Genomic DNA, 271,803 nt, shown 5'->3' with positions numbered 1-271,803 from the left:
ACCGAACCGAAAGGCCAAAAGAAACACGGAAAACAGACCCGAGTCTCTCTTCCAAGAAGTGAACGTCAATTAACGGAGGAAAAAGCATCGAGCCAAGCTGTGCGTGTGTTTATGCGTGTGTTGGGTTTTATTTTTCATGGGGCTTTTGGGTGGATCAAAGAAAAAACACTGCCCTTCCGCTCCGCCTTCCCGTCGTGCTGCCCGCGGCGTCGCGTTTCCACCCTTCCCCTTTCCCAAGCATCTACCGCGCTTTTCTGTTCCATTCGCTGGAATGCTGCTGCTGCTGCTCCTGCGACGACGTGTAGTGGTGGTGGTAGTTTTTGGCCTGGGGCTGGTGTGCGCAGGCGCCCGGATGAATGAATGTGCGAGCGTCGACACACGAGAATCGTGGGCATTTTCTCGGTCCCGTCGGTCGTGGGACGGAGGGGGAGAGGAAGAAAGCCTTTTCCTCGCGGGATGCCGTGTTGTGCTGCGAATGTGGCGCAGCACCAGTGTATAGTGTTTTGTTTTGGTTCGAAAGAGCGCGCGGTGCTTGGTGTTTTTGTTACGAAACAACTGGCGAAGGCATGGAGCTGGAAAAATACAAAACAACAACTTGACACGGTTTTTATTTTCCCCCTCCATCGTGCGCCCTCCTTGATTCCCCACCAGTGCAGTGACGTCCCTCCTGGGTCGAGGGTTGGTGTTGGCGATGCTGGTGAAAAGCAAGAAAAAGAACCAAGCCGCTCACGACGCGGGGCTGTCGGTCGGCGCAGTTGTGCTCTTGTTCGGGAGGAATAGTTGTTGTTCTTGCGTAGCGAACGACATGTTTTGGGAGCTTGTAATCGATATAAAAAAATGTAAAACGAAACAAAACAAGATCAACAATCACCTAAACGGGTGCGCAATAGCGAGCACGTTTAAATTGGCAAGACAAAAACACCAGCATAGTGCAATTAAGATGTGTGCATTTACTTCTCGAACGCGTTGCGAAACTGGATCGATAAGCAACGTTCGGGAAGGAAGTACATCTGAAGGGTTTTTTTTATCGTTAACAGGGAAAATTGTGAACAGTTCTCAGTGTAATCTACGATATCCATGTTAAAACTGTTTCAGGTAAGTTAGTTTCTTTTATTTTCCAACTTTATTTATTTATTTTTACAAGTCATCGTATTTTTTAGTACCAAAACATACCTTCACGTAGCTGAGAGAGAGATTTTTTGCCAGTTTTATACAAATAATTTTACACTCCTCCACTTTTCAACACTCTGCAGAATCAGTTGGTGCACGTTGCATTCATTCATACATTCATGCGCCAGCACTGCCAAAGGACGGGAGCGGGGGTTCAGAAACTAATCAAACTTTCTCCTACCACTATCGTCGTGTTTGAAGTTGTCACGGAAAGTTTATGCGTCCGAAGCTGGTAGCTTCTTAAAGTTTTATTTCCATAATGCATAGTAGAGGTGACGCGAACAGGCATAAGTATATAGTGTACGACAAGACAAAGCAAGAATCGTTTATAGATTTAGGTTCGTTTATGTCAGTTCATACACTCGAAGAATGTATTGCTTATGAAAATAGATTTGTAAATACAAGAGACGAATGACCGAAGAGGTCAAAGTCTCTAAAATTAAAAAAAAAAGATTTGTAAATACACTTGCAATGCCAAATGGTTAAGGTGGTGAAGCTCAAAATCCCGTTTTTGTTTCTCACGTATCATCGAAACAAATCTATTTTTCACAACATTGAGGTTTCCACATGGATTTCCTGGTGTTCCAGTGCACCTCATCCATGTTCGAAGGAGCTCGTAAACAAACGCTCTGAGAGGAACGAAATACGAGGGAAAATACCGTCCGGTCAGACGGCGAGCGTGTTTTGAAAAATTGTGCACGCAATGTTTGTTGTGCACACACACACATGCACACACATACGTACGTATGGCCTCGGGCGAACGAACACACCGCCCCGACGACTGGTTGCACTTTTGCGTGTGCATTATTCAAACGATGCAGTACGGGACCGTGCTTCGGAGGGGGGTGCGGATGGCTGAGGGGCAGGTGGAAGTTGTTGTTGTCGCCGTCGTCGTCGTCGTAAAGTTCGCGTTCGACCTTTCCCCTCCCCCCAACCTTCTCACCCTTCCGCCCCACCGATCGCCGCGTTCATTTATATTCGAACGCCTGCGAAGGTGATCGGCCGTGGGGAAGAGGGTTTGTTTTGATGTTTTTTAGGTGAATGGTAGACGGAGGGAGAGGAAGAGAGAGAGAGAGAAAAGGAGGCGGAGGAGGACGGTGGTTTGGCTGGCGGCGGGTGGGAGAGCCGTCGCGACCGGATGGAAAAGCGAAGGGCGTTCGAAAGTAGAAAACTGCGGTGGAAAAATGTGCAACCTCACTGTAAACAATCGCCCCCTCCCCCCAATTCCACGGGGGTTCCCTTCGCTGCTCCATTGGGGTTTTCGTACCCCGCACCACCGTAACTTATCTGTTTTTTATCGTACCCCCCCCCCCCTCCCCCCCCGTTGCTCGTGTTCTCTTTCTCCTTCCCTTTCTTGTCGTAGGTTTGTTCCATTCGCTTTTTATTTATTTTTCTCTGATCGTTTATTAATGACGGTTTTCCAATGCGCATTCGATTCGACTCGACCTCCCCGCGTGTGTGTGTATGTGTGTGTCGCACCTCACCAGCCAACCGAAACTGGTGAACCTTTCGCCCTTATCACCGTACCGATGCATTTATGCTGGCAGCTGGTTCATAGAAGAAAACAAAAAGAAGTAATACAAGACACATTACAAAGCAAAAACACTACCGAGAGCCGAGTGGTTTACAAACGTTACAGTTGCAACGCCGTTTATCCGTGGCCGTATTATTTCTTGGCCGTTGGGGGACTTGTGTTGGGAGCGGGGGAAAGGAAGGTGCAGAAGAAGAAGGCAATAACATACGCCGTGTACGACGTGGATGAATGTGCATCGATAAAGTGCATGTGCAACTCGAAAGAATGGTGGAAGGGCGCATGGTGGATGAAGGTTTGTTTTTATGCACCACGTGTGAGTGCAAACAAACGCATGTGTGCATTTTTTATAACGTCGTCGCATTTGCTGAAGTTAATTTGTACATAAAAATATATTATCCAAAATGTATTATAGCGAAGAAAAAAAAATTCTTCCGTATTTCTTTTAAAACTTTGGTAAACATTTTGTTATCTGTCTGCCGTCGAAAACGACAATCACTCATTCATCGACGAGATGTAGTTGACTTTGCTAGAACCGGAAGCGTGCCACCGGCCGGATGCGATTGTTTGCTGTGGCGTCTAACCGGGAATGGAATTTGGGGCGTCACCACATGATAACCGGATGTGGACGCGGGGTACGATGCGTAATGAGGTCATCAGAGGGGTTTGGGTGGGGTGGGGTAAAGCAGCACGGAATCGAACATCGATGCGTACACGCATTAGCGGTTGGCCTCCGTGCAGTTGCATAACGCTAACGCTGCATAGCTACGTGGAAACCTGATATTTTCCGATAAACGTTTCAAGTTGCCTCTTTTTGTACCGTGGTGTTCCTGGGCAAAATGTGTTGTTTTGCGATGTTCTCTTTTTTTAGTACAATTTTTATACACAAAAACACAACACAAAATATTACACAACGTTTGGCTGATATTGATACTCTATATTTTCATTCATTTATTAATTTTTTTGAACTAGTCTTCGGAATCAATTATGTAACACTGTAGGTTTCTGTTTTCTCGTGCCTAAAATTTTAATATTTTAGTATCAAACATTTTTCAATTGTAAATTGTTAAAGAAAATTTACTTATTTTTCAAAACCAGTTCTGTTTAAAGCAAAGCAAAATATGTTGAAGTATTTTGTTGAAGTTGAAGAACAATTTTCAATTTAGATGTTTGCAACGGATTTTATAAAATTGAATTGAATTTTATTTCAATCATTTGATATATTGCTTAAAATGCTTCGTCTATTCTTTGAATATTGACTAGAACGGTTTACAATAATGTCGACTTATCGCTAGTTCTGTGGTGGTTCAACGTTAAACAAGATTAGCAAACTAACGCAAACAAATTTTTAAACAGAATTGTATTATTTGCAGTCCATCGGAATTTCGGAAACCGGAAATCTACTAACAATCTGCTTTTAAACGAATTTTGGTTCGGAAAAATCTTACCTTTGCTGCAAAAACTCTAAGCACAACAGTCCCATTTTCTTGATGTGCTTATGTATTGAAAATGCAGTGTTTTATGAAAAGCATCGTGAAATATTTTCAAACTATTATGTACATGTTTTTGTTTGTAGAATTAAAAGCTGGTTCCTTTAATCCATTATCGGACTCGGGCGTAATAACATGTGAAATTATTTTACTTGTGTTGTGTTGTTGTGGTTGATTTGCAAAACTCTGTTCGAGTTTTTTATTCGGCTTTGTGGAACATAAAAACACAATTTAAGCAAACACGACCCTTAATGTTCCTGTTTACTTTCCTTGCGCTTATGATAAACCAATTTAGGTCAGTTGCTATGCTTTCAAGACTCTTGTGGATGGAGCCTTTTTTTGCACCATCTCACTCTATTTCTCTTTGTCTCTTTCTCTCTGTCTCTTAGCGAACAAGGTTCTAGTGTGCATTTTTTTTCCATCAAACGAGCGTTCGAAACGCCAGGCGCTAGGAACGAAGGGGTAATAGTTTAATTTGTAGTTTTTCCTACGTCTCCTCCTCCTCCTCTTCTTCCTACTGCGATTATGTACCTTCTTAGCCGCGACGTAACAATTTTCCCTGCCTTAACCGGGGAGAGGATGTTTGCGTGCGCAGGAGGATGGAGGAATGCACTTCTTCTGGTGAAGCCCTACCGTGGGCTGAATAATTAAAAGCAAAGTGCATCCCCCCCTTGGCGTATGTGTGTGTATTCGAATGGGCATTTAAATGTGTTCGTTCGAAGCCGCCACCTATCTCCCCACCCCCCTCACGTTCCCTTTTGCACTGAGGAGGCGCATGTTGCTACTCTGTGGCGTTTTGAGAATGAAGTCTACCACGACGACGTCGACGATCGGCTTATGTGCTGCTCGGCTTATTTTGTTTTTTCTTCGTTTTCTTCTTGCGTGTAGTGTGCCTTTTAAAAAACCGTTACTACGCGTTATTACTACGGTTTGCGTTTTTGCTTTCGCTCTTGCTCTCTTTCCCTCCGTCGGGTTTCCTTTTTATTGTTTCTCTTTTTCTCTTTGCTGCCGTGCTTGCGTGTCTCTCCGCTCTTTGGGTGCATTTTCTCTCTCGTTGCACACTCGCACGGTTGGCTGCACACACGACTGCACTCGGCTGCAGCGGGTGCATCCACTCACCACCCGTTGGGCAAGTGTGTGCAATGTAGTGCAAATTGTAGGGCGTTTTGCAACGCGCTTGCGTTTGTAGTAAAGGGACTTTTACGGCGTTGTTTACTTCTCCGCTGCGCTGCTTCTTCCCGGGGTTTTTGTTGTTGCCCCCCTCCCTCTGTCAGTCCTCCCAGTTCTTTCCACCCTTTCCTCTGCCCTCAAACACACACGCGCCGCGTCGTCCGCAGCGTCATATCAGCAACGACGTCTTCTTGGCCAAGTCGTGAGTGAGTCGTCCGCTTCGTCGTTGCAAACTGCCTGTGTAGGGTTTGTTTTTGTCGTCGTACCACCCGCTCTCCCTGGTGGCTATCAAGCGAGCGAAAGGGCACCGGACTAAGGTACTCCCATCGATGGCGTTCCGCAGCCCGCCCCCAACCGGCTGGGCCTTCGCATTTGCTTGGGCATTTCTTTGGCGTTATTTATTACATCCCCAAACCGATCGTCTCGTTCTTGCGACTTTACGGTGTTTTTTACTCGCTTTATTGGATTTTTTCCAGGCTTGAATTTGAGAGTTTCCATTTCTGATTTTTTTACTCATACTACTCCACTGTTCTACTAATATATTTTACAGTTAGAACATCGGCGCCTTCCACAACTAAGCGGAAGCGCTAAGGCGGATAAAATGCTAGAATAAACATAGCACCGTCCGTTGTTTGCCGGGTTGATTGGTATGGTATTGGCGTTCGTTTTGCATCCGGTTGCGAGTGCATCAGCCTCCCTTCCCTCCCCATCAGCCCGCGCCCACCCACTCGGAACTCGGTGGAGAAGCGGCTGCGGGGGGACGGCAATATCGACGTTTGAGCATTTGTTTACCAACAATATATAGATTGCGTGCTGATCCTGAGCTGTTGTGTGCTGCGGTCTTGGGACATGTTATGTTTAGCCTGTTGTTTCTTTGTTTTTTTCCTTCTGTTTATTTTTTCTTCTTTGCTCACGTTGTCGCGAAAGTTACAGATACGCCGGTGGGGCATCCGTTCCTCGGTTAAAGGGTGTCCCAGAAAGTATAAGCACGATTTCAAAATTATGTAAAAAATAAAACCTGTTCCAGAAACTGAATTTTTGTTTCATAAATTGTGTTTGGGTTCTGTTCTGGACTATTTGCGAAAGATAAAATTTTTAAAAATTTAATCGTATTCTAATGACCGCACTTTTGATCTGTCGCCTCCGATATGGCTCAGCACATACTTGTCGTGAACGGTTTTCGACACTTTTGAACGGTTTTACACTTTTTTTGAAAACTGTTGATGTTTTCCGTAGCTTTAACATGTTTTCTCAAGTGTGCCTTCGTTAGCGCCCAAAATATCTCTATTGGTCTGGTCTTGGTCGACTTTTCGTCGAACTGATGCAGGGGGGTTGACCACACAGCAGCTTGTCGTACAGCTTCCGGGCCCGATGTTTAATGCATGCAGCCTAATTTGCAGTCCGTTTCGATTTCTTTTGAATTTTGTACGATTTTAAATTCAATCTTGCCTTATCTCATTGGACGTTACTTTTTAACGTACCCATTTGTTGAGCCACATCGCGAATGGAACTTTCCTATTTTTGCTTGAATGCTTTTGCTCTTTCCCGGTTCAACTGTTGGTCGATAGGACCAGGTTTTTGACCACTTTTAAGCGTATCCTCAAAGCTGGACTCCTCCCGAAACTTTTGGATGGCGGTTCGTACGGCTCCGATACTCACACCTACCGATTTCGCCAATTTCCTTAGCGAAATGTAAGGAGTCGAACACCATTTGTGCAGAACGCTTTTGCGCTTTTTGACGGAAATGCCTCGCATTTTAACAGAAACGGTTAAAAAACATAGTTTCGATGCATTATCCAGTAGGTTTGAATGCAAACAATCAAACACCCGAAGAATCAACTGTTTGGCGTCATCCGTTTTCCAGAAACGTAATTTAGAAATCGTGCTTATACTTTCTGGGACACCCTTTAGGTGCAGTTTGTACTTGTGAAGGTGAAACCGATTCCGTCCGGTTGGGAGCTTTCTCGGTTGCAGTTAGCAGCTGCAACTTTTCCGATTGATGTATTGCTTACCGTTTCACAACCATATTTTGTAACTGTTTAAAATTGTTTAAACTTTTCTTAAAACACTTATTGATTTTATTATACCCACTTTGTTGACGGGCCCAAAACTAGCTACCGCCTATTGTTTTCGACCGAGTAAGGACGGGCATGTCTGTCACCCGTGTGAAAATCTAACAAACCGCAAGGGGGGCCCTTGTAGTGTGTTTACAAAAAATGGGGTAATGTTTTCCGCATTTTTGTTTAGCTTTCCTTACTCTATCTTATCTTACAACAAATAATGGAGGTAAGAAAATTAACTCTTATTGATTTTGATCAATTTATTTGCTCCGGTTCTTTTATCGTGAGGCAATTACAATCAACTTATTTATTCAGTATTCTTTATATCACTGAAGTTAATGCTAACTAAAAATGAAACAGATTAGTAGCTGAATTATTATTTTGAAAATCCGATAAATAGTTGTTTTGTGGCTAGTTGATCTTCAGATTTTAACAAATATATTGTTGATGGGAAATGTGCGGTGCGGTGTTTCAAAGTTAAATGCGTTGTTTTTTAATCAATTTTCCAACAAAAGGACGATGTTTCCCCTTTTATACACTTTGTTTGCTCTTTCTGTTGGATTTATCCTAACTCCGAACTTTCTCGCTGTCACCTGTCTCGATTCACGTTTGTAAACAAAGTGCACAATTGCTTTTTCAATTGTCTGGTAGATAATGATAATATTCTCATTGGATTTTGCTTTTGGTATTGATGCATTTTCTTTTAAATTGCTTCTGCTTTTCGTTTCGTTTAAAATATGCAGGTGATCAAAATACACACCTTTTGGTATATTTGCCATTTAGGGTCAGTTTTCGTTTTTGAAAACAACTTTCATCGAGAATCTTTTCACCCGTCCGATCCACGCATCCGGCAGCACCTGCTGCAGACACGAATGCAGCCTTGATGCACGGTACCCAAGCCCGTCTTTGTGTGTGTGTGTGTGTGTGTATTGGTGAATGCAATTTCGAGATCCCCACCGTACATTGGGGGCCCCCCAAGCGCTGCTTGACTCGAGGTTGTTGTGCGTGTCTGGCGGAATGGTGGCAAGCTGGCTGGGTTTCTTCTGTTTCTTTTTGTTCGCCGTGTTTTCCTTTTCGACATTTGCGCCGAGATGGCGATGAAAACGACGTCGGTCGCGTCTCTGGTGGTCTGGTTGTGTTTTTCTCTTTCGTGGTTGTTTTGTGTCTTAAAGTTTGACCGCTCCGGATGGAACCTGTTTCGGATGGTGCTTTTTGTGAAATTGTTTTAAACACACCATTTCTTACTAAACGTTTCTCAGCTCTCCCGTTTATGTTGTTCCTAATAAAACTTCTCATCAGCATTGCTTTGTTCCCGCTAACCTCGTAGTGAGGAAGAAAACGTATCCAGTAAAGAGAAGCCAATGGCAAAGATGGGGAGGTTTACGACGCAAAGTCATCGACGTTCTGGGTTCGTAGACAGGCGAGAAGGGGTCGAAAGGATCATTCGGGGGCTGGGCTGGGCTGGTAAAATGGCACTGCACTCCCCCCACTACCCCTACCTCATCAAGAGTCGTAGGAGTGTGCGAACAAACAAGAAGAACCACACGCCGTGAGGCCCTGAAGTTGGCTCGAAATGCACCGGAAAAGTGCGCCGAAAGCAAGGGTGGTGTTTCGGCGGGAAGGGTTGGCTGTGTGCACGTGTGAGAGCGCCAACTTGCGGTGCGGTTCCGCGGAGAGCCTGAGAGAGACGAACCGAGCGTTGCAGTTCACGATGCGCGCACCTCAACGTTCGTTCGCGTTGCGGTAGGTTGTGCAAAAGGTCCGCCGTCTGACGTTTCGACGACTCGAACTGCCCGCATTCCCGTCCCCTCCAGCAACCGACTCGTAATCCGCAGGGGAGGAGCATTTATTGCACTCGAGCGGGCATATGTCGCGTATTTTTGAATTTCTCGAAAATCCTTGCCTCAGCTATTCGGTGAAACCGAGGCGACGACACAAACCCAACGAACGCGTATTGTCCAGCACAGGGTTTTACTTGATGCTGTTCGAATTTGCCTTCCAGACGTCACCACCTTACTGTATCTCTTTGTCTCCTTTCCGTTCTTCTCAGGTTTGGTTCTGTTCACTAATTTTCAATTCTTCTCTAATATGAGCCCTACTTCCTGGGAAGTATTTTTTTGTCGTCTCTCAAATTAAATCTTTGGTAGATTTTTTTAACTTCTCCGATTTAAGTTGATTTCAGTCAGGCTCTTTGCCCCATGTATGGTTACTTCTCTTTGATAGTCATATTTTCAGCCATTCTAGAAGTAGATTTCTGTATTTTTGTTTGTTTATTTCATTTCAACTCGGTACAACTGTGCATCATATTAGTTGCTTCTGTTTTCTTTCCTGGATTCTATGTTAAAACTCATAATGTTTAAACATTCGCGATGCAGTCCGATTTCTTCGGTTTTTATTGACTTTTTTTTATGTTTACACTATTGGTTTGTTAAAACAAGAATGTTTTCTACACCTTATTTTTTTTTTTAGCATATTCGCCTTTTATCTTAACTACATTTTCTTTTTTCTTTATTTTTAATTGCAGTGCAAAAGACGGAAATAAAAACTGGCAAAGTGAACAAGACTAAAAAAAAAGCAGAAGACAAACAACATTTATTCGACAACGAAATAAAACGGGAAAACCTGTTTATCAGCCACTGAAAAGCGTCCTGGCCAAGCATCACAATCAAATCACAAATCAATATCATCGCAACGGTGTGTTCTACGCGTGGAATTAAAGTGTTCGAACGGTGTTTGGGTGCATAGGTTTTCTTGTGTGTAGGTAAGAATCGGCGAGGGTGGTTGGCGGTTGCGTATTTTTTTTGCATCTACATTTTGTGGCGTCCTCGTAAAACCGCCGCACATCCCGAGGCACTAGGAGTGGAGTTTGTATGTGTGTTTGTGCTTTTCGTGAGTGTATATGTCCGCGCGTTAAGTAGTGCGGTCCGTATAGTGCGTGCCGAAAGTGAAATCAAAAATTGTGTGACCACCAAATCATTCGCCATTGTGTGCACCGAAAAAGTGTTCGAGTGTTTTCGCGTGTGTATTTTTGCGGAAGTCCTGTAGTGTTCGCGTTTTGTGCGAGAGTGTTTGGAAAATAATTCACTCAAGTGGTGTGCAGAAGGTGAAACTTGTCGAATGCTTGTTGAGTAGTTGTTCGTTGCGAAAAAAAATACTAATCGGTGTTGAAAAATCGAAAAAGAAAAACAGCGGCTTAGGCGTACCTTCCGATCAAAATTAAAGGTAAGTGGTTGAATAATATGTTCGGTTTAATTTTTATACTCTATTTGCTATAGCAACTGTTAGAAATCAACTTCTGGTTCCCCAAAATGGAGCCGCCTGGTGCCGGACTACGACCGACAAGTGCGTCGTTACGTAACTTGGACTAATTTTTTTTTGTTTATCATTCATCCCCGGTACAGTTTGCTGCTTCAGCACAGGTCATGAATTGCGTAGAAGATTGCCGTCCCTCGGTGAGGCTTTCTGGGCGGAAAATTGTCGGTAAAAAAAAGCACACGACGAACCCCCTCGCGGCACATTTGATGTTTCGGTGACCAATCCGGTTTTCTTTTACCGGCCACCAAACCACCTTTTGCCACCTTGAGGTGAAACGAAAATAGAACGCGATCGATAAACGAAAAGCGTCGAGACACGGGACTTTCGGGATCTGTGGCGCGTTTGCACGAGTCCTTGCTGAGTCCTGGTTGTGTTTTATTCGTTGGTTAAATAAGTTGCGTTTTGCTTAGAAATAATTGCAAGTTTTCCTCTTTAACGTCCACTTTGTTTATTTAAAAATGATTATCATCAGACAACGAACTGAACCGGGGGGAAAAAATAGAAAAAGATGCCGACCTACGATTGACAGACGGTCAGCGGCACGCTCCGAACACACATTCGCAAGTCGCACTTGACCCACATACAACCCCTCCATACCCCTCGTATCCCGCGTGACACTAAATTTCCATTCGCCTCCCCCGACCAGGGGGGGAGGTTCATTTTGCGCGCTTTTAAATATGCATTACATCGTCGGGCTTTGGTGTGCTCTCTTCAACTCTTTCTCCGACTCCGTTTGCGATCGAAAAGATACTCGAGGTTCGTCTAGTGATGGCGCCTACACCCTTCCCTCCCCTCACCCAGCCAGCACCCCACCTGACGCCTCACGAAGAGCGGCTCGTTAACAAATACGTGCATGTTTGTACCTTTAGCGGGAGGATGAGAGGAGGGGGGGGGGGGGGGGGGTTTGACAATTGGTTTAGTGCTTTTGATTGCCAAACAAAAACAATAACAACATCACATCGCACGACAACCCGGATGCATGTGGTGGACGGGGATGGTGGGAGGGTTTGAGGAAGGAAGCCCTACAGCGATGGCGTTGTATGCTGGTAGGGAAAAGTGCACACAACAAACGGGATCAGAAGGGGGGGTTGAAGGCGAGGTGAAGACGAAGTGCAACCTACAACAAACCCCCGTGCAACGGCAACGTGCGGCGCCTCCTAACGTGTGTGTGTGTGTGTGTCGATGATGTGGGTTGTGGAGAAAAAAGTGGTGCAGCGCTAGCGATGGAGATAGAAAGGGATGGCGATAAGGGCGGCAAACACACCGACCCAGTGTAGGGCAGCCTACAATCAAAACAAACAACGTCACTTTAGCGCCAGTTTGCCACATTTCACTGCGCGCAGTCGCCGTTACTCTCCGTTCTCTGGAAACGGCGAAGGGGAGGGGGGATGGGAATGGGGGGGTGTGGAAACGACGAGAAAAGAGAAGCCATTGGAAGGCTTTTACGCAGCACGCGAAAATTCACAAACCCGTTCCCGTCGTGGAGGAGTTTTTCTCGAGTTTGTTAAAATAGAGAGCGCACCAGTCGAAACCTGGAAAGTTCTTCTAAAGTCTATTTTTGTCTTAGAAAGCTCGTTAGAACTCTACTGTTACCCTTCATTTGTTCCAAGGGTTGCTAAAAATATCGTAAATAAGTCGTAAAACAAGGGTTTTGACATATTATTCCTTTGATTTTTGAATTTAGCCAAATCAGGGCAAAATCAAACTGTGCTGAAGATTTGTCTAATTGTTCTTTAAGCGTTTTGTTTAATTTTACTACTTTACTTCGATACATTTTTTTACTTTATTACTCATTTTCTAAGTATACGTCAAACTACGTCAATCTTTTTAATGTTTAATTATTGCACATTTTGCCCATGTTTCAATTTATTATTTTACTGACGTTGTATAACTTTAAACATTCTTTTTCCGTATTTTCTGATAAATGTCCTTCTGTTGTAAAAAACCACGAAACATGAAATTGCGCCAACTTGTTCGTGCTGCATTTGTGTGTTTGTATATGTTCGTGAAGACACACGCCTAGTGGTTTTTTCTCCCCTCTTCCCTTCCAACCCGAATCGCTTGTACGCGTGTGTGTGTGTGTGTGTGTGTGAGCGTTTTCCAAGCATGTGTGCGCTTGCGTAGATCCCCATCCCATCACCCCTTCCTTCCGCTCGCTGCGAGGTGGTGGCGGTAGCGAAAAAGCCCGCGTTCCCGAAGACCCCAGGACGCTGTGGCGCAATTATTCGATCCTTTACGGTCCTTTTCGGCCCGCACTATGTCGTATCCTCGCTGGTTGGGTGCAACGGTGAAGGTGTCTATTTGGGGGCCGATTTCGACGCCGGAAAATTCACAATCGAACGTGCGGAAAGTGCGTAAAAAGCGGTTCGCAAAACCGAGCGGACGATGATGAGACGGTTGAATTAATTTTCTCAGTGAGGCAAAAATCGAAAAGCAAAAACCGAAAACATAGATCATGTTCATGCTATGATGATGTTGGTGAGATTCGATGAAATCTCCCTCCCTTCCTGCTCCCCCGCATCTAGCGGAGGTTGGTGGGAATGGACCCGGCCAGAAACTACGCCGTTATGTTGGAAGATGTTTTTGATATTGTTGCTGTTGTTTCGACGGGTTCTCTCACATTCTCTCTCTCTCTCTCTCTCTCTCCCTCTCTCTGCGAGCGAGAAGCATCGGGTTTGTTTGGGTTGCTGATAGTATTCTTTTTATTTTGGGCGTATGTGCTTGTGGGCCGCCGTGTTTTTTTGTCGGTGTCGGATCAAACAACGTTCACTCTGTGAAATCTGTGCGAGTGCGAGGGAAGGAAAAGGGAGACCATTTTCTCTGTCTTTTTTCTATCTCTCTCTCTCTCTCTCTCTCTCTCTCTCTCTCTCTCTTTCTCTCTTTTTCTCTCTCTCTGTTCATTCCCCACATTCCCCTTACAGCGTGTAGTTCCCCTGGATGTACCTTTTAATGCTGGCAAAACGGGTTTTTTCCCTTCTTACGTACTTCATTTCTCTCTGGTTGCGTTCCACGCACTTTTCTCGCATAGGTCGGTTCCACCCCTTCCCCTCCCTCCCTTCCTCCCCAACCCAGCAGTCCAATCGATCGGCGACTTCCGGCCCGGCGTGGACCCTCGCGCGCGGCCTCTATGAGCACGACGCGACGGCAAGTTATGAATGAAATCTCTCACCTCGTTGCGTAATATTTTGTTTGCCGGGGATTTCGAGCTATTCCGCCGTCCGCGACCAACACCACCACGTATTTCGATCGGTTTTCGAGGGCTTTGACGGACTACTCCCCTCCCATGTGCCTCCTCGGCGGCGGCGGGGGATTTTTCTCTTCTACATCTTCGGTGAAAATCAATCGACGATCGATCTCTCGGAGACGCAGAGAGCTTTTACGCCGTGTGCGTGTGTGTGTCCCCGTTCGTAATTGGAACGAGGACTAATTTTAGGGGGGTTTGTTTTAGTTTTTATTTTATACCCTCTGAATAGGTGATTAATTCGTGGAAAGTTGGCGCAAAACGTATCGGTACCGCCATCGCGGTCTTATTTTATATCCCTGTACGTGTTATGCTATGAGAGGCAAACAGTTATGAGCTAACAGAGAAAAATATTGTCACTAAAAATATTTAATTGTGATTGACTGAAGCATGATCTTACCCCATTTTTTCGAGCAGGATGTCTCAAACCGTACACAATTTATTCAAAGTTTCTTTCGACGTTTTTGTTTTCGTTTTACTAACATTTTCTTTTTGGTTTATTTTTATTCAAATACTGTTACTTTATTCAACAAATTAAAGCAAACTTGTAAAGCTTTTGAACGCTTGATGAACAAATATTTGTACATGCGATACAAAAATGATTTCTAGCTGAGAACAAACTGAGTGTGAACTAAGCTAAATTTGTTCACCTCACATCATTACAATCCCTTTATTTTGTTTCTGTTCTTAAAAAAACGATGTTCAAATGAAACGTATAATAAACTTCAATCCACAGCGAACTGTTTGAAAGCCATTCACTTTGACTCGTTTCTAATAGCGGGATGGAAACAAATTTTTCCCCAAAGTTAATAACCCTGACCATTCGTAACAAACCTACCACCCCCTTCGGGGTGGTAAGGGGGTGGAGAATGTGTCGCGTCATCCCTTCGGGCCAGCTTGTTCATGTCCCACCTTCCACCTGCCCGATCGCGCGTGGTCCACCATCTTCCTCCCCATTTCGTCCGACCAACGCCGGCCAGTTTTGGACAAATTGCGCATTAGAAAAATTTGGCGTTCACAAAGACAAACGGAGTACGCACCTAAAGCAGCATACAGCGTGGTGGAAGCAATGGCGTGTGGTGGTGGGTTGGTCTAGCTCCCCCCCCGGGGGGCGGCGAGGAGCTCCGATCGCGTCCGTTTCGTTTCGCAAAAGATCACTTTTGTGGCTTTATTGGATGGTGTTTTTTACATTCTCTCCACCGAGAGTCGGGGGGATGGGTTCGATGGTTGGTTTTGCGGATGCGGACGCGCACCACGCAGGTTTTTGGAGAAGGTAAGACGTTTGTTTGTTTGTTTTCCACCGGCTCGCCTAGAGCAACGCGTTTTTTTTCCCTCCGGTGGAGTTTGTTTCGTGCTCCGGTCGTCACCTCCCTCGGCTTCGGTGGGGCAAAATTTGCAACGATTGTCCGGGAGAAGGGTAACCGTGGCAGATGGCAGAGGCGTTAGACCTAGCCTTGAACCTTTCAAGAACTTGTCTGTTTTGCGCACCTTGCTGTGTGTCCGTGTGTGATGTGTGTGTGTGTGTGTGTGTGAATTAATTAAACGGCGAATTGGGATTTTCGTCGCTTACGTGCGAACAATATAATGTCACAAATTTTATGTTTGTATACTTATTGTGTGTGTTTTTTTTAATGTTTTCCAGTATTAGATAAACATTTTTGGTTTATTTTTGTGCGAAATATGTAAGGATATGTGCATCTGTATTGAGAAAATGCTTACATAATCCCAGCTACTGGTCCCATCGTTTACCAATGCTGTTGCTTACCAACTCTCTTTGGTTTGCCATTTCCGGCCAACTTGATGTAAACATACGATTTTCTTCTTTGTTGTGTATTTTAAATAAAAAAATAAATATTGCTTTTTCATCTATTCTGCACAGAACCTCCGGATTTTTCCACATTTCTAACCCACAAAATCAGTTCAGTCCCCGCACTGTAGGACGTTTACAAATCAAACAGTGTTAAATGATCCACATTTTCTAAAAAACACAAAAGTGTGCACTCATTGAAAATTGTACAATAGCTGAAAAATGTTTCAATAAAATATAATATGTTGGAGTGTAGCTATTCTAATCAAAATCCATAAGTTTCAATATTTGCACAATTTCTTCAATAAACTGCCGTCAGAAATGTTGTTCCTAATTTTATAGTGTATGTGAAAATTAAAATCTTATTTTCAAGTGTACTTGTTTTAACAATTTTGAAGTAATGACAATTTTAATGATTTCAAACGGATAAAAAAGGAACGAAAATTTAGGTATAACAAAACTAGGAGTCTAAAAAGTCCTGTTCGAAATTGTCACACCCTTATTGTGATCCGTATCAGCGGTGTTTCTAATCCTCCCGTGTGTATTCGGTCCGGATACTCCGGCGGTGGCCCTAGAAGGAAGACGGAAGGAGGGAGGAAAAAATCGATTTGCCCTAAATTATGTCACGCTCGCTAGGATACTCTTCTCAGGCCGTGGGTTTTTTTTTCGGTATGGTCAGTTATTAGGCCTTATTTCGGGGTGGAAAGAGTAAACAGCGAGCGAAACATCGATATGTTGAAAGCGTTCACCGTACAGTGGACCACTTTTAACACAACGGGGTAAACGAGGGAAAAAAGAGAAGGAGGTTGCAAGAGCAGGGTAGTTCTGGGAGATATAAGGGGGAGACATTGTCCGGCGAGCAGGAGGTACATCATGGAGCATATTCTTCTCGCTTAGGCCAAACTAGGCCAATCCTCGGGTTGAATCGTACGGCCTGAGAGGGAAGGAAGGAGTATCAGCGGGGGCTACGAGACGCAAATATGTTGCGTCCGGTTTTGGTGCCACAACGGGTGATAACATTATGTGTCGCATGTCACACATTCCTCCCCCCCGTACATGTCCTCCTCCACCTTCAACCCTCAATACGAATATGCAATAGCTCTTTTATCTACGCCAACCTACGGGCATCAAAACTGGGCGGGTGATTCGTGAGTGACGTGCGTTGTTTGCGCACGTCATTTTACGCAAAACCGGAAAATGGACGCGGCGCCAATCGTCGCCGACCGACTTCTGTGCTAACCGCCCGGTTTTGCCGCCCCGTTCCCGTAGTGTAGTAGTGTCCAGAAATATTCACACTGCTCACCATTCCGTCTGTGAATTGCTGATAGTCAAGAGTGGCTGGTACTATATTTTTCTAATTACAACCATGGCCACTAAATTTTTCCTCGATAGCGGGTAGTATTGTCTCTAAGGAACCATGTTTTGACATAGCACATCAGCTTCTGTCTCTAACGCATCACAGTTCGTCTCTAACTCATGAGCTTTTGTCTCTTGTCGGAAATGAAAATGAAAATAAAACAGGTAATTGTGGTTTCCCTGCATATTTGCTCTGTAACAAGAATAAGCCTATTACCATGATGATTTGTTAATGACTTAATGATACCGAGTACGTTTTAGTTTTTCGCATTTCTACATCCGCACTGAAGCGATGAACTCCGCGTTATAAACTTATTTCGTAGCTCTTGCTTTGTTTGCTTACAGGCATATACATTTTCAAAGTTTGGTCAGCGCCAAATTTTAAATTGTTTAATGATTTTGCCCCGTTTCCCTTTTGGAGCTACATAGCATATTTTTTAAAAATAGTCTTCATATTAACTTTCATTCTAAATAACCAAATTTTGTAGATAGTAAAAAAATGTAAATCAGAAGACAAACCCAAATAATCACGGGACAAAAGCTATTCCAATCGTAGATGGGTTAGAGGCAAAGTTATAATCAATGTGCAATTAAGGAACCGTTTCCGGCAACTGCCCAATTATGGTGTTTTAGGACATTTGAACAGCTTTTGTTCTGGTTTGAAAAACCTCCCTGTACATTGATAACATTCACCATGTGTTTTAAAAGAAAAAATACCTTCCTAAACACAGGACCAATGCAATGGAACCAAATCGAAGGGAGAACGCCAATGCCAAAGGAGAGAGAGAGTGGATGGTATCCGTTTTTGCGTACGAACACCCGATGCGCTTCCACTTCCATTGGATTTCGCGGAACAGATACTGTAATAGTGAAGGCGCCCATTAACGGCGCATGGTGATAAGGGCGACCGGAATTGCGTACCGAAAATGCGGTCAACTCCTACGCGCGCGGGGACATTATGTTTCTCCATGCTTGTACCGGGTGGGTGGATTCGTCCCTCAGCAAACGGTTCGCAATGAGTCGGCTTCACTTTTATTTTATTTAACGAAACGAAAAATCAAAAGCTCTCTGGAAATGTTTTTACATTTTATTTTTTAAAAGTTGTGTTAAGTGGTAAACTGTGTGAAAAAGTAAATGAAAATATAATTTGACGCAGTGAATGCTGCAGCCTTTTTGGTGTGTGTACGCTTAGGCTACTAATGGGTTTTAATGGCGAAAGAGATTTGGAAGCGAAAGGTGTGTTCCTTGCCAGCTCCCGCTCAACGTTTGGGCATGTGTGTGTGCGTGTGTGTGTGCGTGAGACAATCATCTCCAATTTGCTCCCCAGGAAAACCAAAAGGGCGGCAAAAGGAGATTCACCACTTCAGCATCACAACACCAAGCTCCGTGCACATGGAACGCATGCGCTTGCTCATTTTCCGCCTCCAGAAGGGCATCGAGTTGTGGGCCGTAAGAAGTGGAAAATTGGCGAAAAGGAGGGACATCGAGGCGCTGCAAAAATAAAAAAACAACGAATGAAAATAAGGATGGGAAAAGAGACAACATCATATCGGTTAAGAGCGTCGGTCGCGTGATCGTTCAGGGTGCGGCTGCACACACCAACAGGACGGCGCTGGAAATCCTTGCAACTCGGTTGAACTTTGATCTTTTAGACCTACGGGGTGAGGCTGCCGTTTCCTTGACTCCCGGAGAAGCTTAGTCTATGTTTCTTTTTGTGCCGAGAAAATAAACAAACTTACCGTAGGTCGAATGGACATATGTGATGTGAGGTAATGCGTCAAGAAGTGGATACTACTAGTAGCATTACTTGAAAACATTGCTTACTTATTTTTAGTTTGGAAATAAAATAAATTAAGTATGATGATTATCAATACAAGGACACTTTTTAATGTTGTTTTTCACTTTGCTTTATTTCGCAGGTAATTTACATTAATCATTAATATCCGTGCTGAGAGCAAGTACACCTATCCTAATACAGGTAATCATTATTTGAACTTGTTTCGTTTATAGGCGCTCATCTATGGAACAATAATTCTTTTCAACTTGTTTTGAGTTCGGAGCCATAAAGTGGCACAACGAATGAACCGATGTTGGTTTTTGAAAATCCGTTTGGTCGTACAGCTCAAATCTGATACGTACCTCATGCAAATTATTTGGCTTTTTATTTCTTATGTTTACCTATTTCCAAAAATTTACTCTATTTCGCTTAATCTCAATTTATTCCAGGGGGAGTTTAGTTTAATCTTAACATGACCGTCTTTTTGAGCTCGCTTTAGTTGCATATAACTTCTTTATTTTTTAAGATATTTCTGCAAACAAATACAAAACTTCTACTTTTTAGTATATTCGTTGATTTTGTTTTGGCGTTTTTGGTTTTCCGACCATCATCTTTAATACTTCGCTAGCTCTGTGTAGAGCAAAATATAGTGTATCGAATGGAAATTCACTTTTATATTTTTAAATGTAAATTATAAATGCAGAGAATAAGTATGTGCTTGAAAGGAAATACATTGAGCGCCTGTTACAATTAAAAATAATTTCATATTTTTACAATTACACATGGCGATCTGTTTTGTGGAATATAACTTAATAACAAAAAAATCGATGTAGCTTTGGATTTTAAGAAAAGCTTTTTAGTTTTGAAAAAACATTTAGAATTCAACATACAGAAAAATGCAATATGATTTTTAACTTAAAACAAGTTACTTTTAACGTGTTTTTAACACTTTGACTCCCTTGTCATCCAAAAAGCGGGTGACAACAATACAGTTCATCAGCCTAAAGGGCTAACACAGTAGTGGACTTATGTAGTACTAGGCTGAAATAATTACTAACTTGCATCCTTTAGAAAGGAGAGTTTTCGAAAAGTTTTCCAAAACCGTCAATAAATTTGATAACCAAATTTGTACGAAATGATTGTACTAAACACTGTACTAAAACAACGTGTTAAATCATCTTAATCAGGTCAATTTGTTTGCCCTTTTGAGTGTTTATGGAACGTATGTAGTTCATCCTGAGACCCTTTTTAATATAACGATTAACAATTCTACTGGGTTTTTATATCTTCTGTATTCCTTCTTCAACACATTTACCCAATGGCACTTCACCTGAGCAGACGAAATAATCATCGTAGTACTATTGCTCGTACTACTAATGGCGTTCGGGAAAATGGGGGCACCTGGTCCGCCACTACTATGCCGTTTTGTGCGTGTGTTTATGTGTTTCGGTGCGTTTTTTTCCCAAGAAAACTATGCTGCAGGGAATGCGAGCCCTCGCGCACACCGCACGGGTCTCGCTCCGCAAATGCAGCAAAATTAAAATACGACAGTGCACACAGCAGCACCATTTACGGGCAGTTTTGTTCACAAAATCCCTCGCACTACTCCTCCTCGCCCCTCCCATCTCCGTGCGGAGATTATATATGATGCACCGCTGAGGGTACTCGGGTGGGCGGTGGGAGTGGGTGCGAAAACACCTCCCCCGTGTGCTATGTGCCTGCCAGGGAAGGTGGGATGAGAACAAGATGGCACATAAGCGGACGCTTCTTGCTCTTCGTCTGCTTTCCTCCCCGAAACCCGAAATGCAACTGCACCGAGCGATGCGCACCTGGCCGTTGCGCTATGCTGGGTGTGGGGTGAGAAGGAGGAAGCTGCCTGCCGAGAGACGCTGGGAGAGACAAACCCGAACCTTTCCCAACGTCCGTTGCCAGCTGCAGCATCATTATTGCGGCCATTGCAGACGCGCGCGCCAAACCATGGCAGTTGAGATATAAGTCTGGGTTTACTATCACCGTTTGTTTTCCATTCTACACTTGGCCCACCCTCCCGATCCCCCACCCATCCAGCATCGAGTAGGGAGCGCGCATGTGTTGGTGATCGATGTGTGTTAATTCACAAAATACTCGTCCGTCGCCAACGCAGGGTCTCATTAATTTGCAAGGACGAGCTACGAGAGTACATATCATACGCGAACCATTCTATTTCCTAGATAAATTTCTGTGTGTGTGCATTTGTTAGTGTGCCCTATTGCGATGCCACATCGTTTGTTCTAGTCCGAAAACGAGTCGCATTAGTCAAAGGATTCACGCATATTTCTGTGTAAGGATTTGTTTCTCTTCCCTGACCAACGTCAACACTTCGCGCGTGTGCTGCTGGTGGTGGTGCTAGACGATCTTGTCGTAGTATTAGTACGATGCAATTGGGATGCAGTTGCACACCACACGAAATACCAAAAAAAAAGCACAAAACTACCACTTTCCAATCATTTTCCAGAGCCTTCTTCTGCACTCCCTATATACAGCGATCTTTATGACTGTAGTGGGGAGGATTTATGTGCGGAAAAATGAGCCATAATATGGACGCTGGGAAGGTATTTAGGGATTTTTTGTTTTATCGCAATTATATCGCTCTGCACACACTAGTCGTACGACACAATCGTGCCCCAGCATCCGACCGACTCTTTCTCCACCAGCTCGCTCCGGGCTGCGGAGCACCGGTTCGGTTCGGGTTTCAATGATTTTCTCAAAACTAGGACATAGTAGATCACTTTACGCGACAGACGAACGAGCGAACGGAAAAAAGTTAGAAAATATTTAAATATACGAAACGAATACATGTCGAGTGGAAGTGTAGACATCTGAAAAAAGGGAAGCAAAGCTTGGGCAAATGAGTAGGAAGAAGCGCGAGGAGGGAGTGGAAAACAAAACCCTTACCGGGAGGCTGGCATCAAGGCTGCATCCAGTGCCAGCCAGTCGATTTGTGCGCGAGCTTGATGAATTACGTACCGTCCCTTCGGAAGAAGTGGAAAAGAAGTAGGAACGATTTGGGAAAATGCAGAAAATGTGTGAAAGAATTGTTTGACAGTTGGATGCGGTGGTGTTAACGTGAAACACAAGAAACCGAACTGAAAAAAAAACCACAATACTAATATAGTTGTGCCATTCCTTGGGTGGTTTGTGTTGTGCTTTGAAAAGGTTCGTATTTTGTGAAACATTTAAAAACAAACCTCTCATAAGTAACCCAAAATGTTCGACTAATTAAAATAACGCAGTGATTGGGAATCTTGCATTGAATGATAATTGTGCTTGAAACGGCCATTGTCGGCAATTGTTTTCCTGCCTCTCGCCACCGGAAAATGCGGCGCAACCTCCCATTTACGCACAAAAACCTACGCTCAAACTTCACGCACGGTTTGTACGCACCGAAATTTACGCAACATTTCCGCGCCGCGTGATGATACACACACACACACACACACCCCGTCCGTTCACGCCATCGTCGTCTCGTGCGGTCCTTAGGTTTAACCTGTGCTTCCAATCTACGACGCAATTGTTGTATCGTTCTTCGTGTGTTGTGACGGCAGAGACCCTTTTTCGAATCCTGTACCAATTCGGCCAAGCGAGAGCGTGTTAGAGAGAAAGAGAGAGAGCGAACGTGGCGGGAACATGGTAAGCATGGCGCTATGTACTGGGCGCAGGGGTAGGAGAGATGGGGTCTGGCCGTCTGCGGGTGTGCAGAAGAAGGGTGGCAGGATGTGGGCGGGATACCGGAGAATCCGGGAGGTTCTCCTTGTGCTGCTCTCTTATTTCCACGTAACTCTGTACGGTATATAACTCTACGCCTGGTATGTGATAGGCAGTGGAGTGGAAGAGGTACGGTGTGTGTGTGTGTTGGCGCGATGGAAAAGGATTCGCAGGATGCGCGAATACTAGCGTAGGAGGTGGGAAAATAGAGACGATAGAGTGAACGGGTGTGCGAGAAAGAGCAGTTCGTTCGTTGTGTGTGGCTTCGTTTTGGCGCTGACCTTGAGACATTCGGAGAAAATATTGGTTTATTTTTTTCTCTTTCGATCGGTAACGTGCGATACTCTTGCCATTATCATTTAGACTTTTTCGACCTCTTTCTAACTACAATTAGTATGACCAAAATAATGTATGCACAGGACCTGTCCTCGTTGTATGATTAGAATTTATTTAAAGTTAGTATTCAAATGTATAAAACTGTTGTTCGAGAGAAGATCCCAATCATATGGAAATGTGAAATATAAATTTGTTTGTCGCTATTTAGATGTGCTTAGGTAAATCATCTTCATATTTGATGACTCTGTATTCAACAGCACATTGCTCATATGCTAGTTGAAATGGACTATAGGTAACAGGGACGTGAAGGTTCGGTGGTTTTTTCACCAAAAAGTACTGTCAAGTATGGCTTTCATTTTCAGAAAATAAAAATTTGAAAATGACTGCAAAAAAAAAAGTTTCATATGTATTTAACATGTTTTTTTTGTAAAAAAACATAGTAAAATAAAAATATAATCAATGTGATTGTATCATGTCTCTTTGTGCATACATAAAATGTTGAATGCAAGTCAAGTTTTGTATTTTTTTCACACTGAACTTGCGAAGTGAAGAGAAGACAATGAAACCAAAGTAACCATGAAACAAAAGTAAATAATTAACTCTAAGAGTTTGTTAAAACTATGTTGGACTTGAACTTCGGATTAAATGTTGAGAGGATGTGAAAAAGAAAAAAAATAGAAGGGAATTAGTATTTCAAAATGTTGTAAACATATTAACAGATTCAAACAATGTTTTTAACAAAACGAGAGGAAGGGTTGTTTTTTTTTAGCTGATTAATTCGGTAGGTTAGTACAAAAATCAATACAACGTATTGCTTTCTGCAAAAGAAAAGGTTCAATTTCCTTCCAATACGGAACGCCATGCCGCGTAAAACGGGGTTAATGTCTGCGGTAAAATAAAGTAGCAGGAATCCGTACGGCATAAGGCTGGCAAATTTCCTCCATTTGCCGCCACTCCATGAAACAGGACATTTCCTAGCAGGAGAAGAAGAAAGAATCGAGAAAAACTTCCTTTTCGATTTGCCCCCCAAAAGGGTTGGGTTTCATTTGTGTTTATTCCGGTTTCTGCCGAGTCCTTTCCGAGGGACGTCCGCCAAACTTTGACCACACTCAATTGCGTCTCAAAAATGCGAGATGTGAAGATTTTTCTCCACAGTATGGGGGGAGGGTAAAAGAAGAAAATGAGCATGCCAACCTTAAATAAACTGGGGAGAAATGAAAAATACAAAACCGAAGGGGAGGAAACGAGCGGGAGAATTGTGTCCTCCGGTCCTTTGTCGTCTGGTCCTGCAGTGAGTAGAGCAACCGGAACACGCTTTTGTTGCGTGTGTTGGTGTGAGTTGATTCCTTTCCCATTCGTCGTCCTTCCCGCCCCAAGTGTTGCCCCTGCTCTCCGTGCCAACGTTCTCGCGGGTGTTGCGTTCGCGAGAGATGTGGCCTTCGGGCGGAGTATCCTTGCCGTTTGTGCTCCTTCTGCTCCAGACAGCCAGTCAGACAGACAAACGGACGGACGGACGGATGGTCGGACGGTCGGACGGACAGACACAGACGGGATAAATGTGTTGTTTGGGTTCCGTACCCAGGAAACTTCCACGCGAAGAAAGAACATTATTCCCTTTGCCCTAGTCTCCGGATGGTTCAAAACCAGGGGCTCTTGCTTCCTTTATTTATGTCCTTTGTTGTCGCCCTGCTTGTGGCCCCTTCCGCGAACACCGGTCGCGATTAACTCCACCGATCCTGCCGTTCACCAGCTTCCCTGCCTTTTTTCCTCTTACGATATACTTCTAATTCTTTGTTAATAGCACTTCCTTCTATTCGTTTTAAATATTTGCTTCCCTTCCGGCATTTCTTCCGGGTTTGCACAATTTTTTGTTTGTAACTTTTTTTTTATCATGTACACAATTCCGGATTTCCGGAAGACGCAACAGGACGCCCTGGTTCGAAGAGACTAAACAGTGGTATAAAAAAGACAATACGAAAATTAGCATTTCGAGAGCTGAAGATGAGCGGTGGCTCTGTGTATCCTTTCCCTACAAACAAACCCGTTTGCTTTAAGCATACATCGAAAAGATATGCTTCATTTCGGTTCGGTTTCTTTCTGCCGGTAAAGAAATAAATATATCGTTTTGGAAGGTTTTCTTCAACCCTTTGCGGCTACTACCTACTATTGACCTTGATAAATTAGGAATTGAAATTGTTATGTTTTTGTTGTTGATTTTATCAATATTATTTATCTTTCATGCATTTGTTATCGTTTTAAGGTCGTTCTTAAACATTTTCACAACAAATTCGCTTGCAATTTAGATTTAACGTGGAAATTTCGTCGCAGTACACAATAAATACAACGTTAGGCTTGTCCCTCTTCTCTTCGTACGGTTTGAGTCGCAATAGCGCGTTGTTCCGTTAGCAGTTTTCCTTTTTTTCTTTCGCATGTAACATGTAACCAACCTCACAAACACCAGTGGCCAACAAGATTGCCAAATTTTGCAATCCCCCCCTCTCTAACAACCCTCGATGGCCGTCCGGTGGAGGCGAATTAGAAGAAGCGGGTCAGGCTTTCGCAGCATTTCGGGCCGGTGTTGGTTTCCAACGAGTCGAGATGAACCGAAGCGTGGAATGCAGGGTTAGTTTCCTTGCGTGTGTAAAACGGTTGATGTTGATGTTTTAGGCTTGGTTTTTCCCTATGTTTTGGCTCCTTGGAGCAAAACATAAACCGCCCGACCGATGCTGGAAGAATGAATGGGCTTCGGTGTTGGGAACGATTGCCCTTCTCTCTCGCTCCCTCTGCGAGTCTGTTTGTGTGTGTGTGTGGAGCCTGGAAGTGCGTTCATTTTCCATGAAATGTGCGGCCAGTTTGTATGTATCAAGCAGTTTGTTTTTATTACGTCCTTCTTCCATTGCTGTGTGGCGCCCCTTCATCGGGGGATTTTTTCGTTCATCTTAAAATGACTTGGAGGGGAGGTGGCGCCATTCATCCGTCCCGAATTCATTCACTCGCTCGGATGAGGGTGGCGTCTCACTATTGGTGAGATTTTCCAGCGATTCCAATTGTTGGCGAGTGAAATATGTTGCGAATCAAGTCTTGGAAACAGGTTTGTTTTATTGTTTTACGTTGTGGTATCATGTTCTCCTCTTTTTTTGCTTCGATTAGGGTACTTTATTAGAAAATTGTACCTGTTTACACTAATCAATAAAATACTAAAGACCTCTTGCTTAGGATTCTAATTATGACGCAATCACAGTCGTAGTTTATAGTTGAGTAGAGTTACTACAGACAAATCTGTAACTGGTTCATATTTGGGCTGAAGTCTAGATTTTACTCGCATTTATGGTATTTTGCGATCACTAGCCCCTTGCGATCGTGGCATTGCCCCGATGTTTGTCTTTTTGGAATGGAATTTCGCACTGCTACCAACACACACACCAAACGCAGCTCCACGTCGCTTTGGGGCCACTCGCTTTCTCACACTCTCGCGAACCGTGAATCCTTCCCCATAGGGGTGGACCGTGATCATCACCCCTTAATTGGGATTCATTCATCCTGTGCCTCTCTTTCCCGCGCGGGAATCGTCCACGGAGTCGCAACATTCCAATCTCCCGACATTCCAAGAGAAAATCGAGTGAGAAAGAGCGTCGCGGAGCGTGTGTACCGGGAATCGTGAGCCGCGCGAGAATTCTCCATCCATTCGATGCTCTCGCCAAAGACAGCCACCCCTCTCGAGGGGTAGCAAAAGCCACCCCGCGTGTGTTGTACCGGGCCGCCCGTTGTTGTGCGGTTATGTGTGTGGTGCTACGTCGGTTCAAAACAAACGTCGTGCCGCTTCGGGCACTAGTCTGCGATCGTCGTTGCTTCGAAGCGGTCGCCCGAGAGCTAGAGCGTGGCAAAAGGGCGCCGGTCGTCATTCGCGTGTGCGTGTACGTGTCCATTTTTTTTATCCCCATCAGAGGAAGAGCATCCTAGCGTCTTTCGCGAAGGTTGGTTGGTACAACTGCCTAATCGTGGTTTGATCTTTTTGCGATCTCCCGACGATGTCTGCTGGTCGGATTCGCCCAATTTCCAACCACACATACACATACATGGTGTGGATGCATGTAGATCGTGCGAGATCTGAAGATGGCATAGTTGGTGCACTTATCAGTGGTTGTTCTACTTTGGGTTCCTCGCATTTGTAGTGTTGTTCCTTCCACGATAAAAGATCGCCTAGAGGGCGTCTAGCCGCACACCAATACGTGAGCGGGAAAATCAAAAGAAAAACAGCGATCGCGTATGCCCGCACGCACCTTCGTTCATCAATCCTCCAAAAGGAAACGGAGAGGGGGTGGAAAAAAGGAGGGAAACAAATACCCAACGAAATTCAAATGCTGTTGATAATGAGCCCCACGAGTGAGCCAGTGTGTTGGTGCGCGGTTTCACGCGGTTAGCTGGTGGCCGGTTTTTTTTTTTTTGCACCCGAACGGTAGAGCGCGGGCAGCGTTGTGAGGTTGTGTTGCGGCGGCGGCAAGATGACCCGCTGATAGCGATGTTGTGCGATCGGGAGAATGTCGACATGGATCGGCCGTGTCCTGATGGGCTTTCTTCTGTGCGTTGAGTGTGAGTGCGATCACCGCGGGCGGGGGAGCGAGTGGGAACGATCGATGCTGCTGCCGTTTCGCTTCTGGCGATCGATCGGTGATTTGATGAAGATCGAACCCGACAATGATCCGCCGAATGGTGGCTTCGAAGCGAAGAAGCGACGAGAAAAACAAACAAACGTCGATAAAAAAAGAAACCGATAGCCAAATAGTCGCTGTGCCGAAACTGTGCGACGGAAAAGATCTCGGTGCAAGAAGATGGTGACGCTGATATGTTTATACGGTGATCATCAGTTTAACGTCCGTGTGAAGTTCGAAGAATGATCCTTAAGATCTACGATGAAATGATGAATATTGTTTTTTATGTAATTTAGAAATTCAAAGTTTAGTTTTGATTGAATATCAGGATAAACAATGTTTTATTTGCCTGTTTGAAAATTGAGTTGCCTGAGAGGAATGCTTTCCAAGGTACTTTACGGACAAGGCTTGCTTCTAGTCTTTACTTACGAAAACCGAAGGTACAGAAACAGAAACAAACAATAAATTGAAAGTGTTCGAGTAAAACTTTTCTAGGTCATTGTAACTTCTATTAAGCTTCAAAAAAGCGTAACATTTTTCTAGATCATTCGTAAGTTACAAAATGATCACTTTAAAAAACAAAACAACAACAAACAAAGCTGTTAAAAAGCGTCGCCAATCGGAAACAAGGTAGTCACACATATGGAGGTGACGCTTTGCCCAGCGTGTGTGTTATTTCAGTATTATTATCGTGTTTTATCTCGTGTTACAAATATTTCTAGTTGTACTTAAGGGTTATCCCTAAGTTTGAAATAATTACCTGATTAATGTTTTGAAGTTGTATTTTTCTTCTTCTACAAAGGTTGCATCCAAATCAAGGGATAAATATTGAACACAGAAACATATAGAACTTCGTTTGTGTTGTTTTTTTTTGCCCAAAAGAAAAAAGTGAAACCAGCTGTGGTGAAAAACCATCACAAGTGTGGTAAGACAGTTGTATTGCGGCTTTTCCCCGCATTTTATCGCCAAAGTGGACGAATTTCCCGCCAACGAGGGAATTTAAAAGAAAACACTGTAAAAGTTACAAAAAAGAGAGACAACAGGAAGAAAACAAGTGGTCGTTCGAAACTGATGGAAGTCTTTGTTGCATCGGAGCAAAAGTCGACGGTAAACACGAAGAAGTTGTGAGAGTTGGAGAAATATGTGTACGGCAGTGTAGTGTGGCGTGTGTTTTGGTTGGCTGGATTATTATTAATGTTGCCATAAAAATAATAATAATCCCTAAGCCACCCTCTCTCCTTAACTGGCTCGGGAGCGAAGGAAAAATGTGGTTCGTGTTGGTGATTTGGGGCGCGAATGCAAGTGCGTGAAGAAAATGCCCTCGGGTGTGTGACGTGGAAAGCGTTGCGTTGAAAGAAGATCCTAACCGTTCCCCCCGGGGCTTGGAAGGTAAACTACTGCCGCCCGAAAGCCCTTGTCCGCCTTGGTTGCGTCCGGCAGGATTGAGCCTAGTGGTTGTGTGTGCGTGTGTGTGTTGTGTTCCTTCCCCCGCACATCAAGGTGTGTTATCGGCTGATGATTTCGGTCCCTTCGTCCTGGGAGTGATTGGGCCAGTGGTGCATGTAAGGTGTGCGTGCCGTGGGTTAATAAATTGGAAATTGAATGAAAATTAGTGTAATAAAGAGGGGGGCCGAAAAGCGAACCCCCGTTGGGTTTTTGAGAGGCTCGGTTTTCCCTACCGTCGTCCCGGAGGAGCATACGCGAGTGGCGTTCCGTTCAAGTTAAGTGCGTGTGTGTGTGTGTGTGTTTGCGTTTTTTGTTTTTTCCTCCGATGGTGTTCCTCGACGAGGCGAAACAGTGAGCAATTGTTACAGATGCCGGCACACATTTCGCCGGTCACGAAAAGGGAAGAGAATTTTCCTGAAATAGAAAACAAATTAACGAAAACCTTCCTCCAGAACGGCGTAACCCGTGTTGGGGTTCGCGGAGTGTGAGAAAAAAGAAGGAAAAGTCCCTCACTCGGCCCAATCGGTGTGGTGACGATTTTCCTCCAACAAAAGGAGAGGTTACGAAACCATCGAACGCGATCCATCCCGGCGCGCGATATTGAGTGGAGCGCCGAAAGCACGGACGCTCCCACTTTGCCAAATTTTAATATTATGTAAGTAAATTTCATGACCATTAAGCTTCGGGGGGAATATTCCTATTGGTCCTGTGAGAGCACAGCTAATGCGGATCGGGTATCCAGGAATACGAAGGACGAGCGTGTTTGCTTTCGTTGAAATATGTCACCTTTCGACGTTCGACGAGCCACCTCATCATGCATTAATGCGTCCTTGGGGAAGGGGTGGAAGGGCACAGTTTAAGTAATTAAAATCATTAAATCATCATTCGACAAAATTGTTTTGTGGCACGAGTGTTACACTTTTGCAGGCAAAAAAAAAATAGCGTTATTCTTGTCGATTTGTTGAATCAATTGGATTATAGATTCGAGATTTGATGGTTTCTTTCATTTTAGCTGAAGGATCCAGATTTTTCTCTTTAAAATTACATTAAAAACACCGAATTTTCGAACAGCACATACATTAATTTGAGTTCGGGTTGTAGTAAACCAAATAAGATGTTAACATCAAGCCAAGAATATGCACGCACATATGTAGCAAGGCAACATCATTAGGTTTTAAAATTCAAACCCAGCAAATCGGGCTTAGATGTCGAGTTGGAGGAAAAATCACGCTCCTTGTAGGGGCTGTTTATGATAAGCGCAAAAGAAGATAAGATAAAGTGCAAGGGCCGGTGCGATGAATTTCGTCTCCATCAGGTACCTAAAGTTTTTGTGTTTTTTTTGGGTTGATTTTTTTGTTTCCAATGTACATAAATGTATGTTGAAAAAGAGTATATAGAGAATGCATAACTGATGTGGTTCAAGAGCAAATGGAATGACTGTGGTTTAGAAAAATGGGTGTGGGGAAAAGGTTTGCAAAAACCTGGAAGAGAAGTCAAATAGATTGGATTAAAAAAATTTAGTAAAAAAGTTCGGTAAAGAAATGAAGTGAATTTAAAAAAATGAAATTTGTACCAGATGATGACATAAAACAATAGCAAATAAAATTGATAAAATGTGGAAAAGATAAAGGAAAGAAGTGGAACAAACAGCAGGAATCACTGATTAATACTTTGTTGACGAGCGCTTGTTATGTGCAGCTGAGAGAGAATGGATGAGTCCGTCCTCCGTCAGCAAGATATTAAGTAGAATATTTACGAAACAAAAACGCAAGAGAACGTAAATCGATCTTATGCTTTCAAAAAGCACCTTGTCCACCGGAAGGCTTTCGACCGCTCGCACAGGTGAGGTGAGGTGGTCTGTTATCGCGATTTAAAAATGGATCTGCACACCGTACGTATGAGACGAAAGCAAGATTATGAGATGATATACCCTTTTTTCGGTTTGCTTGTTTTATTTTGTTTTTGACTGCGGTCGAGAGTTCGTTTACTTTTCCTTCTCGCCTCGGTGTTTTTGTTTTTGTATTTGTCACCGGCTGCACGTTCCTTTCTCCTTCCACCCTCGATCTCTTCCTACGATTGTTTTTCGCGTTGTTTTTTTTTGTCGCCCGGCGCGCATTGCGCTGCAGTTGCCAACCTGACCGTTTTTCTCGTGTCCATTAAGGGCTCCCCATTGAGCCTTATAATTCACGTTCTGACGTGTACTCCCGCACACTTCCTGCTGATGTTGTGGTGATTGGGGATGATCGCGTTTGTTTGTTTGCCTTTCGAGCATTGACGCACATGTCGGTTCTGGAGCCCTTTTCCGGAGCCGGCGGCCTGGAATGGAGGCTGCAGTGAACGACATTTTGAAGCCAGTTTTGTGATAATGGACATGTCATACACTTTCGGGGATGGTAAATTTATCAAGGGTAGCTTATTCCAATTGTTTAAAAACAAATCAGATTAACATTAACTTGAGTAAAATCTAGACAGAAATCCTTGCCGTATAGTGAATGTTTTAACAGTGTTCAAGCTACAACTCTTACTGATCACTTTCATCAGAAAAACAGAAAGGAATGCATTGAACAGCAGAGACATGCGAAACAAAGGGGGACAGTCTGTTCGGCGATCCGGCAAGCAAGCCGCAGGAATAAAATGCCACACTTTCGATTTTCTTGTCCCCGTCCGAACCGGCCGGCGGCGGCGGCGGCGGCGACGGCACAAAGTCCGAAAACCTGCGCGACACCGAAGTGAGCCGAGAGCGGGTCGCAAAAACATTCATTCCGCGCGATAAGAAGCTGTCAAGCACGGAAGAAGGGGGGAAGGGATGAGGGTGGAATGTGGACCAAACCCGCGAGAAGCAAAACAGCGCTCTATCAGTGTGTAGAGCGGCCCACCAACACTAACGCCAACCCCCTTGGCACATTCGTGGGGGCAATATTCTAAATTATACCGGTTTGGTCGCCTTCGCCACACTGCGAGGTCGCGAGAAGCACCCTCTCACAAGCACACCAAACCATAGCGGGGTGGGTTTTTTTTTTATATTGTTCGGTTCGGGAAACGGATCTTTCGTCACGCACACCAGCACGCGCGACGTGTCGCGATCGCCGGTAAGGGTGCGCGCGATCGCCGGACTGCGTGGGGGGGGGGGGGGGGGGGGGGGCTTGCGCCAAAGGGGTGCGTGAGTCTCATCTCACTCCCATCGCCTTCGGTTTCCGTTTCGCAATCTCATCTCACCCGGTTCTCACGCTTCGCCGCGTCCGCCGATCGATCACACGTTACACCTCGCATTCGCCGATTTTTATCGTACCTCTTCGCGAAAATGATGTTGTGCACGCGTGTGTGTGTGTGTGTGTGTGTGTGTGATTGAATTAGAAAATTCTGTACCACACGGCGGAACACACTCCACGCGCAGCTTTATTTGGCGCTGCGAGTGCGAGGAGCAACATTCTGCGCGCTTCCGCATCGGCCAAAATCCTGCTCTAGTGTTGGTGGTGTATCCGGGCAAAGTAGATGGAGCGAAGGGGGTAGAGAAGTAGAAGGTGGTTGAGGGGCTGCTAGCGAATTTGCCACCTCTCGACCGAAGCAAAAGAGTCACTGAACACAGGGAGATACAGATAGAAAGATAGCATGTCCGTTAGATTGTTCTTCCTTCGTCCAACATGTTTTATCGAATTGCAGTGAAACTGATGAGGAATTGGAAGAGGTTAGGTTTGATGGGGACATTCGCTCTATAAGATGCTCAAATCGAAAGCTAATAAAGAGAATAGCTAAAAAAAACATCTCCTTTTTACAAACAGTTGCAGTTAAAGCGATAAATGATGGCAAGATATCGAATCACTTGATAAGGAACATGATAAGTTCCCTTAACACGTAGGCAGCCAAGCGTTTTTAGCACATTATTTTAGTACAATCTTGTTTAACAAAATTGGTTTATAACATTAATAAACCAACGATTTTTGAAGGCTAAACCAAAACTTAGCTTCCCAAATAATTGATATAAAATATTACTGTAATTTTTATGTTGCATTTTCATTTATTTATGGGTCAAAAACTTTTTAGAACTGAGTTTTGCTGTCACCCACTTTTGGGTGACATGGCAGCCAACGTGTTAACACATTGACTGCCAAGCGTTTTTCGCCCACATTTTTAGTACATTCTTTTTTAATAAAATTTGTGTACAACTTTTATTAAACCGACTGTTTTCGAAGGCCAAGCAATGTCTTAGCTTCCCAAAGAACATGATTTTAATATTACTATAGTTTTCATGTTGCATTTTCGTTCTTTTATGGGTCACAAACTTTTTAGAACTAATTGCTGTTGTCACCCACTTTTGGGTGACATGGCAGTCAACTTGTTAATTGAGCAAACATTACTGAAAACAGTCGAAGTTTTCGGAAAGTCTTTCAAAACATGGACAACATACAAGTAGAAATATTGTAATTAGATAACAATTTCACACGTCAAAAGAAAACAAACGAAATTCTCATTTTCCAAGAGCAACACTGTGTAATGTGAACCAAAGTAGATAAAAATGTTATAAAATTGATAAAAAGCTAAAGTTCTATGTATATTTTTCTTTTGTTTGTAATATGCTTGATTACATTTCATTATTAAACTTCATTCATTGTGATAGAGCGCTGTTGGATATTCTAGAAGCTTGAATGGAAGCGCTTCCCACTGTGCGTTGGGCCTACGCTTCACGCACTCGGAAACAGCTCCGCCTCACGTCGAGCAACGCCCCCCCCCCCCCCCCTCCCCTCTTCCCCGCGCCCCACGGCACTTGTCAAATCCTGCTATTTTCCGAATTCGAATTCGCGGGGGAAGCTTGTTTTGTCTGCCATCGTTGCTGTTGCTTGCCACGAATTTGGTCCACCATGCCCCATTCATCAACTATTCGCCCAACCACCCAACATACCCCTCCCCTGTCCTGCTGCATGGCCCATGATGCTGGTATGCGCGCGTAGTTGACCACAGATCGCGCCTGTGTGTGTGTGCACGTGTACGTGTGTCCGGCCATCGTGCCCGAGAGCATGAGGTTTTGGTGCGTTTTTTTCCTTCGTACAACTTGGGTTGCCCATTTGTTTTTTTTTGTATTTGGCTTTTGCTAGTAGTATTGTTATTCCTGAGACAAACAGCGCGCGAGCCCCGAGTCCCGAAATGTCAACGAACGGCGCCAAGGTTACCGTTTGCTTGATAAACAAATTAATAGTCAGTCTAAAAACAAAATTAAGCGTAGCCTTGAAAGTAAACACCACGACAGCCGCCGACGTCGCGGCGTGTGCGCGCGCCCTCTAGTGCACCACGACCACGACGCCGCGGGAGTATGCTACCACCACCATCAGCGACCACCACTAGCAGCATCATATCTTCTAATACCGCACCAAAGTTGCCTCAACAACCGAAACTCGGCGAGCGCGAACGCGCCTCCTAATGTCGGCGTGAAACGGTGCTCTGTGTGTGTTTTGTTTTCTTCCTTTTCTTCTTTGATTCTTTCGCTTCTTCTCTCGCGACCGCCGGCGAATATAGCACCCGGACATCAGCATAAGAAAGGCAAGAAAAAAAACCAAACGGCAGGGAATAGAAAATCGCGCAGAGGAGTGACCACCATCACCAGAAACACCCTGCTGGTCAGTGGGTAAAGTAAGGGTAGGAAACACGCCAATTGGGAGGAAGGGGTGTTCGGTGGAGATAATATGAAACATGCTCCAGAGTTACTTTTCTGATGGGGATTTGGAATGCAAAAAACCTCCTGCTTTCGCACAAGGGGACTGTTCTTAATGATTTATATTCATTCGATTTCAGCATTGAATGGGGTTCCACGTTTGTTTTTGTTTTCTTTCCATTTAGGATGTTGGAAACTTCTTTGCTTTCTGCTAAACGCCAATATTTAATTTGTGTCTAATGGCAGAAGAAGCAAACATTAGATTTCGATTTTGAAATTAACTCTATTTACGGAAAGAAGAATTGCAAGTGCAATGAAAACTTCAAAAATACAGTCGTATCTTTGCCTCCAACTCATCCATGACTAGAATAGTGCTTCAACTTCTTTTTCTAATGCATTTGAGTTCGTCTCTAACTCATCAGCTTTTGTCTTGTGTTCATTTGGTTTTTTCTTCTGATTTCAATTTTGTCCCTATCTAGTTTTTATATATTTTAATTGAATGTCAATATGAAGATTATTGCTTGTACTAAAAATTATTTTATGAAGGAAGATCACAAAAGGGAGACATAATTATTTAAACAGTGTAATGTTTGGTGCTGACCAAAATTTGCTTGTAAACAAAAACAAAAAGTGATGTAATAGGCACTAGTTAGTCGTAAAGCATAAATCAATTAATTTTTATTGTTTTTACAGTGCAATTATCGCGGAAAACCACGAGAAGATTTTAAATTTTTATCAATTTTTGGCAAAAGACGAAATCTGATGCGTTAGCGACAAACTACGATGAGTTATAGATAGAAGCTGACGAGCTTTTTTAAATGTGATGATTTAGAAACAACATCACCTGCGCTCAAGATAAAGCTTAGTTACAACGACTGTATATTGTTTTACCAAACGATACTTCCGTTTCTGTGAGAAGCAATTCAATTCGACCAAACGAATGTTCGTTTATGCAACTCCACGGTGGTCCCAGGCAGGATCTAAGTGATTTCGATTCGCTTTTGCTTTCGATCCACTCAATCCCCTTCGTGTGTATAGGTTGCAATAGGAAAACGAAAGTTAGCAGAAGACATGGCACAACTTCTTCAAACCGGGCAACATACTGGCCCAGCTGATAGTGGCTGGTCACGTCACTTCTATCTATCTATCTAAGCCCAAAAGGAGTGGTACGGCGTTGAAAGCCAGCGACACCCATACGAACGCGACCTGAAACGGGAGTTCCGTTCCTCCTCCTTCTCCTCCTCTTTCAAACGTTTCCATCACCCACATTTTTTCATCATATAGTCGCCAAATTTCGTACGTTGATAATTCGGCCATGGTGGGTTCGCGGAGATACGTGCGATCTGTTAGTGTGTGTCTGTTCGAATTTGATGCGTGTTTATGCGTAGCGGCGCCCGTATCAAAACCGTATCAAATGTGGAATTTAGGCTTGCGGATGGTGAACAAGCGGAAGCAGGAGATGGTGGGTAAGCGAAGGAAGCAAAGAACTGATAGGGAGTTGGAAAAAACTGAAGCAAACAGATCGTTTAGTTGCGCCTAGTCGATATCTTGATGTTCGCTTCACCCCTCCTTCGATGTGCGTATGTGCGGAAAAATTTTATCAAAAATAACTGTGCTAAAAGAATGTTCTAAAAACGCTTGGCAGTCAAAGGGTTAACACGTTTCATCAGTTTTTCCGTTTCGTGGGTGACAACAGCCATTCACATCAGCCTTTTACACTATTATGTAGTTATGCACTTATAAAGTATTTGGCCATAGTAACTTTGTCTATCCTCTCGGAAGTCCAGTCTTTGCTTGTGTTCCTAAAAACATTGCTTGAATAAATATAAAATGTGTTAAGTGAAGAACAAATCTTCAAATCTTTTGATACGTTGACGCTTTTTTAGTATAATTGTTCAAAGTAGGTTATCAAATTTGTTAAATCGATAGTTTTTGAAAATTAAGCTTAAACTAGACTTCCCAAACGATACATTTTATTAATTATTATAGCCTACTACTACATACGTTCACTACTATACTAGTGTATAGGACTCATGAGCATTGTTGCTGTCATCCGCTTTTTGGGTGACGGCATTTAACGTGTTAAGATATTTATCACATCAACTCAACACAACCATAGCGAAACATTTTGGCACGGCTCACCAAGACAACACGTTATTTTTCTAAATTCCATCAAATCTGTTCAGCGAATCTTACCATAACCTTTAGCCCACAAAGAATTGTTAATTATTTTAGTTTTTGCTAATATTCATTTGATAACGATATTCGTTTGAATACGATTTCTCCTAAAATTTGGAACGAATAAGATATAGAACTTTTACTATATTTAATTTAAAAGTTGTTAGTCTTTGCTATGGCAGTACCGTTTGTTAAACCACTATTCGTTGCTGGCGATTAGTCAGTCGATCAGTTGACTGTTTTGTTGGTCATCTTTGTTTTCTGATGTGTGAAACAGAGTGTCATAGGTATTTCAGTTAATTCATTATTCATTTAAAATCCTAGAGATTTGTTCAGTTCATTCTGAAAGTTTACACTTGTTTACTTTTATATTATTCTTAATTGTGCCGTTCATCGTATCGCGTTCGCTTGTTAACTTTCAATCTCACCACACAAATCTCCTCAGCCCCTCTTAACCTGTCCTCGACGATCGCCAAAGTGGTTTGCTGAGCTTGGGTGCAAACATGGGTGCTGGGCATGCAGTTGGAATCGTGAATGAATTTCGCGCCTCCCTTTCGACTTTCGCCGGAGAAAGATGAAAGAGAAAGGTCCGGGAAATGGGGAAGCTGGCCGCGCCGGTACGGACACCGCCACGTTGTTTTCCTCCGCATCCTCCGGTGTGTGAAATCATAACTCTTCGCGTCGTCGGCAGGCTGCCATTCTTTCCCTTTGCTTCCCTTCGCCCCGGCAGGCTCCCTTGCTCTTGCTCTTCCTCTCGATGCGCTGTGTCTGGCAGACGCAACAGGTAACATTATGCTGCCACGAGGCAGTCAGCGTCGTCGTCGGAAGCAAAGAAAACGCCCGGCAGGTGCTGAAAGGGCGCCCGTTGGCGGCTTATTTATGTTACGCTGTTTTTTCGGTGCCTGAGGAGGTAGGGAAGGGAGGGGTTTGGGGGAAGTTTATGCTCGGGAAGCAGCAGTGCTGCTATGCTGCTGCTCCTGCTGCTCATGGTCTGTTCCATGTTACTGCCCACCGGTCGGAAAACGGACCAGAGTGTGAGGGACGGGAAGGCAGATTGAAAACAGGAAATAGGCCGTAAAAAGGTTCGCGATTGAACGATGATTCGCTGATGGTTATGACTTTTTATATATCGAGTTTCTTTTGCCTACCACCTTCCCTTCCCAGATACGTTTGATTGGTTGCTGCTTGTTCCTTATACTCCCGGCAGCCGTCACCACCCCTTTTTCCTCCTCACTCGAACCCTTCCATCCCTTCTTCCTGTCAGTCTCCCTGGTGCTTCCTTCCTATTACCGTGCAGCACAATGATTCATTCCCGTTCATCAATACCTTCCGATATGTTTTGCCTTCTGGTGAGAGTCGGAACATGGTTCGTGGAGAAGCTAAACGCAACTCCGGGGGCGGAAATGGGAACAAATGTTGTTCCGGGGATGGCTGTTTCCGAGCGATCATTGCCGGGATTTTTGAAAACTGATACTGACCATGAGTGTGTACCGGAGATGTTTGATAAGCAGCATATTTTTAATCTTATCAGTTTTTTTGTTTTCATTTTTCAAGCAAATATTCCCAAACGAAGTTTAACGAGCAAAGCAAATAGAAAGTGGACATTTTTCTGATATATTTGATGAGTCAAACTAAATCGTCAAGCTGGTTCACTGTAAAATTTTCGTTTTATTTAAAAGCATCTCTAACTTGACACCTCTTGAAAGTTAACATTTGTGGCTTATATTTGGTGATGGACATTGGTTAATCTGTTTTATGCTACTGTACAGAATTTTAAAACACTCGTACGGAAATAGGTTGAATAAGTTATGCCTTAATGGTTGTCTGACTATTTATGTGTTTTGAAAGAATTTTATAAATTTTTCCATGATCAAATGAGAGATTTTATTTCTATTGATTTTTTTTGCTGTATTTTAAGCTTGTGCTAAATTAACATCTGTTGACATTTGCATTTTAACTTAACTTTGTGTAGCTTATTTTAACTAAAGCTTACGACGTCATTAAGCTTCAAGCGGACATCGTTAGATTCCTACTGTAAGCCAATTTTAGTTTTCCTTTTTCCACAACACCGTAGACTGCCAGCGAGCAAAATTTGCGATCAAAAACCGCCATACATTCCGGGGCGAACAAAGCGTGAAAGTGACTTGGGTGTCTACATTATTGGCCACCATGTTCTGTTCCATCGCGAAATTGAATTCTTTACGATTGGGCACTTCCTTCCATTGGTAGAAACTAAAACAAAAAAAAGAACTAAAGTAAAGGGAAAGGAATACGAAACACCAGTGCACGACTGCTGTGAGTGTTGTGGTTGAAGCAAAGAGGAAAAAGAAGTCGAAACACATGCATATTTCAAAAACAGAAGCCACTGCCAAAAGTCGTTCCGAAGCCTCTTTCGATGCTCCGGAAGGGACGCTCATCTTAAACGCCCCAATTCGATCAAAACTACTCCATCGGTCCAGGCGGCGGCTGCCAAAGGCGAACCGTTCGTTGCCAGAACCGCAACGGAGTAGGGGGGAGGGAAGGCAAGTGAATTTCTTGAGCAAAGCCAGCCTCGAAATAAGTGTTATTATGGTTAATTCATTCATTGCTTGGCGGCGGGCTCCTGCTCCATGCGGAGCTGCTCGCTGAGAGGTGGGCCCCGGAGTGAAAACGATAAACGATCATATTTTCCATAGGGCTTTTAACTCTTCCGGCTGGCGTCAGCAGGCCCGAACATTATCGTTGGGCGTTTTAAATTATAAACTCCGCGGTGCCAGGCTGCTTTCGTGGCCGGGTCTTGCACCTGAAGTAGCGAATGGATGCCAATTTTCGGACGCTTTTTGCAAGAAGTTTTTGGCGTGTGTTTCTTTATTCTTTTTGCGTGCACTGTTTTTGTCAGTTTTTATTTGCGTCGTATTACACGTTATGAACATGCTAGGGAACGCAAAACAGCGTATCACAATATTTTGCAACAAGACAAATTCCTTTCCAATAATTGATTATGTGGATACAAGCAAGCACAATTTCTCATTTTTCGGTGATTTAAGAATCATTTCCTTTCAATCTCCTTAACATGTTCCGTACCGCGTCACTCAAATATGGGTGACAGCAGTTCTAGTTCTAAAAAGTTTTTGACCCATAAATAAATGAAAATGCAACATAAAAATTATTGTAATATTTTATATAAATTTTTTGGGAAGCTAAGTTTTTGCTTGGCCTTCGAAAACAATCGGTTTAACAAATATTATAAACAAATTGTAATTAAAAAGATTGTACTAAAAATTGTGCTAAAACGCGTGGTACGCAACGTGTTAATACGTTGACTGCCAAGCGTTTTTAGCATACTTTTTTAGTACACTTTTTTTAATAAAATTCTTTTATCTTATTTATTAAATCAACGGTTTTCGAAGACTTAGCAAAAATTTTGATTCCCAAAGAATTGATATTAAATATTACTATAATTTTTATGTTAGGCATTTTCATTTATTAATGGGACAAACATTTTTTAGAACTAATGACAGAGCTGCCTATCAAAAATGATAGCCATGGCAGTTAAAGTGTTAAAGGATGCGTAAAAGGTGCTATAGAATGATGTAAACTGATATAAAAATTTGCAAACCACGGAAACGCCCGACAAAAACGGACCCTGGAGATGAAAGGCATTCGCCCGAACACGGATGGGAACGGCAAAGATTTAAATTCATGCTCGTCGGCGCTCGCCGTGTCCCACGTTTGAATTATTTCGGTAAATATTTTCTCGCCGTAAATCAGATGCTGAAAGTGAGCCCCACAGTTTCGAGGGAAAGGAAACGGAAAAATTTGGAAGTTTGGGAGAGAGAGAGCAGACTTTACCGGGGCCATGGTTCAAATTTTGCCTCGATGGGAAAGAGTGCCAATCGGAAATACCGTCGTACAAACACAAACACATACACACGCGGATGAAGTTAATTTCTGGTGGTTTGCTTGGACCGCGATCCTCCGGTGGTCGCATTTTTGTGGAGTTTTTTTTTGTTTCTTCCCCACTTCCCCATGCCGACCGTCGGTTTCGCCTGGAAGTGACGAGATCTCTTTGGGTTGGAACGTTTCGGGAACGGTTGGTTTGTTTATATCCTTTGCTTACCTTTCCTTTCGGCGTCCGGGAAACTCTCCACCGCCACCACCATGCACCGTTCAAAGGTGAACCGAAAAAGAGACATTACTCAAACGATCCAAACGAGATCGACGGGTTTGGTTTTGTGGCTCAACGTTCTGCTTATTGTAGACTCAGTGTATTTTTGCGTTCTCCTTCGTTTTGTTTCGGCCTGAAGTATTTTTCGGTTCGTGTTCGCGAGTGATGTCTGTGCGCTGATTTATGGTGTCGCTGGACCCATTTCGTTGATCCGCCGCGAAAAAGATCCTCCCCGGCTCTCCCCTCCCTCTCTTGCCATCCGCAACGATCGCGGGCTTAATGGGTTGTTGATCCTCGACGGTCGCGCGGTGCCGGCTCTAACTAGATCCAAATCTTGTCCGCGTGGATTCGCGAAGGACACGAGACACAAGGGGTAAGCCCGCCCGTCGTACACAGAATTTCGGCGGAAAGGTTGCGCTTGTTGTTGTTGTTGTCTGATCGTCGGAAAGAGCAGAAAAAAAAGGAAACACAGGGAAACCCGAATGGTCTTCCGTCTGGACGTTGGTTTCTTCCTTGGTTCGTGTCTTCTTTTCCCTCCAATGGATTGCAAAGGGTCAGCCATGGAATAAGGATAAAACGTTGATGTACGATGCATCCACTAACCAAATCATAGTAAACTAAGCCAATTTTTAATTCATACAGTACACACAGTTACTTTAAAAAATAACCTGAAACAAGATATGGGACAAACTACTTGTACTTTTACTCAATTTGCATACAGACAAGTTATGAAAATACATAAAACAAATAACTAGTTTAACTTACATCTTTAGTTCACTATACGTGATCTTTAGCATATGTTTGAACCACGAATTATATTTTAAAATATTTTGTTCAATTAACAACTAACTCGTTTTAAAGTAAAGTACTCGTGATGGGCAAAACGGTTTTAAACTCTAAACTAACTCGAGAAATTGTTAGCTGCTTCGTACTAACGGCTCCGAACCATGCGCCGAACTAACAGCTCCGGAGCTGGTTGAACGCAAATGAAGCCATCATAGACCACAACTACGCTTCTTGTGAATCAAAACTTTCATTTTTTAATTATTACAATTTCTGTTCATATAACATAACAACGTTTAGAATATCGAAATGTTTACGATTAATTTATATTACTAAAATTGAGTTTGGAGCTGGCTTCGGAGCCGTTAGTTCGGAACCGGTTCCCGTACCGTTGGTACGTTCCGTTGGAGCCGTTGGTACGCTCCGGAGCACCCATCACTAGAAAGAACTCGATCCCAATCCGGTGAAACAAAAGCAACCGACAGAGTTGCGCAAACTCCAAAGCGAAATGATCCGATTGATCGTATCGAAAGGGGACAATATTGTAACGGCAACAGGCTGCAACTGATCATTTTCCTTCACTGCCGGAAACCTTTTCGGGGTCGGTTAAAACCGGCCGAACCGTTCGTTTGCGAGTTTAATTGTCGAATCATATGTCTTGCGTTCAGCTTCTTCAATTGAGCTTTACCGCCATATAATGTGGATCCGCCACGCCGACGAGGGACAGAAAGCAAAACCGGCATTAAGTTATTTTTCTTGTTCCCCCGTTCCCCCTGGCAACTCCGTTCTCCGATGTACTTTCGGATAGGATACGGAATTTGGCTCACGGTTTCATGCCGGTGTGTCGTTTCATGTGTCGTACCAGACGCGTCTTGGGCTGGCGCACACTGCTTGCTCCTTTTTTCCCTAAAATGATTCCCTTTATTGTTTGTTTGCTTGATTTTTTTTTTTGCATGATTTCTTGTCTGCAGGACTTTGGAATGTTCCCATGCTACTCAAAGCGACAGGAAGTGGCGATAACTGGTGTGTGTTTTTTCTCCCGTCTGTTGATTCTTATTTATGTAGTTTTTGCCAACGCTCGAAACACGTGTTGCTTTTTAACGTCGCCGAGTAATAAATAAGGAATAAATCATTACCCTTTTTGGATAATTTCCGCTTTGGTAAATAAAAAGCATAAGGAGATAAAAATGAACAAAAATAAGGAGGAGAGAATAGTTGCTTGAAATTAAAATGTTCTACAAACGTAAAAGAAACGGAAGATAGTTTACAAAATCGAATGTTTCTGTTCTTATTTCGCACGACTAGTATCTGCTGCTAAGATCTAAGACTCTTATGGAGACCACTCAGTCCGTGCCGCTATTTCTACACCTATCTCCTGTACGCATTTTATTTACGCACCCGCCATCCTTGAGCTCTCCTTAGGTTATTACACGGAATGCAATGAGTCAGCATTTGCTGGTGGCTTTTTGTTCGGAGCCGACCGATCAACCGGTCAACCTAACGGAGCATTTTATTCGACGGGCGGGAGGATGTGTCTGGGGAGTGCGTAGACGCACGCAATAAAGTCCCCCCCGCACGCACCGATCAGCGCAACACACCCGATCGTCTGGGGTTTTCGCCGGTTTTGTTTTTGCGCAATTTTTTTCGCATCGCTCTCCTCGTTGGTGGAACCGAAGCGAAGGTTACCTGACCCGGCTGGGTGGCCTTTTAAAAATCGGCCCTCCTCTCGTCGCGTCTCTTTGGGGCGCGTGTTTGGTTGCTTTTTTCATTTTCATTTCTTCAATTTCGGTTACATTAGGCGCTTGTGTTTTAGACTACAATTATGTTATTTTCGATGTAGGGTTTATTTCTTCTATATTCGTAATTTAAAAAGCGAAAGTTCTTCATTTTACAACTGGTTTAAAATTGTATTATTGTACCTCGATACGTTTTAAGTCAAAATGTTTAGAAATTTACATTTTTCAATCATGTTATTCACTATAATAGGTAAATTTCATTGTGCAGACTATGTTCTAACCACTTTGTCATCTGTTCACCAGGGTTTGATATCTCCTTCGGGGGTCGCTGCATGTCTCTATTGCTCCCATCTCAGTGCTGTTGGTCATTTTGTTTCTTCAAGCCACCGGGGGGTCGTTCCTGCGGCCAGACAAGCTACGCAGCTAAACTCGCAGGCAAACCAACACCAAACCGAACACACACTCCACACATCTGTGTTGGCGGGAGGTCTCGGCGTGCAGTTTTCGGACCGCGGCCGGCGCAAAACATAACCCCGACACGCCGGGTCGGCAGCAAAAAGCATAAACCCACCAGCGCATAAAAAGGGAGGAAAAGGCAGCCTCAAAACGCGTGTTAAATCGAAAAAGAAGAGAAAGAATCGCAAGCCCAAAAAAACATAACGAAACGTAAGTGGTCAGGATCGGACAGACAGACGGAAGGGTAGACTCGCTGCAGACATGACCTGTTCCCATCTCCGTGCTCCTGGCCTATCCTCCGTTTCTCTTGCCATCATCCCCCCAAGACCCCCCCCCCCTCCTCCACCCGGGGCTACGGGCGGCTATACAAGGCCTTTTGCTTTCGGCGGCTTGTCGCAGTGAAGGCGAGCCTTGAGCCCTGCCGCCAGACGCACGCGGTTGTGTTTTCGCCCTCCTCACCATAATATATGGTGTCTTTCGAAATGGGGTCCGTTCGTAAATCAAGCACCGCTGAGATAAAAAAAAAATACAGGCGTACTGGAAAAGAGCCCACGTGAGAGAGAGAGAAAGAGAGAAACCCGCGGATTTCGGTTTGTTTTGTTCCGTTTTGCCAAATTACCTACGCACACGCCGGAAAAAAGGTATTTGTGCCGGGGCTGACGCAAAATTTTGCGCGGAATCGAAACCGTTTCATCCGCTGGGAAGGGGTTTTTTAAAGTTAAGTCCGAGGAGTGGTGAGCAAGTGGCGAGGGGATCTTTAAAAGTTCGCTTTCGGTCGTACTTGAAAGCTTCTAAGGCAAGCGGTTTGGATTTTCCTTACAGTGAACGGTTTCACCGGCGTTGGTTTTGGGGTAGTGTTGTTGTCCGGGGGGCTAACAAAGGAAAACCTGCTTGCAGCGTTTCTTACCGGCAAACACACACACACACACGCGTACAGTCAGAGATCTTAAAGTGATGGAGCAGCGTTAAATGCGTATACGCGTAATTTTGCGTAGTTCGCCGGTTTCTTCCTTTCCGCGAGTCTATCGCTTTCCCGTTTGGTCGTTTTGTGTTTGCCACTTCTTTTTGCCATTACCCCGTTACGCACACCACTTCCTGGGAGCGCCTGGGTGCGGGTAGGTTGGTGGAGGTAGGCTCGCGGGAGGCCAAATTGTGCGTAACCGTCGCGCTGTCTGTCTGTCCGTCTGTTCGTCCGTCCGTCCGGGCGGCCGACAGACACTTTGCCTTGCGCGAGACGGCTTGTTCGGAGGTGGCGCAGACAGACAACCTCGAAGCCGACCCGCGCCGGCCACGTTTTACGCGCTGCGTTTACGCATTTCGTTGTTAGAAGACCCCTGTCTGCATGTTGTCTTGATGGAAGGGAGGGATAGCGGGGACGCCAGACAGAGTCGAGGGCCCCGGCCTAGTTCTCACATTTTCGGCTCAAGGAAATCGAACTTCCTGTTTTACCTCTTTTTCTGGGAGTTGATTGTTTCGAAGTGAGCATCTTTGCGGTTCCAAATTGGCGCTGAAATGGTTTGTTTTCAAACAGATTTTCCTTTTTAAATCTCCTTTTTGTTTTGGTTTTGTATCTTTTTTCCTCTTTCCACTTTGTGAGCATTTAGACAAAACATTACTGTAGTTTATTGTCGGTTTCGAGTGAATATTTTCATAGAGCATTTGGGAAAACATTAGATTTATTGTAATACAAAAATATTCATTTCAAGAATTGTTATATCAGTTTATGAAACATAGTTTAAAAATAGTTTTTTTATTCCATATTGTTGATGAATGGAATATGAGTTTTTTATTGTGTTTATTTAGGTCAAGTTTATTCAAATCCTATTTTTTTTAAATTTCCCTGCTGATGGAAAAGCCAAAAAAATGCCTTCTTTGCAACTTGGTGTTACTGGTTCTGTGCAAATATAGCTCCCCCCACTGTTTTGTTTATCTATGCATTGACAACGAATGTCTGTCTGTGAAATACACGTAATTTGGCACCATGTTTTTACATACGCCACCGGAAGCAATTTGTTTGCTGTTTGCAGATCACAGGGAAGAGATAACAAATGAATATGATAAGTAAATTACACACGGCGAATTAGGAAAGGGAGACGGACGCGATGACGCGAAGGATAAAAGCATGAGCTGCTTCCCTTCCCTTCGACACCGAGTCAACCAACCGGTCTTTATTTTTCTCTCAGTGCGCTTTCCGCAACCCCTTCTCAAGGACTTCCGTTTCGCTAACCATGGGACTTACCCCAAACCGAAGGTAATAGCAAACGAAACGGAAAACTCTCGCCACAGTCCCCGGCGACACCGGAAGTGTTCCGGTGTGCTATTTTTGCGTCGAAAAAGCAACCCGGTTTATTTTTTCCTCTGTTTTATCGCCATCGTCGTTTGATGAGGAAATATCGACACCGAAACTCATTTTCCGTGCGAATGCGCGTTTGTGTGTGTGAGGGAAACCCGAAATCGAAGGGTGGAAAGTAGGGAGGAATGGTTTGCCGTCAGGATGTAGGCCTCCAATGGTGTGCGTTCGCTTGCGAACAGGAGCGGCCCTTTACCGCTGATTAATTAGAATAATTATCGGCTTTGATCAAGCGCACGCGAAAGCGGGAAGGGGTTGACAACAAGACGAAATGGAAAACACGAAACGATGTATACACAACACGTGGGCCGCCCCACGGGAGCTGGCAAACGGAGGTTTACCTACCCCCGGTCGGTTGTTGGTAATCGAATTTTGGGGGCTTTTTATTTTTGTAATGTGTTGTTTGTTTCCAAAAGAAAGTCAGGCCTCAAATGTCCTGTTCTCTGGCATTTTCCTTGGCTCCTGATAAGGCCGGGAGGTAGAAGTGTGTGACACGTGCCCGGAAGTGGTTGAAGCGGGATCGAAAGAACATTTGGTAAACAATCGGGTTCGGGTCGGAGAACGTTCCAGGCTTTTCCCTGACGGTGGTTTTTTGTTAGGTAATTTCTGGACTACCTCTAAATAATAATTAAACCGGCTCGACAGTGTAAGTAAGCATGCTGCCACTAGAAGAAACCATCTACAGTCTCCCCTCCGTTGGTGGTTATGTTATTGAAAATTATTCTAATTACCGGTTGCCTCGAGACCGGATGCGTTTCGGCAACAAGAATTAAAAAGGAAAAGGGCGCATTTGATGTGAAAAGTCCCGGGAAGGGTGTTTTTCTTATACGTATTGGCCAAAGCACCACTCCACCAATCCCTTTTCAATCGTTGCTCGCTTGCGGTTGACATGTTGATAAGAAGTCGAAATTCTTACACGAGTTGCGCCACCCTTCTGCTTTCCCGTTTCCTGGAAAGGTTGCTGGATTTTTATTTACGATCCATGGCCAATGTTTTTTATGCACCCAGTTCGGTACTCCAAACTACTTTTTCTCCCTAATTAACGCAATGTAGGGATTTTCCCGATTTAATCGTTAGTCCAACGAATTACGTGTTTTTTCTGGGCTCTAGCCTGCTTTTCTTTTTTATTGGTTGGTTATTAAAATCATAAGGATTTGTGACTATCAAAGATAAAGGTTCTCCTTGTTTGTGTTCGTTTTGTATGGGAATAAAAACGGCATGAAAATAAAAGCCCTCCGAAAGCAAACATGAAATCGAGTTGCGTCCAGCTTCAAATGCACGTCCTTCGTCCTCTAAGAATCATTGCCTGATTATGGACTTGTGACAGTTCTATCTATGCAACGAGTAGAGTGAACTTGTAAAAAAAAAATTAGTTGGAAAGACAAACACACGTTCAGTGGTCTGCAGGCCCGAAGAGTTTCGACCAACTATTGGCCAATACAATATTCGTGCCAGATGCAGCACCCAACTTCGAACTCCGCTATCGATTTACCAGCGTCCATGAACAGGAAAACGCTAATAGAAAACACGACCGGATAAAAACAAGTTGTGTAGTGCAACCGAAACTTCTTCCACACAAGCGCTCGTCACCGCGAGAGAAGTGGTCGAGACGAGCATAGACTTCGTGGGGGCGAAAAGTGCCAAAACTGTGATCAAAACAAGCGTCTAAGAATAGTGTGTGACAAATGGTGGTCAATATGTGCCGAGGTCAGTGAACACGGATGACGCAAAACAACAACAATAAAGGATACACCGCTGTTAGTGTTTGTGTGACTGTGCGACTGTCAAAGGATAGTTAGGAATTCGAATCAAATAAAATGACAAAACAGATTGTTTTTCAAACGTAAAAAGTTTTGTTCAAGGATATTTGATTTTTGATTAAAACCATCAAATATGTGGCATGCATTTGTAAAACAATTTTAAAAACAATAAATAAAAACACCAATGACTAAATGTGTCTAATTGTACTAAATGATAAAAAAAAAGATTAAGTCGATCAGAAAGATATAGTAGCGAAAAACAAAATCTTAAAATAAACTACAAAACAACATAAAGAAGGTTTACGAAAAAGGGATATATCGCAAATAATAATAGCCTACAAAACACCCTACAAATCCAGCGCTTCACCGTGGGCAGTAATGAATGGTGGAACGATAAAGTTAACTAGAGCAAAGTGGAACGGATTAAAATGAATTAAGAAAACCATATACTTATCTTGTACTAACCCGCCGCTCTCTTTGCCATCGCAAAATGGAGTCATTAACAGCGCATCGATCGAGCCTTCCCCGAAACCCGCAGGCCAAGCCGGCCAGTTTAATTGAATACACGATGATGGCCCACTTGCCATCGGACGTGATAGCCAAGGCTTTTTGGTTTCATCTCCCCGGCTTGTGGATCGTTCGATCGTCGTCGTCTTCTTCGTCGTCGTCGTCTTGCTTTTCTCCTGTTGCTCCTTCACGCACGCGTGGAGAATGCACCTTTCGATAAAATTACTTTTTAATTGACGATCGGTTTCCTTTTTGCCTGCCGCGGGATGAATTTATTGATTGTTTGCGAGGGGTTTTTTTTCGAGCGAGGACTAGGGAAGGGGATGATGGTGCATTGCGTTGTTGCGTTTCGTAAATCACATCAATTGTTCCGCGATGCGTAACCGAGCCGCGTGCGTGACGATGTGAAAAGATGTGTGTATATCATGATAAGTTATCCTGGCCTTCATCGAGCGTCCCCTATCCCCCTTCGGTTGCGGGGGATGGAAAGAAAAAGAGAGAAAAAGCCTCCCATCCACCCTTGCGGAGTCCGAACCTCTCCCTTCATCCCACGGGATGATGTTGTTGAGTGGCGAATGGATTTATTATGATTGCATTAGTTTTGGTCTGATGATCGGGTGTGGGCCCTCCTCCTCCTTCACAACGAAGGGTTCGAAATGAAAAACAAAACAAAGAAAAACCCGCGCACTCAATGAACCCCCATTCATCCCGCAGGGCGAAGGGGGCGAGAGCTTGTTTATGAAACGTTATTCCCGCATTAAGGAAATGCAGTGATACCTATCGCTCATTAGTGGTGGCACGCGTGGAGTTGAAGACAAAATGAATGAATTGAAGGGCAATAAAATTCTAGTGCAAGATAATTGCATTTATTTAGTCGCTTCATGGTCGATTTAAAGCCATGCGTTACACCTGGCGCAAAGGTGCAAAGATATTCTGCTGGAGCAGAAGTCTAAAGCAAGATGCACTTCCGTGGCTTTAAGGTGGTTAACTTTCTGTGAACCGTGCAGAATGTATTATTTTTTCCAGCGATAGTTTCTTTGATGCATAGTAATTTTTACTTTTTATTTGATCTTTAGAATACAGTATGGTTCTTAAAAAAGTTTTAGTACACATCAACTTTAATTCTCATTTTTTTAATTTTTGCTTATGATCGCCGCTTATGAATGTGTATCCTTTATGTTAGCTCATTTCGGCACTGGAATCCTCAATTTTAAAATTCAAATTGTTTTATTTTACTTAAAAAAATTAACGATTGACATTACATTGTTTGTGAAAACTAAATTGCAGTGTTGCTCATTTACAAACATTTGTATATTTCATTGTGAACGAAACGTTTTTGAAACTCTTTAAATAATGTATCACTATACAATACAAAAAAAATATTCGTTTCTATCCATCGAAAAAAATATTTGGTACAGTATCCTACTACAGTTAATTTTATCCTATGAAATCAGCAAATAATGCTGAAGAAAGGTGAAAGTCATGTTAATGTGGAAACTAATTGTTTGAATTTGTAAAAATTGTATGGAATTACAAAATAAAAGTTTTATATAGATGTATCAGAACTACAATATTATTTTTCCCCTCACATGTCATTAATATCGTCTGCTGTTTTGCTTCTCTTCTTTCAGAGCTTCAAAAACGACTTCGAAGCCAATATCGTCCGTCGGTACCGGGAGCAGCAGCGGCAGCAGCAGCAGCAGCACGGTCATCAACTCCAACTGCGGCAGCAACCCGACCCGGTACCGCTCAAACAGTTCTCATGGGCCACCGTGGCGGAAAATTGCCGCCGCGATGTCCACACTTCACAACCACGTCAGCAACATCAATAACAACCTTAGCAACATTAACAACAACAACAACAACAACAATAACAGCAGCAACAGCAGCAGCATCAATCAACAGTCGTCGCCTCAGGCAGCCGGTAGTTCCTCGCCGAGTGTCACCACCGGTTCGCCGAGCCTTAACAACAACAACAGCCTTCCGCATCAGCCCACCGGCACCGTCGGCCATCCTTCCGACAGCTTCAGCAACATCGTCAACAACAACAACAGCAGCAGTAGCCACACGACGACGTCCACCGCAGCGACGACGGGCGGCGGCGGCGGCATTCTCGGCGCGCGCGAAGTCAGCAGCGCCAAGAAGTTCCTACCGTTGTTCGCGCGCTCGATGATGATGTCCTCGGCGTCCTCGCAGCCGGACACAGGCAGCGCGATGGCCTCGTCGGACGGGACCGCCAGCAGCTCCTCCGGCGGTGTGGGCCCCCCAACGGCGACGTCGGGAGCGGCGGGTGGAGCGCCGCCGGGAGCGACCGGACGCTCGTTCCCCATTCCGGACGCGCTGAACGTGGTGCTACACGGCTACCAGCGCAAGCTGAAGACGAACAAAAAGAAGTACTTCGTCGTGTACGGCGACACGGTGGATAAGTTCGCCCGGCTCGAGTACTTCGACAGCGAGAAGAAGTTCAAGCAGTCGTTCGCGAAGCTGCTCGGCGGGACGGGCAGTGGCGGTGGGAGTGGTGGCGGTGGCAGCAGCAGCGGCGACGGGGGACCCGTCGCCAAGCGGAGCATCGTGCTGCGCAGCTGCTTCAACATCAACAAGCGCCACGACACCAAGAAGCACATCATTGCGCTCTTCACCAAGGACGACTGCTTCTGCATCCTGTTCGAGAGCGAGGACGAGATGAACCGGTGGCTGCGGACACTGCTGAGGCTGCAGCGGGGCGAGGAGTCCGAGGGCGACCCACCCAGACCCACATTCGGTGAGTTTTTCTTGTCTCTATCTTCTTTTTCAATTCCTTAGAAAACGACCCACTTGAATGTGGGTTTCTTTTATCAACATACGGCTCGTATTTATTATGTTTAAATGTACAATTTCACTAAATTATCGTTTCGTTCCATAAAAGGCATCTTTTTCTTTTTTCGGTAGATCACTTGGTCCGTAAATTAACACCTACTGATTTAAATCCGAGTCACAGCAAACAAATCAAAGCAACAGCTTTCGGAACGACGTGGACAAGACCGTGATCTTCGGTTCACTTGAAATTGCAGCAGCTTTTTTGCGGCCCTTCTGTTTTTTTTTTGTTTGCAAACATTACTTATGGTATCTGCCTTGTTTCTATGCTATGTACCGTGGTATGAGGAATTAAAAGGGGTGGGAGAGAAGGTGCGGCCAGATGGAACGCCAATGACGTAAATGGATTAAGCCTGGTGTTGGTAAACAGACGTCATACGTTGGGGCGGGCTGGACTTTAATGTAAGCGCCCTTTCTTACGACTTCTTCAATTCCGATTCCCCCTCCCTCGCGCTATCTCTCCCGCTCTACCCTCCTCCTTTTTGGGGAGGGAAATATTCAATCGAAGGCACCACCGCACAAACGGTCGTTTTTCTCTATTTTAAATGCTACGGTTGAAAGATGGGCGTCCATCGTCGGATGAAACGGTGTTGGACTTTTGATGGGAGGGAAAATAATCGCTGCTGGAAAGATGTCACTAGAGGGGTGTGGGAGGGGGAAAGGAAAAATGAAAATGGGTTGTTAAAATTTGCGTATCCGTTTCACAAATCCATCGTTTTTCCGTGGGCGAGATTTTGTCACTTCCGGATCATTTTGCATGGAATTTTCGCTTCCGACGAAGGACGACACGATCGCTTTCCCCGTCGTTGTTCCGCGTGTGCGAATCGGCGGATGAGGGTTTTCATCCAAAAATAATCTCCTCGGAAAAGTGGCCTTTTTGTATTTTTTTTCCACCCATTTCCCCCCCGAAAAAGAGTATAAAACAAAACAACCCACGTAGCGCCCAGCATGGTATTCCCGGTTGGAAAACTCTTCTTCTGGTTCGTCCAGCGGCAAACGCGTATGCGTACGCGGAAAACCTTTTTGGCCTTGCGGGCCATAAATTTGTGTTAGACAAAATGCCGTGGCCACGACTTCATTGCGGTGGAGAATACTGGTCCATTGGGGGCACATTTATTATTCATGTTTGGATGCTGTACGCTGTGGAAGATGTGTGCTGCCTCACGGGACGGAGCAGCATCATGCTCGGAATTCGTTTTGTTCGTTTTTATATTCTCTAACGTCCAAATGAAAGGTGAAAGATTAGTCGTAATTGAACAGATTCTTCTTGTTCATTGTTCAAAGGTCGATTATTTTTAATATTGTTCCAACATAGACTCAGCTCAATGGTGTTAGTTTCAGTTTAATTTAGTTTTGTTTGTTTTATGTTTTCAATACTTTAAAAAATACTTCAATGGAACTATCTTCATTTTTCCTGTTACTTACAGTTTTTTATTGAGTTGGTTTTATCATCAGTGCTTAATGAACTAAGTGAAGAAGTGAACAAAATACAAATTAAAACCCCCAGATCTTGCTCTCCTTCGCAGAGCATCGCTAGTGCAGCATCATTGAAGCACGTTGCAGAGATGCTGATTAGCTTGCCAAAGCAAGCCGGCTGAAAAGGAAAGAGAATGGACAAGAATACCGGAGAAAACCGGCAGTAGAGAAGGTGATGAATTGAAGTCTAACAGTGTGGTGTCACGTAGGTTCGCCCCGCACTGGAAAGTTCCCTCCAATGCCCTTCCGGTCCTAGTTGAGAGCTTAACTTTATGGGCATATTTTTCTATTAGACGCCAAAGGATCAAGTTTCGGTTCCTGTTCGCTCGTTTTTGTTTTATTTTTTCTCTATTTCTTACGTTTGCGAGGACCGCGATCTCGATTCCCTTTGTTTTACGGCTGTATTTCCGCCGGCTCTGGATCTGTTTCGGCCTGTTTTTTTTTTTTGTTTGGTGCTGTACATCTTTCCTCCCTCTCTCTGTTGGTTCTTTCTTTCTGTGAAATCATCCTGCTCCTTAGCATTCCGGGCTGGCACTCCGAACTCCCGGGTCTCGACTTTGACGAAACGCATTGCGCGAATTCTGCGACGTTTCGTGTTCGTGACTTTCATACACAAAAAAGGGAGCCGAAAACGAAACTGGATGGCATATACTGGTCAAAAACGAACCAATCCCCTCAGTCTCCCCGGCCCCTAAGGCCCTTTCCCCGTGCGAGTGGAAGAAAACTCTCTTGCAAACACAAAACACACACAGAAGCGTCCTCGGTTAAAGGGCGCACACGTGGTCCTCCCGAATCGGCAACTTCGACGAATTTTCCTCTTCCGGCACCATTTTTCCTTCAGCATCCTTCTTTCGGGGAACATCCTTCGGGGCGGAAAATGCCCCTCCCTCAACACCCGCAACCCCCTTTTGTGGAAGGTGGAGAACGGAAAACGTGCGCCTCATGTTTGTGTCACGGGTGCAATGAATTTCCCTCCCCGAATGTGTAATTGTATGTGTGCGTGAATGTGTGTGTGTGTGTGTTGTGTGTTTTTGGTGCAATTTCTCGAGCCTTTGGTTGCTCGGTGAAACGTCTCAGGACTTCTCTGGCTCTGGCGAAAACCGTGGACATAGTTTAACCTCTCGCTGAAGCATCACCTCCGAAACAAAAACCAAAAAAAAAACACACACACACAAGAAACACGAAAAACTGCCGAGCAAACGTGCACACAAACCATTCGCCCGGCCGGCATTCAACTTTCAATCAATTATGCGTCCCATGGCGCATGGTGCCATTTCGTGGTTCAGTGTTCCGGCCCGGGCCAGGCAAGAAAGTGGCTTGACTTTGTTCGTTTTCGAAACTGAAACAAAATCAAACACTTTGAGTGGTTGTTACAGTGTGTTTGCTGTTTGTTTTCGTTTTTTTTTGTTTTGGCTGTGAGGAAATGTACCGAAATATTGGGGAGTTTTTGTATTTTTTATTTGCTTTAACTTGTTACTCCTTCAAATCAAATGGTGCTACAAGAATGAGAAAAAATAAATTTGTTCCTCTTTTCTGATTCTATGACCTTGATTCCTGTCAAAAAATCACTTGAAAATGGAAAACTTCAATCTCATGTTTAATTGTCCGCCTTTGTACCCGCCTCAGTGAAACAAAGTAAGTTAATATGTTTGCCTTTCGCAGGCGTCTCTTCGCTGGACACGTGGGAAAAAGACACGCCATTGATGCTGAAAGTATGCGGAACGTCTCGTTCCTGCGAAGAATTACCAATCCAACTGTCACCGGCTTTAGTGATAATTCCTCCACTTCGAGGGCAACGGACGGGCGGAATCGGGATGGGTGGGTGTGCTGGCTGTGAAGTTTTATTGAAATGTCGTCCAACGTCGCAACCCAATGATGCGAGCACAGCGTCGACTGCCGACCGACGATGACGACAAGCGAGCAGCATTGTTTTGCATAAATATGCGCTAAACGGTGGTCATCATCGGCCACTCGTTGTTTCGCTGCGCCGTTGGTCTACGTGCGCCGTTGCGAATCCTTTTTCCACCCCGTAGAAAGCTACGCAAGCCGATGGAATGGCAGCATAATAAAGTTCGCGCCAGCTCTCCTCCTGGCAGAAGTTATTCGATTTCGGCGACGTCGAATCAAACTGGTCGCATCGTTTTAGAATTCATCGGATGTTGCGGATCGGATTGCGTCCAGTCTCGGGTCTGGCATTTGTTTTTTTTTTCAAGCAAACTCTACTCTACCGCATGATCTAGCAGTGGGTGACAAGTGGAAGGATCAACTTTTTCCCTTTACGTCGCATTTTGGCAAAATCAATCGACCGATCGGTTATCAAGTCGGCTTCCGGGTGCAGGAACGCATGCATCGACGGACAATCGTAAGGGACAACTTACTTCGGTCCACTTGGGTTTCCTCATTGACGGAAGCGACCTTTGAAGTCGTCGGTTTATGGTTGAGCTGCGTTTTTGGTTTATAGTTATTGACTTGTTTTTGTACGATAAGCGATGAACCATATCGATACCTTTCTAAAGGCAACCCACTCCCCTTTCTAGTTGTTGAAAAGGGATCTCAAATTGAATGTGCGTATCGAGGGGAAAGCCATGAAATCATCAGGCAAATGTGCCCAATTCCAATTTTATTGATGGTCCATTGAATGGTTGCTATAAATAAAATGAATTTAAAATTTTTAATTTTCTCATACATCGTCCAATTTACTTTAAAATCTCTAGTTTCTTAATCATGATTTTTTTAAATGGAAAAGTGATGACACCTTCTTGAAACTAATCATCTTCTTGTGTACCAAAAAATACCGATCGAATTGGAATACACTTTTCTCTAGATTGACCTTTTACATAAAATCAAATTCAATTGTTTTTGCTTTACACCGAGCTAGCAGAATGACGGTGTGGTGCATTTAAAAAACAAAAACACGTCAAAAGATAGTCAACTAAGACGTATCGTAAATATTCTCAGACTTAGCTGTTTACGGATTTGAAAAATCTTCAATAATGTCAAAGTTATTAGCGTGTTAAAAAGAGCGATGTTAAAATGGTCGCCAAAAAGTATTCGGGTTTGGTCAATTTTGACAGAAAAATCTTACATTTTTTTTTAGATATAGCTTTGGATTTTTAGAACTCCTTGGTTTAGTTTTGAAAAAATGTACGGTATGTGAACTCTTAAAACGATCGAAAAGTATTGAGCGTTTTAAACTAACATACCTTTTACAAGTTCTATGCAGGAAGTAACTATTTGTTTTGTTAAATTGACACATACATTTTTAAACTAAAGTAATAGATTCTGCTTTATTCACAAATTGAATGTCTATGCTTCGTTCTGTTTAATAAAATGTTCAATAAATCTCATTCAATAAGCGTATTTCCAGTTTGTGCTGGTTTATGCTTTAAATCAATATTGTTTAGGTATTTTGGTTGGTATGAGATGAGGATTAGCAGTTCACTTTGTTCAGGTGATCGACAAAATAGAACCAAAAATACTACAGCACAACACCCTTGTAATGATATGACTTGTTTGCTGATTTGTCGTGTAGACGCTATACGTTGTCCCTCGTTGCCCTTGCCTGTAGTGACGATGGAAGGTTCTGTCTATTCAAATCCGTTCTTCTTTCCTTCACTCCAACCTCACCTCGCTCGAAACTAACGCGTCGAAATGGGCCAGTGTTGAGTGTTGGTTTTATGTGGCAACAGCGCTCGAGAAGAGACAGTTCGTGCCTGCCCAGTTGTTCAAATTGACTTCGCGCGGTGGGTCGCCGATAGGAAAAACAAGCCCGCAGCCTCGTTTTCTGCCCGTTGCCTTCGTTACCGAAGTCGGGAAGTCAAAACGCGGGCGGATGGATGGAGTGTTTCCACCGTAAAGTTACTGCCAAGCTTAACGTTGCGATGAGCCTTCTGAAGGGTGTGTGGAGAGCGGGGGGAAAAAAAGCCGAAACCAAACTTATCCACCCTCTTAACTCACGCCGTAGCCCTTTCCCCCGTACGGTGGAGCTCGGATCACGGTCCCAAAGTGGCCCGGAGCGATGCAGCAGAACGCGAGGGTTGCCGGACTAGATGCGCATTTTGTGCCGGCACACGTCGTCGTTTTCCCCGCGCCCCCGTCACCGTTTTTCCTAGCATTCCCGGACACTTCCTGCCCGTGGGGGGGAGTGGTCGTAAAATTCTTCCGCGTTCGATTTCCAATTTTCCGAATTTTTCACCCCAGGCGCGCACCACTCACTCCTCTGTCCGTGAACAATCCATCCTGGTATGTGTGGCCCACGGACGAAGCGGCAACCCATAAATGGTGAGATAATTGAATCAATAGATTTCCATTATCTCGCCTTGTTTCGGTCGCCTTTCCCGGGCGGCAAATTATGCTGTCGTTCTCTCGTCGCGCCACTTTCTTCATCTCCGGGGTTAGGCCTTTTTTCCGGTTTTTATGGTGCATCAACATTTACTCGTTCGTTTCGGTACGGATTGTGTGTCGTGTCGACACACATCACACACACACACACACATCAAATTACTATACTACAAGGAAAAACAAACCACCCAATCCTACGCCGAGTGAGAACATCCGAGTGGCGGTTGTAAACATGTATCATTCCCATCCTGGTGGTGAAAAGCAAGCATAATGTGATGGAAAAGTGTGTGCCGCCTTTTTGTGATGGAAAAGCGGCCGATTTACTGCCGCGTCGAAAAGCAAGTAGCAGCAGCATGCCGTCGTTAATGGTTGTTCTCGTCCTCGGCCGAGTGTTGTGTTCGGTTTTCCGCTCGGTTTTGGGCAGGATTAACAACGATGGATGGTTCACAATTAGTCCTTCAAATTTGTTTTTATTATGCCCTTAAGTTCTGTGTCTGTGCGTCTTGTGTGTTGGCTTTCCTGCTTTACTTGGAATGGAAAATACACGTTCGATGGATGTTTGTGTTGCACATTCCAATCAAAATCCCCCAAGAGGCCCGTGGAGGTCGTTGTTTTTTACCTTAATATAAATGTCAAGGGAAAATGTCAAACGGGGTTCGGCTTTGGCCCTCGCAGAAACAAAGGTTACACGCGTCCAACCTACGCAGAAATTGACTCCAACTTCTTATGCTCCTTTGGGCGGGATTCACGTCGGGAAAGGTTAATGCAAGCGAACACAATATTCGCCCCCTATCATCTCTTTAATGATTGTTTCATTTAATGTATTTTCCATTTCTCGACGAAGCTGCTGTACGCCGTAAGGAAAAATCGCTCGCTCGCCCAGGAAGAAATTAATTTTACACCTGAGCAAATACACAGCACGCGTGCGAATCCGTTGCCGGTCAGTGGAAACGCGATACGGAACCGGTTGGAAAATCTGAAATCCACCACCGAGAACCTCATGACACGTATGGCTTCCCGGAACGATTGCAATTCCCTACGTTTTTCGGCATCCGAAGGCTTAACGCACCCGAAAAACCATACCGCAAACAGTATCCAGTAACGATTCGCCCAATTTTCCGGCCATCGGAAAAACGTAGCAACGGCGGAACGCACCACCGGGGTCGCTTTTAATTAGGTGTCAAATCGGCCCTTTTACGGGGCGCAATATGGGCGCCGCGCGAACCTTTGCTGTCCTTCTAATGGGGTTTCCCGGGTTTTTTTTTCTTCCCCGGGAACGGAAAATGCTTTCGCAGGAATTTTGCCCGTTTCTGCGGTTTCAAGGGTCAGCAAATGAAATGGAAGCACCAAAAATCGAAAGGACGGCAAGGACGACAGCGATTGACACACGAAATTTGATATTTATCTCACCTTTCCGCCGCGCTTCCTCTCTCGCCGTTTTGCCCTTTGTTAATCTGTGTCCAAGAATCGGTTGGACGAAGCTGTCGGAAAATTGTGCCCCTCGGCATTCACATAATGGTACGAGATCCGAGGTGGTTCCCTGTATGAAAGTAACTCGGGGTTTAATTACAAATCGGCCTCGCTCGAGTTACATTTGACGTGTATGAATTATGCTGCAATCCTTAATCAGGGAGGGATGTATCCTGTGTGGTTTCACCCGGAAGGGAAAATTGGGCTGGAATCGTTCAATCGGGGAAGTCTTTCGCCTTGTCGGGATGTGATTTTTTAAACATCTCAGTTTTAATTTTAGGCTTTTAATAGCTTTAAATTTTTGGCGTTTTGTTCAGTGTTCTTACGAGAAAACGATAACGAAATGTATAATTTTGTACTCAACTCTTATTTTTATCTCTGTTCAATGTACTTAATTCATTCGTTTTTTTATTTTTTCAATTATTATTTTTAAAGCATCTTTTAAATGTTATTTAGTTTCAAAATTAAGGTTTTTGAACTTAATTTTAAAACTTTATGTTTATTCCTAACTCTTCGTACTTAATCCACCTTTTGTCAGGTGTAGCTCACATCATTTGCAACAATGTCTTTCTTCTAGGGGGTGGTGGCATTAGGAAAATGCAACAAATAAACTTGTAATGGGACTATTCACCCGCGCCCCAGCACATACAACCGAGTCACGCGTCGAACGCTAAACGTGCCTGGATTAGAATGATCGTAAAAAAGCGAGGAAAGGCGCACAACTATCGCCCCCGCAACACTATTCATCGTCGTCTTACAAAAAATAAATAAGTACAGAAACAAGAAAGGAGTACACACTAATCTGCGGTGTAACAACAAAAAACCACAGCCCGCCGTCAAAACACTAACGGAAGGTGTGTGAACTTGTAGAAGGAAAAAGCAAAAAAAAACAAACCCTTCCATTCCAACGGGCGGGGGGAGGGAAATGGTTCGCGTTTTTGTGCATTCCGGTCGCGGAGCTGCATAATCTCGTTCGTGCATCGATTATTTCGTCGAGAGTACTGGTTTTTTCCTTCTTCACTCTAGTGTGTTTTGGTTTTCGGGACACAGCCCTGTTGCCACCCAAAAAAAACACCCTTCTATACGCGCGGGGGTGTTAGAATTGGGGTGGCGGAGAGCAAAAGTGCAACAATGTTGCGCGAAACGAGCCAGAAACACCTCCATAAAACCGAACACGCCATGTTTCACGATCGTCGGTCATATTGGGGCGTCCCGCGAACAGCTGCAGTTGTAGTTTCCACGTTTTGACAATTCCCCCTTCGATGGTTTTCCCCTGATGCTTTTTGTTTTTGCTTTTTTTTCGAACCATTCACGCTTTACCGGGTGTTTAGTTTGTTCAACCCCGGCATCCCATAAACGAATGGGCGCCCGTGAATGATTTTCTTGGTGATTTAATTAGACATCGATGGAAGAGAAGGTTGCTGCAAGTAGAAATAGCATAATAAAAACGAACAAGCCGATGATTTTTTTTTGAATGCCCATAAGCACGAAATAAAAAATGAAGAATCCTTATGTAAAATGATGTTTTTTTTCCAACTAAACAAAGTTACTAAATTTTATAGCTCCTTGAAAAGTGGTACAATTTCGCTTCAGCCACCCAATAAACTGCACTCAAACGACCCCCTCCCGGTCATCAAACCGCCGGGGTGGGTTGGTTTAATTTGGTGTCAACAAAACTAGCAACTCCGATCGAACCGATACCGTAAGCGCCTTTACCTTGGCGCAGTGCTGCAAATTGCCCAGCTGCTAATGAACTTATGCCAGCTAATAAAACTGACAGCCACTAGCCCCGCAAATCGTGTTAGATGCGCGAAGGCTCGTCATCAAACGGACAACTGAAATAAAAAATAAAAACAAGATAAGGAAAAAAAGAACCGTGCCAATCCGAATGAGGAACGGAGAAAATTTATATATAGAGAGATAAAATAAAATCATGCCATCTGGTTTTCATCCTTTCCCAATCAAAAGCTGCCGGCCCCGAAGTAGTAGAAAGTGTGCGCAGTAGCATGTGTGTGTGTGTGTGTGCATGTCTTGGCCATAACGAAACCAGTGTATTGAAGTGTAGAGCCGTAAACGCGGCGGGGGAAAGACACGGCCTGAGTGGTGGGGGGAAAAGATGGCCAATTATGATGCTGTCATAAAGATATAGAGTGCGCCTCGTCACACGAGTGTCGCATAAAATGGACACCGAAAATGATGGTGATTTTTATTGGAAAATGCAAGCACACACACAGAGAGACACATGCACAAAGTTACCCATTCACATGCCGCAGGAGGAAAATCGAGCTGGAAAACCATTGGCCGAAAAATGTGGATCCTTCTCACTTGTTGTTTTCTTCTGTTTTTCCTTGGCTGACGCCGTGGAAACTTTCGGAACTTCGCCAACACCAAACCGCGTCACGATCTGAAAAGGATGCTCACGATTTTCCGCGCACGAAAGTGCCCCCCTCCGCCTCCCTCCTTAGGAAATGAGTCATTGGTCCGTTGCTTTCGTTTGTTTTGGTTGTCTTCTCGCATGGTTATTCTGCACCGAAAAAAGGATAATCCTCTCAAAGGAAGAGAGGAATGCGTTGTTCCATTCACGCCATCGTTTAACGTGAGTTTTCCATTGTGTGCTCCTTTCTTTTCCCTGCCTTTCGTGGATGCTTTGCCATAAAATCCTGCGTTAGCCAATTTTAGCTTTTACGACTGAAAAGTTGTTCGCGTGCGGCGACTTTCCATTTGTTGCATCTTTCCGGTGGCATTGGGTTGTAATCTGATCATGATTTAACGTTGGAAAATGTCACAGGAAGGGGAAATTGCATCTGTTGCAAATTTGGCTCTGTTTTCCTTGATCTGGCAGGGTGATTTGAAACGAACACCTCTTCCGTATGGAAAGATACTTGATCGTTGCGAAACACCGGTATGTTCATTTTTTCTGCACCAAACCTCGGTGACATCAGTCGTTCGGATTTAGTTTCGATGGTTCCGAAAGCAGGCCACCGACCCGCCCTGGTCGCTGCCTGCTTTGATTGTTTTCCCGTGCCCGCGGGGTGTGTTTTCCACCGAATGATCACGCGCTCGCGTCCTCGAGATGGAACGGTTTAATTGTTTTGCCAGCCCCGTTCCATTTGCTAATTTTGTATCGGCTTTTCGACATCTTGAGTTTTCGGTTTATTTTTGCAACGAATCTTTGTCTTCCTCCCCCCCCCCCCCCCCTCCCCCTCTTCATCTTGTGCTTTCTTGCTTCCCGAAGATTTATTTGACCTCCATTCCCTCGGTTTTTTTTCCCAATGTTGTTTGTGTGTTTGCAAAAATAAAATAAAAATCCGTCGCACATTTCATGACTACCACAACACCACCGTGCATGCCTCTCTCTCTTACTCTACTTCTCTTCGAAATGGAAGCATTTCCGACACGCTATATCAAGCCCCCAGTTGTGTGTTGTATACGTACAGTTTTGTATATTTTTTTGTTGTTGTGCTGTAATCCTTTCTCTCTTTGGTGCGTTTTTTGGAGCCGAAGTTGAACGAACCTTGGAAACATCTTTTCCCATGCTGCCCAAGGTCTCACGATTTGCGCGGAAACGATTCGCTAATTTCCGCCTTCCGAAGTTTCGGGGTGGGGAATGATGATGCGGCCACCGGAGAAACGAACCGTGGGGGGGGGAGGGGGAGGCAGCGTTGGCTAGAGCTACGAGAGGGATACAACAAATATGCGGGTTTCTAGTGCTCTCTCGAAGCAGCGCGTCTTTCCCAGCTCAAGCGGGGCGCGCGCGTGTTGTCTTCTTGTGTGTGCGGTGCGTGCGTGCGCTTAGAATATCCACACGCACATACACACGCAGGGGCCTATGGAAAATTGCAAGAGAAAATGGGTGAGAATCGGTCGGCTTGGAGTGGTTTTATTTATCCACTTTTTTTTCCCCCCAACGTCAATTGCGATGTTGCGAAATTCGCGGATGAAACGATACAAATCATCCATTTTGGTCGCGAAAAATGGAAGCACAAGATCCGAAAAGCAAACACGGTCAGGGTTGTGGTTGAGACCATTGGGCATTAAAACGCTTTTCTTGGAGTTGGTATGTGCCAATTGGTCTATTTTCAGCAATTATAATTTACGCAGATTTAGTTTGAAACAGATGTTGGTTAGTTTGGTCTTTTATTTATTTTATTAACAAAGTGATTTGTTCGTTTTTCAAAAACTTATACCTAGCCTAGTTGGACGAATTTCTGTTTTGGGTGTTTAGGCTTCAATTGGAGGAGTTTAGAAGTTTACAAAAATATTGTTTATTTCAAAATTCTCTTACATGGCATGGTTCGGGTACAAGGTAGCGACAACGACACCATAAGACAACAAGAATGAAGGTTGCAAACATTCACACAGCGTGCTCTCGCCATCGTGAATCGACGACGCTTTAATTAGAAAACAAACCGAAAATTCGCGGACGCTGAGTCAGCTTTACGCCCTCTTGTTTTTTTTTGTTTTTTTTTTTTTTTTTTTGAGGGTATCCACCGGGCCTCATCCAACATCCTCTCCTACCTCGTTTAAGATTTGCGATGTTTCTTAATGCTTTGTTGAAAAAAAGGCAACACGCGAAAACCGGCGTGTTTTTGCAACATTGCACCCGTCGGGGCCAACGCGTGTGTGATGCGTGAGCTCGCGGAAAACTGCTCGCCATTTTTCTTACCCATCTTCTAGCGGCGGAGCATCTTCTTGCGCGTACGGAGTGCGAAAAAATAGTCTCAACAGTTGGCCACAAGAGTTGGCATATGTTGGACGGACTTGTGATTGGATTGAATTTATATTTTAGATTTAATTGGGTTCCCGTTTTTAAACGAAAACGTAGGCATCGATTGGTATTTTCTTCTGCTTTTAGTAATTTGGGGTTTCTTCTGACAGTGCATGTTGTTTCGAACTTTTCAATTGCAAAACAATCCCTAGCGAAACTGTTAACTGCGTTTCGGCATCCTCAGTTGCCATTTTCGATTTTAGCACAATCGCTCGCTAATTTGCAAAATTCATTTTCGCACCTAACTCCACCGCAAACAAGGCAAGGCGGCAACGGTTTCCGCGTGCCGTTTCTTGCGTGCTGCGGCATCTGCCGGTCGTGGGAGCATGTTTATGTTTTGGTAGGATTTTGCGCGCAGTTTTGTGCGAAATGAAAGCAAGGCAAAAAGAGAGAAAAAAACATTAGGAGAAGCATCTCCGATGGAAAAATACGAATAAAGTAAACCTCCGCACACGGCGGCTTTGTTGTTGGGATCCGCCGACATGCGTGACCTAACGTGTGCGTATGTGCGACACCTTTCCACCTCATACCTCTCCCTGCTTGTGACCGGGAGAGGATGGGTGAGGATCATCGAGATGCTCGAAGGTGTCAGATCCTCGAGTTGGCCCATGGGACGTGAAAATTGCCCATTCGGTTCGGGTTTGTTTTCATTACTTCGCCCGATACAGCTCGCTTGCAACACGCACGTACACACACACACAATACACACTGGGGTGGTCGTGGATGTTGCTAAAAATATGCTCATCCAAAAACACTGCCAACTGTTATGTTTGCTATGCGATATGACTGCATGTGTCACCGTTCATCTTCGGGATGTGGCTAAATTAGCAAATGCCGGCGGATTGAAGCTACCGATGAGCGTGAGTTTCATATTAGTTCATCATTTATTTCTATTTAAGAACGAAATTCAACTGACTTTAACTTAAAATTGGAATTGCATATTCGGTATTTGTAGAATTTCTACATCTTATCAAGCATTTCAAGTGGTAGCGATCCGGTTTTCCATTTTGTTTCCATTATGTATGTCTATTTTTGATGGGACGGGTTAACATGCAATTCTTGTATGCGGACACCGGACAAATTCTTTTAGATACCTTCGTTTAAAATACTCTTCCAAATGGAAAACAGGTAATACCCAAACCGAACGATCCGATACCATTCCACCGACTAGATATCAGCTCTTTAATGACGATACAAGAGTCCTTTTTTTTGTGCGCATTAAATAAGGTTTTTTTTATTGCATTGGTTAAACTTTAGAGCAAAACCGAGAAGCAATCAACATTTTTGCTCAAAGGCAAATACATTTTGGGTTTTAGTTACGACCTTATTTAATTCGTATAATTTCATTAATTATTATTTCTTCATGTGATGTTCCATATTCATTGCGGTAATTTTTTGTTTATCGTTTCTTATTTTTTTTAACATATTGTTTTTAAAAGATCATCTTCTTCCACCTGATGGCTTTTGCATTTCTTGTTTGATCTGCGCATTGGTTTAATGTTTCTTTTCGTTCCATTTTGAAGTCCTAACGTTAGTCACCTCACTAAGCTCGGAAAAAGGTGTAACCGTTTCCGGCATCATTTACCCGGACCATGATAATTGGCGAGAACGACGGTGCCACATCCTCGGCGTGCCTCGACGTTTTTCTCGAGGACAAAGTTGGTGATGATGATGTTACTGAAGTGAAAATTGGATAACTTTTGCCAATCTGCCGTCGTTCCTTTCCTCTGACCCTCGCTCTCTTTCGGATTACTGTTTGTGTTTTTTTTTCCACGTGTGTGTATGTTGAAGCTTTCCACGGCCAGCCGCCGGTGCGTAGGTCATGGAGCTAGACAGAGCGAGAGAGAGAGGGAGAGAGAATCCTTCGTGTTCGTATATGCATGGAGTTTTCTGGGCGAGATTTCGTCGGAACATCAAAAGCATTATGGCTCGTTCCGGTGAAGGTGGTGGGGGGATTTTTTCACGTTTAGTTCTTTTTTTCTTTTCGATGGGGTCCGGGAATGATGGCTGGCAAGGATAAGGAAGCGCAAAAATTGAAATGTAGAAACCAACGTCAATATTCCGCAGAGCAGCAGCGAAGAGCTGGCGCGGAAATGGTGGCGAGGCAGAGGCTTGTTTTTCTTTCACTGCTCGTGGAAAACTGTTCGTGGCCGTATGAAATTCGCATTAAAACGAAAAAGAATTTTCTAACATCGCCAGTGTTGAAGTTTTAAATGCTTTTTCATGTGTAAACTTACGCGCTGATACTGTAACACGCCGTTTTGGTTTGTTTATTGGCGAACAAGTAGCAACGCAGGCTGCAAGAAGGCAAAGCAGCGGTTAAGTGATTTTGTAGCTGATGTTTTTGGTAGAACACCCGATTTTATCTCTCTTCCCTTATCCCCGATAAAACAATCTTGATCGTATTGTTCATATCAGCAAAAAATAAATTCACCACAAATCTACTTAATGTACGACGGAATGCACGGTTTCGATATCGAGAAATGCAACATTGGTGGAAAACAGATTCGAAATCGGAAGATGAGAGAATGCCGTAAATCTCAAGCAACTGCTAGGTGTTAGGCCACCCATACCTACCTTTTCCTCCCCACCACCTCCCGCATGCGGGGTGGGAATCCGTCAGTCTGGATTAAGTTTGACAAAGTGTGTGACATCGCCTTGTCAGTTTGCGTTTTTCGGTTTGTTTCGGTTTGCTGCCACCGTTGCTCGTTTTTCCTCTCTCCTCGGGCCGGAAAGTTCTCAGTCTGCTAGTTGCGGGTATCACGTGGCGTTTGTTTTTATATTTTTGTTTTCCATCGCTTTTCCTGGTCTCCCAGCGCAATATGTCACCGATGATTTTTATGTTGACCCGCTGTCGATGGGGGCGTCGTTTTGTTTGTTTGGTTTTCGAGTGGGGAGTAGGGAGATTTGTTTTCCCTACTTCAATTTCTAGCAGGCTGATGAGGAAGGAAGGAAAAAAAACGCTGGAGGGTATTTTTGGATTTTAGTGCGCGGGAGGTTTTAAGGCGAACGTTTAGTCAGCCGTTTTCCTGCGTGTTTTATAGTTGTACTTTTCTGAGGTTTTTTTTTTACGTTTTTGGTTCCAATGGAAGGGGGAAGGAATGGAGTGGATGGGCTTATTTTCATATTGTTTGTTTCGATGTTGTTTCTTGGATTTTAAAATAACTGTAAAGCCGAGATCTTCTCCACAATCTGGTAGAAAAATCAAATACACTTTTATTTCTGGGCTCTTTAGCTGTATATACACTTTTCTAGGTTTATATAAACCCTTTTACTGAATCAAGCGATTAAGTACGTCCGAAAACTGAATGCAATTATACTCAGAATTACTTTTCTAAACCACCTCGGTATTTCGCCCTATTTTGTGTCTCAAATCGATGCCTCCCGCGAACACTGCTTGTCGTTCAGAGTTGAACATTTCCTTGAAGGCCTAAAAATATCCGTCGGTGTCTTCTGGAAACAGAGGGGACGGAAACCGTGCATCGAGGCGTGCGTGTCATCTTACGCATCGCATGTCTGTCAACCGTGCGCCATCTTTGGGATGATCGTGCAAGCGATTAAGACAGATAGGCGGCACATTTAAACCACTGGGGAGGACAAACTGGATGAGGAGCGAGTGAGTTGAGTGATTTTTCACTCCGAAACATGTAGGAGCCGGCTTTCCATTTCCTTTCCGCTGGGCTTGCGTTCTGGGGAGGGGAGGAGACAGATTTTGGATAATGAGAATGACCTTTTTGGTGGAGGTTCAGCGCGCTAGCGCCAGCGCCGAAGTTTCAAGTATTGTCGGGGTAGACGTTCATGGTGTTGCCCACGAAGGTACTCCGAACCTGGTTTGGAATGTTTCGAATATCTTGATGATCTGTTTCGGAAGGCTTTTCAAAAATGGAACCGATGAACGTCGTCTCTTCTCGCATTCAGAAAACATGTTGGAATGCAACAGAATCGTTTTCCTTAACGCAACCGTTTTTCTTTTATAAATTTATTATCCTACAGTTTTATACCTCTCTGTGTGCGTACAATACCGTACCGTTCGTTTGGGTCGACTTCTTCACTGCTGGGGTCCTCTTACGAGGCACTAAATCTAATCTACCGACACCATTGCGCCGCCGTATGCTGCCCACACGAGGTGTAGGTGTCGAGCGTATTAAATTTTCCAGCTTTCCCATGCCATTGTGCATCTTTGCGGTGCACTTTCCTTGCACCGGCACCTTCACGGCTCGAAGATGGACTTTTCGCTACCGGATCCAATTCGGTCTGGTTCGAGGAAAAAGTAGAAAGAAACTCCCACCTCCTCCACCAGTTTTTACCGATCGAAGTTTATGCTCCGCTCCGGTGTGTCCGCAAAAAGGATAACGCAGGCGAGTCCGATTGGTGCCATGTTTCATCCTTACCGACCGGACCGAGTACGGGGTCGGGAAGGGGGGCAGCATTTGCAGACACGTCGTGCGGGACACCGGCACGAATATAAAGTGTTCAATTTCATTAGCGAAATCCAATCTACGACGCTGCGCGCCCGCGGATCGTTAGACCGCCGTTTGCGATCCGTTCCGCGAAGGATACACTGCGTCTGTTGCATCCTGCTCTTGGAGGAGCCCACGATCTACGGACGCTAAGAATTGCGGGCGAACGAATGAAAGAGAGCGAAAGAGATCGAAAAACAAACGATAATCAGTAGCTGATGCACTGATTTTGCATGCGCCATCGTCGTACACCGAGGGCTGGGATGGCAAAGGAAAATTATGATTCAACGCGATATGACTCGCGTTCCGTGTTCGCCCGAGGCACGCCGGGGTTACACCTTTCGTCGGCCGATGCGGGTGGACGACGCTCCGTATACCAGGCGGTGCTGGGGTTGGGTTTCTTGTTCGTCGTCGTCTAGCTCCGGAGAGCCTGGAGTGATATATGCCCTTCCGGGCAGCGGTTGGGCGTACGTGAAGCTCTGTGTACGATTATGAGCGCCAGATGAAACGTGCTTCAATTTAGCAACACTACCCTTTAACGCCCTCTTCCAAGAGTCGATCCTGTGCCAGGAGTCTGTACATATAGCGGGGATTGATTCGATCAATCTCGAAAAGCGTACAGAAAGTTTCTTGTTGTTCTGTAATTTAGAAGATACTGATGAAAACGTATCAAGAACTCTTGGTAAGTCTGCTAGTACAGTGGGTTCATTTATAAGAAACCCGATTCGTCAGAAATCAGCTAAATACACTCTTGAACACGTTTGATTCGATCGCATGTTTGGAAGTAAATAGTCTCAGCACAATTTCAACTCAGATTTGCGGGATAAGTTCCTCATCCGAATAGTCTTCCAAAACTAACATCGAGGCTCGTGTCGTGTTTAGAACATTATCAATTAATCATTAGCAATACCAACCGGTTCGATTTGAATGCTCTGCTTAGAAGCTGGCTACACTTAGTATCAGCCGATTGGCGAGCTCCGATTGTGTAGCGATTGTTGGAGAAGAAAAAAAAACAAGACCCATTCACACCACAAACCCTCTCACTCCCCAATCGCGTGCACTAGGCGACCGGATTCTTCAATATCTGATTAGAATTCAAGGTCGGCGCTGCTCGACTTCCACGACCGAATCTCGTTCGCTCGACACCAATCGAGCGTGTTGTCGTGCCTTGTGAATTCCTTCGTGTGGAGGGACGATTGTATCCACCCTTCCTCGATACACCCTCCCGTAGCCGGTTCCGGATGAATAGTTTGACGTTTGGCCAGGCACCGCCAGGCAACTCCCTTTCTATGGCAGACGCTTCTGACAGCTGACTACCGGAGCCGGCAGTCGGAGTTCTTGAATATCTTTGCAGCGCCAAGAGTGGTACTAGGCTGCATCTCAAAGGTTGAGATGGTGTGCTTTACTGCTCCTAGACGGACCGGATATCATCGCATCGGTTGTTCTAATTTCGGATGTTGATTTATGCACGCCTGATACAGTCACTGGTTTAGTGTTTTATTCTCGTGTGCCTGTATCACTCTACCTCCCAAGCTCGGTGATCAGCTGGCGATGATGATGATGAATTTATCTCATACCCTTCGAAGGTGAATTCTTGCCGAGCTGAAGGATTCCTAGTTTGTCATCTTGAAGTGGTGTCATCTCAAACGCAGCCTTGCAAAAGAAATACTGGCATTAAGGTTGGCATTTGGAGTACTCCCTAATACTGAAAACTCCATGCTTGCCACGTTGTTGTGCTTGAATTGCAATAGAAAAATACATTATACCAACAGGCAGGCGCCTCCAAAAACGGACCTTCCGGTGAACATGCCCCAAACGCCACGATGCTATCTTACGTTTGCCCTATCGAGTCGAAAGGGAAATCATATACCCAAAAAGCAACGCACCAGTGGAAGTGTTGATTTCAATTTATCGATAAGACCTAACGCAATAAGCGCAGAGGGCTCTCACTAGTCTAGACCCGCTGCGCCCGTCGCCCTCACATACCATCCCCTCCATCTATTCGAAACAATCATTTCATAGGTTATGTTGTATATTCGCTCGACCGGCGGAAGCCCTTCAGAATACGATGTAGGCGTTTTTCTCGGAATAGTCGAGTCCTACCTCGCGGAGTACGATAAAGATTCGTGGAAATCTTATTAATTTGATCGTCGATTTGATTGTAACATGGGGGGTGTTCCTCCGGTTCATTAGAATCTCGGAGCGGAAATTTGTACCTTTTATCGAAAAAGAAAAATATGTTCCTGGAAGCAAAACCTTCGATAAAACATCGCCAAATATTTGCTGGAAATCTATATAGACACAATTCTGAGAATTAGGAAAGCTAGCTCTAGTTTCTATAAAATTGCTTTTTATTTATTTTTTACTTTTTTCGTAAGAGACTTATGTGAGACTTATTGCAATTTTCCAAATAATGTTTGTGTGAGATGTCTCAGAAGAAACTCGTAACCAATCAAGTGTAAAGTGTGAGTGTGAGTCAAAGGAGTTGTTTAAAAAATTTTCGTGAAGTTTTTGATTCTTAAATGTTAACCAATTTTTTCTACTTTCAACTTCTATACAATTTTTCCTATAATATGTTTCTTTTGCTATTTATTTCTACAAGCTGTATCTTATTATCGCTTAATTTTTTTATCGATGACAAAATAAGTAGATTTTTTTATTTACTTACGTGTGGTAGCATTTTTTCGAACGGCTTTTGTGACTTGACAGCTGCTATAGCTATTTTCTACAGCACGCTCCGGTTGATGTCAGCGAGTCGTTCGGTCTTTGGCTTTGCTACCCAAGTTCCATCCCGGCAGGGTGGGAATGTTTGGAGGCCAATTGCGTCATATGCAAGTGCGTACTAAATTTCAAATGGAATAAAATTAGGGACACACGCATACACACACACAAACAGGGACACACGTGGCACATGCAGAAGCCGCTTATACGCGCTCGCGCAAAATAAAGTACGCGTCGGGAGGAAGAAAACCGTCGTTGGCTGAAAACTGTCGCCGTCGTTCGTTCTCCAACGATCGCATCGCTCCACCCGTCCCCTCCTCTCGCCACCTTCCCTTCACGCCATGCATCCTTGTAGGGGTCTTTGTTTTTGGCTTTCTTTGCGAACCAGCTACCAGAAGGTTTTTGGTGTGTTCCGCTTCCAAAAATGAACAAAGTACGTGGTAGAGGTTGAGTCGTAGCGAAAGAAGCCGCTGGTGGTGGCTTGGTGGCCCGGGCGCCAAGAGTCAGCTTCAAGATTTGCATAAGAATTGGTTGGTGAATATTAATTGGGTTTGCGTTCTCCTCCGTGTACCGAGTCCGGCCTATATGTGGCCGACGAAAGTCTCCGCTCGCCGTCGGACGGAGGGTTTGGCCGGTGGTTTTTCGATGCCCTTCGTCAAACCTCCACCGCCGCCTCTACTCTGGCCCCTGCACTTTCTCTACCGCCGAAGCTGGAGCCAGAGGCGGACCCATGGGCCCTCCTCAACCGACGGGCGAAACCCTCTCCACGTGGACGGACGCGGGTCAGTAACGGCGGGTGTGTGGGTTCCAAAAATAAAATACGAAACAGAAATCCAAACAAATGTATTCGCTCGCCGCACTCGGGACGCGGGAGTGCCACGGTGGGTGGGGGGTGGTACGCATGAGGAAAAGTGCCCACTTGGTGGCGCCCCGGCGGCCTTTTTGTTTCACTCGAGCTGCCATTTTCGTACTTCCGGGCCCGGCTCGGCCCGGAAGGATGCGTTGAAGCATTGGAGACCTGCGAGGGAGGGAGGTTTTGGCCCCTTGCGGATGGCGACGTAACCTAACCGGACGTAAGTTTTCCGTTTCCGACGCGCGCCCTCTCGAGTTCAAGTGGCCTGATCGTCGTCATCTCAGGAAGTGAGATTGTTCTTTAGCGTTCGAAAGGGTGCCACTGTGGTTCGAACTGCGCCGGAAGTGCGATGACATCGCACAAAAATGACAACGAAATTTGCATCGATTGGTGACGCCCAGCTGTCACTCAATGAGCAGTATTGAGCTGTATTCAGATTTTAACTCATTTGTTTGGTTTTTTCGTGCTACGTTATGGTTTTCTTGATAAGGTAATGTTCTAATGTTCTCTTGTATTTTCTTTCATTATAGGTAAGCTCAAAACATGCATACGTTTAAGGAAACGAACTGGACTTGAACTGGACGAAATTTGTATGGAATTGGTGTAAGTTGTCTTATATTTTGCCTTTGAAAGTATTGTGATATGTTCATCGCAAACAATTAGCGATGGGAAATCTTCAAAAAATCGAGAACAGTACTGATCAATTTATCTGAACTGGAAATCAGATCAGCTTAAAAGAACTTAATTAAAACAAGTCAAATTGAAAGCATTTTAGAAAAGATCAGGTCAGATCAAATCGACATAGGACTACGGAAAATGGCATTGCTAATGGCATGTTGTAACAGAACAATGCAGATTTGAAATGCTTCGGATCAGAGTATTTGTACTCACGTTTTTCGATCGAATCAAAATAAATCATATCAAGAAGATAGCGAATATGATCATTAGAAGTTATTCCTTCTGCTCATCACTACAAACTATTTCAGACGCCCAACATCTCACAATTAATGTTACTGTTTCGTGTATTCTTAAAGTTGTCCTTTCGCATTGCTTTCCCCAAGGCATGTCTTCGAGAGGCCTTTCCGACGGTGCGTTCGTCGTGCTTGAAGAAACTACCATTTATCAATTAATCGTACCACGACCGGACAGCTCGGTAAAAGTTACCCGGCGTCGTAAGGAGGATGCTCCTCAGGATGCTAATTGGCTCTGGCCAACTTGGCCCAACCAGCTGCCCGCCCCCTCCAAGTGTCCAGCATGCGTTCTCCCTTCGGTCCGGTGTTGCGTTGGTCCAAAATTTATTTCGACCACGGCTTAAACACAGCGGGAAAGTTAAGGTCCCCTTCGCGCCGACGACAAAGTTTTTCCGCCCCGGGTTTCACTTGGCCAGCGGCAGCTGCAAGTTGCTCGCACGGAAAGGGCACACGGGTGTGGCGTAAACGGGAAAACGGGAAAAGGCGGGAACGTGCGAAAAGAATGCACGAAAATTAGCAACCGAATTAGACAAACTTCTCCGCCATCCATCTGTGCTGTAATAACAGTTTAATTAAAAGGTCTCCCACACCACTCCGGTGGGGCTTGTCCCGGACTGCACTTGTGGTCGAGGTTGTTCCGGGAGCGGCGAAGCGGTTTGTGTTTTTCTCCTCATCTGCTGCCTAAGCCAATGTCTAGGTTCGCCTCGGTACGGATTCATTCGTTGCTTATTCCCTCACTACGGTTCGAGAGGTTTCTTCTCTTTCCGATCGACAGTGGAGTACGCTTCGGTTGAAAGAATCGTACTGATATAGTTTGCTTTTTGTTTCATGACAAAAAGTAATACACAGAGGTGAAGACAAATTAATTTCTTTTCGAATGAAATTATAATTATCTAATGAAAAGAACGAAAAAGAGATGCCCACGAAACTATATTATAAAACAACGTTTTATAACAAAACGCACATTTTATCCGAAACAGAAAATGTTTAAGCAATACTGACATGATTGAAAACCAGGGGAACTTACGTCTTATTGGAGATACACAGCATTGCAAATGCAGTTACGCATGCATGATGACTTAATATTTTAAAAAATATTTAGAGATTCGTAAATCTTTGAATGAGAGATTCATGATTCTTTAAGTAACTCACTAACATGGAAAAGGAAGACCCCATTTTTTGTCGCTCGATCCACACCCATCAAAGAATCTTGAAGAATCATGGAAGACTCATAAAATGTTGATTACGATTTATAAATCTTACTAAAGATTCATCAATGTTTTAAGATTCGAGTCGTCAAGGGTTCATGAAACTAAGATTCATACGTATGAATCCAACGAAAAGATTCATAAAGTGCAACTCTAATGGTTTGCTGTATCTTTGATAACCATAGCTGAGACGTATAGTTAAAAACGTTTAGTTGGATGAACTGGTTTTATTTCATGAGTTAATTAGTTTTAACTTTTCTTCCCTTTCCTTCTTTTACCCAAATATCAAAAAGGCATCTGATTCACTCAATGAAATAACCATAATAAACATGGCTTTTCTGTAGTAAATTCGATCGTTATGGTTTCTTTCTTAGTGCAAGTGCCGGTTTGATCATCGAGTTCTCAAGACAGGCATATAATTATTTAGTACTGCGCGCCGTAGTATTGTAGCCGTAGCAATTTTATTTTTTAAAAATTTCATTCCAATACTTAATCTGATGTCAAGGGAAAGTGGATGGCGCTGCAAAAGTGCATAGAAAACAAGCGCTTTCACAGTTATTAGTAGCCGCTGCCAATTCCATTTCCATTACTTTATCGCTCCGCGTTTAGCTGGGGTTTGGGGCAGCTGGCGAAGTTTTCCATTCGCCAAAGAATATGCGCTCTCCACCGCGCGAGGACGCACCGTTTAGCTGCATTGCTTCCGGCAGAACGATGCGATACGCGAGAAGTTTCGTTCCGTTTCGGTTTTGTGCCCGAGGTGGTTGAAGGAGGAAAAAAAAGACGGGCGAGCAGATTTGCTGTGCCACATGCTCCGGGTCAAAGTTAGATGAAATAAGATACGACTTAGCCACTGTTCCCCTTATCTTATCCTCCATCCCCCTCCACCACTACTTCCCCCTGCCACATCCCAATCGGTATCGGGCGTTTTCCACTTGTTGCCATCGACGACCGTTCGGCGAACGAGCAAGTTTTCCGCCAGCCAAAAGGAAACATTTCCGCTAATAGTAGTTGCGGCCCGTGGGCGCAGGACGAAAACCGGACGCGTGGGGGTGCGGGGGCGGCGCGCGTCACCGCCGCAAGGCATTAATTTCACCCGGTGCAACTTTTCCCAGTTTTCCAGCCTCCTTCCTCGTGTTTTCGTTTTTTGCACTGGGCCTGCCGTTGTCTTTTCGCTGTTGCCGCTTTCCTTCTTGGTACATCCCGCGCCCCAAGCGAACCCCAAAATGGCTGGCAAGCGCTTCCGGTTTCCGCAGCAACGACGGATCCGAAGGTTTGGGTGGGGTTATGTTTCACTGGAAACGCAAACTCTGGAAGCTTTTCGGCCGAAATATGTCTTTTTGTGTGCTGCATGCGATGTTGTACTATTTTTTCTTCTTTCGAGGCAACTGTTTTGCGCTTGCGAAGAAGAGCTAAAATTTCAAGAAAGCAACGAACCTAAACACACAAAACAAAGTCGCAATGGTTTGAAAACATGAAATACGCAAAACAAAATACTAACGCTACTAGCATCATCCCGGGCAGCGCAAAACTTCTTTTGTACCACACATTGATTGAACGATATTATTCATGTCCACTTATATTAATTTATTCATTAACGTGCCCTCCAGCCCGGTAGCAGCGGGCCGCCATATTATTTCGTCCAATCGAATCGCCATCACCTTTCACCAAGAGCGATCCACGAAGGCGAATGCGGGCCCTTACGTTTGCCAAAAACCAGTCCCTTGCCTTCCAAGCAACCACAGCAAAGACAGTCTCGACAACGCCACAACGGAGGGATGGCGAAGAAATAAATAAAAATTGATATCACGAAATAGTGAAGCGACCCCCGTGCGGGCCGCAAACCGAAGCACAATTGCCCTCCCGAAAACGAAAAAGGGCGCAATTTGCGAACCATTCCGCGCGGGCAGTTTATTCTGGTGTGTGTGTGTGTCGTTTTCAATTTTTTTTAGTTCAATTTTCTTTTGTTTGGCTTTTGGCGCGAGTTTTCGCGAGCCAGAGCTTTCGCTCGGGTTCGTCTGTTCCCACGGTTTTTCATCGCCCAAATTACACCAAGTGAGCGGCGATAAGAGGGAAACCGTGTTCGCCATCCTTCACGCGAGAAGAGGTCCCTTTCGGGAGGGCCGTTTTGCGGATGGCGTTTTCCGTACGGCTCACAAACAAACCAAAACGGCACGAAATACCGTTGCACTACCGTAAGGGCGATTGTTGCAGGCGCGTAACATTTTTTTTTTCAACAGATTTTACATGTATTCTCCAAATCGGTTAAAGATCGTGTACGGAAAAAGTGTCCTGCTCCGCGTTGCTTGACTGAACATCAAAGGTTTTGCGCCTGTAAATCTTCCGGGTGCGGTGAAAGGTAGCATAATGTTAAATTAAAAAGGAGCAACACATGATTGTCCTTTCTTCGGACGTGTCGAGTTTCTGAAGGAGCAAGGTAATGAGCCTGAATGTATGGCTTATCAATTCTAGGCGTTTTATTTAGTGATGTGCGTGCACATCTTTTTAGTGATAAATAACTCTTCCACTTGCTTATATTCTCTAGGGTTTCGTACTTCTGCTTGGGAGTTACTAGTCGTCGCTGAGATTTAAATTCAAAGATTGGAATTTCTGTTTGCAAATTGACTTCGTATTTGGGAAATGATACGTTGTTTGGGATTCGAATCATTTGCTTGCGATTGAAATCTTAAACTAGAGCGTTAGACTAGAGTTAAGGAGAGTTAATGTTTTACTTACTATTTCTTTTGGAACTTCAAATCATGATTATGATTGCAAGTTACTGTGATTTTTAAAACCTGTATTTTGCTTCTAGAAAATCACAATGTTTTTTCTTAATAATTTGAATCACCATAAAGAATGTTCAGTCTGTAAATGATATCGCTATTAAGAGGTTTAATGCCCATCAGTAGTTTGATGTTAAGGGTAAAATAACCCATTCATCCACGACGACTGGGAAAGACCACGCACTCACACGCTCGGATTTATGCATGTCACGGAACGAGAGCTATAAATTATGTTCAGATTGATTTGAGTGCATCCACTTTCGTGCCAAACTAAACTTGCGTGTTGAAAAAGCCAAATTTTCAATCATGCAACACATTTCGCTTTGGTACGAACGAGAAACGCTCGGGTAGCAGGGTGTTTTGCATGAAACGAGAAAGCGGTCTGATATGGACCGGCAAAGCATGCAAAGGAGTAACTTGTGGGTGGCATTGTGGGATCATTCGTCGATCACATTTGGGCGACCCTACTTTCATTTTAGCCTTTTCAACACGCTTCGTTTGAATGGCGTTTGAACAGGAATTAATTTTCCGGGACGCAGGGTTTTATCTGATCGGGGACCGCTGCGAGATCGTGGGAGGTCCAACAGGAATATGCTAATTCCTTTCCTTATGCCCTTGCAAAAGAACATCTGGGAGTTCGGGAACCATAACCCATGCCGAACAAAAGTAAATTCGTAGTTAAAATCTCAGCTGAACTGAAAAGGAACTTTACTTAATATACAATCTATTTGGTTATGCCGGGTTGATGTAAAGCCCTCCCCCTCGTTGAATCGCGTTGGTTTATTTTCCTTCCTGTTTATGAAAATCGCAACGCTGTCCCAATAAATCTCGCAATGAAACCTGTTTTCATACTTTTCGCAATTAAGCTATATGCGGTATGAATAAATTAGCGTAAAAGTGCTCAAGTTTCCTGGCCCCGGACACACGCAAGTTAAGCAAAAACAATGCCAAAGCAAAAAATTTAACGTCACTAATAAATCGTTCTCCCGACCGAAAAGGTAAAAAAACAACTAAGAAAAAAGGATTAATTCCGAGTAACGAAAAGCCTCATAAATACGAAACTCCGGAAAACCTGTTAGAAACTTGAATTTAGTCTTTAAATCTTATGCTCCCTTCTGGCTTTCCCTGCCCCCTTTCCTTCCTGCCCCCCGCGGGGGTACCATGTTTTGAGCGATTGTTTTACTTTACGTTGTTGTTGTGTGGTTTTCTTTTCGCTTCGCCTGTTTTATCTCCTTTTCTTCTGTGTCTTTCGGTGTATGTTTATGTCTTGTTTTCCTTGCTCTGGCTTGGAGTATTGTCGCTGGTAATGGAACACAATACTGCCTGCCTGCCCGGCATGTCGGTGTTGCTTCTGTTGTTGCCTTTTCTGCTCGAGGAGAGGCCCTGATGAAAGTCTTGGGTCCTTTCCGACGCCACCGAGTGAGTTGCGCCTCATGCGTCACCATCCCACGCCATCCATTTCTGCCCTGACAAACCTTACCTTTTATCAGCGCACTTTCTTCGTTTCTTTTGCGAGGGCGCGCGCTGCCTGCATTTCCATTCGTTTCACCTTCGGACGAGGGGCCTCCTTCTTTGTCCGTATCTTTCCGATTGTGAATGAAGAACGACTTCAAGCGGCACAAATTTGCGAGCAGCTTCGAGGTAAAGTGCATAAAGCGAAGGATATTGAAGTGTTGTTCTGACCCACTCGCCGGCCGAACAGGAGTGGGGTGGGGCAGGGAAATCTGCGCCCAGTCAGTCCCGTCCGCCTCCGCTGCGCGTGGGAAAACGTGATGAACGTTTTTGCCCGGTTTCCGTGTATTCTTTTTGACTTTCGCGACCGTGTGACAAAAAGGGCTCGTTAAAATGATAACATCTTGCACGTTCCAGGCCGAGAGCCGGCCACGAGGAGTTTGCGATTTTGCTAATGCCGTTCGTTTCCGCTCCTTCCGCGCCTGCCTGTTGGTCCTGTCCGTGACTGGCTTGCGACTTATCGTTGCAATGCGGCGTGATTTTTTCCAACTATTTATTTGTTTTCCGTTGGTAAACGATGATTGTGGAGTGATGTGTTTCTTAATTAATTGATGTAATGGCTCACTTTTTTACTTGCGGAAACATTCTTTTTCGCTCGTTAGTTTTCAATATTGGAATGCCTGCCTATGAAATCCATTTATCGATCCACATTTTTTTGTGGATTCTTTTATCATACTTAATTTTCCAACAAACTAGTTCGATCGTAAAGCATATTACTTTGGTTCCTTGGCTCCTGCGCTTGCCTTCTCCCTATCATTCATTCGGGAACTTAGAAAAGCAAATAAACCACTCCATTGGAAAAAACCCCTTCCCTGTGCCTCGCTTCCGCCGCAATTCGTCTTTGTAAAACTATAATTTAGTATAAAACTTTACCTATCAGACGACGACCGCGTCGCAAAGCTGGCTGGGGCGAGGCTTTGCAAAGGTGAAAAAAAGTCAGAACCACCTTCGGCGCAGCGGGGGCCGTAATGGGTGAACGATAGTTCGGGAAATTATCGGCAATAAAAATGTCCTCCTGGTCCATTAAATAATGTTTTCCTCGTCCCAATACATACCATCAACTTTTGGAGAGGAAAGAAGGGGGGGGGGGGGGGGGGGGGGAGGGGGTGAAATAAGGGGTTCTCTAGGTGATTATGCACAGACGCCAGCAATCTCGCGCAGGCCGAAGCAGAACCCTACCGTCCCGGGGTCCGAACGTTTCGCTTCGGGGCGATGGCCAATAAATTTTACTTGAACGGAATTTTTCGTCACCGTAATAAAGCAGTATTAGTGTACGTAAGTGCACACAGCGTCACAGTTACGATTCGGCGACGTACGCCTGCTTCTCGCTCTCTCCTTGTCGACATAATTTGTCGTCGCGTGCTGGCCATCATCATATCATCTTCCCATCAGCAGAAGAAGACGCCAACACCAGCAGCCCGGAGGCATCGAGAGAAGGAGAGTGGGTGTGTGTGTATGTGTTGCGAGGGCAGTTTCCGGAAATTATTATGCAAATTTTAAGCGCGAGCGCGCGTCTGCGAATTGGCGGAAATTTGTAAAATATGCTTCCCCCCCCCACTCGGTACCCTTACCCTTCACGCAGCACTTACCGGACGCCGTCGATGACATTATTGGCCAATAAATTTATGGTGACTTCCTTCCGGTGACAGTACCCCCCCACCTCCCTTCAACCCACACACACACCCACCTAGTATAGCTTCAATGGTGGTTTTTCGGTAGTTTGAGGTTCATTTCGGCACGCTGCAAGTCCTAAGTCGTCCTCTCTGCCGCTAACTAGAAGATCTGTGATCACGCTTCATATGTTTTCTTGCCATCCCATTGGCCTCACTCCTTCCCGCAAACCTCGTCCGGGTAACGTACAGGGCCCATTTGGCGCTGCGTTTATTAGTAAATTGAGCGCATCTCCTGCTTTTGGCGCGGACTTGTTCCATTTGCCAGACGACGACGAGAAGTGTATGTGTCTTGATTTGTGTTTTTGATTTTTATTTGTGCAGATTTATTTTCTCCAAAGCACAAACATATGCAATCGGGGGCCCGGCATATTGGTAATAAAAATGTAAATTGAGCCGTTGTGATTGGAGCCATGATTGCTGTTTGGATTGCTGCGCGCTGTCGCACGTCATTTACAGAATAATACTCCATTTCCAAAGGATGTGGAAATCCAATAAATTGTATACTTTTTTACAATGCGTTTTAGTATCGTATAATAATGGGGTTTGTATATTGAAAAAGTATTTATTAAACAAATAATTGATCTGAAACTAAATGCTACCGAAATATTTTCTAGATAATTGAAAACATGTGGAATGATAATTGAAAACACAGTTGAAAACATGGAAACCAAAATGGACGAAGCTGGCTGGCAATGTCGATGGAAAGATGCTCGCCCAAGTTGAGCGTCTGTGTTAGATTAGTTTCGTTAAATAATCCCATAAACAATCGTATGCTTCCGGCGACATCACATACTACATGCCGTCCCCGGAAGAGCCTTCGACCGTTCGACTCATTTCTTCATCAACTGAACAATCCTGAGCCCGGAGCCGGAGATGAAAACGGTTGTATTATGTAACCACGGAGGAAAAATCTTTTTGTGCTTTGCTTCAGTTTGTTTTTTTCTTGTTTGTCTGATAAATCATTGGGAAACAGCCGATGGCCGGACCGGAGTAGGTGTCCTCGTCCTTTTGCGTTTTGTCAGTCGAGCTTGCAGTACAACCATTTTACGACTTTTATGCAAATGTCATATTACAGGCTGCTGGCGCGGGCTGAGTGCAGAGTTTTGCCGACACAAATGTAGGCCTTCGTAGTGTCCCGTCTGTTTACTGCGACATGCGGAACATGGGACATCGGAAGCGGTTCCTGACAAAAGCTCTTGCTCAAGAATGTGGATACGGGGTGAGGACGTACAAGTTCTGTACTGTGCATAGTCCTTGTGTTTTTCCTGTATTTTTTCTTCGCTCCATAACGAGTGTCTGTAATAAAGGGGTTAAAAGTCTGGCAATAAAATTCGTTTCGATTATGTCCAACGCTCAGAAAACCAGAAAAAAGAAGAAAAAAGAATGAAAAAAATGCTCGAGTGGATAGAATAAAAGATGGAACCGGTTCGCATCGCCGCCCGGATTGGTGGAGCGCATAAAATTATGCTGATCGTAGTGAAATCGGAAATCGGTGCTGAATCGGCAGCGTTCTAAAACGCTGCCTCACCACCCACTCCACCCAACCCCGAGAGCCCTTCTGGCGCACACACTCGCATTTTATTAATTTTTTCATTGATCATTGATTTACGATTTAATTGCACTAATAAATTTGGGAACCATCATGGAGAACGCTTCGCGCGCGCAAGGGTTGTGTGACATTCTTGAGCGATGTTCGTCCTTGTGTTTTGTTTGGTTGGTTCGTGTGTTATTTCCGCCCCAGTTTTGATTTGGCTGCTGGGCTTTCGAAACTCAATATGATGATGTTTTTCGGGGGCTTAGCGGTTTTCTTGTTAATTTTTAACTTATTATCAATTTGTTAAATTAAATAAACGCTAAATTTTCTCCTAACTTTGCCAAACATAAAGCTTCTGAGAGTTAACGGCTCACGCCACACTTGCCAATCGTATGCAAATATGCTGCTGACTTGACCCAAATACTTCATTTGACTCCCCATCCCCATAATGCCATCGCATTCCAGCGCTTCGTCGTGTGTCCACCGGAATCTGTGTGGCTCCTTCGCCGCTGATCGGCTTAATTGAGGAATTATTTATGGGAACGCTTCGTCGCCTGTCGGCGGTTCGTCTTCCAGCAGCCACACCGTGGTCAGCATCACCACCGGGACGCTGGCACATGAATGGTGGTTCCATTAATAAAGCACGATGCTGTATGTTTAATTATTATACCGCTCATCAACGCGCCGAACGACGTTTGTGCCGAGTGGCGATGGTGAGCTCCACAACTTCCAGCATCGCATTCTGCCCTGGGTTCGCTGCGGGAACATATCTAAACGCCCGGCGTTTGGAATGCCATGTTGGTGATTGCTTTCTGATCCCGTGCGGCTGCAGGACGCACAAGGAAACCCGGCGGCACGTTTCGGGGGAAAGCGCTTTATTGGTTAATGAATTTGTTATGACCAATTCACGCGACGGTCGGTAAGGAATGCAACGGTGGTTGCATCGGTAAGATCGTGCCGGCTGTTGTTTGTGCTCCTTCCGGTGGTAATGATGCATCCTTCTTCTCGCTACATTCGATTGGAAAGTGTTAAACCGTAAGGATTACGCATATCGGTGGTTCGACAAGACGGTGAATGAATGAAATGCAATTTAACACCATGTTTTCTCTCGAGCTCATTTATTACAATTACTTAACATTCTTGACAAACCGGGAGGGGGAAGAATGGGTACTGCCCGCCCCAAAACCAAAAACCAAAAACCAAACCAAACCAGAAAAACAGCAGCTCGGCGCGCGAAAAATCGTAACGGAACGAAACGGAATTGGATTGCGAATCCGGGTCGTAATTGTGGCACTCAGCATTCGGCGGCTTTATTGGTGGCTAATTTGGAGCGATTCTCTTCCCATCGCCATGCCCTTCGCTGCTCTCTGCTGCCTTTTTTCGCGAAAATATTTGCTTGCTTGTTCCTGCGTCCCGTCCTCCTGTGTGCCCATTTCTTGATCTTCCGTCCGTGCTTTGCTTCCCTGCTGCTTGTCGGAATGGAATGCGGATTGAAACCGTAACTGTACTTCGCATGATCGGATGTGGCTTTGCCCGCACCTTGCTGCCAGTACCTGATTGCGGTTTTCAGATCCATTCGAGCGACATTCCGCCGATATTCAGCGAGATTGGTTTTCGCTCGATTCTGGAGGCTGAATGTTGGATTTACCAATTTATTTGTCATCGATCCGGCAAACGAAATTTGTAATAAATGAATTTGTTAATGATTGTCCGTTAAATAAAAGTGTCTGTGTAACTTGATTGATTTAAATACACAACAGAATAAACAAAAATTGGACACTCGTTTACCGTGCGAGACAAACAAACCACTGCCGAAAAAGAAGTCACGATCGAGAAAATCAACCAAATTGCGATGACCGCGACGGGCAGCGTGCACGGTAGCATAACTTACTTCTCACAACACACACACACACACACACACACACATACGCACGAACACAACCTCGAGCGGGCGGGCAACAACCGACTTTCGGCCGGCGAACGAGACATGCCAGTGCGCGTTTTGCTGGTTTATTTTTAGAAGATTTATGACTCCACACCGCAGACAGCTGATGAGTGATTCGGATATTTTTGGCCGCCCTCCCAACACCTCACAATACACCACCTCGTCAAACTCGATTTTCCTTCTATGCTCGGCAGTCACAATCCGACGCGCCGTGTGTGCGTGACCCGTCCGTGGGTTTTCCGGACTCGTCAGTATCGATGACCGGTTTCGGCCTTTTATTCCGCGTGTCCATATCGTATTCCGCGTCTGGAGTTTTCTCTCTCCGGGACTTCGGTGGGGGGGGTTGTCGAGCAGGAAAACTGAGGCTGGATCAGCAGAGGGGGGCCTCTGTTGGATGGGGTGGGGTTTTGTGAGCAGTGTGATCGTCCCCCTTTTCCCTACCTTTTTCTCCTGCACACAGGCGCTGAAAACCCGGCGAAATTGCGGCACGATCGAGCAACCGTAAATTAAGACAGAAAAGAAGCCCCCCCTCCACCCCGGGTGGTGCGGGAACGAAAAATGGGGAAAATCTTTGTAAGACATTGTTCACCACGGAAGAAGAAGGAAAAATAGTCTGGAGGTGTTACAATTTGTTCGTGCTACAAATATAGAGTTAAAGGAAACAACAACAAAAAAAAACACGCACACAAACCAGTGGGAAGTGAAGATTCTTCACCTTGCAAATTCCTAATAGATCAGATAAAGTCGAGTGGAAATGGAGTGAAAAAGAGGGCAAAAGAAATCGGTCGTAGTTTAACTGTGTTTTGCACAAGTAAAGAAGGCAAAAATTCGCCAAACCGGAAGCGCGACCGAGCGTTACCTAAAGGCAAAAACAGGGGAAAATTAAATTGCACGTTTCGCAGATCGAGGATCACATCGTTCATGATTTGATTACAGGTGTGTGTGTATGTGTACGCGTTTGTACGTCTTTTTCATTCGGTTTCAATTTGATGAACCGCGAGCTGCGAGCTAAATGAAAAACCTCAAAAATCGCAAACCGTGCGAATTAGTCGAATAGATTACATTGGCTAATTAATGGGAGGTTTCGTTAGGATTTTGCACAACTTCGCCTAAAAGTTTTTCCTTCGATTGGCGGTTTTGCTGTTGTTTTCAACTCAAAGCTGAACCTTCAATTGTAGTTAAGCACACTTGTTTTTTTTTTATTTATTTATCAAAATTAGATTTTCACTGCTTTTAATTGGCCCTGTTTTTATCTGACGTTTAAAGGAATGATTTAATTGGAGCAATTTCAAGTTTTCTCCTTTGATTCTTTCGCCTTATACAGCAAGGAGATGTGTTACATGAGCCTGTCTTCATGCGACCGTTTTATCTCTTCCTTCTTTTCCCTCCCGTCTAGTTTCATAATTTTTGCTGCTCCGGCTTTTTATCTGCGCAATAAATCTTATCGATGCGTCACTAATGGGTTATCGTTTTGAGCAACAAAGCTGAAACATTCATTGAAAGCATAGAAAATTGCCAAAAAAATATACCTTTTCCGTTAAAGAAAATATTAGGTATCAATAACGACCATTATCAAAATCACATTTTCTTAAATTCGAACACTTTCCGACGGAGTGTAGACAAAGGTGAGTGATCATCCGCTTCACGAAAGAAAGCGCTTCGATTCGCCACGCCGCTTTCTCCTCGATCCGGTGGGAGGCTGATTTGATGTTCGTCGCAGAATGCGGCGGCGTAGAATGTTTTTGCGCAGTTGCGCGCGCGTTCCAGCATATCGCCATTCGGTCGGGCCTCGAAGCAACCGCACCACCGGAAGAACGCATTTGTGATCGTCACACACATTTCCTTTTGTACACTCGTTGAGCTCGTTTTACCGAGCCGAGCGTGTTCTGGCCGCGGTGGAATATCTTCCGATGGCTTATTGCGTCGCGCGCACTTAACACTTTGTTGACGGGCGTTTTTTTCCCAAAACTAGCTGCTGTCACCGGGGCCAGCCGCCCCGGTAACGAACGACCGATCGAAACGGATACGACGAAACGAACCAAAACCCGAATGCTCGGCTGTGCAATGGTATACGTGCGACGTACATGTCCGTCTTTCCGTCCTCAACGTTGAGTCAAAAACAGACGAAGATCTTCGTCTCCCGTCAACAAGGTGTTAAGATGTACAATTGCGACTTTTTTCAGTGTTTTATTGTCCGGTTTTATTTTTCCTTTGTTTTGCAATTTTTGTTTACTGAGAGTGGTTGGTTTTAAAAATGTTTTGATTAATTTACCTTCGATTATTTGAATATTGATAATCTTGAATTCGTCTGTATAGTGGATTGCTTTATGTTATTGTGATTTTTAAAAACTTTCTTGTTTCTATTCCTCAAACTCTGTTTTGCAAATAATTCTTGTGTCGTAGATGCGTCTTTTGACGTGACGGGCATTTTCCCTTCACACCAAGCGCATCTCGTTTCGCTCGTTGAGCTTACGGACATGTTAATTCTGGATCAGATTTCCACGCGTGTCCATCAATGGCGGTGCGGGAATAGTTCGTACCGTTGCGTTGTCCGCTTGTACCGCTGACAATTATACCGAGCAACGGCGGGCGGCCGCGGTCGTGCCCGTAATGTCTCACTTTTTACACCATTTTTCGTGGGTGCATTTCCGTTCCGCATAGGCACAAAACACAAACGCCCCACTCGCGGTCGGGGGTACAGTGGGGTGCGGTTGGTGACGGAAAAGCGTTGATCTTCAATCAACGAGGCGGCCCCGTTTGCCGGTGACCCCTCTCCGGGCGCACCGCTTCACCAACCTCCATTCCCTGTGGCAGGTCGGGGCACTATAAATCAGTTGCAGTGCACTGCTGCAACTCGACTGGAGCCGCCTTCATCTTCGGACATGGGCACAAGGTAGGCCGGCGGGGGGCGGGGTCGGGTCGAGTGGGTGGGAGTGTGCAGCCGAAGGCGGTGGCTGCAAAAAGTGGAGTTGTTGTGTCGCGTGTTCGCGTCACTTTTCATATTTCATTCAATCATTTTCTTTTGCCGTCGGAACTTGCCGCCAACACCCCGCACACTTGCTTTCCGCCCCATACCGCATACCGTTATGGTCGATGGATGCATATTTGCGCGGTCTACAGTGCGTGTGCGATTTTAAGCGGTAACCGTATCACACACAACAATAATAATTAAAATTTTGGGTTGAAATTAAATAACTTTCTTCCGCTACTTTTAGTTTCTCGATGCTTTTTAGATATAATAAATGTGAGTACAAATTTTGAGAACAAGTGCAAACATACCACATTATTTTTTATTTTTTTACGTGCAGTTTGCTCTAGCAAATTGCAGTTAATATGATTTTTAAAAACGATACTGAACAAATTACGTGCCTCATGACTGTAAAACAAACACGGTTTTACCTTTCTTGACATTTTATACCACTCTTCCGAATATCGCCACAGCAATGTTATCTGATCTTCTTTTTCATGACTACGAGAAACATTTACCTTCTTGAATCGGGGGTCTGTTCTTGATTGAGATTCGAACCCACGCTGTGAGCGATGTTTCCAAATGTAGCCGTTACTTGTTTTATTTCAATTAAACTTACGTTCAAAACTCAATTTGTGTTTTATCGTACTTCTTGTATTATAGTTTGCTGCTCACTCGATTTTTGAATGAAAGTTTTTTCGAACCAGGAAAAGAAATGGAAACAGTACACCTGACTTTGTTTTTGGCAAAGAACATCTTGTTGTTGACAGTTGTACAAGAATTGTCAAAAAGTGTTATATATTTTTTGACAAAAGGTTTTTTTTGCCTACAATAACTTTTTGAAAAAAAAAAATCGTTTCCAATCTCAATTCTCTTACCTTTCTTATCTACATCATGTACCATCCGCTTACCTTACCGTTAGTGTAGAATAAATTTGCATGCCACTGTGTTGCTCTCGAAAAACGTTTCTATTGCGGCTTTTGGTTTGTGTTTTTCTATTCCTGTATTTTTCTTGCTGCCCACCGAACCCTGCTCACCCTCTCCTTAACAACATGTGCCGCCCCGGGCGTCGCCTAGGGGTCGGCCGGTATTTGTTATTACTCTTGCTGCTGGCATTATTGGGTGTTGCTGCGTGGTGAATGCCGTCCCCTTCCCCCCCACACCACCCTTGACCCACTGACAACTTCGAGCGCAAACGGAGCTCATATGGGAGCCGCGGTCGGCCGTCGTCGTCCATCATCATCATCATCATCTTATTCTACCCTTTTGCGAGTGCATTTGGTGGGCGACGATTGTGCTTTGTGTTGTGTGCTCTAGAGCGTTCGTTGGCCGAAGTTGTGTGTGGCGTCGTCTCGTTTCCGTCAATGAAATTCCTCCACGCAGCGCCACCACCGCCACCAACATCACCACCTCCACCACTGGTCGGTTGTTTGGTCATCCCTTCTGAAGGCAGGCCGTTCTACCGGTGGGGCCGGAAAAGGGACGGTAGTCAGGCAGGCAGGCGGGCGGGCAGAGCGGATGCGCGAAATAGAAAAATATGAACGGCAACAGTGAAGGTTGCGGGGGAGGAGGATACCGGGGACGGAGGGAGTCGTATTAGTGTGGTTGGGAAACACCGCCACACCACGTCCGAAAACGGCGCGAGCGACTCGCGGCGGAACGATTTTATGAATGAACTGAAATTTGTACCAACCCTCAACTCTCCGCCCCTCCCCCCTCCCCACCCTCCTTTCCACCACCGCTGCACGATGCCCCTGCCGCCGTTTGGTGCCGGTTATGATTACTATCCGCCGTTTGGCTGCGGTTTACTGCCGCCTGAAGTCTTCGAACACGACGAACACCAAATAGGTTCCATCAATATTCATTGTGCTGGGAAATTGCATGCCGTTGGTTCACACGTGGCTTTTTCGGACCGTGTAGTTTTCCTGCAGCAACTCGCGTGTTGGATGGATCTATTTTGAGGTTTTCAAATCGGCTCTCGAGTGATTTAGATGCACGATTCTTGTTTTCAAACAAATTTTGAGATTTTTAAAAGTTATTACTACGAAGTTCTGGCTCGTGTTTCTCCGAAGAAGTAGTGCTCAACTCCAAGAAAAGAAAATGGCGTGCTCGAGATGTGGATTAAACACATCTCGATAACACGTTCGGAACATTGTACCGCTGGGAGCTATTTTTGTGATTTATCAAGAAAACAACTTTTCTCTCCCCTATATCACCATTGTCACCTGACCTGCCCTGTCTAGACGAGATATGTTTTAGATTTCTTTACGGTGTGCGGCCCCCTCTTAGCCCTCGCCCTTCCACTCTATAACCGATGCAAACCTGTGTAACAAGTCCTGTCTTCTTACCGCAACTAGCACACCCGTTTGGATTTACTTTGTTGGAAATGGCACTCGTGAACGAAAACCGCTCGTTCGGGTGGAAAACAGATCTCCTCTTGGCAAGCGAAGGACCGAAGTGCACCAGCTCTCTTAGCTAACCACGGGGTGGCTTTGTGTGTCTGTCGGCTAGCGCTACGTTTGCGTGGCTCAGGTGGCCCAGAAAATTGGCAGGTTGGCGGCCAAAGACAGAAAAATGACACGCCACAGCCACGGGCAGAAAAGAGTTTTCCCATCGCACTACCACCCCCCTCCCCCACACTGCCGCATTTCTTCGCACCTTTCGAAGCGTCAAACAGCGTATCCTTCGTGGCAGTTTCGGGAGGTTCATGCTCTGACGGCCGTTGCTGTTGGCGCTGATATGCTCCACTTTTCACCTTCTCCCATGCTAGATCGGGCCGTGTCGGTGTGAGGAAAGTTCTCTACCGACAGCCCCGCACGAGCAACAAATAAAAGAAAACCCCGACAGCGCCGAGACGGTGGCAGCAAAAGGGAAAACTTTTGCATGACACACTGTGTTTAGGCCGGGGTGCAGTTCTTAAAGATGATTATTATGTTTGACATGTTTCCCTTTCGCCGTGCCGGGTGTGCGTGAGTGTGTGTGGTGTTCTTTCCCCGTCACTCGTGGGAAAATTCCTTGGCGCCGCGTTAAGGCAAAACCTTGCGTTTGACATTCCATATTACATGGCTTTCCCTTATTTACGCGTTGGTACAGTTGAATTTAGATTGAGAGACTTGTCCTTGGTTGGCGGACCAGATTACTATGATTTTACATTACATTATTTTTACATTAACATGCAATTATATGCCCATTAGTATTTGAACATTGATTAATTGTTACGAATTTTGCACATTTCAATTGACTTATTTTCACTTTCCCATCATCTTACTCTTTATCCCAATCGTATTTTTGATACTGTTTTATAATGCGATTTGTTAAAGTAAATAGACGATTTATGATTTCCAAAGTGTCACCGTAAGCATTTGTTACGGTTGTTACCTCCAACTAGTTTAGATGTTCCGCTCTGGTACTGCTTTCCGCATCGGCTGCCAACCTCTTTCCTAACGAGAATAACGTGTTACTTTCTTCGTCCTTGTTGTCAATCGCTGTTTTCCCTGTGAATCTCACCCTGGTATCAGTTTTCGACTCCCTGTACCGGAGCTCGCAGAATGGCTTACTGCAGCAGTCTCGGCGTCTCGTGAACGCGATCCTCAGAAATTGCCCCTTCTGCTACTTTTTTTATAATTCGATAAAGAGCAGCGATTTCGGGGCAGCGACACCAAGGGCTGGAACTTTTCGACTTCCAGTACGAAATCCAACGGAAGTTCGTTTTTGTCCTTTTTTTTTTGGTTGCAAACGGCCCCTTAACGGGTGGTCCGTCGTATCGCTCGGCGGACAGCTTGTCGTGTACAGCGCCTTGTCGTAAACCGTTTCCGTATCCCCGGCGAGATGTGTGTGTGTTTGCCGATCGTCTCGAGAAGACTGCTCTGATACCGACGTTTGCTTTCCCCGCCACATTGTGGATGCTGTGGGTGTGTGTGTGTGTGCGTTTGTGTTGCAAAGACAAACTGCTCTCGAACAGCACGTCCCGCTGGGAGAAACAGGACAGGCTCGACAAGCCCCCCGACAGGAAGGTTTACATTTTGCTTCCGTTTTTTTTTCGCTTCGCACGTCCCCTTCTTCTGCTGTCGTCGAGCAACTCTTTTGGGCAAAAATTCTATTACATTACTTGGCTCTGTTTACATTATCGTGTAAACCAGCTGTAACATTACTTTGTTGTGCCCGGCAAAGAAGACGAAAACTACAACCCTACCGCGTGGATAGGATCCCATCCGGTGGCGAAAGGATCTTCATCAGCCCTGTCGAGTGGGGGTGGAGGATGTGTGTCCTTGTAGACGAGACATTTGTTATCCAAGAGTTTTAAACATACTCTACAGAAAAAAGGTAATATCCTAAAAGGATCATTACGTTATTTATAAGTCTGTAGTATGTACGCTTAATCCGTTAGTATTATTCATCCAAAGGTGTACAAGTACAAGTAGTCTTGTAGTTTTGGCAGAAACACATAGTTTATAGAAAATTGACTAAATGTGTAGACCTTTAAAAGGAAAAATTACCCGAGAATAATTCTAATACTTTCAGTTTGGCTTCCTATTACACCGATACTTTTCTTCAAGGAACTCTTAAAAGCTTGTTTCCTGTCCGGAACGAATTTAGGTTAAATGCCATCCTCTTCTATTCCTTCTATACGTCAGATCTTTCCTATCGTTTTTGAGCTTTGAAGGATTTTACAGAGGAAAATCTTCTCTGTTTGCAAAAAAAAAACCCCAAGTGACGCTCAAAGTAACAAACTGTTTTCAACATCGCCACCCGCCGCAGTGGGTCGCGTCGCCTGCTAGCATCTGAATAATCCATCATGGCGACGTGGCGTCGAGCAGCACCCCGGGTGCTCGGGGTTTGTTCCCCCGGACAAACAGATTGCACTTCGGTTGCAGCTTTTTCGAGTGTCCAGCCGTTTCCATTACATTCCCTGTAAGTAAGTCATTGCTGGCGCCACCTAGCAAAAGCCACACATTACTACGGATTCCCTTCACTCCGGGGTCCAACACCATCAGTCTTCTACCCGACTGTTTGTTGTGTACCGTTGGGAACGGAGGGAAAATCTTCCGCGTGTGTCGCCGCCTGTTGACGATGGGAAAAGTGTCAGTTGACCGAGACGTGGTGTGGTTTTCCGGACCGAGAGAAGAGGTGGTGTCAGAATGCACTTTCCGTGCGATTACCGTTGGAGTAAATGATTATTGTCACGGTTCACACAGACCTTCCCAAGAGATGAAGGAAAGCGCAATAGATCCAACAAGAGCGAAAAGAACCACCGAAGAGCACAGAATGCCGGACGACAAATTATACGCGGAAGTAATAGCCCACCACGTCACCCTTAGATGTATGGCAAGGTCCCGCCGAACAGAGACCATCCTTTCTTTGTGGATAGTGAGCAACTTTTTATCCCCTTCGATCCTTCGTCTGAACTCGTCTGATAGTAATAAGTTATGACAAGCGATAGGACATGATTGCTCGCGCAAGAAAGGTCCAGAAGCTCCGACGCTGATGGATTGCGGGAATAATGTGAAGTAATGCGTTTCTTCTTCCTTGTGACCTTGGAACCTTCCGGATCCACGATCCATCGCGGAGTTGGATGGATAATCTTCTGTCGACGCGCATCGCTTCGCCATGAGGAGAGTTCCTCGTGGGATGGAATTGTTTGAGGGGAAGGATATCCACACTTTGTCTAATTACTTAACTTAATGGTTGGAAGTTGCAAAGCAAGAAGGACCCGTGAGTTGCCGATGGGTTGGAAGCGATCTGGCGCCAAGTTCTAATGCTCGGTACACATTCCGTAAGTCCTCAAGCCGATCCCCAGATAATGGACGAAACAACGGTGGGTTCAGCGCGAGAGTGATTTGAATTTGAATTTGTTTGCATAGTTGGATTGGCTTCGAGGTGCCGCTTCCCCTCGAGTGTCGTCCGAGATGGCTTAATCTAGCGGGAAGTTCTGGAACTCCTGGATGTTAGTCTTTATGTCTGAGACTTGGGCGTGCTGCGTCACGTTGTACTTTCTTCCTGACCAACCCATTGGCACGGAACAGAGGCGACAATGGGTGTCTGGTGACCGCTAGCAAGTACTTCACAAACACACACACACACACACACTCACATTCACAGATAACAGTTGACGAAGTTACTGCGAACAGATCGCATTCCAGTGCATCATGCTCCAGTTGCATAGCAATCAGTAGCATCTCAGCCACCATCGGTGGCTGCAGACAAACTCGACGACTTCGACCGCCTTCCGCAGGCAGCACCATCCCCGAAACGTGACCGAAGATCTAATTGGATTTTTTCACCCCCTTTCTTCCTCTCCCGCAGGTACGTACGCAGTACGGAGTTTGAGGAACCGCGAACCTTTCGCCCTCCGATGTTCGTCAACGGCGGGAATTTGCATTTCTCGGTGCAGGAATGCTCTGAACTTACGGGGTTCGGCGCGCAACTAACAAGAAAGCGAGATAGTTTCTCGCGTGTCGCGTGTGTGAGGTGGCCGGTGCGGGGGGACGACTTAAGGACGCCGCATTTTTCGCTCCCTTTGATTAATCACCATGACAATGAATGCACTTGATTTTCATGTTCTGCCCTCCGGAGAAGGAACCGATCGGCGCTTGACTCTTCCTCTTTTCCTTCTGTTGAAAGCAGACGGCGCGAAACGTTCACCGAACAAAGTTACGCATCAATTCTAATTACAGTTGCTCGGTCACCTTTTTTTTTCTTCGTTTCGTTTCAAGATTTTCCGATCTTGGACAGTTCGCTGATATCTGCCCGAGACAGTTGTGCATGGAATGGCTCAAGTTATATTTAAATTCCGGGAAGAATAACAACCGTAAAATTGATTTGGAAATCGTAAAAAAATTCGATTGATCGAGCAGCATCGGAATCAACGCTGTTAAACGGTCGGTAGTAACCGTCAGAACAGCTTCTTGGAAATCGGAAAATTTGCCAACTGGGACGATCATTGCCAAACAGTTCCAAGTATCCGAGTTTCCATTCGTCGAAAGCGATTAAACAAATTTATCGTTTAGTGACCGGCGAGAACGACAACACACAACGCGCCAAGCTCAGTGTACGGGAAATTCCACCCCGGCCTTTCAGTGGTTATATAGCGTTCACAGGAAATTCCCCAATCGCGCAAACCTGTTGCTCGCGCAAATATGGTAATTTATCGGTCCGCGCGGCGAAGGGCAGCGAAAAACCAAACAGAAATCCGGCCCACAACACGATATTGGTGGCCTCGTTGGCCCTTTGGGGATTTTCACGGCTAATCCTCGGAGGAGGTGGAGGAGGAGAAGGAGGGAGCTGTTTGTGTTTTTGTCATGTTCGGTGGAAAATCGGTGACTTCATGGCGGTGCGATGTGAATGGTGTGGCGCGATGACGCCAAAGGATGATGATCGTGATGGCGATGATGCACCCTCCACCGGGGCGTTGTTGTTGTTGTCGTGCCCGATGGGTGGGTGGGTGTTGTTTGCGAAAACACACCCGTCAAAACCCTTTCCGGGAGACACGGACAGCTAACCACAGGCGGCGGGCCAGATGAGTCAGTTGTTTTTGTGCGTTTCTTCCTACGAGAGCCTTTCTTTACTTTTTCGTTATGCCCAGAAGAAGCCGTTGGCGACGACCTCCGACGTTTGGAAATGAGCGCGTGTGTGTATGTTTATGGACATTCCAGGCAACCGGGTTTCGCGGAACCGGTTTGACCGAGCTCACCTTTCCGCCGTCCGTCCCAGACAGACGCTGGGCCGCCTTGTAAAAGCCGCGGATAAATGTCTCCCAGGGTGTTTCGCTTTCGCGTTAATTTTGCCATTTTCTGTTTGCGCGCACGCGATACCAACTCGATGAGTAATAAAACCACCAGCACCACCATCCTGCTCTTGGTAAAAGACTGAACTCACACCACACACACCCACTCACACATACACATGTGTGTCCCGGGGTGTTTGTCGCGCCAGTGGAATGTTGTTGTGATCGGCCTATCTGTTGTGCAGCCCTGTTTTTTTTTTAATCCCGTGTCGAGAATGTTTTGGGATGCCCACCAAAAGTGCACGCCGCCGCATGTCTCACTGTGCGAGGGAGAGAGAGAGGGTGCGAGTGTCCCGTTTCGCACACATCCGGTGCATTCCGGTGCATCTTCTGCAAAACAAACACACGCGCGCTACACGGACCCCTCCACCTAGCGCCTAGTTTTACGATTTATTTTTACTAGAAATCCCATCCCTTCGCTCCCTTTTCCATTCCTCCTCCCCCCGTCGGCCCCCCCTTCCCCTGGGGGTGTTGTGTCACCTTTCCTGTTCCGTTGGCCAACTCCTCCGGTTGGGAATCCCAAACGGGCGGCCAGCGGAGAAGTAGAAAACAGGACGAGGCGGTATGGGAGGGGAAACACAATAACGCGCTCGGCCTAGAATAGCGCGACAGTCCCGTAAATAGACTCTGACGCGCGCGATGTTTGTTGTCCGAATGCGCGATCGCCTTGCGGTCGGCTTCCGTTTGTTTTGCCATCACCATTAGTTGTCGCACGCGTGAGGGCACGCGGATCGGAGGAACCCTAAATGGCGGCGATAGTGCGGACGGGGCTGGTGTTGTCGTTGATGCAATCGGTACGGCACTGTAATTCCTCTCGACTAAGCCGAGAATAGCATTGCTGGAGTGGTATTCGCAAACAACAAACGGTTTGTTGCGGGTGCATAATTTGTTCCCCTTGTGAGACACTTTTTACACATTAGTAGAGCAAGCAATAGATTATTCGCAATTTTTTACTTTATTTACTGTCACAGTATCATAACTGTAAGCCAATTCCTAACTATAGTTAGTTTCCTAACTATGTGCCAATTAATTTCATCTTATATCGAAATAAGTGTATTTAGGAAACAAATTTAATCCTTGAACTTTGTTGATTTCTCAATTTTCATGTATCAAAATTTCCATTTATTTAATTTAACGATTACAACAACATGATGTTGGAAACTATTCCTTTTTGTCGTATTTGGTTAAATGTTAATCGAAAAGTTTTTTTATTTCCAAGTGTGTCCATAAGAATGTGCAATACAAAAAAACTCGTTAGGCAATGTAGGATCGAAATGTCAAAATTGCAAAATGAAGAATGACAGAATGTCAATGCATGTATTTTTTTAAATTCAATGATTACCTTTCCTTAATATGCATCTTCTACGAAAATTATTTGGGCCCATGCAATGTAGGTAATTTATTAAGATGAAAACCTATATAGTATTTGAGATTTGAATTCATGAATGTAAATGACTCTTTATTCGATTTTAAGATTCATGAATCTTTGAGGAGTCTTTTTGACCCTTAATAAATCAGCTTATTAAGGAAGCATTAAGAATCGTGAAAGATTCAATACAGTTTATAAATTTGTCGAAAGATTTATTATGATTTTGAAATTCGAATCCTCAAAAGTTCATAAAGCACAACAATTGAAAAACATAAAATGATAATGATTTTATGATAATCTGATCTTAAAAATATCGATTGGAAAACAAAATACGGTCATTTAATGTAACATGTTGCAAAGCTTGGTAAGACAGCTTTCGTTGAAGGTATTTTTGACCTTTAAAATGAATGTAATGATGAGATAATATTTCGAAATACTCAATTATTAAGCATCGTATCATTTTAACACTTGGCTTTAAGCAATAGTGCAAAAAATAGAACATTAATTTACAGAACATTGCATAACTGTAAACATAGCTTACCTTGGTACATCAGATATAATGTCGTGATGTTTTCGTTTGAAATCATCGTGCTATTTGCTAAAAAAATAATCCTTGTAATACTTTTCCTAAACAGATACCTCAACATTGACAATCACTAGGAATCAACTGGTGGTGCCTTTTCGCCTTGCTTTCTTCAAGTGGAAAACTATTTGAGGCGTGCGTTATGATACGTTCACCCGTGGCATCGGAATCCAGCGCCGTCCGTTCGCGGGCTGTGAGGTGCATTTACGATTGCTTCGCGAAATGGCCAACCCCGATCGGGTCGAATAATTGGAATTGCTCGCAACAACAACAACAACAACAACAACAACTTGCACATACATTTCCGCCGCGAGGAGGAGATTGTATGGAAGTAAACCCCCTCAATTCAAGAACTGATGCCTTCACCCCGTGGTGGGCCAAATGGGTGGTCGAGTGTTGGGGCGGGCTGACGAAGCGCGATACCTACGCGATAACCTGTCCCTCCTCCCTTCTCCACCTCCCTTTATCCCCTCCGTTTCGTTTGTTTTGATCCCTTCGGGGCGGCCGGTGCAGATTCATTAAAAATCGACGAAGGAAGTTGGACCCTCGTAATGGCCTGTAAACAAACAGTGCACGCTTCCCTGCCCGTCCTTCCACTTCTTCTCCAAGCGGCGAGCGGGAGGGTGGTTGATGGAATGTTGTCACCGTTCCAGATACCGCTCCCCCCACCACCTGCCGAGCGAGCGGGTGGACGCCGAGTTTATTACGACGTTTCACCAGCCGAGTGTGTCCAAGTGCGTGCTGTTGTTGTGGCATACCGCGGATACTTGCCAGAGAGGAAGTTCTGTTCGCAAACCACCCTTGCAGCGCGGGGAAGGTGGGGTTGTTGTTTTGCTGATGGATTGCTGTCAGATTAAGTTCATCGTATTTATGCACTTGTTTTATTTTTGTTTTTTTTTTAATCAACATTTCTTTCCGCTGATTCAAACACATTCAATGGGCGCGCGTGCACTTGTTTGTTGACCGGGTTTCTTTTTTTTTGTGATGCGCAAGCGAAAGGAATCGCTTCGTTTTCGGTTTTACCGGTTGTCCAGTGCCAGGTTTTACGATGGACCATACCTTCGAAAATAAACACGCAGCATTTTATGTGGAGTGCACACATTCTTTGAAAAAATCACCAACTCAAAAGTCTCATTCGATTGAGTATTGAACCGAACGGAAAAATCCATGTCGGGTTTGTGCATATCTGACGCTTTCGCATCGTCAGCCAAACCAGCTTCAGCGGGGTGTTATTTTAAGAAAATCGGTTCGGTAAACGGGCGTCGGTTTGTTGTTTTGTCAAAAAAAAAAAATGATCAAAAGTGATGTAACAATCAAAATTGTATCGACACGGTGTTTATTTGTTGAGTTACGGGTTTTCCACCGGTCAGCAAAGTTAGCCTGTTCCATTATATTTGTTTGTTTCAACCGGGTGCATTCTCAAGCTTTTGGTTTTTTTGCGGGAAGCTAACAGTTAGCATCAAGTCGTTGAATAGTTTATTATAAGGAATGTCCAAAGTACTTGACGTTTCTACCAAGTAGTGAACATTTGAACATGTTTGAAGCTTGGTTTGGTTGCTTGATTGGAGGAAAACCCCCGCTAAGTAAAACAAAAACAACATGCCAAAGATAATCTTCGGCCAATTTGTTTTACCTATGGTATCTGGCAACCGATCCCCTCCGTTGGACTGGGCAACGGGGTAGGGGTTCGTTGGTTCACAACAAAATGATTCGTCAAAAGGTTAATTCCGATCAGACACGGACACACAAACCCACACAACCACCAGATCGCGGCGTGTGCGGTCTTATCGCGCTCCATCTCCCGACCCGGCCATCGGAATGCGTGAAATAAGTCAAGTTTTCCCGCGATCCGCGGATCCCCCGTGCTTCTCCCCACCCCCTCCACTTGCCCAGCGAATGCAATCGAGCGCTCGGCCCTTATCGAAACATTGAAAGGCACACTCCAAAACGCGGCACAATAATTACTCTATTACCTGTGCGTCACGCTTTGGTAGTGGTAGCAGCCACCGTACATCAGATGCGATTACTTGCAGCGATACCGGATGGGGGGGAACATGGTGCCGCCGGTTGCCACCGAGTGCCCGGTGACTTTATGGGTCTGGGGATAATATGGGAGATTTTTTTTGCTTTTTAATTTATTTCCCTGGTTCCCTCCGGAGAGTGGAGTTGTTTTTCCACTGGTTTGTTTATTTTTTACCTTCTTAAATCCCTCACGTACTTTCATATACATACAGACACACATACAGACACACACCGAACCGCTCACTGAACCGGATCTGCACGGTGGCGCCTCGGACGCGTTTGGAACTCATTAGAACAATTAAGATTGTTCGATAAACCGAGCCTTTGCCGGCACCTCTGCCTCCAGCGGGGTTTGTTGAGGGGGGTTTTCCAACGAATTGCCCCGGGGTAAGCCCGCCCCATTGGCAAACAAGGGGGGGGGGGGGACTCGGAGGGAGACTCTTTGCTACAGGTGCAATCGCATGTGCAATGTGAATCACGAGCGCACTGCACGTAAATATGCGGTTACATTCTCGTGAAGGTTGTCTGCTCTTATGATTGTAGATGTACCAGGAGAATTGTTTGTTTTAAACTATAATTGTCCATGATTTTTTACAATGGTTTTATATCTTTAAGATTGTGTGAGTTTGTTTTATCTTTCGTATTATTTATTTCGCGCTATATTTTTGACTAATCAATTGTAACATTCTGTCCGTCTAAAATTTCTAAAAAGTCTCTTCAGCTTCGTACTCATATTGGGTCTTCAAAACCTTCAGCCGGTTTGAGTTTTCCTACTATCAGGTGGGTCTCAAAGCCATGAAATAAATGACAAAATTTGTAGCTTTTGACACGGGGACGAACACCGCTTCCATCGCTCCAGCTTTCGTGTCCAGGCTTCCCCAAGGTCAAGTAAGCTTCCACGGTTTGCCCTTCAAATCTATCACACCTTTTGCCACGCGGTTTCGATAAGATTTCGTGAACATAGGGCTTGTGCTTCGGATCCCCAAAACGTTCCCAGTTCTCTTGGTCTGTGCCCAAAACATGGAAAAGCGCCCGTCGCTGATTAGGAGCCGGAGGCGTAAAGGTTCTTCCAGCACGATGGAGGGGTATGAGCTTATCGGTTTCTAATCTATTAGCAATTTGCTGAGTTGCGACCGGTTAGGTGATGCTCCAAAACCCGCGGAAAGGAACCGTATTGTCCAGCGGAGGCCTTGATACTTCAATTGCTGGGATTATCCCATTGGAAAGCCCCCGATGGTTCAATATTGTATAACCCCTTAACTGAACTGATGAAAATGTTCAAGTCAGCTATTTATCCATTCTTGGCCATTCTGGAGCTGTCAAGTCTCACAGGCCTTTTCGAATCAGGAAGAATATCTAAAAATGTCTTTTTCTTCTGACGTTCTATAGTAGCATTTTTTCCTGTACATAGGTATAGACAGTCCTCGCTATCGTAACCATCACCCCATTGCCACCTGATTAATGAGCACTTAAACCATTTTAAGTCGAAACATTTGGGGGTTTTTCCTCGGGAGTTTTGTTGAGGTGTGACATCTTTTTTTACGATTGATAGCCTCGTTGGCTACTGATATCAGGTGACGAAATTTTACCCCGTTTGGATCGGTTACCCGTTGTTGGAATAAATGCTTTGCTTGTCATTTTACCTATCGTAGAGTCTGTTTAGTATTTGGGGCAGAAGTTTGCCGCAAAGAGCTCTGGATCTGGGGAAAATATCATCCATTTCAATCCTGTTTGCGTAATGCAAGCTCTTTTCCGTTAAACATTTGTTAAGCATCGAAACCCACAAGTGTTTTCCAACGACGCAAACAAGAGAAGAAAAATTCTCCTCTCAGAAGAAAAATGTGCACCGAAAGCTGTTGTTGTTTGTGCGCTATATGCGCCAAATCCGGGTACGCCAGTGATGCATCATTAATCAAACACATCTTATGCGCTCCCATGGGGCTGCCGGCACCCCATGTGGGGAATGCACCATACCGGCCTTCACCGGCGGGCAACTTTGTGCAACATTGTGTGCACCGCGCGGTATGTGCATTCATATGCGATTCGCAGGAACAACATTTATCATCATCTCCGGTACGCGGCACGTACCAACCGAAGAGAGACGATCAATCCATCGTGATAAGTGTTGGGGCACAGGGGCGTCAACTACCATCACCACCACCACCCTCCGGGAACGCTGGCGGTGTGAAGTAGCCTCACACCGTCCGATTAGTGGCGGTTTTTGTCGGCACCCCGATTTGTTCTACTCCGGTCGGATTTTTAATCCGACGATTTATTCGTCCACTCACTCTCCATGAGCGCATGTGACCGGCATACGCGGCGCGAGGGTCAGGTTGGCGGACGTTTTCGTTTGAACCGTCACCTTTTTTGACAGTTTTGTTTGTAATACGCTATAACAATAATTACAATATGGGAAAAAACGCTCCGTCTCAGATTTAAGCATTCCATACCCGTAAGAGATTCCCTTGCGAGCAGGTCGCGGATCGTTTTAAGATTTTTGGAATCGTAAAATCGAAAATACCGAAACGTGGGTAAGCTTTCGGGGTTTTCGTCTCGTACCAGAGCGTGTGTTTGAACGAGTTATCCAACCGGGCCGTGTTTGAACGCGCCCTGACGGCGGCTTTGCGGCTTTTGGCCGGTACCGTCGTCGGATTCGTTTGATGATGGAGCGCATAAAACATCGCCCCCTCCCCCACTCTACTCCTCCCGCCTCAACGCGTGTTGTGATGCTGCTCCTCCGACAAGCAATGAATTATGATTGCGGAACGAAGTGCGAACCACCGGCATCAACAAACCGGTTCGGCTCAGAATTGGGGTATTTGAAGGAGGTCTATTGGGAGGTCGAAAGCGGGCCAGCTGCATCGGATAGAGCCACAGATCTCTCGCCCGTTGTCAAATTCGTTTAAGAAAACCCTCCGGCAAGCGCGCAATCCATCAAACGGGTGCGTGGAACATAATTTCAACAAAAGGTGATGAACCGACGACCGGTGAGAGGGATTTGTGCGGGCAGGGTGTGGGGAGGTGGGGATGGATTACTTAATTAGAATATCAATTTGTCTCACTGTTTTCGCTTTTGTCACGAATCGGTCCCCCCCCTTGGCCGTGTGTCGCTTGGAAGGGTTTTCAGTTTTACGAGCATTTATTTTTAGGGCCAACGTAACGTACCTTACTTACGACACAGCGTCGCTTGGTTTACGACTTATTTCCTGTCGATGGATTGTTTCGGAGTCGGCCGGTTTGGGTTGTTTATGTCGGCAGGAGTCGTGTGTTTTTTCGTTAATAATGTACTGCCCTTGTATACCACACGGAGGATGCGTGTATTGCTGGCTTTCGAAAACTGTATCTTACACCTGGTAAATTGATCGACCTCAATTGTTTGGCCTAAAGAATATACTAAGGTTAATCATGATTAGATAACAAACAAATGAAAATCCCAAACAAAACATTCACACGATGATTTCCGAATCTTTTATCACTAAATATAATACTTATCCCATATTTCTGACAGTCTAATAGAAGAGACAGATACATTAGGGTAGATTAGATTGATTCAAACAATTGAACATATCGAATTTAAGGCAGAACTAATACATTTCTGCAACCATTTAATAGATTGTTTATTATTTTAATATGTTTAGCCCAATTGCGTTATAAAAAAAGTGTTCATCCTTTCGCCATATTTGTGCAAATTACAATCAATGATTTGATGAATTTTAAAATCCTATACAAATTGGATTTGATGAAACATTATGAGAAGAAAAACAACATCGTGGATTCTATTCACTGAAAAAGTATCTAAAAATACTGTATTCATGGTAATACTTTACTCAATTAAGGTTTATTCATCACTTATTAGTTTAGTTAACAATTTATAAAAATATATTTGTCGTCTAACTGCCATTTTTCTCTGTTCGCTTCACGTGAGCCCCCATACTTTTGTTCCAAGTTGATCTCTTATTGGTTCCTTTCGATTTTTTAATATTGTTCTCGCTACATTCTGGCTGCATATTTTCGCAATTTCGCTCATTATCCATTTCCGGATTTATTTCACATGTGTCGCAACGATAAAGTATCCTTGCCAATCGTGGTAGAACTCTGATTATCTATCCATAGGCAAAATAACGAGCTCGTCGCTCCTTTGTCGAAATGTCCGGAAACGGAGGAAGGAACTTGAGCGAGACGTCTTGAGATACAATTCGTTAATGATCTCTTATGATTGGCTCTGGATTAGCTTATAAGAAACGAACGATGTTATGATAGAGCTTGTGGATGTGATTTTAATTGAATTAAATAGGTAGTACGTAACAAAGATTGCTAGGGAAAAAGGTTCGAAATCGTTATTTTGAAGAGTCAAAAAAAATCTTCTATTAAAAATAAAAAACAGTCGGGATGTTTCTAGTTTCCGGAATTGAAAATTCCATGCGATTGGTTGTTCAACATCTTGACAACCGGTTGAGTCGTTCAAACTCCGCCTCGGAAGTTCTTCTAGATTGGCATCGAAAGTTGTTGTCCTTTCCCACAGCTGCACGTGCCGGCTCTTTGAGTGATATGTTTTCCTACCGTCAAAACTGTCTCCAATAGAGGAATGCGTGTGCTTAACAATCTCATGTCACATCGTCTTTGCAAAGGATTGCTTGCCTCAAACCAACACTTTTTGATATCGGAGCGTGGGCCAGGAAAGAAAGGCGATATTGTCCCACGTGGGGACCCCTAGATTCTGGTCAACACTATTTAGTTTAGGCTGGCGGGGGAGAAGAAACTGGTCGCGGTACATAAGCAGACCATATTTTAACTGTTGACATACCGACGACCGACCCGCTGAGAAAAGGCGAACGTCCGACGGCTGGCCGTCGTTCAATGGGTTTGTGGAAATAATATTTGGATACCACCAGGGTACACCCTGTCCCCCACCGCCAACCAGTTGCGGCCGGCGATGTCCTTTTGGGTCCATTTTTTGCTCCCAAACTTTGATCTCTGATGTCGCACCCTTCCGCTGTGCGCCGTGCTATCATAATAGATTTATGATAATTTATGTATTATTGTTTGCGCTTCCGATCAGGCCGGCCGACGACTTCGGGTCGGGCAGGATCCGGTGTTTATTTTGGAGGCTACACGAGAGGCAACACGGGCGTTCGGTGAGTTTGGTTTTCCTTTCGAAGGATACGATGGGGGTCCTGCTATGTGTTTGTGTGTGTATACGACATTGCCGACGCAAAACAAACAAATTCGGGACCGCGGTGTTTTGTTGGACAGCTTTCGTCAAATCATGTTTAGGATATTTTTTGTAGCCTTCTTCTCCTACCGACAAATCTGAGGCCGCCTGGGTACCACTTCGTCAGACCCGGGAGCTTCAAGTGGATCGCTTAATGTCTGTTAATTGATTTTTTACTTTTTCCACCGGCTTTTGGCAGCCAAGGGAAATTAACGCCAAACGATGGGGCGAAACAATCCCCCTCCGCCGGTGTTAAAAGGAAAAGAAAGGACGTCCCAAATCTTATTACGGCGCTTTAAGGATAACTAATTGACTCACAAAAGAAAGAGAGCAACTCCCATGTTTTTAGCTAGTAGCTTGCAAAGCGGTAGAAGATGTGTCTAGGGCTCTTGAAAACTACGCCATTGTGTTTCCATGGAGGGAACCCTTGATGGTGGAAAACAAAAACGCTATCCTTTCCCGCTACGAGCTACGGTGCGCGCTTCTGTGTGCATTCGTAGACGGATTTAATGAAATTGTGTTCCTCCTCGCTCGTTGGCTGCCTGGTGGTCGTTCGAGCGTGCAGGAAACTTTTCAGCACCATTAATTGGAGTGCCCCGAGTAAATGTGGAGCATCCAGCAAGAAGTACTACCAGCCGTAGTGGCAGTAGTGTATCGTGCAAGTCGTCACCAAACTTCGCACCTTTTTGTCCCTAATTCCTCGCTGGATGGAGGTCGTCTCGCGCTCACGAAGGTTTCGATGGAAACTTGGCGGGATTAGAAAACTTGTTGAAAGTGGTGCTTTAAAGTAATGTTGACATGGAGTATGGTCGAAGCAGCTAGAAAGAAATGTAATACTTTAAAATTCTGATGTGATGAAGATCAGGATCGATTCGTCTATTGACGATACATCCGATTTTCTACTTAGATCTACATAAACTAATTAATTCTTAAGGACGCAACTTGAAGTTGATTTCTTCACAATGTTTCTCTTATCTTTTGTTCCCATTATCATCGCCCAGAAGATGAGCTAACGTTCCTTTTTTTTTGCTAATTAGAACACCTTGTTTACGAGATGACTGAAGTGGAAATGAGCAAAATGGAGCATCAGCCGACAATACTCGACGCAGTCAGCTGAGGACATCTGGCTTGATTCTACGGTTAATGAAAGGCACGTGCATGGCACTGAGGTTGGAAGAAAGTGCTTAGCTTAAGCCACATATGCTTACAACGTAAAGTTATTCCTATGCCAATGAAGCCGTCTCGTGAATCGTAATTTTTGCTCCAATTTTTCAATTCCGGCAAATGATGTTAAATGGCAACCTTATCGAATGTGAAGGATTATGCGTAGCAGGTTGTTAGAAATTATGTCCTTGAGTTCTCCAATTGCATCGTTCAATTCGCAATAAAACTAAACAACTCCCTGGTAGGAAGTTCCCATCGAAAAAGTCTCCGAATAAAATGTCGTACACCGCACGATAATGTCCCTGCACATTTGCGTCCCGTTTGAGGCTATACCTTTTACCCCACGGCGCCCGGACGTTGTTTGATTTAATTTCCTTCCGTGTCCGGCTCGGGCACGAACCGCAACCGTGGTGGAACATAAAGAAACCCCCAAACGAACCCTCCAAAGTATTTGCCGTGCGCCTGCATTGCGGTGACTCCGGCGACTTCCAGCATCCAGAATGTGGTGCATATGTGCCGGTGTGTGCGAGTGTAAGTGTGTGTGTTTGCTGATCGGAAGCTGCAGAAACCCCCATGGCACTTCTGCAAATCTCCCGCGACTACACAGACCCCCCCCCCCCCCCCCCACCAAACCGGCTTGGCTCATTCCAAAAACCCCCATCCCACCGTAGGCAGCTCCTTACTCGAAGATGATTTGCTGCTGCTTCTGCTGGTTCATAGTGGATTGTGGATGCCTTTCTTTTCCGTGTCCACGTTCCACTTCTTCTCCCGCCCCAGACTGCGGCCTCTGCTTTTCTGCTGGTACAGCCCGGGAGAGACTTTTCGCCAAATCTTCCGTGGCCATTTTTAGGGCAGAAGAAGGAGGGTTGATTGGGAGGTTGACGCGTGAGTTCAAGTCCGCCGTGCCCTCCCACGGGCTCTTGATTTTCCAAGATCATTCAACGACGACCTCACGCTATCCCCAATCTCCCCGCCCTCCACTTCCCCCACCCGCACCCACGGTTGGTGTGAGTATGTTTTATGTTTTCGATTTCCGACATTCCTTTCTCTCTCTTTCTGTCTCTTCGCTCCACCTCTTGATGTATGTATATACACTTTTTTGTTTATCGCTTCTCTTCATCTCTCTGCTCGCTGCATCTCTCTGCAGGGCCTGCTGTGGTTCGTTTCGCGTTTCGGTCTCGATTTGATCACCCTCTCCTTCCTTCCTCCCGCTGATGCTGATGAGAGTTCGTGTGTTTGTTATTTTATTTATTTTGCTGTTTATTTATTTATGGTGTGTCGTTTTTACGGCCATTACGATTGGCTCGCGACCTCCTTCCCCCTTTCCATCCACCCATCCTTATCGGCCGTCACCCAGGCAGGCCGGTTTGGCCCTTTTTTTATCATGTTCTGCCAACCGCACCCCGCGTCCGCTCCCATACCATCCAACAGAGATAGCGAGAGCAGGTATTTTGATCTTCTCTTCGCGTTTTTTTTCTTAAAATCCTCCCGCCCACACCCAACCCTCCCGAAGGGGGTGAATTTGTCACCAAAGTCAACTGTGCCAAGTTTGGATCGGTTTCTTCTTATGGTTGTGGATTTCGCTTTTTTTTTGTATAACCGATGTTGTCTTTCTTCGGTTCTTTTCTCGTTTACCCGTTCTTCTCCTCCTGCGTACTCTTCCCCCTCTGCCAGTGCACGCTCAAAGAAGTGATCTTCACTTCGGTGGGGGAAGAGGAAAGGACAGATTTTCCGACTGGCACACACTCCATAACAGGGTACCGGTGTGTATTCTGCAACTCGTTCCTGTTGTTGTTACTTGCGAGATACTAGACGCCGGGATCTACGTGGTGACGGGCATGTACGCGAGCTTGGCGAACAAACAGACTGCGAAATGCGCGATTGCTCGATGCTCTGGTTGCATGGTTTTTAAATCATACATTAGCCTGTAGCGGTTACTACTACTTGGGATGGGATTGTAAGACGCTCACAACATGAGCTTTTGTATTGGGAATGCACTGAAAATGGTTTGCTTTTATGAGATTACCTCCCATTGAATGTTTGATCTGTTCGGATTTATGCTGTTTTCAACTCATATTGGATAACAAAATGGAGTTCATTTTATTTTTCTGTTTTTTTTCTACACCTTGATACTTATCAAACTTTCTTATGGTACACACCTTCTAGAGTCCACAATCACGTTGATCGACCGTTGTTTCGCCTGGTCCAGGCCCAAATGGGCAAAATATGTGACAAGTTCCGAAAACTCTCAACCCGGCGGAAACATGGGAGTGTCGAAATGCATCGTTCGCACGAAGAACCATACGCTGTCAAAACCGATCGAAAGGCGAAGCAAAAATGCACATGTTTTTTTTTTCGTGTTTTTCCCTTTCCCCATTGATTGTTTTTGTTTTCCCCAGCTCATTCGCAACATCAAACAAACCTTCCCGCCAAATACACATCTCGCGTGGTGAACGTGTCCCGTGAGCGAAAGAGAACAGTGTGCAGCACACTTCCACACACGCAGCCCACAAGCTCGCAAGAACCAGCAACGGGTGGCAACCTCCCCCTTTCGGCTTCTTGGCTCCCACGGTGGCGACGACCCGCAGGTTGATAAATTCCCGCTAAATAGCAGCGTCCTTTTTTTCGGCTCTGTTTTTGCCGCGCTTCTCCATTAAACCTTTCACTTTGCTGCAACTACTTTCACATCGATGGAGAGGAGGGTGGGAGAGTGGTTACTTCCCCGGTCTTGGGTGGTCAAGGATGAAGGCCAGCTCATTAGGGTGTGCACCAGCGCTGCAGGAATCCTGCCTGCCCCAATCGGTTGCTTCGATGTCTGATGTTGCTGGTTTCCCGTTCCGTGTTGCGTTGGTTGGACATTTTTAAGCACTATCGGATATCCCTGTAGGGTGTTTAAATGTCCCCGGGGTTTGCGGTTTTCCATTAGCCCATTCGAGCACCTGATGGAATTTCTTTCGAGCGTCAGTGGAATTTCGTAAATGCACACTGCCGGTGTGAGATTTTAAGCGAAATTTTGCGAAAGTGTCACCAGCCTGCAAGCAGTCGAATTGAGAAGAAGAAATGAGAGCAATGAGATCATCGGAGTGAGCCACACTTAGCGGAAACGAATTTAAACCCATCTCGTGAGGTGATAAATGCAAAAACACTGTTTCTTGAAACGTAATTAAATCAACCTCGGATTATTATGTACCAGTTTACGAAATTTCTTTATTAACTTCAACTGTTAGACTTTGTTGCAACATTTATTGGTTAACGAAATTGATTAAATGCACAACAAATTGACTAATGCATTCTTAGATCAATTGTTAGCGGCATTCCTTCGGAAGCTGAAGCACTTGCGAACTCCAAAAACCCGTGCAGAAAATGAAGAAATTGTTTTAAATTATCTACAAACCACCTCTCCCTCCTTAGCCCCCCTCCCCAACCAGGTCGCTTCTAAATCGCATTCCTTCGGTGGTCTTTCCTTTCTCTTATGCGCTTGTTCCTCGTTTTTACCCGCGAGTTTCGCGGGCGTCGATCTTTTCCGTCTCGAACTGGGCGAGTTTGTTTTTTAACGATCTTGTTATTTTTTCCCCCCATTTCAACCTGCAATAAAATGGCCACCGCTGTTGTTGTTGTTGTTGTTGTAGCCCGAGCGACCATGAGATGAGCGCAAGGGCGAGCAGCAGAAGCAGAAGCAGCACCGAGATCCTATCGCCACTTCGCCATCAGCCTTTGGGGTTGTTGGGCGAGGGGCAAGGGTTGTGGTGGGGTTGGGCTGAGGGGTGTCGGAAGAAAAACCACATTCCATCAGCAAACGATGCTCTTTAGCGACACATAAATGAGCGAGAGTAAATAATAATACTGGAAAATCAAGAGAAAGAAAAACAACATAATCAAACACAACACACACAAGCACACAGAGATACACACGTGCGGTCGAGGGACGGGGAAGATAATGTGACAAACGCTCGAAAGGTAGTCGTTTCGTCTTTTTCCAGCGCCGGTTGAGGTCGTGAAAATGCGGATCGCCGTTTGAGATGGAAACGTATCCGCGCAAAGAAAATCGCGTAGGTAAATCGAAGAGGAGCAAGAAGAAGAAGAAGATGGAAGGAAAAAGGCCCTCGCCGAAGAAGGGCTGCATTCCAGGGCATGGAGAACTGCCTGCTATATTCCTCTCTCCTCCGCTCCAACCCGCCCGCTGACCGATCGCTTGTCCGCGGTTTCGCTGGTATTTGTTTTTGTTTTGCTCGCGTTCCGAGCGTGTCACTGCATTATCGTCCTGTTTCCTCCTCCCATCCCCTTTTCGACACCCTGCGTTCGTTGAATTTTCTTCGGGGCGGTTGTCAACTGCATCAATAGCACACAAGGCACATGCAATCCTCGTGCCGGCTGCAGAGGGGGCACCCTTTTATTCAGTGCGATCGGTTTGCAACTCGCGGAAAAGATCCGATCCGGCATGAACTTTTTTTTTTGCGGAGAAGACCGAAAAGGAAAGCAACTTTACCGCTTGTCGAGAGCCTTTCCCTGTGTTTGTGTGCTGTGTGTGGCTGTGTTTGACGGAAGCGAAGTTTACGAGGAGTTTATGTTTTCGACATGAGAAATCGGAGTAACGATTGGGTGGCGGTTGTGCAAGAAATTCCTCGTCCACCCTTCTGCCGCCCGTTTGGAATGCAGCAGCGCGACCGTTCTTTCCGTACATTCGAAAGCTACACAAGTGTTCTATTTTATTTCCACTTGCCTGAAGGAGGGACACGGGACACACTTTAAAACGAATTCCAAAGTCGTTGGTGAAGGTTTCCGATCGGTGACAAATCGACAGTGGAAACGTTACTGAAAATGTATATTAATACCTTTCACACTGGTTCGCAATGTTTGTGACAGTTTTACTGCAATAAAGTGTCGGAAATGACAGATCGCCCTGTTGGTCCCAAGCGGTAAATGACCATTTCTATTGCAACAAAACGATCAATTCGGGTAATTTTATCGCAAGCTCCATTTTGTTATCTCCGAATAATTTTGTTAACCTAGTGACAAATGTTTTTAACCGAGATAAGATTCTCGTTTAATTCTTCGTTTAATTTGACAGTTTAGTTCAATGTTTGCTGTCGGAATTCAAACCAACAGCAAAATGCAAATTGTCTTCCCACTTTCTCCTTGGGAAAGCAATCGCTTCCTCCCCCCAAAACGGCGTGGGTGGGGATGAAAGTATGCGCCCAAGGAATTTCCGTCCCTGTCAGCGAGCGATATTGGAAAGTCGAGCAACTAACAATTCCGAGCAAAACCCGTTCGCGAACCAGCGATCCCGCGCCCCGTTCGCGCCCCGGATAGTTTATGGTGTACTTTCAATAAAAATGCTAAACATACTGATAATTGATTTTTGCCACGAGCGCCACACCGCCACGCCGTGGCGTTTGTTTTCTGGCAAGAACTGCGTCCGTTTCGTTTCGTTTCGACGTTGTTTGTTTCTCTTCGTCGCCCGTTTTTGGGGTTCGTTTCCCGGCTCGAAGCAGAAGCAGCTTGGGAGAGATTTTTACGATCGAGTCGCTTCTTTTTTATCGCACCCAAACACAACACTCGCAAAACCCGGTCGATTTGCCATAAATTGCGTCCTGCTGTCGTCGTTGCCCCATTCGCTGGTTTGCGGTATGGCGCTGCAGATTGGCCTTTGATTGGCGGAAAAGCGAACAGCGAGTGTTTTTTTTTTTTTTGAGGAGGGAAAACTCCTCGGAGAGCATGCAAAACCCATCAATATCGATGAAGGACGATGGCGAAAACGGGCTCTTCTTCACTTCTTCGGAGCATGTAAATATCTGCCCTGGGTAGGAGAAACATTTGAATGACACTACCCGAACCACCGAAGGGGCAGTTATTTGTTCTATTGACTGTTGAAATATGCTCCGTCGTTGTTCGTTTTAATTTACCAGATGCTGGCGTGTTTCGCTCTCTTATGGATTGTATTCGAATTTCGAATGTTTGCTCGAGCTTTTCTTTATTTTTATTGTACGCTTAGCTACATCGGTCGGATTTTCCGGGTGCTTTACACCAGTAGCGCTAACACTGTGAGAATCACTCTAATAGACTGTTGAGAAACATAAATTCGAGGCGTTGGCGAGCAGCAGCAGCATCGTTCGCCACGCCAAACACGAACGCGCGATAAACTTCTTTCCCATGCTAATAAGCCATCGCCCGAAATTGGGAGCCTCTTGTTTTTTTGCTGGCGCCTAATTTTCATTTACTGTCCATTTTTTCCACACCCAACTCCAGCGGCGCTTGTCGTGCTGTTCGAGTTACCCTGGGTTTGCAATGCCCCTCTCTATTTCGGGTGCGTTTTGCCCAGCGTTTTCCCAAAGTGCGTGTTATTTATGCTAACGCCTTTTTGTTATTTCGTCGAGATGCGTATTACTCCGAGGTTTCACTTGTTTCCATTCGAATTCCCTCCGCTTTGTTGTCCTTTACAAGTGCAATCGGGAGGAGTTTTCTTTTTTCATTATCAGACACGAATTTACACTAAGGAACAAAAAAGAAAACCGTTAGACGAAAGGGTTCGCGTGTATTTTTGCTCTGGTTTGATTGATTCATTCGGCACGGTTTCGGAAGCCTAGAAAATCAACTCCGAATTCATCAGAACGATAGGTTTGAGGAGAGAGTTTGTTGGTGCTTTGGAAAGACAAAAATGGAAACAATAAAATCCCCTTCAGCTGTTTATAGAGTTATTTATTTATCCATTGGCAAGCGGCTCGCGGTTCGTACCAACAAACGACACTAAAACGAGCGGCCACTATATAAACCTAGCGAGACGTTTACGTTTCGGCAAAGGACTTCTTTCTCCCGAGCCTTGATTACCATTAAACAGTGCGTTTATGTCACTTTTATTGGCCGAAAAGTATAAATAAAAAATACGTTTGCCCCCCGTCGAGGGTCGAGAATGCATCCGCCTCTGGTGCTGGTTGTCCTTTTTCTCCCCCGTAAACTTCAAACCGCTTCGGGGTTCGTGTGCGCGCGGGCTCACAACTTCCAGCGAAAATAAGTCCAGCTCTCGAGTGGAGGCTTTTCCGCCGCTTGCGAGACACACGGAAGCCAGAGCCCGAAGAAGGGAGGAAAACTATAACCCCAGAAATATCCAATTCCGTATTTATAATGTCTCAATAAATTACTATTATTTTCTACGGCGTGTGCATGTGGAGTTATGCGCGCGTGTGTATGTGCTTTACTCGTTGTCATCATGCTAGTTTTATTTTCGTCTCCCTTCTCCCTCCCCCTCTCTCTCACTCCCCACCAACAAGTCCCTCTGGTCTCTCCTGTTCTCCCGGCGCTTCGCAGAGGTTCAGGTTCTGCGTAAAGTGAGCAGTTTCCGTTCCGTGGTCCTTTGCTGCGGGGTTATGATTTACGACGGACAGCGGTTCGGAGGACAACGGTTTTATTGCACACGGTGGTGGCACAAGTTGTTCACAACTTTGGAGAGCCACGGTCACGCGCTCCTTTAGAACCCGCCGGAACGAGTTTTGCAGCGGTGATACCAACTTTCGGTGACGAACCCCCCCGTTCTTTGGGGTAAGGGGTGGGGGGAAATGTCACCCAATACTTGGTTTATGGTGCTCGTGCTTCGGCGGTTCGTACTGCCGTTTGTTTACCGGTAAGACCCATGGCGGATTATGGTAAAAGGTCTTTTCAAGTGGTTTATTTTATCGATTACGCATAGTTTATTGTGCACTCGAAACAGAAGAACGTGGTGTGTCTACGTTTTCGAGCCTAAGGAAAATACGGGATCAGTTTTGCAGTGCAGTTTTTTTGCTAGAAGAATAGTTAAAAATTAAATTAGAGATTGATAGTTCAGCCGGGAAAGTATAAAACTTTATTTTCCATCCAAAATCTTATGCCGAGTGAATCTGGTTCAAGGAAATTGCCTGCGCCTTAGCAACGCCGTTTGTCTGCTGACCGTTGGTCTTGTCGACGGTAAAGTCACCACCAGTGTCCAGAAACCGGCTCCCGAATGACCATAAAGCGCTGCTGGGCTCCATAACGTAACTTCCAATGTTTGAAGGCAAGATATCTCCCGAAAACCGAGCTCCCACGAAACCGATCATCAACTACGGCCACCTTCAGCTCCCACAAGCACACCCCAGGGTGCAGTTGCAGCCGACCGAAACCCGGGACGCTTTGCTTGAGGAGTGATAATTGCTGACCGACCAGTGCATCGCATTTTGGTCGGGTTTCCTACGACTGTTTCGAGGAGAAGTAGTCTAGTATTAACTTTACAAGATGGTGATTCTTAAGAATATACCAAGCCGTTTATCTGGTTCATGCTCCAGCACTCAAACCAATTACAAGTGTTAGGGGTTTGGGATGGCAATAGTTGTGGAATTCTCAGTCACCCAAAAACCCAATTGTCTGGTGAGTCACTATCCTTTGAATCATTTCACAAACAATTACCTTCCGAAATGGTACTCGTTCGGTGACTAATCTTAAAGCCTTTCCAGCAATAACGGTTGACCTCAAAAATGCCGTACGGTCGTCCGAGAAAACAGACCATTCACTTGGGAGTTGATCGATACGATAAATGATAATATTACCATTTGGTGTGTGTTCGTAATGAAGCTAAATCAAACACATCCAACACGCGATACTTTCGGACGGGGTAGGTCGACAACGTGGATAGTAGTTTGGGTGTTTGCTGTGTTTTTTTGCTTCTCACTTCCCTTTCGAGAGCGAAACGCGAACCGTGGGAGCATTACATTTTCGGGACGATCCCACTTCATCGTTGGGGATTGTCACCGCGTAATAATAAGGCGTGTGCGTTCCCGTGGTATGGTAGGCAACCTTATAAGGACAACACGGTCGGTTTTGATCGCCCGTTACTCCTTTTTGTACGCTTTACATTCGTTTGTTTTACCGCTTACTTTCCTCAACGATAAAATGCCATTTCGGTGGCATGCTGTGTCACCGGGTGGGTTTTTGAGATAAATTGAGCTCTGTTAAATTTTATCTTTTTCGTTGTCGCTAGCGGGCGTGAATTTTGGAACGTCAAAAGTGATTTTTAAAAATAATTGCTGTGGGGGTTTTGTAATGTTCTTTGTCTCTAAATATTTTGTTTAAAACTACTTAACGATTCTAAATATCTTCTTCTAATATATTCATTATTTCTTATGCCATTTTTTCTTGTTTGCTCTTTTCAGGTATGTGCACACGGTGGAGATTTATAGTAGACTAGGAATTTCCGCTGGGGCCGCTGCAGTGACAGATGACAATTGGCATCTGTCGACCCTCGACCAGAAATTGACAAAACAAGGGATATAAAAATGGCTTTTCAAGTTGTGAATCGGTTCGTGAATAAAGAAATACTAAATTTGTGGCGCGATCTACAAGCGACCACAATTTCCCCTTTTTACACACCAAATAATTTTAAAATAATACACACCAAAAAATAAACAAACAAATAATTTTCAATAACCATTTTATTCAATACAAGGACAAACGAGGGCCTTAGAAATAATTATTTTTCGGTGTGTTTCTACTTCAGTTCAGCTCTGAATTTCTAGAGCGTAACTATCCTCACACTCTAACTTTCTTTCTCATCCTTCCCAATGGAATGATTTGTGTTCTTATGTACAAAAAAAAAACCAACCTCTTTTGCCGAACTATCGAAACTCATTTTGGGGTTAGCGTTGGCGACGGCTCGGGGAACAAAAAAGGCCCGGGGACGAACGGAAAATTTATTTTCCAAACAAACCATTCACTTATAAGGTTGATTACCCGCGACGCGACAGGCGCACATAAGTCAACGCATTCATAAGCATAGAAGGAGGAGTACATCCTTCTTCGGTGTACCGTACCGTGCCACTCTGAAGCAGTATCGTGTTTCACCTATCGGCACGACCAAGACCGGAGGGAACGATTTGGTCTCGACCAGGCTCTACGACACCAGCATTCCCACGGTTCGGTTCGCCAAAACCCGATAGGTGGCATCGATCGGGCGATCATCCTTCTAGCGAAACCTGAACGCCACGAAATTGTGCGAACAAGAAAACTAAACGTAAATTTATGATTTTTTAAAAACCGACCGCTTCGGCGTGCGCGAATGTGGGAATATGAAATCTGACCACTTCTTTTCGGTGTGTTCGTTTGGTATTTTAAATTATTCACACTTTGCCAGCCAGAAACAAGTTGCAAGCAGTTTTTGGACTTTCCAAATATAAAGATACAATTTTTATCTCATTTGCATGCAGCTGATAATACAAGCGAATACAGCAGGAGCCAGTTTTTCAGGTTTATTTAAGTGCCAAGGAGTTTATGCACTGTAAATTATGGAGCATAAAGTGTCTATCATTGTCGTTAAAAAATATATTACCTGATCCGTTTCGATGGTAGCGTGGTCCGGTGGGAGGTGGTCTTGCCGGCAAATAAATCATTCCCACATTCAAAAAATATAGTCCTCCATGTTTTTCTACGATAAGTAAGCTCCGGCTGAAGAAAACGTTAGCACACAAATATCCGACCGGCTAACGGAGTATTTCGCGTTTCGATTCGGTGATAATCTCGTCTCGATCCCATAACTCTCCCACATCTGCTGCTCCCGCCTGCTTACATACAGTTCGTAAAGTGTAAGTGTCACCGGCACCGCGGACCGTCCAGCCTGGAACCGGTTTTTTGTCCAGCAGAGGACGCTTGTTTGGTTTGCTCCGTTCGTTTTCTCCTACGTTCGATTGCGCGTGGGCGTTGACCACGGATTTGGGGCCCGCGGATTTTGGTCAATAAACCTGTAAAATGACAAATGATTATGGATTTGCGCGCCGTTCTAACCCGCCTCCCATCGCCGCGCGATCGCGCTGGTCCGATGGCGTCAGAATGATTGGTGCGATTAAGGTGACGATAAATAGGTAGGGTAGGTCTTGGTTTTTCACCGCCACAGACAGACCAACAAGCGGGTGTATAGTGAAGCAGAAAAAAAGGAAACAACCTGCCTAACAGGTTGTGAATTGGAAGTAATAAAACAAATAGGAGCGATTTACGATGAACGAGTCCCAAGATTGAGCCTTTCGGCCTTGACGCACACGTTGAACCTTGCGTTCTTGGTCATGGAAGTGGTTAGTTTGGAAGTAGAAAATGTGGTTGTTTTTTGTATCTTCGTTTTACTCATTTCGAGAGTGAAAGTTTTGTATTTTGTGTTTAACAAATTGTAAATTTGAAACAATTAGTTTTTTTTTGTGTTTCAAAATAACAAAAGCTAAATTGAGCATATTTTAAAACTGGCATAAATGTTTATTGTGAAGTTTAAAATTGGAGTAAGAGAACTCTAAAGAAGAGCCTCATATTGAAAACAAAAACAAAACGCCGGAGAAACGAATTGACCGTCGGACGTGTGTATCTCGATTTCCATAAATTTTCCAACCTATTTATCATCCTCTCGCGCAAAAGGGGTGATTATTGAATCAATTCCCAGTTAAGGGTTGCGAAAAGTGTTTACCGAACCAAACGACAACGTGCCGCGGCCGCGCTTGAGAAAACATATGATTAGCTCGGTGGCCGATCGTTCCGTCCACCTTCCTTCCGACGAATCTTCTCCCTACACACATGGGTTGGAAATTGGTTCCATTCTTTTTTTTTATCACCCCAAACCCCTTGAAGAAGGCGACCGGCCGGTTAGCAATTTTCGGGCTGTGGATGAAAAATCGTTTCACACAACGGAACGAACATAAACGGTGTGCCGTAAGGGGGAGGGGGGTAGCAGCAGACAAAAAAAAACATTAACCGACGCCTCGATCGGGTTACACTAGACGCAAACTGTTGTTGTTTTCCTCTCGTCCGTGAGTAAAAGAACCACCGATCCCGATCGTATATTTCCCATAAGGATGATAGGGTTGGGGTCGGGGAAAGTTTCGTTCAACAAGCCACGGAAAGCAGGGGGGGGACAAAAAGCAAAAGGGCAAAACACTCACATCGTGTATCATAAACGATCAAAACAAACCATTAACCTTCACCCGGCTCGATCATGCTCAACATCAATGAAGGCACGAACCTTGGAACGGCGGTGGAGTCAACAAGAAGCACCGAAAACCCTCCCGGTGTTCTCGCTTAAAGGGAGCGAGGAGAGGGAAGAATGTGAGAGCACACAAAAACGGAGGGTACTCCGAGCATGGATGGATCGTCTTCGGGGGGGAAGGCGCCTTTATAAGAAGCGGAGCCTCTTGAACATGAATGTTGAATTCCCGATGAGAGTTCGCAAAAACCATCCCGAGAGAACCACAGACGGCGGCTTCAATTACTACCTGAGGACAGAAGTGGTGAGGGGTAGTGGGGGGTGAGACGTCATCGGTCGAAAGGGCGAAAGGGAAGTGCCAGGAAGTTGGGACCACCATCGCCGAACGTGCAAAAAAGGCCCTCGCCAGGGACCCTCGTGCAGATGGGAAGGGCCCAATGTATCGAGTGTCTGGTGGAAAGTGGAAAGAGCACCCGGAGGCAGGCGAGAGGGTGGCGTTGATCATGAAGTAAATAAATTTAATATTAAGATGCACGCTGCAACATTGCAACATTGTTGCAACCCGCCGAGTCTCGCACGATGGATCGGCGGGCAGGTGGGAAAAGCGATCGAATCAAGATAGAGGCAGAGATATAGGGGCCTTTGAAGGGCGGGGAGGCGCTCAAAGGGGGGATTGCATAGGGAGAGGGAGAGAGAGGGAGATCTGGAGCAGCTGCGCCTTTGCCCACGGTTGGCTGCAAATCGTTTCCGTCGTCGTCGTCGTGCGTTGCCGCTAACCACCATGAAATTATAAGCTCCGGATGATGAAGATAGTTTTTAGGACACGGAGTAGGACGTGGAGGAGGTCGCGGTGGGATTGGCCCAAGAAGAAAGGTGAGAAACAGAGTGTTGTGGCGCAAAGATCTGTAGCTGTGGCTCAGAACCCCCCTTTGGGAACAGATCGTCAGCCAGCGAAACGAACCGGCGAAGATTTACGAGGGACCCAGTCTCTTGATCCGGAAAATGGTATGGAAAATCCAAGCTTACCTTGATCTCGCGTGGGGACGTCCAATGCGCAAGAGTGTGTTAAACCTCGGACTCTACACATGTGCAATCGTCACTACAACTGTGCGAATTATCTGACCATATCCCTGGCGCATATCGCAAGTTCTCTACCAAATCTAATGATCGCGGACTGCATGACGATTCGCGTGATGGCACCAGGAAGCAAGCGAGCACATTTAAATGAACCTTTCCAGCTGCTCCCGGTTCTTCAGCGCTGCTTTGTGGTGTGACTCTTGGACGTTGGAGGACGCCTGGCGAGATTGGAGTGTTGAGCAAATGAAGCGACGGTACGCCGTTGAACGCGCTGCGCACATACATTGTATGCACGACTGCTTGAGATATGCAGAAGTGATTTCTTGTTTAGTACTTGTGCAACCAGATATGATGGGTACCTAAGATTTGCCATTTCTGACATTCCGGATGAGAGATCTCCATTGACATTTTACTCCGCACGGACTTGAACATATATACCGTCTGTCATTGGAGCTCCCGATCGTTCCTGTGCGTGTCGCCGCTGCCTCTCATCCATATCCCACGGACCGATCCTGGCGGTCCACGCAGGAATGTGTGATGAAGATTGTGAAGCTCACACATTGCGGATCCCATGACAGTTATGAGTTGAGTTCCCCCTGTCTCCCCGCTTCCCGCCGGTGATGAAGACTTGATGAGAGCCGTGGGCTTAAGTGGCTTCCTGGCTTCATCACAATCGGCCCGCAGAACCGGGAGATGGCATACACAAGGAGAGGGAAAAACAAAACTGCTCCATCCTCCGAAGACCGACTCCGAGAAAGGTGTCAGCAGCCGCCCCTTTCCCTCCACCCAGGAGCCGGGTGGCGCAGCGAGCGTGAAGCGAAGAAATATGACAAACGATCGGACGGACAGGCGAACTTTGATCAGCGGCGTGCTAAGTGATGTTTTTACAGCGTGTAACACGAGTGCACGCCGGGTCTGATGTCCGACGGTTTTCGTCCCGGCCCCCGGAACCCCGTCCCCCCTGGTCGGAGATCGTTTAGCGCAACGCCAGTCCGGTGGGGAGCAACATTGTTGCGCCGCTTAGCAAATGCACCTTCGGGCATGGATGTTGTCTCGGGCGGAAGTCCCACCGGAGTGTGTGGGCATGTCTGATGATCTCTAGACAGACCATAATCGAGCTGAGGAGAGATATTCAAGTACGTCTGCATCTTCTCGCTTCCGATGTACTTTGTTTTTGTTTGCAGTTATTGTCGCTTCAGACATGCCAATACATTGTTTGCCTTGTGTACTCCGTTTTTAATCCTACATGAGAAGTCGTCTCCGATCGCTCCACACACGGAGTACTCTCGACTCGTTTGGGTGTGTCTGTGTGCGTCTACACGATGCGTTAGCGATGCACTCAGGTGGAAAATTTCAGTTGACAAACTGTCGGCTGTCATCAATCAGTGCGCCGGCACAGGCTGGGTTAATTTGTAAAGAGCCTTTTCTTGCGCGGGAACCAACGATGGAAGTAGTTAAGATGAAGCGATTTTATTACGTCCACTTCACGCTGGAAGGAGAGAAGTAGTTATTACATAGTAATTTCAAGGTTTGTTTTTTGACAAGTAAAACGGATCCACTTGAGGCGTAAGGATACCTGATAACAAATATGGTTAGTTCTAGTTTGTTTGAAAGCTCACTTTAAGCAGGTCAAGATAGAGTGCCCGTACAGTGCCTACAATGTTGTAGTGGCCATGAAGGCTTCCAGGAACTCCTCTAGGTCGAGTTGCATGATAAGATAACAGGTCCGTTGGTGCGACCATGCGGAAGCTGCATGTGGTGGGCCAGCAAGATGTGCCTGGCAAGTGGAGAAGAGGTTCTTTTTTAAGCGAAACTAAAATACTAAAATGTTTACGGACAATGTTGAAATCATTGTTTTATACTTCCATATAGCTCCTTTTCTGGAACACCGTCGTTTGTTTGATTTTTCGATAAACTCGTTTGTTTAAACTAGTTCGACGATTCTTTGTCAACAAATGTGTTCTATTTCTTTTCCGCGAGGAAACTGTGTTCAGTCATCCGTACGCAAAGAATTGATTGTATGCTCACTTTTTCCACTTCTCGCGAGTACCGTGAAGTACATCCAACTGTTGAAAAAAAGCCTGCAACTGCAATGTAAATAAACAAACATGCTCAACAAACACCCAACAGAAGGGTCTGATCGAGCCGCCGGAAGTAGCGTGCGATCAGTATGGTAGGCCGATGATTGGCGTATGCAACAATGCAAAACAGCCTGCTGAACCTATATCCTCGTCCATCCAGACGGTGTTTGGATCGGGGCGATGTTAGTTCAAGGGTTAGGGCAGGTGGAGGGAGAAAAATAAAAGAAATGAATCCACTACCTCACGCAAACGGAGCCCTTCCTCCCGCAGGCCCGATGACAGCGTAGTAAGCGCGACACCGCAACACTGTTGACGGTGTAAGAGCCAATATTGACCGACACTCATCCGTAGCCCCCATCGACAATCGGGGCCCCATCGCCATGCCGCCCTCGGTTCGCACAAATTACTGTGAGTTTCACACTCCTGACGACGGAATGACATTTGTCTGCAGGCCTTATCCGGGCGGGGGTTTCGGTGGAAGGGCATGTTGGCGGTAATGTGCAGCATTTCGAAACGGTGCGACTACTAGTACGCATCATAAACAAACGGGAACGCGATGGTCGGTGGTCCTCTCTCTACGGCGGCCTCCTTCCGATGACGCTGCTGCCAGCAAAAGGAAGAAGACTCGCCGGCTAAGACACGCAAATAAACTAAAGGTCCCAACAGTGTGATGTTGGTGGTTCTGGTAGTGCAAGGAGTGGTGGAGCTGGTGCTACCTTGCTCGTCTCATCTGCATTTCGGGTGAGTGCACTTTGCATGCAACAATGTTGTACGGTGCGCCACCGTCGTTGCACTTCCACTCGCCTGTTTTGATTATACAGGTTTCGTTTTGATCCGTTGTTTGAAGCGTACCAGTTGCATTTAGTTTAATTGCATGTGATTTAATTTTATTTTTGTACTTGATTCATTAAAAAAGTTTTTAAGCGGCATTAAAAAGCATTAAGCGGAAACCCTATTTCTCGTAATCCATGCATGAAAACTAATCCAAATCTTCTTAGATACATTCTCTACCCTTTCTTCTACTGCCTAAAAATAAATCATTTTCAGGTGGTTATTACAGCGAAGATTTTCAAATGTACGCACACCTCACGTAATTTAGACTAGTGTGACGAAATAGTCTAAACAATGCACGACGTTATTAATTGTTTAATTAGAGCACGTACAACTTAGAGTTCTTCTTCTTCTTGGCGTAACGACCTTGTTGGTCATGCCTGCCCAGTTAAGGGCTTACGAGACTTTTTACCCTATGTGTAACGTGGATAGTCAGTCCTCTCGTACAGGGGAGGGTCCGGTCTCGGTTGGGATTCGAACCCACGCCGTCGAGGTGGTGAGCCCCGGCGCTCATGGGCCGAATTTCTAACCGGCGCTACCGCTCGGCTGTCGCGGACCCCCTCGGCTGTCGCGGACAACTTAGAGTTAATGTAATTGAATACGTACAACTTAGAGTTAATGTAGCTGGAACAGTGTCATACTGATGAAATTTGGATATTTTGAGTGTTTTGTTTGGCATTCATAGCAGTGTCCATATTGCCTTCTGATGAGGAAGGTTTTTTTTGTATGTCGACAACCAGAACACAAGGATTACGAAATCGATTCTGTTCACTGTTTGTCAAAAAACATATTAAGAAACTTCCTTGTCTGCCTAATTGTAATATTTTCAAGATACGCCAATAAACACATTTTATAACTACACGTTTTGGCAAATGGATGAATTCAGTTCAAAAAGTGCCAGTGCACTTTACCCCTTCTGGGCATTTTGCCACACTTTCCCCTATAATGAGTTCAACTGCTCAAATCTATCAAATTCACTCACGAGACTTTCATTTGATGTCTGTAAACGTTTTTTTTTCATCTCTTCCTTAATTTTATTTTATTTTTACACAACAAGGGAAAGCCATATGTTGTGTAGTTTAAATATGTTCAAATAATGACCAGTACTACAATTTTTATGACTTTTAATAAAAAAATGTTTCAAATGGTTACCGGAACAATTTAGCTCATACTCGTCATTTTCCATCAAGAGTGGAACATAAAATCAAATCATTTTTCTCTCACAATGCACCATCAAGGCAGTGCACTGCAAACAATTTCCTGCCCGGCCATTGTTTATGGGTTTGTCTTTCCTTGACACTCGCGTATATGCCGGCGAAAGTCCGGACGGTCGGGTTGGATTAACCCCTATCCGCTACGGGTCGTTCGGGTCGGCTTTATCCACCTACCATTTTCTTAATCCACCCCTTCCTCCATCGGTGGTGCCCTTTTGCATCGTTGCGGTTTTCGAAGGTTAAAACATTTCAATATATATAAATATTTCCCCCCCGTGAGTTTTTCTCACGCGCCATCGGCCGAAGAGCGTGCTGCATGTGCACCGGAACCGAAGCCCAGCGGAACGCAACGTGCAACAATGTTGCAATTTCTGGCGACAAGGGTGAACGGCGGGGGATGGTAGGGAGGCGTCTACCGGCGGCGCGATTGACCTTCTTGATCACGAACCCTGTCTTTTCCCGGTTCCGAGTGCGAGTTTCTTTCGAACTATTGCAGGCACAGTTCGATGGTTTTGTTGTGATGTGGGCGTTTGCTGGTTCGCAATTGCAAATTGAGTGGAGGAGGATGAAGAACGGGGGATGAAAATCGGTGAACCATGCGCGGGGATTTTCTCGGTCTGAAAGTCCATAAATTAAACCCACCGGCTACTATCGCGTCGGCGTTTGCGTCCAAATCGATTTTTGAGATTCTCTGTGAACTTTCTTTTTGGTCATCCCGCACGTTTTTAGAAGGAAAATGTCCAAGGTTCATGTGTGAAATTTATTAAAATAGTTGAAAAATATCAAGTGAAAAATGGTTTACTATAAAAAATTATTGTAACGTTTCTTACACCCAGCGAACAACAACTCGTAATTTACCTTCAAGGAACAGGAAAGTTATTAATCTCATGTTAATAATAATTTTAAAGTTTACTTAGGGGGGAAATTATTTAGTACTTTAAATATGTTCAAAAATTAATCGAACAAATATTCATGCTCTTCAATAATTTTAATGTTAAGATTACACAAAACGTTGATAAAAAAACACAGTGCAATGTTGACTTTGCTCCAGTAATAAAAGCATTTTATTCCCCATTTTTCCGTTTCCATAATTCGTCTGCGAATTGAATACGAAACGCTAAGAAAACTATTTACGCTTCTGGGCCTTTTCAATGGTCATCTCAAATATGGAGCAAAGTTTTTCTTCGCCGAGTTTGCGCTCGGACTGGAAATGCCTTGTAGTTTTTCCCGGAAAAATAGGTTAAAAAAGCGAAGCTCTAACAGCCGTACCCCTTGTGGGCAGTGGCTGAACAACAGAGCGAAAAACAAAGGACTAACAAAGTCCACGTCGCGGAAACCACATTACTGCAGTCATCCGTGTAGTTTTTCCTGCGAGTTGGTTTAGAGAGCCTCAATAAAAAAAAATAAACATTTTAATCTCGAAACAATACGGCTTAATAAGCAGAAGGATGACAAATTTTCTTTGCAAATAAAAGAACGAATGATTGCCCAACAATGGGCTTCACCATCGGCAGCTGCTACAATTTCTAAGGGTGGATTATTATTAACAAAAAGGAGCATAACAAAATGAGGTTGTGTGGCGTTCGTTGTCTTTCAGTTGTTTCGTATTCCATTTATGCTTTATGCAACAAGGGAGAAAAATCACATCAATCACCTTCTTTGACAAGGAATTGTCTTTCATAATAAATTTGTAAAATTTAACGCATTCTGGAGCGTTGGTCCAATGACAACATCTTTTTGAAAACAAATTTTAAATGTATGTTTTCAACCTATTTGCATATCGTGTGAATGATGTTCTACGATTTATTTCCGTAGCAAAGGTGCAGCAAATATCCTTCCGCATTTCTATGTGTGCCCCATTTCGTGCATCATTAGTCGAGCAGCCCTAATCCGGTGACATTCGGTGCACATTATTATGCACTCAATCACCCGAGAACCACAGGACAAAAGGACGAAAGACGCTTCTCTAGCTTCCATGTGTCGTCGGCAGCCGTGCGTGAGCAAATGACCGGAGAGCGCCGGTTTCGGATCGCTTTTCTCGTTTGATTTTGAAATATGATGCCACCCCGGGTGTTCATTTTCTTATGCACACGAGCGGGAGCAGCGGCCCGGGGGTGGTAGGTTGAGGCGAAAAAAGCTGCATAATCATTTTCGGACTGATTTGCTCTCCATGTTCCCGTTTCTGTCTCCGGTGTACCTTGGCTTTGTCTTGGAATTGTTTTTGTCTTTCACGAGTCGAGTTGAGATGTGTGTTCTCGAATCATTGGCCGCACCGTGCACCGTTGCCTTTGATCCCGTGCCGCATGATGCAAACTGATGTTTTTCTCCTGCACGTGTTTCTTCCAACCTTTTCTTGGTGGCGAGCCATTTGCGAGGGGGAAAGAAAATGGGAGAGAATTCTCCGGCGGCACCAGAGGGCGGAACACAAATTGAGGCTGTTAGGTTGTTAGGGGTGAAATTATGCATCATAATACTTTAAACTGTCACTGAATTTATTACGACGGTGCTACGTGCTCTCGCTTCTCCCTTCGCGGGACAGTATCACGGGTGCGGGTGATCGCTGAGTGAGTGGTAAATTGAAACCGGCAGCAAAGAAGGAGAACGTCTTGGCCTGACCTTGGCCTCGGCATCATCTCGGGTGCATGCATCCCTCCCGGTGCTTATCGTCACTGATTGGGGGACGTTCCAGCATCAGCAGGGGGGTTGGGTTCCCGTTTTCCAAGGACCCACCGATGGGACACAGCGACCATGATCGATGGCAGAATTGCGGCGCATAAATGACCTTCGGCTGTTTTCGGTTCGATGCGCCGAAATAAGATGCAGCGACCGTGTCAGACTGCTGATTATCCATTTTTCACCAACTTCTTAGCATCGATTTTATATTGATACCAGGAGGTAGGAGGGCTGATGAACGGAATTCCAATCAAGAAGGAACTCCACGTTGGCTTAATTTACGCAAACAGGCGCCACGGGTAGAGATCGATCGGTTCGATGCCGCGTAATAATAATAACCAAAAGGAGATGAAAAGTGAGTTTCGGTAAGATTTAGAAGAAAATCTGTGCAGAATAAGCAGAAAAAGAATTGTGTTTTTTTCATCCATTGCAATTACAGAAAAAGAGCAAAACAGTATAATAGGTTTATACAAAACCAGTCTGTAAAAAAGAATATGCAAAGAATTGTTTTTATATTTTTGGGACAGATTTTCTTGAAGATTGTAATCAGAAAAAATAAGGCAGTTGATTTCATTAATTATCAATTTAATATATCAATTTGTACATAAATCAATCCATAGATTCTGATTGTACGACGAAATACAATTTTTTAAAATTCGTGACATGCTCGTGGGACATCTTTAAGTTTTGCTGATTTTAATCATTATATTTAAATTCATAAAAATTTGAAAATCTAAACCTCTTACTACTATTAGGGTTGCAATTTTTTTGTGTTGGCACTGCAAATCAATAAGTCACGCAATAAATACTCCGGTGAATATATAAATGTTACCCATCGTCTCGTACTGCGTAATAGTGTTGGCTATAAATCTATAGGACAACCCCAGCCTCCACTATGAATAAAATAGGACACATTGTTGCGGAAAGGATGCAAACACTACATTCATTTATGTAGAATCGGATCTACTCTTTTGGATGAGTACATTTATAGAATAGTCAACTTTCTGAATGCAGAAATGTGGGTTCCACGCTTCGTGTAGTGGCATTTCACGTTAAAAACAACCCTAAAAGGCAAGACAAAGCTAGCTGGTCATCATTCCATTTTTGATGCAGAAAAAGGAATGTTTCGTATCGATCTGGACCGCTTTGCTTTTTACCCTTTTGCCGGAAGACTTGCGCGCCAGAACTTACCAAACGTAGGCGACGAGCCCTCTCCCCGTTTTGGCGGTGGAAAGAAGTGCGGAGTCGTCGGGATACGATCGTCGTGTGTTCTCCTGATGGCGGGAGGGAGGGTGAGAGTGGTCCCGGGGTCCGATAATTGTGGGTTATTTTCCCTCGCCAAAGCTTATTGAGTTTGCGGAAGCCACACCGCGGTAAAGGCTCCCTCGCTTCCTTGTGGTGGAAAATTCCAGCGTAGTGTCGGGAAGAGCCCTCCTGCTTCCTCCCGTGCCCAATTACCACCACCAGCGCCCGGGTAAGGGTGAGATTCCGAGGGTGGTGGTGGCGCCCGAGGAAACCTTATGTGAATCCGTGTATTTGTGTGTGCGCCGCTGCATATTTATGAGCCTGGTCTGTTTTGCAACAATGTTGCAGTGAAAATGAACTTGCAACAGCGCCACCATCATCATCATCATCCTCGTAGTAGTCATCGGCATCGAAATTATTTCCGTAGGGGGGGAGGGAGAGACAAAAAAATGGGACTGGCTGGGCGACGTGAATGGGAGCAAAGCCAGGGGCTATTTTGATGCCGCCCCGCACGCGCGCGCTCCCTGCACCGGGTTGTTATTGTTGCTGTTGTTGTGGCCGTATGCTCCGCCGGTCGGAAAATCGTTTTCGCAGCCATTAATTTGTACGAGATCGAAACATGCCGCGGATCCTTCTTAGAGCGTGCGGCGATGGTAGCGGGAACAAAATGAAATGATAAATATGATGGGGGGGAGCAGGCGGTGGGCGTGCCGGGTTTTAGAGCCACGAACCGGCGGGGAGGGAAAACAATCGATGGCAAAAAAAAACAGAAAGGAAAACATTCGACGTACCGCGCGCGCGAACACTGAACTGCATTATCGAACAGTCTGTTTTTGATTTTGCTTTTTGTGCTTTTTGTTTTTCCCGCCGAACCGGACGATCGTAGCGCAGCATAATTCCACCGAGTTCCATGCAAGGATGCATGCGCTGCAGGGATTGGAGGGTTGCAAAACGGTTGGGGCATCGGTTTGCGCGGTGCATAATCGGAACAAAGTGAAAGGAATTGACTATAAATAATAAATACACAAACACAATCACACACACACACACACACACACACACACACACACACACACACACACACACACACCGCTGTTTCTTCTTCGGGGGGTCAGGTTGAGAAGGGGAGGAAGCATGATCGAGTGGAGACGGAAGCCGGGGATCACCACCACGATTCGCACAAAGCGAGCAAAAGCAGTGGAATGCATCTTAAGAACTCCGCTCGATGGAGTTGGGAATGGCGAAGGAAAGGAGAGTGGAGAGTCTGGCGACTGATGATAAGGGGCGGGTGGGAGATGCACAAGAATTCGTGCACTTTCGTTCAGCTCGGTGCATTCGGCTGCGTCTGCTCCGGTACGTGGCGTGCATCGGTTGGGTGTGCTATCAAAACAGGGAAGTAAAAAGGAGAATAAAAAATCGAGAAGATAAGGAAGGAAGTCGCAGGGGCGTAAATGCTTCATCAATAAGGGTCGATGGCGTGGAATAAAAGGAACGCGAAATGAGAACGAAGCTGAGAAAAAAGCTGCAGCACCAAACGCTACTCAAGTAGCAGCGATTCTCAATTTGTTTTTCATTAAGTTAAATTCTTGCGAGTTGAAACAATCTGCCTACATAAATATGTCATATCACATAGAATAAGAAAATTAAATCTGTCATAATATATTACGTCAATTTATTTTGTTCATAGCGGAATTATATTAAAACACTTACAATAGAAGTAATTATACGACAAGTTGTTGCACCATTTCGTTTTGTATCAATCGGTATTACCAAACCCAATTTTAGATTATTCAACGCAACAACATTACTCCAAGATATTGAAATCGTATAATTTTGGAATTGTAGCATTTTTTATATCTTTTTTTTTTAGTAATTAAACATATAATTCACTGGATACCAAGACCTGGCGTTGAGAACCACTGAGCTAGAACTTTTGAAATTATCAGCAAAAAGCGATATCAGAAGAAAAAAGTATCGGAAATCCATCTTGCCAATGCCTCGACGCGCGGTGCTGCCTGATTGAAAACATCGTTTGAAGATGCACACAAACACACACAAACACACTGTCCTTTTTCTAAGGATGAATTTTCTCGGTGCAGGAAATGGGGTGCACAGCGTGTACCGCGAAAGGAAATTCCTGATTTCCTGATGCAACGGGAGACGGCTGAACAACGGTGCAGCATAAACGCCACAAATTCGCAAAGCAATGCCGGCGGGAAAAGCGACTCGTGCTCATTTTCTTCGTTACGGGGAAATTTTCTACTGAATTTTCTTTCGACTTGAACGCAAGTACGCAAAAAATAGGGAAACAAAATCCCACGAAGAAACAGTGAGGAATCAAAGCCAAATGAATTGGTTTGATCTAGAAAAATGTGCATTTTGCACATCAGGCTGCCAAAGAAAATCGATGGCATTAGCGAGAAAAACCGGCAAAAGCGATAGCGGGAGGGTCTTGGCATAACAAACTTGCATTCTGCTTGCTCTTGTGGCTTAAATGCGAAAGTGTTTCGATTTATCCCTAGCAAAATAAATTGTCTGGACGAAGTGATGTTTTTGAAGGATCTCCATGCCGCTGAGTGGAGAAATTAAATGCCAAGAAATGTTTCATATGGAAAAATTAAATACCAAAGTATGGCGTTCGAGATGGATGCTTCGGGCTTTTTTTCGTCCTTATCCTAAATTGAGTTTGTACACCAAGAAAGTTAATGTTGTCCGACAAAATCGCCTCAACCATTGAACCTCCTGAGGCAATGTCGCAGTTCTCCACGAAAACCGTTGGATCATTGACTACTACAATTTACGTTTTATTTTCGCATGATTTACTCCGATGTTGATAAGCGCAAACAGTTTTCCAGACCAGACAGACCTTCTCATTCCCTACCGGAAAAAAAAAATCTTCCGGAGTCGAAGTCCTCGAGATTGAAACCTGGCCACCAACACGGTCGCTTTTGCCTTGGGGGCGGTCTGCTTGTGTGCCGTCTTATCGTGAATCCGGCGCGCAAGGAAGGAGTCGTCTACGGTTGGTAAATTTAATTTTGAAAAATCAAACAAATTCCACCAGGACTTCCCCATCAGCAGCAGCAGCAGCAGTAGCTACAAAAGGTCCTACAAAAGCGACCAACAGACGTGCCACGATGGTCAATGGTTGGTGATGATGTTATCGTGAAAGTAGAAACGAAAAATAAAAAATAATCCAACGGGTGAACTGGCGCCTGGCGCGGGACTGGAGGAAGTGTAAACATTCGCGACGGGCGGAGTCTGTTTCTTCTCTCGGGTATATCCATTGCGGGGCCAGTTGTAGATTATCACAAAATTCGCCAAACGATTACCGCTGCACAATTCGAAGCGTCCGGCGAAAGTAGGGCTTCTGGCAGCTGAACTTCTCGTTCTCGTGAAAGAACGAAAGACTGGTCTCTGCTGCATATCACCACCCGTTCGTTGCACTGAAATATGGCACTATCAAGCGGACAACGGCAGCATGCCAGTAACAATGGCCAGTAACAAACCAAGAGCGAACCAGTAAACCTAAACACACACACACTATCTTCCGGGGGCCCGATGTTGGCGAATTCTATTAGCGAAACGAACCGACCATGTGGAGCGCATCCAACGCGGGCACGTGTACAGTGTTTAGTGGCTCCTCCATCTCTGGTGGAGGGAAGGCGACTCCAAACACCCTAAGAACGTCCTGGGTCTCGCTGCAGTTTGTGCCAGTTTCCAACGTCGCCACACTCGTTCCGGTAGGGAAAGTGGGTTGCAGTAATGCCGGTATTACTGCCTCAATTTTCCATGGACGCCTTGACGCTCACATCCGGCAGGGCGGTGACTCCTCCCAAGCAGTTCTATTGTGGCATTCTATTTTAAACTCACTCCCTCCTGCGTTCTGCTGCGGCAGTAAAATGTAACTGAGAAGGACGTGAACTAGGACTTAAAGGTGCCTGGGTGGATATTACTACCGATCGGTGTGGCGTATGTGTGTCTGTGCGCATCGGAAGCGGCACCCCTAGAGATATGAAGTAACCAACCAGCGATACAAGCAGGCACTTTGGCGAACGCCAACCGGAAGCATACTGCCAGCAAGTAGTTCGAGGAGAATTGCATTTGCCGCACTCTGGAGCTAGTAACAGCGGATATAGTAGAATGCCTGCCTGTACTCTTTGGCAGCGGCTCCGTAGCTTCCGTTACTGTTCGTGTGACTTGTAGGGAGGTAGGAGGTGAGTGCAGCCTTTTCCTACAGTATGATGCACACCGAGAGTATCTCCTGGGAGCGAGAACTTAGGAGTTGTCGGTTCCTTCCTTGACAGATTTCACATTTCTTCCCTTCTTGCGTTGAGTGACAGCACACTACGGGTGTCGGTGGCACGAGAAGTTAATCGACTGAGGAAGATGTGGCCGCTCCGGGTTTGTTAGACGTCTTTCAACTGCTAGAAAATTATAGAGAATATAAATACAGTGCACCTTTTAAGGGTATAAAACCTAAGACTCATATTTAGACCCTTGTCGATTTTATTGGTCCTCTTTTCTCCTCAAGAAAACAATCTGGAAATACGAACCCTAACGCGCAATTGGTCGCCGAACGATAATTTACGAGTTCATCAAGTGGAAAACATACGGACAACAAGTGTTCGGCAAACTTTAAGCGTGCCCCGGAACTGCGAACGCCTCAACGTTGTGGTGCCCAAGGCAGAAGGTTCCAACAAAGTAGCGAATTGAATGTGTTTTCCCTCGTTTAGCGGCACGCGCTAGGAAAACGTGTGCATTTTAATGCACCCTACCTGTTCCTGGCCTGCCCAGGAAAACCCCCGGGACCGTGTGCGAGAGTGGAGCAAAGTCAAGTGTAAGGTAATTTATTTCGATGTACACTAACCGGCGCAACGTTACTAATTATACCGCCTTCCAAATGGTTCGTGCGGAGTGCGCACGAGGAGAGTGGTCCGGATTTGTTTGTTTTTGCTTCGCTCTTACTCACCACTCCACAGTGCATTGCATTTGCGTATCCTTTATTAGTCCATGCCCCCGGTTGGAGTTCCAGCACGAGAGAGTTGGTGCACCGAATCAGCCTGTGATGTGCACGTCAAGATGGACGCAGGTCCAGAGTATCGGGTTGGCAAATAGAGCAACCGTAAACAAACAGCAAACCTGATCCGGAGCGCAAACGGTGTGTTTTGCCGGAGCCGGTGCAGCGGTGGGAGGGAAGCGGGGAGATTGTTGGTGATTTCGCAAACGAAAACATTCAGCAAGCTGCACTCTGCAGTGGCTCGGGTTCGCTCATCCAATCTTCCGTTTCTAATTGTTTGCATTGACCTCTCGGGCTTAGGGCCACCGCGAAACCCTGCCCCGCGGCTACAAACTGCCCAGTGGATGTTAGTGTGCATTTTTTTCCCCCTCCACCACCGCGCGTCCAACACGCCTCGGTAAACAAGAATTGGCGATAAGATTTGCAACACCGACGGACGGGACAGCAGGTTTGTTAGTTGCACGCGCGCAGGGAATGTCCATGCCGGGGAAGGAAAAACAAAACAGGTCTTTTGCAACACTGTGATAGTGGAGCGCCACTATGGTGATGGTGGTGTTGCTGCCGGTGCGTCTTGTGCATGCCGTCGATGGCGGTGGTCCAGATCGGGTGATGTGTTGCCACAGAAAGCTCCCGCTTATCGTAAGGTCTTATGAGATGTTATATAATCAACTGCCCTTTTAACCATCATCGATAAAGCTTGGCCTAGTTTGATTATGTTGGGTTTATAAGTTATGGAAATTCATATTTATCCAGAGTTAACCAACACAACGCTTTATTCTACGGACATATTTGCGTAATTTGTATAAGGGAAATGAATTAGAAACCCACAGCTTGTTAAAAGATTATAAAATTGAAGACACTTATTATTTGTACAGGCAGTATTTTCCATAATACTATCAAATGATAGACGTAAAAAGACAAAAAAATTGTATGTTAGTGACCGAAAGGAAAATATGAACTAAATAATGTAAAAAAAACCTCGGTTTGATTAAATCTTGTAAAATTCTAGCCACTTTAATTAATTTTACAGCGTCAGTTGCCAGAAGCGTCACATTTGAGTGATACTAAAAGAGACAATTAATAATTGGTGTCTTAGCGATCAAAATTGAGACATCGAAAAATTGTACCCAAGAGGAAAGATCTTCTATTGAATTTGTTTTAAGTTGAATGTATTTCTTGAGCTCCGTCTACTGACATGGTACGATTAGTGTTCAATTTATAGGGATTTCATTCTGTATGAACAGTCCATTCCGCACTTTGTTGCACACTCAGTTTTTCCATAGTATTGAGCAACATTATGAATCCTGTCTCGCCAGGAAAATGAACCCCTGGACTGATAGGGAAACTGTTGCACTTCATGCACAACGGTGTATGCTCCTACAGCAGGACGTACCACAACACGGTGACGCGATGACGCCTGATCCGGTGCGCGTGCTGTTTGCGATCGGATGGCCAGGCTTTCGCTGCGGCTGTTACAATTATTTGCAACACGTGTCGTCCCCCCGCGCGTCATTGCTCGTTCCGTGGAGCGGCCGTGGTGTGGTGGATGCCACACCGAGCGTCGGTGTCAAGCTCCTTTTCAAGGTTGACGCTGTTTCGCGCCGGAAACGGGAAGCTCCTTGGGGTATGCGGGTTGGGAGTGGAGAGTAGCGCCGGCAGACGCTAGGTAGATAAGCCACCACCATCGCTGGTCCTCTCCAGCGGTTGCGTTTGTTGTGTGTTTGTTGCAGACTGTGGGGGTTGCTCGTGCTCCGCTGTGGGTTTGCGTTGCATGAAGGAGAGGGATGAGTTTGTTTATATCCCCTTCCAGACGGCAAGACAGCGAGAAAGAGTGAGAGCTACAGTTGTTGTTGTTGTGTTGCCGTTGTTGTTGGCGTGGGACGTAGAATCGATTCGTCTCCATCTGCCCCATTTTTCGCCCCATGGATCGCGCGAATGCTCTAACGCCGATTTGTTGTGATGTGTGCCAGGCGTGCGAACACACATTGTAGCGACCAGATCTTTGAACGTAGTGTGGATGGTGCCCCGTTGGAGGGGGGGGGGGGGGAGGGGGGGGAGTGTCACGTCTGCATGAGAGCCCCTTCCACGGCACGGGATTAGCGTCGTGGTGGTTTTGGTAAGATAACAAGTTAACCGACGCCCTTAGCCGTGGTACAAGCGATAAAGCTGTAATGGACGAGGGTCATGAAATTAATTTGGAACAGCAAATTAAATGCACATTGTGTCAATTTTGTGTCCATTTCTCTTTGGCGCGAGAAAAACTAAATATGATAGAAAATGGTTGAGGTAAACATTGAAGTTCCCCAAACTGTCTTGAAACTGATTTAGAAACCAAAAATATTGTGGGTTTAGTTACAAATTTTAGCAACTGTTTCAAAAGGGTGTCGTATCTTACATTCGGGTTACAAATATTTTATGTTTTATTTAGTTTAATTCATGAAATACTAACTAGAATAATGCGCCAAGATTCAATAATGTTTGTTCGTTAGAATCAAAAATGTTACCTCTGCAATGCTTGCGGTACACATTTTCATTTCCTTTAAATTTACTACGCAGTGTTAGGCAATACTAAAGCCCTCTTCAATCACCCCTCCCTCGACACTCGCACACGAAAACCCTCCAGAGACCTAAACCAAGCGATCGTTGCTCAATGGCGACGTTTGTCACCGGTGCACAAAGTAGTACACACTTACGGCCCGTAAGTACGTTACCCACTAATCAAATAAGTGACGGGACCGGCGTTACCGTGGCGTGCCGTGTTGTTAGTAAGCGGCGAAAACAAGCGTCAAATGAAAACAAAAAAAGGAAAGGTAAACCCATTCCGGCAGAACGCGAGCGAACGAGCGAGCTGCAACAACTTTTTCGAGGCCGCCGTATCTTTTTCCCCGTCAAAGGGAAAATGGGGTTCCGCTGCACAGTTTGGCGCCAGTGCGATAATCGTAACGGCGCTACGTGAACCCGCAACCGCGTGCAACGCTCACATGCACACAGCCCCACCCTGTGTTTTCCCTTCTGGTAGCGAGCATTTAGGGGCTCGCGAAATTTCGCCAGGTTTTAGCCCGTTTCAGTTCACCACCCCCCCCCGGAGGCACCTACATTCTAGGGTTGTCACGGCGCAAAACGGATTTTCCCTCGCCCGAGGACCCGGAACCAATCTCTGTCGCCGGCCGGTGGCAGGGGTGGAGGGGTTTGTTGTTCGTTCTAAACGCACTCTCTCCCTCCCGCTTCCCACTTCGTGGTTGAAGGATGGGAATCGTGGCGCGCGGAAATGCACGTATCGTTTGCGGCGCGAGGCTCACGAATGAGTCCCACTCGGTGCGGGGGTGTTGTTGACGGTAGTGTTGTTTATTACATCCGCTTCAGTTCTCGTGCCTGCCTGCCAGCCTTCCTGCCATTGTCTGCTCGACGTTTACTTTCATGGCTTTCCTTGTCGTTACAAATAAGCACCGTCACCTAGGGAAGGGTTTAAGGCGGTACTTACAATCCTTTAGACGCTGTCACACACAGGCTTCGCCGCGTGTAAGAAAACACTTAGGAAGTTGTTGCGGTTTCTACGAACGGCGGGGAAAACCTAACGTAACGTGCGCACTCGGACAGCGTATACCTTTTTTTTTTAAATAGTTCATTGAGTGTGATACATTATTCAACTTCACAATGTTGTTGTAATTATCAGGGAGACTTCGTTGTCTTTCAAACTTGTAATCAAACCCTTTTGTTAATCATATTTCGCTGGTAAAATAGAAAGTCAACCAATATTTGTTGATAAAATTATTTTCACAGCATATTATGACATTTGTTTTAGAAAAAGAGTCACACTACTTAAAATCAAATGCTGGCTCTAAGATAGAAAAACTAATTGTATTACAGTAAACGCAGTAATGTCTAAGATGTATTGTTGAGTTTTATTTAAATAATCTCCACCTAAATAATCAACATTAATCTTCGTAGGTTTTCCATGTTCTGATTAGCTCTTTTCAGATTATTTTCTTGATTACTCTGTGTAAGCATTTAAAATTAATCCTCAAACATATTCTTATGATGTTAGTTTTCAACTTATTTTACTTCAACGCATTTTCATATTTCATTTTATGTTTTACGGTTTTCGCTGAATTTTTCTTTTCTGGTTGTATATTTAAGATTCTTGTTTTGCGCTCCTTTTAAACCACTCAACTCTCATTAACAATTGTGTTTCATTCAAAAGAGTGTTTGTTTTAATTTTTTAAACTTTAAAACAAACATAAATTTCGAGTCATTCTTCGATGACACCCGTACTCCTTTTAAACGGTTTCCTAAATGGTTCCGTCATATTCCCAAAGAAGAACCACGTTCGCTAACGAGCAGTAATTATCTGTCATTTGAGACCTGGCGTCCTCCCTCAGGTGCAACTACGGCCATCTCGTCGTCTCGTCCAAGAGTTTGACGGGTTGATGATCGCTTCCGCACGCGTGCAGCTGTCTTCCGGTCGGTTGGGCAAGTGAGATGAGCGCACAAAGCTGACCGCCGGGAGTGATCCACAAAGCCTCCGATGACATTGGGTCGTTTGTTCGATCTGCACTTAGGGAAAAATGCCGCATGATTGGAGCTCGTGATGGAAATGAGGACGACACGCGTGCGATGTTCACAATTTAAACCACTCGGTTTCGTTTGAACTAAGATCCCACTTAAAGGATCACTGTCTAAGGATGATTTTCTCCGAAAAAAAACAAACCCAATTGAGTGTTCTCCTGAAGATCCTTTTCCGGGGCACTCGAGTCGTCTTTCCAAAGCATCGAATGAGTCAGTCCGGCTCCAACGGTCCGACACAAACGAGCGAATGACGTGCCACACTGCTGCAGACTCATGATGCTCATTGATACGCTTTGGTGGATCGGTACCGCTCCCTTCCTGTGCGGAATATTTAACCCCGGCTTCATTCCCACCCGGACCTCGCCCTGGTCCGACCAACGGGGCTCGTAAATTCCGCAAAATTGACAGGACGATCACCTGCCGAGACACACCAGAGAGGCTGCTCAAGTCACTCCCGGTAATCTTCCCAACGCCGGGTACGACAGGGAGCATTATTCGCTGAATAAGCATAAGACCATAAATTATGAACTTACCTACACCACCACCCAAAACTCGCTCGACCCTGGCTGACTGAGTAGTTGAGTGACGGAAATGCTCCGAGGGCAGAGTCTGCAACTTCCGCAACTTCCGCCTTTAGTGCCAGACTATCCGAACAGCTCCAGCTCTTCGGACGTAGCAGAGAAGGAGAGTCGCCACCGAGTGCTGCTTGCGGGTTTTGTTCCGACACGCTCCAGGAACCATGGTTTACCGCCGCCAACAGGTTGTCGAGACAATCCTTTCCCCCAGAGTTCAGCAATCCTTTCCCCCAAAAACGGGAGCAGCGGCTCCCCGAATGTGCGGCAGACGACGGTCCAGTTTGCCTAGTTACGGTTGACTGGCCATCTGTTGCTCTTTCCAGCCAATGCACAGCAGCAGAGTAGGCAGCTTGCAGCGGGGGGAGGGGGGGGGGGAGGGGGGGCGGAAAATTATTGCAAGCTTATCGCCGCAACGGTGCATAGGAGAGGGAGGAGGCCACCATAAATGGCCAGCCAGCCAACCCGCCACCACCAACGGCTGTCGAATGCTTCTCATTCCATTCGGTTGGTAAAGCGCACCGAGCGCACATTATGTCAAAAATAAAATGGTTTAACTACCCGCCCCAGCATAAAGGCAATTTTGCGCTCGATGTTATCTTTTATTTGACGTTTGCCACATGCACCGTCCGTGGAGCATAAGTGGGTAAACATATTTAAAGTCCGCCGTTTCGGCTCCCCGGCCTTCCCGTCCGAAAGATAAATCTCGCACTCACACTCGTGGGACCAATTAAGTTGTTAAAGCAGAGTTTGGAGGCTTCCCCAATGTTTCCTTTGCCCGAAAGGAAAACATGTTGGGAGATAGGAACAGATCATGCCAATGGGGAGGTAGGAGAGGGGGGGTCGCAGGTAAGGGCGAGGATCGGTTTTACTGACTGTAAAGCTTCCGTTGTCGACAAGTATTTGTTGGTGGCAACTTTCAAAAAAGGAACCAAAAATTTTCGGGAGGGAGAGAAACTACTCTGAAAAGGAACTACCAGAAGTCCTGTCTGGTGGCACGAAACTAAGGACAACTTCACGAGGTCAGGCGAGAAACGCAAGTTGAACTGTGCAGGCAAATGGGGCCTTCGGTTGACTTCGACTGTGTCTTTTCTTCTATGAACTCAACGAGCCAAATGAGGGAATCGCGAGCGTGGTAACGGAAAATGGAAAAAAAACCCTCTTTCGGTAGGAGTCGGAAGGTACGAGAGCTTCCGCCCGTTTTGGCCCAGTTTCCTTCCAACCCCGGTTTGGCGCCCTTCGCCAACATTACGCCATTCGTTAATTGTTCGAATGAATTGCATTAAATTAAATTAAATTTAAATGCAAATTGTGGTGAGTTTTCGTTTACAATGCAATTAGAGCAATTTCTACCACGCGGGCACAGCCGACCTCCGGGTGAAGCAATGGAAGAAGCAGCCGCAGCTCAACCTGCCTCCCTCTCTCTCCCTGTGTGTGTGCTCCTTATCAACTTAACTTTATGTTTTTTTAATGTTCCCTTTTTCCACCATCTTTTTTTTTATTTTGCCTTTTATTTTGCTTCTTTCGTTCGTTTGTGCAACAAGAAAGAGAGTGCATACTGTTTCCGCTGCAACTCTTCAGCGTTCAGTGTTCTTCTGTTTCGTTCCGTGTGGATGTGTACCCTTTTTCCACCGCCTCTCGGTTTAGTTTTTCGCATGTTTAAAGCGGGTGGGCTTCTTTTGTTTACCTTTTGATCTTATCGAACCCCGAAAGTGAATGCTATGAGAATGCAGCTTTCGGTGGCTTTTCGCACTGGTTCCGGGCATCCCTTTGCTTGCTTACGAATTGCCTCACCGGGTGACCAACAACGGGTTGAGTTTCTAATAAAACAAACAACGTCTTGCAAATTAATCCCGTGCCCCACGGGGCGGAAGCGAGTTTTCCGTGGGAAATGCAGCGAGCGGACGTGCGAAGGTGGTTCTGTGAATTCGATGGATGCTTAATCAAGAAGTTTCCCAGCGTCGAATGCGTACGGGCGGTGCTTGGTGGGATGAAACCGATTTAAAAGTTCTCCTGGGAAACTGTTCAGAATGACTTTTTCCAGCCAGACGACGACGACGGGGTCAAGTGCACGTATACGCTTTTAATCTTACGGTACGTGTGTTGGCAATTGTTCGTTTGCAGCCAATTATTCGTTTCGTTTGCAATTATTGGTGTTGTGATGAGTGCATATCTTTTTGATTATATTAATTTTAAAACGATCAAGGTTGAATACGTATGTCATTATCAACACTGCATCAAACTGTTCAACTGACTGTTCTTTTTTTATATATTTTCCATTCAATTGAATTTTTATTCATTTCACAGCGTAAAATGTACAACCTGTATTTATTTTCCCATCCCAGATGAAAAGTATGCCAATCGAATTGGCAATTTTCGTAAACCTGCCTCTTGTATGCTAATCTGCAGCGTAATTACAATCAATTGGTCCTTCGCGGGATTCGTTATCGCTTTCCCATCGTCATAATTATTTTCGTTAACATACATACTTACAAATGAATACACACGGACCACCACCCTTGCTAATGGAAACATTACATGACACCCGAAACTTTAACTCGTTGGTTTGGGCTTTAAATTACGACACTGCAACACGAAAGTGGCGACTGTAAAAAAAAACACGGGAACGAAAAACATCAACATACACACACACATACACAAATTGCCACCCCAAAAATGGTGCATAATGTGGCTAGCTGCTGTACGACATCAAGGGGATGCATTTGCATGGTGAGGTACGTTTTCCTCCCGACTTGATTGAAGCCTCCTGGAATTTCCCTGAAGGATTCCAGGAACCGAAGAAATTTACTCCAGAGTTCCGGCCACTTGAAGTTCCTTCACCATCGCCACGGACGTTGATGAGTGGAACGTTATAGCACCGTAATTACATCGAAATAAAACACACACTCACCACACGCTAAGGACGACGAGGATGTAACGGCGACGGAGGGAGAAATCATTGTGGTGAAAAGATTTTCCACCGCCAAGGATTAGTTTACCGTTCGACATTTGAAATTCCCACCGATGAAGAACACGTTTCCTTGCGGTTGGAAAATAGAAGAACACGCGTTTCTCGCGATCCTTTGGGTTTTCTCGAGCACCTTTTCTATGGTTATACCTTTTTTTTTTATACTGCACCATTTACCCTACTGTGCGAGCTGCATTGCATGTTGTAAAGTGCATTTTTATTCAAATTTTCCACTACCACTTTCTCCCGTGCGCTCCAAACCGTTTTGCTGCTTCGTGGTGGACTCTTCAATTTGCATCGTTCAGCGGGGGATTCGGGGTGGGTCCCTTCAGACGAGATTATTATTTCCGAATCGCACAGTTTTCGTCTCCTCCGCCGCTGACTTACCTCCAAACCGTCAGCACGAGCGTCATCCTTGATGGTTGCCTGGACCTAGTACTCGATTAAATAAATGGTCGACAAACGGTGCCATACTTTGGTTGGGGGGAAAAATCACTGCCTTCTCCTTTCGGCCATCAGAGGAAACTCCTTTCACCTGCCGGGATGTAAAGCGAGAACCACCACGAAGCTTCCACTTACACCTCCTCGAGTGGCCATCGTAAAGTTTATTCAACCTTCTGTCTGATGGCATTCGATGAACTTTCCAGCGTGATTCTCTCCGCCCCGTACCGGGTCACTTCATTATGTCCTCCTGCTTTTGAACCGTCTGCCCTCGCAGCTATTTGCATCCAGTGGAAAGAGCGAAGCCTACTTAACATAGCCATAGAGGTTATTTTCTCTTCGGTGTGGGTTTATCCCATTGATGGCTATTTCTGATCCTTGTTTGAGCTCATCAAAACAAGGATTAAAATTTCGAAACTAATTTGTTTCGAACAAATTTCGATTCAAATGTCAAAAATAGTGAAGATCATAGAAGAAACAAAAATATACTATCAATCTTCTTCTGAATTTCCTTTCCTTTTTTGTTGCTAATATGAAACTTGAATAATACGACTTAACTTTATTTAGTCTTTCCAACTTGTATTTAAATAAATCACTACGTCACGATTTTATCCTTTTAACTCTGATGTTGACACTTGATCCACAAATGAAAATTACTTCTGTAAACCATCATTAAAGAGATTTCAAGCCCATTTTCTCATGATTATATGGCAAATTCGTAAATGGTGCACCTTTCTTCGCCGCCATATTTTTGCCCTGTCTTATGTTGTTCGGCCGAAAATCAATCCCGCCTTTCCCTTGCCACCCAATTTCCAACCTTGCCCCCCCAAACGCTAGAAAGAAAAGGCCCAGCGGCGCGGCAGCACGGGGCAATAAAAACGACACCGAAACGCATACTTTATTCTACTCAATTGAGCTTCAATCGTCCGTGGCAGCGCCTCTTTCTCTGCGCCTCCGCCCCCCACTCCCTTTAATCGTGCGTGTGTATGAATGTGTTTCACGAAGTCAACAACGGTGTGAAATATTTATTCTACCCTATTGCGCCACGCCGAAGACGGCTCGCGCTCGGTGGGGTTTGTACAAGGGGGGTGTGGTGTGAAAAAGATTTATTTCGTCAAGCCCTGGACCCTTTCATCCGAGTGGCGGCCGCGCGGGGAAAAGATAAAATCGTTGCACTCGTCTCCTTTTCCCCATCCCATCATTCGTTTTTCCGACGGCTTGGGTGGAATTTGCACGTGGATTCGCTACCGATTCTGTCTGTCAAAAGAGAGTGTGAGAATGAGGGAGGGAGGGGTGAAAAATAATTTAAGATCGTTAGTATGCAAAAATAGAAATCTCCAAAAGCCATTGCCATGATTGAGAGACGGGGGCGACGACCAGTTCATGGAAAAGGGAAAGCTACCGGCACCATACCTTCCTTGATAAAGATGTTTGCGTTTGATCACACAAATTTAGCGGATGAAATGCGTTGGCTAATCGTATAATTTTATCTCCTTTTTCCTTTCGTTCCAGGTAAGCGACAATCACCAACACAACTGCGTAGACTCTAACTGAGGGACTACGACTTTTATGGGACAGTCCTGCGCCGCAAATGTGTTCCTCACGGTTGCTAATTATCGTATGCCAGCTGCACAGTTCTTCGGGAAGAGTTTTGGGTAGTGTGTGTGTGGCCCCCCTCCGGAAAACTTCTTTTTTCCCCGGCCCGACTGAAGCTGCATGCGTCAAATAAACACCCATTCTTTCTCCGCCCATGCAGTCCGGGGCCCATGTTTGGAAGTTTATTTTTAGGGGTCTCACCGGCAATTGCCGGAGTTTTATGGAGAACGTCTCGCTGCCGCGCTACAGCTGATGAAAAGTGGTGTAGGCTCGTTTGGAAGGGCGCCAAGCGGTACCCTTACGGTCCGCCAAACCTATTACCCAGGAGAGGGCGCAATGTCGTCCATGAATCCTTCAAATTACCTCATCACGAAGATGGAGAACGATCGTTCCGCGTTACAGGAGGCGCTTTCTTTCGCCCTCGTAAGCCGACCGAGTGCAACCGAAGACGATGTTACGCATAAAACGCTTATCTTGTGGGTGAGATTTCCTACAAGAATTTTATTGCCGACGGTACGGCACCGAGGAAGAGGACACCGAGGAGTCACTCAACATAATTTGCTAATTAATCTAATGGCAGCATACGCTCGCTTTCCTGCCGTGGGCACCCAGACACTCTCAGAATCCATGGCTAATAAGATCTCAGCTTCAGCACGCCACACGGGACAGTGTTCCGGCAGCTCCCTAACAGTCCTCCAAACCGATGAACCCTGCGCCAAACGTACCAAGGCCGGTTTCGGTTATTTTTTTAAGTCTTCATCTTTTACGGTTATGGTGCGCCACGGATTTTTCCTCATAAAAGCAAGCAAACCGACACAGGCTCTGAACACAGTGAATCTTGGAGGTTTCATCTAACCATTGGTCGTCTCTTTTTAGGGTCCGATGCAACGCGTTAGCAGACCCAACTTCGCGTGACATCGCAGAAGAAGTAATCAGTGGGATTTGGCTGCTTTGCGCGAATGTAGAGATCGCCTACGAACTGACTATGGATTTGTCTAAGGAAGCAAAGCGAATGTGTTAGTAACTCCATCGTTACTTTTTCAAAAACGAGAAATTATTGGAAGAGACTGCGACAATGCGTCCAGCAGTACACCAGATGACGACGCTCGCTCGAAGCTAAACAGACGTTTTTCATATGTTTTAGGTCGGCAAAATGGCACACACACAGCATTGCAAAATAGCTATGCAAATTGATTTGCCGCAATAAGCATTCCCGTGGCATCATGTTCCGGCTGCTGTAGGCACTCCACCGGAATCCAACGGTTCCCCGAGCAGGACAAATCGAAAATCGATTAACAAATGTATTGTCCAAGCGAGGGGGAGATAGGGGAACGGAAAGCGAGAATGAATGTGAAACAATCGTAACCCAGGAGTGGACATTTTCCGACGCGGAACTTCCCACTTCCCGTTTGAGAACGGATTCCTGGGATCTCCTGGAGGCAGCTCTCTGGACTGAACACACATCGTATACCAGGGATGGGCGGGATTTCTTTCCGGAGGTTGACAGTGTCAGATGCCATGCGGAACCGACCACCCCACCTAGTCGAGGTTTACTGTTCCAGTAGCTATATGGCACTTTGGCCCTGTACGCTTGTCCGTGTCGTCAGTTCGTGCGGCTCGACACGAGACCTTGCAGGCAACCAGCACGCGTGTTCCCACTCGTCCCAGGATCTTCCAGCGAAGGTAGAGGACGTCCGTCGTGCTCACGCTGGCGAACCTTTCCGATGCAGGGTCATGCCGAGCGGACGGAGTGCCGATGGATGTCCCTCGTAATCGCGAATCAGTATTTACGGTGAACACATGATTTTCCCCCGCTGTTGGTTCTTTTTCCCTCATCCACAACCCATGGCATCCGATCGTATGGGACGTTTTTACTTGCTCGTTAAGGCTGTCACCCACTCTGCCCGAAGAGAGTAGTCTTCCGTCGTTGAGCAGAAGTCTCCTCTCGCCGAAGGCCGTAGGTTTCGGTGGGATCGGTTGGTGCAGTTGACAGCAGTGCCATTGCTCCTTTGACTTTCGGTCCCCTGTTAGCTGCTGCTGGGGTGGCCACCTATCAGATGGTGGCAGATGGAGATATTTCCCAGACCGTTTATTCCCTTCCCGCTGACCTCCCGATCCCGGCTACTGGAGAAATTGCAGAATGCCTTGCACCAAACAAAATACACATACCGATGAGAAGAAAAATAAAACAATACCAACAGTGAGCTGGGTGTGAGAGGAACCTGCTGTCGACCCGGGGTCTCGTTGTTCCGGGTGTATGTGGGCGCGTGTGTGTTTGTGTGTCGAGAATGGTTTTGACATTCTCATGAATTTTTATGCTGCTTGTCTTGCTTTCGGAACCGACACGAATCAGCAGCCCGGGTCTCCGATGCCCGGCATCGTTGCCTCGGATCTTCGGTCGATCGGAGGGCTGCACTCAGTATTCATATCGACAGTTACGTCCCCACACCTCTACACCTTTCCCGACCGTGTCCTTGCTCTGCGAATTGGCAGGAAAGCATTATTATGTGAGCCCGAGGACTGCTTGATGGTCGCTTTAGGGAACAGCACGTGGCTCGCTCAAGAACGACAGCGCGTTGTGGAGAGAGCATGAACAAACGGTGTTGGAGTTTTGGAAAAATCTGTTTCAAAACTGGCGCAGAATTGTTTTTCGATTTACCTTTAAATCGGACATAATAGCGGTTGAGTTCCTGAAAGAATATTAGGCAAAGTTTTCTACTACAAACTAATAGAGCTTTAAAGAAAGGAGGGATCGTCTAACACCGTTCCTATGTAGACGTATATATTTTTTGTATAATTTTTCAGTAAAATTCCTTTTTTGTTTTGCAACACTGTAAGGTTGTTTCCTTAATCATTATTATTTCAATTTGCTCTGCGGAATTTTTGTTTAAACATAACAAAAAAGGTAAGAATAGTTTGATGAACCAATTTTAAAGCGACACTTGAAATATCAAACGGTGAGACACCTTTTGGCCACCGGCAGCTGTATCGCACTTTTATTTTTCTCTTGCAGAAGCTTATGTATCAAGCATTGCAACGAAAGATCCCGAACCGGGTTGCAGCATCTGTAGCTGTGCGCCGGTCTCTTCACGGTGGTCACACGATTTTCCCTGCAAAACCCGCTCAAGAAAGGATGATATCGAATAGACAAAGGGGACGGGGCCCGGGGTGGGTTTTCGGTTCGCGCTTGGGCCAAGGAAAATCCGAGACAGAAATAACAATCATAACAATCTAAAAATAACAAGATTGGCCGCATCGGATCATGCCACGAGACAGTAAACAACCTCCTCGCATCATCATCGCCACCATCGCGTCGGGCGATCGTCATCATCGTCATCACCATCGTTGCAAAGAAGATAAAAAAAGAAGCGAATCTAAAACAAATCGAAAAAGAAAACGATCTAAACGAACCAATTGGAGGTGTGTGGGCCGCGCGGCGAAGCTGTCTGTATCGGTTGTGGTGGTTATGCGGCAAATCGGTCCGCAAATCGTCCAAACAACATTCGGAATCCGGCGACCAATTTCGTCGGGGCGGAACGCGCCGATAGTAGAAGCACGGGCGACCGAAAACATACCATTCGTATCAAGCTGTTCCTTCGACTTTTTCTTGTCGGCGGGGGGGTTGGGTTTTGGTGCTTCTTTTTCGCCCAAGCACGCCGAGATTTTACGAGAACAAAATCTCGACCGAGCTGCTACCCCAAATGCGTTTGCCATCGACGGTATCGTCTGGGTCGGAGATGAAAAGCGAACGGTGTTGGTATGCGCGCATGATACGTGTGTGTGTGTGTGTGTGTGTGTGTGTGTGTGTGTGTGTGTGTGTGTGTGTGTGTGTGTGTGTTTTGTTTGATAAAATTGTGGTTTTTCGCCCGGTGCTTTTACGTACGCGATACTTCTACCAGACATAGCATAAGTGTTTGGTTTTTGTTTTGGCACGAGCTCGTCAAACTCATCTCCAATTGTTTCAATGTGCTCTTTGATCATCATAAATGTGGTTACAAAAGGAAAATTTCGATAATGAAGTTCTCTTAAAGGAGGAATGTTGAAAATTGTTGCACCATTTTTTTTTTCATTCAAAAGGATTTTGGTTCCCAATATGTTTATGCATTGGATAAGTGTTTGGTTTTTCAATTTTGCTTTAGCTCTGGTTCGTCGAACTGATCTTAAACTGTTCATTGACCATTTTAGGTAATGTTACAAATTTTATCAAGTTACATGGACAAAGTTATAAATAATGTTCAATCAAAGAAGCAATTTTACTATTCTATTTTGCTAACAAACATTTGGTTTTGAATATTTTACACAAAACCGTTTTTTTTTTTGCCAAATTACCAATGCAATTTGAAATGCAAATCAAAAAGTCCGTGTAGGTTGAGAAATACTCTTAAAGAGAAAATTTCTAAATTGTTGCGCTGCTTTATTTTTTTCAAAAGAATCTTGGTTCACAATATTTAAACTTTAAACCGCACTTGCTTTAACTCTCCAAATTTAGCTTTTTTTATGAACCGCAGTCGGAGCAGATCGTCCTAGATAGAAAAACAGATCAACGCGCGCCGCAGGGCCATCATGGCTAATGAGCCGATCACAAACGAAACGCGGCGATAAATAGAATTTGTCATCAGCGTCCTCTGGTTGCGCCAAAGGAAAAACATTGCGGGGCCGGAAAAGCGGTCAACCGGATGAAGAGATAATGCGATATAGAGGCAGGCTCCAACCCCCGCCCGGTCGAAAGATTAATCCGGCGGTGCACAGAGTTCATTCAGTACGGTTGATTTTCGAAGGAACCCGTGCCAAACCCCGAACCGCGGAATGAACTCTCCGTCTGGAGTGGATTTTGCACTTCGTTTTTTTTCATGTTGCATTTTGCACAGCTACGCCCCGAAGTTACGTTTTCCGGCCAGGCTACTTTCGGCGCGCGTAGGGAAGATTAAAAAAAACCAAAAGAGAAAAACTGAACCAACACGAACCACTCAGCGGGTTCGGGAACACGTCTCCACCTTGTGCAGTTCGCAACGATGCTTATAAACGATGTAATAATTAATGCATCTCTCACCCATTTTGCGCGTTTCTCGAGCTTGGGGCTGAGGGGTAGAGGGGGAAGGGGGGAGGCAGTACTGGCGCACGAGACTCGAGAATTCGTTTCCGGCGTACACTAACCCCGTTGCCCGGAACGAAACGGAAAGTGTGAGCAAGTTTGGCTTCCTGTATGTTCCTCTTGTTGTGTTCCTTTTTTTCGTCTCTTGGCGTTGTGTATTTTGTAATTTATTGCGGCCTGTGGCTTGCCAAGAAATTCTTCCGACTTGCGCTCCGAAAAGGTAGTTTGGTAAAGGGAAGCTGGAAAAAAACGACACGAAAAGCGTTTTATGAAGCCACAGAAACAGGAAAAAAAACAGTAGAAATCTGCTTCAATGTTTGCAGGGGCAGGTTTTATGAAGTGTTCTGCGTAATTAAAAGTTGATAAATTATGAAGTTGGCAAACTCTCGCCCGGTCAGTGGGTTGAATGTTGCCGCATATTTGCCGTCGAGCGATCTCAGATTATTTTGTATCAGTTGTTAAACTTCCTAATGAACGTTTTGAATCGTTCACTGTCGAATGTTTTAACTAGTCTCTTGCCAACAAGATACGTATTTCGAAGTTGACTTCTATAAGTTTATTATAGGTCCATTTTTTATTTTCATTCTTTCGTCATACAAAGCACCGAACGTCTGGTAGCTATTTTGCCCTAGAATCTCCTCGAGGGCGTGGGTTTTGCGCTTACAGAAAAAAAGGCGACCTCCGCTCAACTGCACCCGGATTTATGTGATAAAAACAAGCTTCTAACTCACCAAAAACCGTCATTGCAATCTCGCAGACAAACAAGGATAAGGTGCTGAGAGTGGGAGGGGATAAGGTAAAAAAACAACTGCAACTCTTTCTGCGATACGCAGAGTTTTGCCCACCTTCAGCTGCGCCATTGCATCAGAGCTAGTGCTTGTGTTGTTTGCTTCTTTTGTTGCTCTCTCAATTGGTCTCGCGTGCGGAGACAGTTTCGAGTTTAGCTGTTGTTTGCGCTACTCCTAAGCAGGTTGCCGCGTCTTTTGGGACGATTTGAAACATACTTCCTTGTTCCCCCGTTACCGACGACCTGTTCGATGGTATTGGTCGATAGTTGTTGAAATCAATACGCGGAAGGGATGGTTTTTCTCTCCCCTTGGGTTTTCAACGGAAAAAGCAAGGATGCCGGGTGGAACGCGCGGGGGTCACAAATCATGCACCACCATAAAGCTGTCCACCGTTTGTTTGTTTTTCGCCAGCAATTTGTTTTTATTGCCCAATGTTTCTAAAAATCCCCCACAAGCCGGTTGCGGTTTTTACGGTTTTGCGAGCAGTATACTGTTGTGGAATGCGTTAAGGGTTTGGTTTTTGTTTCCCTTTTGGTGTTGGTGTTATTTCCCGCGTAATGTCGCTGCATAGTTTGAGTGCCTTTTTTTCGAAGCCATTGGTCATAGAAGTACCTTTGGACTTAATGCATTCGCAGAGAGTGTGAGAGCGAAGGAGGTTCAAAAAAGTTCGAGAAAGTTAAATCTTCTGAAAGAGATTGGTCTGTTGTATGTATTTCCTATCAATAATGAAATCAAAATTGTTGCGGTTCATTCTGTGCTTCGCATGTTTCTATTGATGTTCTGAAAAAATGTTCTTCAAGCCGCTTATTGAGGCAGTGATCAATCGAGAAGCAAATCGGCTGCACGGAGATAAGCCCAAGCAGTCGACAACAGAAGCAACATCCTCCTAGGACGAAGAACGTACAAAAATCATTTCAAGAGTGGGAGAAAGTTCTGCTTCTGTCACCCCAAAGATCAAACCATTTGTGGTCGGCCGCTCCGTTCTTGAGCGGAATGTGAAAGGGGCGAGCGGCTTTTACTGCCGTCGTCGTGTTTCATCAATGAAATAGTTGTACCTTGCAGATGAAATCACGCCGAAATCCACCGAACGATGATGATGATCGAGCCATCCGCGCTTGCGATCCACCCACGATTGTATGGCGGGAGGAGACAGGAGGTGGATAATCGTTGGTCCGCAGATTGATGGTTGCATACACACATACACAAAGGGGACGAGGATTGTGGGATTGTTGTCTGGTCCGCGCGGGACCGTAAGGCCGGAAGAGACCCGGCACAGAAGGCTCCTCGTGACCGCGGTTGGGCCGAAAATAGCTCTCGATTAGCGACGGCTGGCGGACGAGAGGGGTGGAAGGGAACGAAAGAAAAACCTGTCGCAAGTGCCCCGGTGTTGTGGCATCACACCCGTCACGCGGGTTTTCCTTTCGTATGTCCTTTGCGACGAAAACAACACAACCCTTCAGATGGCAGGCTTTTTTTTCGGGACTGGTTCACGACTTGTTCTAATTTTCAATAGCTAAAAATATGGAGAAAATTTTCAATAGTTAAAAATATGGAGAAACTGATAGTTTCATGATCAAGTCTTAATAATTATTGTTTGATTTAAAAAAAAACAGCTATATATCCACATCAGTTGTGAAGATTTTACAAAACAAGTTTTAGCCAGTGACCAGCTTATCTCAGAATTAGATGATCTTTCTGTACTTAATAATTTTTTGTAAGGTTTGACTTGTTCTTAAATAGTTTAAACGTTTATGATTTCGTAATATTTCTTTCATTAAATTCGCTGCATTTTACATCTACTTTTGATATTTTAACGTGACACAACAGGTGACATTTATTTATATCGGTTTTCCTCTCGTTTGTTCTTAAAAATGCTAATTGAAAACGCTTATAGTTCTAAACATTTTAAGCAATTGTGAAAATATTGAAAAGATAAGCGGATTTACTCAAATGCGTGTGTATTCCTTGAATAAATTATTGGGTAAAAGAGTAAATGAGGCCCCGGGCTAGATTCTCCTCTTCCTACTTGTTCACATTAAGCGCCTGAAGCTATGCAAAGCGCGACGCATGCATACTTTTCAAATATTTGATCGCTAACGGTTCGCTTAAAAGAACATAACGGTTTAAACTAATCACGCAGTGGAGGGTGAATGCGGGTTAATATACTTTTACATGTTAAGTTACTGTAAGTTACTAGTAACTAAACTATACCACACATGATGGACAGCATGAAACAATGAGTTTAGCCGAAGAAATGATTTGGAAACGGCGGCGCGCCCGCAGCGAGCGAAGCGAGCGGACTGCGCTAGGTCTACTGAAAAAGAGAGTTTGTTATAGTTTTGAGAAATAAGGGGGGCCCGTGGGCCCCCCTCATACCGCACCCTTAGGTTGATTGCGTAGCCGAAATTAACGGTACACACTACGATTCAAATACTCGTAGGTTGAATTTAACAAATTAATGTATCACCAATTGCATACATTCAGTTTAAACGTCCACAAGAGGTGTAGCCACGATCGAAAACATGGCGGCCGGGGCCTCATTTACTCTTTTACCAATTATTGTATATTATTATGTATATTATAAATATTTAATATTTGTGTCAATAAAGTTGTTGATTGACACAAATATTAAATTCTTGTTGTCAAATAAACATACGGAGTTGGAGTTCTTCACTTTTGGTTTTTAACTTTAAATGATGGAAGTGGTAATAATCCATTTAATTTTTTCCTGTGTATCAATATTCCGCGACATTGATCACCGAAAGGTTTAACTCAACTGCAAACAACGGGCACGAAGTACTCAGTTCAGGCAACGGTCCAAGCGGCGCGGCCTCCCAAACAGCAGCAACAGCAGGTGCTGCGGTGCAGGATTGTGTCCGGAAATAAATTTATCGCCCCGAAATTAATTGCTTGTAACAAGCCCAGAGTGTCGCAGCCGAGGAATGGAATGGTCAAGTGTGTGTGTGCGTGTGTGTGTGTGGGGCCAGTTGATTGTTCTGCACGATGCCGCCAAGAATGTTACAAATGGGTACGAGATGGGCAATCCTCGGGATGATTGAGAATTGGCAGCTATTTGAAGGATTCCTCCTCGCGAACATATGTACGGGGTCGCCCAAAGCCAGATGACAAAGATGATGATGACGATGATGGCGATGGGATGATGCTCGTTTTGAGCGTTTTTGTTTGTCTTCTTTCGTTCTAAGATAATGCTCGCAGTTGACAACCTATTAGTGCTTGTTCCAACGATTGCGGCGCCGACGATTTATGCTCAATTACTCACCCGCCGCCAAACGACGACACGAGAGCGCGCGGCGAAACCGAAATAGATTTGGTTTTAAATGTTGGCCGAACAAGTGCTTCGAAATCAGTTGTCTACTAATAAACGATAAGGGTCGGTTTGTTATAACTTTCCATGCCCTCTTGACCGGAGGAAGCATCCATTTTTCCCGAAGCTATCCGCTGGAAAACGGTCCACCGTTTAAGTGTGGCAAGCCCTTACGACGGGCTGTGCGAGCGACCGTTTCCGCAGGACTTTACTTTACTGCCGCATAAGTGCCACTTGCACCGAAACTATTCCGTAGTTCCGGCGGCCACTCGCGGTTGACAAGCGTTGAGTTACAGCCTGCAGCATACAATTTACTGTCCCCTTTCGTCGACTTTCCTTCCCTGGTGCGTTCCGGCACTTTCCGTTCGCGAAAATCAAGCCGCTGAATCCTGTAACGTCGGGGGGTGTGGGAATGTTTTATTTTATTTTTTCCGGCTCCCGTTACAAGACAAGCCGGGATTCTTGCATCGGCGACCCCGTTGCATGGAAAACCATTACATACGCGGGTATAAATAATGCAGCCTGTCGTGCAGGCGATATACGCCAGAAAATGTGCCCCGCTATGTAGGCTAAAAATAAAGACACCTTGGAAGGCCAAGATTTTATTTATTTTGACGCTCAGCGTCTGGTCCGTGTAAAATGGGAGGTTATCGTCTTTGGGGCCAATCGATCGTCTACGCGCCTTTCCCTCCCCACGTACCCGATGTATTTACTTTTCTAAATGGTTTTATTTTATAAAGAATGTACTATGTGTCCATAATGCAATGCAACGTAAGCTATTACAACCTATTTTCTTCCGACTACAAGACCGAAGATCCATTTCGATGCAACATTTGCCGAACATATGCCGAACGCTTGGGACGTGCAGGGACGAATACTAAATGGCGCATACAAGAGAGAGAGAAAAAAAAACGACAATCTTGGGCACATCACCAGCAAGAAACAAGTGTCACAATAACATAAAGCAATCTCGCAAGGAAGGACAACTGCAGAAGCGTGCTACAAGCATCATCTACTATAGGAGAGAAAGGCGAAGTGGAAAAAAAAACCCGCTCGACGGAAAGGAAAACATATGGAGTGCAATGAAGATAATAAACATAGAAACGAATCTTCCTTCGCCTCGCGTGCACGCTGCCCGGGAAACTCCCTCGGCTTCGTTCGCGATACAATGCGATGCCGGCGGGCAGATAATATCAATGTCGCTGGCAGTAGCATTTCCGTCCTTCCGTGAGCAAATTATTCTCCCCGATCCGACCGCGCGTTCCGGCTCCGTTCGACGCCAAAGCGGAAGGCATGTGAGCCCCGAACGGAACGAAATAAATAAAGAAATAAATGTACTACTGGAACAGAGGGAGGAACAAGCATGGGCAAGGGAACGGCACGAAGGATAAATGAAAAATCCTTACACGAATAAAAAATAAATAGCAAATCCCGAGGACATCATGTGCCGAGGATAATAAGCGAGCGACATGAAAACTCTTTCATAAGAATTTGGCTTCGATTCAAGTCACGGCGGCAAGCGACGACGTCGTCGACAACGACTGCCAAAAAATGGTTCTTTATGTTTCCACTACCAATTTTTTTTTCATTCCCCCCTCCCCCCCTCCCCCTTCCTCTTCTTTTTCGGCATCTATTGGTCAACTGACAGATTCCTTGGAGGGAAGAAGAATGGTCTGAGAAATGAAAAAGGAAAACAGAAGGAAAAACTACGCCGTAACATAGGCCGAAGGAAGATACCGGTGTGCTTCCGGTGGTGAGGGGGATGGGGGCATTGGTGTAGAAAACTACCGGTAGAAAAATGGGCCACACAGCACTCACACAGAATCGCTCTCTCTCGCTCTCTCTGTACGGTTGTCGGAAAATGGTGTGGGGCTGCACTATCCTCAGTGTATTGGCCTTGCAGGACGATCCGGGCAGGATATACGCTGCAATAGGCCCGGGAAAAGAGAAGAGGTGCGACTCTGCCCGGTCGGCAGATAAGAAAGAGCGACAACATCTTAAAAGCATTAATGTACGGTATTTCCGGTTATTGTCGTGGATTAAGGGCTTTGGGAAATAATTTAAGTGCCCCGAACGAACCAAGAGGAAAGTATGGCTCCATTGCGCTGGTTTCACTTTCGGCTCGTCCTGGCAGAGGGTTTTTCGGAGCTACGGGATGTGTGTTGTGCACTCATCGGATGGTCGGATATTTTTAGCACTGTGAGGGAGGATCCTTTTCGTCGCCGGTTGCCTTTACTTTTATTTTTTTGCAAATTGGCATTTAAAAAAACAAAGAGTATATAAAATACGCCAGTTTTATGGTACATTAGCTCCATCGTGTCATCGCGTGTTTCGCTCCGGCCGGCATCATTACCAGGCTAATGTTTGTTTGTTTTCTAAATTGGCTAAATGACAAGAACACTGCGCTTACGATTCACAGCTTTGTTTTCAACATTTGTTTTCCATCATAACATGTAGTATCTTTTTAGATGAAAACATAATCAAACAGTCCGTGATATTTCTCCCTCCGCAAATTGGCTCTAAACGAATTACACTAAACGTTTTGACGTGTGGATTTCCGTTTATAGTTCCAAATGCATCCCCTTTTTTTTGCAGCAACTTCGTTCGTCCTGAGTGAAAACCGGGCGCCACGGTTTAATTTCGTTAATTAAACACACCGCAGCGCTTAACTGCAGCGTTCAGCTCAAACGGCGCGCCGTGCAGGAGGCAAAGAGAATTAGAGAAGAGCAAGTGCCTCGGGAAAAGAAGCAATTTAAACATCAAGACGGACAGGTTCTTGGTGCGAAAAAAAGAGTGGTAAAGGATGGGAGGGGGAGGGAGAGAAACCTCTCCACATCCACCGGTCAAATGAAGCGCCGGCGAAGTAAATTGGAAACGCAACGACTTACGAACGAAACGATCAAACTTCATCGATTAAGGATTAAAGAACGAACCACAGACAGCTGGAACATGGACGCCCGGTGCCCTAAGCGAGACGTAGGAGAGTCTTGCGGTGGTCATTTTTAACCGACCCACCTCGCGACTGTCCTCTTCCCCCTTTTTGCACAGAGGACACTGCTCGGGTCTAGTTGAAGTTGTTATTTCTTCCTTTCTTCCCTTTTTTTTTACTTGAGTTTTTGCCCATTAAATATCGCTGCTTATTTGCCACTCGCCGTGGTCGACGCCGTGCAGCCTCAAGTGAGACGACGCCAACCACCTACGGTGCATTAATTGACCATCAATTTATTGATAAGAGGTTCCGCTGGTGGACGGACCGTTCCAAAGAGAAAAGGGAGAAGAGAAAAGGCGAACTTACAAAAATATCGCTTGGAAGGATGCTTGCAGTTGAATAAGTAGTGTACTGTAACAACTCTTTTTCTTAATATCTATGGGTTAAAGCACAAAAGATAGAAAGAAAACGAGCGGTCACATAAAGCAGCGCCGGGAAACGAACGAAACGAACCACCGATAACAAGCGAGCGATAGAAATGCAATAAAATGGATGAGTTGCACAGTTGGAAACCGATGGGGTTGCAATATTAAAGGAGACCTGCAGCAGGTCCGCTGAATGGGACCTTGGTGTCGGTTTGAAAGCGGTGGAAAAACGACGACGTTCCTCCTTCACGATTGGTGGGGTGGGGCAATGGCCACCGGAGTAACGGGGCAGAGGCGGGGGCAATAAGACGAATCTAATTGAATTAGAGTTGCTTGGAGAGCTGTCGGGCCGCCGCACTTCGTTACTTCGTGGCTTTGTTTTTTCCACTTTGGCTGCGATATGTGATACCGTCCCCGGGTTTCCAGGGCCCCCGTTCGTTTCCTTGTTTGCTTCCCCCCCCCCCCCCCTCGTCCCCCCATCTACGTGTAAACTTAATTATTTTCCTCCAGCCAAGATGTGGCTCCACTTTTATCCACGTGCTTTTTCTATCGGTAACGACAGAGGAGCTCGTTTGAAACAAATTATTAGACAAGACAGGAAATTTTAAAGTTTTTTTTACGCCGATTGTTTCACACAAAATAAAAGAAGAAGAAACAATAAATTACTTTCGTAATAATCCGACAACATATGCTAAATCCTCAATTGAACGCACAACATAACATTCGCAGGCGTGACGAATAGCCGTGTTCGGAATGCTATTGCAGAAAGATATTTTTATGTCTCAATTATCCCATCGAGAGCGGAGGGCTATATTGCATGGCCATTTCTCTCTCCCACCTCCCTCATCCCCAACACTTTCTCATTTGAACCGGACTCCGCTTGCTCCGTCGTACGGAGACCTGTCCCGTGTATTGTCTGCGTCCAGTTGCTTCGTTTGTTTGGTTGGTTTCTTCCGCCAACTCCGAGTGCCTAGGACGGACCAGGTCACGAAAACCCCTCCTTCCACCTCGAGTCAACGAGTGGTGCAATCGACATCGGTGGCGACTGTCGTCCGGAAGATAAATCGTTTATCCTTGCCACCCCCCGGCCCGCTTTTCCACGCCATTAAAGAAGGCTCCGACCGGCGCGCGTGGAATGAGGTGAAACAAGAAGTGGAAAATAGACTGGCACATTTTTATCATTGCATCGTCCGCTATCGCGCTTTCCCTTCCCGACTTTGGCGTGCGGATTGCTTAGTACTGTGTGTTGGTTTTTTTTTCTTCAGTTAAATTTTTATTGCTCAAAGAGTACCTTTGAGGAAAAACTAAAGCGATCGAGGTTCGATGCGCGCCGGGCTTGGGATATGGAGGACGTATTTACACCGTGCCCTCCGAGGTGGTGTGCATCCTTAATGAAGCATTTCCTCATATATATCTCTATACATTTTTTCCCTCTTTTGGCTCTCACTCAGCAAGTTTTTCTTCTTCTTCTGGTTTTGTTCGTTTTTTGTTATATTGTGACCTGAAAGTTGGATTGCACCACTTGTCACATCGCCTGAACGTCATGAATTGTTTTGGGAGGAGGTTTTGAGGGGAGGGCGATAAAATGACATTAGAAGATGGTCCCATACTGGACCGTCTCCCCTGAAGCGCACGTTGGACGCTCGGACACACGCCAGACGCTCTTGTGTCGAGGGTTTGGTGGTTTTCCCCACCCACACCCGGATGGAAAAGCGACACTCGGTCACGAAACAATCGTATATACAACAACATGAACAAGGCCCGGGTTTTCCCGGAGTCGTGGTGCACACTCAGAAACATTGGAGCACTTTGGACGGAGTGGCCGGAGGCCAGAAAACCCCCACACCCACCCTGGGACTCCAAGCACGCCGTTATTTATGAAATTTATACACAAAAGAATGCCATTAAGCGAGCATTAAAACTGATAAATTGTATCAGAAGTTAATGCGTTTCTGCGACGTTTTCCGGGCTCAATTTTCTGGCGCTTCCGGAAGGGGTTTTCTTTGGTACTATACTTGGTACACGGTGGACATCGACGACTTGGGTGAGGGCCACCACGAAGACGTTGAGCTCCCCCAAAGTCGTTGCACTCGATGATATTGTCCGGTGGTTCAGGCGTTGCCGTTGACCAGGATCGGATTATTTCGTACTTTTCCCCCCCAACAACAAGGGGTGGGTGGTAAAGGTCACCGGACATCGTCACAAAACATCTTGTGCCGATCCATCTGGAGAAAAGTTGGCGAAATGATTTCTACGTCGGGCAGTTTGTGTTTGCGAACTCGTTTAAGTTCAGCCAGAAGTGCTGCCAAGTTTCGTTTGCCTTTGGAACGAGGCCTGGCGACTTCATCGACTTCTGGTCAGTTTATTTATAGGGACGGGGCGATGTGCAGCCAGCCCAACAGCCCAGCCTGTGTCGCGCGCTCCTACGCTTAATGTGGAAAATAAATCATTAATCGCCTATAAATCCCCCTATTGCAGTGCTCGTCGCCGGTCGGGAATTCTGGAACGGAATCATCGGTTGGCATCGGTGGGCGAGTGTGGCCATCTTGAGATGACCGTAATCGAGAAATAAAAACTACAATACCCTCCCCCCACACTCCCAAACGTTGCACACAAACTGCGTTTTTCTTTCCTGCGTCCTCCAGAATATAACATAAATCGCTCGATTTACTCCCAAGCCATACGAGGCGCGCGCGTCCGGAAAGATATATTGCCCTGCTAGCCCCCCACAGTCCTCTTCCTTTCACTCTCGGTGCACGAGTTGACGACATCCCCGCGAACCGCAGCAGGACGTCTGTCTTCTCGTCGCTGTTCTATTTTTTTTCTTCATGTCTTTTAACCCCCCTCGGAGTATCCAGTGGGGATTCCGTGTCCAGTTGACGTCCAACCCGAGTCGCCAGTGGCCCGTGGCCAAAAAGGCGCTAGCTCTAGCAGCATGTGGCGCAATCCACTAGACCACTCCCCGAAAGGCAACAATTTGATGCACACGTCTTATTTCTTGTGTCGCATAATAAAACAAGATTGCACGTCGCAAAAAGGCTGCTGGGAGGTGATAGATAAAAAGCGGGAAAATAAGTTGTAGAAAACTTTGGCCTGTTTCCGTAAAAGCAAACACGAAGGAAGGTAAACGTTTGTACAGACATCCAAAAGCACCCTTTGGAGAGTTAGAACTACTCTGAAAGGGTGCTTAACTTTTATGAGGTGGCATAGGGAAACGATTTGAATTGATTAGATTAATTCATTTTCCCTGTACAAAAACAAAACCTTGCATACGAGTTGCCGAAGCTATCATTAAAAAGGAGTAAAATATTTTCATTTTCAACGCATTGCATTTTTGAATAATTAACTTTCAAGTTAATACCTAACATTCGTGTCGTTTTTGCGATCCATTTTCCTAATGCATCTGTTACTTTAAAATAGTAATTGCACAATTTTTCCATTACTGTGCGCCGACGTTTGTTTGTGGCTCCAGTTACATGCATCTTCCATTTTGCTGAATCCTTTTTCGCCCCACTACGGCAAGACCAAACTTGTAATTAAACTAATAAAACTTTCTTCTTCCCGTGGGATAATTGAACCCGAACCAATTTCGCCCTGCTGGAAACCATTAGCACACACCCCCCCAAAAAAAGGGTGGAGGAAGAAACCTGGCCCTCGCGTTCATTAGGAATGATTAGTCGAACTATCAGAACAATTAGTCGACGACGGCGAGCTTCCTGGTGAAAGGCCTAGCCATGGTGCCGCCATGGATTCCGTGCAACTTCCGTTGTTGGTCGAGGTGGAAAATTTTGATCTATTATTTGAACATTTGAATTGCTCCGAGAGTGAAAAAAATACTAAAAACCCCCCCCCCCCCACCAACTTCGGAAAAGTGAAACCAACCGGAACGTTGAACGCGAGTCGGCTTCGCACGTCAAAGGTTCGTAATCAACGGAAAACAATTTTCTCAAATTAGGACAGACTTTTCCACACCTTCCTGGTTCGCCAGGATTTGCTTCTGCCGCTTTTATTTTCCATACCGGTTCGAATAGTGATTTTATTTCTTTGTTTTTTTTTGCTGCCCACAATTGGTAACGATTTCTTACCATTATCCTTCTTGCACCGCGAAAAGCAAACATAAATCATCTAACTGCAGTAAATCACGAAACCTTCACCGTCTCGGCGGATGTGGCGTAACACTTTTGATGCCGGCTGGGGTGCGAGAGAGTCGGGGAGAAGAGAGGGAGTAAACGTAAAGTTCTGCTGCAGGTTTTGCCCGTTTTCCCCACACACAGCCATACTAGTTGCACATGGAAGGAGTTCCAACCTCGCGCACACGTTTGGTTTGGGGCACGCGACGGAGCGGTCTCCAAAAATTTGACACAATGCATGCATGCGTCGCCGCTTTCCCGCCGACGATGACTGGCGGGCTGACAAAAAGATACTCGGATTTGAGTTTATTTATTGTTTTTATTTTGTCGGCCCCTTGAACACAAGGATTCGTGACAGGGACGCGTTAGAAGGATTAAATTTGCGCCACAACCGCACGCCGCGGGAAAGTTCACCTCTTTTCCCGGTTGAAGTTGTGTGAATTTACGTATGTTGGGAAAAAATACCTTGATATATATGGAGGCACGAACGATCGCACATAACATTACACATTTGATAATTATGTCTGATGGACGTTTTTGTCGACAATAAATCGCTCAAAATCGCATTGGCTCCTTGCTTTTTCATGTTTATGGATTCTAATGGACACTCTTGTAAATTGGAAACATCAGACAACCATATTTTAAGCTGGAGGGGAAACATACAAGTCGTAATTTTAAAGTTGGGTTTTAAAACTAAAAATGTAACACAAGTGTATCATAAATATGAAACCTGGAAGTTCTTTTGACGCTTTATGTTTCCCTGTTTTCGGGCTCAAAAACAGTAAAAGGAACAAACAATTTAATTAAAGTTGAAATTGTGAATCGATAACAGAGCTGAATTATAAAATTAAAAAAAAGACATTTGTAGCATAAAGGTAAAATAAAAATATTTGTTTTCATCTAGGAAAACTGTAAAACTTTCGTCGGAGTTTTATAAAAGAAAAAGGGAATGATACGACAGCTCGGCAGCAGCTTCCAGAACAAACTCAAATGTCACTACAATCCTTTTCCCTCGGCGTAAACATTCTTCGACCTACTGGTCTACAATGCTCCCACAGAACCAGAGGTTTGGGGTGTTGGCCCCCTCCAACACCTCAACATAGCCGACACGCACAACACACGCACAAGCGCGCGCACGGTTGAGAAAATAAAAGAGCATCGCACGCAATCTGCTATTATTTATTGTGATCATAATTGAATAGAAATTTATTACGGTCACGGTTCGGTGGTTGTTGTTGTACCGGCATCCTCTAGCCCCGATGAGCCTGTCCTCCGGTGGGTTTAGAAAATGAACAAGAATTTTGATTTCGCGCCCGATACCAACCCTCGGGGTGTGCATGCTCCCGAACGTTCTTCCCTTTGCTACAGCTTTATTACGACGCCGGTTCACCTCCGCTCCTTCTTTAGAACGCGTGAACCCACCAGGTTCAGGTTTGGATTGCCATTTAATAGAAAGAATAGAGCTCCCTGGTGTACCCTTTTCCCACCCCTCCTTCAACCCACGGAAAACCGTTTCCTGATCGTGTCTGTGTGTGACATTAAATCTGGATTTACGGCCCGTATGTGACCGGGACGTACAGGAATTCAAAGTTTTTGCTTGCAGCCGAAAGAAAAACACACACGCGTCGCCATGGGAATACTTTCGCTCGGTCGGGAAATTCGCTCGGAAAAATCGTCGACGACGACGACGACGCAGAAGAGATGTCGCTGGTAACAGGTGTACTCTCAAGAAATAGCAAAAGAAAATCCAAGTCCTTACCAACACACGCCGACCGCGGGCCGGTATTGGATGTTGTTTATAACGGGAATATAAACAACAATCTTCTCCCGGTCCTTTGGTTGCCGAGGGAGGGAAATCAAAATTCCCCGAAGGATTGACCTCCATTTGTGGATAGTGTATAATGGATGTGGAGGAAGTTTTTAATCATCTCCATTAGGAGGCGAGGTCCGCGACGAGCGGGTGTTTAGGTAGAAATCAATTTGGAACCTGGGAACAAGCTGGGGGATTAAAATTTTAATGACCCCGGTGGCCGTTCCTCAAGGGATTTGTGGATGTATATTGTTTTTTTGTTCTTACTAATTGCGAGAACAAATCAAAGTTTCTTCAAGCCAATCGGTCCGCGTCTCAGTTCATCGGCAATGCTGCTTAACTAGCGAATTAAAACTTCACATTTAAAATGGCGAAGTGGCGGATGGAATGTTTACCAAACACGCTTTCAAATGTGCCAATCACAATAATTGATTGTTTATGTGGAACTGTTTGTTTGTTGTGAATCCGATCCGACCAGCTTTTCGCACCAGGATATCAACGAGAACAGCGCGCTGACAGTGATATTTTAAACGCCCAACCATCCAGCCTTTAACACTCGGCGACCGAAGGAGACTTATACAGCACGCGGTAAGGCTAAAGCCGCTCACAAGCCGGTCCCACCGAGGACGATAATTCCGCTTAACGGTCCGATGTTCTCGGAGCCAGTTCTCGGCGCACCGGTAAGTGCAACAAAAAATAAAATAAAACCGGCTAAAGTCGCGACACCCGGCATGACGCTTGCATACGAATAGCGCTGCTTAAAATCACTCCCCGGCGTAGTGAACGCGATTAGTCTCTGTGAAACCAGCGAAAGTAAATACCATGGTTGGTGGGGGGAGAGGTGGAGGAACGGGTGGGTGGCTAGATGGCATGGAATCACCCCGCATCATCGTTGTAAGCGAGCACTAATCAAGGGATTTACGGAGTTTTACATCTCCAAGCGAACCGACCGACCGACCGACTGACTGACTGGGCGGCTCCGCGATGGGTTTATTTAAATTTTGCACCCCTTTTTTCGCCCCGGGTGTATGTTTGTGTGTGTGTGTGTGCTTGTCTACCACCGAGCGAGGGATAATAATTTGTGGCAGACAAACATTATCCATGTCAGAACACACACACGGAATGGGGAACGTTTGTTTGGCGAGCAGTGGCGGTGTAGGGCGGGTGTTGTGGGAGTGTGTAGCACGCGCAACAATGTTGTTGGCACTTGTGATAAGCTTCGATAAAATCCGTTTGTTTATGGCGAGATGTGAGATCTTGTGCAGGGTGTGTAAAAGTTCATATGAATGTGAGATCATAAAAACCGACCAAATTGCTCGTCATCTTATCGCGGTGCTCGCTTGTGTACTTTGAGTTTTATTCCAATTGGAAGTCTACATTTCTGTCGTATGTTAACGCAAGAACGGGTGAGAAATAAACTCGAAAAACTCTTGCAACTTAAGTTAAAAATCCCAATAACAAAAGATAAACCGGTTTTGCTTCATGAATCGGACACATGACTAAACGTATTTTACAAACGACGCTTGCAATGAGGATACTTGCGCCGCCTGTGTCATTTGTTGTTTAGAACTGATCCTTAGGATCAGAAGTTCAGCACGATACAATGCACACCAGTGAGTGTCATATGTTTGTGTGAAGCTGCATAGCCTCAATGATGATGCATTTATGATTTTAAGGATGATAATTATGACTCGGGAAAACCCAACTCGTATCCAAGTGTAGGAACGAATAGAATGAGATGACTCAGAAGAAACACCAGCTACATCCGATGTGTCATATTTGCTTTTGGTTATTCGAACTGGAAGGATTTGATAGTAGATGTAATTAAATGATTTTCTACTAATGTTTCAGTTAGTGCGATTATTACATTTAAAAAGCGAAAGTTTTAAAATATATTTTTTTCCACTTCAACCCAAAGTGCCAAAAACAAGCTTGTACTGTTTCAATTTTCAAAGGTACAATTTTTTTTAAGGGAATTGAAGCTTTATTTCGATTAAAATATTTACATGCGTAGGGAGTTTCCTTAAAAAATGTGTGCAGCTACTAAGAAAATAACTTACATCTGTTAAAGAGATGTTTAAAGATTTTTTGTTTTAACGCTTTACATACTAATTTACTGCTACAACTAAGTTACGAATCAATTCATGTATTGATAAGAGACATTTAGCTCTTGTTGATATATTTGTAGTGGTCTACCGGTTGTTTATTCGATCCACTCCAGCAAGCTCCAGCACCCGACTTGTAGGGATCCTCCAGTGAAGGTTTAACATCATTTTTACTATCTTGTTTGCTCTGATTTGAAATTTCTTTTTGTGTGTACTCGCACACTGCGACCACATTGGAAATGCATAAAGTATCATTGGAAGTATTATTGTTTTATGTACCAGTAATTTGTTTTTAGAATGGAGCTTTGACTTTCTGTTGATAATTGGATATACCAATCTTATGAAGGAGTAATATTGTTCCTACAATGCAGTATAATAAACTTTTCAATGCTTCTTGTATTTATCAAAAATATTCGTGATCATTAGATAATTATCTCTCGCAGCTTAATCATCAACTTAACGCACCCTTCTTGCAATTCATGCCGAGGTGTTGTATTGTGATTGCGATTGTGAACCATTCGCCTCGCAGATATATGGACCCGTAACCAATCTTATTACACCCCGTCCCCTGGGCGTCCTCTTCGCCCCTCTCCCCCTCCTTCCCTCTTCCGAGAAACAAAACGTACTGAGAAATAGGTGCTGCGAGCACTGAAGCGCATCGAAAGCTAATCGAACTATGACCACTTCCGGTCGGAGGAGGGGTGGAGGATGGGGAAGCAAACGCTCCGGGTCCAACCCAAGGCCGTGCTCCAAGATTCCATCCGGCAAAAGGGAACGAGGAGCGGGGGAAAACCAGCGACGCAAGACACCGCAAGAAATAGGAAACGAAGTGAAATGTGTGCAATTGTGGTGGATTGGGGGGTGCCGTATTCTCAGAGGAGGTGACGGAGCTGTCCGACGTGCATCCGGTGAACACACACACACCCACACACGCACATAGCAGCACCACGTGGAACTAATTAGTCGCTAATTGAATTGAATTAAGCGTGCAATTGATCGCGCGAGGAGGGACGCGCTGCCGGTTCTTCAGATGGCAAAGTCCCTTCGGAGTTGCAAGCCCTTTTCACACACAAACACTCACACACATGTACGTGTGCACCCTTCACCTTCCCTGCTGACTTCTACTCGCATAGCTGCCCATGGCTTCGGAATCACATTTGAAATGTAGACACACTTTTCAACCGCCTTTTCTGATATGTGATGTAAATATATTTGCCCGGGAATTAAACGAAGAGAGAAGGAGAGAAACGGTGGAGTTGACGATACGCTTCCAGCAATCGTGAACCAGCCGTGGTGAAGCTGACGATGATTTTTTTAAGACGCTTTTCCACATTTGATCCCCATCGCCTCACGGGTTGATTTTCCCAGTTTTTATTTTATTTCATATCTCCCTGTACAACTCCACGGCCATGACCATCCCAAGCAAACTACCCCCCCAGCAGGCGATCGGTTGCTGCTCTCGGTTGCGAATGGCGCCAACGACTCCGCCAAGCCCGGGGGCGAAGGATGGCACGAGCTGTGTAATTCACTGTCATCTCCAATTATCGATTAATTGGACCGAAAACCGAATTAAACAGCAGTAACGCGCGCCGGTTACCGTTCCGTTGTTGTTAGTTTTCCCCACCCTGCGGCTCGTCTTCTCTTTCTCTCTCTTTGTTTTTTTTTCTTCCTTTTTTTGTTTATTTGCTTCCCATGCTTCACTGCATCTCCGCGTCGTCCACGTGTCCCGTGCCACCCATTCCCATCCCATCTCAGCCCCGTGTGCGCCCGACGAGGGTGGGATTGCATAGAACGTCGCGCCGTTTTAAACTGTCCTCCTTCCACCAGTGGGGGGCCGACGGCGCGAACAGAAGGACGCTTCTTGGAGTGAATTGTTATTTTCTCATTAATTAGGCGTGGCGCGTGCATCGCAACTCAGTCAGAAAGCATTAAAATTATGTCCGTGAAAGGCACCGGGTGTGTGACGACGGGGAGGGATGACTCCCGACGGCGTGAAAAAGGGTGTCGGTGGTGCAGCCGCAAATGACACGCAGCGAAATCGGAGAGAGGATGCATCCGGTGCATCCGCTTCGCTGCACCGTAGAGTGTCAGTGCTTATGTTGCGACCGTCGGGGGAAATTATGTGCGCTACCTGATTCTGTGGCACGATTTTTAACAATCTTCAACGTTAAGTAAAGCCTCATTACCGAATGGATTCGTTTTTGAGATATGCACATTACTATAATGGGCATTTTCATTTTCTTCTTTAACTTATGCCTTTCCTTTTATTGTTGCACCTAAGCAATATGTTTTTTTTAAAGTTCATTTTGTTATTTGTTACTATATCTTAAAATATCCGATGGCAGTTTTTGCAACACGGGTGTCCTACTTTAGATAGCATAATTTAACGGATCACTTCCTTCCCAATGCTCAGCGAACCGACGGAAACCTTTACTGACAATATATGGCCCGGTTGGTTTGGTCGTGTGGGCGTCCGTTATGATAGAGATTAAGGCAAAAGCTGAAGAGTATGCTTTATTTTCCACCGACATACAGGAACACCGAGACTTGGTGCAAAACAAAACTTTAAAGGGAATAGGAACAAATCGGATTTCTCTTTTCCAAACTGCATTGAAGTGAACGGTTTTAAGATTAGTTTTGAAAAATCTGTTTTTGCATCATTTTTTATCGAACACGCATCGTTTGTCGAACGAGTGATGAAAGAATCAGTTCTCAATAATATTATATTTTTACCCCCATAAAAAGGCCTATAGTCCCACTTTCGGCAGTTGACAGTGTCTCTAAATTAGCTTGTTTATTTGCACAAAAATCCCGAACTCCCCTGAGGGGCAAATAAAATAAAATGTTTTAAAGCGATCGGAAAAGTGGAGCCCCAGTCAGTAAAAAAAAACTTCCGTACTTTGGTAAAACCATTTTTTCCGCTTCGGCCATTAAGTAATTAATTTAACATTTTCTATCTCCCCCCACCCAGAACGCTCGTGCTCTAAAGTGGACCCTAGTTTTTCCACCTTGTGCTTCTTTTTTTTGTAATGTAGCAATTAGTTTGGAAAACTGATACGACGGAGCGAAACCCGGGAGCAGGAGGGAAATGGTAAGCTCGAAGTGAGACATTTGTTTAAACTAGTGCCAAACACTTCGTTCGAGGAAGGGTTCGAGTGATGGGAAGGGGAGGGGGGGGGCAACATGAAAGATAAAAACACTCACGTGTCCTCGTCTAAATTAAATTGTTTGCCTCCCAACAAACCAACCAACACGCCACCAGGTTTTACACCTTGGACAGTTAGGATAGTTTTCACTGGATGTTTTTTTTTCCAGTGCTCCACCCGAGGTCCAGCTCTGCCAAACGTTATCGGATTCTATTTGTTTTCCCATTGGAAGTTTTCCCCCCCTGGTGGTTTGTTTTATTTTCGAGACCGCACTTCGTCCATGGCTTTCGGTTTCGATTCACCGGAATCACTTTGGAAAGTTTTGACCAGCAATTTCAGTAAATGAAAAATCCATTTCGCACAAACGGATCCGTATCATCAACATGTCCGAAAGGGAAAACAATTTTCCGGAGGTGGTGGTTCGGTGAGAGCATGGGAAATGTCTTGTTTGTCGTTGACAGATCGGGGAGTAGGTTATATTTTACGGTGCACAACTCAACTCAACTTTGCGTGACAACATTCTAGCTCAATTAGTAGCGGAACGCATTTTCTCAAAGGATACGTTGTTGATTTTCCTCTTTTTCTCTTATCTCTTTTCCCCTCCCTCCAGAGCACGTATGGGATGTGTTCGTGCAGCGGAAGGGACTCGGCGACAGCTACGGCATCCTCGGCACCTATCGGCTCTGCATCACCGACAAAATCCTTTCACTGGTTCGCATCGGACCGGAACTCACCGCCAGCCAGGAGAAGCGAGCCGACCTGGTCGAGTTCTCGCTGGCGTCCATTCGACGGTAAGTCTTTCGACTCCATTTGCTTTTGATTTCTGTTTTAAAATAATGCAGAACCATTTGAATTCATCTCGACTGTTCAACTCCACTCCTCCCCAGATGCGGACATTCTCAGCGCTACTTTTACCTGGAGGTCGGCCGGAGCTCGAAAACCGGCGCCGGCGAGATCTGGATGGAGCTTCAGGACTCCATCATCGCGCAAAACATGTACACCACCATCATGAAGTGAGTAGACGGTCCTGAGCCGGACGGTCCTGTTTCGTTTCAGCTTCTAGGGAAAAGGCACGACTTTGGGCCGCGTGGTTCGTGCCTTCGACGACGAGAGATTAATTTATCGGGAAAACAGATCATCGACCCCGATCGTCGCGCGGGCAGAAAGCAGAATCCGATTGATATTGAAATGGTCGTCATGTCTACCGGAAAAACAGCCAGCAGTCTCATGAGATTACACTTTTCCCATTCCCCTTCGCAAACATGGCAAGGGGCGAGGCTGTTGCACAGTTTTCTTCGAACGGAAAAGAATCAGTGCTGGTGAAAAGCGCTCGCTGGAAGGCATTGCTTCCAAAGAACACCCGGAACCGGAAGGCGTGCCATGTGTTCGCTGCCTCCTCTTGTGGACGTTGTCGACGTCTGCGTTCCGACGCCCTGGCGTGACCCTTCAGTCGACCGACATACACACAAAAAAACTCAACGCTAGACGCAGGCAAGATCCTAACGTTTGACACTCTCTCTCCCGGGCGGGTTTGTCTGCGACTTGTTTTTTGTTCACTTCGAACAACCTGTTGCGCCTGTCAAGTCAAGGAGGAAGGAAGAAGTTCTTCACTAACAGGATGTCTCGCCTGCGCTTTCCCGCTGCGTTCGGGACACCCCGAGCCCCGCTCGGACAAGATCCATGATTTCTTGCTTCTTCCGGGCTGATGAAATCTGCTCGTTTTTTGTCATCACGACCAGCATGATACCATTAAACCACTCGGTGGTCCAGTCGGTTCTGGATAGCAGCAGTATGTCTGACGAGGACTTTCGCTCCCGAAAAGAAGTGGACGAACAATAAACGAAGCAAAAGGTTATCGATAATGTCCGGGGCTCGTTCGTTCCGACGCGTTGGCGTTGCGAGCGTTTGTGGTTGAAGTGATTTAACACAAATTAATGATCTTCGACGACCATTGCAATGTTCACGCGAAACCAAGGATCAAAGGGGGATAAAAGAAAGGGCCCTTTTTTTAACACGGAACAACGAGATTGGCCTCGGTGGAAATTTGTCAGTAATGTGTTCAGTTTTTAACAACGAACGTAAAAAGGCGGAGGTCGGAAAAGCCTCACGCCATTTGGATGTGTGCGAACGGACACGCTCGATCGATTCACCCGGAAGGGCGCGTAGGAGTGAAACTCGCTGAAGTGTCAAATTAACTCGCCGTTGTCGGTTGACGGTTGACTGGGAAAACAGTAAATAACGTTGGATGGTTTCCACGCTCGCTCGCGCCCTCTCCCCCTCTCTCTCGTGATGATGATGGGCCGTGGAAAGAATCTTTCGAAATAGGAATGTACGTGCGCCTCCTATGGTGAGTGTGTTTGTGGTTCACCCCTCCCGGCAACAGGTCGTTTGGGAGTTGTGGGTGGCGCGATTTTCATCAATGCGAAAAATCGTCCTTTAGAAGGATTCACCACGGATTTTCACCCGGAGCCGCCACATCTCGATCGGAAAATCGTCGACGGGGGCGGTTCACTTTGATCTCCGCCGTAAATTATGCCTCCATTATCACCATCGTTACCAGCGCCGGAAACTGAACGCTCCTTCCTTTCTTCCGCCCCCTTCGCCAATAGGTCCGCGAAAAGTAAGGAGGACAATCTCGGTCCCATGATCCGGATACGGTCGTCGTCGGCGAACGCCGCCTCGAAGCCAACGTCGACGCTGATCCGGCGCCAGACGCACGCCGGCCAGAAGCCGATGAACTGCTCACCGTCAAGCGGTAAGTGTTCTTTTAGGGTCGTTTTGTTTTATTTTACTGCTCTCTGTTATACACTTCCCCCCGCTCCCCCCATACACACACACAAACACACTTCATTTTCCGCCTAATATTCAAACACTCGCCCCTCCCGTCCTCAATCTCCATATCACTACTTCCCCCCCCCCCCCGCTACCCCCCCCCCCCCCCACCCCTCTCACACGCGCCAACCCTGCTCTATTGGTGTTCACCCACGGTGTTTCTCAACAAGGACTTCCGGTGCGGTACGAATATATGGCCATAGAGCGTATAACATCACCTCCCCCCCCCCCCCTACCCCCTGCTCGGTCCGCTACCATCCGCACACTGTCCCTACACCCTCGCCATCCTCCATTCACCCACCCACCCTTAAACTAGTCAATTACACTTTTCTTCTAGAACCTAGCACTGGAAATGTTGTTTGTTGAATAATGTTACTACCCACTTCTGACTCAGATGGTTTGATTTTCTCTCACCCTCCACCCCCACCATTCCACCCTACCGTACACAAAGTTATCTGTTTCCGAAAAACCACTCTTTTTATCTTTAATCTTAACTCTTTTTCGTCCCGTTCACTCGTAGGCAGTTTAGCAATTTGCAAGTTGTTTGTATTTTCTTCCTTAATATTACCATTCATTGCTATACAGCTCACAGTTTTTCTCTAAAACACTGAAGCGTATAGCGCGCTCTGCCTACAAGTAGTTTTTGCAAAAAAAAAAAAAATAGTATTTCACTCGTAATTTGTTTGTTCCTTTCCTTATGTTGGCTATTTTTGTATGTTTTAAAAGCAGCTTAAATGAACTTTATCGTACTAAAACTGGTTTTTTTAAGTATACTCTTTTTGTGTTTTGTGCAACGGTGTATTTTGGTGCTCTTCAGTTTACTATTAACAGTTAAAGTATTTGTTTCGAGCAATGAATCATGGAGGAAATCATGTGTTGACATTAAAAACCATAGCAATTGAATTTTAGTATTGTTTTTGTAGTTTTCTAGTTTACACGGGAGTGTATCAGCTATATGTTTTTCTAACGATTTTTTTTTTTTCTTTTAATTGTGTTGATTTGTAGATGTCCTAATTCCTTTGCACACCTTGCGCCAACAAAATAATCTAAGTAAACGAATTTGTAGAAAACCGAAATTGCAAAACCAACCCCGATTCGGATGTAGAAAACGTTTGGATGTTTGTTGACCTTTTTGTATTGCCTTTCTTCTGTTTTGGTCTCGAATGGTTTGATTGATTTCTTTAAGACACACTCACCCACCACACTGGTTTCGTGAAGCAACTTCGCTGTTCCGTTGTTTCGAGTGTTTGTTCCAAGTTTTTTCCCGTAGTTGAACCATTCACCCCTTTTTTCCGTAGTCTATTAATTGCGTGAGCGTTGCGTTGCGTTTGTTGTTTCGATATTCGAAGTTGCGAGTTGCGCTCGTACCTGTTAACATTGTACATTATTATTTTGTGTAAGCTAACACGTGTTTTCAGCGCCCGATAGTGGGTTTTATTTTGTCTTTTAGAATCTTTGTATTTGGTACGATTTGTTGTTTTGGGCTAGCAATACATTAAGCAGCGGATCTGTTCAGCGCATTCACTACGTCCTACTGACAAAAAAAAATCCACGTATTCCGAAAACCATTGCCTCGTTGCGATGTTTCAACTCACTTCGTTCGTTCGTACTACGATTTGTTTCTGAGCGAGTGGATGAGCGAGTGTTTTCTCGTTCGCATTCACCTTTTCACAACCTTTACAGTTGTTTCTTTTTCTCATACCCTCCCGTCGCCAGGCGAACGATTATTCTCCGTTCTTCGTTGATTTGTCCGCTCTTGAGAAAAGGTCTTCGTTTCTTCGCTTTAGAATCTGCAAATCTCCATGAAAAATAAGGTCTTTCGTGCAGCTTCAATTGGTGGTCAAATATTCGGAGCAAGGTGCATCGTGTCCTGTTTCTCTAATCATCATCACTTCCAGCCCTTCCTCCTCCGTGTACCTGTGCCGATAAGCCGCCTTTATGTCCTTACGATCTCTATTCTCTCATTCACTCTCTCTTTCTGTATCTCTTTTTCCCGTTAACGCCCTTTCATTTTACTTCTCTCTTTATTTTCCACACACATCGAACACATCAACAATTCGGCTTACCCCTTACCGTGTACCTACCCCGAAACTCCGATCCCGGTTTTTTCTCCCACGCCCCACCCCACCCCTCACCCGAAATCAATCCAATAAATTCACTTTGTTGCATCTTCCAGAAGATCAATGCTCGCAAAACGCGGGCAGTGCACAGAATTCCGAGTCCTCCTCGTCGGCCGCCAGCAACAACACGGTAGTGCTGGTCGGGTCGCCGCCGAAGGCTCCGCACAGCTCCGGTGCAGCACCGAATTCGAAAGCAAGACCAGTAGCGGCAGTAGCCACTCCCAACCTGCAAACCACCAACACCACCGGCTGTGCGGACAAACTGCTCGCCACATCCATCACCTCCTCTGCTACTACTTCCACTACTTCTACTACTACTACTACTATTAGTACTACCTCCACTGCTACTACTACTTCCACCGCTACTCCTACTGCTAGTACCACGGCGTCGTCGTCCCCCATGGTCGGCAATGGTTCCGCCGTTTCTCCGTACGCGATCGCTACTTCCGTTACTACCACCACTACTACCACTAGCGCGGGTTACAGTGCCGCCACCATCGTTCCCTTTGCCGGCAGCTCCGCTGTAGTCGCCCCGATTGCGTGTGTGCGCAGCAGCAACTCCTCCCTGGCCAGCATCGGTTCCGGCTCGCCGATCGATGCCTACGTTCCGCTCGTTCCCGGAGCCGGTTCCATTTCCTCTTCCATCGTCCATCCGACCGCTGTTGGTGTTGTGGGTGCGGTCGGTGGAGGGTCCGTGTCGGGACGCGGCCACATCGGTGGCTCTCCGAGGCTCGGAGTGACCGCCCAATCGCCCAGCTACCGGAGGGCGTCGATGAAGAGGACTCCTTCGGAGGGTGGAAAGCCATCCACCGCCTCCTCGGGCAAGGCCGGCGACACGGGTTCCCTCCGATGCTCGCAGCATCAGCAGCACCCGCACCACCATCCCCTCCACCACGGTCCGGTCGTTCCCCTGCTTCCCCCTTCCTCCGCCAACCATCACCACCATCACCATCTGCACCACCACCTCCATCACCACGGCGCACAGCAAACGTCCGCGACCCTACCGCGCTCGACCCCGCACAGCTCCTCCTCCCTCTCCCTGGCCCATGGGCACCAGCCGCCAGTCCCGCTCGCTGCCGTCTGTACTAGCAGCATCAGTAGTGGCATCAGTAGCGGCAGCAGTAGCAGCACCAGCGGCAGCAACACCATCGCCGCCGCCGCCGCCACCGCCATTGCCACTGACATTTCGTCCTCTTCGACCGACCATGGTACGCCTATGAAATGGGTTTTGATTTTTTTTTTCTTCTCTCTTATTCGATATGTACATTATGATTTTTCTTTCCACCTCAAAAATATCCTTCCTTCGCTCGCGCCCTCCCCCCGACCCCTGCCCATGTTTTAATATCTTTGCATCATTCTTTAACTCTGTCAACTTCTCTTCCGGCTTACGCTCCCTTCTTCGCTCATCCCGATTATCCTACCTTCCCATGGACATAGCACACTTTCTTTTATTTTATGTTTTACCCTCTCTTGTTCTTTTTCATTACCTTCCAACGTTTCGACTCTAAAATAAGCCTTCTACCGAGGATCCTCGCACATTGTCAACTCAAAAGTTCAATACTACAAATTTGCATCGAAAAGGAGAAATTAGACATAAATACTGTCGATCCGGAATTTGAAAATAGGAAATTGTTTTTTTTCGTCAATTTAGTTTTGGGCATCAGTTGTTTTGTTAATTCTGTTAAGAAAGCCTCGAAGTGGTTAGATTTAAAAAAAAGCTGCTGGTAGTCGTAAATGATATTTTTTTTTCAACAAATCAATGTTTCGTTAACAGATAAGTTCAGTAATTATAACTAATCTATAAAAACTAAGTTGTATAACTAAAATGTGCATATCATAGAGGCTAATTTAAGCCAAAGGTTTGACTTCTTCCATTTATCCATAATTCAAAAATAATTGACAACTCATGCAAGAACAAACCTTGCTTTATACTTTGAATAAACATTAGAGGTTGATGCTCCTGTTTAACAGTTTATTGCCATCTTTAGGGAGCGATAAAACTTTGGTCGATTATAGCGGCAAGCGATTATCTTCCAACACGATCAGATTTAAAATACTTCGAGTTGACAGTTGCGAGAGGTATCGGTATCCCTTATAATTTCGTTGCTTTTTTGTTTTATTTCTTTCGATCTAAAATTGATTTACCGCCTCATCCTTTAATCGCTACCTTCCGCACTTAACCCAACCCTCGTAGTGTGGGTCGTGCCCACAGCGGTGCGGGTGATGCTTTTCTCGGTGTCTATCCTTTATCTAACCCATGCGCTTATTGAAACCAAACCGTGTCGGGTTCAGCATCGGATGCAGCACTACCTCAATGCCGGTCTGATTCAAACTTTTTTGCTTCTGGATTTTGTTTTTTTTTGTTATACTCTTAAAGGAGAAACTAAATTGTTTCTCCATTGCAATTTTTAATAACCGTTTTGCGTAAATTTTGTTTTATGAGTTTTGCTCTCCACTTTGCCGGCCCGAGTACTTCTGTTGCATCGTTCCTCTTGCGTTTCAAAACTCCTTCACTCTCGTCCAACAACCCTCTCCCACCCACCCCCACCACCGATTCCTTCGCTTTCTCCTGATGCGCAGCAAAGGGAAGAAAAACAGAAACCACCAACCAAACGCGTTTTGATGCTCAAAATTGTTGGTACTTCAAAATTCAACCCCTACTTCAGGGCACTTCAAAATTCCGTGCAGCTGCTAAGAACTGCGCCCTTTCGTTGCTGTCTATTACTGCTTGTTGCGCTTTTCGCTGTAATGCGCATGTAATGCGAATGCACTATTTCAGCCAGCCGCTGGAACTGCTGGAACACGACGGTCGTTTTGGGTTCGCTTCTTTCTTCTTCGCTGTTTTTATTGTAAAATATTCGATCGTACCACACTGGCCCGGAAGCGTGATAGACCGCAACGCGGCGAAAGATAATTATTTTTCGGACATTCCCGTTTTTTCGGCCTGTCCAGGATCAAAACGCTACTCGGTTCCGTTTGCTCGGTGAATTGTGTTTTATATGTGTATAAATGGTCAGGTCTCGTGAGTGTGTGCCTGCTGGCGAGGGAGGATGATGCCGGGGCGTACGTACGGTGTCCGTCGGACATTGGATATTTCCTTTTTGAAGAAGTTATTATTTGGATTTCTAACATGTTTTTTTTTAATTTCCATAAATTGTAACGTTTAGAGCAATATCTTCCATTTCGGGGGCTTATTTTATCTTCCTGTCTTGCTTTACATGTACCTGCCCGATCTGTTTTATCTCTCCAATATTATCCACGTTGTGTCCCCTTCGCCGGAGTCTAGCCACCGGTGGATGGAAGTAGCTTTTCGAAGTCAAGAAAAAGAAAATGAAACCAGCCCGGACTGGCAGTCGCCGGAAGCAAACTTTAAAAGCATAAACTAATAAATTAGTCATACTCAAGCGTGACTAATTGAGTGCCGGCCGGCGGGTGTGGATAGCCTCGGATAGGAAAGAAAACAAAAAGAAAACGAAAAGCAAAACAAGACACGTTAGACCATCCATCCCACTGCAAAAACCTATAAGGTTGAATTTAATTTTCAATTTGTATCTAGCCTCTTAATTGCCTCCCAATCCGGAGGAAGGCCCCCCCGCGGCCCGGTTCGGATGAGGAGCATTTTCGAAAAAGAAGATAATTGTACAAATAAAAGAAAACCCACCGAAACAAGACGTAAAACTACTGAACGACCCACAAAACACAATAATGCTTGTTAACTGCGGTCGCGCTTAGCCAGCATGAATTATTGACGACACGGCGAATGCTTAATGTTTCCTCCCCCCTCAAGAACCCCTGTGTTTGTCTCGTGCGGTTTGTGTGGCGTTTTGTTTTGTCTGGGTTTTGATTGCGTCGGCCGACAACGAAAGCCGCCTTTTGCAGATGGTCGTTTGTTTTGTTTCGGTTTTGGGGTTTAAAACTCGAGCGACCGATAGCGAGGAGATCAGCAGATCAGACTTCGATAACAACGTCGGCGGAAAACCCCGATATGTTGCCTACATCTGATGCAGGTCGATAAGATCTTGACTGAATAGTTTATGCTAACTAAAGCCCCAACCGAACGTGATCCGTACGAAACGCTCCGACAGCATTGGCCACCCCCCCTCTTCAGAAACCAGCGACCTCTCCAAGCGATCGGGCGGAGTTGTTTATTTAGCGTTCCGTCCTTCAGTGTCTTGCCGTCTGTTTTGCTCGTTCGATGTCATGGAAAAGGTGAATGATAAGAAGGTTCCACCCTGAAGCTTTCGGAAAACCCCATCACACCTTTCCACTAGTTACAATGTGAAGCAAATAGTCATCTTTGTGCAGGTGGTACAACTTACGGCTCATTCTACGTGAACATTATTATTGTCAACCTAAACTAATCTCAATATCTGTAAAAGAAGCCACCGGAGTCCGCTGTGGTATTAACGCAAAGAATCAGTTCTTCTACTACGCCACTGCATTAATTCGCTTTTACTTCGATTTCGTGCTTACCAAAGTGTTTTTTCTACTGCATGCGTACCTTTTTATCCATTTTCGAAATTTGCTTTCTCGATACACCGAGTTTTGCTCTTGCATGTTTAATTATTCTTTCCTCGACTGACTCTTTTTTCCCCTTTCTCTCGTTGCGTTGACCGATTGGCTTTCTGCGACGGATTTGCATGATTTTTTCCTCCTATATATGTGGCATGCGTTTGGTTTGCATATCAGTGTGTTTCAGATCGTTTTCCCAACCAACCGGTCCGTTTTGCATTGTCTATTTTCCTTTCCACCATTTTGTTGTCGTTCCACAATTAGCAAACTTTATCGCTTTACTCACCACCATCGAAATTCATCGTCATCTCATTCAAAGTAAATCTACCAAAGTGTTACAACTTCAACGTCGCCAAAATAAGATGTCAAGATAAGTAATCAGTTAACAACAAAGTAAGGAATATTTAAAAAAAACTCAGCTTCAACAACGATGGATCTTATCGCGTGAATCTAGCGAAACAAAGAATGTATATACTGCTGCGGGTTGGGCCTTGTTTGATGTTAAAACCGAGCTAAAAGCCGCTCACCAGGACATACCCGATGGGATTTGATAAAATCTTGTAGATAAAAACTGGGTTTATATCCTCCAACCGATAAGCATTGGGACATTCTGTGGGGCGTTCCGTCCAATGGGGCAACTGGAGACGCTTGACGTGTAGACATATTTCTCATCGTAATCATATCATCAAAATTCGAAAACCATCAATTCGCAAACCCGGACATATTTGTTCAAACAAAATACACACCCATCGACATTTGGCAAAATTATTCGGTGTAATTTTTAGACAAATTTTTTGAAATTCTTCTGTTCTATATTGGCTTCAAAATTCGGTTGTTCTTACTCGTACTTTAAGCTTTTTTCCAAATTGTTAGCCCTTTTCGACACGAACACATGCAGAACAGTTTGAAAATTGTTTATCACAGTAGAAATTCCCATTTCGATCAAAATTATTGTAAAAAGCATTCAACATTTGCAACAACAAACATCAGGTATGAGCGTGGTGAGAAATTGTCTACTATCAAAACATGTGTGTTTCTCTCTTCTCTTCCCACAATATGCGCCTGCCTTGGTACGGCACTGGACGATTTTCTCATTCCCTCCCTTTCCCCCGTGCCTTTCGGGATGTTATTTTTTCCCACCCTCCCCCACACTCCATCCTTTTACCCCCCAAAACGTCCTCTGTGCGTGACGTGGGATTTGGGATTAAAATTCCACATCGACCGCGCTCAGTCGCTGCGCCAATAGTGACGCCGACGACGACCACGACGACGACGATGACCACGACGATGATGATGATGATGCTGCCACCGTCGCCCTCGGCCTCGATGAGCAAATTCCATCATTACGCCAGCAGTCGCCAGGGTGGTAGGGAGGTCGGAGTCCAAGGTGGTGGTGGTGGTGGAGGCGGAAATAGTGCCGTCAGCATCACCTTCGGCAATCTGGTGGCCAACATCGGCGGTAGCAATCTTGCGCCGGGAGTGGGCGGTGGCGTTGGCAACGAGGGGGTTGGCAACGAGCTGGGTGGCGGCGGGTGTCTTTCCTCGTCGGCGGGGGGCAGTTTTTCCAACTCCTCCTCGTCGCCGCCATCGTCGTCGTCGTCGAAGTCGTCGTCCTGCTGCTCCTCGACGGCGAGCATTCAGACGGCCATCCCGCCCTCCACCACCGGCGGCCCCCTCCTGATGGGGCCACCTCCGCCGCCGCCCCCTCTCCCGCCACCGCCACTACCCCCACCGTACCAGCCGGGTGGGGGGCGGTGCCATGCGCGCAGCCTCAGCCACCACTCGACCAACGCGATCCACCTCCTCACCAACACAAACCCACTGCGACGATTGCGCAGCTCGCTGCGGCGCCATTCCGTCTCAGGTACGGCTTTTCCACTCTGTTGCTGTCCGTTTTTGTTCATTTCCCTATCGTTTGGTCGTTTTGCTCTGTTCCAAATTACGTGCCCCGCAAAATTGTTCACGGCTTTTATCCGTTCGGGTTTCGTTCTTCACGGATCGAAGCTTAGTTTTAGTTTTCGATCAAGCACTTTTGTTTCTTTTGTTTTTATTTTTTGCTATAAGGTAGTAAATAAGAGAACATATTGGCTATCCTCATTGGCATTCGATCAGTTTATCAGTTTCTCTCATGTAACTTCTTTAGTTTTGCCTTCGCCTCGACCTAAGGTTGTCTTCATCCGCTTCCAGAACTGTTTTAACTTGTTAAAAAGTGGATTTAAAATGTTATACAATCTGTTTCAGCATTCACGTGAAATTATGGATACACTTTCAACCCGTACAAGCCTGAGTGCACTCAAGCCTAATGTTGTCTTCGTTCTAGAGGAGATGGATTTTTCCCGTTCTTCTTCCCCATTCACACACACACACACCTTCCCGAGTTGCTGCAGAGTGCAACGAATGCAATGCTTAAATGCTCCCACCCCATCCCGGTAATGGAATGAAGTAATTTTAATGGAGATTAATTAAACCTGCCGGCAAGCGTCCCCCGACATTATGGGCTAGTTTGTTCAACACGCGTCGGTCTGCGGAGGCGAAGGAAAGTCGGTGCTTGGAAATTGGAGGGAAACAGTAAAAAGGCCTCATTCGTCTTATCTTCCGCCGTGTTTTCTCCACCACCCTGCCACATTAGAGGGTGGTGGCGCCCCAGCGTGAACTAATGGGCTAAACGAATTAGCGTTCCCGCGGTGTGTGTTTCTCTTCGAGCGAAGACGAAAAAAAAACGGGAAAACCCTCCCCTTGTCGTGGGTCTGATTTAGCGTCGACCATGCGCATCGTACCCACGGCACTGCGAATGCATCGGTGAATGGTCCAACTGTGGCCGTTATGGAATCTTCTTTTCACCTTGCACCGGGAAAGCGGCTCTCGTTGTGTGGGTCAGTTTTTAACCCACTCCAAATCAATTCCACCCCTTTTTGAAGCCTCCCGATTAAAGGTCCAAAATTTTTACCGAGACGGACAACGCTTTTAATCTTCGGCCACAAATTATGCCTATCTTATCGTGAGGTGTGTGTGTGTGCGTGGGTGTGTGTTGATTTGATGGAACAAGGCTTACAAATGTACTCATTGTCATCGTTTCGAGGCCATTTTATCGCGGCACCCTCCGGTATTGTCGGTGCCATTGACCTTTCGATGATGCTGTGTTTAATCGTGTGTATGTGTGGATATGTTTTATCATCCGCTAGCATAGGGTGGGTAATTGTTTGATGATTTTCTGTCGCCGTTTCAAACCGAACCTTGTTGCTAGCGTGCACAACATGCAAATTTTGGACTTTGAACGGAAATCACAGCATAGCATTGAAGCAGGAAAAGGAAATTAAACGAACGGTCGATAAAGGTTTAAACAGCGATTAATCAATTATCGACTGTTCGTTTTTTGGGCTAAATTAATATTGATGAAACATTTGACTCATGAAAATTGATCAAGGCAGCTTCGGATGCAGGAGACCATCTTTGACAAATGTGTCCCGCTGATGGGATCAATTCTTTCGAATTAATTCTGATCTGAATCCAGATCCTGAAACTAGCTTCAGACTTTTGGACCTGTCATGTTTTTAGGTCGGTATTAAAGTCCTTAGGTATCTCCTTAGGTATCCCCCGATTATAAGGTAAAATCCAAATTGACCAGATCAAATCAGCTCTTGGATCGAATTTTCTCATTAGAAAAGCTGATCACATCATCATAGCTCTGGATCAGAAAATTACATAGAGGATTTTTAGTCTCCTCAGAACACCTTATACAGCTTTCGATCTTTCTGGCACGATCGAATTATCCTCAAGCTACTTTGCTCGGTGTGACAGAAGAACCATTTATGCGCTACTCTCGCTTGAACCAAACTGACCATAAAATGAGAACGTTCCCGAATTCATTATATCGAGCAAAGAACTCAAAAAACTACCTTTTTCTAGTACTTTGTTAACGTCTCTCAACGTTCTACTGTTATTCCCCTGCTTCTAACCTTCTTATAGAGATTAATTACAAATATTTTTTACCGCCGATTTAGAGTTAACTACTAGTGTCTTAATAATCAATTTGCTGCCGAAAGCGCTCTGCAGTTTCGCACGTGGCATTAATGTCTAATATTTCCGGTGGTGTTTTCTTTTTCACCTCAAGAAAAACCTTTGATGGTGGATGGCAAAACACTCCGGCAAGTTGTTGTGCTAAATTAAATTCACCCACCAACCGTAGTATATTATTTCGGCCTCCCGGTGTTTTCGTATCGGTTTCATCAACCCGCAAACTGAATTTTACGGATAGTTATCCCATGCCTTTAAGCTCCTCCGTTCGCATCGCGAGGAATAAATGATTTATTGCATTCGGGTTTCATTTTGTTTTCCGTTTTTGTTCTGCAGCGCAGGCAGTGATGGTGTTTTCCCTTGTGTTAAAAATTCGCACATCACACTCCTCCTGTGGGATACGCCGAGCTCTACATTTCGCCAAAGCACCCCCGTGCAGCCGAGGCGTCTTGCTTGGCTTGGCCCAGAGGCGGACTGTAATTAAAAAATTGCTCATTTGAAACTTATTCATTATGATACGTTGGCAAATCTCATATAACATAAATGTTATTGCCAAATGGGGGCCTGTGTGAGCAACGCCCCGCGCCATGCCTTCGGTGCAATATACACTTTTGCAATGTCAGAATCGTAAAACCTTGCGGCTTGCGCGAGCCAACGATGTTCGAAAGCAGGTGAAGCGGCCAGGGTCAGCCAGGAATCATGCACCGTGGGTAACAGGTTTTTTCTCTCGTGGTGTTTTCTTTCCTTCCATAGTGTCCGTCCAATCTAGTTTCAAAGTCTTTGCACTAGGATGAGTAATTGTCGATTCGCAATTTCGTGGAGTTCAGTTATGCGTTGAAAATTCGCTCCTCCCCATTGATCCGGTTGCTTTTTCTCGTATTGTTCCACGCGTTGTAAATCAATGCCCACAATCGTAACTAACGAAGCAGATTGAGGCATTGCCACCAAGGCCTATGTCTGGTTTATTGTATCTACTAACCGGTGGTTTAGTGTGTTTGTAGAAGTAGTTAAGTTGGGATGCTATAAACATAGCTTGGTTATTGTGTACATACAGTTTACCCTTTTGTTCAATATCAATTTCGACCAAATTCGACCTACAAGCTGTAGATTCAAAATGTTCTAAAAAGGTATTTTTGACTCAAAATGTTCTCCACTGGCAAGGAACGCAACGTTCCACTATTTGTAAGAAAAACAGTAGAACAAACAAACCACGGATAGCTGTAACGGAAGAGCATCAAACGCGTGCGAAGTAGTTGGGAAGCCGTTGGTCTAATAATGTAACCATCTAATTAATAAACAAGCGAAAACCCGACGACGACGACGACGACAACGACGCCGGCCGATAAAGTGCGCTCGAAATGGGTGTAATTAAATATGGCGGCAGTGACCCACCGCGTGTACTAACGCCCTCCAGTGAGCACGGGGACGTGTACGTTTCCTTCGCGAAAAACGGCTCGGCGGAAGTCTCGCAGACGCCTGCGTCTGGCAGCGGCTGACATACGAACCTCATAAAGATTATTTATGGGACTTTTGGGTATCGCTCCGCATCCGCATCATCGCGTACGAGGAATCGCTTTGGTTCACCTTCGCCTAGCGCACGTCCCGAGCGAGCCGTCGAATAGGAGATGAAAATAATAATAATAAAAAAAAAAAACGAACGCACACACAGACGCGAATGGAGTCAGGTGTGGTCGGAACCGCTGGACGGAAGTGGGAAGAAATGGATTGCGAATGACCTTCTTCAATCTGATCCGGCCAACCGTGGCGGGGCGATAATCATAAATTTCCATTTAGTAATCACTCCTGTTAACAAAACTAATTAGTGGAAAGATAATCAGAAACTCCCCGCCCGAAGAGAGGACCGCCGGAACAGGAACGTACAATGGGAGAAAACTACCATCATTTTGGAACAACGATGGAGAAATCGGTTCTATACGGAACTATGATAAGATCCTAGCGATGCGTCCAATTCTCTGTGGGACAGATGATAACAAATGGATACCGTTTCTACGAGGGTAACTCCAATGAGTTCGCACGCTAACGACTCCCGAATATAAGTGTCTTCAAGAGCCAGATCTTAATCCCCAAACTGCTGATCGTTTAGTTGACCTTTTCTCGCTGCTGTATTATAAAAGCTCAATGGTCTTTCATTCTCACCGCCTAACTGTGTACTAATATTAGTTTGCTGTTTAAAAACGTCCCCATAATAGGACGAAATAAACCTATTAGACATCTGTCATCAATTCTATCTCCAAGGGGGAACTAACGCTGTCCGGTTCTAAACAGTAACGAAATTATACCGAGTGCCTTCCTTCGAACCTCCTTTGCCTTGTTCATTCTCAGCCCTGCATACTGCATACGAGCGATGGACCCAATTCTTCAGACTAACTTCTCGATCCCCCGCCACCCCGCTCACACTTACGCTGATACTTACCGCTTGAGCCTGTAACACTAACGCCGCGCTAACATATTCCTTCCAAGTGGAGTTTGTCGTCTGATCGAAACCGTTGTATTTAAAGGGACGAACCACGGACAGACGGTGAAACGCTAAAGTACAGAAGATACTGCAACTGTTATTGATACGCTTGACTCAACATGAAGATTTACTTATTTATGATATTTTTGAGATTATTTCCGACTCCTCTGGTATACGGTTAGAAGTACATTTTTGTCTAATGATCGTCTATCAAACTTCTGGAGCTAGAAGCAAATATGTTGAGGTTAACTTTAGATTTGGCATAGGTTTGACGACAGAAAAGAGTCAGTATATCTGTCTAACGAGTAAGAACTCTGCAAGAAACAGATAAATAGAACTAGAAATAAATCTGAATAAAATAACTAAACGGTGATCATTTGATCTTTTGATCTTTAGAACTTCACTCATCTTTACAACTCGCATTAAATTCGGAGATATAGAAAATGGTTATCTACTACTCTTGACTCTACTACTCTTGACTCTACTACTTGACTCTATATTTAGACCGGTAGTACACAACTCACGACTGAAACGCAAACAACCTTCGAATACAGGACAACGGTTTCGCAAAGCTACACTCTCCAAACATTTATCTAAGAGTAGACCGAGTGTGTGTGCCCCTTAATGCCCAATTTTTAATTGGTGTACAGGGTATGAGGAAAGTTTCCTATCTTTTCAACAACTAATAATGCCACTCTCCTGGCAACTAGTTTTGTATTCTTGGAAACACAAACAAACACACACACACACACACAGACACCCACCAAAACATGATGCGGCAAAAGGACAGCGGAGTAATCCTCAAGATGAGCTTTTTTGCCATCAAGCCCCAAGCGCTGCCCCTCATTCTCACAAGTGAGCTCGTGTGTACTATCTTTCTCTCTCTCTCTCTCTCTTTACCGTTTGTCTCTATCCGCAGTTACATCCGCATCCTCCACATCCGGGGTGTTCCATCAAAGAGCTTTATCATTGCCAAGCGCTCCCATGTTAGGCCATTCTCCCCATAGCAATACGAATCATTTGAGTGCAATCCATGGGTCTTCCGGTAGTAGTGCCCGCTCGTCCTCCCAGAGCAGCGTCGCGGGTGGCGCCGGGAGTGGTGGAGGCGGGGGCCAGATAGTGGCGGCGTCTAGCAGGGCGTCCACCACCACCATCTCGACGTCGTCCGTGGCGTCGTCGCCGTTCACCGGGGCGATCCAACCGGTTCACCATCGAACTCGCTCGCTGCCGTTGACGGAGGAGTCGGCCATCCGCATTACGAGCGGTGGCGGTGGTGCAGGCGGCTGGTGGGGTGCAGGTGGTCAGTATCAGCATCAGCATCACTACTACGCAGTCGGCCGGAAGTCGTCCTCGTCCTATCTGCTCGCTCCACCATCGTCCGGTGGTGGCGGAGCAACAGGGCACGTATGCTCCCTACACGGCACCGCCACTCCCAACGGCTGTTCGCCGCCAATGGCCGAGCTGGTGTGCACCTCCCCGCAGTTGCACTACGAGGAATCGCAGCTGCTGCCGTCTCGCAGCTCCATGGAGAGCATCATCGAGGACCAGCGCTACCTTCCGATGGACCTGAAGAAACCGGCGCCGGCGGAATCGAACCACCATCACCACTATGACCCGACCGCAGCCGGCACCAGCGCTCAGCTGCAGCTGATCAGCCGGCTTCTGCGCAGCAGCAACCTGCAGTCCACCACCGCCACCGCCTCGACTCCCGCGTCCCCCGGAAAGATGGGCCTGATCGGGCTCAAGATGGCCATGATGGCGCAAGGCCCCGCGGGAGGAGCAGGACACGGGGTGTCGTCGTCCCCCGGTAGCAGCGCAGCGGCCGCCGCCAACGGCTGTAGTTGTAGTAGTCCCTCCTCCTCACAGTGCAGTAGCAGTAGCAATTGCGTTCACGCCATTAGTAGCCCCAATGTCAGTACCCATAAGAGCACGAACGGTTCCTCACCGGCAGCACTGCGGCGCCCGAACGGTGGTGGCCGTGCTGCCAGCAGTACGATCAGCAGGAGTATGTATTTTGTACCTTCATGATTTGCATCTTGTTTTCTTCCTTCTTTTTACTATTAGTTGATGAATGTATCTTTTTTTATTATTATTTTGATCTTTGCAACTCTTTTTTTATCTCTCTATAAAACTGTTTCTTGTATTGCTGTATTATTTACTTCTGTTATAAAATACTTTACACTTATACACACCACAAAAGCACACACGTACACAGATTGCACTCTTTTTGTTTTTTTTTTGTTACTCTCTTTTATTTTTCTGTATTTATTCTTCTGCATTTATTTTTTACCCTTGTCTGCAAATGTTTTACATTTCCTCTTTACTGTATATTTATTTACTATTATTATATTTTTTGTACCAGTTCGTACTCATGATCAGTACTAGAAATGTTTCTACAAAACGACATTTTCGAGTGAAAGTCAATCGCTTCAAGTAGCATTTAATGTAACATTTAGTTATTTTAAATGGAGTTTAAAAATAATTATTCGAAGCGAAGGAGAAAATTTTGTCTATTTCAACAAATCAAAAAAGAAAACATATTTCAATCAAACAAGAATTCGAAGGAAGTTGTACACACATACATATGGCAACGTCGGAAGTATATCCACCCTCACTGAGCGGCTTATGTGTAATCGGCTTAAGTGAGTCGTCAACTTCCTGACCCCAAAGATGGCGTGTTAACGACGGTAATCGATTTGCCGCATTAGTAGATAAATCCAATTATTTGCCTACGGTTTTGCGCTATCAAAATCCAAATCCATTTTCCTCGGTGGCGCCCGTTCACAAGCGCAAACAAATTAAATATCTCTAAAAGGAGGGGTCGGGTCGGGAAGGGAAGCCTTATTTCATTTACGGAACGCCAGTTGGAGGAGCACAACGTACGATTTTACTTATACGCGGTGTCGCGGGCGCTAAGCGTGGTTGCTACAGTATAACAATGTGAAATGTCGTCGTTTTCTACTACCTACAACTTTTCGCGATCACAACAATCGGTTGGTAAAGGTCCATCGTTGTATTTTTCCGGCATTCAGGCATATCTAGAGAATGGCTTTTTCACGCACGCACACTCATAAGCTTCTGGAGCAAGCGCACCATCATTAGCAGCGATATATATATTCGGGCGGTTACATATGCTTTCACCACGCATTCATTCAATTCACGTTGTTACCTTCATCTTGCTACCGCACCACTGAATAATATAAGCGTCAATAAGTTTGTATGAAGATTGCACCCCGTCCACGAAACCCGTGAGTTTTCCCTTTTTTCCCGTTTGTTTGCATGACGAAAACTCCACCACTCTCTCTGTCTCAGTCTGTTTCTTCTCCTACCTCTGTCTATCTGTTTCTGTCGTGTTTGGCATCGATTTGTTTCGGCCTTCGTACCGTGTACCCAAAATCAACCAAAAACAACTCCCATTCGCTTCTACTCCTCTTTGATAATGCAACGTGTTTTAACTTTAGTCGTAAGATTAGGTTTCTCCAGAGAAGCCGCTAATATGTTGCCCTCGATCGTGGTCTGCTGGCGATCGGGGTTTGGCAGGAGCCTAGACGAAGGTACCCGGATGCACTTGGCTTTGACACTGATCCTCGGTCTCTCCCTCTCTCTTCCTCTTTGATCACCGGATCGGCGTTTTGCCCCGCAGGTGTCGCCATAGCGCGCGAACGTTGCGACAGTCTTCCATCGCGAAATCGAACGACGAGCGAAACGATGCCACACCAGCAACAGCAGCAGCAGCAGCAACACTCGCTGCTGCATCAGTCCCAGCAGCATCAGCTGATGCTGAACAGTGGCGGTATGCCACCGCCGCGCATGATCCCGAGCAACAACCGGCCGCACTCGATGCACATCAGCAGCTGCCACGGCCACAGCCCGCCCGTCAACTCGTCCCCGCTCAGCCCACCGCCCGCCACCTACTCGACCGGCTCGGACGGTTCCTCCTACAGCATCGACGAGTCGACCGACAGCTTCATCACCGATCCGCCGACGCCGGACGAGGGCAATGGCTATAAGGTCATTAAGTGAGTGCTAGTAAAAGTGAAACGATCGTGCCAAAGAAAACCCCCCGCGCCTTTGGATCGTTTACTATGTCCTTTTCCATTTTCCATTTTCGCACCTGCCGTCCCATTTTTTTTGACCCCTTTCCTTTCGTTCGCTTTCAGCCACCTCAATTCCGGCGGCTCGATACCGGAGGAAAATTCCGAAGAGTTCATCAAGGACTACGGCCATATTGATCTGCGACTGGGCGGCGGACTGTCCCAGCACGACGAGTACGGCGGTGTGCAGGTTAGTGTTGGGGGAAGGGCCCTGCCCGATGCCAGGACAGGATGAAGTTTTGGGTTTACTTGTTCCCTCTTTTCTTTGTTGGAAGTGAGCTCTTTAAAGTGTGAGGAGATTGATTAGGCAAAAGCCGAAGGCATTGCAAGGCAATAATCATTTTTGAGATTTTTTTACACACATTTTGTTAATAACAACAAATTTGGAAACTGCATACAGTTATTTCAAAGAATAAAACCCTCAAATGAAGAAAATGGCCTCTGCTTAAGTTACAAAGTTTGACACATAAAAACCAAACATAAACCAGGTTTCTTCCAAGGAATTAATATTATTAAAACACTGCTTTTCATAGTAGATTTATTTCGTAAAACCCCAATGTCATTTTAAATCTATACATATAATGCTGTACAGGATGTCTTTCTGATTGCAACACATGAAAGGTTAAGCGTTTCATTTGTAGAACAGATCCAGATTATAAGGACATTACTTAAAGTGAAATCTCATGGAAAAAATGCTTATTTCCTAGTTGTCAAATCCACCAAAATTCATTGCTTGATGTTTGAGTAGCATTTTCCCAATTTCATCAAACTTTTTCCTCGCTCACTGTCAGTCTATAGCTTATCAAATCTCCAGCCAAAAGAGCTCATTTTCCTCGGCGACGGTGAATCAAAAAGGAATTTCCCGGCTGACGGACCGTCATCTACTCGGCTGTCCGAAAAAAAAACCGGAAATCTATCTATCCTCATGTACAGAGAGTCCCTGATGTGTCGCGCCCTCCCCCTCCATTCTTCAATTGCATCAGCGCCATCTTCTACGAATACTTCCCAGAGAAATCAAAATTTTTTACTTCAAATCAAGCAAATGCACCAGTTCCTAATTGGTTCCCTCTTTTTGGCTTTTTCTTTCTCTCTCCCTCTCTCTCTCTTTCTCTCTCTTTCTCTCATTTTTCTATGTACCACCACTTTCGAATTCGTGTACTACCACAACACCACCAACCGTTTGAACCCGTCCGTTCCGTCATCTCATCTTTTGCCCCGGAATTCCGGACTCGCATTTCAAACGCTCTGAGGGACGCCTTCTTATCGAAAAATATTTCCCCGGGAAATGTTAACCCCCACCCACACAAACCCAAACACACACACACGCGCACACACCGGAATGGATCGACCCCCCCAACCTGGTTGTGTTCGATGTGTTCGGATCCGATTGGCGACCACGAAAACTGCTGTGATTTGGCTGTGAACGCAAAATTATCCGCGACCTTCCGGCAACGTCCACGAATTCGGTTTGTCCTCCGTCCGTCCCCCCCGACAAACCCCCTCCGACGACAGACACACTTCCGAATGTCGCCACAGTCGGATGGCAAACCGTCGAACTACAGCTTCAACCACCACCACCACCACAACCACCACCAAAACAACCCCTCGAACCATCAAACCTCCATCAGCGCAAGACTTGGTCACAGTCATCATAATTCCCTCTCGCTTCCCATATCGCAGGCGGGCCGACGCGGCGGCAGTCCAGCCCCGCCGTCCACGGTCGGTTCGGTCGAGGGCAGCGCGTACATGGAGATGTGCAGCCCGTCGGGCAGCTCGCCCGGCGACCCATCCGGCAGCTGCTACATGGCCATGTCGCCGGTGGCCGACTTTTCGCGAGGGTAAGTACCGACTAGCGGTAAGAATATCAACTCCTTTAGAGATTTCAATGGTACTGAACAAACGCCATGATGATTCGATGCTTTTAGAGACTCCTTTGTTATTTAAAACGTAAAAATGAGTGATTTGAATTATTAACAGGGATTCGAATTCAAAAAGAACGAGTGAGTAAGTAAAAGAGATGCTGGTCACCGTAGCAATTCGAATCTAAAGTAGAAATTCAAATCTCAAGCAGGGATTTGAAACCCAAGCATGGATTCGAATCCTAAGAGTGAGTAAAAGAGTTGCTAGTTGCCGCAGGGATTCCTAAAAAAGGAACTTAAATCCGAAACAGAAATCGGAACCAAAATCAAGGATTTTAATCTTAACCAGATATTCTCAAACAGCCCGAATATGTGGACATGGTTCCTTGGATTCCATGGCATGGAATCCTTGTTTGAGATGGACTAGCAATTCTTCTTAAATTATCCACTCGTTCACTCTTTTGGATTTCGAATCATTGTTCAGGATTCAAATAAAAACTAAGTTAAAAAAACTGTCCGTGAAGATTTAAATCAATCAATTCAATATATTTTACTCACTCATTTATTCATACTCAGTACGCACATCACTAGTTTCGACAAGTATTGAGAATAACGATTGAGTAACGTGAGTCAATTCAAAGTGAGTGAGTTGTAATAGAGAGTCAATCCGTTAATTCAACAAGATTATTTTGATTCATTCATAATTTGACTCAGTGAGCATGGTTTGACTAACTCAGCGTGATTTGGCTCCCTCAGAGTGATTTAGCTCACTCAAAATGATGTGGCTCACTGCATCAATGTGTGTGTGAGCCAAATCATTCTCACTGAGCCAACGCATTCTCACTGAAGCAAATCATTCTCACTGAGCTTGGGCCAAAATAAATCATCTTAGTGAATAGAATCAACTCACTGATTGAATCACTCACTCAGTCACTCTCTCTGACTCAGTTTGCGCAGTGTGTCATCAGGTGATAATTTCTGTTTCGCTTTTTTTCGCTTTGCAGACTCTGCTCGAGCTCGAGTGCGCACAGCCGAGCGTCCAGCCTCGCCGAGGACCTTGTCGATGGGTACGTCCCGATGAGCATGCCCCGAACAGCGGCCCAACCGCCGACGGAGGAGTACGTCAGCATGGATCCGACGCAGAACGGAACGAGCAGCCGGCTCTCGAACGCCACCAGCGGCGGCGGCGGCGGTGGCAATGGTGGGGCAGCGAGCGGTATCGGCGGTATGTCGTCGGCCGCGTCGAGCTGCAGCATCACCTCCGGAACGCCCTCGACCGACCTACGGCTGTCGCTGGAGAAGGTCCCGGCGTACATTGGCCAGAGTGACGAGGGTGAGATGAACGATCGGCCGTACCGGACGTACTCGGTCGGCAGCCGGCCGGAGCACATCAAGCGCAAGCTGCGCATCGACATGCTCAGCTCGGCCGAGGGTGGTCTCGGTGGGGCAGGTGGCGGTGGTGGCGGTTCCGCCAGCTCCCGCCAGCGTGCCTTCTCGGTGGGCTCGCGGGCGAAGGTCCCCCGGTGCTCGGAGATGTACAAGGGCTACTCGCAGGCGCCCGTCATCGTGTCGTTCGTGTCGAGCAGCTCGCAGGGCAGCGTTACGGAGAGCAACAACAATAGTGGCGGAAGCACGAGCAGCATCCCGCACGTGGGCAGCTTTGGGGCGACGCTGGAGGCGAACCTGCCGCTGGACGAGAGTGCGGTTGGTAGGGCGGGTAGTGGGTCGCTGCTGGCCGAATGGAGACCCCTGTTGGGCGGATCCTCCTCGGGTGCCGGTACCGCCAGCCACGGATCGTTTGATCAGATGGCCGATCTGATGGAGATCGACTACTCGTCGCCCCGGACTGGGGAGGAGGCGGGCAATAGTAGCAGTACGCCGCTGAAGAGAGCCACCACCCACGAGCTGCCCGGTGCCGTCATTCCCGGCATGGAAGACTACCTCGATATGTCCGGCAGCAGCGCCACCAGTGGAACCAACAACCTGAACAATAACAACCATCACCAGCACCATCCGCAGAGTGGCAGCAATCTGGACGAGGAGCGCGAGCGTGCGGTGGCCAGTGCCCACGCACTCGCTGGTTACGTCGAGATGCGCCCCGGAGGTGGGGCACCCGGTGGCAGTCGTCTCAACTCGCAATCGGAGGAGGGTGACTATCTCAACATGACATCGGGTGTTGCCAACGTGCCGGGCCAGGATGTGGTCGACGGCCCGCTCGGAGGTGGGTCCGGTTCGGCCAAGTCCACCAGCAACCCGATACAGATCAGCTCTCCAAAGAAGTACAACAATGGCGCGACGGCTGCTTCGACGGCGAGCTCCTCCGGGATGGACGGTAGCGCCGGAAAGAACAACAACTACCTCGACATGTACCCCCGGATGCTGGCCAAGCCAACCAGTGGCGGAGGGGCGTTGACCGCGACAAAAGTACCTTCCGAAGACTACCTAAACATGACGCCCCTGATGATGATGAGCTCGGTCGACAGTGGAAGCGAGGAAAAGATGCTGCAGGGTGGCAACGATGAGGAGGTCGTCGGTGCTGCTGCTGCTGCTGCTGCAACCGGTACGGCCGGATCGATGGACACGAGCAGTGCGCCGGACGGCTATATGGAGATGTCGTTTAGTCACAACACAACCACCCAGACGGCGGGGTCGTCGAGTGCCATGCCACCGGCCGAAGACTACATGAACATGTCCTTCGGTACGACGGCGACGACGCCGACGCCGTCACAGCCGGTTCCATCGGCACCGATCACGATCGCGCCCGGTGCGGGAAAGTGTCGGTTGGATCTGAGCGGCGAATCGAAGGTGGAAGCGTCCTCCAACATCCCCAACTATCTGCCACTCGGCCATCATCACCATAATCACCACCAAGCGGGAAAGAGTAGTTCCGCCCATGTGTCGGCCACGATCGTGTCCCTGCAGCAACCGGTTCAGACCACCACCGGGCAGCAGAGCGGCTCGGTTGGCTTCAGCCCCTCGAAGGGAGTAGGAGGAGGAGGGGGTGGAGGTGTTTTGCGAGCGCGATGTGACTCACGGGACAGCGGTATCGTGACCCCTTCCGGCAGTCAGGCGACCATATTTCCCTTCAGCCCGTCAAGTCCCACCAAACCGTTCCCGGCAAACGTGGTGGAAGCGCCGAAGCAACCACCACCGGGAGCCGCTGGTATGGAAACGCTCGAGGATCTAAGTCAAAACTATGCCGAGCTCAGCCTCGGCCGGCAGCAGTCCCTTCCGGGTCCTTCCGGTGAAGCGTCGGTGAGGAAACTTTCCACCGGAAGTCGCGGCTCGGGAACGTTCCCGCGATCGGGAGCGCTCGCCAGTCCCGGTGTGGTTCAGCCGGACTATGTAAACTTCTGCCCCGTTGGACCGGTCACACCGGAGACGGTGGTTCCGGTGCCACAACCGACGGTCCGCAATCGCATCGACGACGATGGGGCGGGCGACTATGCGCTTATGAACCCGGCCAGCGCACGGAAGCAGTCAACGACCTCGATGGGTGGCAGCGGTGCTGGTGCCGGAACGACCTCTCCGACGGGCTCCGTGGCGGGTGGCGCGTCCAGCAGTAGCCCTCCGGTGTTGGTGGCGAAGAAATCCACCTTCCTCTCGAACCCGCAGATGGGTTTCAAACCGATCGCATCGTCGCAGGACGCGGAACTACTGGGGCAGGGTGTACCGGCCGCCACGACGAAGGTGCTCAACTGCACCGCCAGCTCGCCGAAGGCTCACTTTGCCCGCCGCTTGGACGGTGTTACGACGGCGTTCTCCTTCGAGCAGTCGGCATCGGCGTCGCCACAGCCTCCCCTGCAGCGTAGCCTTTCTGGTACGCGACCCAACAGTGTCAACAGTGAGCTGATCGGCGGCCGGGGGGCCATCGCAATGCTCGCCGGTGGCACCAGCAGCAGCGGTACGCCCACTTCCTCCGCACCCGGTACCTCACGGCCTAATTCGGCTAACAGTGAACGGTTGCCGATCATATCAGCTACCTCATCGTCCGCCTCGTCCACGTCGACGCTGTGTGAGAGCAAAAACCAAAGCCCTTCCGCGTCGTGCACGGCCATCGCGGTGGTGGCCGAATCGCGGCCCGACTCGGTCAGCTCCGTCACCGATCCGCACATCATCTCCCGCCCGCCCTCGGTCAGCTCCGAGCGGGAACTACACTACGCCAGCCTTGACCTACCGCCCTGCAGCAGCAAAACGGTTCTTCCGGGGGCGGTGGCTATCGGGCCAGCACCAACGCTGGCTTCCTCCGCGTCGAACAGTGTACAGAAGATGGACGTCGACGAACCGATGCCCGGTTCGAACGAAGCACGCTACTCGTTCGAAGCAATGCCGTCCACCCCAAGCCCTAGTCCCGGATGTACCTCGCAGCAGCAGCAGCAGCAGCAGCAGCAAACGGTTCGCTGCGGCGGTGCCTTCACCTACGCCCAGATCGACTTCGTACGATCACAAGCCCCCAAGCAGCAACAGCAACCGGTAACCGGTGGCCCCGGTTCCGCAGCGTCGGCCGGTAGTGGTGCCGGTAGCACCGGCGCTAGCCCCCAATCGTCCCAAGCGTAAACGGAGAAAGGCGGCGGGCGGTCGCCTCTCCTAGTTTTTATTTATTTAGAGTATAAGCGACACCAATTTTCTTATTCCGCCGCGCGCGGTGAAAGGGTGCGAGGATTTATGCATGATTCGACCATGTAAATACAAAAACAAAAACCCTTACAAGATGAAAAAAAACAAGCTGAAAAATGATTAACTAATTTGCAACAAACCTGTAAAACATACAAGGGAACGAATAACGAAGACAGACCATAGGAAAAATGTACCGAAAACTGCCAATATCGAAGGAAAATTTAGCAACTTGATTTAACACAGAAGAAATACATATAAAATATGATATATACACAAAATCCAGAGTAAGGAAAAAAAAGTAAAGTGATGAAGAGGAGAAAAAAAACATATACACAAAACCCGTGAGGGATGGAAGAAACCCCGATAAAGAAGAGGAAAAGGAGAGTAAATTAGAAAAATATTAAAGAACACAACAAAAAAAATCTCTTCAGTCAATATTGATTACGACAGCCAGTGGAGTCAGCATAAGAGGGGGGGAGGGAGGGTAAGTTGATGAGAAAGCGAACAACAATAGAAATCTTTTGACACTGTATGACAGTGTCATAGACCACCTCAATCCACCTGCGAGCCATCTGGCGTTTGAAGTGGGCGTGTACGGCACGGCAAGGGCAAGGAATGGCCGCCAAACAACCTGATCCGAGATCTGGCGACCTGAAACCTCAGAAACAGACTTGCATTATAGTTCGATGCTGCTAGTACCGTTTAAGATATGATCACACACACACACACTTCCAAGATACTGAAAAGTTATGCAAAATAGCAATGGTGGAAGAGAAATTACGCAAAAAGAGGGTACCTGCGTTTGAAGAGGGGGTAAGGTGTTAGGGCGCAAAGTTGAACACTTTATACACAGACTTGGGGAAATCACTAGAAAGCAAAAAAAAGAAAAGCAAAAAGAAAAGAAAAAACAAAAAAAGAAACAGAAAAAATCACGCAAGACAACAGTTAACCAGTGCTAGAGGGTGGAGAGCAGTTGATGCAAAACGAAGGAAAAACAGAACGAAAAACACAAACGCCGAAGTAGTAGAATGCCAATCAATGGATTGGATGTTTTGTAATGTACGGTTGCATCTCCTAAAGGAACCTATTACTATTATAACTGCTTATAATACCATACTACCGTTCGAGAGATGGTGCACGGTTATACCGCACTTTCTCTCCCACACTCTCTCTCTCTCTCACTCTCACTTTTACTCTCTCTCTCTTTCTCTCTCTCACTCTCACTCTCTGTTACCATTGGAGGCCTCTTCTTTTTGTTACACTGTAGAAACAAAAAACGAACGAGTGAACCGTAAGTGTGTGTGTCTGTAAACGGGAGGTACGTGGAAGTGGTAGAGGAAAGCAGATAAAATGTTTAAGAAAGTAGTAAGAGTAAATAATGAACCTAGAAGTTAGAAGACTAGTAGTTAGATAAGATGACAGATGACAAAACAACACAAACAGACAGACACTCAACGTAAAATCAACGGATTTTTATCCTCGCCAGAAGAAGCAAAGGAGAGAAGAAGAAGGAGAAGAAGAGAAAAAAAAGTAGAACAGAGCCAAAGGCAAAGCTGCCACAACTCTGGGTTTTGTAAGCCATATTTTTTGCTACGACACGTTGGCAATGCGGAGGTGCCAAGCAAACAAAAAAACAAACAAACAGAAGAAAAAAACCCGATAAAACGCGTTGTCGCAAATTTGCGTACCTCCTCGGACTCGTCCTCGTAGAAAGTTCCCAACTTTTTTGCTGGAACACGCACGGGAAGACGCACGCACAATTCTGCACGCGGGCCGCCGCACGGTGGTGTGGTGGGGACGCGAGCCGAGAAGGGAAGAATTGAGATATGTGTACCAGCGTGTGGTTAGAGAACTCTTTTTAGAAAGTAGTAAAATATATACGTTTAAGCTATCAGCAACTGTAAACAGTTAGATGTAGGGTCATCGTAAGTGAAGAGTAACATAACACACGCCCGCGGCCCCAAACGTGTTTATGGTTAAGAGAAGTAAGCATAAATTTCAAAAAAAAAAAGAAAAGATGCAGAAACATAGTTGCTAAAAGATGGGAGAGATGAGAAAACTCGCAAACTTACGCTCTTAAGGAGAGGAAAGAAAAAAAAACATTTATTCCATATAAAAATAACGAAGAAAAGAAGAGAAACAGAAAACTAAAACAACATTAAATACATCCAACCCTTCCGCGTTCCATGTAAAAAAAGAGAGCAGGCTGAGGAAGTTTAAAAAAAAACGGTCGAATGGTTAGAAGTAATCAAACTAGGGCTTAAGGAAAAATTATATAAGAAAAAGAAAAAAAGATGGCAATAGAAAATAAGATAGGGTAAGTGCAGCGCTATAACTAAACGAAAAACTAGAAAGAAAAAAAAGAAGAAGAACAAGAAGAAGGAACGCATCTACAGATGAATGCATCGGTAAGAAAGCGCATACTTACACAATAAACACAACTCAACACAAAAACCCATATAGCTGATAAGCGTGCGCTGAAAGGCCCCGAAGGAGAAGGAAGGAGATGAAGGAGAAGGACAGCAGGAGAATGAAAATGTAAAATGCCAAAATAAGCTTTACTTGAACGTTATTTTCCTACTTAGTTTTACGGTATATAAAGAAAATTGCGACTCACAAAAAAAACACTATATAAGTTACAAACCGATTGCTGGTTTTCTGTTCGTTCCTCTTAAATATATACAAATATCTTACATGTGTAAAAAAAACAAAGAAAAACGAATTGATATATAAAACAAAGTCGATATATTTTTTCCATACTTAACAAACAAAAAAAAAAAAACAGAGGATGGCTTGAGCCGTATAGTGAAAAAAAGGAATATTAGAAAAGCGGCGGAGGAAGAGAAAGATTACTCAATATACCATAGAATTGGTTGATGCAAACACTGCGAAAAGTGCGAGCAACAGCTGAGTTGCTGTTTCTTTGTTCTTTTGTTTTGTGTTGTTGTTTTTATCTCTACCCTTTCGATGCTGCTGCAGGCTTTTCTTCGACGAACAATGACACTTCTTCCCCGACAAGAAGGCGAACCGTTTGTGGACAAGAATGAATCAGTAGAAAAGGATAGGAAAAAAAAACTAAAGCGGGCTACCTGTGTACCATCGGTTAAATTAAATGATCAACGAAACACACGCGTGTTGCGGTTTGTGGGAGGACATTTTGGGAAAATTGAAAAAAATAGTAAAACAAAAAAAACACGAGGCAAAAATATCCTCTAGTGAACGAGTGAACGAGCAAACACAGATGAGAACATACCTAAAAAGACTTTATTTTTGGTTCTCGGTATTGGTATGCGGTAGGAGGGACGGTTTAGAAGAGTGTAAAAATTAAGAAATTATCACGGCAGCAAAACACACACATACACAATCCAACTGTATTTAGTGCAGTGCGCTTATCAGAACTCTAGGGCACTAAAAGAAGAAGAGTTAGATAGAAGGGTTAAATGATAGCAAAAATCCTTGTAAAGCTGCGGGTTTTTGCTTGTGTAATCATATTACTATTGAGCGAAGAATTGAACGGAAAACAAAAACACACAAAACAAGAAACACAATGAAGATCACTAGCCGAACAGTAAAATGTGAGAACGAATGCTGCCGAGCGAAAAAACAGGAGGAAAAGTTTGAAAAAAAAACACAAAAACTAAACAATGATGAACAAAAATGAAACTACATTGCAACGCGAACTAGAACACACTAGAGAACTTTATATTTTTACAGAGAATAATGGAGCAACTCCAAGAAATTTAGACAGCAGAGCAACTAGGCAAAGTGACAGAAACAGAGCGCACAGACACATACAGACACACCCACACACATACAGAGTTGTAGGGCAGTGTATGCAGCTATAGATAGCATGGTTTATCGAAACATTCGGAGGGAAAAACGAACGCGAGCGAGTACTACTGCTAAATAATATTACTATTACTACACTACACTTAATAACTACTATTTACTACTTACTATTGCAACTGCAACTGCAACCCGGCAACAACTCGGTGCAAAACCGGACGCTACTCAAGACAACTTACTGTTTGTGTAAGTGTGTGCGTGTGTGTGTATATGTATGCGTGCCTGTTTGTGCGTGTGTATACATCAAGGAAACCTTGTTGAAGGAAGTTTTGGTTGGTTTTATCCTTCCCGAAACACTGTTATTTGTTTTTTGAAAGGCTTTTCAATACGTTGGCCTAAATTAATTTACTTCGTTGGGTTTATTTTTCCGCCTTTCATTTGTTTCGTTCGTGTTGAGCTTCTATTAGAGTTTCATTATTTTATTTACTATCTACTTTTTTGTGGGTTTTTTTTCAGGGTTTGTTATACATTCGTTTTGATGTTATTGATTAGAGCAAACTTTTGAGACCGTTTTTTTAAGATATCAAAGCATAAGATTAAACGAAATGTGCGGAATTGACCACGGAGGGCACACTGGAATGGTGAACAATATCAGAACCAATCCACACATCCACACACACATTCACACACACCCAGCAAGAATAGCCCAACAAAATTTTGCCCAAACAGGAAGTCAGTCAGTCGGATTGATATTATTGTTTGCTCATGCTATGTTATAGCGAAACCTGAGAATGATCTTAGTGCTAGAAACTCGCGATGTGTTTTCTTAATTTTGCACTTTTCATTTCAAATGTAGTGCTGGTGAGTGAAATTGTTTGAAAATTTTATACTTTCCTCCACTCGCTCGGAGGTTGTTCACACAATGCTTTGAAACTTTGCAAGGAAGAACTTTCATTTTTTACTTTTTTGTTATGCTTTATTGTTGTTGTACAGCTTATTTTTCTTCAATCTGCTTCCCATTAAGTACACAAAGGGTTGTAGTTTGTTTACTTACAAACATTGCTAAATCGTTAAGGATTTGTTTAACCCATGTATACCGTTTGGTAATTTCCACTCATCCAAAACTACCTGCCACCAACTGTGTGTATAAAACCACTGCCACGACAACAGACTCGGTTTTTCCAATGTGTGTGTGTGTGTTTTTTTCTTTTTACCGAAACAAACGACAGGATAACGATCCGTGGAATAGTTTCACAAATTTTGAGTGTGATTTTATCATACTTTATGTTTTTGTTTTCCAACATATAGCAAGAAATTCTAGCAAAACTTGAAACACTATAGCGCAATCCACGTATTGTCGTAGACATCGATGATGAACAACATCGCAAACAAAAAACGAGAACTAACTAACTAAATGGTCAAAATTTTGTAACCTGTTTTCTTTTTATTTGGAGGGGAAAAGTGAAGGGAAGTCCTCTAGAAGTGCTAGCTTGAGTTGAGTTATGAACCCTCATGCGTGTATGCCATGACCGCCGACCGAAAAGAATCATTACAAAAAAAAAACAGAACATGTAACGAAAAGAGATCATTACTTAGTAAAATTTGGAAACGTTTAGGCGAGCAAAGTCGAGGCTCTGAAACGGAGTGCCAGTGAAACCATTGATGTATTTCAAACCGTAAGACCAGTGAGTGGAGCAACATTTGAATGTAAAAACAACATATGATCGATTCCTTAAAAGTAACATTAGCTCGCTTTAGATTGGGTTAATTAGCTATTTGTGTGTGGATATTATTGGGCTTACGAAGGTGGAAGAAAAATCAGAATGATCGACGAAGACGATCTTCACTTCGCGAGAACGAAGATGCTTTGCTTTTTATGTTTCCCTTCGTGTTTACGAACGATCATTTCGGACCCTTCGGTTTCCGATTCGGAATTGAAACGAACGTCGTTCCGGCAGTCTATAACCTTACACACCAGCAGCACCACCACCATCATCATCACCTCCCCAGAGATATGAAAAGAAAAGGTGAAAAGAATCATTCATACCGCTAGTACGCTGCCCGATAGTTTCAGCCTTTTGCGATCGTAAGAAAATGTGTACGTACCTCAACAGTGGAAAGTGACGAGTGGAAAGACCCAACAAAAAAACCATTCACAAATTAAAGAGAAAAAAACCAAACTCGATCAGGATCTTTTGAAAAATGACTAAAAGCTAATAGACCAACAGAACTTACCGAAGTGAATGAGAAACGACAGCGAAAAAGCAGGAGAAACAAGCCACCAGGGACGAAGCTTTTCGAAGAAATACTAGTTTCTTCGGAAACAAACATACATACACACACCCGAAGCAGAAAGACAAGCAGGAAACAGCACCAGGCAAAAGATGCATCAGCAGCAAGCAGCAACAGCTAGCGGCCAGCAGCAGAAGAAATAAAAGAAAGAAGAAAAAAAACAGTTAAATAGAGGTGAAGAGATGAAAATATAAGAAGAAAAAAAACAAACAACAACAACAACATCAACAACAACAACAACAAGCAACCAACATGTGAGAACAAGAGAATTAAACCGGAAACACTGTGTTCAATTTACGATTCTGAATTCATACCTTGATATTGATCAGCTTTACTTTTTATTGTAGTGTTTAAGTGGACAAAACTTGTGCGCAAGAAGGGCTATAAGGAAGGGTGGGGAAGATGGAGGATGAGGAGGAGGAGAAGAAAGAGGATGAGGCGGAGGAGAAGGGAGAGAAAAAGAAACAGATTAAACCTAAAAATAACTACGGTAATGATTAAAAGATAAAGAGGAGAAAAAAATGAGAAGAAACGTAACGATAATGATAACAATAACGAATAATGCGTAAAAACTTCAACCACAAAACAAAACAGAAAAAAATAAGAATAAACAGAAAATGCAAATTAAAGTAATGAAAAAAGAAGATCTTGGTTTTAGTGGGCGGGAGGGGGAGGTGTTGCAAAAGAACGAAAGAAAATCGGGAACAACGTTGATGACAGCAACATTACGCCACATTACGTCGACGCGCGCGGAAGTCCGGAAGATCTCCCGGAAATGCTCCGAGCGAGCGAAGAAAATGATTTCTGGAATCAGTTTCGATACCAGGGTTGCATGATTGCAAAGAGGTATCCTTTGCAAAATAAGCCACGCCCACAATTTCGCCAATGGGCTTTGATCAAGCGGGGTCGTACGTTGGACCTTGTCTAAAGTTTGTGCTAGAAGGAGACCACCATAGCAGGCCCGCAGTTCGAACTACCTCCTCGTGCGTTCTGCGATCCTGGTAGCCTGGACAGATTTTTCAGATGCAACTTCGAGAAATACGACCGTACTCAATCGACGCCGACACGACTCTGAGCCGCGCGGTACAGGGTTTGTTTTACTTTGCACCTCGGATAATTCGGATACTACTTTTCCAGCTCAATGAAGTAAAACCGTCGGTTTCGATCACACATAAAATACTATTAAGGTAGATTTTATTATTCGCTAATACTTGTTGGCGTTGGATGGCGGACAGCACGGATTTACTTTCTCTACCAGGGGGTTTCCTTCACTGTCACTGTCCCGTCCTGAATCCCCGTTCCCTTTCTCCCAGAAACAGCGTAACACGATCGTCGCATTTGGAACAATCGAATTGACCTCCTCCACACATCGCTATCAGGAAAATCAATACGAAGGATACCCAACGATATTTATCAACTTCATCAGCTTTCTCCTTGGAGGAGTACTTTGATCTTCTTTTCGTTTGCATTTTTACTGACAGTTTTCCCCCCCGACGACCGGTTCGTAGTGAAATTTACTTACTTAAGGTGCTGCCCTAGAATAGATATATTTAAATATAAACCGTTTTGCGATTTCAATTCCCTTTTAAGGGGGTTCCACTCTTCCAATGTTCCTCTGTTAAACTTCTGTCGTTCGCCTTTCCAATCCGAGCATGAGATTCATTCTAATCGCAACAACTCCGAACAAGAACACGGTAAGCGCACGGAGAACAGAGTAGGCGAGAAAAAGGGACTCGAAAAGAAAAGCATAAAACACTCCGGGTATCATCGGCAGTGCTCCGTGTAGAAAAGAAATAGTCGTTTCTTTAAAAACGTTTTTTTGTTAAATTAAATCCTCCCCGTAGGGGAGCTGGGGTTAAAAATTAAGTGGTTTGATTTTTCAATCTAGACGCTACGATAGATTCCGAAAGAGTGGCTTGATTGTTTTCTCATTTTGTTCGCTTCTTCCCAGGGATCGCTTAAAAATTAATCGTACCCTAACACTTTAGAGCTCGCTTAAACTAAACGTTGTATGTGTGTGTCGCGTGGCGGAGATTGAATCGTTCCGTACCTATCGTGTAAATAGCGCCCGCCCTGACCGTTCCCTTGTTTTTGCTGACTCCGGGCCTAACGGTCACCTGCTGCTCACGGGTCGAGATTCTCGGACGACATCTTGGGCATCTTAGCGGGCGGTGCCGCGACGAGGTCAGCGATCGACGCAAACTCCATGCGCTTCTTGTACGGCGGTAGAATCGAGGACGAGGAAGAGCCGGGCGGTGGCGTAGTGCCGGCACCTCCAATCAACGGGGACGCCATGGACGTCGAGGTCGTGCCGGGGATGACCGGCGACGAGCGGGACATATCGACCGGTGGTGTTTGCAGCGTCTTCCGCGAGAGGTCGGCGGCGGCGGCGGCACCGAGTGGTGAGCTGGCCGCGAGCGGAACCACGCTGGATACGGCAAGATCGACGGCGGAAAAGTTGTACTTGGAGTTGCCACCACCACCACTACCACTACCACCACCGCTGGCTCCGGTTCCCGTGGTGCCAAGTGATGGACTCTCACGGCTGGCCGACTTGGTGGGTGTAGAGCGCGAGCCGGGTGAAGCGATGATCGACGCACCCTGCGCCACGCCGGATGATCCGGCGGCGGACGAGGTTTGCGGTGGTGGGGTTTCGATCTTACCCGTCGACGAGGACGTCGTCGAGGAGGAGGACGATTTCGGTGGCTTCATCAGCATCGAGTTGAACGCTTCCTGGTGCAGCTTGAGCAGCGAGGCGGACGGGGCGAGGTACATGTTGTTCGCCTCGAGCGTCGCCTTCGAGAGGGGATCCGGGATTTCGTACTTATCCTGCGCGGACGCAAACAGCGACGACATGTCGGGCAGCTTGGTGGCGGCAGCGGCCGCGGCCGAAAAGTTCGGGAACATCGAAAGGTAATCGAGAGGTCCGGACCCTTTTCCACCACCGGCTGCCGAACCGCCGGAACACGGCGGGGGAGCACCCGAGGGCGAGGATGTCGTGCCGGCGGCGGCGGCAGTCGCTCCACCGAAGAGAAGGTTCAAATCGGCAGCCCCTTTGCCGCCAGCTGCAGCCGCCGCGGCCGCCGCTTGGCTATAGAGAAGGGCGTTCATGTCGGCCGCACCGGGACCACCGGCCCCGCCGGACGTGAACAGACTGCTGAGCATATCGGATGGGTTGGGCATGCCGGAGGCGCTACTGACGGCCGCGGCCGCTGCTGCCGCCGCCGCCGCTGCAGCCGCCTTCGACGCCTTATCACCTTTACCGCCCGATTTACCTCCACCTCCGCGTTGTTGTTGTTGCTGTTGTTGCTGCTGGATCGGTTCGAAGAGGGCGGAAAGGTTCGGGACGGCCAGGTAGGGGTTCATGGCAGCGGCTGCCGCGGCCGCAGCTGCCATCTCCCCCTGCGCATCCCCTCCCTTGTGGGAGTTGTTACCCACGCTGTTGCTATTATTCCCACCTCCCTTCGAATTCGACGACGATTTACCCGAGGACGACCCATCGAGCATGCCGAGGGCGCCGAGCCCGGACGTCATGGTTCCGCCGCTACTTCCGTTCGTTCCGCCTCCCGATCCCCCACCGCCGCCTGCTACCGGAAGGAAGGCGGCAAAATCGAGCGAGTTGTTCGACAGCGATTGCGCCTTCAGCAGCACCTGGATATCGTCCAGGTTGCCCGAGTTCAGGATCTGCTGCACGACCGGGTACTTCTGCGACTGCTCCACCAGCAGATTGATGTCGGCCGTCGTCGGGACGGGCGGTAGGTACGCGTCGGTCGAGAAGACGGCTCGCAGTTTCGCCACGAACTCACTGGCGGCCTCCTTTTTCGCCGCCGCTGACGTCGCGGCCGAAGAGGAGGAGGAGGAGGAGCCACCCCCCATGGAGAGGTCTTTCGACGCGTTCGAGCCGCCTTTTCCGCCACCACTGGGTTTTTTGATGATCGAAATCTCGCTGCCCAAGCTGCCGAGGGCTTGCGCCTGCTGGAGCAACATCTGGCTGTACTCGGGCGACTTCATCAGGTCGGCCAACTTGCCCTGGTCGAACTTGGCCGAAAAGTCGGCGTACTCCATCATCGATTGGTGCTGCAGGAGGGCTTGCTGGGCCTGCTGGAGCTGCTGCTGAGCGGCCACGGCTGCGGCCGCTGCGGCCGCCGCCTGCTGCTGTTGGGCCAACTGGTTCGCCTTCGAGCGGGACGATTTACTGGATGAGCGGCCCGAACCGGACTTTCCGGTTGGGTTTGGATTACCACCCCCGCTCGTCGCATTTCCACCTCCCGGGCTTGACGTCAGTCCGGCCATCCCCACCAAGGGGTTTCCGTACTGCGATTGCATCAGCATGCTTAGATTTCCCTTCTCGAGCTGCTGCATGAATTCCTTCATGTTCGGAATCGGTGGAAGTCCCGAACCGGCGCCCGCCGACGTGCCACTGTTCGACGTGATGGTGGACGACGCCGGTGCCACTGAGGTGGCCGTACTGCCACCCCCACCACCACCCTTCGACGATATGCTCCGGTTAAGGCTATGCAGTAGCGTCTCATTGATCTGCGAGTTGGACAACCCCGAAGCGGCCGCCACCTGGGCCAGGGCGGTCAGTGCCGACAGTCCGTACTCGTCACCACCACGCTGTCCCTTTCCACCGCCCTGGCCCGCACCGGCTTGACCAAACAGAGCGGCATAGTCCTGCGAGAGCAGATTCGAAGGAAGCGCACTGCCGAGCGAAGCGAATGTGGCCGCGTAAAGATCGTGAATGTTCGACGGGACACCTCCGGCCCCGCCGCTGGATGATCCTCCGCCGGCCTGCCCACCGGCTCCCATACTTCCAATGAGGGAACTTAGCGTGGGGCTTCCTCGGTTTCCTGCCGTCGCCGCACTTCCCAAGAAGTCACCGATCGAAAGCTTGCCGGGGCTCGGTGCCGGGGAGTTGCGGGTGCGGCTGCGGCACGACGAGGTGTCCGACTTGGCGGGCGATGGGCTCGCACGCACAGGAATCTCGAACTTGGCCGGGCTGGCCGAATTCGAGGGAATCGTGATGGGGCTATCGCGCGGGGACGATGTATTGGTAGCCGCCAGCGTAGGTCCTCCAACGAGGGCCATCGGGGTCTGATGCTGCTGCTGCTGCTGCTGCTGATGGTGCTGCTGTTGTTGATGGTTGTTGATTATCATCTGGCCCCCGCTGGTATTGTTCATGGACAGATTAGTAGCCGTCGGCATCGGATTCGGAACGGCACTGCCGTTGTTCGAAACGCCCGTCGTCGGTTGGCCCGTCAAGTTGGTTGGCAACACCACCAACGAGCTGGACAAGGGCGATGGAGTCATGTTCAAGCCGGACGGTCGCTTCAGCTGCGCCTGCAAACTCGGCACCGCGATCGACGGACCGGACGGTTTGCCATCGTCATCCTTCAACGAGATTACGTCCGAATCGCCCATCTCCGACGCACCATCAAAGTCCTCCTCGTTCTTCGCCTCCCCACCGATGCTGCTCTCTTCGGCGCTGTTCACGAGGTTGACCACCTGAGGCTGCACTTGTGGTCCCGCCGTTTGCGATACGATCGTCACGTCGTCGTGCTTTCCCCCGTCGTCCAGTGGGACGGGAGGTGGTGGTGGTGGTGGGTCCGGGATGACCACCACCTCCGGTATCTCCTCCGGGTCCAGGCCCAGCAGCTCGCGCACCCAATTCCAAAAGTGCCCGGAAGTGGAGTCACGCGGGAACCGCGGGCTAAGTGATTTGCGCAGCTTCTCAATGTACGGTACCTCGTTGGCGTAAATTGACTGGAAGTTGATTAGCTCGCGCTTGAATTGCTTGTAGTAGTCGACGGTCAGCATCATCTCCTCCTTCACGTCCTCCGACAGCGTCTCGTCCTGGACGAGCGTGTACGACATCAGCATCGGTCGGCCGTACTCGGCCGGACGGTTCTCCGGCGGTGGCATCACCCAGAACGACATTACGTTCGACTCGAGCGCACTGTTCTGGTCGTCGTATGGAGCTGCGTTAGGTGTGAGAAAAGAAATAAACAAAATTCAATTCAACACATTTTTTAAACATATCAACTTTAAAATATCGGGAAACGACGGCAAAATTTGAAACATGTTCTACAAATTGACGTATAGCGATAGAGAAATGTAAATATTTACTTAGTAGGGATAGGACAGCCTCGGGGGTCCACGACAGCTATTTTCTTTTGCTTTGGCGTAATGACCATCTTCGGTAACGATGACTACCCATAATGGGCTTACTAGATCTGTTTCCTTTGCGTACATGAATAGTCTGAGCTATCGAACAAGGGAGAGGTCCGGTCCCAAGTGGGGTTTCGAACCTACACCATTAAAGGAGCGTCACGGCGCTTATCATTTCGTCATGTTCATGCACCAGGAAAGCAATCACAGTACCAAATTTATGGCATTCATTTTAAACTCGACCCTATTGGGACACTAACTTTAAGGAGTCATTAATTATCCGTGCTTCCATTGTTTTCATCACCAACTCAGTCTTAGTCGATGTTGACGAATATCTTGCAAGGATTTCAAGGTGGTTTCGGTATCATCGAATGAAAAATCTAAATAGTACATGAATACAAAATTTAAGGAAAGAGAGCAATGAAATACGAAATTTGTTTCGTCTTATAGCCTGTATAAATTTGGGATTGAATCAAGGAACCCACAATGGTGAGGAGCAGTGGTCATTTGGTAAAAATTACCTTAGCTATAAATGGTTAAAGTTGAAACAAATGCGAATTTCATACTTACAGCATATGAACCCAATGCATGGAATGTAGGAAGCCTCGGTCGGTCCGCGCATACGAATCTGGTAATCTAGTTGGGCATCGCAATCACGCAACGTCGGCTGCACCGGGAACCGCGGATGCGAATGGTACCAACCGACCAGGTTGATATTCTTCTTTATCATCAGCTTCTGGATCTGCAGCTCGCAAAGGGCCGCCTTATCGCGATCGTGCCGCGTGTTCCGGCACGGGAAGGCGTGCGTTATGGATAGATTGTGCGCGTTGATGTCCCAGGTGCCACCTAGATACCCGCACACCTCGTGGTTGGTCAGATGGCAGTGAAAATCCATGACGAGCAGCGTGGAGGTGCTTACCGTCACGAGGAACGGTTGCATCTTACCGATCGAGGTAAACGGAACCGCTTCGATGAGGGTGTTTGAGTCGCTGTTGGGAAAAACATTTGTAAGAAAGTTTTTTAATTAAGAAAACCATCAAAAATGCTTCCCAAGTTTACTTACTGCATAATATTACGATTGCTTATCGTATTGTGCGACACGATATTGCGCCGAACCGGAGGCGGTTCCATCGCCGTCTTATCCTCCTCAATTTCTTCCACTGGATCTACAAAATACCGTAAAACATGAAAGGATCAGGAATATTTAACCACTTTTTAAATAGCTCAAACTTACCTTCCACTATAGTGTCGTCCTTTTGATCGCGTTCCTTCTGTTGCTTCCGGTAGTAGGCCGCCTTGTACGCGTCCAGCTTGCGTCCCTTGTACTTCACCGAGGCCCATCCGCAGCCGGACTTTTTGTCCGGGTTGATGATGCGCTTGCAGTAGATCGCCCAGGCACTCGGCGAGCAGAAGATGGTTTCCGTCTCCTGTGATTTAATTTTACCATCGGCCATCAGATCACCAACGAACTTTTGTCCCTAGAAATCGTCAGTGACGAGTGAAATGTTTAGAAAACAATTCCCTAGTAGGCGATGTGCATTTTGCTTACGAGATATTCTATTGTCATGGCACCCTTGCCGGGTTGCAGAACGTTCGCACCGAGCAGCATTTGCAGGGTGACCGTTTTCCCAGGAAAGTATCCTGGTTTATCCCCGTCCTGTGCAAAGGAAAAAGAAACAATAAGTACACCGTGTAACTGTCGCCGAAGGGCATGGGGGAAAACATCCGGATACAAACATCATCAATAAACTCGTCCGCAATATCGCTCTCATCCAAATGGGAGGACGATTCTTCTTCGCTTGCTTTTGTTGACATCGTGCTGTTTTTCGCCAAGCGGCCGGTAGATACAAATATTTCCCACTACTGCGTTCAGCTTTGGTTCACTTCAATCCACACTTCGAAAAGCGCCTAATATTCTTTCTTTTTTTTTTTTTTTGTTCGTCGCTTGTTCGTCCACTCCCCCTACACCGCCAACACGGTACACCCCGCAGGGATGCCGTTTTCCAAGCACCGACTGCAGACGGAACTTTACCACACTTTTTCCACCGTACGCCGGCACCGAAACGAACTTTTCTACACTTTACCGTGGCCGACGGAGGGCCCGCCGTGCAGGCAAACAACACTTTTCGCCGTCCGGCTTCGTTTCTTACGGGAAATTTTGCATTTACCGAAGAAGCATCACTTGCGGCTCAAAACGCTTTTGGTGCGTTCCTACTTTAGGAACTAGAGAAGGTAGTAGTGTTGGCAGAATCGGGACTCGGAAGATTCGAAGATTCGATCCCTAGAGGGATTCTAAAGATTCGAATCCCTTTTGACGGATTCTAAAGATTCGAATCCCTTTTGATTCTAAAGCAACCCGTAGACGTTGCGAACTTGTACGCGCGAACAATTTGACAACCTGGCATTGCCTATGTTAAGGAAAGGAAAGGAAGATTTCCTCTTATATCTTCCTTTCCTTTCCTTAACATAGGCAATGCCTGGTTGTCAAATTGTTCGCACGTACAAGTTCGCAACGTCTACGGGTTGCTTAAAGATTTGATAGCTAGAAAAGTCCGGATTCTAAAGATTTGATTCGATTGGGACTCGAATCAGATTTGATTTGTTTGGGATTCGAATCTGTTTTGATTTGTTTGGGACTCGATTTGATTCGATTCTGACTTGATCCTAAACTGTTTGAATCGACTCACAATGATTTGAGTCGAATTAGTCACATAACTAGTCGATCTAGAGACAATGTAATTGATTTAAATTTACTCAAATCGAACGCTGGGTAGAATGTCCAATGGACATAGATTGAGTTTTTTGCGCGATTTACAAGTTAGGCTCTAGAAAAATTCCTAGAACCTATTTTTTACAAAGAAATACAGTAGAATGTCCATTATCCGAGTGCTTGGACCGACTGTTTTTTGGATTGGGATTCGGATTTGGGGATTTGGTTTACCCACCACTAGCATAAAGCTGCAGCGCGCCAACAAGCTTCAAAAACTTGGTCACAGCTTGAAATAATGACTGAAATAGCCAAATTGCTAATAACTTTTTAGTGCCTTGGTCAATTTCAGCAACAGACACCTCAAATGAAAGGTCTTTTCAAGGCAAACATCTTGATACAACAAAGATTCCACTTCGAAACGAAGTTTATGAAATAAACTTTTGAATGGGACGAAGGTACAGATACCTTGGTTCGTATTTTCTGCTGAAATAACAAATTTGTTAATAACTTCATGATCGCTTAACCGATTTGCACATGTGACCCCTCAAATGAAAGCTCTTTTCAAAACAAACAACTTTGTGCAACATTGGATCCATTCATACTTCCTAGTTTTTGAGAAAACTAATTGTGTGGAAAAGAGACAGCACTCTACCGGGAACAAGGTTGATAAACCTCGATTAATAAAAAGCCAAATCTGCCTATTTATTAATAACTATTGATTCTTTCAACCGATTTTCACGATTGACCCCTTAAATGAAAGGTCTTTTCAAGACGCGCATTTGTGTTGAAGGTAGATGTTTCCGTACTTTCTTGTTTTTGATAAAAACCACAGGTGGGAATGTGTTCGCCCGAGGGGTCGAAAAGGTAAATCAGGTTGATTGGCAATTTAGGTTAAAAAAGCCAATTCTCGCATAACTTTTTAGTTTCTTGACCGATTTCCACAAATGACCCCTCAAATGAAAGGTCTTTGCAAGACGAGTAATTTTGTCTCAAGGAACATATTACAGTGGTGGGTCTTACAAGCTTGAATCGGTGAATAAAACAGCTCATTTGGGCCACCAAAGGCCCAGCGGATGTAGGAATTGAATATCTCAAATACGTTCGATATATTGTAATGGACGCTAAGCACCAGTTTACTTACCTGTTGCTGCAATCAAGCTTTAAATACATTATATCAGCCATGTCTGAGGCACTATTTGTGAAAAATGTTATCGGAGCATCAAACATGTTCGTTCAGCGATAAAGTGCCCGCTGGGAAAGTGCGGAAAAACATCACAAAGGACTTGCTTCACTGTTTCAGTGACCCACGATGGATTCAATTTGAATGTTAACGCTGGCATAATTGTTTTTGAAACATAATAAATGCTACTTTTCTAGGAATAAACGCGGGTTAATAAGTTAGTCTGCATATCCCCAAAACGGACTAGATTGTTTGTGTTGTTTGAATACAATTAGAAGAATAATGTCAACAATATTGATATTCTTATGTAAATCATTCATTGAATCAAACACATCATATGAAAAATCGGCATTAGATGAGCATGTATGATATGACGGATTGGGATTCGGATTCGAAGTTCCGGATCTCAGAAAGGATTTGAATCGAAAGATTCGAATCCCTGTAGGGATTCAGTTTCCCCATCACTAGAGCAGGTAGAGTCTGTCAGAAGCATTTTGACATTACGCCATTTTGAAAACTGTTTGACAATCATGAGTCGGTTGGTCGATGAAATTTAACCAATCTTTTTATTTTGAAATTGCTAATTTTGTGGCTGTGTTTGTTAGATAATTTATGATTTTGGTTTTCTATGAGGTAAATACGATGTTTCATAATCCTGATATTAAGCAAATCGACCCGACATCCGATATTTCCAATTTATACGGATGTCGACTTTCGATGAAAACGTGAAAACATCGCAACGTCAAACGTGATCCTGCCACAGAAGTAAACAATAAAGTTAGTTCGGGTTTTCAGTGAAATAGTAAATTGTTGCAGAAAGATGTTCACCGAAAAAATACGGCAACTAACTCTGCTACTAGAAAAGCAAGAGCTCGAAGTAAGTCCAGTCGTTTCGGAAGTAAATTGAGTGGTATACTGAACATCAGTGTTCTCTTTCTTTGCAGGCTCCAGGAGGAATTGTTTCGATACAGCTTTACTCCGAACTTTTTGCCGCCTATTTGTATCAAAATGATCTGTAAGTACTTTCCATTAATGTTACCCTCCTTGATGCTGATACGTTTGTTTCGTTTCCAGCGCCAGTGCCCGTTTTCTCTGGAAACGTATACCACAAAACATGAAAGCCGGCCACTCGGAGCTGGAGCAGATGTATAAAGTGTATGTGTCCCTGTGGAACAACGATACGGCCGGTTTCTACAAAGCTATCAACCACGACTGGTCGAAGCATGTGTCGGAGCTGATGTTCGAGCTGAAGGAGAAAATACAGCAAGAAACGATTTCACTGATCGGACGAGCATACAGTTCCATCTTTGAAAATGTATTCGCCGAAATGACCAACCAAACAACCGACATGGTCGAGGATACGTGCAAAGGTCTCAACTGGGAGATCATCGATGGAGCGCACCCGCGATTGATAATACCAAAGCGAACGGTCGAGGAGAAACCGATTGTGGTCAGTTCCGAGGATCAGCTGCAAAGGCTCACCGACTTTGTTTCTTTCCTCGAAAACTGAAACGTTGATATGAAAACCCGGGTCACTGTGAGTGTTTACTGTAAAAAAAAGCAGACAATTTTGGTTTAGTTGATGAAATACTTCTCTATGATTTTCTAATAAATCTTCCGGAAAATTAATCAAACTAGTTTAGTTTATCTAGATCCGCAAAAGAGTACAAAAGCTTCTTCTAGAACCCCAGAGCTTTGAGAAGTGGCTGCGTACGTTCATAAATTTGAATTGAAATTTGAAAAGCTCTTTTGATAAATGTTCTATTGTTACTACGCTTTTGAGAACTTATCTTCTGTTGTTTGTATGGTCTAACGACTCCTGGCTTGCAGACAAAATTACATGACATGGACAACAGCAATAGTTTCTTGCATTATCCGAAGTATTAAAGGAGCCACTACGCCGTGTGGCAGGGAAAAATCGCCTAACGTTCAAACTATCCTCTAGCGCCATTTTCATGTCCCGCATTTCCTGTACTGTCATCCCACGTTGGTAGAGTCCGAAGAACAGCATAAATTTTTTGAGAAATTGTTTTTCTAGAAGCAACAACCTATCCAGTGTAGTGGTTCCTCCTAAAAAGTTTCTATTTTTTAAAAATATTATTAGTGTATTATTATGTATCTCAATATACTAAAGTGTTACCCGAGAATGTTTCTTTTCAAAAAAGTTCTCTTTTTATAGGCAATTTTAACTGCTCTACCTCCTTTTTTAGGACAAATCTTTGTTTGGTCACACATTATTTTTCTCAGCTTGATTTAACAACCAAAATTGGATCAATGTCTACTTTGAATGTTATTTTTCAATCAATGATTTTAAGAGCTATTCTTATTTTTATGTAATCTGGTTTTAATTACCAGACAACCAATTTTTATTCATTTCTCTACTAATTTATTGCTTTATTTTGTGCGCTGCAGTGTTTATTTCGAATCCCGTGCATTACAGCAAAAGGAGTAATATATTCCGTTCACATTTTATGCTTATACCGAGTGATTGAAAAAACTGTAACAAGACCCCAAACTGAATGATCGGCATGAAAATGTCCTCACATCACGCACATCTCTTTTGTAAGATGCGCATTAAATACCGGTTTTCACCTTTCCATTTCATTTGGCCAAATTCGTCGGGTTTGTTGTTTCAGCTTTCTGAAGAACCCACCTCAAGAACGGCTGGTAAGGAAATTCACCGCCTCATTACGGCCCTCATTGCGGCAAAATCAAATCTCATTAATCAATTATTAATGAGCGCTCCGGCATTGGAGGGAAAGCGTCGATTACGACCCAAACAACGATACGATGGACGGATGCTGCGCAATGCACACGCGAATATAGGGAACCGAATCGAATTTAAATAATCAAACATCTGCGCACCGTTAATGAGAAAGTACGCGACGTTTAGGCACTGATAAAAGGACGCACCGAGAGTTATGTCGCGGACGGAAAAATGTCTTACCGGAGGCTTCGTGTTGTCCTAACAAGGACCTTGATACCCGTTCCGTTGACCACAAACCCACAAATTAAAAAAAAAAAAATCGCCGCGGGTCGTTAGACCAAAATGAAGAATAATCGTGTTGCATCCCAAAACGACGTCTATTACACTGGCAATTATGTGTAATAATGCGTTTTTAAAAAATGATATTCCCATTACACAAGTGCTGCCCCTTCTTACAGCTGCCGGCTTGTGGTCGAAACGTGACAGGCATGGGCGACAAGAAAATGACACCTTTGCTGCTCCTTGGCTGCACGGGAAAAGTGGAGTCCTTGGCCGAGCGTTAAATTGTATCGGAACGCGGGACCGAACCGACTCAACACCGCACCTTTGATTGAATTTTGGAACCAACAGCCATAAGTGGTCCGTTCGAAATGCGGGCACGAGAGCATCGGCATCTTCGAAGAAGCCGTGCCCAGTGGCAAAAGGAGAAGAATCGAGAAACAAGCATCAAAGGAAAAAAGTATTTTTCCCTCAAACAAGCTGTGGAGGCTTGTTTGGATGTGGCCAGTTTTGGCAAATTTTCACAGCGACACGCACCGAGTCCGAACCCTCCGGGATGAAGGAAGGAGCAACCCATCTCATTAAGTGCCGGTAGCGATTAATCAATAAATAATTTACTGCTCAATGAAAGGCACACACCGTGGTCCAACGAGCCGCCAGTGGAAGGCATGGTTTAGGAATTTGAGAGTTTTCCTTTCTTTGCTGTTCGCAAGCATCTTGTTGACGAAATCGGTGCACAATACAGGGTGCATGATCGGACAAACGGACTGTCTTGCACTTGCAAGGCGGAAGAACTACAGCAATCCTCCTAATAGCGAAGAGTTTGAGATTTCCAAATTTGTACTCTACTGATTAGGAACGTTAAAAGTTTTTTTATAATTTAATTTTATAAAAAGCACACGTTTGCTCTGCAACATTCTTTTCATTTTTTCTTTATGAAGATAAAGATGTTTTTCTTTATGTTCAAACGTGTTTCCTAAACTTTCTCGTGTAATGTAAAAGCAATTGAAGCTGTGTTGAATGATTTTAAGCATATTCTTTTATTACTTAATCGTTTAAATTCCTCCTAAAAACGCATCTAACTTTTCAAACAAACCACATCTTGGAGGAAGAAATCCTTATGCATCTTCCACACTTCGCATCGTTCGTGACCATACCTGTTTTATAAGATTTTCTATTTATTTTTATTTCTGTTTTCAGGTCCGCCACCCTGTGATGCTGCGGTTCCGCGCACCGATCGTTTCTAATGGTAATTTCCAAATCGTTACCGACACCTTTTTGGACTCTCGTGTTCCCTTCCCCTGTTGTTCACCGCTTCGCCGTCTTTTCAAGGCTGTAGGCAACTGGAGCCCATAATCGAAAAGTACGTCGTTTTTTTGTTATTGCTTCTTCGTTTGATACGATTTCCTTTTCATCGTCCCTGCAGCATCACGGATGGATGCATGGATGGATGGATGGTTGCTTCGATGGATGCGCTTTTCGCGCACGTTCGACGTCAAAGCGAAAATGCAAAGTGATGCCGAAGACGGAGACGGATCGCTTGCATGTGATTTTACCGCCCGCTCTCTCCTTCCCTTCCCGGGCAGTTCCTGTGCCTTGTTACGGGTGGGGACCCGTTTTGCACGATGGAATGGAAAACGGAACGCTCTAACGCGCGGCACACGCGAAAGGTGCACAACCGGCAAACTACCCCCCGTTTCGTGGTCGTGTCGGTTAAACAGGGCCCAAATTGCAGGGGACGCTCGTTCTCATTTGGCAATAATTTGGCCTAAACTTAATAAATTACGCACCGCGGCACGGAGGCCCCGCAGGGCTTTGTGTGATGTTTTTTCGTTTTTATTTTTTAATCGATCGGCGGCTTCGTCCACCTTTCATTACACGCCACGAGGCGATCCGAGGCGGGAAGAACGAATTCAGCCGCCTCGTGACAGGATACACGCGGTTGCTCGAGTGCAAACGATGATTGATTCGTTGACGCGAAGCTACCACTTTTCCCACCCCTTTGCTGGGTTCCCTGGGGTTGGTAGGGATTTTTTTGTAACGTGGAACAGTGATTGCATTGCGCTCAGGTGGAGGGAATGGGCGGGAACGTCGGATGGAACGAAAGCGAAATTCCATCCCACTTTTGATGCCTTGTTAGCCAAGCCCCGCCGAATGGCCACCGGGGAAAAGGAAGAGGCCCGGAAAAAAAGCTAAAAACGAAACATAAAATACTGCAAGAAGAGTGCAGCAAAGACACAAGCGATGTTCGTGTTCCCGGTGTACCATTTCCAGTCTCCTTTGCCAACCGCGCGTGGCACGGTGGTGTTGAAACGTTCGAAATGCAATTGCACCCCGATGCAATTGCACCGGTAGCCGCACCGAAGCCGCTTGAACGACCGACATGGTTCGAACGTTTTTAATGGCTTCCGCTTTTTTTGTACAATTTTATTTTTTCATACTTCTTTGCTTTTTCACCAGACGCATCATATTTTCCTCCCCGCATTTTGACGTACGGTGGTGGTGTGTGTGTGTGAGTGCATAACCCGATGTGCACACAGTGCTCATTGCAACACATTTTCGCAAAGCGTTCGAACGGGCCGGGCGTTTGGCACGGAGGGAAGAAATATGATCACGTTGTTTTCCCGACGATTGGACTTCATTTTGGGTAGCGTGTGTTGATGGTGATTGGAAGGCAAACATTTGCTGAATGGAGCACTGGAGAAACTCACGGCAACGGTGAGGGTGCGGCAGGAAAGTTTTTGGCCAAAAAAACGTTTCATATATCTGCGATTTATTTTAATAACATAATATTTGACCTTTGGCGTTCGTTGGCCAGTCACGAAATTTTGAAATAAATAATCGATTAAATGTTTGTCATTACAAAAAAGTAAAATTTATCAGTTGAAACTTATCTTTGCGTATTCATTTTACATTTTTCTACACCAACAATGCACTAAAATTTTTTTTACACAACGAATTAATTTGGATAATCAACTTCTGCCCAACTTGTACAAATCCTTTGGAAAGAAGAACCGTAACTTAACACTTATTTTAGCAAAACAGGTTGAAAATAGTGGGATGATGTTAAATAAGGTTGGTGTTAAAAAAATGACAGTTATTTGGAAAATTATGTTTGCATTCAGCATATTATCATTTTAAACTTTATTTCACGTGTTAGATATTGTTTTGGTAACTTTTCATTTAGGAGCAATGAAAATTGTATGTTGGAAAATGAAAAACGGATCAATTTGCGGATCATTCAATAAAACAGATCATAACTCTCTACTTACAATAGTTCTGCAACACATTTTGCTTAACAGACACTTCTTGAGATAGTTTTTTCTTAAAACAGATTTCCTTCCCATAAAAACGACCCGCACGGACAAAAGAAAAGTAAAATGTATGATCATCACCTTGGTGGGGAAGAGGGAATGTTGTTGCCACTAGAATACTTCCTCTTGAACGACGCTTGCACGTCTGCCCGAACATTGTCCTTTAATTATACTTCCTGGGCAGCTCCTTCGCGTTGCATAATTAACGAACCTCTGACCTTTCCGAATAGTTCACACCCTTCCGGTAGTGGCGGTTTCCCTGGCATGTGCGAAACCCCCGGCAAAAAGTGGTATTGTCTGCCGGAGCGTCGAAGCAATTCAATAACCCCCAGCAAACGGCGCACTTGGACCGAGAGATCCTTTCCGCTCTAATGAGGCAGAAAAATCCCCTCATACTTATCGTGCCGTGCCGTGCTTTCCGTGCGCCCCCAGCCCCCGACGAGGCCGGGCCTCTAGTGGCGTTAATGGATTCAATATTTCTTCGCTTGCCGTCCCCTTTTGCGGGCGCTGCTGGCAGACTCCCTTCCTTCCGCAGGATGAAAAAGGATTTGCCTTCGATGATTCTGGGTTGAAAATATCTCGCCCCGCTGGCGCTGCCGATCCCGCTCCCCGGTTCGAATTACTTCCGCCGACTTCCGTCGTACCGCACGCTGGAATTGTTTCATTTGTTTCACATTTTCTTCGGGTAACGCCTTCGGTTCGGAAATGCGACGGAATCGATTTGCCAACTCTCCGGGTTCGACTGCCGGAGCGCAAATGGCAGCGAGTGCGTGACGGTTCTCCTTTTTTCTTCCCCCCGCGAACATGCGAACTATTTTGGCTGCACACCAGCAGCGCGGAAGCTTGCGGCGACAAAACTACCCCGGCATGGTCGTTGTGGCCTCCGTTTGCATTTGCATAATTAGAAAACATTCGTCCGGCCGGGTCGGGATCGGTCGCCCGCTCGCTCGCAAAATCCATCGCAGGAATGGCGCAGGAGAAATAAACTCGATATCCTGCGGCAGCGACGACGGAACGCCCCATCGCCGTCAACCGGGGACGGATTTCTGTCGTTCCTTTCGGCGAAAAATCCTGCCCCAAAACCCCATCCCTCACGCTGGAGGAGGAAGTGGGAAGTGGCCAAACCTTTGCCGACTCCGACCCGAGGTGGCTTGATTGCCACTTACCGAATTGCATTTGCAGTTGCGACGCTCGTTATGGTGATTAATTTGCAATGAAGTAATTGCAATCTTGAGGCCAATTTCCTCGTGCCACGGATGCCCCCGTCAGGCGTTCGTGGCGGTGGTTTGGTAAATAAAATTACTGGTTTCGATGTTTGCGGTCTGCGAAATCTTATTACGAAATCCATTCTAACTGCATGATATTACTGCATTTCAAACAGTTAAAAATCATTAATAGGTGGGATTGTTAGAGTAACAGTTGTATGGTAAATACGATTAATTTATGACAGCTTATTACATAATTAATCATTATGTTATTCTCGGTGATTTTGTAAATTTTTTTTACGCTAAGAAGTATGGAGTTGACACATTTAATGGGAGATTTATGTGTATAGTTGTTCCGAGCATGGAGAGAGGTATGAACTTACACATTTGTTAACAGCTTTCACTACTTTCTTCTTTATTTTTTTCTTTAGTATCACTTTCGCTCAGCATAATTAAAATCCCATTAGCTAAATCAGACGCACAGGTTAGCTTTGTACATTTCTTTGCAAATGCGATTATCACTTTCTGATTATTTGTTTGCGTTTGCAATTGTGTGTTTAAAATTTCTATCGTTTCGCCTCATGGTTATCATTTGTGCGTTAATTTGAATTAAATTATTTATTCTCACGACTCGAAAACATCGGCTTCCTTCGAGCTATAAGCTAAAATAATCTTTACAGTCACAGTAACAGTATTTGCGATGGGATAAGGCACTGAAACCTGCTGCCGTTTCTCAATAAATCGATAGCCTTCCACGAATAAATTTACTCCACCAGACGTACCAGTTCTCCACAGTTGAAAATTATGTAAGTGAATTAGCTGAAATGTTTTCCCGCAATGTTGTTAACCCCGAGCGGCACGGCATCCCACGCAACTTGGCAAACGCTAGGGTGGGCAAAAGTTTGCCTAAACTTGTCCCCATGAACGTGTTTTCCTCTTCCCTACTGGGAGAGGAAACCTCCAGGCCAAGTCGTCGATGGCACCACCGATCGTTTTCCGCAAGACTAATTTGATTATTGAGGAAATCTGTCCGTTTACCGTCCGTACCGTTCCAGGACGGACGTGTGTAAGTGTGTCTGTTTGTGTCCCCGTTCGACGGTGGCAGTACCATTGTAGACATATCGTCCGGGGAGGGTCATTTGATCGACCATTTCCAGGCGAATGGATTCGAAGCGTTTTCGCAAAGGAGGAAAGCAAACAAAACAAAGACAAGAAAAAAGAAGAACTTTCCACGGAACTTGCCAAGAGATTTTTCCCAGCATCCTTAATAGAGGGAAAAAGGGGATGAAGCAAAAATATTGCCCTTCAACCGGACGATAGTGTCTCCTTCCGTCACGCTGGAGTCCTGTCATGGTCTTTCGCCGGTTACCTGTCAGCTTCGGCAATTTGTGACGGGTTGGTTGGGTCAGGCGGGCGGGTTTGACTTGTTCCCAGCACTGGACAGTGAAAAATCCTTCCTGAGAAAGGAAAAGAACACCACCCACCCACATACACACACACACACACACGGCTGCCACCTGCCAAAGGTCGAAGGTTATTTTCTCTTTTTTGTTTTTGTTCAGGCTAGGAAGGATAGCTCCAGAAACGGACGGACAAGGTCCCTGGAGGGAATCCAACGAGGGTACCATACGGTGGAGTGTGCTTATATTTCATCCCGGTCACCGTACCGAGCGGAAGACGGACAGTCGCCGGTCACTCTGGCAGCTTTTGCCTCCGGCGGGAAGATGTAGTGCACCTGACGGGCAAGGGAAAACCCCGAGAGAAGCACAAAGGAAAGGGAACCGTCAAACCGGCACGTTCGCCTCAAGCTGCATCATCCCGGACGTTCGGTGCCGGTCCCTTTCGGTCTGCGGTTCCAGAATGTCGGACGTTACTGGCACGAACCCGATGACGAATGTTCCCGACCCGCTCCGTAATCGCTAGCGCAGCTGTGTAACTGTGGCTACGGTCCCGGTGAAGTGTGCCTGCCCGCTTTCCCGACTTCCGGCCGCCCGGTTCGATGTCGTTAACGTGTTGGACGTCCACGAGTTGCCGCTCGGGGCGGGAGGAGGGAGGTGGTGCGTCTCCATACCGGCTACTTCCACTCAACACGCCCGATCGACGTGAAGTCTGACATAGAGCTGGAAGATGGAATGGATGGGTAAAAGAAAGCCACCACTCACATCGCCCCATCCCGTTCCTCGCATCGACGTGGAAAAAGGAGATCCTGGCGTGAGCTCAAACCACCACCACCACCGGCAGGAGCAGCAACCGTAAAGTGCTCCCCCCAGGGACATCGCCCCAGTCCTCGAAGGCTGCTCCTTCCCTACGCCGTCGGACGGATGTCGCTCATGTCGGGTGGCACGAGCGTCAGTCAATTTCTGCAACGGACAACCGTCACGACCGCACACAGGATTCTTCGGTCTTCCGTCCTCACGCGCGCGTGGTACCGGGACCGCCGGGTTCGCACTTCGGGCGCACGGTAAGGATAAAGCTGCCAACTTTACTCCGGCAAGGTGGAGTGGGAATGGCTCGTGAAGTGGACGTGTCGTTTCGTTGGCTGTCGTATCGTGCACGTCCAACGACGACGACGACGACGACGACGACCGGCTCGACCTAATGCTTGCCCTGGGACACCATGCGGAGGGGTCGGAGGGATTGGAAGACCCGACCCGACTCGACTCGACTCGACTCGACCCGGCAACGCGGTGCCAACGGTGCGATGTTCGCCAGCTCCAGCCCAGGGAAAACGGTGGCCCGGTCCGGCAATGGCCCGGGGAGGACTCTGGACGGTTCATGGCTTGCGAACTGGCACGTTTGCTCGTTTAGTGTTTACCGTTTCGATCGATGGCGCCTGCTAGCTTAGGAGGAAAAGTCATGTTATTGCTCTTTAACGAATTGTTTGAGTTTGCCTCTTTTTAGAACAATTTTATTAAGCAATACGGCCAGCCCGTTCTTTCTGAAAAATTAATAAATAGAACAATTTTATTGAACATTGTTTGAAGTGTTTTTGCATGCGATTATCTCTTCAAACACATTTCAGCTTAAAATTGAGGAGAGGTTATATTTATTGTGATAAAAAGGTTAAAAAAGAATATGTAAGTCAATCAGCCTCAGCACGGACTTCGGCGGAATTAATACGATCGAATTGAGCCGAACCTTTGGCGTGATATGTATGAACGTTGACAGCCCGATTCGACTGGATTAACTCGATCGAAGTCCGTGATTAGGCTGAGTATATATCTTTTTTATTACATTATACTAACCCAAATTTAGTAAAATTTCACATGTAAGTAATAATGGTTAGTTATCCGAGAAATGAGCCTAATGATCAATAAACTACTGATGTCTTTAGAGGAAAACAATAACTAGGCGAGTGTTCAAATTATGTGGATCAATTACTATTTTTGTTTTATTTGAGTTAATTTTTATGCAATTTTTTCTCTATATTGAATCAGTCAATAATAGCATTACTGTCATTTTTTTTTTTATGTGGCACGACATCCCCTAGTGGGACAAGGCCTCTCTCCGAAGAGAGTTTGTGTGACCGAAAGACGGTATATTATAGATCGGTGGTCAGCCGTTCGTAATACCGGAGGGTGCCAGACTCGAGATTCGATCCCACAACTGTGGTGTGGTGTTTCCTCGCGCTACCGCTGCGCCATGGGCACCCCCATTACTGTCATTGGAATCTTTTAAATTGTAACCAAGGACACCAAGGATTAAAAGACATTCTCCTTATGATCAACCCAATACTACATTATCGACAGTCTTAGACTATCCACTAGTTGAAAAATAAGCTTTCTTTCTTCTGTGGCAAGTATTCTCACCTGAAATGAATTTTGTGATAAAACGGATATTATTCCATGCTATAATTTCTACAAGTGAAGAAAACACAATTCAACTTACCACATTTTCATGGTGTACACAAACTGTAGGATTCAGTCTTCATTTCTCTATATTTTAATTTAGGCAGTTGTAAAATTGTAGAAAAACTAACTTAAAAAAAATCACAAACAACCTACTTTTACCAATGTGTATCCCCTTCAAAATGACGATATTTTTAGGAGAAAGTATTAATTAACACAGTTGGTAGCAAAAATTGTTAGTACATGAATAATTTCATATCTTTCTGAAATAAACTATTGCCTTAAAGATATAAATATAAGTCATAGTAACAATATAATTAATATTCAATTTTATGAACTTAGAAGCTGAACCAATTTATTTCCAAACATTTGGAAAAACATTTCTTAAGGTTCTGGGGGTTTCGCACGATATCAGCGTACAGATTTCTTTTTCTCACCGTCAACACCGTATGCCGTGCGCTCTCGGGGCGGTTGCGTTGTATGTTTGGTTTGCTGTTTTTCCCTTGGCCGTTCCGAGAATATCCCTCCCACCCACCCCACATCCTGGGGGAGGAGTGAAAAACGCTCGGTATGGGTGGCCGATCCGGCTCAGCAACGGTGGCGAACGATGGCAACGTCGACACTTTTCCACTACTGACTTCTGTCGTCTCTACCCAACACCCGTTCCATTCTACCCCGCTTGGCTCCAGCAAACAGCCACTTTCCCAAAACCCCTTTCCATTTCCCAAGGCTATCATCGGGATCATCACTTCTCGCTTTGCTCGAAACGCCACCGAGCCCCACCATTTTTCCTCCCATACCTTTCGATCCCATCCCGCCGGCTGTTTGGCTTTTCCGACCTTTCTGCTTTTCCTTTTCCACCGGCACACCGCTCCGGCCACCCCGCTTTCACTTGGGGCCTTTTATTGTGGACCTTCGCTGCCGGAACCATCGCATCGCACAATCCCGTTTTCTGCTTCCGGCTAAATTTCCCAGCCTGGCGACCCAAACCCGCCCCTTTCCCTCTACCGTTGCCTCATCCCAATTGGCGGAGGGTGGAACGGGGAAAATGGGGAAAAACAATAAAAAAGAAAACCGCCCAGCATGCGACCAGGGCGACCCGACGAACCCGAGAACCCAAGGCGACCGTCGACCACACTTTTTCCACTGTCTTCTCCTCGCAACGTGCCTCCTTCCCCACCCATCGTTTGCCATGCGGGAAAATCCTCACGGATTTCCACACTTCCACCCTCGAAGCAGGCGGGCGAGAAAAAAAAGGCAGCGAACTGAAAGAAGGATTGAGAAAAAGCGGCGCAAAAAAAAGCAACCGTTTCCTTTCTCGGAGTTAAGCAGCTTTGGGTCTTATTGCCATCGTCGGTTTGCTGCCGAGCGCCTTGCAAGACGCTCGCACGCCAGAACCGCCCGTAAATGGGGAATGCAGACCGGGTCCGTCGTTCGCAAGCCAAAGTTCTCGAACTCTTCTGCCTCTTCCTGTTCGCATTCGAGCACGAACGGACGTCCTCATACGTCCCACCAAGGATGCGTTTCCACATTTCAAGCAACGGCAACGTCCTTGCAAACCGTGCCGCCGACCCGTCGTGCGGTTTGTGGCCAATAATGGGGCCTGAAGGGTTGGCGTGAGCTGAACGCTTCGAGAGGATTTTTTCCCTCCTTTGTATCTTTCACTTTGTTCAATATAAAATCGGCTGATAGCTATCGGTTGGGCATTGGAAAGAATGGAAAATCTGGAAGAAAAAATTAAAAGATAGACCCGAATGGAGAAGCTTACGAAACCGTCGGCGAAAAATGGTGAAATAAATGGCACAGTTTTCAACCCATCCACAAGAAGTCTGCATCGGGGAAAGATACCATTTTTTATTGAGGTTCGGTGAAAAATTATGTTGAAATTCATTACACATTCGAAGGAAACTAATGCTGTAAACTGAAAAATAGTTGAGAGTTCACAAACAAATGTAAAAGGAAGTGTTTCCGAGATTGCGTAACAAATATATTTGCTAACATAGTTTTTTCTATTGAAATATTGTTTTAAAACAAAACTGATTTAATGTTATTGAATGCTTTAATCTATATAGTCAGTAAAGCAATTAGTAAATAGAGATTAGAAACGAAAATAAATAGTATCCAAACTTTTCAGTTGTGTAAAACTAAATAAACGTTCATGATAGTCAATGCATCTCAAACTGTTTATGGAAAAGCTGAGTTCGTTCATTCGTTGTTTCAGTAATGTATGATGTTTTAACATGTGCATCATATTTATTACAAACATGGAGCTATATTTTTCTCGAGCATATATAGACATGGGCATGTCTATTCTACAACCAAGATAGTTGACATTACAATTGAATTAAATCATTTTATTTTATAAATAAGTTTCACAAAATTTTCTCTTTCATTACATGCATATGCTTCTGTAAATCAATTTATTGCCCCCTGGTTAGGCAGCTTACCTCCCCACCCATTTCCTTGCATCCTTTCAATTTCTTCCAACACGACTACATCCTAGTGTGGTTCCGAAAATCAAAAACCTTCCAATGCCTTATCAAGTCTTCTGTTTTCCTTCTCATCAAATTCCAAACAGCACCTCTCAACCACTTCAACACAAGTGAAACTCAATGTAGCTGTCAATTATCTCTCACCTCCTTCGGTTGTCCTTAATCACCTTCCAGTGTCTATCTTACCGGCCCGGACGAACAAACAATTCCGTTGTATCGATTTCGTCCAACCCGTTTGGGCCGCCCGAAGGTGAGATCGTAGTGACAATTGGTCAACCTACACCAGGCAGCTAGTGATATGCTTTCAGCTATAGGGGTGAATAAGAGACGTTGATGAATTCATCAACCGAGCGAGGGGAGCTATAGAAAATTTTTCCTTCTCCAATTTTGTCGAGCGCCTATCAGATCGGTTTCGGAGAATGCGATGTACGGGTTTGTTGATGGCTAAGTAGAACCTTGTCAAAGTAACAACCAAATGGCCAACAAATAAGAGGCTAGTTGTCAGTGTGAAGCATCCAACAACAAACAACCGAAGGCACAAGGCTTCTGTTTCATCGGATCCAGCACACCCAAGGATAAATTATGGCCTGGATTGGTTTCGCATAAATCATGCCCATCGGCGTAATCGATGTGACGCGGCCAAGGAGGCCTAGCAGGGCTATTGGGGAATTTCCCAATGTGGGTTGGACTTGTTTTTTCTTCGCTTCTCTCGCCTTGGGCGGCTTTTCCCTCAGCTTCCTAGCAACCCTCCCAACTCGCATCGGTCAAAGCGGACAGAGTTTCCGCAGCGGATGGAACACCCGTAGAAAAGGGGGCCAAAATCTCTCTCCTGACCCTTCGCACCGTCGGCCATTGCTCGTGGTGGCGAAATGTGTCGCGCTTCAGGCGGGCGTTTGTGGCCAAACGCCTATGTACACTGTCCGTACGGTACGGTCCAAAGCCACCGAGGGCTCATTATATATGTAGTAGAGGCCACCGCCACACTGCCCGGCTACTGAAATGTGGACCGTCTGCTGCCTGTGAGGCGTCTCGTGATGTCGAGGCATCCGTCAACGGATGCCAAACATGAGCACGAAGCCGGGTGGATATGTGCGGAGAACAATTGATGCCGCATTCGCACGTTGTGGCTTCCGCCCGGAACGGAAGGTGGCGGCGTTCTCGTTCTCGGCCCGGTTGTTTGCCGCATGCCACCATGATGGATGAGTTCCAGATGACGAGAACGAACCCTTTTCGTCTCGCATCATCGTCGACGTCGTGTGCCAAATCATCAGCACACACGGCCGGAGGACGTAAGTAGCCCTCGCCATTGCTTCCCTATTTGCCGCCTATCAACCAGAGGCACCAGCGGATTTGCCAGCTGCCAGCACCGCCAATGAACTTCTCCGGTCGGAATTGCCTAACCTCATTTGTCCGACGACCCGCGCGACGGCAGAACGTAATCCAATCCCAACACGCCCAGCAGATGCTTACGAGGGGGAGAAGCTGGGAGGAGGGCGCGTGATGCTCCGATCCGTTCGTCCGCCGTTCCACCCAGCCTTGGGATGCTAAATACCCGAGAGCCATCCCTTCCTACCCCACGGCGACTTCCGGGCAGGACATCCGGGAAGCATCCAACAAATGAGGCTCCATCCGTGCACCCTCGAATTGCCTTCCCCGCCTCGGGCCGGATCGTTGCATTCCCGGATCGTTCATTTCGGTTTATGAATTTCACCCTTGCCAACATTTGCCAACGCCGGAAATCCACCAAACGCTGCTGCAAGGTAGAAATATTTTCCATCCCAACGACTATGCCAGTTTGGGGGGGGGGCGAGGGTTGGGTGTAGCGAAATGCGGATGCTGGGCGAGTGAATTTTGGAAATGGAAGTTAGTCTTGAGTTCGGGACGATGCGACGGCAGGCTTCCGATGCACTATGGGCGATGAAAGGGACACGTTTCGCATTAGCATGGTGTTGTGAGAAGGGTGATTGATTAACAAAAATGCAGTCACTATTTTTGAGTAAACATTGGTTTATATGGACAAATATTTTAAACTTTCAAGTAGCAAGGTAATATGCAAGTTTGGAAATGTTATTTTGTCCAATTCGATGTTATTTTCAGAGACATATTTATTAAAATTTAAATTTATAAATAATATGGAATATACGTAGGAAGCTAGATATGGTTGATAAGTAAGAAAAATATATTTTGTTATATTTTCTGTATCGTATATTGTTTTTGATGAACTCTAACTTGGCATTGGATCATGTCTTGCAAATATCGAAGATAACGTTCACATCTTGTGTTACATGGTATAGCGCTCATCTTAGGAAATATTTAGCTCTCTTACTACTTAATTTAATTTCTATGCCAAGAAATATGCTTTACTGCTTTTGGTATTTTGAAAATTTTCATTTTCGGTGTACATTAATCCGTAAGCTTACGGGGATTATTTAGATCTTTTTCATAGACAAATTTGAATAATAAATAAAACAATTTAAGCATGTTTTTGAACATTTCTTTTATTAACAAGTCCTAGTGATGACCAGGTGTCAGCGACTACCTGTTTAGTGAGCAAAATATTACTCATTGGCGTAGCAGCTCTTTGTTTTTCTCATTATAACCGTTATATACATGTAAATGTTATATATATATGTAAATTATTATCAAACAAATAAGCTTAGCCTACTCTACCAGGATATGGATTCGTCGAATTACAACTAATGACAAGATATAAGAAAAATATTTGATGTTGCTTAAAGATTCCCTTAAAATTAATTAATTTTTATTTGTTTATTTGTTAAAAAGGACTACCGGTTTGCTCTAAATTATATAGATCTTTCAATCTCAAATCAATTTTCTTTTTCTGCCAGTACTATTTACTATATTCTTACCTAATTTAGTTGGATACCGCATAGTTTTGACCACACATCGTACCAACCTCACGCACTGTGTATCAGCATCGGCACAGAAAAGGCATCGGCAGCGAAAAAAAATGCCAGCGCACTGGCAAGCTAATGGAAAGGCACACAGTTGTAGCCACGGGACCGATGGTGGCAACAATATCAACAGCACCCAAGCAAGACGACCAATTTCCCCCAAACCAAGGGACGAGGAAGCGCGTGAGGTGAAACAACAACCGGGCGAGATGTGCACCTCCCCGGGGACGCCTCTGCTCGCCGCTGCCTCTGGCCCCGACCCGTTCCCTCGCTGCAAACTGGAAAGGATAAAGTGCATAAATTATGTATGCGACTATGACACGCTCCGTGTGCAGCCGTACGCCAGGGTCGTGGTACGTGCCCCGAGGCTTCATGCCTCACGGAAGAAGGAGCCGGAGGAGGAGGAATACCAGTGGCGTTCGTCTGTTCCGTCTGTTCGTGTTCGTGCTGCCGGTCCGGTGGCTGGAAAATTTGTGCCAACCACGACGACGACGACGACGACGACGACGACGACGACAACGAACGGACGGATCGAGTCGTCATCGCAAAGGCAAGCAGCGTGGCGTTCCTTCAGGCATGCTCCGGGTCGAGCTGCGGCCTTTTTCGGGTGGCACGTGGGAAACAATCGAGTGACGCGCGTGCAAGTGTTGAAGGAAACTCCGACCCCTGCCTCCCGAAAGACCGCCGCCGTCCGCTGAAGCACAGCTTGTCCTGGACACGCTGATGGTGAAGATTTATTTGTGACACCGTTGCGTGCGATGCCTGCTGGCTGCCATGCTGGCGGAAAACATATCGAACGAGGGAGGTAACAGAGGAACTTGCCGCAGAACCGGGCAGATCCAGTTTGGCTTGACATACGCCACTCAACTCTTGGGTATGGGTCGACGTTGTAGCCCGATTCCGCTTCCATCCTCCAGCGGTTACGCTCAACGGTTTCTCCCCTCGACGAGCAACTTCGACTGGGAAGCAGCAATCAAATGGACCGGAACTGGTGGGCTAAAGGTGGAGGAGAGGGGATCGCGACTGTCGAAAGTTAACTGACAGACCCGGTTCGACTGGAAGGGAACGACACGAGAGCGAGTCGTCCTCGCTGCGTGGGATCCGTCCTCGAATGTGGCGGGACGACTTCATCAGACGTTTGGCTTAACAGTAGAATCCCCGCCTCTTGGTTTTTTTATGCTGGGTTTTCCCGTTTCGTGATTGCACCACCACCAGAAATGCAGTACACACGTGTACGTGGGACGATGGATCGCGACCATCGTAACGGAATACAACGCTGCGAGGCTCTGGCCCGGGCTCTGAGAGGACGCTGAGTGATGTTCCCGACCGGTGCTTATTTTTGGGCCGTCAATAAATTATCGATCGGTTCCCCGCATTTCCCGTGCCGTTGGTTTCTCGCAACTCCCAGTGAAGGATTACATTGGCATATCGGCGCTTTCGATTACAAATTTCATGCCGTGACAAGACGCGAAATGCGTTGACAATTGAAAGTGGTAAATTGTGATTCTTATGCGTTCTTACCATCTCATATGAAATTAAATGTATGCACAGCAACAATTGACACATGCTAAATAAATCGTGTGCAAAATGTACAATTCCGGATATATATGATATTGAAATGCTGGAGCACCAATAATATAACTCAAACCCAATTTGGAGTTTTCGTTTGCATGCGTTTACAAATGAGAGGAAAAGAAAAGATTAAAATATTGGTTACAAGCTGCACAAAATTTCATTTACACATCTGATTATTTAATGCTTTGTGGAAGAACTGTATGTTTCTTTATAATGAGAACGTTATGTAATACTATATTGAGCCACAATAAAAACGAAATAAAACTGATAACCGATATCTAATAGAGAAATATCGTTATTTCAAAACAATCCAAAATACAATATATGATTACTTTTGATCATATATATGATTACTTTTTAAATTCTATTGCACCAAGTTTGAAGACTATACGAGAAAGGAATGTTTCAGATTATGTCGGGCGCTTTAATCCACATAGTGTTTTTGGATAAGTTTTTAGTAAATTCTCTTCTAGTTAAAAATAGTAATTCAACTAACAATCATAATCTGTTCTACTGGGTTAAAAACATCTCTTAGAACATATTCTATACGTATTTTCAAATTATATATAATCAGAATTTGTTCTTCTTTGATTTTGTTGTTTCCCCCTTTATTTTATTCAATTTACTTCATTTCCATTTGCCTACTCAATTAAAATGATTTCAAGGAAAACTTCGGCATGTTTTCAAGTTTTCAGCGTCGGAGCGATATGGTCATAAACAGCCTATTTGAGTAGTGCTTATCTGGTGCTACAAGAATGTGCGTGCAAATCGTGCCACTGTGGTCACCGTTTTCCACTAGGCTCTCGATTTCAAATTGGATGATTTTCCCCGTTGATGTTTCCCCACACCGCAGTTTGCCCAAAAACCACCAAGCTGCGGTGTCGGTGGCTGCCCGCCGATGCTGATGAACATGTTGCGATGCTTCCCACCTTCGGCCAAATGCATGTATGTATTTTGAAGCATTGGTTTTTTGTTTCATTTTTTACTCACGTAACAAAAATAGGAGCAGCGAAAAACTGAAGTGAGCTTGAAAAAGGTACGTACGGCAAACAACCACCAGAAAATAATAAAAACAAACGAGCAAAAACACGGTGCAAGCGAATTGTGAAACCATTTCGTTCCATCGTCCCAACTGACCACGCGAGTGCCCTCCGCTTCGGGAGTCCCTCCCTCCAATGCTCCCCACCCCACCATTCGCACCCTTGGGCGTCCCGCACACGTTTGAACATAATTTGATATACACGGTTTCGGGCCAGCGGGCAACGGACGGTTCCGGTCGGTACGAGGAAATTCATCATCAGGATATCACGCAAAACGGGCCACGAAGGGAAGGCCCGAGGTGGAAAATTCGTTTATCATCCGCCATCCGACGCCATCTCCTGGCTTGCAATTTATCCGCACGCGCCAACCATCGACCAACTGTGGGACGGGGAAACTCGGGAAAACAGCACATGAGGTCGAACTGTGGGTGAAAAAACCGAGCTTCCATTCGTTCGGTGATCGAGTTACAACCATATCGAAGAAGATATGCTAGCGTTTTTTTTTGTTCGTATTTTTAACGTTGCAGTTAGTCTTGTATTTAAAAACTCTGAAACAGGTTAAAAAAAGATGAAACAAGTGTTGCTTTTAAAAATCAATAAAAACTGAACAATCAACAACTAACTCAACCCATTTTGAAACATTTTACTAAAAATCTCGACTACATGTAATGCAGTATCGAAAAAAGAAATAACAAACATCCTTCACCCTGAGCATAAATTATTGATATATTCGTTCGATACATCGTGCGCTGCGTGGGATGTAACTATTCGGTTTGTGTTCTATCTCCCATCCCCCTCCCTACCGGTTCCATTGGTTCAGACCATCACCGAAAAAGGCTCAGGACAGGGGGCATGGTATTGATTGGCGCTACACGACGCACCGGTTATTGTTGCCATTACTATCGACGGCAACGGCTTCATCCCATCGAAGGACCTTCCGGACCGACCACACCGTCCCCGAATGTCAACTGACAGGCTCCAGCTCGGTTTTGGGATAGGGACCGGCGCTAGGCAAAGGCAAGAGAGCAGGTAGATGGAAAAAGGTATCCGATACATCAACCGTAATCGCGTTCACCAGAAGGTTGGCTGGAGGGACATAAAAACACCGGCGTAATGTAACCCCGGAGGGGCAAAAATCGAACGCACGCCACGAATTGGCCAACGGCAATGGCACGAGCAAAAAAATATCTCATCTCCCACACGAACAACGGTTACGGTGGGCGGGGGTTGGAGTTGTGATTTTTTTTTTCGTCCCGTTACCCTCTCTTTGTTTTTGTAAAACTTTGTCGACCAACTCGCCTGCCATCGACGCCCACCGATGGCTTGCGGTTTGTGGAAAGGAGGGATGAATCTGTCCCCACAGCTCGGAGTTGACGCCGAGAGCAGCCGAGATCGCTCGACGGTCACGACCACAATCGAGCGTAAACACATTCACCGAGCGACCCGTTTGTTCCTCCCCCCCCCCCCTCCCCCACCCACCCTGCTTCGTGCACGCAGCAGGAACGCGTACGCTCCGGGTGGATGTGTTCTCTTTTTCTACTTTTTTCTTGCTTTTTTGTTTCGCCATGCGCTTCCGCCCAACCCAACCGAACGTGGTACAATTTATTTCCACATGGAGGCGCCTGGTCGCCGGTAACCGGAAAGTGTCGGCCGGGGGCTCGGATCGGGCGCCCACCGCCCGTGCCAACTTTTCCGGCGGCGCACTGGCGCGCGGCAACGATGGCAACGAAATTCAATTGGCTTTTAAACTAATGGGTAAATAAAATTGAATAAATGCGACGCGGAGTGGCGTGTGGGTTGGGGTGCGTGGTGACGGATGGCGGTGCGCTTGGCAGACGCATAGAAGCAAACAAGGGTGCAGGGAACAAGGGGATGAAAACAAGTGTGATAGAGGGAATGAAAAAAAACACCACCCTCACCCGCACGGGAGCAAAATGGCTGTCGAAACAATTTGCATGAAAATGAGCGGCGGGGAAAACGTTAAACGGACATGCCGGCTGCCGGCTGGAGTGTGGCTGGAGTGGGCGATTGATTTGTGGCCGGACGTCACGCTGGACGGCTAGACGTGGTTGGGCGGCCAAATGGGAGTAGCTTTTTTCCCGAACGGGCAGTTTTGCTTTGCGAGGAAGAAGATGAACCCGGAGTGGCGCAAAACAACAAAAAAAAAGTTAATGCTCGAATAATGAGAACACCCTTCGGCCAACAAAGGATGGTTTTTAATTCCCTAGCGATTACCTTGTTAAAAATATCCGTACCATGGAAACCCTGGGTGTGATGCTTTGTGACGAGGCAGCATTACATCGAATGAACAAAAAAATCACTACCAAATCGGATACTAAAATAATTGTACATTTATATTTAGTTTGCTCATCTTGCTGTTTACCCGATATGTAGTCAGCAGAACTATCTACCAAATAAAAGTATAAAAAGTAGCATGAACATTTATAATCGAGATTACATTGGAGGATCGATTTTTCCTTTCAATTTAATAATGGGTATACCATTATCTTACTTCTTTTTTTCAGCCATATGAATCCAAATTTAAAATCAAAAGAGATAGATAAATAAATAAAAATCAAAAGAGATAGATACAAATATCTTCGATAAAGCGCTTCTATGGTTTTTAAACAATAATGATTAAATAATGTAATCATACATAAATGTTATGGCATATTACTATATTATTCGTCTTTGAATAATATTATAATTCAATTATAAAACATACAAAACAGTTAAGTAAATTCTGCTAGCCTTTTAAAGTGCTAGTTAATAATTACAGGGGTTATTCAATACAACGAGAGGCCTTAAAAGTGCTTTAAATAGAAAAGAATAATACATTCACCTTCAATGGCATGAGATAATATTTATGCCTTAGACAATCTACGGATACGGAATAAATTAGTTTAGAATTATTTCGAATATTGTTGTATTACGTTATAAACGTAAAGCAAACACTGAATAAATTATCCGGTAAAATGATGGTTTACAACCTTTTCTTGCTTTGGTTTATATACTAAGGGAGTCCCCTTATTAATCAGTACCAACACGAACAGTTTTATGAAATTCAAAGAAAAGAATATTTTATACACAGAAAATTGTATTGTATAATTCTCAAGTCGGCAAAAGTCGGTCGGATACAAGTGGCATATACGATACTTGCATTACGATCTATCGATGAGGGTTGAATAAATATATGAAATTAAACACAGACACACGTACATACACAACCGGAAAAGGCACTGGAAAAAGAGAAAAAACACCCTTCGTCCTAATTGAAAGATGATTTTTAATTAAGCCACTGCAGCCGGGCAGCGCCAACACGGTCGGGCGCAAATCGGGCCCCAAAAACACCAAACAGCCCAGCCGGCGGGCACGAACCGGCAAATGTCACAAATTTTCCCCTTACCACACCACCACACCGCTGTAAACCACAACGCACCCGAAATGCGATCACGTCCGGCGTGCTTACATTTTCATCCACATCCGGTTAACGACGAGGAATGTGGTGTGATGCGGGATGGTGGAAGGCAGAAGAGCGGACCGAAGTGGAGGACGATTAAAGCAGCCACCGGCGACGACGGTTTCGTCCTGATTCCTGAGCCCTGAGTCACGCCGACTGCTGCTGCTGCTTCTGCTGCTTGGGGAACGTGCTAAAAGCCTCACAAGTTAATTAAACATTTAAACCCCGCCGGCCCGTTCCCCGACCCTCGGTAGCCGTCGTTCTTCTCTTCCAAGGGCACGTGCGCACGTGTGGGTGCGTGAGAGTGTACGTGTTTGCGGGCGGGATTTGTGTGCTCTGCCTGACGCCGGAAAAGGGAGCAAGTTTGCACTTCCGTAGAATTCGTGTCGCTCCGCCTCCGTCCGAGCGTGGAACTCGGTGGTGGGGTTGGAAAATCCACCCGGATCAATGGTGGTCGGATTGTGCAGTGGTTGTCGGTCGGTGGGCTACAGACAGAACGGCACATGCCTTCACCAGAAACCGACCGATCCGTTCCCCAAACCGGACCATGGGGTGCTTCCTGGAAAGGGAACCAGCGTCTGGATGATTTCTTAGAACTGGTAGACAAGAAAACATCATTCCGGAGGCGTTCGGGGTTGGAGCGACTGGCCCCGGGTGCCGGTATGTTTGTTTGTCCAACCACCTACGGAAGAGATTCCAACCCATCCCTCTGGGACACGCTGCTAACGATGAGCGCATTCAGACAATCCTTCCCCACCGTTCCGGGTCACCGAAGCATAACCGTCTCAGGTGCTCCGAGCCTGCTGCAGGACGAAAAGGAGCTCCCACTCGGACGAAGGAGTTTCGTCAAAAAGGATCACCACTTGCCCGTAGAAGGCAACCGAAGCAACCAAAAAGCAACACCATCCTCCACGGGGAAGCCGGGTGCGTTCCAAACGGAAGGCGGCACATTTTAACGATCCCTCTCAACGGTAAACCCCCGGAAACCACCTAACTGATGCGACACGGGTCGGAAGCGACTCGTGTCGCCGCACTCGGAAAAGTCTCCCTTTAAAATGATCCGAACATTTCACAAATACGCTGACGGTAGTCGATTGCCGCTCCCGGAGGCGAAAGGAGCCAGGCGACGGAAAGGACTCGCATTAAGTCAGTTTAGTGCTCCGTCAAGAACCACTTCTGGGCGTTGGTGTGATGCTGTCGAATTTCTTCGGGAGTCGGACTTTAATGTCTTTCTTACTAAAAGTTGATGAATTTGTCTTCCTGAAGAAGCTGATTTTGATAGGTACGATGACTATTTACCCCGAAATAGCATTCGCTTGCCACGCGATAGGATGATTTCTATATCTGCTGGTTGGTTTGGTTTGTAATACAAACAACTTATTATGCATGTAATTTTAAAAAGTAATGAATATGAGATCAGCCACATTTTTAATTTGTTTTACTGCTATACTTTCAATATTTTTGATCAATTTAAACTTTGTCGTCCCCAAACATCCAATCAGTTTTGCTGAGTAAAAGATTTAAAATCAATTGTTTCAATTGATCTTCCATCAGAGAAAAAAACTGAAGATTTTTAAAATGGTAAAACAAAGTTACAATCAGTAAAATAACGTATGACCTTGAAAAACCTATAGATTGTTGACATTACGTAAGAGAGAATTAGTGTTATTACTTAACCATTTCTTTTCTGAAACGGTTTGAATTAGTGAAAAACATTTGTTTGTAAATGGCGATGTGATTACAAATAAAAATACTTGCACAATCGTGATGGTATTGCCATGCATTTTTAAAATTTTACGGAGAATATTAACATTGCCGCAACATGCCAAAACTATCGGCAAACAGTCAGGAGTGTTACAGCATCGCATTCCGATGTGCAATATTTCTCTACAAAATAGGAAAAACAACCACAACACATCACCTTGTGCTCAACGATTGTTGACGAGCCAGACCGTTTCGGAAAGCGATATCCGAACCGGAGGAAAACCAGCAGGAGACGACGAACCTGTTCACCCCCTACCAATCGCTTGGAAAACTTTAATGGATCGTACCGCGGCTGCGGAAAACGGACACGGTCACATCTACGCCACGGTGGCTTTCCTCTCGACGCAGGGTGACAGGTGAAATAAATCAAACAACCAAAAACCGAACCTGCCGCTCGCAGGCGAAACGAGACACGCTGAGGGTGTTATAACGATTCGGAAGCTTCGGGGTGGGTTCGTTTGCGTTCCCATTTTTTGCTCACCTCTCGCGCGCGCGGTTTGATTGAACTGCCACGGACGCGGGGAACGTTGCGGTGGGAGCGACCGGTTGAGGACGCCTCGTGGATGATTTACGCGAATCAACCGTTCGTCAGGCGAAAGGATTCGAATGGCGTTGGTGGTAATTTCATTCCACACTCGTCACGGAATGTCCCGAACATTGATACAGTACGTTTCAATTTTGTTTACTCTGCGTGGAATTTGGAATGAAATTTATTTATAGTTTCAAGGATCTTTTTGATAACTCTTTTGTTTCTTCACAAAAAAGCCTACTTTGTTTGAAATAATAAACAAAAGTATAAATTATCAAATTACAATTTTTTTATCAGAAACTTATATATCCACCTAACCTTAACACTAATACTTAGTCTAAAATATAAGCTTATAATTTGTAGTGTACTTTATTCTTCAAACATTCATTACTTTTATCGCATTAGACTTCTGTAAATTATTAAAGATAGAAAGATATAATTTTTGACCTCATTTTATGCTTTTTTCAAAAATAGTGAGAAGTTTTTCCTTAGCGATTTGTTTTTGTGCAATTTTTCTCCTTGAGTATTTGTTTATCCGAAGCTTTACTTGTACTTTTTCATAAACATCGAAGATATGAATACTTTTTCGTCTCGCAAATAAATCTGACAAGGAAAAGTTTTAATTTTGTATTTACTAAATGTTGTGCGGGTATCAACATCATATTATAAAACCCCTATGCATTGTTTAGGTAAAAAAGATGCCTGAACTTCAACCTATAAAATATGTTACGTCAAAAGAAATCATGAAAGTAAATCGAACTATCGACAAACCGGTCCTGAACTGTGGTCGACCCTTTCTAGATGCGTCTCGGATGGATGCAAAATTATTACCATTGCCACCTGTTCTCCAATCGGCTTGGGCCCCGGGCCATCCATTCATCAAACACAATCCCTAACTAGGGACGGCTCGTGATGGGTCACCCGAAAACCACCTTTTCGGTTCGGTGCGTGCGTGCGTGTGTGTGGGTGCGTGGGTATAATTTTCCAACGAAACATTCAACTGGCTGAAGAGGGAAGGAAAACGGAACCACCCGGCGGATGCACTGCTTTTCCGATGTTTCGCCCCATTCGAATAATTGCGTGCTCGGAATCCGACGGTGGGTGCTCGTTTCGAAGCATCGATGGAGGGGAGGTGAAGAAAAAGGGTAGGTAAAATGGATAAGGAGGTAAGAAAAAAACGATGGAACCCTTCCGAAAAGGGTCCGCAATCCGGGCAGCACAAACGTAAAATCCCTCCCCGATTCGAACCCGGTTTGCCCACGGTGATGGGACACAATCAAAGGATGCCACTCAAAATGGGGTCCTTGGAGCGGGGATGGGTTAGGGAAATGGAAGCAGTGTTTCCTCCCACACGACGCTCGCTTTTCCACAAGTGGCAGGATTTATTTTTTCGTCACGCCAACACAAACGCGACCCATTCCTTGGTCGGTTGGCCATCCGCCAGCAATCCTTTTCCGCCTCCATTTTTCCGCTCATCCCTGCCCGCAGGGTCGTGCTCCATCGAAGGTGAGTGAAAGCAAAAGAAAAAAAAGGTAAAAGATAGGTAAAAACCACCGCACGCTGGAAAAGGGAGCGTGAGGAATTGATTGCGACGGATCGGTGGGAACGATGGAGGCGCCCGGTGGTTTATCCGTCCGCGTGGAAAGGTGACTGCGGTCGATTTTTATATTTTTTTTCCACCGACGAGACCGACCCGACAGAAGGTGGGTGTGTGCAAAAGCGGGCGGACGGGTCGCTCGATGAAACGATTCCGGGCGGGCGACCGAGCCGGAACCCTTTGTCCTTTCTCGCCGGAACGGAATCAGCATCATAAAAATAACTCGTCGTATGGCGCACGACTTCGACTTTTGGGCAGCGGTGAAAAAGGCGAGGCGAGCGATGCTCTTGGAAGGGCGATGAAAAAAAGGGGTGCAGATGGGGTGTGAGAAAAAAAAAGAAAATCTCTTTCCCTGTGGCGCTAACAGTCGAGCTCAGCTGCTTCCAAACGAAACTGGAAAGATGCCCCGAGATGGGAGTTTTTCCCTTCGCTCACTCCCTTTGCTTGCCAACCCCGGTCCATGGGACGTGACTACAGCTTCTGCTGTTGCTGCCACTCTTACCAATGATGATGATGATGATGATATTGCTGATTCCGCTTGCGGAACCGTGTCTCTTGTGGAACTGTTGTTTTTTTTTTGCTTCGTTTTATTATTTTTTCTTCCCATCTTGTCCAGTTCGCTTTCTCTCATCCAGGTCGCAATCGGGTGGTTTATTTTTTTAACCCCTTTCCTTTTTCCACCCCCCTTAAATTCACCCTTCATGCTGGCGTTTTCCACTTGACGTCCCTCCGGTGTGCAAATCCCGGATGAACCGAAGGTAACGCTTGGGTGCCGATGGGGATCACACAGGAGGGTGAAAAGGAAGCGAGCGATAAAAAATCACTCCCACTCCCCTCCTCTACTCTGGCCCCCAAAACGGATAAAGCAAACCAACCGAAAAAGGTCGGTCATACGGCAGCAATTCATTGGAACGCGGGGAAACGTCGATGACGGTGGTGGTGGTGGTTCTCTGATAGGACGGATAATTCCTCGGACGCAGTTGTGTTTGGGTTGGGAAAAAGGGCGCTAAAATGAATTTGGAAAAAAGAGAAATGTTTTTCACAGGTTAAAAAAGGTTCTGAGTTTTTGGAGGCTTAAGAATGATAGTGTTAAATTAAAGGAAAAAATATGAGAAGATAGATACATAGAAGATGAGAAGATACATATATTGTCATGTGATGTTTAAAATAAAACAAAATTTACTATTTATCTGGTAATTGAAAAATGTTGTACGTAAAACTGTGCAAGATCTCAAAATCATTTTTATTTAAATCATATAACCATTTAAATTAAAATATTGACCGTGTGATAGAAAAAATGGCATTCGCTTCTTGAGCCACAATTAACCCCGAGCCCACAACGCCCAAAGCGATTCCCCGGTCGAAGCGACGAGTCGTCAAAACACATCTTCCTTTTTTAGCAACCGACAACCGTTCGTTCAGTCCAAAGCAAAACCATCAACCGAGGAAATCACCAACAACACCAACAGGATCAACATCAGCATCGACAATCGACCGAAGCGAATCCAAAACAAGCAGAAAAAACATCGGAAAAATTCAATACAAAAAAAGGCCCACAAAACACTCTGCCCAACAAACGAAATAAGCTGCGTTTCCGTGCGGTTTTTCCACGCCACCCAACGGGGTGGAAAAAAACTTTGGCACGTGCTGCAACATGGAGTGGGTGGAGTGTTCGGATGATCAGCGGAAATGGAAGCGAGAAATGAAGCGCACAAAAAAAAGGAAAATGTAGGGAGGAAAACAAAAACATCATCGCGCTGAAAGAAAACAAGAAAAACTTCCCATGGGCGGCACGCTCGGCAAATGCACCCCGAAGCGTCCAGTGGAAATGTTAAAAAGCTGCCCTACTGGTCACGAAGGCCAAAGAGCTGCGGGGAAAAACAACTGCAGAAGAAGCGGTGGAAATCGAAAGCCCCAAAATATCGCTAAAAAGTTTTTCTCGCGCGTGTTTTCCGGCACGTTCCAGGGCCGGTGTGCGGAAAAGGCATCGGTTGGAAAACCCGTTGGGTAGAAAGATAAATAAACGGAAGGATAAAATAAGCAGCAACCAAATGTCCGTCGGTCGGGGTGTGTCGTCGGAATTTTCCGGTTTGAGTTGGTCCTTTTTTCATTTTTCCGCCCCACTTCTCCATCCGCCATTGGCTGGGCTACTTTGTCGTTCGAGCTCTGTCCAGTAGTTGAGGTTGAGATTTGTTCTTTTTCCATCGTTTTTCACTCCCATTGACGGTCATGGAGAGAAAAATGGCTATCGAAAAGCACGAACAAAGGATAAAGGAATGGAAAGGAAAAAAAATCGATGAGTCCGCACCAGCCGGAAGAGTGAAACGGGGATGTTTGGCACTTGTTTGCTCAATTTAATCGCAGTGTTTGCTCAATTAAAGAAGGAAATGAACCAAGCAGTCTTAAGTTTAGGAATCAAGGATCAGGATAAAGGAATATCGGAAATTTGAAGAAGAGAAAAAGTGGAGACAAAAATCATCCTATTGTTCGTACTTTCACAATTTAAAGTTTGCTTACTTGTAGGAAATTCGTTATTCAAAAATCTTCACTAATTGATACCACCGCTCATTATTATTTTAATGTTTTTCTTCAATCACAATCAGTGGAATCACACTCAAATGAAAAATCGTTCATAATGTTTTGTTCAGTTTGGATAAAAGTACTGAACTGATGTGTGTACCGTTTTTTGTGTAGTTGCGTGATTTTCATGAAACTTCTCCCTTTTTACTCATCAATGATAACATATATCAAAATCGAGGAGAAGAGAAAAAACCAACTCAACTGCGAGCGTGTATAGGAGGCTTTTTTTATTTATAATTTTAAACTCTGATCTCGGTTATTTCCAAACGCTGCACTGCACGGTCGGCACGAACGTTTATGCAAATACATTATTCCCGCGTGCGGCACGGAGTGGGACGGTCCCCGATATTCAATTGATTGGAATTATGTGGCTGTAAAATGAAGCGCAAAAACTCACACAAAACGCCCGTAGGCCCATTTTGCAAACACGTCCGAAGTGCATTTTATTAAATTGATGAAAATGTGCTGCCCAACGCTGCTACGATGAGCCTCAAACCAGCGGTATGGACATGGATATTCAGTGCAAATGTTCGCTTCGGCTTGTTGTTTCTTTCATAGAGATTCAGGAATATTTGCCATCGAGGAACAATGCATGTTTTTCACTGAGTTTTCATCGTTGCGAGAGGATGATAAATTGGCAGCTTTGTCGATCTGTTTCCGTCAGTCCATTTTTCACCGTTAGCTGGATGCGTCGATAATTGTATTACCTAAATTTTGATGGTTCACAGTTTACGCATGAGATTGCTATTGGTACTTAATGAAACTAGTCAGAAAATATGGAACAAAGTTTAAAGTTTAGATATGAGATTCCCACAATGATTCGCTTTATTGGCATAGAAGTATTTTCCACTAGAGTGTGAATATCGACTCAACTTCGATTGGCAACCGATGGTTACACATGACCTGAAACGTTTGTCATTTTGCCTAGTGCGCCTTCCAGGCGAAAAAAGGTACTAAAGCCATTAACGATGTCAGATTAGAAGAAACGTGAAGAAAAACAGTATTTTGAGTAGCTCGGAAGCAAAACTTAGGTGTGGGTGTGAAGAAACATGATTGTCCCAAAAGAAAATCTCTTTCTTATTCCATCATGACATTCTTTCGATACGCTTGATTCTTTCTCTTTGCCTTATCTGAAAACCTTTCCAATCAGCGAATTCTGTGTCTTCAAGGTCGAAGCGGTATTGGTTGCTCAGCTACGTCACTAAAACTAATGCTTGATTCAAGCGAGAATATAGATAAATTTTGAATGATTTATTAATGAGCGGAAAAGTGAAGGGTTTAACACGAAAAGGTCGTGATTGATACAGGAAAAGAAAACGTATAGCCGATGGACGCAACCAAGATTGATATCTGACAAACTCATGTGCAATTTATGATACGCACATGAGTATAACGCTTGAAAATGATAGAAAACTAATATATGACAATATGGAATTTGACACATTATTTGCTTATTTAAATGTGGTAACAATAATTTGTTATACAAGAAACATAAATTAACAGAACTTGATTGCACGTGAATCGGAAAAAAGTGTTATACTATACAACAACTATATTTCTAATGCGACTTTAATTAATCATGCTCGGAGAGAAGTTTCCAGACGGTGAGATCTTGTTACGGTTTCATTCTTCTAATGTTCTTGACGGTAGAAAACAGAGGATTTGAAGAACTACAAGTTTGTTACAGTACTTTACTTTTTATTTCTCCCTACAGCTTGAACAAAACCTTTTGCGCAACCTACCTATGTATAAGAAAAAGAGAACTTCAAGGTAATATCTACCGGGCAGGTGCGACACAAAGGAATGGCATTTGTAGGAGTTATGTCGAGTAGATCCAGCTCGCGATTCCAGCTTCAAATGGGAGACTGTAAAACCAATAACCACGTTGAATCTCTGCCGTCAACTCCCGGCAAGTTCTGCTGGTACTACTAAACCGTTTCGGTGGGGCATCGAATTTAAACTGAACGTAAAAAGAATATTCATCCTCTACCATTCCTTCCCCCGGTGGCGTCCGTCCCGAACGGGTTGGTATCGCACTCCGAACAGCCAACTTTTGCGCTCGCTTCTGCTCGATCGGAATCAATCCCAGAGGGATGATGGTCGCCAAAACGGAGCGCTGCTACTTTGGCGTTTGGCTAAGTTTTTCCTTTACTTTTTTCCATCGTCAACCCGTCCTCGTACATTTTTTGCCGCTCGGAACGAAAGTCTGCCACGTGCGACACATCCAAACACCCGGTGGCCGCGCTTGGGAGAAGCGTTATTTTATGTGCCTGACTATTTTTGTGTATTTCTGTGTGCTTGTGTGTTTGTGTGATGGAAGCTGCCAGTGCCGTGAATTCTTACCGTCTCCCCAGCTCACTTTACGTGCGAGTCTGTGCACCTCGTTTGGTCGGCATCCTGCACGACTGCTTGAATCGCTTTTCCGAGAGCTAAACAACAACACGACAAAAAAGAAATGCATTTTGCTTTCTTACTTCGTACATACCTCGTGTTCCTCCGCCTTTAAATCTTGAACCCATAGCAGCCAGACGCACGACCGGAACACATCATGGAACCGCAGCCTCGAACCCGGACGGAGTGTAGAAAACTTTACCACCATGCTTCCCTCCCGACATATCGTCGTCTGAGTCGTCATCAACGGTGTGCTGGCAATTTTCCACCTGCCTCCCGATTGTCCATTCAGGGCCTTGCTTTTAGCACGAGACGATGAGAATTGCTGCAGAAATAAAATCGTCACCCGAGAAGGGACGTGTTTTTCCGTAGAAAAATTATCACTTACCTGTGGGTAGCTTTAAAGGAGAAAATCATTTTATAACGTAAACTGATCGCGAAAAAAATAAATTACTCTATCTCTTTAACTAGTTATATAATAATTGCAAAATCTTAGGAAATTACAAAATATGAACAAAGAACACCGCGTCAGCCGAGCGGTAGCGCCGGTTAGAAAATCGGCCCATGAGCGCCGAGGCTCAGCACCTCGACGGCAAGGGTTCGAATCCCAACCGAGACCGGACCCTCCCCTGTACGAGAGGACTGACTATCCACGTACAACAGGGAAACAAGTCTCGTAAGCCCTTAACGGGCAGGCATGACCAAGAGGTCGTTACGCCAAGAAGAAGAAGAAGAAGAAGAGCAAAGAACAAGAACAAGATAGCAGAAGGTACAAATGATAAAAAAAGTTAAGTATTAAACCTAGTATAAAAATAGTAAAGTTCAAGATTAAGTAACTCAAAATTCCTGAAACAAAATTGCAAATACCACAGGACAATTAGCACAATTAGCAGAAGTCTTATTCAGTTTCAGTGTAGTTTTTATTTTCCTATTTTTAGTTCGAAATCACAATACTTTAGGGAACTTTTCAATCAACCAGCATCATTTTGCAACGGTGCGATTCGCTGCACGCCTTCAGGCTCCCAAACGACGGCAACATCCCAAACCCGGACGACGTCGAAGACGACGACGGGTAAACGAGCGCTGAGCACAGTTTTCACAGTCCACAGACCGCCCGGTGGCCGCGGAAGCGAATGGGAACCGTGTTGAGGTATGGTGGAAAACAAAACAAAAGAAAGAAAGAAGAGGTAAAACGATGCGAAGCGAAGTGAAAAAGTAAAAAATACAACTCAACACCCAACAGTTGGAATCCCCCTCGAGCAACGCATCGAACCCGCCCGCCCCAGCAAAACTCCCGGTCGCATTTTACTGATTCCTCCCAAGCGCCCTCCTTTCCCTTTGCAGCCCGTAGAATAGCACGGCTTTCCGTTCCGTTTCGGTGTCGCACGCCATCCATATCCGGGCACGCGGGTTTCGCGTGCGGTGTTGGCTGCCACCGCGTTTCCCACGGCAGCCTTTCCCCCCAGACACCGAACCTTTTCGCCTCGGCGGAGTAGTGGCGGAAACTTTTCCAAAACCCAAAATCACCTCGCCACCGGTTTGCCATGCTTTTCTGTTTGTGTGGATTTTTTGTATTCTTCCTCTTCTCTTTTTTTTTGTTGGATAAGGACGCACTGAATTCCCAGCCGTGCGCGCGAAGCACGATGCACACCCAGAAGGAATGGAAGGCACGCCGAGGGTAAACACAGCCACCTCTCGCTACCTACATTGGCAACGTATCGAGCCGGCAAAGGGGTGGTGGTGAGGGTGGGCGAGGACTTGATGGGTGGAAAAATCAAGCAAATCGTTCGTCCAAAGAGCAGACCGGAACGCCTCGAAAAGGGCCACCCGGGGTCGATGGGTCGAGAATGCGAGAAAAAAGGATAACGGAAGAGCAAAAGAGCCAGCTGCTCGGGTGAGAGAAAGGGAGAGGGAAAGAAAGAAATAAAAAAGAGAGAGAGACAAGGAGTCAGATAGAGAGGGACGACTGCGTCCGTTGATAGATGGGGTGTTGGAAAAGTTGAGCATCGCACGGTATCGGTCGGTGGAAAACCAAGGAAAATGAGGCATGTAGAGCCATGGGAGGAAAAGCACGGATGCACACCCATACTCCCAAACGCAACCCCTCGCCCGACAGCAGGAGCAAAAGGTTGCACACAAAGCGGGAGAATTAGTCCGTTCCGATGGGAACGTTCGAGCTGCTCGGGTGGCTGAGTGGGTGGGAAAAGCGTTGGCAGGCAGACATGGGTGGCCAACCCATGGGCGGCGTGACTTGCGGTTGGGGAAGCGAACGGGGCAGGGCGCCCGCTCGACGGGAAAAATACGACGGGGCTGAAGTTTGTCCGAAACCGGAAAGAGCAGCAGACTTGTGACGGTGGGTGACGATGGTGGGTGACGATGGTGGGTGGTTTTGGGGCGAACTCTGCAAATGACAGGCTCAGACTGGCTGCCTGCCTGGTTCGTTGGAGTTTCGACATCGTAGGAGGAAGTGTAGGATGCCTGGTGTGCCAAAAGCAAAAGAAAAAAGGAAACAGGCATCCTGCAAGGACGAGTCGATGGTCGGAGAGGGGGCAAATGAAAAAGGGAAAAACATCGCCTGCTTGGATCGGTCGAATGCGAATGAGCGATTGCTACCGGCGACGATGCTTCCCTGGGACCATCAACGTTGGGTTCATGGGGGCTTGCGTCGGTTCGGGTTGGGTGAGAACCCGGCGGGGCGTGGGTGGGTAATTTTCCGACGCAAGCGGCGACGGTTTGTGGTGAAAAGAAAAACAACGACCGCAAGAAAAAAAAATACGCCAACCCCAAACCATGCCCAAACGAGAGATAACGATCGCAGCAGGCCACGTCGTTCGGCACGTTTGCAGGATTTTTTGGGTGGTTGAAACGGTTTTGTTTTATTTTTTGCACCTCCCACTCCTCCCCCGCTGGTGAACGCAGCGAATGGGCAGGATATTTTCCCTCCGGTAGAGACTGTGTTTTTCTTTTTGGGGAAGGAGAATGGGGGGGGGGGGTCTTTGTTTTCCCTTCCATCAGGGTTTTTGCTCCCTCCTTTTTTGGTTTATTTATTATCAAGGATTCACCAGCGACCAAAAAGGACCTGCACGCTCGTTGTGACCTTTTTTTTTGTGCCTTTTATTTTGGGGTCCCTCGGTTGCCTCGGGTTTTCCTCCCGCGGGGAAACTTTGTTGGTGCGAGTAGGAGAAGTCCGGGAAAAATATTGATGCGATGACTGCTGCCGGGCCGAAAGCGAGAGCCATGGTGGATGGCAGGCTGCCTGCTCGGTGATGCTGCTCTTCTTGGCGCTGTTCCTGCTGCAGCTGCTTTTATTGCTTCTGCTGTTTCTGACGGCGCAGGGACTGATCGGCCGCGGCACATGGAGCTGTGTGTAATCGGTGGAGCTGTGGGTAATTGATGCGTGGAATGTGGGCGAATGTTGCATAAATTATGTATATCTGCATGGGAAGAATTTTTACTTAAATTAGTTTTTATTACAGCTAAATCGTGATCGATGGATAATTTTCGAGAAAACGAATTGTTGAGTGGTCTAATCTAAAACTGGTCTTAATAACATTCATGAACGTATTTCAATCATCTAGAGAAATATACAACCTTCAATGAAAAAGTGGATAAGCGTTACAGGATATGATTTATCATTCTGTGTAAGTAAAAATAATCTTTTTGTTCGAGAATATATTTAATTTCAATTAAAGAACACAGTTTTCTTCAAAATTTACTAGGAAATAAATAATAGCATATATCCACTGTCTTATGTATTTCTATATTCATCTGTGAACTAGTCACAAGTCATCAAGATTTCTTGAGATATAATCTGATATCGCTCAAAGTTTGCCTCCTTCATTGTTATGAGGACAAATATGCAGCAGCTACTGGAGTTTATATTTCTAAACTTTTAAGAACGTTGGAAAAAAAAGACTATTTTGACTATTTTTTAAAATATATTGTTATTTTTCCATACTCAATGTCAATGAGTTCTTCTAAGTCTCTAAGTCATTCGCTAATTTTATTCCATTTCATTATCCCCAACCTACCTAGTCGTGGCTGATTTGATTGAAATATTTTTAATTTTTTACCATAGAGCCAAATTTATCAGAGAATGATATGAAACCTTCACGCAGTTTTTGACCTCAGCTTAAATCGAGAAACCTCGTGGTATGAAGTTATATATCACTGGCACCGAAGCGACAACCTAGTCCCCAAACACTGCCGTATGCCTCGGATAAATACCTTGCTTTTTTTCTGTATCATCATAATTTTTTCTATTCCCTAACCATATCCCCGCCAGGAAGGATTCAGGTATTTTCTCTCCTTCCTTTTCTCGTCCCGAAACAGCCTTGCCACTTTATCATACGTTAACCCGCAATAATTCGTTGCCACCTGACTTTTCCTCACACCACCAAACCAACACAGGCACGTAAATTTTCTTTTCGTAGCGGCGAGCTCTTTGTTGCATCTTCCAATTTTCCTCCCGTGCCATTTCCATACTCGTGCAGCAACCATTTGACCGTCGCTCTGCCTTCGTCGGCTTTTCGGCGGATACTCAATAAATTATTTACCCGCATACCTTTTTTTCCACCAGCTTCCGGCGTGGCGCCGGCCCGGGACGGGGTTTTCCTAGACTTGGGAGGAATAATCTAACCCACGAGCCGCCACCACACACTCGTGTGCTAATCGTAATGTGGCTCCTTACTTTTTATTTTATTTCTCTTTCACCGTGCCCTACCCACAAGTCGCACCGATTGGATCCTTTCGGAAGGTGCAGCCTTTTTATTTGAGGCAATAAAATTGTGAAACTTTTCTGTTTTACCATGCGGTTCGTTCGTGTCCACAGGCAACCGGCGGTTGACGAACGGAACAAACGACGTTGACAATAATGCCACCTCCCTACGCCTCCACTTGAGTTTTCCGTCGTTCGGTGGGTGATAATTTATCGCCGTTGATATTTCTTTGTCATTCGTTTTAACGTAAGTCAAGAAATTCGCATCGTGCAGTGAAACAAGATGGAACCAGCCTTTGAAAAGAAGCTCGAGTAGACTAGTTCCTTTTGTTCCATTCGTTTCCTTTTTTGCTTATAATTTCGCTACTTGGAAATCCACCGATATCCATGGATAATGTGGAATATTTCATTTGCTTAGAAAGTATAGTCCTTACTAATAATACTAAATAATCTTATAGAACTTGAAGATACCATACATGGGTAGGCCCTTGTTTTAAAAAAATAAATTGAATCATTCTCATGCTGAAAAAATGATTACCTGAAGTTCTAAGGGTCCTAATACTTAGGGAAAACTGAAACCTAAGTAACTTGTACCACATTTAAATGATGTTCAGAAGTAAAGAATGAAACGCATGTTTATTTCGATCGTGTCACGAAAATATTCATATTTTATGATTTATTATTATTGTTTTAAATTGCTGGGACTAGTTGGTCTGAAGAAATTTATTGAAATAAATACTGATTTTCCGTGCAAATAGGCCTTATACATTGAAGAATATCATTGATTTTATCCCTGGTTTTTACGAATGGCTATCGAGGTATCAATTGCTTTTGCCTTAGTTTTAGGCGTTTGTGTTTAGTGTAATTTAACTTCAATTATATTTAAAGGAATCAACCACCACAATTGCAACCACTAGAGAACTTTAACTACACCCAAAACATTAACCAGAATATCTCCGAATAATAGCACCTCGGTGGTGGAAATCAATACGCTACGATCTGAGCAGACTTTCATGTCCCTAATACTCACAGACTCTCCGCTTTTCTTTACTGATTCCAATAATCACACATCTTTCCATTTTGGAAGTGACGCGTAAAGGGCTCGCTTCTGATTCATTCGCAAGCTTTCCCACACCACCGCACCGCGGACTGATTGGAGGTGGTAATTTCCCATTGCCGGCGTGATGAAACTCCTCGGTGAAGTGTGCCAGAATCGGGTGTCACAGCCGAAGGCAGGGGTGAAGAAAAAAAAAACGTTTCACTTATCAGCAACCGAAACCGACGCCGATGCTGGTGGCACAAAACTGAGCAGCAAAGTGCCACCGGGATTTTCGTTCGTTCGTTCGAAACACGCTCAAAGAAAAGCGTCACGGTTAGGGTAGTTGCAAACAGTTGCGAAAAGAAAAAGGCGAGCGAAGCAGAAACGGTAGAATACAAATGACTCCGTGGTTGAAAGACGCAGACAACCGGCCAGGGGCTGAGTATGAGGTGATGAAAATATATTTTCCGCGCTTCCAAGCAAACGATTCGCCCGCCTGCTGTTCTTGGAAGGGGGAACGAAAATCGCGTGCCACAAGGCAAAAACTCTCTACGATCAGTTCGGGGGGGAAGTAGATGCTCGGTGGAAAGGCAAACCAGACCCGGTACCGACACTTTCCTCACTTTATTATTATCATCATTCGCGCAAGACGCCACCGTCGTAGTCCCTCGGGGGATTGCCAGGAGAACTTCCCACTCTCCCAGGAGCAGCATCGCTTAAGAGTGGAAGAAAAATCACAGAGTTCCAAACCAGACTGGTGGGGAAAATCGGAACGCCTGTCGGGGAATTGGGTCGAAGGAATTAGAAACGCTGCAATCGCTTTTGGATGGGAAAAAGATGGAAATCTTTTGCGAACGCCAACACGATAGGGGACGATAGGATGGTCCGGGGACTTTCTGCTGGCAGCAATGGGAAAACAGGATAATTGGTTGGCGGTGAAAATTGAAGTAAAACAAGCGTCAAGCAAGAGCGCAAATCGAATGGATACGGAGGGAAAGGTAATAGTCGGGTGGAAAGAAAAGGCTTCCTCGCACCCTGCCCAACCCTCAACAGATGCGAGCAACAAGCGCCTTGCAGTTGCTGAGGCAGAATGGATAAACTTTCTACACCGTCTAATGTGCACAATGGGACTTTCGCGGGGTCAAAAATATTGCCATCTTTTATCAAACACTCTGTACATCTTTGTCAACGCCAAAAATAATTAGCTAAAATAGGAAGGAATAGGAATATCAAACTTCAAAACAAGAATTCAATTACTGACTAAAAATTATCTTTGTTGTTCTAGTAAACGAAAGTAAGGGCAAATGGTCCGGTAAATTGGAATACACTGCATTCTATGTATAGTTGAACAGGATTTCAAACTTATTTTTGTCAACAAAGGATAGAAAAGGATAGTTTACTTAGTTTTTTGGATTTACCGAACCGAACACTGAACTGAAAATTCCCAAAATGCGGAAATGCGCAGTCCCTTACTGCACCTAAACCCATACGTTACCGTACAAACTTCCTTTTGCCCTCCGCTTTTTGCTGATGTAGAATTGCGCAACGGCACATACAACATACCGCACAGTACACAAGTTTGCTGATTTCGGGTTGCAATGGAAAAGTGTCGACACCCTCAACAAAACCTATGGAAAACAGTCAACAGCGTTGGAAAATGGAAGAAAAGTGCAGGATCCACACCTTAATCTGTACATATACTTGTTCGCTGCGTGAGCAATTTTTCCTGCTCGAGGGACACAAACAGAATAAAGGAAAAGAAATCCAAACGAAGGACATCGCAATGTCGTGCCAAATGTACAAAGTTGAACCAAATGAAAGGTTTGCGAATGCAGTAACACAATAACAAAGGATGTAATTTAATGCAACGCAAGTAAGATTGAATGACTAAAGAAAACTAATTTATTATAAAATTTAAAAATTTCGTTTGGTCACTTGATTGACTTCAACGCTTGTTGCGTAAAGCTTCCTTGAAGTTATTTCAACAAATTTAATTTGTTCCATGCATATTTAGCAAAACTCACCCCTCGTTTTTGCTAAACGTGTTGCTGAATCGTTCCCTCCATTTCCATTGGAGTGAAATTTCCCCCTTCCCCCTCTCTCACCCCTCTCTCCATTCCTAACCCCAACATCAACGCATTCCAACCGGAAGCATTTCACGCGCGACCACAAGGTCGGCTTGTAGATGGCATTAGCGTTGGTGGTTGACGGCGACGGCGGCGGCGCGCGCGCGTGCTAAAGTTATTATCAATTGCGTCGGTTTCAAAGGGGGCGAGGAACGTTGAAAGGAATAGAAAGAGAGGGGAGAGGTGGCGCCGTCCAGCCGTTTCCGTTTCCTCCCTTGAACATAAAAAATAGGAAAACTAAACACCATGATCCTGAACGAGGCGCGTTGGTCGTTGGAATGCGATGGTGACGGTAAAACGAAACGTCCGAAAAACCGAAGCAAAACTGGCGGTGCAATAAAGTGTTGGTACGGGCCAAGGGGTTTATTTTTCTATTCGCAATGTTATGCATGGGATGCCGGAGTAAGGTTTGTGTAATTGAAATAAAAACTTCATTCAGCAATGTGTGTTACATTGCAGCTGAATCGGATAACATGGCAAGGTATTTAAAAAACGTATATTTGATGCCTTTCTCGAAATCTTTGCACACAGAAGCTCTTGCTTGTTTTTGGTTTTTGAACAATTCTAATCGTTCGTCTAACTTTTATAAAAGTTTTCCTTCATTTCAACTCCCGCAAAAAAAGTGTCGGCTGCTGGTTATGAATTGTATATATTTTATTTTTATATTTCAAAATCCCTTAGTTCTAACATTTTCCTCCAACGGAAGGTGGAAAAGTTTGTCCACACCAGGAATGCAACGGTTTTGCGCAACCCACGCCCACACGTTACTAAATGGCGTGACTTTCACGTTCCACGCGTCGTTGTGCAGATTTCATTTATGCCCTTTTTGCACCTGCTACTATGTTAGCTGGCCATGTGTAATTTTTTTTTTTTTAATCCTGGCGGTGGGTTTTTGCCGCTGACAGCAGGCTCGCGGTTTGCGTCTGTTTGGTTTTGGTATCCGGTGTTTTTTTTTATTATAATGCAGAATTTGTGTTTTTTTTACTCCCGGTTGGGTATTTTTACGCACGTTTTCCTGTGGCTGAAACGTGTCCCGACCGCTACGTGACGTTCGAGCTTTCAACCTGGTTGGACACACTACAAGGCCATTTATGCGCAAGGATTCGTAAAACCGGCAACAGGCAAAATAGTTGCTCGTTTTTGCATATTTAGTAATCAAACCTAAAAGGTTCTAAATTATTCTCCTTTATTACACTATTTTCTTACAATGCTGCAAATATACAAAGTATAGTACCAAGAACTCGGATAGTTAAGGAGAGGCAAGGTTTGGTTCTACACTCAAAAAATACCTTCCTTGCCTGTTCCTGTTCAACAGGCCTCGAATAGCATTCAACTGACAAACGTTCCAAAAGTTCGCCAAAAAACTATTCGCAACCAGCGTCGCAAACGCATCCCCTCACGAACGCAACATCTTGACTTCGATCTTCCACAAAAACCGCACTGCCTTACGCCACTTGGAAGCCGAATTCATTTTCCAAGCTTTTGGACAAGGGAAACCACGTATCCCTTGCGAGGGACACTGCGTCTTCCACGGTCCCGAGTGAAATTGTAGCCAAGGTTGGAGCTCGTCGGGTCACTCACGAACGGCGGTGGAAGGCCGGTGCCAAAGTTGTTCGTTGGAGCTGTTGGTTATTTGATTCGCTTCCACTGCGCTACTCTTCTTTTATTACACTGAACAGAAATACAGATTACATCCGATGAGGCTAACAGACAGACACAGAATAATATCTTGCTTCACATTCATCATAGTCTACTACATGACTATAGCCTACTCGATTGTTGAAGTTGTAATCGCAAAACTCAACACTCCTCCTCAATTACAACCGCTTCAACAATTCCCTTAGGTCAAAGCTAACAACCTAGACAGCTTCTTGAACTTTGTTGTTCCTAGTGGCTTGGTAAAGATGTCAGCCACCATGTGTTCTGTGGGACAATAAGTGAGTTGCAACATTCCGTTTTCACACAACTCCTAATTTCTTTTACATGACGATTTTCACAGTACTATGGTCTCTGTGACCCAGGCGACGATGCCACATGTCAATGCAGTTAGCATTATGTCCGGCCGTTGCCAACAGTGTACGCTGTACATCGGTATTGAGCTGATAAAGATTTCCATTGCGTTGTCCTTTCATCAACACTTTGCCGTCTTTCTTCACAACGCAGCCATTTTTGGAAAAGTTTACTGAGCAGTTCTCATCACACAACTTGCTTACAGACAGCAGACTTCCTGACAGTGACGGCACATGATACACATGTTTCAGCCTCACAAGGATGTCCTTTTCATTTCCATTAATAGATCGAAACTTAGCAGATCCAAACCCTGCTGCAGATGTTTCCCTTCCATCAGCCAAGCTTACATTTGTGGTGTTCGCACGTATATCATCTAGTAGCGATGCGTTGCTAGTCATATGAGAAGTTGCTCCTGAATCGAAGATCCATGACGCAGAGCAATTCTCCTTTTCAGATCTAGCTCCCAAACACACTTCTACTTCTGCATTTTCATCCACCAAATGCGTCTTCTGTTTAAACGATCTGTTCACAGCTTGGTCCTCCGTCTTTTTCAGTAGTCGATCCTGTTCTAGCTTCCTACAGTAGCGCCTAATATGCCCTTCTTTATTACAATAATGGCAGAGCCTTTTCTTTTGCACAGGTTGCTTCGTTTTTACAACCTTACAAGAATGCTCTCCATTTCCATGGCTATCAAGCTCGACTCTTTTCCGCCATTCATCTAGAAGCTTTCCTTTCACGAATTGTAAATTCAAATCTTCTTCTGGTCGGCTTTCTAGGGCGCTTATCAAAGTATCATACGATGCATGCAGGCTGGATAAAATAATAGCAACCAGCCAATATTCTTTCAGAGCATCTCCCATACTTGCGAGTCGGTTCGACAATTGCGTTATTTCAGCAAGATGTTCTGCCATGTTGCCATTTTCGGGCAATTGTAGACGAATCAGTTTCCTCAGAACATGGATTTTGGAAGATAGCGTGGCTCGTGCATGGTGTTTCCGCAGAGCTTCCCACATTTCTCTTGCAGTTGCGGAACGGATGACGTGACACGCTTGGTTGTCGTCGATGGACAAACCAATGAAAGCTCTAGCCCTACCATCTTTAACAATCCAGGTAGTATCAGGCGTATCAGGCTTCTCATTTTTCACTACGTCGATCAATCCTTCCTTGGTCAGCAACAACTCCAGCCGAAAACGCCAGATTTCATAATTGAAATCGTTCAACTTTTGTATCGAGAAATTCGTATCCACCATTTTCACGCTCAAGATTCTGGGCCCATAACCTGTTGGTTATTTGATTCGCTTCCACTGCGCTACTCTTCTTTTATTACACTGAACAGAAATACAGATTACATCCGATGAGGCTAACAGACAGACACAGAATAATATCTTGCTTCACATTCATCATAGTCTACTACATGACTATAGCCTACTCGATTGTTGAAGTTGTAATCGCAAAACTCAACAGGAGCAAGCAAGCGGGCTTCGTTTTTCGGCTCCGGCTAATGGGTGGCAAAGTTCAACCCGGCCCGGTACCGGAACGTCGCAAAAGTTGTCTGAGGGGAAAGGGACGGTTTGGTCGTTGCTGTTTTTTTTTTGTTTCTTCGAGATCGGTCGAGTAGCTAACCACGTGCAAGGGTAGCAACAGCCGACCAACAACAGTTTGTCGGACCGCGCCTGGCACGAGACAGAATTCGACGGAATGGGAAATTGAGACGCAGAATAACTTTTCGATCCGTGTACCGCCCGACGGCCGTGCAAAACGGTCCATCGTTCGCCCGACGACTCGGCAGAACTGTTTCCCAAACTGGCTGGAAGTGGAAGATTCGAAGGAAATGAGTCCGTTTTCGGGGGCGGCAATAAACTACGGACTTTCGACGCCGTCCGCATTTGCGAAGGGTGCCTGCTAAAGAACGCCAGAAGCACGCAGGAAAACGCCGGCACGAAGCAGCAGCCAAGTCTGGCCAGGTCTGCGAATAGGTTTGGCTGGAACTAAATTGGACGAGAAAGGTTTGTTCTACGTGTGGAATGTACTAGCGGGCTCAAAATGGCTTTAAGTTTTCGCCAATGAAATGAAATACACCAACATTGTAAGTTTCAGTTCGAACTGGTTTAAAGAAATGCAACAACCAGATGAAGCACACGAAAAGCACCTTTTAATCGACTCTACACCCTCCGGTCGGTAAGTAAACATCGTCAACATCACCTGGACCGATAAATGAAATCATGGAACATGACTAACCGAATCAACGCCATGATCTAACCAGGCTAAAGGACACTTCCTCCGAACGCTCCGTCGGTGAAAGATTAATCCTTCCCGATCCAGCTTCACCGTAAGGCGAACGTTAATACCAGCACATAAACTTACACACACACACTCACGTTGACGGTCGCACAGCAAACACACTTTCGCTCACACCGAAGGTGAAAACGTGCCGGTTGCGGAAAATCTCCGAACGCAAGTGACGATAGACTGGTGACACTTTAATGCTTCGTTAACTTGAGCCAAGCTCAAAATGGCACACGGTTTTGGTTGATGGGGGAAGGAGGAGGGGCCAGAGAGGGTGTTCAGCAATCTCTCCACCTTCAGTGGCAATGTTCCTAGACAAAAAAGGGATGGCGTCAATGGATGCCCGGCTAAGTGCGGGTACTAGTAGAAAGAGGTTCACGAACATGGCACAACTTATTTTATGGAGTCAACCCCTTCCTTCTACCTTGCACCACCAGCAGAAGAAGAAGTCTCTCCTTGCTTGTTGTTTTCTGTGGAACTGAGAGACCGAAAGAAAACGTTAGAAACCCCGATCCCTATACGACACGACAAGAACAAGTGACTTTTTTGAACACATCGTTCCGCATTCCTCAACCTTTTAAGAGTATTTTGTTTTCTAAACGGTTGTTAGGAAAGCAGTGGCGAAGTAAAGAGAAAGTTGACACTATTCAGATCGTTTGTATGATCATTAACGTGGTTTTATTTATGGTTCTTAACTTAATTTTCCTTTCATCGCAGTTAGATACGTTAAAAGTTAAATTGCGAATGTGGTGTGTTGGTTTCTTGGTGTTTTGTTTCTTTAAATTATTAAATGTATTGTTTTTTCTTCACTTCACACTTGATTTTCAAACGCTTTGAAAAAATTGTTTATGGCTAATACTTCAGGATCATTATACGATTTCATGGTCACCAATGTTTCGGTAGTGTTTACAGAACAGTTTTATGAGTTTAATTTATTTAGAAGGCTATTAACAATTTGAAATCACTGTATGACACAAAACCATCATGAAAATTGAATAAAATAAAATAGGATCCGATTCCTAAGCTATAACGTCCTTTTATCATATCATGAATTTGTCACAAATCTGAATGACGTTATCAAAAGAGTGTCTTTATGAAATCGAAACATTATTTTGACATTCTTATAGCTTATTTTATATTTATCTATTATATCAAATAATGTACAACTTCCCAAACGAAAAGTATTATCTTAAGCTTTTCAGGCAAAACACCGAACTACTGTTGAATTTAATAATAATCCTGGGTTTAAGAAAAGGGCAAACCAAAAACGGAAACGTTAGAAATTATGCTTCCGTCCGGTTGCTTAAACTGTTCGTTCTGCTGCCTTCCGAAAATGGCCCAACGACTTACCCGCTTAGTATGCATGAGAAAACTAACGTAATGAACAATAGTAAAAAAAAGCGCACACTCACACATCCACACACCAACGCTCGCATCCACATTGTCTGAAAACTTCCACACGCCTTGTATATCGATTTCGGAACCCGGATCGGATCGGAAGCGCAGTGTGAATTTTAAAGAAAGGGAAAAAGAAATCGAATGTACGCTATCGGAAATTTGCATTCCAACCTCCCGGGCGAGGAGGAGGCAGTAAAATGTGGTTCAATCTGGCCCAAAACGTCGCCGATGGGGTGGAAACCGAGGAGGACACGGAAAGGAGGCCGCCGGGGACGTCAGCCTGCTTCACTCGAACTGCTGAAATGAAGCCACTCCAGCTGGAAACTGGCTTGCAGACCCGTCCGAACGGTCCGTAGCGATAAAAACGCCCCATCCCATGCGATACCCGAGTTCGCACCGATGGCCACATATTGATTGGACGACTAGGGGCAGTGGGGGAAGGAGGTGAGGATCTCGTCGAGGTCGCGCGCACGCTGCCTGCCAATAAAACTCGTCCGGCAGAAAAGCGGACCGGGTAGCCGGCGTAAGGCGAATGAAATGTTATGACGGTTCCGGACGGCCCACCAGGCGGAGAGGTGGAGGCTTGAGGTTAGGTGTCGACTGATGGCCGAGCATCATTTCCTTCGACCCGGGCCACTTACGACATCCCTGCGTTGACGAGCGCTGGCGATGAGAACGGCCGACTGCAGGAGGAATAAAAATAACTTCAGCTTGGTCAAACCCGGAGAAAGGCTTTTCGGTGCGGGGCGTTGAGATGGGAAGGGGAAACGATCCCTGCTCTTCTATCCACCCAACCCCGGGTAGGTCCGTCCCTTCCCGCAATGACTACACAGACGTCCCATCGAACGCTCACCCGCTCTGCCTCACCAGCGAACGTTCGTGCCTGAATGAAGAATGATATGTCCGGGTCTCGGCCCCCCCGGAGGCGGACAAATCCAACCGTGAAAGCCGTCAAGGGATGCCAGGGATTAAGGACGCACCAGCCGGTAGTTCGAATGCTGGTAGCCACTCGACGGACGACGACGATGACGATGACGGGGTTTCGGGCTGGAAAGTTCTTCGTACGGGTCTCGCGCGTCCGTAGGGAATTTCCGAAACGAAGTTGGGGCCTCGGGTGGGGTCGGTGGGGGTGAAGAGAAATTCGAAATTTGTGCCCACAGCTTCTGTGTTTATGTGTTGCAGCATGTCTTGCCGACACCGTTACCCCTACCCTCACCTAACACCCTTCCTTGGTTCCCCGAACGTCAAAAAACGGACCGGAATGGTTTGTGGGAAGAGTTTACCGATGGTAGGATGCTTCCACAAGTTTGGCATCATTCGTCCTGGGTCGAGTTGTATCGGCGGGCCTTTGGGCTGCGGGCCAACAGCACGTGCGCTGACCTCCATTCGGGCGGAAGCCCATCGTCCTGTTTGGCAGCAGAAGATGTCGATTTTTGGAGCACCCCAGGACGACTGCACCGAAATCGAAACACGGATGGATCCGATGGACGATTGATGAACGGGTGGGGTGGATGAGTCTGACACGGTTATCCCATTTGAGGAGTGCACCAGGCAAGGTTGAAGGGGATGGCAGTACTTCATCTGGAGGCATGCGATATTAGATTGTTTCTGGGAAACTGTTTAAGCTTTAAATTTCTTAAGTTGAATAGAATAATAATTTCGTTCTATGGTTCATTTAAAGATAGTTTGATTTCGACATGAGTCGACAAAGGCCACACTCTTTTAGTAAAACTTACAAAAACATCCAAATAATTTTTTAAAGAAAGAAACGATCCACAACTATTACTATGAAACAAGAAATGACAACAGAAATCAATCACAATCAGACATCAATGACAATCAGACAAAAGAAACCGAGACATATTTAACTACCAAATCCTAGTACAAATGTTTTTGCAATGTTAAAAACACATTTTGAGACGGACAATTTTCAATAAGACAAAGTGCAGCAGCCGCTTTAAAGTCATTGACAAGCAGGTTCATTTCAATTAACTAAAAAAACAAGCACTTTCCAAAATAAAATATGTGAAAGTACAATATCATTTGAAGAATGTTTTAATAAACACGTCGTCATGGCAAAAACACGTTGTTATGGTAAACAATTCAAGAGACAGACGATGTAGGTACCATTAACCCAGTAGATCAAACTAGCTATAAATAGGGTACAATTTTAACAGTAAAAGTCCAATTAAATATTATATGTCATATTTTATAGAATTTTTCCAGAATCTGGCACATTTTTCTGGTTTAAAGCAAAGAAGTAATCTTCACTGATAGTAAAACCTATTATTTACTACTACATTACATGCATGTTATAAGCCATTACTTTGCTGCATCACTTGCTGCTCGGTTGGCACATTTATCTGGCTAACCCAAAATAATCTTTGCAGGGTGTCTTAAGTCCCATTTCCCCAAACTCTTCGGTCTTGATTCATTTGTTTCAATTATGATCTGTTTTCGCCACGGTATTCCCAACTCGGATAAACTTGCGCTATTGCAAAGGATTAGTAAGCTTTATGTGCGGTGCGATGAGAAAAGATGGCAGGTATCTTGAAGGAAACGATGAGTAAATATTGACGCTGCTTACCGACTCGAGCCCGTCGGGGTCCGGAAAGCAACAGTTTTTGCACACAGCGTCTCGGTTCGTATCTTTTCCTGTCGAGACATTCAAACGGAACGGAGCCCAACATTGGGCCCTTGTCAGCGTGCGACAACTTCTTAGACCTACTGAAGAGGAGCTGACAGGATAATGGACTCGGTGACTGTTTGAAAATGCAAAAGTGAAAAACATTTCTATCTCGAATGGCGAGAAAGAAAGTTACGGTAAGAGTATCAGTCCAACCAGCATTCAATGCTGGCAGATAGATGGCCAGTCGGGTTGGTTCACTCGGGGGCTGCTTTCCAACACAAGTGGCTACTTGTGGCACGATCTTTCAACCGTCGTGCGGAAGTATACTTCTCCTTTCTGTGTACGAATACCATCTCGAGTTAAGAGTGACCTAGTATTGTACCATCTTCATTTTTTTGATGTGAGAAGAAGCTCCGTGAGTTTCCATTCGAAAGGAAAAATTTAGTAGCATAACATTCATCTGCTAGATTCCAATTGTTCAAACATTAAAACATTTACTGTTTTGCAACATTACAAAAATAATTACTCTATACTGTAGCTTGTTTTAAAATATCAGATATGATTTAAAAATACACATTTACTTGTCAAAAAGATTAATTCCAACCAGCTGTTTGTTGATTATAAAATTACATAACAAAAAGCCCAGACATACAATGATGTACCTGTTTGATACATTAACATTAACATTAAACTAACATTTTTCACTCCGCACAAACATTTCGTCCAAGTGAAAGAACTATATTTTGCTATTGTTCTTATAGATCGCCCCGTATAGCCTCATTGTCCTTTTTATGTAATAATCTAAATAAAATATATTTTTTCCATGTCCAGTCTCCATTCGATAATTTTAGTGAATAATCGAAGTTTTTTTCCATACACAAAACCCTTTAAATTGTTCGCTCGGTAACACGTGCCATTGTCTCGCCGGTCAGTTCATTTCCATTCAATTAACTCGAGTCATTAATCATGCCGACACATAATACGCTGCACCGAAATCCCTCATTTGTACATATCATCACACACCGCCGGGAAAAGGCCCGTTGAATTGAACCTGTTTTCCTTTTTTTTCCACTTGTGAAGTTAAAGTTTATCAAATGGGAGCATGGAACAAAAAATAAAGCTCTTCCATTTTCTGTTTTCTACCGTGCATAAAAAAGGTTGAAATGTAATACCAAACAATCAACGTTGATCGCGTATTTTGCTTTAAAAATCTCCTTTTTTAAATATTCCCATTAGAATTCAATACCCGTCAATGCATTTCAGCCCGAAGCCGTCAAACAATATGTAGGAGCAACAAAACTGCTTCCCAATTACAAATATTGCAGCTGACTGTCGGGGCTCGATGATATTGGAAAAGTTGTGCATATTTGAGGTTAGCCCGGCCGTTCACTCAGGGGAACGATCGTGGCACGAAGCCGGACCTCGTCAGTGATGCACTGCTGCAGTTTCGAAGTGCTATATGGTTCACTTTCTGCCCCATCGAACACAGTCACAGGACAGAGAATGAAGGACGAGCGAAACGCCGTGAGGAAAACCCCATCGGGAAAGAGTGGAGCCGCATCAATGTTGCCACGGTTTCAGCTGACTGCGTCAGAGTTGGACGCCCGCTCTACCGGTGGTTAAAGACGACAAAGTTAAGTGCATACATAAAACAACCATCAGCAGAATTGCCGGAAGCGGGCACCAAAGCTAGTCGAACGTGGTACCAACGAATCGGGACGAGTCTTGGCGACGTCTACGCAGTTACACAACTTTCCTATGTCACCGTCCTTTCTGAAACGCAAGAGGAACTTGCCGATTCGGGGAAACGATGGTCGCCACTTGAAATGTCCAATATTTTTTCTTGACACCGTATTGCTAAAAAGACAAGCTCTGTAGAGCAAATACTCGCACTGAAGGTTATTTCGCGAAGCTTTAGGTGTTCGTCTGCCTTTTAGCAGTATATTCAGAGAAAAGTCTACATCTGGGTTTAATTAGTCCTTCAAAGTTTTTCTAAGGTCCTTAAAAGATAAAGTGCAATGCTTTCACATCGAGGTTTATTAAATGAATTGGGTTTTCAATTATATAAGAAAAACCTTGCATGCTTCCAAGGCTTCGTGATTTTTAATGCATTAGTTGTATGTCACCAATGTGACGCAAATTTCTTACCTTCCATTAACTTTGTGTACCTTATTATGCGTACTGGGAGATGGAAATTTCTTCATTAGCTTGTTGTTATGGATAAACAATCAGGGAATTGTGAACTTTTATTCAAGAAACTATAACGCAATAAGAGATTAAAAATACACTGCAGTCAGAATAACACGTATTGAATAAAAGTTACAAATAATAAAAGAATATGGATTACATAGCTGTTACAATCAACATAATGGTTACAAATAGTAAACTATCAAATAATTTCAAAATCTTGACGCTAAAGGTAGTGCTATTCTTATGGTAAATTTAGTTTTATCAACCTAAAGCTTAACGAACGACAAAAAACATTTTAATTTGTGTAATAAGTTACGTTTCTGATAGTACTACTAGCATGCTGTCTTTTTTAACAAAGATGTTTACTTATAATGCTACACTAATAAAATTATTCCCCATGTCCATTAATTGGTTTCCAGAGTTAAACAGTTGAATCCATCAATGTTTTAATAGGAAGATACAATGTGTCAGTAAGATTTCAAGATAAAAAACGCCTTTTCAGTTTATCGCATCCAAAAATGTTGTTGACTTGTTAAAACCTTTAAATTTACTAATGGGATTTTAAGTGGCTTCTTATGTAGGTTAAAAGGTTGCGAGTTTAGCATAAAATACTCAATATTGGTTTGTACAACGTGCTACCCATATTTAGCAGAATTTTGATTATGACGACTGAAACTGTACCCTTTCTTCCCCGTCACCGTTGTGTGACGCCTTTCTCAACTGGCCTGCTTGTTAGAAAAACGCTCGGTAACGAACTCGATCGACGTACCTTTGGTTAGAAGTAACCCGTGACGCCACTGGTGAACGTATTCACACGCGCACATCGGAGTAATGGCACCAGTAAAGATGCGGAACACTTATGCAGGGAAAAGTTTGCCCTTCCCCCGATGACCCCTAGCCCGCGGGAAATGGGATGGAAGCATTCACCATCGAGCAGCGTACCGCAGAATTATCGCAACGCCAGCCTTTCGCTAGGAACTCTTTCCGCACGTTCGTTCTCGAAGTTGGCGACTGGCAGCACCATACGAGTCATACGGTAACGGGGGATTCTTGTCGAGGTGTTAAGCACAAAACCAACCGACCGACCGACCGTCCGTCCGACCGAGCTGGCGAAGCTTCAGCGCGCGCAGTACGGAGTGGGTCCGAACGGAACGAAAAGTTAGCATTCCCATTTTCCACCGCCGGGTCTTCGGCTGTTTACCGCCGAGCGCTGGTTGAAACGCTTCCATTGCCAACGGGCGCTCTGGTGCATGGTTGGACGCTTGGGGAAAGGTGCTGGTGCTCGGGAAAAGTTTCGTGGAAAATGATGGCTCACGGTGCGCTTCACTAGACTCCAGACTCCACCATCCGACTGGCGAATGGAGTGGGTGGGAGTTGAGGGTTTTTCCGTCGAAAGTTAACCTTGCCGCAGGTTCGGGTCCTTCGGCTGCGCATATGGCGGCGCAAGCTGCCGACGGATCGTGTCGCTGGGGGCGTGGTGGAAGTAAAAGTTTACCATCACCACCCCGTGTTGTTCCGCCCGCGGCCATAATCGTTGCCACCGAGGTGGGAGGAAAAACGGGGACGGGGGGGTTTGTGTCTCGCCACTCGTTTTCCTCGGCTCCGGTGCTTGTCGCTAAATTGGAGTGGCTCGATGGATGACTCAGTTAGGGCTGCGGGACTCTACCGACTCCTTTGGGGCAATCTCGGAAACTCGAGTCGTGACCGGAGGTGGAAGAGAAGAATGCGATGGGGGTGGATAATTTCAAACTTTCGCTCACCTTCCGCCACCCCTTCCAACGCGGCGCGCAAGGAGCACGGCGAAGCAAACAACGCGCCCGGGCTCTCGAGTTTTCCGACTGCTGCACGTGTGTTTCCTGCAGGAGTGTGGCAGCTTCCATTTTTCCACGTCCCAGCGCAACACTCCGAAGCTGCAGCGGCTGAGTTTACCCTTGCCCCTTTCTCTCATTTTTCTTTTCGTTTCACAGTGGTCCCCGGTGGAAAGTTTCACGTATAGCTTGGCAAAAGCTCGTGCTTAGGGGGGAGAGTGTGATTCGCATCGAATCGGTCGCAGTGTGGCCTCCGAGCCACCGTTTTCCGGGTCCCTTAAGCTGCCCGGGATGACGGTTGCCTTCTGCCCCGGAGGAGGTATAAAACTATTACTTCGTGCCGTGCTTCAACGGGTGTTGCTTTCCGTTTGCACTGTGAGGAAGGCGAACTATCGGACGATGGACGGACAGAATTTTGTACAATATACTATTTTTTTAGTTCTTTGGAGACATCAATCGTACTACGTTGCACATGCTCTATTTAGAATGCTTTAATTAAATAATTATTAAATTTTGACAGCTATAACTGTCGGAAAATAAGAGCCAAAGATAAAAGGAGCAATAACTTTGGCTACCTCTAGCAATAAAAATTTGATTTGATCTGATTTTAATTGAAAAGTATTGAAAAAGGCAGATTTATTAATCATTTTCAGTATGATTAACGTCAACGCCGTCAGGAGGAAATTAGTTTGCAGAAGATCAAAGATAAACGCAATCTATATTTATAGTTTTTATTCCTGCTTTTGTAATCTGTAAATAACGAAATTATCCACTTTCATTTGGAATTTATGTCATACAGACATTAATATAAAAATATTGCAATTTCACCACTTTTCTGCTAGTTGCAAGATCGTCTTTCATCGAATGCACAACTTGCACATTTTGTCTTATGTATTTTCAACTTCCTACGACAAAGTCTTGTGTATTTTGGAATCACGAATCTCTTTTTCCTTTCATAGTTTTTTTTTTCACTTATTGGTTTTAGTCAAAATTTTAATTTACTTTTTAAAACGAACCGCTAAAGTTATTTTTTTAATTATTTTTCTAAAACGTCTATCGGCTCAGGTAGAATTTCTAAGATGGCAAATCTCCCTTAAATATACCATGCTGCTTCTCAAAGCCCATGAAGAGAATGAACGTATGTTGATATGCTTCGAATGTGCAGGATGGAAATTAAATACACTTCAACGAGTTACCAACCGTCCTGGCTGACGTTGATTAGTCAACCATCGACAGCCGGGAACTATTAGATAGACTGCCTGTATGCATGAAGGGAAAAATGTCAAGTTTCGCCAAAGGCAAAAGGGAGCCAACGTTACGCTGGCGTTTGTTTTTCCCGCTACTCGTGGGTTCAATTCGAGCAGTTCGTGGAAAGAACGTCGAAACCCACAAGTAGAGGTACAGAAATACGTACACCAAGGGCGGGTGGAACGCGTTCATTAGTTACTGTCCCATCAAATTCCACTTTCCTCCACCCAGTACCCCACAGGAGTCATGACGGTGGAAAGAGCAGTGTTGCAAAATGCAAAATGATCCCTGTCAATTGACTACCCGAAGCTGCATAGTCGGGGTAAAATGTTGCCCGTACGGGACTCACGGTCCGTGCCCTGTTTGGGAGCACCAAGGACACACACTCACTCCCACACCCACACACATATGAGTTGACCGAAGCGTCCTCGAGGGTGCCAACCCCATCGACGGCCAGGCTTGCCGCCTGTCACTGTCGCTTCAATCGACTCCGAACCGGCAACCGTACTTCCGATACTCCCATTTCCGATGGCTCTCGGCAGACAATGTTCGGTTCAGCCACTGCACGGTGGAGCGAAATGAGGAAACTTTTGTTGCGAAAGCTGGCCCGGCATCCCGTTCCCTGATGGTGTGCTTCCTGGGTGGCAGTTGGGATTGCCTTCGACTCCCTATCCGTCGGCCGACTCCATGATCTTCCATCAGCAGCACACGCAAGGACGATTACATCCTGCCTAGCACCACCCGCCTTTGAAGACAACTTCCACGTTCCCCCGTTCTTGCGAACATGGTCCATTCTCCGTCGAGTACTACGGAGCGAGCCTTGTTGTGGTGCAGGGGGAGAAAAAACTACACCTACCCAAAGGAAAGTCTAGTTCCGAGCACCGGATAGAGGCATACTGTCTCTGGGGTTCACATATCGCATTGATGCAACGGGTTTCATCTGCTTCCCAGCTTCCTACCGTTCGCCCAACACTCCTGACGGCCAATAAGTTCTAGTTTGCCCCTTCAGAAGGTTAGCAAGGGCTTGTTAGATCACTGAGGGTTGCTTGCCTGGAGCAAAAATAGCACAATGGGTTAAGCTTAAACTCTGTACCAAAAGCATAGAAATTAATACCGAGATGTAACCTTCCGACAGAATATGTAGACACTTATATAAAACATATATTTTTCCACTTTCCCATCTTTCAAAGTAACCAAAGACTTACCCTTTTAGCTGTTTTTATTTTTCAAACTTTAGCTAGCATATGAAAAATAATTTGACTGTACTGACAATTTTAACTTAATTTCCCAAGAATTTTTTCTAGTCGACCGTATGTTTTGATCTTTCAGGCATCATCGACCAGTTGTGCTTCGAAAGTTAATCTTGCCGTATGAGGCTGGTTCCCGTTCAAGCCCGTTTCTTGGCATTCCATGCGATTTCCTCGATCAATCCGCTCTCAAACACCGAGTAGAACTGCTATTCCCGAACGCATAGTCTGATACCGTCCAAGGGACAGTGGCAGTAGTCATATGGCCCGTAAACAACACCGGGACCTGCAAGGCTTGAGGATGGAACAAACAAAAACTGGCACATCACGAAACATAGGAAAAAGGTCGCACTTGCCGGCATGCTGTTGTAGCAGTGGGAAGCACTTCCCTGTTGGGGTCGGAGACAGCATGGGAGATACCGAAAAACTCCACTGCGAACCTTGGTGGTAAGGGTCCACTAGCATTACATCGGCACCGTTTTTTTTACATGCCAGTTTTCCACAGCACGACACAAAGTTCACAGGTCCTCCAGCGCACAACTCTGGGCCATGCGTTTTTATGGTTTTGGGATGTTTTGGTCTATCGCCCACATCTCCGTCCGTCTCCGGGAAGGAGTCTGCCTTTTTCCTCTTTGTGTCGGCAAGCAGAGTGGTTGGGAAATTTTATTTTTCCGCTTCCCATCCCATAGGTTATGACCTTGTTTTTCTTTCCATTTGCTTTTCCTTGCTTGTGCTTCCCTCGATCCAGTGTAGCGCATAGGACCGTCTCGCTGCTTGTCACCGCGTTACTTTACCCTTTTCCGAGCGGCCTTTCGGCAAAGGGAAAACGGTTCGGCTCATTCGACCAAGCTACACGTGCACTGTTGGGTTTTAGGAGGTGTTTTTTATGCCGCTACTACTCCCGCATCTCTGCCTGGCAGCTTACGCCACATCCCAGCCTTGTTTCTCGAGACCAAAAGATCCCTACCGTGCGATGGCTATACGAACAGATGCAGCACGGTGGATGTGTGTTTTTATGTTTCTGTGTATCTTTCCCTTGCGAAAGGGTTTTTCTGTTTTACCGTCCAGCGCCAAAACAACAAAAGCCCGTACTGCACCAGGTGGCTGGGATGGAACATTATCCCTCAGCTGATCTAAGGAAAGACCATTTTTTCCATTTCAATGTGCTGGAGATGGCGTTTGCACTAGGAGACACCAGGAGGGAAGGATGATACTAAACTTCTGAATTGATAAAAGTTACTTCAAAAATGAAAAACTTGTGGCTACAATTTGTGTGTTTTGTACATTTCGAACATCATTCCGTATCTAAAATTATTCATTCGTTGAAGAATAGTTATTTTAGAAAAAATTTAAAACAATCAAATAAAAACAGTTTTAAAGCATCGTTCAGATAACGACTGACTGTTTTGAAATGTTCTGTTAACTGTTTTACAAATTGAAATAGCGGCAACGGGTCTATTACGCATTAATTTAAAAACTCATTTTCATAAATATATTTTGTTTGGATGGAAAATTACATCCTATCAAACAGAAATAATATCACAACAATCCATTTTGAAACTCAAACACTACTGAACGTTTACTGAACAAACGTAACTCTAAAAAGCACGAAAGCAAGTGTTTTCTAAGGAAGTGAGTTTCAAACGAAATAATGCAATGTTTTCATCATAATAAATATGATCAACCTTTAAAAGGGAACTGTTTAGAAACAATAATTATTGTCGAAATAGACATGCAACAGTTACATAAAATTGTACAATTTACTATTCCTTTCTCAATGCAAACTGAAAGACGATGGCCGAGTAATGACCGAATTTTGATGAAAAAAAAATGAATCATGTTTGTTCATTTCATTAATTGAGCCACAAACCCCTATTTCCCAGAACGACGCCAGGGAAAACTGAAGCCCAACGGACGCCTTGGGCGGCGCAGAAACAACCCACGAATTCCAATCCGAAGCCAGCGCGCGCGCAACGAAACGGATGTACCCTAAATGAACGGGGACGATTATGTATACATAAAGCAAAACCAAAAGCCCACCGTGACCGAAGCCGGCCAACGTCATGGGCACGTCGAACGGGCCCTCGACGCAGGCGAGTGGCCGTATCCTGCAGCATCTCCGCCGACCGGTAAACACCCACACCGGACACGCACACATGCACACACACACACACACAGTGTTCAAGCAGCGTGGGACGAACAGCTTCGGCATCCACCATCCAGAGCGTCCGGTTCCGGTGGAGGTTCAAGCGGCGAAAGGAAAATGTGCGGAAATCAAACCAACTCGTCCGCGCCGGTTGTATCGGTAGGGTTTTCCCGACGGTCGACCCACCGACCGACAGTGTGTGTGTCTGTGTGTGTGCACACGTCCGAGATATTATCACCCCGAGACCCCCCGGCCCACGCCCATACGCTCCGTCCATCGGAACTCGAATCGAACACCAAGTGGTTGCCATTGCCAGAAGTCTGCTTGGGAAGAACAGCGCAGCCACATCCGGTGGCATCCTTTACCCGGCTGGCAATCGAACTCGTCCACCTGCCCAACCACTCGCGCACTCCCTCCCTAGCCCAGCTAACAAGCTTGGTCAGGCCCTGCTTGGTGAGGATGGTTTCTATTTACGATCACCTTTTCACCTCCACCTCCGGCATCAACCCTAACCTCACAAACTTCGCTTCCCACCCAGAAGTGCGCCAACGGCAGCATCGGACCGAACCGACGTCCTTTCGGTCCTATCTTCATCCGTACCTTCGCTTCCCCCTCTCCCTCTGACTCACTTTCCACCTCTTGTGCGCCCGGGAAAATAGGAAAAAGACACCTTTACAAGGTGCGCGCCCTTTCGGCGTCCCGGTATCCTTCCGCGAGGGCGAAAAAGGAGCCCCCGAGGTTAGCAGCTTGGGTAGCAAAGATCTTGCCGAACTTTATTCCTGCCAACGTGCCAACGACGCAGTGCTGCCGCACGTTCCCCCTCGGAGCCGGTGCCGGCCTGCTATCCTCAACCTTTGCCTCCCACGATAAACGTACCGAGCACCGAGGCGTTTGGACCAACTGTGGGCGAGCTGACAGCACGAGTTGGCTACACGTACGGTGATACGGATAAGTATAAGCGTGTATGAAGCTTTTGAAAGATAATTTAATAGTTGTTTTGTTTGTGGGAAAGATTTGATTTTGTTTTCATATAAATTTCAAATCACTTGCATTTATCCTTGAAAACATTATTTAAAATTAATAACTGTTTTTGTACGATTTCCCATTGAAAATATTCATGCTTGACGTGCATGTTGAATTTTCATTTGTTTTCTGTAGTAGTAGTAGTTTTCTATCCTTTCCTAAATTTTTTTTCTGTTTTTGTACGATTTCCTATTAAAAATATTCATGCTTGACGTGCATGTTGAATTTTCATTTGTTTTCTGTAGTAGTTTTTCATCAAAATCAAGTAATCCTTTCCTAAATACTTGATTCTGCATTTGAATTACAGGATTTTTAAATATCTTTGAGAGTCATACATGTTGCTGGCTTAAGATTTTCTATTAAAAACTCAATCTTAACACTTACGCACTTTTAGTGTTTCCTTTTTCTAAATAAACAATCTTTACAATCGAACTTCAAATTCCACTTGTGATTCTAGTCCATCCCATTAACAACATATTTGAATTGTTTATTGTGCAGCATTCCAAATAAAAAAGTTCGAGTCTTTGCATTTTATGATGGTTTGTGCTTCATTCAAGTGCACTAAAAATATCATTCTATTGTATTGGGTATCCAAAATATTTGTTCAAAAACAGTTTACAGTTTTTTTACCCGTTGTGACATTCAAATATGGTCAACAAGTGTCCTAGCCGGGGCCAACGCAACCAAAGGATCGCTCAAAGGCTACTCGGAAGAGAACGAGAGCAGTTAAAAAAAAGGTGGAAAACGCTGCGAAGTGTGCGATTCAACAATTTCCTATCTTTCCCACATAAACTTTTCCTACCCCAGGACCGCTCGCGCACCCCCCTCATTTCCTCCTCAAAACCGTAATGCTCTCGAAGGTCCTTCGGTTAGCCTCAGGTAGCCATTTTCAACCCGAACCCGAGCCGGGACGACCAACGTTTCGACACGGCACGGCACTTGCCGGGCTTGGATCGTTTGGCGGAGGGAGAAAAAACCCAACTCCTACTCCGATTCTACTCCACCGACGACGAGAGGGCGGTTAGGGTGGGTGAGAAAAACTTTCCTTCGCTCGAGACGCCCGTGGACGGTGGAAAAGCCGGCACCGTACAACCCCAAATGCCGTGCCCGAAACGAATCGGGTCGCCTGATAATTTAAACCTCCACCCTCCCCAAGTTCGAACTCATGTGGGAAGCGTGTGACGCGGATGGGCGTTGGGGGTGAGGAAAACGGAACCCTAAAACCGATAGTCCCAAAGGAGCGGCTGCTTTTTTCGCAGGCTTAAGGGTGCCGTGCTGCCGTGCTGGATATTCGCGCGTTTCATTTCGATCCTTCATATTTTCCCGGGTGTTTTTTTCTATTTTCCTTTTCCTGCCCTTTTTTTGCGTCCTTCCTTGCTACCTTCCTTCCTTTCGGTGGCACTTGTGCACTGGTGGAAAACGGTTCCTTGGAAAGCTGGGAGAACAAAACAAAATAAAAAACGGCAAAGCACGGAAATAAAAACCAGACCAGGGAAAACACTTGCGCTGGGGTGGCAAAACTGTGGGCGGTCGACGATAATTCCACCCCCGGTCCACCCTCCCGAAGGGTGCGCACATCGATGTCGATGCTCGTGCGGTGCCGATGGGAAGGTGTCGGTGGTGAAGTTTGGCACGCGGTTTCGGTATGCCCACAGGGGCGGGAAAATTGATCCCTCCGCTTTTCTGTTTATTTTTATTTTATTTTCCCTTCGGGTTTTTGTTTTTTTTTTCTTTTTTTTTCCCTGTGTCGATGCTACCCACGCCGCCCGTGGAAATGGTGGGCCGGGCTGGGCGGCATTGCGGCAGAATCGTTAATCGCGCAACCCATACCAACGCTTCATGGCCCATGGCCTCCCACCCACGCAGCAACCGAGCGACATTCCCGCATCGCCCGCCCGGCCCGACCCGAAACGGTGGAAATCATCGGCATTCTCCCAATTTACGACAGCATGGCACGGCACTGAAACGGGCACGGCATCCGACCCTGACTGCGGCTCGATAACGGCACGAGTGCGGCACAGGATCATCATCAGCAGCAGCAGCAGCAGCAGTGAGAGGAATAACAGCACCAGCAACATCAACAGCAGCCGCACCGGAGGCAAAAGCAAGAGCCGAAAAACCCTCGCGGCGCGAAACGTGTTTCGATATTTTATTATGGAATCATCATCATCATAGCGCGCGAGCGCCTGCCCCGAAGTTGGGGGTGTGAATGAACGCAGGAGATAAGTGGGGATGTGGTGCGGGAGAGAGGGGAGGGTGGGTGGTTAGTATTTGCCACCCACGCGCTTTCCAGCCACTGGGGATCGTCCTTACCGATTGCGATACGGCGAGCATGGCGAGCACCTGTTTTGTTGGGAAAGTGGAAAAAGAAACCGAACCACAAGCCGGTGGAAGGAACGAGATGGGGGAAAAAAAGGTACGAGCGTTGAGTGGGGGGAGCGAATGAAAAAAAAACTATACATAACGCAAAGGATCTCATCCCATATTCCACGGCACCACGGTCACACGGATTGCTAGTGCGATACTTTGCGGGCTAAAGCGCACACGACGACGACGACGACGACGACGACGACGACGACGTCGATGACGGCCAAAGGATCAGCCTCGCATTGAGGGGGGAGGGAAGAAGCAGGAACCGAGAGGGGACCAAAGTGCGACAGGTTCATGAGGAGGGACGATGCTGTAGCGGCTCGGACACACATACACACACACGCACACGGGAAACCATGGTCCGATGGGAAAAAAGGACACCGGAGGGCGCCAGGACCGGATGCTCACCGCATGAGCCGTCGGTTTCGAGTTGGTGTGGCCGGACCGACCGACTGGAACGACTCGATGATCCAAGGGGATGGTTAACGAAGGGATGGGTGGGACAGGGAGAGGAAGGAAGAAGGAAGGAGGGTGACGAGAGTTATTGGAGCGAACCGAAACACCAGGATACGGGGGTGAAGCTGAAGCTCCGGAAAAAACCGCTTCGCTCCGGGGCACTTCTGTGCGGATAGCGGCAAAGAGGCACACTGGGCGTAACGGCGTTGGAGCGTGAAGCTGTGGTCATAAAATACTAATTTTATATTTCGGTTTTCTAGAGACAACAATTCACATTTAAAATCAAAGGTTAATTTACAAAGTAATCTAACTAATCGATGAATCGTACTATGTTTAGAAAGTATTTTACAATTGCTTGATTCACTTGTTAGTTTTAAATGATAAAAGACAGATGATGAGGATACCTAAAATTGTCACATACAACAATATCTTGCGAAAGTTCAAGAGAAGAGAGTAAAGTAGTTGCACTGCACCATCAGTCGAATCTATTGAAAAGAAGCAGACTACTTTATAATATAATTTTTTTTTTCTCTTGGTTATCATTGCCTTTTCTTTAGAATATCTAAAGTGATTTAAGAAATGCGCATTGTAAATTTCTTTAAAGTTTATTTTAAGCGCTGTTTCAAAAATAGAATACCTTTTAAGGTAATCCCAAAAGTAGATAGTAGTAGAAGTAGTAAATCCCGTAATTGCACCCTTTGATGCCTCATCGTAAGTCCGATCATCCGGTTGGAATTATCTTTAACATTCTTACTCCTAATCAAATGCTCTAACCCTGGACCCGACATAAACTGAATGACCATCGGCGTAACCAAAGTTTGTTTCCACTGAAACTGAATCAATCCACCAACGCAAACCAACAAATAAAGAGTTAAGTTTGCCTTTTTGGTTCCCCTGGCTTATTAATTTTTGTTTTTCAATAATTCAAAAACTAGGCAGGATTAAAGTATCTATAAAATATAAACCCAAGTGGCACACGATCGTTTAAATGCCCATAGCTTGGTTTTTCAATATGTGATTATATAAAAACAAAGCGCGCAAGCAAAAACTTGTATTTAGCTTAAAAATTAACTAAATACAAATTTGGTAAATCCCGCCTTAGGTAAATAACAGTTTAGTGAAATTAAAGCCAGAATCATTATCAAAACAACCTCTAATTTAACATAACATTTATTCTCAATTAAATATAGTAATTTATAATTGAATTTCTGAAAATATGTTATGGCCACCGAATGGCATCACCACTGGACCACTGTTACTGATAAAGCTGATGGCAACCGCCGGCACGCTCACGCTCGGTCGCTCGAAGGCTGGCTGGCTGGTTGGCTGGTGTGAGGATTTCATCGCTTGTTGGCTCCCTTTTTCGGACGAATGCATCGAACGTATCCGTTCCCCCCGCTCGCCCGGCTTACATCCAGCCCACCTCACGGTGAGCCTGATGCCCGCACCCTGCGGCTCCACCGAAAGCCCGCCCGGCGTGCAATCAACCAAACGACGGTCCGTCCATCCGCCCGACCGTCCAAACCGAACGACCGACCAAATCCGGCCGTGTGATGATTGCTCATTTGCTGTCTCGTTCCGATCTCTCCCCGTCCAGCTTACTCTCACAGAGAACGTGTGTGTGTGTGTGAGTGTGTTTGCTTCTCGCTGCTTTTGCTCATCGCGCTGCTCGCCTTCACATGATCCTTCGGCCCCAACTCCGCCACCATCATCATCATCATCGCCACACGGAGCCGTCGTGCGGCGTTCAATCGGTCCCCCGCCCTCCTTCTCCGCCACTCTCTCTCTCTCTCCCGGCCCACCCTTCGCCCACCGACCAGAAATGAGCCAAACCTCCGTTGGGTAGCAATTTTTCTCCCAGGCGCGTGTCAGTCGCAAGGATTTCCCACCGCAGCAGTATCAAATCCCACACCTCACGATCCCTTCCCACCCCACGGCCGTCCACGCCTTCCCTCCCTCCCCGCACCTTGTGAATCTTTTCCGCCTCACGGTGGTGGCCACCAAACCCCAACCCAACCATCGCCCTGCGCTCGCCGGTCCCGGTCCTTTTTGCCCATTTCTCATCCACAGCCTACTAGCGATTCGCACGAGGACGACGACGGCACGCCTGTCTCCATCGTCTCGCTCGCTCACACTCACACTCTCCCTTTCTCCCTTTCTCACTCAGCAGGCGCTGCGACTCGAAATCGGCTCGTTTACGCTCGTCGGTCGGGCGCTCGCTCGCTCGCCTGTTCGTGTCCTGCTGGGAAAGTCCACGCCAAGGCGCTTTCCACGCGCTCCGTGCAGGACTCGGCGCCAGTCACTGGTTCGGTTCGGTGGCGTTCGGATGTTTCGCACTCGCGGCTACGCTGGCGATCGACTGTTTGGTGAAACGTACGCCAACCACTGTGCGCCAGTGAGCGTGTTTGGCCGCATTCCCGTACGAGCTCGCGTGGACTTGTGGCGTTCGGAAAATTGCAGCGTGCAGAAGAAAGGTCCTGTGCGGGAAATTGTATTTATTGAACATCGATTTCCATACCGTTTCGAACTTGTCACGAGTTGATACAGTTTTTAAAAGTGCAAGTTGATCGCGGTTTAATGATCGAGCTAATTGAAAAAAAAACAGTTGACGATCAGTGCATAAAGTGATTAAAGTGGAAAGGTACTACAGGAAGAATGTTGGTGTTTGATGAAAAGTAACTTGATCTTCGTAAATCGATCATCAATTGAAACAAATAACATAAAAAATTCACGACATTATTGTTATTTTGTTTATTCGAAAATTAACAAACGAATAATTTGCATGTACATTTGTGAAGTGTAAGTGAAAGTGAAATAAAAGTTTAAAATTTCAATAATATTGAAAAACATAAAATACTTACGTAAAATTGTTCGGACAAAGTTTGGTTTAAACAATTTTAGAAAAGCGTAATTAAAAAACGAGCAGACTAAACCCAGCGCATTAAAAAGGATTAAGAAAAGCAGCATCTTAATTGCTCGGGCTATAGGAAACGCCTGCACGCAAGTCTCGCGGGGTACAAAATCAGGCTTCCTCAACAAGCCAGCCCATTACCGTTATCGCCATCGCGCCAGTGCGAACGAATCAGTCCTGAGCCGACCGGGACGCGTCACTGTGTCTCGGACGCACACATTCCAGCCTCTCTAACAGGTAGGTGAAGATTTCTTTTCCCATCTTCCTTCAAACAGTTGTATCGTAATCCTTTCCCGGAAGAGTGGGTATCCTTTCGCTTGCACGACCGCCGTCGGAAGTCGTGACCGTGTCGACGTGGGATTTTGACGTTCCCCGTGGGTTGGCTCGCGGAAGCGTGAACTCATGCAGAAGCAGGAAATACCCTCAAACCAGCGGGAACTTTCCTTAATCCTTCCGCGTCACCAGCGGGCAAGCCGGTGATTAGAGTAAGCAACCCTCCGGGTGCCCTCGTGGCCTTAGAACGCGCGGACGCGGTGCGGGGTAATTTCCCATAACTGTCACACCCTTTCCCACCACCAGGATGAGAAAGAGCAGAGTCCTCTCGAACGGGGGATGGCAAATCGCCCCTGACGACGGCTATTCTATTTGCTGACAAGGATAACCGCACAAGGGATCGCGAAGGAATGTGTGTATGTGTGTGTACACACGCGTTTGTTGTTAGGGATGGGTGGTGGGTCGGCGTGTTTGACTACATCATCCTTCCGCTCTTTGCTAACTTTCGATGTGAAAAAAAAACATCGTCCCGACGGAAAAGACTCTACACCCGCCGCGTTTGCCACTTAATCCCTTCGGACCATAAAAAGAAAATGAGCGTAAAATCATAACCTTGCCACCCCGCCCCCGCCGGTGCACCATTTATGCTGCCGCTGTCGTTCTGTTGTCAGCCACTTACCGTTCCAGAAGGATTTTGTTTTTTTTTTCTTTTCATCTGAAGAAGAAGAACCCCATCCTTGATCTCTTGCAATCATGAGGAAAAACGAAGAAAAAATCTCTATCGACCGGAAAAGACACGGAAGGGGAGAACAAAAAAACATCCTGCGGAAAGAAAACCATACCATAACACGTTCTACGAGTTCGGGAAGGTGGGAGTTTTTTTCCCTCTTTTTTTATTTATTTGATTTTACTTTCTCCCGATGGAATTAAAAAAAAAAGGACGAAGGTGAAAACACCCCCAACCCGCTTCAAACCCGTTGGTTAGTGGGAAGGTGAATTTTATTTTTCTCCGGAAAAAGGTTTTAGCTGATGCTACTGCTGCTGCGAAGGAAAATTCAGCCCAAACGACGTCCCACGTTAACGGCAACAAAAAAAAAAAGGCTCAGCGAAAGGAAAAAGGATCTTCGTCTACATCGTCCGAAACGCTTTGAAGGGAGGAAGACGGCTTGGGTGCAGGCTAAAAAGGGGAGAAAGAATTGAGAAAATAGGGGAAACGGTACCAAAAGGCACCGACATGGCAATCACATCCTGATAAATAATTTTT

At 45.5% G+C, this 271,803-nt stretch overlaps 3 protein-coding genes across 3 annotated transcripts; 2 read left to right on the top strand and 1 right to left on the bottom strand.

The window, feature by feature from the left end:
- The first annotated feature begins 46,264 nt into the window (after positions 1–46,264).
- On the top strand, positions 46,265–190,770 carry LOC131293362 (pneumococcal serine-rich repeat protein). The gene is made up of 12 exons (XM_058321441.1): positions 46,265–46,287; positions 50,285–51,124; positions 51,191–51,414; positions 164,917–165,097; positions 165,194–165,319; positions 166,916–167,061; positions 169,315–170,466; positions 181,180–182,265; positions 183,904–184,279; positions 184,421–184,528; positions 185,917–186,192; positions 187,218–190,770. Exons 1-12 carry the CDS (start codon positions 46,265–46,267, stop codon positions 190,768–190,770), a joined length of 8,091 nt encoding a protein of 2,696 aa, XP_058177424.1.
- Positions 190,771–199,005: 8,235 nt separating this feature from the next.
- Positions 199,006–204,966, bottom strand: LOC131282745 (MPN domain-containing protein CG4751). The gene is made up of 6 exons (XM_058312283.1): positions 204,814–204,966; positions 204,626–204,733; positions 204,311–204,554; positions 204,140–204,242; positions 203,647–204,065; positions 199,006–202,886 (listed from the first exon to the last, which is right to left on the bottom strand). The coding sequence occupies exons 1-6, from the start codon at positions 204,889–204,891 to the stop codon at positions 199,033–199,035; spliced, it is 4,806 nt and encodes a 1,601-aa protein (XP_058168266.1). The 5' UTR covers positions 204,892–204,966; the 3' UTR covers positions 199,006–199,032.
- Positions 204,967–207,786: 2,820 nt separating this feature from the next.
- On the top strand, positions 207,787–208,552 carry LOC131281552 (COP9 signalosome complex subunit 8). The gene is made up of 3 exons (XM_058310894.1): positions 207,787–207,843; positions 207,911–207,981; positions 208,041–208,552. The coding sequence occupies exons 1-3, from the start codon at positions 207,787–207,789 to the stop codon at positions 208,474–208,476; spliced, it is 564 nt and encodes a 187-aa protein (XP_058166877.1). The 3' UTR covers positions 208,477–208,552.
- Positions 208,553–271,803: the final 63,251 nt, after the last annotated feature.

The sequence above is a fragment of the Anopheles ziemanni genome, chromosome 2 (genome assembly GCF_943734765.1).
Source record: "Anopheles ziemanni chromosome 2, idAnoZiCoDA_A2_x.2, whole genome shotgun sequence".
Taxonomy (NCBI): domain Eukaryota; kingdom Metazoa; phylum Arthropoda; class Insecta; order Diptera; family Culicidae; genus Anopheles; species Anopheles ziemanni.
This window is presented reverse-complemented; position numbering and strand designations above follow the sequence as displayed.

Excerpts from the sequence above, each read along its gene's own strand:
- LOC131281552 (XM_058310894.1), top strand. The coding sequence starts at position 207,787 with ATGTTCACCGAAAAAATACGGCAACTAACTCTGCTACTAGAAAAGCAA. Across the intron at positions 207,844-207,910 it reads TAGAAAAGCAAGAGCTCGAA|GCTCCAGGAGGAATTGTTTC; the intron begins GTAAGTCCAGTC and ends CTTTCTTTGCAG. Across the intron at positions 207,982-208,040 it reads TATTTGTATCAAAATGATCT|CGCCAGTGCCCGTTTTCTCT; the intron begins GTAAGTACTTTC and ends TTTCGTTTCCAG.
- LOC131293362 (XM_058321441.1), top strand. The coding sequence starts at position 46,265 with ATGGGACTTACCCCAAACCGAAG. Across the intron at positions 167,062-169,314 it reads GAACTGCTCACCGTCAAGCG|AAGATCAATGCTCGCAAAAC; the intron begins GTAAGTGTTCTT and ends TGCATCTTCCAG. Across the intron at positions 182,266-183,903 it reads CAGCAGTACGATCAGCAGGA|GTGTCGCCATAGCGCGCGAA; the intron begins GTATGTATTTTG and ends TTTGCCCCGCAG.
- LOC131282745 (XM_058312283.1), bottom strand. The coding sequence starts at position 204,891 with ATGTCAACAAAAGCAAGCGAAGAAGAATCGTCCTCCCATTTGGATGAG. Across the intron at positions 204,734-204,813 it reads CGGACGAGTTTATTGATGAT|GACGGGGATAAACCAGGATA; the intron begins GTTTGTATCCGG and ends TCCTTTGCACAG. Across the intron at positions 204,066-204,139 it reads AGCAATCGTAATATTATGCA|CGACTCAAACACCCTCATCG; the intron begins GTAAGTAAACTT and ends TTTTCCCAACAG.